General features: G+C 37.8%; 1 protein-coding gene and 2 pseudogenes across 4 annotated transcripts; 1 reads left to right on the top strand and 2 right to left on the bottom strand.

The window, feature by feature from the left end:
• Nucleotides 1–98,553: 98,553 nt before the first annotated feature.
• LOC118983324 (tubulin beta chain-like) lies at nucleotides 98,554–99,868 on the bottom strand (annotated as a pseudogene).
• A 10,551-nt stretch (nucleotides 99,869–110,419) lies between these two features.
• IL1RAP (interleukin 1 receptor accessory protein) lies at nucleotides 110,420–253,104 on the bottom strand. 4 transcript variants are annotated; one of them, XM_037039213.1, is made up of 12 exons: nucleotides 252,866–252,949; nucleotides 203,198–203,373; nucleotides 202,764–202,836; nucleotides 154,953–155,238; nucleotides 150,304–150,490; nucleotides 139,548–139,713; nucleotides 137,281–137,352; nucleotides 135,098–135,224; nucleotides 132,431–132,579; nucleotides 122,688–122,837; nucleotides 121,357–121,500; nucleotides 110,420–111,471 (listed from the first exon to the last, which is right to left on the bottom strand). In XM_037039213.1, exons 3-12 carry the CDS (start codon nucleotides 202,825–202,827, stop codon nucleotides 110,753–110,755), a joined length of 2,064 nt encoding a protein of 687 aa, XP_036895108.1. In that variant the 5' UTR covers nucleotides 202,828–202,836; nucleotides 203,198–203,373; nucleotides 252,866–252,949; the 3' UTR covers nucleotides 110,420–110,752. The 4 variants fall into 4 exon arrangements, with proteins under 4 accessions (XP_036895108.1, XP_036895194.1, XP_036895259.1 ...); XM_037039299.1 differs by lacking the exons at nucleotides 203,198–203,373; nucleotides 252,866–252,949 and adding an exon at nucleotides 238,191–238,292; XM_037039364.1 differs by lacking the exon at nucleotides 203,198–203,373 and having other exon boundaries at nucleotides 110,421–111,471; nucleotides 252,866–253,104.
• On the top strand, nucleotides 127,771–129,039 carry LOC118982443 (histone-binding protein RBBP4-like; annotated as a pseudogene).
• Nucleotides 253,105–288,358: the final 35,254 nt, after the last annotated feature.

The following is a 288,358-nucleotide window of genomic DNA, read 5'->3' as shown; positions in this document are numbered from 1 at the left end:
AGTGTTGAGGGCAGGGGACAGTTTGCAGTCAACTAGAACAGCAGAGAATATCTCATTGAAAAAACCTTATGAGCAAAGACATGAAGGAGAGTGAATGTGATAAATTCGTGTATCTTAGAGAATATTTCAGAGGAAAAATAGCTAGAGCAAAGGGCTTAAGTCAGAAGCACAACTGACATGTTTAAAGAAAACAAGAAGATGTTGAGGCTACACAGAGTAAGGAGGAAGATTGCTGAGAGATAACGTTGAAATGGTAATATGGAAGAAGTTTTAGATTTTTTTGCATGGTCATCTAGGCAATAAAAGAATGCTAGCTTTTATTTTGAGTAAAGCTGAAATAGGGGGCCATTAAAGGGAGTAGACATGTGATAAGTCCTGACATTTTACCATGATCATCCTGGCTACTATGTGGAAAATTGGCTGTATTTTAATAAAGATGCAGGGAAAACAGCTCATGGCTCTCATGGTGACCTACACAAGAGATACCGTTCAATAGAAGCAGGTTGATAGTAGTGCAAGTGAAAAGAAGTGGTCAGCTGCCAGATATGCAGTATTTTGAAGGTGAGGGCAATGGGATTTCCTTACAGAATGAATATACCCTATGAGATGAAGACAGGAATGAGTAATTTGTCCAGTATTTTTTGCCTGACCAAAAGGAGAAATGAGATTGCTATTAAATGAGATGCAGAGAGCTGAAGGTGGACTAAATTTGAGACACAAAAAACAGTAGTTCATTTGAACAGGTTAAGAGTGATATATTAATTAACTAAGTGCAGATATTGGGGACACAGTTGGATGTACAAAGTCTGACCTTGGGAAACAAATTTGATTACTATCAGTATTGAGTTGTTACTCAAATCCATGAGACTAGATGATATTCTTGAAAGAGTAAGTAAAGACAGACAACCAAAGAAGATTGAGGACAGAGCCCTGGGTCCCTTCCACTTTATTCATTCATCTGGAAAAGAGGAAGCATCAGCTAATGAGACTGAGAAAAGGTAATCTGTGAGCTAGGAATTAAAAACCAAGGTATTGTGATATGAGCACTATTAGGAATCACAGAGTTAACATTTGCTTTCGGAACCTTAACATGCTTTCTTGCCATTTTCATGAAGATATTCATTACAAGCAGAAATCTATAGTTTATGTTTACACAAGAGAAAGCATGAACTATGGAGACCAAGAACATGAATTAAAATAAAAATTTTACCTCTTACTAATTATGTGATGCTAGTCATTATTTATGTTGTTAGCCCTCTATTTTTTAAAAATATTTTATTTATTTATCTTTAGAGGGGAAGGGAAGGAGAGAGGGAGAGAAATACCAATGTAAGGTTGCCTCTGGTGTGTCCCCTACCGGGAACTGGCCTGCAACCCAGGCATGTACCCTGACTGGGAATCAAACCGTGATCCTCTGGTTCGCAGGCCCGTGCTCAATCCACTGAGCTACACCAGCCAGGGCTCAAAAGTTTTATAATTTTAAATTTGATATTTATGCTTGTTATTCATTTCAAATTAATTAATCTTTGTACAAAGTGGGTTTGAGAGGTTTTTTGCATAAAAATGTCCAATAGTTTCAGCCCTATTTGATCAAATGACTATCCTTTTTCCATTGACTTGCCTTGGCATCCTTGGTGAAAATTAACTAACTATATATGTTTTTTTATTATTGTTCTCCTATGTATCTTTTAGTTAATACCACCCTATAGTATAATAGAGATAGAAATTAATAATATAAAATACACATGTAAAATTATATATAATTACTTATATTATTTTAATCATTTAATGTTCATAAAATTTAATAATATACAAATTATGTATTTATCTAATATGCATATAATTTATTATGTTTGTGTGATAATATATAATAATTATATTTTATATGCCAAGAAGAGAATATGAATTTATCTCAAACATACATAATGTATTTACAGCTGTATTTTTAAACTAATTATTTGATCTATTTGTGTGAATATATTGTATTTATATAATATTTTTATTTAAATTATTTTCTGTTTTTTAAAGTACAATTGACGTATACCTGAAACAAATATGACATTGTGTGTCAACTATACAATGACACTTTTACCAGGCTACAAAGAAATTCTTCTGAAACCTTCAAATACTTGATAGCAAACAAAGGACACTCTGTGATCAATAACAAGAAAAAGTGAAATTGAATCAGGTGAAAAGTTGAATCAAGAAGCTAAAAAAGGACCTTAGAATAAGCCTAAAATGCATTGAAGAGAAGGCATAATTAACATGAAAGTATAAATTAATAAAATAAAATTGTATAACTCTGCCTGGTATGTCTCAGTGGACTGCACACTGGCCTGCAAACCAGAGGGTCACAGGTTCAATTCCCAGTCAGGGCACATGCCTGGGTTGTGAACCAGGTCCCCAGTGGGGCATGCATGAGAGCTACCTACCACACATTGATGTTTCTCTCCCTCTTTTTCTCCTTCCCTTCCTCTCTCTAAAAATAAAAATAATATTTCTCTCTAAAATAAGTAATATTTCTAACATTAAGTATTGCAAAGAATCAAAAGGGAGAAATTCATGCAGCTAAGTTTATGAGGCTAGTAAAACTATCATGTCAAAAAGAGAAAATGACATTATAAAAATTATAGAACATACTTGCTTATGAGCATAAATGTAAATACATTAAATACATTAAGCAAATCCAATCCAGCAGTTTGTGTGTGTTTGTGAAATATATGATCAACCAGTGGAATTGATTTATCATGAGATGAATTATACTTAAAAAAGAAATATGATTAATTGACTTATATATCTTAACACATAAAATTCTAGAAATATATTACATCAATAATTAAAGAAGTTACTCAATAAAAGTCAAAATTCATTGCTGATTAAAATAATACCAACAATGTTTTGGCAAAGCAGGAATAGAGGGAAATTCCTTAACCAGATTATGAAATAGCTACTAAAATCAGCCATAAACATTATATGTTATGGTGAAAATTTGGGGGCATTTTAATTAATTTAAGAACTAAGATTAAGTGCTCACTGTTGTCACTGGTAGCCAATATTTTACTGACATTTCAAACCCACTAAATAAGATAAGAAAAATAAAAAAGAAACTAAAAGGTAAAACATTATATAGCATGCCAATGAGAATATGTAGATAAGACATAATGGAGACAACTATACTTGAACAAAAGTAAAAATAGAGAGAGAAAAAAATAAATGTGAAAAAAGACATAGAAATTAATTTAAACATGTAATAAAATTTTCATTAAAAATTAAAAAAATAACTTTCATTAAAAATTTTCATTAAAATTTTAATTGATGTAGTCAATTAAAAACATAGAGAATATAAAATTTTCAGCCATATCCAAGCAGAAAATGTAATAGAATAATATAAAACATTTATGATAACACAAAATATTGTCTGCCACATAAGAATATGTAAAACAAAGTTTAAGGATATAAAAAGTGACCTGAATTATGAAGGAAAATGTTATATTCTCTGATGGGAAAATATTTTATTTTCCAAATTGATTTATTAATTTAATACACATCTAATTCAAATCACAGGAGACAGAGGACTAGACATAGAGGTAGAGATACAGATATACATAGAGAGAGAGGAAAGGAAGAATGAAACTGGAAGAGTGAGGTATAAGTATCTGTAGTACAATATGAAAACTATATAGAAGAAGAGAACCATTCTTGATGCAACATTTTATTGTATCTTATTAATAATCATAACACTGGTATTCAACAGGAAGAGAGAAACAATGCAATGTCACATATTAGAACTCCTCCAAACAGATCTAATTATGTAAAAAAATCTTTAGAATAGAAATGATGATATAAATTGATGAGAAATAAAAAGAAAATTCAGTATATGGTGCTAGGGCAATTCAATATCTACATAGAGAAAGATGGAATTTATTTCTTTTTCAAACCATATAAAGTAAATTCCACATGAATTAATTTCTTCAATGTGAAAAATACTTTAAAGATATTAGAGGAAAACTTTGAGTGCTCACATTTAAAAATGTGAGCACTTTGCTTTAACACAATTAGTAAAATGTATATTTGGTTTGTAAACATGACTACACTGATATTTAAAATTATTATGACCAATGATTATATGATAAGGTGAATGATAAGACAGATCATGGAAGTAGATATTACAGAATAGTAAACAAACAAAATTGGTGTTGAGAATATAATAAAAGTTTCTACCGATCTTTATCCTGACTATGCCAATGGTTCCATGGATATAAACTGACATTATCAAATTGTGCACTATGTATATATATATCTATATATATATTTATACATATATATAGATAGATAGATAGATAGATAGATAGATAGATAGATAGATAGATATACTCTCACACACACAAGTAGGTAAAACTCAATAGAAAAAGAACTCATTAAGAACATAGATGCCCTGGCTGGCATAGCTCAGTGGATTGAATGTGGGCCTGTGAAGCAAAGGGTGGCTGGTTTGATTTCCAATCAAGGCATATGCCTGGGTTGCAGGCCAGGTCCCCAGTAGGAGTTATGTGAGAGGCAACCACACACTGATGTTTCTCTCCTTTTCTTTCTCCCTCTCTTTCTTTCTCTCTAAAAATAAATAAATAAAACCTTAAAAAAATAGAACACAGGCAAAAATATATGAAAGAAAATACATTAACAAAGAATGACTTATAAGTATACAAAAAGATTTTCACTCAGTACCAATTAGGGAAATACACATCATGGTAGTATTTCCATTTCAAAATGTAAATATTAGCAAAATTAAAAAGGTGACAATACAAAATGTTGGTATGTGACATAGATATCTTGTACATTGCTACTAGGAGAGTAAAATAGCAAAATCATATCAAAGAGCAATTTTTGCAATGTTGACTAAAGTTGAAAATGTAAATATTCATAAATACCCAAAGACCCAGCAATTAGAATTTCAAGTGTTAGAAAAAAAACCCTATATATGTGCCACATGGAACACATACAAAGATTTACATTTAAATAATATTTTCACTAGCAAATACTAGAACGAATCAAAGTATACACCATTAAAACTAAATGAATGAATTATAATGTATTCCTGAATTTAGAAGTGTAATATTAGGCAATTGTTAAGCTTTGTAGACATCATGAATCAGATATTGAGTAAACAGTTTTTAGAATGAAATGCATAAAGTAAAATAGTATAATTAAAAATTTAAAATACACAAAACTATACTATACATTCTATAAAAATGCACAGTTAGGTAGTAAAAGTACAAAATTGGCTGGAAGTATTTCAATATATCAAATTTATCATGGCAGTTTTATCTGGGAGAGATGGGGAAGAGGCCAACAGTAGTGGGTGGAGAACAGAGATTTTGAGTTTATCCATAATGATCTTACTCTTAGTGAAAAATACAGGACCTGGCCCCTTTTTTATTACAAAAATTTTTATTACAAAAATCACAAGCATGCAATTCTGTAATATAACAATATCACACTCAAGCACACCGTATTTTAGGTGAAATGTTCAAATTAAACTATAAATTATTACACCCACATTATTGCCCTAGCGGCCACACTCACGCAGGCCTTACTTCTGCCAAGCCCATATATGTGTGAGTCTGTGCGCATGAAGCACTGACATTTGTAAGTTATTCTATTCATGTTTCTGTGTTTTCAAACACCTTGATACAAAAGAGTAACTGTGCATTTGTTTTATGTCAAAATAAGTTTATAACTTCAGAACTTGTCTGAAAGCACTAATATTGCAAAGCACTAAATACTGGTGAGGCTTACAGCGCTTGTTTAAACAAAGTTTTAGGCAAAATAATGTATCCATTCCCCATGAAGTATTGACAAATGAATGCACTTTCACAGCCTTTCAGTCTTTTGATTCTTTATCACATAATTGGTAATTAAGTGAAAAATACACTAATGACCAAATTACAAGTGTCTGGAAAAAATAACAAGAACATAGAGAAGAGAGCAGAAGGAGGTGGGAGTGGGAATGTGGAGATATGCATACCTTTCCAATGTTCCACACCAGGCCTGTTGATACTATAAATATGAAACAACAATAATAATAGGTACCATCTGCACGCCAGATTTGGAGTGATGAGAATGTACAGGATTAACAGCCCAAAAAGCCAGACTTCCCTCAATGATCATTCCCAATGTGTATAGCAGTTTTTTTTTTTTTTTAGCTCAGTTAACAGCTTAAATATTCACAGTCACTCAGGTAAAAACCCACCATTATCTTTCAGTTGACCCTGTCCACCCTCACTCACAAACCCTTTCAGAAAACTATCGGTCTCTAGTCTCTTCCCTTTTTAAACCACGCTGACTGTGTTTTCATAAAAAAAAAAGCAAGTTTAGTTCTATTGGTTACTTGCTTAGAAAACCTCTACTCATGCTTCATTGTCCAGAGAAAAAATCTTAATTATTTTAGCTTGATATGTAAGTCTTGTTAATGGATTGTCTCAACTCATATTTTCACTTAAAAACCTTCTCATGCATTCTGTGTGCTCCACATACAAGGCTAATTGACATTTGTCAAACAAAATACCCCACACATTTTTAAGTGTTTACACTCTTTCCTTATCATGCAATAATCTTTTCCTCATCTCCACCTGTCAAATTTCTACCTTAAGATGAGATTTTACAAATCTCATCTTAAAGTCATCTCCTTTCTGAGCACATCACCGATCCTCCAGGAGAATCTGATTTCTCTCTCTCTCTCTTTTTTAATATTTTATTTATTTATTTTTAGAAAGAGGAGAAGGGAAGGGGAAAGAGAGGAAGAGAAATATCAATGTGTGGTTGCCTCTCATGTGGCCTTTACCAGGGATCTGGCCTGCAACCCAGACATACGCCCTGAGTGGGAATCGAACTGGTGACATTTTGGTTCTCAGCCCACACTCAATCCACTGAGCTATAGCAGCCAAGGCTGATTTCTTTTTTATTTCCGTCTTAACACATCACTTGTGTTTTTCACACCATATAGTCTACTTTATTTTAATTATTATAGCTACATTTTATTAAAACTTACTATACATCAAGTATTTTAAGAACCTTTTATTTTTACATTTATATAATTACATATTATATATTAATTTGTATAATCTTAACAATGATTCTAAATTGTTTATGAGCCATTTTATAGATGCAAGAACTAAGGTATAGAAATGTCAGCTAATTTGGCCAGAGCTAGTAATTTGGACAGAGTTTTGAACCCAGGGTGACAACTCTTAACCACTTGACTACAGGTGAGCTACCTGTCCTGCAACTAGACTCTGAGTGACTTGAGAGCAAGTGATCCTCTTATCAGCAGTTCCCCAATTTCTACCTCATCTCACCCCCCAAACCACACAAATGTCTAACTCTTCATAGCACCTCACAGAGCTTCATATAGCTGGCAAGTTAGGTTATATTGTGAAATGGGGAAAAAAGTTTCAGCTAGTATTAATTAAGGATACTATTATTATTATTAAACTAATACTATATCAAAAAAGAAAAACTAAATAATTTCTCATATTTTATACCCTTTTTCCCTCCAGGAATGAACTGAAATAGGCCTTGGAGTTCGTTGGTTCTGGGCTATCCTCCCCACTAGTAGTAATTAATAGCTATTGTGTGTTTCAAATTCCCAATCTGAAGGTAGAGCTACTCTAGGACATTCTCAACATTCACAAGGCAGTATTTTGGAAGGTTTAAGTCTCTGAGACAATTAGGTCAAGTTATCTTCAAGGAAGTTCTAGGCAGGGGTGTCCAACCCTCAGCCAACAGGCCACTTGTGGCTCAGGATGGCTGTGAATGTGACCCAACACAAAATCATAAATTTACTTAAAACATTATGAGATATTTTTGTGATCAAGTGTCACAATGTAGTTAATATGTGACCCCAGACAACTCTTCTTCCAGTGTGATCTAGAGATACCAAAAGATCAGACACCCTGTTAGGGACAGTTTAGAGGAGAATATTATAGACTGAAAGTTTGTGTGCCCTTCCTCACATACGTACATTGAAGCCCTAATTTCTAATAGATGGTATTAGGTGCTGGCACCTTTGTGAGGTAATTAGGTGATGAAGGTGGAGAACTCATAAAACCTTAAAAGGATTTCTGCTTTTTCAAGAAGGGACCAGATGAATGAGGGGGATGTGGGGATGGGAAAACAGACTACTGTACTTGAACAACAATAAAAAGTACATAATAATACAAAAAGAGACAGGAGTCTGTTCCCTTTCTCTCTGTTATCTACCATGTGGCAATATGGCCATTTGAAAACCAGGAAGCAGACCTCAGCAGACACTTAATCTGTGGGTACCTTGATCTTGGACTTCCCAGACTCCAGAACTGTGAGATATAAATCTTTAAACTACCCAGGTTATGGTGATTTATTATAGCAGCCTGAGCTAAGAGAGACAATAACCCTGAAAACTGGCCAGGTGTGGTCTTCCTGGACATTGGACAAAAAATAGCCATGACACCCCATTAGAGCAGGGGTGTCAACCTCATTTTCACCGGAGGCCACATCAGCCTCGAGGCTGCCTTCAAAGGGCTGAATGTAATTTTAGGACTGTATAAATGCAACTACTCATTAACTAGGGGCAAGTAGCTCAGCACTGCCACCAGGTAAAAACAAGGTGCTGGGCCAGATAAAACAAGGTGCAGGGCTGGATTTGGCTCGCCGGCCTTGTGTTTGCCATCTGTGCACTGGAGGCTGTGCTCAAAGGACTTCGGCATTGGAGAAAAGCTGAGGATCCTTATGGTCCATGAAGACCCCAGTCATGAAGGTCATCATTTACAAGACAAAGCCTGAGAAACCAAAGGAAAATGAGACCGATGGAAATCAACAGACTCTTTATACATCTTCACATGTACTAATTTATTAGGATATAAGTGCCAAAGAGAGAGGAGTCCCATAAAAATTGTTAATCAACTTATTGCCTATCTAAATGAGTTGAGAGTATATGAAAAATTATCACTTGATTTAGAAAAACAAGTAAATGCTGTGAAACAGTTAATAGCTACTAGAGTTAATGAGTGAATTATTAGGTCGAATCAGTGTGGAGTTCATTAGTAAAATGCTTAATGGTTTATAGAGAATAGACAACATTTTTTCTTGGTTGTTTTTGATACATTCTGCAATCCTTTGGTAGAGAAATAAAAGTGACAATATGGTTACACACAGATTTTATGATATCACATACTCTTATGAAATTAGAAATTCTAACAACATTAATGAAGTATCTTTTTTTCTTTCTTAAAGGAATCACACAAAAATGAAAGCATTTACAACTTATTTTGAATAATCTCACTTGATAAAAATCTGATCTCAACAATTCTTCCTACATAAATAACACTGGAACAGTAAAGAGTTGTACATGCAGAGATCCCCATCATAGTATTATGTATAAAGTTTAAAAAATGGTAAGCAAAATTATATACTTCATTCAAACTGGAACACTATTTGGAGGAAAAGGTAGCACTAAAAATAAATAATAGGCATTAATTGATCTGTAATAGTCATATACTAGGACTATCTCTTAAAAACTAGAAATGATGGTTAGAACAACAATTAGTTAGAATTTAGTTAGATAAATTAAAGTTCATGTATTATTAAAAATAATGGTTATGGGGACTATACTTAAATATATATTGAATTCAACTCAATAAATACATATTACAAAGTGGATACATAGTAGTTAAGAAGTCAGATACTATCCCCATCTTTAGAGAGCCAAAACTGTATTGGGTCATGAAACTGTATTTATAATGTGATTTTACCATGTAAACATTGTTAGTATGTGTACTAACCATTGTTTGTTTTTTTTAAGAAAGGTAAAGAAGATTTCATGTTTGAATTTTAAGGCGGTGAGTAAAATTTTGAGGTTTCTTTCTGTTATTTATACAATATTGTTTAGGCAATACACTTAGAAGTGATAAGCGATGACTAATGATTATTCAATCCACTGACATTAAAATAATTTTTAGCTCTATTAGGTAACAGGTATCATGGTAAATGCTTTACTTATATTTTCTCCTATAATCCTTACAATGACTGCATATGTTGAACTCGAGGTTTAGAAGAATCAAGTAGTTGGTCTCATGTTAAACATGTGATAGAAGGCTCAATCCAAAGGCTCTGCTCTTAACCACTACGGCTAACTCACTGGCGAAGGCCCCGTCTTCCATGTGGACAGTTTCTATTACCGTTAATACCCTGTTGGTTTCATGCTGACATTGCGTACTTGCAATAACCACCCTGAATCAGCTGTGACCAGTGTCAGGTCTCCCAGGAGACTGCTGGCCCGGTGTCAGAGATCCCCGATGGGAAACCCAGACGAGCTGCCCTCCTAGGCCTGCCTTGGCAGCATATATGTCAATCCTGGATGGAAACCGCAAGTGAGCAAAACCAAACTGCACATCTCAAAGATGCAGGGTTGGTTCAATTCAAATTCCGTTAAGTTAAATTCTCTAAAAGTTAAAATCGAGGGATGGATAATTGTTTGGTTATAAAATGTTTTCATGCTATCTTTTACTATAAAACATAGCCCTCTTAATCATAGTGACTAGTTAGAAGAATAATGCCATTTTGGCATACCTTTTCTACAGTTAATAAGCCACTTTTTCATAGGCTTTCCCTTAGGTCTCTGTGTTTTCCTCATTTTTTATCCTTTATTTCACCTGATCCTATTTGATTCACCAGGTTCTCATAATCTAATAAGGAGGCCAAAGATTTCTTCCATCTGAATAATGGGGTAAACTCAGATGTCCAAGGAAATAAGATTATCCATTTATATTTTAACCTTAGCTGTTGAGTGTAGGTCTCCTGTTACCTGGCCCCAGTGTTCAAACTGTAATATTCCTGAGGCTGCAGCATTAATAACAGCACTAAGAAAGTGTCCTCTCTTCCACAAATGGAAAGAACATACCTCTTATGTTGAAACTGTTCTAGGCTAAATTGTTAGTCCATTGGTCATCTAGATAAGTAATTTTAGACAATTTATGTAACCTGACTTTCAATAACAGAGAGTAAGGGGACCTGAGGTAAAGATGGTTTTGTGGATAAAGGTCAGCTTATAAACAAATTTGTCTCTTAAGCCAATACCTCAGATTTTATTCTGAAGGAAAAATACTATTTCAATGGGAAGCTTTGTTTTTCTTTTATTAGCCCTGATGTTGATGACTGCTGTGTCAATGTCATGTGCGATGTCAGTGATGACTACGTGAAAGTCTTTGTTTTGCTACCATGAGCTTTCTGTGTTTGTGTGTATGGTGTGTATTCTCTTTGGTGACTGCCCACTTACTGGATACTAAATGATCGTCCTTTGGCTAAAAAAAAATTCTCTTTGGACTTTACATGTAACCAAAAGAAAAATTCACCTCTGTTAAATAGAAATGTAAATATATAATGAAAAATAAAATTAAATTTTTTCTTCATTTCATGTGGCTCCATTCCAAAGTGCAGGATGCCCCGCTCATCTTGGTGTAGCTCCACACAACCGTTGGATGTGCATGTCTGACCTCCTGTGTGAGTGCATACTGAGAACAGGAACTAAAACTTACCCAGTAGTAAGTGGGAGAGGTCATCATTCTTATTTTAAGAGAATTCACCTAAAGCCACCTTTAAGACAAATTTCTCTCTCTGTACATATACAGAAGATGTATTATTATTTTTCAAATATTTATGTGATCCTTCCTGCCCTGTACCCCATAGTGCTCCAGGAAAGTTTAGAAGCATCTTGTAATAAAGGATCTACTACACACAGTAGGGCTAAATATTAAAATACTTTGGCAGAAGGGACTGAGGCTAAGGCAAGAAGTATAGTTACAGAAAATTTAAGTTAACAATAGTTACTGTAATAGAACATTAAATTCAACTTACAAACGTTTTTAATGGGGAAGACATAGAATTACATTTCTATCAAGAGTTCTATTGAAATTATAGTATCTGACTCCTATTGCTTAGGGAAAATTAACAACTTCTCGGGATTTTAACTGTTGAAGAAAATCCCTATCCAGGTCTCTGAGGAAGAAATTCAGCTGAAGTTTCACCCAAGGGAAAGGGAGGAAAGAGACAAGGCCTCGGGCAGTGAGAGAGATACAGCCAGGCTTGCAAAGAGAGCTGGGTTCTCTGAGGGTTGAGTTACGGCAGTGTCCCGGGACTACTGGGTGACCTGCACTTGTATTCTTCTTCCGCAGAGAGAACTGCGGGGCAGTGCACCTGCAGGATGGTTATTTGGTACCGCTCCTTGCAAGTACCAGTAATTGCGCCTCTGGATTTTAGCCTTTGAATAAAAGTGGGGAAAGGATTAGCATTCAACAGTGGCATCTTACAGCAGAAGAAAGAGCTAACACAATGACTGTAATAGCAGAAGGACCATGCATTTTCCCATTATCATGAAACCAGGTAAGATTGAGGAGCAACATACAAGTAACAGGTGACATGATAGTCTCATGCCAGCTTTAAATTAATCTAGTAGAGAAAATTTAAATGCAGTGTTTCTCACACAAAGATTTTATAGAATAAGTCCATATATCCTACATGTAAAATGACTTATGCTGCCATAAGTTCTTCCTACTGAATAGCCACACCTGTCATCTACGAAAATGTTGAATCTTTGCTATATGTGGATCTATTTAAGTATTTTTGAAAGTAAGTTGCTTTGATAGATTTACAAAGCAAAAGCTTTAAGTAGAAATCTTGTTTCCAAAGATGAAGAATTTGGGGTTTTGAACATTCGGCAAAAAAGTTTGTGATGTCTTGTAGGACAAGGATTGAGAACAATATAAACAATAATTTAAATATCAGTGGCATTTTCAGGTGGGTGTATGGATATGTTTGTTACATGACAAAGTATTTGAATAATCGCCCACCTACCCAACTACTGAGACTAAATCCCAGCATACATATTGTCAATCAAACAAATTCTCGGACCACTTTTTATTACATCTGTACACAGATGTCAAGACAGTTTGGTGGTAGACATCTAAATGGAAAAGATGTTTTCTAGAAATCTGTCAGCTACTCCTTTCGTATAATTCATCATAAATATTAATTACCTCTACAGCAGCAAAAGTTGCAGTAAAAAGGATACATGATCAATTTTTGGACAAAGTGAGTATCTCCTGGATATTCTGTAATAGTAAAGAGATAGAGATGTTTAAGTGCATTATTTTGAGTGTGCCACATGCAGCATGTTAAAACATTATTTAAATATTTTTATTGCATAATTTGAAACAAACTTCATAATATTCATTTAGGACCTGTAAAAGTAAACTCTTATCCTTTTTTTGTGCTACTTCTGAGCTTTCTAGCCTCACTGGTCTCTCGTTTGTGCCCTCTGCCACGGGTTTCAGCTTTGCATGAGAGATGATGGTTCTGTTCCTCACACCTGTGTCATGGCTCTCCTGTTTGCTCCCAAGACTCCCCTGTTTATTGAACGGCTTAGGAAGCTATGAAACACATTTGAGAATTGCCCATTCTTGGATGAAACTCTGATAAATGGAAAACGGGAAGTAGTGAGTAATTCTCCTCACCATCCCCCAGACTATTCTGTGGTTCAATTTATGTAGTTTGTTGGCGGCTGGAATATCAGTAATCAATGGCATTTTGCAGCAGCCAAATCAATAGCATGTCTTACTAATTGGCTTTTTCTACTTCACTTTCTGCTTCACTTACTTTCCCCTCACCCCTGCTTCCTGGTATTGCACTTCTCAGTAACATAGTCTCAGATGAGCCCTTCAGCTCAAGCTCCGCTTTCTGTGGGACCCAAGCTAAAACAAGATTCTCTATATATTTATTTATCTGTCAATTGTTTATCCAATTATTATATATTACTAAAACACAAAGTGTATTTTAATTTATCTTTAATTTTTTTCAAAATGCTGTATATTCATGTTATTTTATCAAATAAAAGATTAATTATTTAATTAAATAAGAAACGTGTCATCTTTTTATTGTTCGTGTATTCATATATAATTATGTGCACTTCTGTAAATGAGGATTGTGTTTTAAAAATTGTACACCTTAAAAAATCAATAGAAATTAAGTAAAACCGAGATAAAAATATCACAAAATGGGAAGTGAGCAGTTAATTACATGCATTAAATATTAATGGGAGTCCCACTCCAAAATAGTGAAATAAGAAGCTTCTGAATGGACATATCACATCTATTACTATAAATGGAGCAATTCCCTCTGGAAAAAAAATCCAGAAACTGACTTCTACAAATTGGGCAAACAAGAAACTACTCAAAACAAAATGGGTTGGAAAGTCTGTGGCATACTCTGGGCACAAACCCCAACCCAACCTCAGCAATACGCAATTAAGAGGAAATTCATAACTCTCAGTTTCTCTCTGAGAGGCGAAGGGCTTAGACACAATATCAAGTGTCTAAGACACTTCCCAAATTTTAAGACTTCCACCTGAGAGGAACCTCTGAAATACTAGCCTGGAAAGCCTATGGTACTTGCATCTCCCAAACCCACAGGAATGTAGCAGACAAAGAAAGGGTTCTTAATGAGCTCAGGAAGACCCCCGGTGGCTATCTCCCCAAGGCTCAGTGCAGACTTTGAAGACAGAAACCCAGCTCCCAGTCTTTCTCTACAAGAGGTCTATTCATAGACTTTAAAAGCTATTGCCTGAGGCCCTTACCCCAGAGCTCAGTTTGTTAGATCATCTTCCCCATATGCCAATGTTGCAGGTTAGAACTAGGTCAGTGCACATACCAGAATCAACCAAGGAATACATAAGTCAGTGGAAGAACAAAACTTTCTCTCTTTTTGCCTCTCTTAAATTAATTAAAAAATATTACCTGAGGATATTGTTTGTAATTTAGCACACAGCTAGGGGATGGCTATGATTCTACCTGAACCAGGGAGCCCAATAGGCACTATCTTTATGTTACCCCTCCCACAACCATGCAGCATGGGGTTTGGCTGCTTGTCACCCTTAATACACATGACCCAAAGGTTTGTGTTGAAGGAAATAGGTTTTTATTAACACTACTGCTCTGAGCCCTTTCTTTCACGAGATCCAGAACTTCTCTTGTTCTCCAAATGATTACAAGCCAAACGCACCCTGAAGTTCCCCATGTCCTTATCTGTCCTTTTTGGAGTTTAAGCCAGTCACACAAATAGATCTCCATCCTCTCTGGAATGTGTACTCGTGGGTCTCAGAGCCACCATCCCCTTGCAGCAGCTCTCTCTTTCAGGGTCTGCGGTGTGCTGCTCTCAGTCTCCATGCAGCAGTGCGGGGCCGTGTGCTGTGCTGCACTGTATCATAGTGTTCCAGAGACCAGTGAGCCATGTGTCCCAGCATGGGACCCTGCCTCCAGGGGTGGCTTCTAACCATGTGGGGACTAAGCCCCTGGTGGGCCCAGCATCTGCCTTGTCCCATGAGCGCTCCTGTCCATGTGGGGAGCAAGGGACAGAGACCCAGAGCATTCAAGTGCACCCCTGACCAAAAGTCCCAAGACAAAATGCTATGAGCCAAGAGCCAAGAGAAGGCCAAGAGCCAAGAACCAGGAGCCTGCATCAAGCGCCAAAGCAAAAGAGCAATCTCCTCCCCACCTAATGTTTAAAGGTCCTGTTTCCCAGGATCCTATGAGCTCCAGAAGCCAATGGGTCCATCTTTCCAACCAATGAGGGCTATTGTTGGCCATATTTGTCTTTGCTCCTCCTCCTGCAAGCCAGCTAGCAACAAGTCTCCTCCCACAGGTTTTGCATAAAATGTCTTTGTGGAAGGCTTTTCTAAAAAAACATATTAAGACACATTATAATTAAATTGTCGATAGTTAAAGATAAGACAGAATCTTAAAAGCAGCAAAAGAAAAACAACATGCTATGTAAAAGGAATAGAATAAATATTATCAAAAGACAAGAAAGAGCAAACGTGGGGAGGATGTGGGGAAAAGGAAAACCTTGTGCACTGTGGTATACTACTATGGGGAACAATATGGAGTTTCCTGAAAAATTAAAAATAGAAATATATATAATCCAGAAATCACACTTCTTTGTATATATCTAATGGAAATAAAAACACAATATTGAAGCATTATTCACAAAAGCCAAGACATGGAACCTAATCGTCCATCAGTAGACAAATGGATGAAGAAGATGTGATATATATAAATATTAAACATTTACAACATGTATTTACTATGCGATGGATTAATATTTGGTGGTAAGAAAGAAGGACATCCTGCCACTTAAGCCAACATAGATAGAACTTGAGGTCACCATGCTAAGTTAAATAAGCAAGACAAAAAGAGAAAAACACTATATGGTATCACGCATATATGGAATCTAAAAAGAATAAGAATTAATTCATAGAAACATAAAGTAGAAAAGGGGTCACTAGGGGTTGGAGATAGGGAGAAATAGGGAGAAGTCGATAAAAGGGTACAGACTCTAAACTGCAAGATGAATAAACTCTGAGGATCTAATGTGAAACATGATGATTATAGCTGACAACACTGGATTGTTTAGTTGAAATAGCTAAGAAAGTAAAACTTACATGTTCTCACCAATATATAAATATGTGTAGTGGCAAATGTGTTATTTAACTAGATAGCGGGGGATACTTCCACAATGTATGTGTATATCAAACCACTATAATGCACACTCACAATTTATTACTTCAGTAAATACTTCAAGTATATACTTCAGTAAAGCTTAAATACAAAATATTAGTGGAAAAAATTTACTTTTATCTGAAACAGAAACACCTTCACAGAAAGCATTTTTATCTATGGCAGTACTGTGCAGGATAGTAAGTACTCTCCATTTCTTTTGAAAATAAACCCCCTAAACAAATAACTGCCTTAATAAAAACTGCCTTGCTCTCAGTAAGTTGGGACAATAAAGGTGGCTTTTTAAAGCTGGTTTCACTCACAAGGTAACACCAGAGACTTTTAGGTTTAGCATACAATGGCTTCCATGTAAAATTACAAAGGTTACCTCTGTAAATATTAGCTTTCCTTCTGAAAACCTCCACACCTCCCATAGTCTTCTGAGCAAAGCTCCTGCTTCTTACTTAGCTCAGTACTCATGGTGTTCTACAATCTATCCCCAGCCCACCTTCCTGTTCTTATTTTCCCTATTATTCTAGTATTATCTTATTTAGCCTATAATTACTTCTCACCTCTTATCCTATGTACCTGTTACAGATTAATAACACCTAAATAGGGAAGAAACACAAAATAATATTTACCCTTTTTTTCTGTTGAAGAATAGAAGCTTCTTCTGCCTTTTGTTACTCTGTAGGGAACCTATGGGGACTTGGAACTTGTGGTTGGCCGAACAATGTACCTTCTCCAAGACATTTACATCCTGATTCCCAAAACCTGTGGATGCCACTTCATATGGCAAAAAGGGACTTTGCATATGTTACAAAGTTAAGGAGGTAGGGTTTTGTGAGATTCTGAATTATAGAATGGGCCTGGTGAATCACAAGGAGCTTAATAGGAGGAGTGAGGGAGGAGTCAGAGCTCAAGAAAAGACCCTGGGATGATGAGAGCAGAGATTGAAGGGGCGTGCTCTAATGATGGAGGAAGGTGCCCAAGCCAAGGAGACCAGATGGCATTTAAGAGCTGAAAAATCCAAGAAAACGAGTTCTCCTCCAGTGACTCCACAGAGAAACAACCACATTAATGCTGGGACTTAGTGTTACCAAGTCAAACTGATTTTGGACTTCCAGCCTCCAGAACTCTTAGAGAATGCATTTGCTCTGTTTTAAGTTGCCAAGTTTGCAATACTTCGCCACAGCAGCCACTGGAAACTAATGTAGATTTTGGTACCTTAGTTTGTAGATCAAACCAATGTAGATTGCAGAAGTGGAGTGTGACTGCAACACATTCCTAAATATGTAGAGGTTGCTTTAAAATTTGGGTAATGAGAGAGTTGAAGAATTTGGAATAACATGGTAGAGGAAGCCAATATCACCTTAGAAAATATCTAAAACATTATAAACATACTGTTGATAAAATTATGGACTTTAAAGGTGCTTATGGTGAGGATTTAGAAGCAAATGAGGAATATGTGATTAAAAATGGGAGGAAAGGAGATCATTTTTATATAGTGGCAAACACATTACTGACTTGCATTTTACAACTATGTGAAGAGCAGAACTTGTAAGCTATAAACTTGGATATCCAGTTGAGGTCTTCAAGTAAGTGTTAAAGGCATAATCTAGTTTGTTCTTGCTGTATGTAGTGAAATGTGATAGGAAAGATGTAAATTGTAGGAAAAACTATTAGGCAAAAAGAAACCAGGAGTTAATAATTTTTGTGCATCTTCAGCCTATCCTGATTTTCAAAAGATGCTACAATTAGGAGAGTCACTGTTGGGGATGTGTGTGCAGGAGATGAAGGCAACGTGTAGTTGAACAAACTTTTTCAGTGACTCAAAAGGAATGAAATTCACAAGGTTGTTAGTCACACAGAGGTCTGTTTGGGTAGATTAGGAATGTAACTCATGAAGTACTCAGCCATACCAGGGGAAGTAAAAAATAGAGATGGTTTATATAGGAAATACCTGTAGGGAAGGCTTCTGTCTAAGAGAGTGAACACACATGAAATAAACAGGGATCAGAAGGTTTTTGAAAATGCTGTACCCAGGGACACATAGAGAGCTTGCCTGAATGGGACAGAGAATAGCTGAAAAAAGATGGTCAGATTCCCAAAATGCTACAGAGAAGAAATAGAATAATAAAAATAGTTTCAAACATACTACCCTTCAAGAAAAAGGAAGGCTGTAATCCCAGTTTCCAGTTTGGCATGTTAGAAGAATTCAAGTTATCATTCTATACTAACAATAAGTAAAAAATTAGACAAACAAAATAACCCACAACTCCTCTTAGACCTGTCAGAAACATGACATCTCAGGGCCAATAACTGTGCCAAAAATTGTGCCAAAAGCTGGAGTGACAGACAGGCGGACGCAGAGAATCCTGTGTAATGGCCAGAAATTTATGAGCAGGAACAGCTGTAAGAAACAGTAGCAGATTAGAAGAATCTAAACTCTTACTGAATTTCTGGAGGTTCTAGTTGGACAATTCTGAGAGTTAAAAACCATGGAGCGCCCAGTTATGGGAAACCTGCCACTTTTGAAAGCTTTAGCTCCAGAGCCTCTACCAGATTTCCACAGTGATGATCAGAGGAAAATCCCCTATTACGTCCAGTAGGGGGCAGAGAAAAGTAACCGTTTTGAGACAGGCCAAAGGTTTTGTTCTTAACAAAGTCTGCCCCACTAAAATAAGTAAACCAAGAAATATAATTGATATGTTAGCAAAAAAAAGAAAATGCAATCCTATAAAATGCTTAATTGAGAGAAAAAATAAATTAAGTCAAAAGATACCTCTTTGAAAAGGTGAATAAAGTCAATAAACCTGTAGCCAGGCTAAACAAGAAAAAAAATAGAACATAAGTTACTAATATCAGAAAAAAGAGGGACATCAGTACAGATTCCATGGAAATCAAATAAATAGTAAAATAATAGTATGCTTTTGAAGATTCTATTGATATATTCCTTTTTAAAGATTTTTATTTATTTATCTTTAGAGGGGAAGGGAAGAAGAGAGGGAGAGAAACATCAATGTGTGGTTGCCTCTAGTGTGTGCCCTGCTGGGAACTGGCCTGCAACCCAGGCATGTGCCCTGACTGGGAATCGAACTGCAATCCTTTGGTTCATTCACATGCTCACACTCAATCCACTGAGCTAAGCCAGCCAGGGCTCTATTGATATATTCTTTATTCAGAGATTTTTTTCCTCAGCCATGCCCAGTCTACTATTGAGCTCATCAAATACCACCTTTAGTTTTTAATATAGAGTGTTTTTGATCTTTGGCATTTCTTTTTGTTGCTTTCTTAAAATTTCTGTCTGCCCTGTATCCTTCCCTCTCTTATGGATTCAAAAAGAGTTGTTGACTTTTATTCTACTTAGATTCCTACTTGTTGTTAAGATGCAATGGCAACTTCCAAGGTTCTTACATGTACCAAAACCCAGAAATCCCATTTTTGAATCTCTCACAAAACTAAACATACTCTTACTGTACAATCTCTGTTCCTTGTTGTTCACCCAAATTAGTTGAAAAGAGATGGCCATACAAAAACCTACACACAGGCATGTATAGCAGATTTATTCATAATTGCAATAAGTTGGAAGTAGCTAAGGTGCCCTTTAGTAGGTAAATGAATAAATGAACTGTGGTACATCCAGATAATGGAGTATCATTCAGCATTAAAAAAGAGCTCTCAAACCATGAAAAGACATGGAGGAACCTTAGATACTACTAGATCAAATAAAATAATCTGAAAATGTTACATACTGTATAATTCCAACTATATGACATTCTGGAAAAGGCAAAACTATGAAGAGAGTGAAAAGACATCAATGGTTGCCAGAGATTAGGAGGAAGAGAAACAAACAGGGGGAGCACAGAGGATTTGTAAGGCTGTGCAACTGCTCTGTCTCAGCTTTAACAGTGGGCGCACGTCATTAAACATTTGCCAGAACCTGCAGAACGTACACCACCAGTACTGAGCTCTAATGGAAACTATGGACATTAGATGATAATAATGTGTCAGTGCAGGTTCATTGACTTTAATTAATGTGGTGAGGTTGTGCATGCGGATGGGGGAGGGAATATAGAAGCACTCTGTACTTTTTGCTCAATTTTGCTGTGAATCTAAAACTGTTCTAAAAAAAATGAAGTCTGTTACAAGAAAAAAATGACTAGGAGGGTGAAGCCAAGAGCTATGGAGGATTATTTACAGCTTTTAAAACCTAATAGTTTTGACTTGGTTGGCTCTCAAAATTTCTTGGAATCAGTTATTGTTCCTTCCTTTCGCTTTCTCCCTTTTGGAATGGAAAAGTCTGTAACCCTTGTCCTATGCCTGTCCCACCATTGTATTTTGGGAGAAGATAATTTGTTTTCTAGTTTCATATGTCCACAAATGGAGTAGAAATTTGTCTCAGGATAAATAGATTAGACCCAGAGTCACAACTATACCTGATGTAGATTAATGTGTTTTGCATGAAGGGATGTACATGAATTTTAGGGGGTTGCAGGACAGGCGATGATATCCTGAACAATGTCTCACTAAGGGGTCCACACCCTAATCACCAGACCTCTGAATGTTATTGCATATGACAATAGAAAATTTCCAGATGTCACATAGTTAAAAATCTTGAGATTAGGAGAATATCCTGGCTCATTATATACATGGACTTGATATAATAACTGGGATCCTTTTGAGAGGGATGCAGGGGCAATCAGAGCCACAGCGAAGGTTGTGTGATGACGGAAGCGGAGGTTAGAGTGATGCACTGTGAAAATGAGGTGACGGGGACTGTGGTGGTTCATGTTACATGTCAGCTTGGCTGGGCTATAATGCCCAGAGAACTGGCCAAACACTAGTCTAGATATTGCTGTCAAGGCATTTCTTAGATGTCACTAACAGTTATAACAGTAGACTTTGAGTACAGCAGGTCACCCACCATAATTTAGGTAGGCCCTATTTAAGTGGTTGAAATCCTTGAGAGAAGAAAAAAAGTGTGAAGTCTCCAAGTGAGAAGGAACTCTGCACGTAGACTGCCTTTAGACTCCAGCATGTAATAGAACTCCTCCCTGGGACTCCAGCCCTCTGACAATCTTGGACTCACTGTGCTCCACAATTGCATGAGCTGATTCCTTAAAATGAATCTCTCTCTCTCTCTCTCTCTCTGGAGAATTCTAATAAAGGGACATAAACTAAAAATACAGGTGACCTCTAAAAACATATTTTCCTCCAGTGACTCCAGAAAGAACTGGAATTAGCTGTGTTGACATATTGAATACAGCCCAGAGAACCCAATTTTGGACTTCTGGTCACCAGATTTGTACAGTAATACATTTGTATTGTTTTAAGCCACCAAGTTTATGGTCATTTGTTAGAGCAGCCACAAGGAACTAATATAGGACTGAATCTTCACTTAATTAATACAATATTCCTGTAATATTAGATGCTATTTTAGATAGTAATAGCATTCCTCTCGTTAAAGTGACAAGTATAGCTGACTCATGGTGCCTCATTTTATATTATTTCCGCCCTCCTGCTCACTGCAGTATTCACTGGGTCAGTGTATGTGTGCACTGTAGTCAGTGGCAGCTCACTTCAGCTATGTGGAGTAACTTCACTTCTCCTCCTGAGCTTCTCTTCCACTTCCTGTAAAATGATGGCCAAGAAATTGGCAGCCATTGAGGGAGTTAAACCCTGCGTGGCTACTTATAACTAGTGGGGAGGGAAGCCAGTGGCAATCATTTTCTTTTTCTGAAACTCAAGGACAACAAATAAATACTTCCTATCTGGTTCTTCCAAGGTATTTATAGCAAGATGAATCCCTAGTTTTCTACTGTGGCTAAGAGCATAATTATTTTTAGATTGTCTTTCTTTCTTCCCTTTTAAACCTTTCCTACACCCGCTTATATCCCTCAGGATCACTTTCAAGAACAAACTATCTGCATAGAAGCCCATATCTCATGCCCCTCTCCACCAGCAACACAGTCCTTACTGCTATCTGACTGGTGAGTGTTCTAGTTTTAGTTTTATTCACATGGTGTGATTTCCAAGGTTATTTCTGCTACAAGCCAACTTCGACTCATTTCCTCATAAAGCTACATTTTACAGCATTACGTCACTAAGAATTGTAACAATGGTAGACTGAGATTAGGTGCAGGTAGAAGGCAAAACTTTAGCTCCTGAGATAGTTTTAAGGGTTAGCATTTAAATCAATAGAGGCAACAGTAATTCTAAAAATGGTGATTGGGGTGGCTTTTATTTACAGCTTCAAAAGCTTTAAAAACTAAAGTGTCAGACTCAGGCAATTATACTTTAAAAAATAAGATGGCCTCCATGACATTTAAAAAGACTCTCCTCTCCTACAGCTCCAGGGTTAAGGTGCAGTATTTACTCATAAAGGTAGCAGTGAGTTCTATATCTTGATTAGTCTCTTACGCCAAAGACAAGGTGCTAATAGCAAAAGAATGGGACTTGAGGCCTTCAAAGGGCATTTGATTGTATAAATTTGGAGCCTCGAACCCCTAGATTCTCTTGAGAATTCAAGCCCAACACAGAATGTTTTTCCCCTTGTAACAGAAAAGATGCCTCTCATCCCTGGAATTCCTGCAATGGCAGGAGAAGCAACTGCCTTGCAAGATCACATTTATTTTACTAAAAATATCCTACCCCCTCTTTTATTACCTCCACAATAATTAATGCAGTCAGCCTGAGCAGGAAAATAAAGTTCTTATCAGGAGGGGGTAGGCAGGAGAAGGAGGGAGGAAGAAAAACAGGGAAGAAGGGAGGAAGGGAGTGAGGGAGAGAGAATGAATCATCAAGCAAATGGGATAAAATGCTAACAATAATTGAACATAGGTAAAATTTATATGAATGCTCATTTTGCTATTGCTATTTTTATTTTTGCAACTCTTGGGAAGTTTGAAATCACTTTCAAATATGAATTTTTAAGTACATATTTTCTACACTGCACTTTAAAGAAATGAGGCCTTCCCTCAAGGGACCTCTGAATGCTACATCCCCAAGGAGAGCAAGAGTTGAGCGACTATTCTTTGAGTTCAGAATTTTAAAAGGGTTTAAAATCTTTTTAAGCTTGCATTTGACATCTCCAAACACATTTCAGGAATAGGTCTTAGATGAGTAGCTTTTATATCTAGTAAAACACTTTGTTATACATGCCAGAGCACGAGGTCGTGAAATTGGTATGAGCTGGTTCAAAAGTAACCCCAGATTTTGCTTGCATTCCAAGCAAGCAACATCAAAAAGAAGCTCAAGGAGCATGTTGTTCTTTAAGCCACTGACTTCTTTGATCCTCAGAAATACCTGAATCTTAAGGAACAAAACAGTATCCACGAAATTGAATTTTCTAAAACCTTAAAAAGTAAGATGCTTTGTAAATGTCCCAAATGAATCACCCTCCTAACTTTAGCTAAAAATTATTTGAAAAATGACTTGTATTTTTTTTAGTTTATGATATATGGCAGGGAAAGCAATTTTAAAAATCTGAGATTGTTTTGTTTTTCTACTTGATGAAATATTTCACCACTTCTATAATGTAATAACCAAATTGCAAAGGATAAAATGTTTCCACTAATGTCATCATATCGGGAGCATTTAGGATGTATTAGTCATTTCTCCAATCTGAGCTTACAAACTTTAATACTTTTGTCCTTTCTCTCACGTTACAAATGCTACAGTTTAGGACTCAAAGGCTTAAAAATTCCAGGCCCTCATGCTAGGTGAGCGACAGCAGCAAATTAAGACTTCTAAGTTGTGCTATAACATGTCAAATGATTTCCTACCTGGTATATAGATGAACTACATTTGTCCTAAGGTTATATTTTCAGTGCCTAAACCTATTTTAACCCACTGACTTTACCTAGAAATAAATCGCAGCCTAGACAGGTAAAGAAACTTGTCCAAAGTGGAGCTGGAATTAGTGTCCAGCCATCCTGTCTCACTTTAACATTATAAACACTATAGCTATAAAACTGTTTTTTGTTGGCTTTGGCTTTAGCCTTATGGTGACTTCAGCCTAAACATAAGGAGGAGCTCTGGTTTCTTGAGTTAATGGTAATTCTTGGATTATTGTCTATGTATTAGTTTTATCGTGAAAGGATTGTTTCCATGTTAAATCACACTGGTTCTGCAGAGTTCAAATTAGTTTTAACTTTTTGGTTGGTTAATGCTCAGCCTTAGTGCAAATCTTTAAAATGTATTGTTTTTTTACTAATGATGGATTTTTGCTACTTCAAGAATGAAATCAACCAATTTTAAATTTATTACTACTATCAGTCTTAGTAGTTGGAACTTGAATGCTCCTATTTGTATAAATGCCTGCTTTGGGTCGACCCCAGCACAGAAAATGACATCAGAGAATGCACACGGAGCAAGGTGGCAGAATGCGTTTTCAGCATTCACCCTCAACACAAAAACGTTGATTCTGACAACTAGCCACACATGAAAGTAACTTGGTAGAAGCCCAAAAGTACAATGGAGAGGCCCAGCACCCTGTTAGAGCAAAAAATTCAAGAATATATGCATACTACTGGTGTCATTCTTCTTTCACAGTGGCTCAGTGCCAAGAGAGACTTTTTTGGCCTGCGATTTCCTCCATGGGGGCAAGTGAGAACATAGTGAGTGCCCAGCTTCTCCAGCCATGTGGGACATTGCCCACTGCTTTATTGCCCTGCCCAAAACACCTAGATCGATCAGCATAGCTGAAGAGACTAGTGTTAGCTACGACCAGAGAAAAAGTGGTGGGATTCACAACAGCCACAGTGAACTCAACAAAGAACACAGTTTCTACTAACTGCCTGACAGATTCCAAGATACCTGCCCAGAAACCTCATAGGACAAATCACCTGAAAATTCCTCCAAAGCAGCCCATGTACAATCCCAGCACTCTGAGCCCTGTACTCCTATAGTTTGTACCCCAAATATCACCTGCAGAAGGCACACACAAGGCTCGGTAGATCATGCAAGAGCACAAACAAGACAGGCAGTCCAGCTCTCCTGGACTGGGAAAAAGTGGAGAGCCTTGACCATTTCAGGGCATTACCCTAGAGAAAATTAATGGGAAACTGTCATAGTTAGCCTGGCTTGGCAGAGTTGAAAAAAAGACATACAATCTTAATACTATCCTTCCAAAAGAAAGAAGAGGAATGGAGCAATCACGTCTATAGAAAAGATCTGACTGACCTTCAGAATGTCTAGATGAGCTGACTAGTGCATGAAGAGCTTTCCCTCCTGATGGCAGTCAGTAAAGACTGGTGAAGGTGACTGCTGCTTCAAATGCAAAGACAATAGCGCAAGACTTCAAGGAATATGGAAAAAACAAACAAACAAGGAAACATGACATCACTAAATGATCACAAAAAGTTTCCAATAACCAACACCCACCCCCAAATGGAGATCTACAAATTGACTGACAAAAGGATTCAAAATAATGGTTTTTAAGTTAGTTCAGCAAGATGCAAAGACAGGTAAACAACTCAAAATAACCAGGAAAATAATACATAATCAAAAGCAGAAGTCTAACAAATAGATAGCAGTCAGAAAAATAATCAAATTCTGGAACTGAGGAATATAATAAATGAAATTTGAAAATACAACAGTGCCAACAAAAGCTGCTGTCAATAGAAAAAAGACTCAGCGAACTTGAAGAGAGGTCACTTGGAATTATCAGTCAAAAAAAATAGAAAAGATTTTAAAAATCTCTTTGGGTTTATGGAATACCATAAATGGAACCAATATACATGTGTGGGAGACCTGAAAGGAGAAGAGAGAGAAAAAGAAGCAGAAAACTTATGTGAACAAAATAGCTGAAAATTTTCTAAACATTGGGAGAGATAGGGGCATCCAGATAAATAAAGTGAAGGAGTCACCAGACAGGATCAACCCAAAGTAGAAAATTATCAAAGGTCACAGACCAAGAAAGAATTATGAAAGCCACAGATGAAAGGCAACTCAGCACATAAAGGGCAAGCTCTTAAAGCTGTCTGGTGACTTCTTAGAAGAAGCCTTGCAAGCCAGGAGAGAAAGGATGAAAAAATTCATCAAACTGGGGAGAAAAAATTCTGCAAACTAAGAAAACTATACCCAGCAAAAGGATCCTTCAAAATCTTAACAGGAACAACTCAAGTTGAAATTGAAGGGTGCTAATTAGTAGTGGAAAGCATATAAAAAAGTATAAAATTCCCTGGAACAGGCAAGTGTATAGTCAAATTAAGAATACTCCAATACTGCCCTAGCTGGTGTGGCTCAGTGGATTGAGTGCTGGCCTGCCAACTTAAAGGTTACTGGTTCAGTTCCCAGTCAGGACACACGCCTGGGTTGCAGTCCAGGCCTCTAGCTGGGGGCTCACAAGAACAACTGATTGCTGTATCTCTCACACATAGATGTTTCTCTCTTTCTCTTTTTCTCTCCCTTGCCCTCTATCTAAAAATAAATAAACATAAATAAGTAAATAAAAAGAATAGTCTAATACTATAATATTAGTACACAGAATACTTTTAACTCTAGCATACAAGCTACAAGATGAAAGTACTAAAAATAACTATAGCTATAATAATTTGTTATTGTACACACAATATTGACAGATATAAATTGTGACATCAATAATATAAAATGGGGGGAGTAAAACTCTAGAATTTTGTAGGTGATTGAAGTTGCTATTAGCTTAAATGAACAGTTATAACTGTAAGATATTTTATGTAAGCTAATGGTAACCACAAAGAAAAAATCTATAATGAATACACAAAATATAAGAGAGAGAAATCAAATCATACCATCAAATATATTATAAAATAACAAGGAGGGCTGCAAGACAGGAAGAAAACAACAAAGGTACTAAAAAACAGTCAAAACACAATAAAATGTTAATAGTAAAGTTTTACCTATCAATGATTACTTTAAATGTAAATAGATTAGATTCTCCAATTAAAAGACATAGAATAGATAAATGGGTTAAAAAAATGGTCCAGTAATATGTATACAAGAGACTCATTTGGACTTTAAGGGAACATATAGGCTGAAATTACGGAGTTGGAAAAGATATTCTATGCAAATGGTAACCAAAAGAGAATAAAGGTAGCTACACTCATTTAAAATGAAGTAGCCTTTAATTAAAAAACTGTGACAAGAGACAAATAAAGTAATTATATAATTATAAAGGAATCAATTAAACAAAAATAATATAATAATTATAAATATGTGTTTATTCAACTTTGGAGCACCTAAATATATAGGGCAAATATTAATAAATATAAAAGAAAAATAGACAGCAAAACAATAGTGGTAGGTGATTTAACTACCATAATTTCCATAAATGATATGTTATCTACATGGAAAATCAATGAGGAAATAGTATGCTTGAATAACACTATAAACCATAGGCATCTAACAGAACATTCCAGTCAATGACACATAGCACACATTCTTGTCAACTGTGCATGGATTTATCCTAGATTCATTCAGGACTGATCTTATGTTAGGCCACAAAACAAGACTTGACAAACTAAGAAGATTAAAATAATATTAAATATATTTTCTGGCTATAATGAATGAAACTAGAAATCAATATCTGGAAGAAAATTTAAAAGTTAAAAATATGTGACAATTATACAATATGCTCCTATATAATCCATGGATCAAAGAAGTCTTTGAGACAAATGAAAATGAGAACAGAACATATCAAAACTTATGGGATATAACAAAAGCAGTTCTGAGAGGAATTGCATCTACATAAGAAAAAAAAAGAGATCGCACATAAACAACCTGACTAAATACTTCAAGGAACTAGAGAGAAAAGAGCAAACTAAGCACAATGCTTAGCACAGAAGGGAGGGAAAACAGATTAGAGTAGAAACCAGCACAATAAAGATTAGAAAAAAAGTAGAAAATAACAAAACTAAGAATTGTTTTTTTGAAAACATAAACAAAATTGACACACTTTAAGGTAGCTTAACCAAAGAAGAGAGACAAGAATAAAATAAACTTATAAATGAAAGAAGAGACATCACTACAGAAATTCAAAGGATTTTAATAAATGACTATAAAAATTATATCCCAACAAACTGGATAATTTAGAAGAGATAGATTCCTAGCAATATAAAATCTACTAAAACTGTTCAGATTTTCAGAAAAAAAAAACCCAGAAAATCCAAACTGTCCAATAATGAATAAGAGGCTGAATCAGTAATCATAAACCATTCAACAAAGAAAATCCTAGGACCAGATATTTCCATTTGTGAATTCTACAAAATATTTTTAAAAGGATTAAAACTAGTTTTTCTCAAACTCTCCCAAAAATTGAAAAAGAAGACAGGTGACACTTTAGAATTGAAAACTCATGTTCTGAGAAATACCTGTAGGAAATTTTGAGGCCTAGGTTGATATATTCTTCCTAAGAGAATTTGTGTTTGCCTCTGTCTGGTGATTGGGGACACTTTCAACCTGAGCTTTTTTTAAAATAAAATTTTTAGCTTGTGTTTTGTTGGAACATACAGAATTATATATAACTCAGTTACATAACCATATGAGATTCAATTTATGTTTGTGAATTTTCCAGGAAATTTTTTCCTTCCTCAACACTCAAAGTATTAAAAAAGCCAATGTTCTTCCTACCGCTTTCTGCTCACTAACTTTTCTTCCTTACTCATTCTTTCATTAAAGCTGTGGTCATTTATAATGGTAGCCTTACGTCAGTATCCCTGTTTGAGTTTTCACCTAAGCAGGCCCAGTTCTTTATTTCACATCTCCATCATCCCATGCAGGCTTCAAACGGGCAGTGAGATATCTTTGGACAAAAGTTCCCTCTTGACTGCTCTTACCCCTGTGATGGTTCCTACCTTGATTTTGGTTTGGGCCTTTGATTATGTCTCACTGAGCTGCAAGCTTAACAAAAATTCACATTTTAAAAATCTTCATTTATTTGCTTTTCTTGGGATGATTATAAAATGTATAGTATTTAGCCACAAACAAAAGAACATGTTTTTCTAGCCTGAGATTGAGAGCTAAAAGGTTTATTGACCCAATAAAGATTTAATGATTTTTTTACATCATATTTCAAACAATTTTTGGCATTGACAATACAGAGTGAATAAAAACAAGTCCCACACTTTAGGATGTACAGTCTAAGGGGGGAGAAATAGGAAGGAGAGGAGGGGAGGGGAGGGGAAGGGAGGGGAGGAGAGGGGAGGGGAGGGGAGGGGAGAGGAGAGAAAAAGGGAGGGAGGTTGGAAGGAAGGAAGTCTGGGGGTTTCCCATTATAAATTATTTATATCAAGATCTTAGACCACCATGATTTTTACAAGGACCCTGATGGGAGAAGAAAAGAAAGTAAATTGGTGAGGGAATTGACTGTAGTAGCTTTCTTAGTATAGAAAAAAAAGTTGAGAGAAATTGTTAGTGACAGAAGCAAAAATTTTAATAACTATATTCATCTGAATAAAAACTTAAGCTCAAGGCCTTAGCCAATGTGTCTCAGTGGACTAAGTGCCTGCCTGTGAACCCAAAGGTCCCCGGTTTGATTCCCAGTCTAGGGCATATACCTGGGTTGTGGGCCAAGTCCCCAGTAGGGGGTGTGCGAGAGGCAAGCACACATTGATGTTCTCTCCCTCCCTTCCCCTCTCTAAAAATAAATAAATGGAATCTTACAAAAAAAACAAACCTTAAGCTTAAGAAGTTCCATTTCCTCATTTTACCAATGTGAAAAAGACCAAGAAGATGACGTTATTTGTTACAATTTTCTTTTTTAACTCAGCTTCCAACAATTTTTAACTCTCTGGGAAGTAAAGGCTTTTATTTATTCACCAGATAAATTGTACATTCCTACAAAATACTCACGCTTTGTAAATACTGAATTTTTTTAAATTATAAAAATATCAATAGCCTTGTTGATTGTATGCTTAGATTATAATATTTTCTGTGAGTTTTATAGAGTGTAGTACATTTCTTGAAGCTGTCTAACTTTTTGTCTATTACTTCATTATCTAAATATTTTAAATATATTATTTATTAAAATGATATAGTTAAATTATATATATCATTCCCTGTGTGTTTATTTTAATTTAGCTCTATTTTTACTAATATGTTGAATAAAAATACCATTTGATTACAGTTGTTAATTATAATTTAAGGTATAAATATATATATAATATTATACTTAAAATCGAAGTTTATTTAATTTTAAACAGCCTTGATTCAGTAGAGTAGCTCATCAAGGAAATGGTTTTATTTTTATATAAAATTTAAAGAGACTGATTTGTTTCAGGTGTACAGCTTTGTGGTCAGTCACATATTTTACATAGTGTTCTGCTTGACGCCTGAAACCAAAATAAAATTGAAAGGAGAAAAAAAGACTTAAGACCTTGGGGAGGGGGAAGATAAAAATCTCGTCTTCACTCCACTAGTGATGCAACACTTAATTATTGATCAATTAGTATTAAAAATACAAATGTGTAAATTAGATAATGTGTCATATTCCTAGCAGCTTACATTCTACTGCAGGCCACAGGTAATCACAACACAGTGTAAGTACCGTAATAATAATGTATAAAATCAAGTGAGAATAAGGTTTAGGTGACTTGGTAATGGGTGGTATGGATAAGTCCTACAATGCTTCATATTATGTGTGATAATTGCATTCAGACTCTAAAAAATTAGTAATAAGTATATATTTCTTGGGTGTTAGGAAAGTAAATCATGAAGATGAGGCAGGGAAAACATCAGCTATTTATGACTTTGAATGCCACACCAAGGAACTTTAAGTTTGTTTTTTGTAAAATGTGTGGTGAGTTTCAATGCTATATCAGGCAGAGAAAGTAACATGTGCAAAGTCAGGGAGTTACGAAAGAGTAGAATCTTGAGGACCTCACTGAGTTTTATTTGAATGGCTACTGAGGTTGTTAGGGAGTAGATACTTACGTATGTGAGTCTTGAAGAATAAACAAGTATCAGTTTCAAAAGAGTTTTGTATGACTTGCTGTGAGTGTAAAATTTGTCCTGCAGAAACTGTGCGCCTACGAATGGTTTTACAAAGTGGGATTGCTAATAATGGTCATTATTTTTTAGCTGATGCATGTGATGTACCAAGACACGCTCCCTCTGCCCATATGATTTCAGTGTGACGGTGATGGATGATTTTCTGCACTTCCTGTGCCCCCTATCAAGAATCTACCTCAAAGACACCCCATTCCCCATTTTGCTTTCTAGAAAGCCAAGAAAGCTGCTCTGTCACGTTCAGAAATGATCTCTTGCTATAGGGGAATTCATGCTGTTGAAGAAAACTGTTAACCAACAGAGCACCAGAGTGGGTGAATTCATGTTCTCAGGATTTTCATTCACTCTAGGGGCAATTCTGAGGTGCAGTCAGCAGAGCTTCTTATATAGGGTAGGAATTATGCCCTGATTCCCCACAGGGATAATTGGCTTGTATCCCTTCTCTGTCTCACTTTTCCCACTTTATCACTTTTGATTCCTGGAACTACAGATGCTTGCCTTAAGGTTTGCTTTGGGGAAAACTAAAACTGAGGAAGCTGACAATGGAAATGGCCCTAGGAATTTGATTCTTAGGATGAAATTTGAAATTAGATCACTACCTAATGCAATGGCCATGATAATGTTGGAGTTAAGGGGGTGATAATCACTTCTCACATGCTAAGAACCTGTGGTGTCTTGGCATATCAGAGAAGCATGGACATATGCAACAACTCTGGTGCTTAAAAGATCTGAGGGCAATAGCGATTTTGATTATAGGGAGTAAGCTGACTTTTGATCATTTCTCAATAAGCCTTTCAGAAAGAGAAAGACATGATCAAGTCAGCCAACAAAGAACCAAGGAAAGACTGTAAAAGCTGAAAGGCCTCCACAACAACATTCAGAGATATACTCTCATTTCTTGATGACAAAGAGAGATTGATTTTAAAAACAGGTCCAGCCCTGGCTGGCGTAGCTCAGTGGATTGAGCGTGGGCCTGCGAACCAGAGGATCGTGGTTCGATTCCCAGTCAGGGCACATGCCTGGGTTGCAGGCCAGTTCCTTGCAGGCTAACTACCAGCAGGGGACGCACAAAAGGCAACCATACATTGATGTTTCTCTCCCTCTCTCCTTCCCCTCTAAAGATAAATAAATAAAATCTTAAAAAAAACAGGTCCAAAATTTACTAGGGAGACATAACTGCAAATGACACTAAATGTGAAACTGTAACAAGTCTCCTACGCTAAAGTTAAGGTCAGGATAGAGAAGAAGTTGTACCTTGAGACTTGGGAGTAGCACATCCCAGGAAAAACTGTGGAGGTGAATGTCATCATCAAAAATATGAAGGATGCTGGGGTAGGGATCCCTCATGCAGTTCAGCTGTACAATGCCTACAGAATCAAATGGATCATGGCAGATACCAGAAATAGGGTTACCCCCACCAACTGGTGGGATCCGTTCCAGCTATAGCACCTGTGGAGACTTAGCCTTACTGGAAACAATCAAGACAGTCTCTGACACTTGGTTTGCAGCTGTTTGAGTTGGAGAATGTACTTGTCTTAGTCTACAGTAAAGAAAAAAATGTGTGTTTTTTTTCATGAGCTAGAGAGCAGTGCATATGTTGTTTGGCCCCTGAACTATGTTAGTTTTCCTAATCTCCGTTGCGATTGTTGGCAGCGACCATGATCACCTTAAAATTTTCACAAAATTATGCTAGCCTACCATATTGATTCATCATGCTGATTAGATTTGGTAAGAAGAAATTTTCAAGCACTTCTGTAATTTTTATGATTTCAAAAGTTACAAAATACTACAGCTTCAAAAAATTAATTGCATTTCTTACATCTGTACAACTCTTTAAACTTGTATAATTTTGGTGTATCTTGAGAAGTAAGTCTTTTTCCTAAATTTCTAAACATTTATTATAGACTTATTGCTGAACAAAATACAAATTCTCTATTAATTTGCAAATGTCTTCACAAATACATTAAATTAATATGTAGTCAATTATTTACCTATTTTCCATCTTGCACATCTGTTTTATCCAGTACTGTATGTGTTTTTAAGATTTTATTTATTTATTTTTTATAGAGGGGAAGGGAGGAAGAGAGGGAGAGAAATATTGATGTGAGGTAGCCTCTCACAAAACCCCTACTGGGGACCTGGCCCACAACCCAGGCATGTGCCCTGACTGGGAATCGAACCAGTGACCAGTTTACAGGCCAGCACTCAATCCACTGAGCCACACCAGCCAGGTCCAGTGCTATATAGTTTAATTTATAAAAACATATTTTAATTTATGATTATTGTTTTAATGTCCATTGATATTCTTAGGTGTATATTTCTTGATGATATTTATAGTCTCATTGTATATGTTAAAGAAAAATCATGATACATTTAATAGTGAACTTATATCAACTGTACAAATTAATTTGGGAAATAGAAAGCTTAATAATAAGCTTTATAATACAATTTTCTGCATTCCATAAATTTTATATATATTATGCATATTTTATTGGGTTAATCACTAAGCATTTTATATTAGTCTCTTTATGAATATAGTCTACCATAATTAATAATATATTTTTGTTAAGAAACCTCAATAAATAAAGCACACCAGGAAATAAAGCCTGGAGAAAATATATTGCACTTTATATATAAATTTGAGCTTTATAAACATAGATCTACACCAGTGAGGGTCCTTGACATCACACAGAGTAGCAGTGGAAAAGTGACAGTGCTTATTTAGTCTGGATAGATGACAAGTTACAAGTTCCTTCCACTGGAAAGTTTATCATGTGAACAGAATACATGTATTTGCGGTCCTGAGAAATACAATTGCACCACAAACAGAAATCTCAGGATAACAGAGTTTGAAGTGTATTATAGTAAATTCAGTTAAAGATAGTGTAAGCTGCCCTAGAAGGGCAGCTAGAAGGTATTGAGTTAGTTTCCTGCCCTTGCAGTTATGCAAAAGGACACTGACATCACTTGGAAGGGTATTTGCGAACCAGTTTAGTGATATATTTAATTTCCTCCAATTGTAAGTCATTGATATTGTGGAATTTATGGTGTAGAGAACATCACTTTGATGTTCACCTAATTCCACACACAAAATTTATGATCTTAAAAAATATGGTAGTTCATCATTCCCCTGACTGCATAGCTTCAGCTCTAGTTCAGTAGGCATTTTGTTGGCATACGTAAAATTGCACCTGTAATGTAGGACATCCTTTGAGGACACAGCCTTTATTTAAATTCCTTTAGGGTTCATTTTAAAGCTAATGGTTTCAGCTGATGTTTTGGATTTGATTCACATTGTTAAATGCTTTAATATGATTTGGAAAAACCAACTTTACATTCCTTTGCTTATGAGCAGAATAAATCCCCCAAGACAAAAACCAAGTAGGATGGCTTACCTAACTCAGCTTTTGTGCCTTTATTTGTTGAGGAAGTTGAAAGTGCCATGAGATTGATTAATCAAATAAATAGGCTGGGGCTGACACTTTGGGTATTTTGCTCGTTTCCCTTTGTTTGGTCCCTCTTCTAAGCGCTGCCAAGACTGTTGCCATGCAGACAAACAGGACCGTTTGCTGGTAAATTATCACTTTTTGGAAACAGAGCTAACACTAGTTCCTCATTTGAAAAAAAAGTTAAGTCTAAGGTAAATACTTAACAGCCCACTCCTGTTTGTGTTTCGGTTGGGTGGTTTAAATGGTTTATGAATTTTGTCTTACTCACATACAAAAACAGCTGATTCTTCTAGTCTCTACCTTAAAACTGATAACTTCTTTTGAATACAAGTAGTACAATTTTTGAATCACTTGGTACAGAATTTGAGATTTTTACAATTACCATTAACCCATACATTTCCAGGCATCTCTCTTCTCTGGGAGGCACAGTGAGTAACACAAAACACTTATCAGTATTGGCCAGTAAAAGTCAAACATTTTTCAAGGAACATGTATAAAGGACCCATGGACAAAGACAATGCAGGGGGCCAGGTTTATTGAATGTCGGGGGTAGGAATGGGTAGGTGGGCCAGAATAATGGGAGGAATATAGGGACAACTGTAACTGAACAATAATAAAAGCATTCCAACATTTATTGAGCTCCAAATTTACTTTAGCCAATGTTAGCTTCTGGGAAAGAGCATAAACCTACTTTCTTGCATATGACTGTTGACAAAGTAATAGGGAGTAAAAGAAGCATAATTCATTATCAATTCAAAATGAAACCTAAGTGGTACAAAAAAAGGATTAAATGCCATAAAGTTTCCCTCCAAGAATGAACACCTTTCATTGGGGAAGATACTGTGAGCTGAGAAGGCTGACAAGGTTGGACCAGAGCGGGGAGATGAGGCAGAGGAGTCAAGGCCCAATAGGAGATAAGTAAAGTGCTTTCTAAGGGGATCTAGTGCACTAATGAATTTTAAAAGTTATATGTTTTAGCTACTATAAGGTGAATATTGCCCTTTACAGCAATTATTTTTATAACTAAATTAGGTCATCTATAAAGGCTTGATTTTTGGGACACTGGAAGCACATATCACTACATAAATCTCCAGAGAAGCCTGACCTGATACTGCATATAATTGAGACATTCTGGCTTCCTTCAGGGAGTAAATCAGTTGATTTTCAACTATTTTATTCACCTCTAATTTGAGTGTCCTCTTTCTAAATAGTAATTTGACTCAGAATATCTCTGAAATGTCTGAGACATTTAGTAATTCCTCAAGGAGCTGTTACACCTGTGAGTCATGATGAATTCAGAAGATAGAACAAGTTAATGACTTTTGGAAAAAAATGTTATTTGATGTGGTAGGAATCGCTTCCAGGAAATCACTTAGCATAAAATCTAAAGGTCAGGAGGATGGAAAGTAGCAACATGATTGTCTAACATCATTTCCTTTAGTGACAAATGAAGGAAAATTTCTGAGTACATGTAAGAGATGCTTTTACAAACTAACACCAGAAAGTCGCGATGATATTGTTAAAGAGGATGGGGGGGTGGAAAGGGAAGATCTGGAAGTCAGTTCTGGTTTTGACACTCATTTCCTGTCTGACTCTAATTGTATTGCTTCTCCCGGGGCTTAAGCTTTCCCCTGCACCTGTCCAATGAAAGGATAGGAGAAGGTCAACTTTAAGGTCACTTCAAGTTCTAACAGTGTTATCTCACCTTATCATGCATTTGATCTTTTCAGAATTTTAATAGTGAGATTTAAAATTGAGGCCTGATTTGAATTTATAGGCTTGAAAAGTCTGGAAGCTACTCTAGTATTGAATTGTGCAAATCCAGATCACAATTAAAATTACATTAGAAATGAAGCTGAGAGTATTAGAATTAAGTCACTTGGCCACAAACCGGTGTCTAAGAATCTAGTGTTGAAAGAAATAGGCTATATTAATAAGTAATATAGTTTGAGGTTTTGAATGAAGATTGAGGCTCTGTTTGAAAGTCGTGAGCTAGTAGCTATGTTTACAAAATCACAGACCCAGAAGTGGATACTGGGAGATTAACTGAACAGACTATGAAGTTGAAGAAGAATGGAGTAAGTGATTGTTCTGATTGTAATGATAACAATTAGGTTGATAACAATGACAGCCCAGAATATTGAGTCAGCACCTAGAAATGTCAGGTTTGGGTAAAGTTTTCTAAAATATCTGGCTGAAAAAAAATGTGGCTGACATACTCATTTTATAGATGGGAAAACTGATGCCCCCACAGAGATGTGTGTGTGTGTGAGTGTGTGTGTAGTTGGCCAAAAAATTCTTGTGTTTTTTTTTCTGTAAGGTGGTCCTAGTAACACTTAGTTGTCTTCAACTTCATTCAAAATAATTTTTTTAGATTGTATCATGACAGTTGTCATACCAGTGAACATTAAAAAAAACTTATCAAAATTGGTGAATTTTTATGTAGCCATTTTAATTTTGAAGATGGAAGAAAATACATGGAATTTTTGGCATATTATGTTTTATTATGTCAAGAAAGGTAAACATGAAACTGAAATAAAAAATATATATTTGTGCACCTTATGGAGAAGGTGACTGATGGAATTAATCAAAAATGGTTTTGTAAAGTTTCATGCTGGAGATTTCTCACTGGATGGTACTCTGTGGTCAGGTAGACCAGTTGAAGTTGATAGTGAACAAAAAGAGATATTAATTGAGAACAATCAATATTATACTATGCAGGACATAGCTGACATACTCAAAATATCCAAGTCAATAAAATTATTGGCGAAAGTGAAAATGTGTCTTTTGTTTTAGAGAAAGAAAACAGATGAATTTTTTGCTTAGCCACATATATGTACAAGGTCTGGTAGAAGTAATGCCATTGAGTGTGGTTGGTAGGGTACACAACTGTCTCACACAAGATGAACAGCAATTTGAACATTTCATATAAAATATCATATATTGTGCTTGAATGTGATATTGTTATGTTACAGAATTGCATGCTTATGATTTTATAATAAAATAATTTGTAATAAAGAGGGGTGTTATTTGTACTGGACCTTGTATATGTGTATTTATTTCTGAAAGAGAAAGAAAAGTGCTTTAAAAAATATATCACATAGAATCAAGAAGAATAAGAATTAAAGTAGATATCTTTTGTAGTAAAATAAATTAAGGACACATTAGGCCATGTGGCATTGCTGTCACAAAGAATTATAATAGAGCCGTCTACAAGAGACTGCCTTCTCCAAAAATTTCTTGAGTAGTTGTCCTCCTCCACCTTTTCTTCTAATGGGGTTAACAGATGAATTTTGATTGGTCTTAGATATGTAGTAGAGCTTGTCTGAGTTTTTTACTGAATTTCAGTAACATTAAATAAATTTTAATCTCAGAAATACCAAAGATATGAAAATATTCAAAGTACACTATTAGTGACAAATCAAGGTGACAAGATGTCACCTCCTTGTATATGTATACACATATGTCTATTGGCTCACCTCTTCACACAATCACATCAGAATTACAACTAAAACATAGAACAATCATCACTTACAATGGTAAGAAATGGAGTTGAATGGAAGCCTGACAACTACGGAATTAAAGAAATCACATCCATTCAGACTTGTAGGAGGGGTACAGACACAGAAGAGGCTTGTCAGGTATCCAACCAAATACCCCTAACTCAGGGTTCCAGTGCCAGGAAAATAAGTCCCATAACTTTTGGCTGCAAAAACTAGCAGGGACTAAATCAATGGAAGAACTTCTGAAAGAAACACCAGTGACATAAAGAGAGGAACCAGAGTGTCTGGCATCAAGGCAAGCAGAGGCCACTTTCCCTTTTCTAAACCCTCTTCACACAGAGCCTAAAGCCTGCAAGTTGATGTCATATTTGAGACTCCATCAACGTAGCTAACACTGTTTGAGCTGCCTTGGAAATCCCCAGAGACTCCACCCCACTCAACTTACCGGCCCACCCAGGCTCCTTTTCCATATGAATGGCTGGTCTCTGCTCAAGCTTCACATCTTCCTAAATCCTCTCAAACAAGCAACAGCTGGATGAGCCCTACTCCCAGTACTAGCAGCAAGCAGGCCTAGATTCATAGCTTGGCTTTGCCTGGGAATCTCTAAGCCAAGCACAAGTAACAGCCACCTCAGATTGCTTTATAGCTCAGGCAGGGTAATTTAGGCCAAAATACAAGTAGGGCCTGACCTTGGTCTGCACAACTTCAGAAAACCCAGGGTCAGTCTATTCAGTGGACAGCTATAGAATGCCAGAGCACCACCACCCTGCCCCTGCACAGCTGACTGTACACAGAGAATGGAGGTTGGTGGTAAGTGGTCAAACCAATCCTTGCAGCTGACTGGTCTGGAAAAATCTTTCCAATTGTTCTTCTAACAACAACCAAGACTCAGCTATAAGAGGAGGATATACTCAGCCCCCACAAAGGGCGTACCTTTAGTCCCCAGCTTGGGTGATAGGGCAGGCTATGCCACTGAACCCTATAGGACACCTACAACACTAGGCCACACTACCAAGACATGGAGTCAAAGCAGCTCTCTCTAATACATAGAAACAAACACAGGGAAGTTGCCAAAATGAGCAGACAAAGAAACTGGCCCAAATGAAAGAACAGATCAGAACTCCAGAATGAGAGCTAAACAAAATAGAGATAAGAAATCTATCAGATGCAGAGTTCAAAACATTGTTTATAAGGATACTCAAGGAACTTAGGACCTCAACAGCATAAAAAATATTCAGTCAGAAACAAAGGATATACTAATTGAAATAAAGAGCAATTGACAGGGAAACAATAGTGGAGTGGATGAAGCCAAGAATCAAATCAATGATTTGGAACATAAGGAAACAAAAAACAACCAATCAGAACAAGAAGAAGAAGAAAGAATCCAAAAAGCCTCTAGGACAACTTCAAGAGGTCCAACATTTGCATCATAGGGGTGCCAGAAGGAGAAGAGAAAGAGTAAGAGATTGGAAATCATTTTTTAAAAATAATGAAAGAAAACTTCCCTAATTTGGTGAAGGAAACTTGCATAGACATGCAAGTCCAGGAAGCACAGAGTCCCAAACAACATGAAGGCAAAGAGGCCCACTACAAGACACATCATAATTAAAGTTCCAAACATTAAAAAGAGACTCAAAAGCAGCAAGAGAAAAGAAGTTAGTTACCTACAGGGGAGTTCCCATAAGACTGTCAGCTGATTTCTTAAAGGAAACCTTGCAGGGTGGAAGGTATTTGCAAGAAATATTTAAAGTCATGAAAAGCAGGGACATACAAGCCAAGATTGCTCTACCCAAAGCTATTATTTGGAATGAGAGGGCAGATAAAGAGCTTCCCAGACAAGAAAAAACTAAAGGAGTTCATCATCACCAAAAATTATTATATGAAATGTTAAAGATACTTATTTTAAAAAAGAAGATCAGAACTATAAACAATAAAATGGTAAAAAATACATATTTATCAACAATTGAGTCTAAAAAGCAGACTAAACAAAGAAAAAGAACAGAGACAGAGTCATGAACACAGAGAGCATTTTGATGATTGCCAGTTGGGAGGAAGATGTGGGGGAATAAGTGAAGAAGTGAGGGGACTAAGCAATACAAATAGGTAATTACAGAATAGCCATGGAGATGTAAAGTATACTATAGGAAATGGGGTAACCAAAGAACTTATACACATTAATCATGGAAATAAACAATGGTGTAGGGACTGCCTGAGGGAGTGGAGGTGCTGGGCGGGGAGAGGCAGAGGAGGAAAAATCAGGACAACTGTAATAGCATAATGAATAAAATATAAATAAAATGTATAAAAATAGCTTCAAATTATAAATTTACTCTGAAAGTGTAGTTTTCTCAAAATATAGTGTGTGTGTTGAAAAAAATAAAGACGTCACATTTCTTTCTTAGAAGAGCTACTTCTTCAGTAGGTGCCCACTGGGTTTCGGTGCTGAATTCCATGTGGTCTTCTAGTAGCTTGGTCCAGCCTCTCTCAGGAGTCTTTTAGTTTGTTCACTAAATGGACTAACAGAAATGTCATGAGGAAGCTCATCCACAGACACATAGGTCTGACAAATTTAAAAGGTCTAGAAAAACATTTAGCTGGAGGGAAAAAATCGGAGAGTATAGTCTTTGATTTTAGGATTATTTAGGAAAAATATTTGTCTTCCTGGTTTAAAATTAAATACATGTAAATTTACTGTAAACTGTGAAGTGTTAGGTAAATTCCAAGGATGTTGTTAATACATGAGCTCTTCTAAAGTTATTTGTGTTTTAGAAAGAAGTTTCTGCAGTTGAAATAACCTTGCTTTATTTTTAAAATTGGACTTTGACTTGTATCCTTGAAAACTGAATTTTATATAAGGAATGAAAAAATACTAATTTTATAGGGCTAATTCGGGAAAGACTTACAAATGTATTGTTGAGGATTGGTTTACAGGCTGATTCAGACTTTACTAGGCACATAAATGAGGAAGACCTTCCCCCCCAAATCAGTAGCATGTGGCAAGACGGAATGTTTGAATGTATTTACATTCAAAATACAATGGAAAGGGAGGTTACAGATAAGCCTGGGGATATAAGTTACTGTAAGAAGAATAAAATAAGCTCCTTTGCTGAGTGTTCAAATTGTCTTACTGGTAATTGCGTGGAGTGTTAAAATAGGTTTCTAAGCATAGGAAAAGGAAGTCTACTCTGATCCTTGGAAAGAGAGTTTTAGAGAAAATGCAGAAAATGGAGTGAGGATAAAGGGATCTGAGTTCACTACAATCTTCTTTTTCAGAAGTCCAGATGAGAAATTATTATTTTTTAGTAAATCAGTGAAAGAGTAGAGATGAACAGGATACCTTAAATACAATCAGTCAGATTCTGTTTTCTTTGGCACAAATCTCTTTGAATTTGGATATAGAGACTAGAGAGAAAGCAAATGACCTTGAATTTTCTAGTTTGGGAAACAGGAGGATTATACATCGTTACTCAAGATCAGGGAAACTTGATTAACGATTGTCAACAATCAGATTTGTACAACTACATTGCCTGTTTTCTTTACTACTTTTAATTTATTCATTCCTGTTATACACAAGGTACTAACAGACTCGTAGAGATGTAGATATTTCTGTATTGTAGGAGACTTTTAAAAATATGTTTACTGACTTTAGAGAGGAAGGAAGAGAGGGAGGAAGAGAGAGGGACATTAATTTGTTGCCTCCCATCAGCACCCTGACGCAGAATTGAACCCACAACCCAAACCTAGGTATGGGTTGTATACCCACAACCTAGGTATGTGCCCTGACCAGGAATCAAACCCCAAACCTTTTTGTCTAAGGGTCAGTGCTCCAACCAACTGAGCCACACCAGCCAGGGCTGCTCTAGCAGATTTCTAATTTACTTAGGGAGTGGATATGGATACAGTGACATAGAAAAATGCAATGAGAATTATGATATCAGTATAAAGGACTACGTAGTGCCCAGGAGAAGGCCATTGAGTCTGATGCTCATGCACTGGATCTGTGTCTCTGCTATTGAGTTGTGAGATCCTTGAGGTCAGAAGCTGGGTGTTACTCATCTTTGAATTTGTGAACTGTGTCTGACCCACAGTTGATATTCAGAAAGGTTTATTAATTAGAATTGGTAGTAAATATGTTATAAATATGTATTATTTAGAATTCATTATAAACATACAAGCTTGATTTATATAAAACTTCAGTAAAGAGTAATTATTTATTGATACATTTGATAAGGGGCTAATATCCAAAATTCATAAAGTACTTATGAAACTCAACACTAAAAAATGGAACATTCAATTAAAAATGGGGCAAAGAACTTGAACAGACACTACTCTAAAGAGGACATACAGATGACCAATAAACATCTGAAAAAATGCTCAAATCACTAATCATCAGAGAAATGTTAATTAAAACCACAATGAGATATCATCTCACACCAGCCAGAACAGCTATCATCAAAATATCAACAAAAAATGAGTGCTGAGGAGGTTGTGGAGAAAGAGGAACCCTTTTCCACAGTTGTTGGGAATGCAGATTGGTGCAGCCACTGTTGGAATCAGTATGAAGATGCTCCAAAAAATTAAAAATGGATCTGCCATTTGACCCAGGTTATCCAACTTCTGGGAATAGATCTGAAGAAACCCAAAACACTAATTCAAAAGAACATAAGCACCCCTATGTTCATTGCACCATTATTTACAATTGCCAAGATATGAAAGCAGCCAAATGTCTATTATACTAAGTGAAATAGCCAGTCAGAGAAAGGCAAATGCCATATGATTTCACTTGTATGTAGAATCTAATGAACAAACTGAACTGACAAGGAAGATGGGATCAGACTCATATCATAGATGGAAAGCAGGATGACGGCTAGTTGCGGTTGTGAGGAGACCAGGGGTAGAGGGATTGAGCAAAAAGAAAAAGGTCTCATAGACAAGGAAAATAATGTGGTAACTTCTGGGGGCAGAGTATAAGGGACTAAATGATAATGAAAAAATAGAATAAAGATTAAATAAAAAGCAAAATGAAAAAGAAAGTTGAGAAAAGAGTAATTGTTTATCTCAATTAATTTTCTTATAGTCTCCTACTAAAGAAACAAGGTGAGTGAAAACTAACTCAGTTTCAAAAGAATATGGATAAAATGTTAATGCATGAACAAAAATAATTCAGAAGTGTGTTTTTTGCATGAGTATGTCTGTGATAGGAAGAGTTGGTTTAACTGGGTACATCTCTTGGGCCTTACCTCAAACATTTTGATTCAGAATTTTGGGGGTCAGAGTCTTTCCCCATTTTTATTTTTCACAGGTTACCCTGATATATGTTATCTAATAGAAAACTAGTGTCCAATGTAATAACTTTTTAAGTTAGACATACTCACTTTCTCATTAAAACAAAACAAGAAAATAAGATTCACTATTTTATGACCTACCTGGCCAGGTATTATCTAGATGATGTCTCCTAAAGTTCTGATGGTTCTACCTCTGATTAATTCTAGACAAGCAATCACATACTTAATTTTTCATGTAAAGGCAAACTCCCCATGTTATCATGTCATCTCTAATTTTTAAGTTTTAATTAGCTCTCATGAAAGACACTCTAAAGAATTTGATGAGACGAGGACATTTTATTTCTTAAAATGGCATGCACTCAGATACTTTGCTTACTAGTCATTAGCTGAAATGTTTTCCTCTAATATCTGTAGGTTAATAGACTTACATTATTTTCTGCTCATATTTTTTGAGCTGAATCATGGTTCATAAACATATACCACAGACCCCAGTGTGTATGCCTGTTAATTTTGCTTAATCCTGTGAAAGCACCTCTGCTGGAAGCTCCTTTAATCTCAAAACTGCCGATATTTTACTTAGAAAGCTGCACAATAACCTATTCAGGACCGACACCTGGAAGAGTTTCTGTACTTCCCTCAAATCCTTAGTTTATTTTCTGCAAAGTGCCATTATTGTCATTATACTTTGAACTTGAAAATATTTAGTAATGTTAAAAATTTTAAACACATGTTTGTTTCACAATCTTAAAGTTCTGTTGGGCAGATATTATTACATCTACATTACATGTGGGGAACTAAGGATCAATAACAACACGTGACTTGCCCATGTGACTGGTATATAGACTTGAGTGCATTTGTTAAGAAGAACTTACCCAAAGCAAATAAAATTGCACAGTGGGAAAACAGGTAAACAGCACCCAACAAAACTGCCTACTTTGACTTAGTTAACTGACTGACACCATAGCCGCAAAGACCGTTTCTTGCACAGTCACAGTATATCTCCTGAGACTGTACAGCTCTTTACAACACAAAAGGCTATTTCAACCTTAGATTGTTTTCTTTATGAACTCAACGTTGGTATTCCAGTGTAAGGAACTCTTAGATAGCAAACTAATATCCTAGAATGAAAGAAAAATAGCAGAGTTGGAACAGAAGGTAGAAGTAAGAGTGCAAAATTTGTATCTTGAGGAATCACAGTATATTATTGTTACTGTTATATAGATATTATGTACTCAAGGTCACACAGAAAATTGTGAACAGTGCTTCGACTTCTATCAGATATCGAGAGTCAGTATAGTGCTCCTTCTACTGCAATACAATATAATATAATACTCTTTCCACTGTTCTGGTATATAATTGAGATGCCCTGAAATCCAAGAGTTGGATTAAAAATACGCTTGCTCAATGCAAGCTGAAATCAGGAAGTGAACCCTCCCAGGATCAACAGTATTCAAATCAGAAAATTTTTCAGCCATATGAATCTAGAAGAGCAAGTTTCTCATTTCTAGTTTCATGAAAGAATTCATCCAAAAAATACTAGTTATTCTCTATATGATTACCAGTGTAAGTACATCATATTGAAAATGCCGGTGCTCAAACACACCCCCCCCCCACAAAACTGCTAGTGATTCTCCAAATAATAAAGCTTGCTTTAGCTGGCAATCATTTCAGATACTGTATCCATCATCATATTTACATTTCTATAATTAGTTGCATGAAGTTGGGTCTCTAGTTCAATGAAATTATTATCAGTCAGTAAACGATAAGCTTGAATTCCACTGAAGTGTTTAGAAAGCATTCATTTTAAGAGAATACCTTTCTAAAGGAGCTCTAATCTCAATCCATCAACAAGTACTGAACACCCATTTTTGGCAAGGAAAAGAAACCATGGAAGGTGGAATTCACAAACCCCACCCTTAAATAGTTTGCAATAAAGGTGAAGAAGGTGGCATAATAATATAGAATCCAACATATAAAAATATATGATAATAGAGAAAAATATACGACAGTTCAGTTCAATGGTATTAACTGTCAGAGCTTAGAAAAAGAGGAGGTTGCTGCTAACCAAGGAAAAGAGTGTGAGAATACGTCATTTTCTTTAGTAAAATTGAAGTTCACTGCATGTAGTAATATTTTATTTGTAAGAATTGAATTCTAAACTTAAAAGTAGAACTTGAACTGGTCATCTGATTCTTAGTTTAATTTCATTTCCCATAACACTTGAGGTCTTATTAGTCATAAATTTAGCAAAGCTTTTAGGATCTTATTCTTGCAAAAAAATCTATTTCCCTCTTTGCTCTTTGCTCATTGCCATTTTGTGTCTACAGAAATGAATTATCTTCCCTTTAGTACACTACATCTGGTTTACAGAGACTATTTGGGGATGACAATATGTTTGAATTAAAATCTGGGCTTACTGTCACTAGTTCATGTCACACCATCATTTTCTCACCTAGAAGTACAAGGTGCTGAACAAATTAAAGTTGCTATCACTCACCAAAGGAGGCATGCTCTCTTCATTGTCCAGACATAAGTTCAACAACCATTTGCTTCCTCTTACTGAAGGGTGCAGCTTTGAGTAATAGCTTGCTCTTACTAATTACAAAGGTTTATTTAGGAAAGAAACTCAACACTTATATTGCATAGGAGATCCCCCTTGGGTCATTCTATACTCGAAGTTACTGGAGTCATGATGGAGAGATCCCTAATGATTCCAGAATCAGCCCTGGGGACGTCATTCTGGTATTTTGGGTTGGTAGGTAGCTTAAGTAGACAGTGTCGGCTTCATCATCAAAAAGTAAAAATTTTAAGGGCTAAAATCATCTCTATGTATTCTGCACACACCACGTGCAGCAAAAGCCACAGGGCTTTACACTAAGCACACCAATTGTGCTTGAGAGGCAGTTGAGTAAAACACAGCAGGAGCACAGACTTTGAAGTCAGGGCTTATCATTGACACTAACCAGCCACGAGCCTCTGCGTGGTTAATCATGGAGAGAGGCAGAAGTAGTGCAGTGCCTTGGTAACGGGGTGGCTGGGGGAACACAGTATCAGCGTTTCAGTCCCAGCGCCACCTCTTAGCTGAGACTTTGAGCAATAACTTTTCCTCTCTGTGCTCTATTACATCATCTATAAATTGGAACAAAGAATATCTATTCAGTGTTTTTTTGTGAATTAAATGAGTTAATATAATTGTGCTCTTAAAACTGGGGCCTGGGAAATAATAAGCACTGGATAAGTGTATTATTATTATTACTGCTACTACTACTACTACTACTACGAGATTATTTGACCCCTCCACCTCCCTCATCTATAAAATGGAGAGATAGATAGCACGCTCACCTCATATGATTGATATAAAGGAAATGATATAGGTAGAGCACTTAACAGTGCCAAAACATAGTGGGTCTATATTTTATCTATTATTATTATTGTTGTTGTTATTACATAAAGCATTAATTTTATTAAATATAACATTTTAAAATATAACTGGCTGTTCAATGCATTTGAGTGTCCCTTTAAATAACATGTATGGCAGTGAGCTCATGGTTATCCAAAGGTCATCAGCTTCTTTCTGTAACTAAATCTGGGTTGTGGTCACCAGAGCTTCTCTGGTAATTCTCTTTTCTGAGTAGCAAAGGGGATTGAAGTGTCATTTAGGACGTTAAGTGTTCTTTAATAGTACAACTGCCCCCCCCCTCAAAAGTTTACCTTAGTCTCAAAAGATTGTCCTCAAATATGTCACCTCTTTTTGAGAGTCATTATTTCAAATGACTCTCCTGGATAACAGATTCATGATGGAACATTTAATGAAGACATTACTTGAAGTGGAACTAAGTAAAGAAGTACCATAGCAGGAAGAAAAATGTTACAATTCGGTTCATAGGAAATGCTGTTTGGATAAAACTACATTTTCCCCTTGGCAGGGGTGGTCTTTTTTTTTATTTTATTGATTATACCATTACAGTTGTTCTATTCCCCCCCTTCAATCCCCTCCACCCGCACACTCCCTCCCCCACCATTCTCCCCCCCTTAGTTTATAACCACATGTCTCAAGTTCTTTGGATTCTATATTTCCCCCACTATTCTCGCCCTCCCCCCTATCTATTTTCTACCTACCATCTATGCTATTTTCTGTGCCTTCTCCCCCCTTCTCCCCCTCCCACCCCCCTGTTTCTAACCCTCCATGTGTTCTTCATTTCTATGGTTCCACTCCTGATCTAGCTGTCCTCTTGGTTTGCTTTTGTTTTAGGTGTGGTTGTTAATAACTGTGTGTTTGCTGTCCTTTCACTGTTCATATTTTTCATCTTCTTTTTCTTATATAAGTCCCTTTAGCATTTCATATAATAAGGGCTTGGTGATGATGAACTCCTTGAACTTGACCTTATCTGAGAAGCACTTTATCTGTCCTTCCATTCTAAATGAAAGTTTTGCTGGATAAAGCAATCTTGGCTGTAGGTCTTTGGATTTCATGACTTGGAATACTTCTTTCCAGCCCCTTCTTGCCTGTAAGGTCTCTTTTGAAAAATCCGCTGACAGTCTGATGGGTACTCCTTTGTAGGTGACTGTCCCCTTATCCCTTGATGCTTCTAGGGGTGGTCTTTTAGTCCTTGAGACAGATATTTCAACACAAGAAGTCCTGTGGTGACTGCTTCTTTTTCCCTACCGGCCTTGAGTAGTGGTTTGTATAGAAACACAGTGGGACAGGGCAGAGACGAAGCACAGTCTCTTAGGTTACTTTCCCATGTGAAGGCCAGAGGTTATTCCAGATACCGGAAACCTTGACATCCTGCCTTGGACAGAAAATACTCAAATTCAGTTAAGAGAAAGAGGTAGGCATTGCAAATTTGGCCATGTCATCTAGAGAAATGACTCCTGCGTACAACAGGTAGCAGAACAAGAAGGAAGCACTACAGTTGTTCTGAAGGGATTTTTGCCACTTCACTGAAGTGGATACACTTGAAACCAGATAGTCATCACTGCTTTCTGACAAATAAGGTCAGACAAAGAAACATGGGGTTAGGATGTTATAATGGATTTTCCTTGTTAAATGGTGAAATATGTGCTAATCCCTTCAGAGTGTCTTAAAGCAATAATAAGTAATCTCAGATTCACACTTTTTAAGTTCATGTAAATGGGTTAATGGCTTTACTGTGATTCTCTGACCAAAAGAAAAAATTGGTAAGACATTCCATAAGAGTATAGATTAGACTCTGGCTCTTTTCAGAGGACATATCTACATGCTTGTTCCATCAACATTTAACCAATAGACTCTTGAATTAGGGAATAATTATTTCCTCCAGATTAAGACACATATGCTGACATTTTCAGTGAACTATTTGAGCCTACATTAACTAGAAGCTTGTATGTATTCAAATATCAAATATGGTGTTTCCAGGTAGGAAATTTGTAGTGGTACATTGATTAGTAGTAGCTAGGTGGAAAAACTGCATAGTGTTAATAAAAGATTGATATTGGCAAAACTGTTGAACTTCATTTAACACACTTTGTTGGACCGAACAAAAACAAATGTTAATCTCTTTGATTAATTTAACTATGACTATGAATTTAGTTACTACAGCATACTTATACCAAATTCTCCTTTGACTTCATGGTATAAATCAGAAGATAACCTTCTTAAATGAAAGAATCAAATTGGGATATTCCTCCAGTGATCTTTAGAGGACTTTTCTTAGGAAGTTGGACACATTCTGACATCAAACCCTCAAGCTGAATAATCGAGTAGATTCAACCCTAGAATTTTAATACACATCCCAAGCAGAATTAAACTTTACTTTTTTCTCTCTCTGAGGTAACTCTGGGAAATTAAGGCACCTAAATGGTAATCCCAAACTGTCACTACTAATCACAGACACAGAGGTTCTCCAGGTATCCCAAGATGACACTCTACAGAGGGACCATTTGCCCCTTTGGTTGCCATCTCTTGCTTAATGTGGGTAACACTGAATGGTTCCCATAATTACTTTAACATAATTTTATTGCACAGTGACTGTAGAGATCTCAATCTTTTTCCCTCCCTCCTAACATATTCATATCTCTGATGAAAATTCAATGTAACACAGGATTATTTACCATATTTCATATCAAAGAAACTTAAATGACCAAATGATATAATAATTATATTGGCTCAGACCACCGTCTGCCAGCCGTAAAAATGTATGCAAACCTAGTCATAGCTGTATCTCATGACAGGGAGATAAATAAACCTGACATCAAAGGAGTTATTTTTGTAACTCTCTGAGTCAAAAAATCATAAATCTACAGCATGCTAATATTATTTAGTATGAATGCTGCTTGCTTTCTTAATTTCTCAATTTAGGAAATCTCAGAAATCAACAGTGCCAGAATAATGAAGACCACCCAACTGAAGGTCAAACAGTATTCACCAGAATAGGGCTGAGGAGGGGTCACCGCATGGAATTCCTTTAGGGAGGAAAACCCAGACGGTCTGTGGCTCCAGTGGTAGAAGAGATAAGAGTGTCCCAAAAGAGAAACATGAAATGGCATGTTTCAGAAGACTGGATCTTTCTAGATAAAATCGGAGGAAGCATATATGAAGCTATAGAATATAAACTAAAATCTACAAGGATTCCGTACTCATTGCTCCCCATAAAGAACATTTCGAGAGGAGAAACTACTGAATAGTCATGTCTGGATTCCCACATGGGTTATAAAGACCTAGTACATGGTTAGTATTCGGTACATATTTGGATTAAATAATGCTATTTGAGTTGATGTTCTACCCTTTAATACAACATCTGACTATAATACATGCCCAAGGGCTTCGGGTTTTCTTTTTTGTGAATGAATGATGACAACGTAAATAACTACTGCCTTCCAATTTCATGTGCACCTACTGAACACTCTGTGCCCAGTCTTATGATCATCCTTGGGTGCTAATAAGGTGAAACCAACCCCCAAAATAGAATAGAATCTCCTTGGTTGTCAAAGCCCGATGCATATTTTATTTATGATATACAGTTGCTCCAGTCTTACCCTTTTCCATCACTGAAAAAATGACAGAACTCCTACTTGGCCTCCATCCTAAGAGAGCCATGGCCACATAAGGGGAGGGGGAACAGGCAAGTAAATAATGGAGAGTATTTCTAACATTCCATCTTATACATGGGTGGGTCAGAGAAATGCAAGATGATAAATGAGGACTAAGTGTCTACAAACACTGTAGGATAAGGGAAACACCATGCTTGACTCGCTCTGGGAGGAGAGCAAACATCAGAGCTCACGCTTGGCTTCTCAAGCATGACAGAGTGTTCTTTCATGGGTATGCTGCCTTTCTGGTTGTAGGGGGAAAAAGAACAGAAGCTCCAGGTGACAACATGACCTCCTTGCTACAGTCCACTTTAGCAAAGCCCTCTTCGCTGAGGGTGGTCTTGGAAAATCCATCCTTGGTGTGTATTTTTACTTTGTCTAATATCTTATCTCAATTGTGAAAACATTTCATTGAGAAAAGAACAAAATATTTCAATGAGACATATTCATGAAAATAATATGTGTTAATTGGCCTAATATATAATAAACACCTATTGAGTACATATATATTCTTGGCATGATGCTTATAAGTGTGCATACAATTTCTCTCTTAATCCTAGTAACAACCATATAGAAACAGATGAAGAAAATGAAGTTCAGAGAGAAGTAACTTGTCCTACATTATATAACTAGTAAGTGGTGGGTATGGTTTCCATTTTAATTGGACCTTTGAAATAGCCTCTTTCAGATGAAGATCCTGCCTGTTTATTATTCTAGTCCTCTCTCCCAACACACACACACACACACACCACTCTTACTACTGTCAGAATGACCTCACTAAAGCAGAGATCTGGCTACATGTTTAAAAAAAGTATAGTGATCCACACCCCACATCCTTGTCTGTGAATAACCGTCACTGGCTTTCAACTGCTTATGAGAATGAGTGTTCTGTTTTGCATTCAAGGTGCTTTATAATCTGGCCCCATCCCGAGATGTTTTCTGTTCATGTATTTCACCCATTCCTAGTATATTTTCAGCAGTTTCTCACCTCAGCACTTAGGTCACATGATTTCCTTAATTTGAAACATTCCTTACACAGTTCTACAGGTGGAATACAAGCCATTTATCTTTTAATACACAATTCAAATTTGACTTCATTTAAGACATCAAAGGACTAAGGAAAGATTCAAATACCTTCTTAAGCCTTAAAAGATAAAGATGAAACCTTAAAGTGAACACTGTGGAAAGTTAGGGATGGTGGTCTCTGTAGATTAAAAAAAAAAGACTAAGTAACACCACAGTGAATGAAAAGTAAAAGCTAATGAACAAATGAATACTGATTTGAGGCTGTTCTCTATGTATCCATCCACGCAAGAAATGCATGTTGTCGATCAATTCATAGAGGTATCATAGTGGCGTTCAAAGGAAGGTATGTGTTCTTTGAAGTTTTATCTCTGCAGATTCGTATTGGGTATTTCTCTTTCTCCTCCTCAGTAGTTTATCTATAGTTCATTAAAGGCTAAAACATCAGAGAATATAGATCTTGTCTTTTTCTTAGCATTAATTAATTAAGGCACTCTGGCTACTCACTGAAACTGTTGCTAGATATCTTGAATTATAAAATAATACTTACATTTTATGCCTCAACAGTTGCTGTGAGAATCAAATGAATCTATTCAACATGCTTTTATAGCATTTTATATATGTGAAATACTATATCATGAAGAAAAATATATATAATAAAGATATTTTGTACATTACCTTATCTCTTACAATACAGTCAACAACAGATACAGAAGCCTTTTGAGAACTCTGAAGTGCACCACATGTTGAGGGAATTACTCTCATCACAGGTGTATAGGGAATATTACAATATACACATTAGCCTTTGAGGTCACTGCTAGAACAGCCTCAGTGTGCTTTCCAACAACGGGCCCTTTTGAGAGGTTTCTGTAAATGAGTCAGTACAGTAAGACCCATTATTTATTGGTATCATTTGGAATGGCTTTATTAAGTTCTTATAAGTCTGCTAAGTCCTAGCTTCAGTAGTGAGATTTTTTTTCCAAACACACGATTAGTAGTATATTCCTTAGACAATGTCCAGTGAATTTTGGTTTTTGTAAAGTATTAAAATCAGTAATATTGCTCTTTATAGTTTGCCAAAGAGCTCTCTGGAGTCATGTTTAAAATGTGGTGAGTTGGGACCCACTTATGATTCTCCTTGAAGACACATGGTGGTATTGAGAGATGGAAGAAATCCTTAATAGATGAGAATGAGCAAATACTGCCATCTGACTGCCCATAAGCTTTCAACCACTCAAATCAGAACTTAGGCTTTCCTCACTAGTGTCGTCATTCAGATAGAAGTGTTAGCATTGCAGGTGAAGCAACAGGCTAATCAATTGTTTTCCCTTTTCAGTCATTAATTTAATACTGGCTTGTGGTAATCCTAGAGTTTGCCCTTATGCACATTTACTAGAATTGCATATTAATTTTTTGCATGTCTTTATTTATTTACTTACTGAATTTATTGAGATGAAATTGGTTGGTAGGGTCATATAGGTTTCAAGTGTACATTCCTATGATATTTGATCTATATATTGCTTTGCGTGTGCATTGTCCAAAGTCAAATCATTTTTTGTCACCTTATATTTAGTCCCATTTAGCCTTTATGGCCCCCCCTCTGTGCCCTTCACTCTGGGAACAGTAGGGTGGAATTGCATAGTTAGAAAGTACATGTTCTTCTCATACTTTGGGGGATGTTTCATTTTCAGGTCTTTTCATGGTAAGTAATATATGTATGGCTCATACAAGGAACATTCAATTACTATGTTTTCATTTTCTGTTCTTTTTTTTCTTCCTGTGTTTAAACCACTACTTCTCCCACAGCAACTGGTATATTCTCAGGAAACATAGTTTAATTTTAATGTTGGGTTAAAATCAAAAGAAAAACTCTTGTTGTCAGAGGAGAGGAGGTTTGGATGACTGGATGAAAGAAAGTGAAGAGATTAAACAAAAAACCCCGCATATACCTATAACACGTAGACACAGACAACAAACTGGTGATAACTAGAGAGAAAGGGGGTGGGGGAGGTGGAGATGGGCAAAGAGGAGACACATGGGGACAGAAAGAGACTTTGCTTGGGACAGTGGGCACACTATGCAGTTTGCAGATGTTTTATTGAGCTGTACACTAGAAACTTGTATGGTTTTTACCCAATGTTACCCAATAAATTCAATTAAAAAAAACTCTTATGAAAGCAAATCTGAGCCTTCTCAAGAAACTTCATTTTATCAAAAAAAATTAAAATGGTGCATTTTAAGATTTGCTGTAAATTTTTGAAAAATTGTCAGGGTTTGGAAATATTTAAGAAATCATTGGATACCCAAATTTTAGAAGAGAGAACCATATACTATTAATCCATAAACATCTAGAGTAATTGTCCTAGTCCAATCTCTGCTCAGAGACAAAGTCCTTGGAAGCAATTTGACTGGACTAAAGTGACTCACCAACTGAGTGCAAAAGCCCAAGATCCCTAATACTGCATTAATTTACTTCATTTTCTCACATCCACAGGTTCTTAAAACCTCACTCCGTGAACTCACAAGAGCACATTCTCATGTAATAATATGCTTCTGACATTCGTGATTAAAGTAAGAGGCAAATACACAAAATGAAAAGTATGACATTTCAGATTTTCTAGATTCTTTTTCTGACTATGTAGGTATGATACGCAGAAAATCTAAAACATTACAAGGAGTAGAAGGACCCAATTAATATGAGGATTACACATTGCACTGGAACTACTGAGGAAGTGACCCATAACGAGTTCTGAATGATGACTATCAGGTAGCTGCAAGTGGATGGTAATGGGAAGATCACTCAAGGCAGAGAGAATAATATAAGCAAAATTCCTAAAACTGGAAATCTCTTGGCACTTTCAAGGATCTGAAACAAAGCCATTATGATTAGAGGATGAGAGGAGTGAAAGCGACAGTTGGAAAAAATGGCTAGAAATTAGCCCATGCAGCCATTTTGGACCATGTTGGGGGTTTGTATTATGCCCTTCTGTTGTTATAAAAAATTAAAATTTTCAGCAGGAAAATACATAATGCAATTTTTATAAAATGTCCTTCTAGTTTCTCATATGCATTACATGTAAAGAGTGAACAAGAATGAACAGGATGTCACCGTGTAGGAAGCTGCCGTGATAAGCTAGGAGAGCATGGAGCAGCAATGCAGTGGGAGAGCAGTGCCCAAACGTGTAGCTTAGTTTGGGTGCACAACTGACATAGTTAGAATGTGTTTCTTTAGCTAAATAAACATTGAAACTATTTAGTTAAAGTTACGTAATCAACTAATATTGTTTCTGACTTTAAAGTGTCTTTTCTATGGATCCCATATATATGAAACTGTCTGAATCTCACAAATTATCAGATAAGCTGTTTCCCAGTCTTTTATTTGTGATCTGGGCCACAAATCTTTTTTGCAGTGTGTAAGGAATCAACCTCTCTCGAGTTCGTATGCTGACACCTACTCAATAGTTACGAGAACATGAAACACTCATAAATTTCCTTAAACCTCACTCCCACAAGGATAATATTAAAACTTTCCCCCATTATCCTTCTCCCCCGCCCTCTAGTTACTTTCACTTTGCCTCAATGGCGGAAAATTGGGGAAGGGCCAATCAAGGACCACGTATAAAGGATAAAGGATACATGGACAAAGCCAAAGGGGGTAGGTTCAAGGGTGGGAGGAGGGCATGGTGGGGTGAAAATGGAGACAACTGTACTTGAACAACAATAAAAAAAATTCCACTCATCTACTTCCATCTTAGTGTGTTGTGAGGCTTAATAAGGTAACGTAGACATTGTAGTTTAAAAAAATATATAATGCATTTTGATCAAACACCCCTTCCAGTAAAAAACACTTAAAATACAACAAAAAGATGTTTTAAGCATTTACATGTACAACTACAATATTGGAAGAGTAATTTTCTTCCAATCTGATGAATTTAAGAAGAAAAGCTAACATGATGCTAAGTGTCTAAGCAAGTCACCTTGTAGGTAACAAGTCCCAGGTGAGTACACAGAGAATTCAATCTGCTCTGGAGTCTCCACTATTAAACATGAACAGACAAGTAAGTTCCGGAGATAGAGAGGAAAACCTCTCTAACATAAAAGAAAAAAAAGGAAACAGAAAAAAATGCAATTTGAAAGAAATAGAGCTTTTGTGAAGAGAAGTAACTTCAGGAGGAAAAAACACAATTTCCACTTGCAAAGCAATAAGAAAAAGAGTTTTTAGAAATTAGAAATATGAAATAGCTGAAGTGAGGAGCTCAACAAAGAAGTTAAAGATACAAATTCAGGAAATGACAATAAACAAAAGAGAACAGCTTGAAGAGGAAATGGAAGGTGGGAAAGAAAGAATTAAAAAAAATAAAGAATGAGTTCAAAAAATCCAATGTGCAAGTGAGAGAAGTTCTAGAAAGAGAGAAAAGAGGGATGCTGTTTAGAAATTAAAAATACAAGCTGATATAACATAGGAGAAAATAAATCTAAATTAAAGAAGTATAAGAACTCAGGTTACAAAAACAAATATCTTTACAAAGAGGAGAAAAATTAAACTAGACATCATTCGTAAGATTTGGATTTGTAATGCCATGGGACTTAACAGACAACGCTGGCCTCAGGAAGATAATTGAAAAATGGTTTCGAAATTTTTAGTTAAGTAATGAAAAATCTACAGTTTTAATCCAGCCTAATTGAAAACTAAATGTAAAGAGAAGCTAGCTATATGTTAGTTCACAAAAAAATGTCATGAACCATTTTCAGAAAGCTTCTGATTTTGTCTTTTATTTCAGTACAGACTGAGGAGCCCCAGCACAGGAGACAAGTAAGGGAGATCACAGGCTTACCACGCAGGGCAATCCCAGCATGAATACTGTGCAAGAGACATAAAGAGCAGACAGCTGACATTTAAGCAATGTGACCCAAGACATGGACACAGTAACGGCTGTTATCACTAAGACAACCTCTGCTCTGGTGATTGAGTGCGATTCTTATCAACATAGACCACATGCTGAGGAAATAAGTTGCCACTCTGGTTTCTAGTCACTATTGTCAAGTAGAGACATTCACCCTGTGTACTAAAATTTCCTGAGAGCCAAAAGTTGACCATTATGAGTTTAGAAGAAAAAAATCAACTATTCGATGCCCCCAACCACCTCTTGTACATAGCTCATTTTACAGACCTGCCTGATGCCAGGCAGTGCAACTTCCTATATTTCCCAAAGCTCATTGACTGCCTTTCCTACTGAATTCCCCTAAAGAAACAGTTACATATTCAAAGGAAAGCTGAAAACCAAACTATTTCTCAGACTCCACCTAAGTTATGGTTTGCTAGGACCCTTGTTCTTCTAACATCATGACTTTTCTTACAGAGTTGTTTGTGCTTCATAATCAATTTTTACACGTACAAGATTGTAGACTTATATAAAATAATTTAAAAAATAAAAATCATCAAGAAAATAGATAGTGACTGATATATAGTAAGCTCTTAATAAATCACAAGTAAAATTATTATAATTTTTGTAGTCTTTCTCTTTCCTGGTATCAGTATTTTTCTGATACACAGTTTGGGTGAAAAATCTGTCAAATAGCCTGATAATGACTTGATTATGCAGCACATGTGCACAGAATGCTCTCTTCCTGCCTCTGAGGGACGCAGCAAATGTAAACCTCCCTGAACTGTTGCCAACAGACGTTATTCAATTTTAATAACGTCCATAAATAAGTTATATGCTAATTCCAATAAAAATATCCGATGAGTGACCTAGGTCAAGATTTTGGTTCACATTCAAATAATTGTGTTCATGTCCCACACATACACATATAATCTAGACAAAAGATATGGTAGAAGCAAAAAAAAAAAGTACTCCAGCAATCCAAAAACCTTGAACCTAGTTCCGAATCTGTCACTACCTAATATATCAAGCTTCGCAGGGTCACTTTCCTCAGGGTAGCAGATTTCTTGTCTACAAAATTAGAAGTTTGGACATTGTGCTAGATTCTGTCTCTTCAGCTTGATTAAGGCTGGGGACTACATTTCACAGACTTCTTTGTGTATGGTCTTGGGCTAGAGTTCCCAAAGGAGGAACTTGTCTGAGATCGGGAATGTCAGGGTGAAGCAGAAGTGGTTACTTTTGGAAGACTGTCTCAGTCTGCCCTGGTGTTAAGCAGATGCAAAGGTGCCTGGGAGACCCCAGTGTATGTGATTTCCTTCTATTTTGCTTCTAGCTCACCTTTCCCTCTGCCAGTCCACTCCCCAGGCCCGCCTGCTGGGACTTGGCTGCAGATGCGCAGAGACAGCAGCTACACAGAGGTGTAGATTGCTGAGAGGTGAAGATTTCCACTCAGCTCCCCACCAGCTTCCCCCTGTGTGGTCCCAACTCACAGCCTGAGAGTGGTTGGTATCCTGGATAATCATGAACATTTCTGTTTGTCCACTGGACATCAGTACTTAATGTGGGTTGCCCAGTGACCTTTCCTGGAGTCTCCCAGCTCTCCGCTCTACTGTCACTTCTCTAGTTTTGCCCACATTTGAGTAAAGCCTAATTTCTTCAACAAATCTCTTACTCACATAATAACTGATGATGGGCTCTAAGGCTCTTTGCAGATCTAATATTCTAGGATTCTCCGATTCCATTTCATATGCTATTGTATGGTCTGTGTATATCTCAGTAAATAGCAGGAGCAACTTTGAGCTTATTTGCCTATTTCTAACAGATAATGGGGAAGTTAAGACATAGTGTAAGTTTTCATGTGACTTCCCAGAACACCAACAGAATATTGAATCCTCAGATTTCAAATAAATGACCAAGAAAAGGGTTTACAGTGCCTGCTTATGGATTAAGTAGACGTACAGGCTTACCTGCATAATAGTATATACTTAGAGCACAAGTGCTAAAAAAAGAAATTAAATAAGAAATTACAAACACTCCTATTCATGTTTCTTAAGTTACAAAGATAAAATGAACACTAAAGATTTGTTTAGTGTCCAAGGCCGCAGCTCAGCCCCCACTTGCAGCTCCTTCCCACTAGTCCTCAATTGTTGCAAAAGTATTTCACTTGTACCTAAAGGAGAACAATACTTCAGAAACTATTCCAAGACAATAAATCAAGAAAGCTGGTTTGTTCGCATTTTTTTCCTTTTATTTCCATTCTTAAGGTAAACCTCCCACAGAGAAAGTTATACCATGTGAAGGATTCAGCCAAATGAATGAAAATATATTTATTTCACTCATGATTACTTTGCTGTGGCACAGCTCCAATCAACAGCCTTGGAGGAAAAAAAGTGTGTGTGTGTGTGTGTGTGTGTGCGCGCGTGTGGTATGGCTCCTTAGCTTTGTAATTGCAGCTGTTCAAACATTTATTATTTCATGTTACAAAATAAGGAATTCACTGAAGCACAGAGAAGCCACATATTCTTCCATTAGCTTAGCATTTGTTCTGGGATTTAAACAAAACAAATTGAGAATGCATGTAGTTTTCACATAAACTAGTTTGGATTCACAAAATCAATTCCAAAATTGTCCTTTCTTTGCTGCCTTCTGCTAAAAGCATTACCAATTTATCTTTGCATGCCACATCAATGATAAAAGTTAACATTGGTATTATTTTACAGCTTAGAAAATGCTTTTATGTACATAAAATAAATCAGCAAGAAATAATAGGAAAAGATACTGGCTTTGACATCCAAACATCCTTATCATCTGTACAACAGAATGGATTTGGTGGAGGTGGAACATCACAGCTATTCTGAGCCTCCCTCACGTTTCTTACAAAATTTCTGTACACCTTAAATGACACCACACACCGGAACGTGATTTTTAAATTTCTGAAATGAGACAAATTAAGAGCATTAAATCAATCTGCATCTTACTGATGAGTAATAGCCATTAAAAAATTAACCCCGGATTGCCCTGGCTGGTGTAGCTCAGTGGATTGAGCACGGGCCTGCGAATCAGACAATCGAGGTTCGATTCCCAGTCAGGGCACATGCCTGGGTTGCAGGCCAGTTCCCTGCAGGCCAAATCCCAGCAGGGGACGCACGAAAGGCAACCGTACATTGATGTTTCTCTCCCTCTCTCCTTCCCTTCTCCTCTAAAGATAAATAAATAAAATCTTTAAAAAAAATTAACCCCGGATTAAACAGAGGTGTATCAGGACCAGAATCCCAAGTCTTGCCTCTGAGTATAATAGTCTTTTCACTCCTTCTCACTTCTGCTCATTTGTTGGTCTTGTTTTAAAACTTTTTTTTTTAGTGTGGACTAAATCGTTTCATGTAGAAAATTTTTAAAAAGTAACATATTTAAAAGATTAAGAGATGAAGAGCAGGGGATTAAATCCAAACTTTCTGAGTTTAAATCTGAGTGCACACTTTCATTAACTTTCTGATGGAGTAGTTTACCTTCTCTTGAAATTAAGAAACTTCTCAGTTTCATCATCCTTAAAATTAGGGTACAATTATCAACATCATTGGAATGTTTTGAAGATTATATGAATCAGCACATGTAAAGCACTGAGAATAGTGCTTTAAGAAGCAGTCAATGATGTTAGCAATTTTTATGTAAACGGTCTGTAGAGTCACTATGTTAGTGTGATCAATTACCAGACTTGCCATCAATAGTCATAGTAACATGACTGGTATCCTAGCATCCTGAGGCGAGGAGGGCATGTGTAGAAAAATGCAGACCTTATCAACACAGCCTGAACAGAACCTCTAAGGACAAGTGCCAGCTTCAGAATGAACCATACCATTCATTGCTAGAAAGTCCAGAATTATATGGGAATGAGGGAATGTATTACTTATTTATTCCCTCTTCAGTAAAACTGGAGAGTCCTTGTAAGGGCTAGAAAATACATAAGATGAACTCTTTTCTATAATTAGAGTTCTTTTGGAGCTTAATAAAAGAGTCCTTTGATACAGTATATCTAATAGTAAAGGCTATATACCAGAAACACAAATCCTAGAACATGGTGGTGGGAAGGGAATTTGGTGTCCATCTGGCCATACCAATCTACATCTCAGCCAGTAAATGACTTTCCTCTCCATCATTGCCTATAACCAATCTTCCAGCCACTACTTGATGTTCTAAAAGACAGGAAAATTCTCACCTTCCAAGGAAATTCTCCTACCGTATGGTAGTAATAAATTTTTAGAAAGTTTTCTTTTCCTTTTATGTGGTGAATTAATTTTCTTATTGTTGTTCAAGGACAGTTGTCTTCATTTCCTTCCCCCACTCCTCCCGACCCCAGCCACCGCCACTCCCCATCCTCGATCTCACCCCTTTTTGGTTTTGTCCATGTGTCCTTTGTACATGTTCCTAAAAACCATTCCCCTTTCCCCCACCATCTCCTTCCACCTCCCCTCTGGTTACTGTCAGTTTGTTCTTAATCTCAATGTCTCAGGTTATATTTTACTTGTTCATTTGTCCTTTACTTTGAACACAATTTTATTTCATGGTAACTTCTCTCAGTGGGAGTCAATTTCCTATCCAAATAGAACAATATTTATAAATAATAAGGCTAATCAAGAGTATTTTAAAATGTGTTTTTCAGTAAACATTATAAACGAAGCTATATTTGGGCATTGTAGATGGTCCTGAAAACAGACATCTGCACTTTCTTGTCATTATCTTTCACTTTCCATGCTAGACAGGACCCAGGACTGCTCTCATTTTTAAGCAAGTACCACAAGTCCAATTTACACCTTTTATAAATGACGCTACAGTTTAATTTGAGAGGACCTTTCTTTTTCTCCTGCTGAGATTCATTTGTTGATCACAAATCTGTTTCTACTTTGCCTGATTCTGACCTGTGTTTTTGTTACTAGTGAAAGAGTTCATCAAGTAGATCAACCTTGTTTTGATCTGGGAACTGGACGCAGGCCATGGAAAGCTCCTCACCCCTTCCCCGTCCTTGCAATGTGTGCACTGCTCACCATTCCCATGGCTGGAGCTGTTTCAAGGACTGACCCTTGAGAGAGTAATGAGTTGCTGGGACCATCTGAGCTATAAATGTGACTGAACCTCACTGAGGCTTCTATACAAACTGTTAAAATCCTGGTGCGTGGATATAAAAATTTATTCATCTTGCAGTTGCCTGAGGCACGCCTCATATGTAAGCCCCCTACTTATTAAAACTGCCACCTACCAGTCTAGAGTGGCCTGTCTCTTTCTTAGGTCTCTCCTTGCTCTCCATGTTGGAGAAAAAGTTACAGATTTTACCCCGGGAAAGTATGAGGTTGTGAGCCAGTAATTAGTGAGTTGGCCTGGAGATCAAAGAAATGGCCTTGGATAAAAGTTTCTGTGAGCCATCGACTTTCATGGGACCAGGTGGCCCATATGTCAGATACGTGGGGACTGCTGCGTGAGTGTGGGGATGCCCCCAGAACACCAGCTGGTCTTCTGTGTTTGTTGGAGGAACTTCACGTAGTGCACGGTGGCAAAGACGGGAAAGGAATGGCTGCTGCAGGGGACTGGCCTTTACTGTGGGCAATTCGGCTGGCCACTGATGCCCAACAGAAGCCTGAAGATACAGTGAGGAAGTTGTAAGAGTGAAAGTTAGTGAAGGACATTTGGTTGTCCAGGACTATGCTAGCTTTGGAGCTAGCAGACAAGGTGGAAGAGCAGGATACTAAATTGAAATTTTTAGCATGAAATTTTGCAAAGCTAGGAGGAGACAAACTGCCAAGTATGAAGCTTGGAGAACTGCTAACAAAGCCTGACTTTGACGCGAAGAGGTGGAATGCCTGGGAAAGTTAGGAGAGTAAGGAGGAGGATGTTATGGTGATTAATAGTGGTACAGCCAAAGCGCCACATGCTGTTGAAACCCTAAGACAAAAAAAATTTTCTTAGACCACTGATAATAGAGAAGCATACCCTAAAACTTCTGGGAGAAAAACTTATTCTTGCTCTGTTCCTTGAAGATGTAAATCCTACTCTTTCTTTAAAATGTAAATGCCCCATTTTTTGGTCCACTCATTACTGATGGGCCCTTAGGCTGTTTCCAGCACTTGGCTGTTGTAAATTGTACTGCTACAGACATTGCGGTGCATGGGTTATTTTGAGTTGGTGATTCAGGATTCTTTGGGCTACAATCCCAGCATTTACACAATGGAATACTACACAGCAGAAAGAAAGAACGCTTACCCTTCATGACAGAATGGATGGAACGACAAAACATTATGCTAAGTGAAATTGGCCAGGCAGTGAAAGACAAATACCATATGATCTCTTCTATAAGTGGGATCTAATCAACAACACAGACAAATGAGCAAAATAAAACCAGAGACTTGGAAATAAAGAACTGACAGTAACCAGAGAAGAGGGAAAGAGGAATAATGGGGGAAAGTGGAGGAAAGGACAAGCCAAGGAACACAAATAGAGGACTCATGGGCATGGACAATGGTGGGGATTGACTATTGGAGTGGGGCTGGGGTGGGGCAGGGGAGAGCAATAGGAAAAAAGGTGGGACAAATTAACTGAACAACAATCAATTTCAAAAAATTGTAAAGGATCCAAGAGAAAACTAAAACCCTACACACAGAGACTGAAGAAAAAAAAAGTAGTGAAAAGAGTTGTTTATTTTTTTAATTGTATTTATTTATCTTTAGAGAGGAAGGGAAGGAGAGAAGGAGAGAAATATCAATGTATGGTTGCCTCTCGTGAGTCCCCTGCTGGGAATTGGCCTGCAACCCAGGCATGTGCCCTGACTGGGAATTGAACCGTGATTGTGTGGTTCGCAGGCCCGAGCTCAATCCACTGAGCTACACCAGCCAGGGCATGTTTGTTTTTGTTTTTGTTTTTTTCTTTAATACAGACTTCAGAAGGAAAGGAGAAAGTTCTGGGGACTCTTTAGTTTTTATTGTGTGTGGCAGTTTTTAGATTATTAGTGCTTAAAAAGCAGTATTTTTTAATAGGAACAACTTGACCAAAAATCTATTGCAGAATATTGAGACCCATTAAAACAAAGTTAATGAGGTAAAAGGAAAAGACTGCTGTGGAAGCTCCCTTGTCCAAAATCTAGTTACAACCTGGGTAAGATTACTAGTCAAAGGCAAATACAAATCTTAAAAGTCTTCTCCACAAAAACTAGTGAAAAGCTTCAGCCACGTGAGTTGATAACCTGAACTTGACACATTTGAATTCAATAATTATTTATCAACTAGTTGGTTTTGTATTATTGTACCCGGTTCATGGCTGAAACTTTGGAATAGAAGCTATTGGATCTGCGTGTGTCTGTCTGTATGTTTATGCATATCTATGGAGGCACAGTATGTTCTGTACATGCACACGTGATATTTTTCTACCTTGAGATGGTATTTCCAGATTGATGAGTAAAGGGGCTCTACTTAATTGGCTTAAAAGACTACTTATATAAATTAGACATTCCTAAAACTCCTAGAAATATAGAAACTAACCCAAGTGCTTCTGAAGTTCACAAGATCTGGATGACTTCAGTAAACAAAAGCTAGTTTAAGCTTGTTGGCTTAAATCAATTAGATATGTCTTCAGATTTATCATCATTAAATTTCACATGGACATAGAACTATATCACTTATGTCATCTCTGTTATAAAATTTGTCAGCAAAAAATAATTTACAATGATGGCTATTTAAGGCCTTATGAAATTTTCATGAGTAATCTAAACTTAATTGTTAAGAACAAGTGAATTAAATAGATGTAAATGGATATAGAAAGTTGGGAAAAAAGAGAGGGATGATTACCTTGTATAATCAAGCTGCCTAAAATTGCACAAGTTTGTTGTAGGATTTTTAAAAATAAACTTTAATATTAATTGTGTGCTTATGTAAAATTAACACTTAATTTTGCTTTATTTTTTAGAAGAACAAGTTTTCTTGGACTATGAGCCAACTTCTGATAAGAGATGAATAAAAGGTTTTTTTTTAACCTTTAAGTAATCTGCTTAGAAATCAGAGATTTTGTGTTTTGTCAGGTCTTAGGTTATTTTAGAAAACTGAATATTTTGATATTAAAATACCTAAGTTTTGTTCGCAAATATGTAGACTTTTTAACTACTTGCCTTAAAAATATTTATTATCACTTTACTTAAACACACAATTAAATATAGTTTCATAAAGATTTGTGATACTATTTAGTTTGATATTTTTACAAACTCCCCCAAAATAACTTTTTTTTACTTTCTGTGTGATTTGCCCTCTTCTTGAGTTGAAAGTATAGCTAAATTATTTTAAAATGATTTTCTTGTTATAATTAATGAATTTTTGGCAAAATAACTGCTCTAAATATTTTGACCACCTCCTGAATATTTTCATAGATGGTGCTGTTGTCATACGTGCTCAGGAAGTAGTCAACAGCTCTCAGAGAGATGACTAGGGTAGTTGTTATACAATGTAATTACCTGTAATTTTAGTTTTCAGTTCCTCTTTAGTCAACTTTATTCTTTTTATTTGTCTATTTTAAATTCTTTTCAAGTCTTTGGTTACCTTTTACCTTTAACTTTTCCTGTTACCACACTGTGGTCAACAAATCTGATGTATGTTATTTTTCATTTCTTTGAATTTATTAAAATTTTATAGGTACTTCAAAGGGTTCCAAAGTATATGCACTCTTTCTGTTGACCTTTTTAGCTTAGAAATTCAGTCTTTCTGCTGTATTCATTCTGCTATTTTATCCATCTATTTTTTATTTCAACAATCATATTTTCATTTTTAAAGTCTGATTTTTTTCAGAACAGCTTGTTCATTTGTAAAAATGCAATATCCTCCAAAATTGTTTAAGGTCATTAACTATACCTAGCTTTCTTCTGGTTCCTCAATTAAGACCTGAAATTGGGTTATTTAATTTTTCGATGTACATATTTGAAATTCTGACTGACAAATATTGATAGTAGTTGAAGACTTTTTCACTCCACAAGAAATCTTTATTGCCATGAATGTAAAGGCATATCTGAGAAGAGGTTTACAGGGACCTTGTTTGTCTGGCATGGCCAAGTCTGCAACTAGAATCTGGAACCGCTGCTGACACTTCGTAACTGTGTGGGAGAAACCATGGAGACAAGGCCAACATAGCAATGATGTCAGAATAAAAAGAAAGACGGCTCTAGTCCTTGACGTTATTGCTGAGTAACTGAATTAAAAACCCTGGAGATGTATTATCTATGGACTTTTCATTTTATGAATTAATATTTTCAACTTTTTTATCCACTCTGAGTTAGATTTTCTGTAATTAGAGCCAACATTATCTCCATTGATATAGCACCTCCTACAATCCATTTTCCAAAAATTAACCACAGCAGTTTTTAAAATCATTACATCGTGCTACTCTTCTCCCTATGCTTTTCCAACGGCTTCTTAGCCTATTTAGAATAAAATCCCAATTCCTCCCTGCTTTAGGAAACTTTTCCTGATCTGACCTTTGCTTTCCTCTATGCCCTGCTCTTTACCATCACCTGACTTCCCTTTTTCTGGGTCTGCAAATCTTGTACGATCGTTCATGTCTTGAGGCCTTTGCACCGGATCTTCTCTTTCCTAGAAATCTTTCCCCAGATCTTTAAATAGACAGTTTCTTCTTGTTTAGCTCTCAGCTAAAATATCAGCTATTTGAAGAACTCTTCCATAACTATCCAAATTAGAGCAGCCGCTCAGTAATTTTTCTACAATATTAACTTACATTAATTTATTTCATTGCATGTCTCAATTTGACGTATTTCTCCTTTTTTAACTGTTTGATTTCTTTTTTAATGCTGTAAATTTCACAAGGACAAGGACATTTAACATCTTTTTAAAATTAATTTTTTTTACAGTGGGGGAAGGGAGGGAGAAAGAGAAGGAGAGAAATATTAACACGTGGTTGCATCTCATACACCCCCTACTGGGGACTTGGCCCACAACACAGGTGTGTGCCCTGCCTGGGAATCCAACTGGCAACTCTGTCTGGCAGACCGGCACTCAGTTCCCTGGGCCACAGCAGCCAGGGTATCATCTTGTCCACTACAGGGAATATTAATGTCACCTACAAGAGTGCCTGGCACTTAATAAGTCCTCAGTGAATAGTTGCTGAATAAGTGAGTACTTCTACTCTTTATCTCCCAGAAATTCTTCAATGCTTTAATCAGCTGGAGTCACTTTTCTCTAATGAAGTTTAGGAGGCAAGACCAGCAGTTTAATTTGGGACATAACTCCGAGGTATCCATTAGGCACTCAAGTGGACATGTCAAGTAGGCAGTTAACAATATAGGGATATAAGACTTTGAAGTACTGGAGAGATATAGCCTGGAGATGTGAATTTGGCAATTGCCAGCTTGAAGGTTGTTTTAAACATCGTGAAGCTGGAGCTCACCAAGGAAATGAGGCAGACACAGAAGGTAATAGGCTCAGTGTTCATCCCCTGGGTATGTTGCTGTTCTGACATCAGAGAGGAGAGGAGAGTAAAGGACACTGAAAAGGAATCGTCTTGGATGAGAGGGACAATCTAGGACAGCTTAATGCTGAAAGCCGAGTAAAAATTTCTCCAGAAACATAAGATTAGAACATCTCCTTGATGCCATTTGTAATTCAGGCATATGAGCTCAATACCCACTCAGCCACGTTGAGATCAATGCTTGCCACTGAGTTACCAGGAATAGAAGTTAAAATGGTAAGTTGTTTATATAGACAATCCACACTTATACACAGGAACATAAATCCAAAAATGTCCCCTGCAGACCTGAGATCTGAGCATTTCAACACATATAACAAGACAGTAGCACTGAAATGTACCAAGGCACTGGCTCTGACAGAGGCATCTGTTTAGGGCCCTCAGAGAGAGCATCACAGTGGCCCATGAGTGGAATCAGTGGATGTGCTGAATCGCTTCTTAGAGATTTGGAAATCTAATTAATACTGTGACCAAAGCCTAATTGAATAGTATGTCAGACTAGTAAATCAAGCCTCAGGTAGCTTACCAATGTGTCACACTTAAAATCAACTTAATGACGAATTTGCAGGTGTGTTTAAATGTTAAAGTAATATTTTGCTTTTCTAAATGAAATCCCCCATTTAAAAAAGACCTACCTATGCCATCTTTTAATAATAAAATCACACATCATCATTAAAATGAATTCTGAATTTCAGAAACTCATTTTATACCAAGCTGTTCGGTAACATAAACACATTGATGACCTGATGTAAGACAGGCACAACTATAAAGCTATGCAATTTTAACATCTATGTTAAGAGTAAGCAGAGGGAAAATTAAACCAACACCCACCACATTTTAATAACTCTTGTTTTTAAACTTTATTCTCAGTTCGGCAAAATTTTGCCTTGAAACACATGGTTATAACTTAGTTTGCCCTGGTGCTGTCTGACCCTACTGACAGAGCTCACCTTTCTCCAAGTCAAGGAGCAGCTATTTACCTCCCTCAATACTGACTGGCAATGCCCTCCAGTGGCCATTGTGGAAAAAGCCTGAAAAAATGTCCCAATGCTACAAGAGACTTACGAGACTATGCAGAGATAACTGCTGAGAAACTGTTTCCAGGATGTTTCAGCTGGAACCAGTTTTCGTTACTTCCTTTCTCTTTATGTGTTTCTTCTGGCATTCCATCTTTCTTGATATTCTATCTAAGCAGTCTTTCTTTCTTGACATCATTTCTAAATGTATAAATCTGTATCCTTTATCAACGCAATCGAGAAAGATATTTATATGCTTAGAAGGAATTTATGGCATAACAGGCGAGCAAGGCAGACTGTGAATTCTATTTTAAGCTTGTATGGGTCCTAGAACAAAGCAGAAGATTATTTGAAGAAATTTTTATTCCTGAAGAATAAATGCCAAAACAGTATTCACAACATTCTTTCCCTAAAATATGTTGCCTAGTGACCAAATTGCATCAACTGATGACTGATCTGGTGGGCATCTCAAAAGATGGTCTGTTTGACTACCCTTCAGGGGGAAGAATAATGATGAGCTTGTGAAGCTCTGTCTACCCAGGGGAACAGGCTCTGTGGCAAGAAAACATTGGGGTGAGTGTAGAATCAAGGGCAAGAAGGAACTATCTTAGAAAAATAAGAGAGCAATGGAAAGGTTCAATTTCATTTGTTGTCAGAAATGAATATTTTTATTTAAAAGACAGGAAAGAATAAGATAAAATTTATAACACTAGTGCACATACATGTATATTGACCAGGATTTGTAAAGGTTGTGGGTTAGCCAAATCTCCAAAAACAAAACAAAACAAAACAAAAAGAGAGAAAAACTGATTCTCTCTTTTGTTTGGACACGGACCTACAAGGCCTCTTATAAGGCTACATGAAATGGGAGCATTTTGTACAGCTGACACAGAATAATCCTGTTGTAACAAAACATCCTCTTCTACAAGGCACAAATTGCTGAGATTGGAGGCTTTAGTTTGAGGAAGCCCCAAAGGGTGGAAATTGACTCACATATACCAACCAAAAAAGGGGGGCATTATTTAAATGTTAATATTCATATCTAACCACTTAACAATAAGATAGGAATTAGGTTCTCAGGCTGGTGCTCAATCCTCTGAGCCACACCAGCCAGGGCTAAGATAGGAATTAGGAGTGGAGGAATACCCTCTTTCCTTTAATGCACTCTGAATAAATGTATATTGCATACGATCTAGCCTTTCTTTTTTTTGAAAACATATCTCTTATCATGTACCTTTCTGTCAATAGGTTGTTTCTCTTTTATTAATATTTCAGGCATACTAAGCTACTCACACTACTTTAGACCTTACACTGGCTTTTTCCCCTGCTGCCTAGAAGGACTGTCGTTTCCTACTTTCACTGAGATTGCTTATTTATTCTATATTTTACTTTAGATATCATCCATTACAGGGAGGCTTTCTCAACTGTCCAAGGAAGCTTTGCTTCCTCTTTTGTCCTCTCATAATACCTTGAGTATGGTTTAATTTTATAAAACTATTAATCTCACTCTCTTAGAATTGCCTGGACATACAACTACAAGAAGGTAGTAGCATGGTTTGAAGCGCAGTGGAAAATTCCATGGGTTCAAGGACCTGAAGCTTACATCCTGAACAAGCCTATCCTTTGCCAGCTACATGGACTCCATAACCGAACCCCATCAATTCTATTTCAGGAATGTCCCTAGAATCTGAGTTCTTTCTACCCATACTGCTACTGCACTACTTCAAGTTCTGTTCTTACAGTCTTTTGCCTATAAGCCTTTGGTTACAAATTACTTTGGTCATCCAATCCTGTTTCCTCCCAACTCTACCTAATTTTCCATACTGTAGCTAGATTTATCAATTAAAAATGAGTATTAAACTATTTTCTTTTCAAAATTTATATTGGATCACCTTTCCGTATTTTTATAGAAAAAATAATCTATATAAGGTATTTCACAATTTGATTTAGTAATAAAATAATATTAATAAATACTTTGTGGTTTTAAATGATTTCTATAGTGACAACTGCTCCTCATTCACCAAAATTGGTGGAATTCACAGCAAGTGCCCTGAACATAATTATTTTTGAAAATACTTTGGCTCTAATATAACTTGCTGTTACACCGAGCACCCATGATGTTTGACCTTTGCTAGGAGTATCCAGTTGTGAAAAAATTGAGATTCGATTCAGAGTTAATTTTTATTTAAGACATGCAAAGAAGTCCGTGGCAATGTGGAGGAAAAAAATGCTTCAGAAGGGCTAGGTGTTCTGGAACTTGTGTTTAGGGCCTCTACCAACAGGTAGAGCTAGGTAAAACTTTTTAAAAAGCTATTTTCCTATACATACAACCTATATCAGAAAGTATCCCATGTAGTTACTTTTCTGTTCTGAATTCTTCACTTCAGCTGTTTCTTAGTAATTCCAGTAGACTCATTTCAGTACAAATGGCAGACTGACATATTTGGGGACTTCCTTCAATTTTCTTACTTTCTGGCAAAATGGTCTACAACTCTGGGATGCTACAATTTGAAACTGTGTGTTTTTTGTTGTAATGAAAGAAACAAGTAAAAAAAATAGTATAAATTTTCTTTGTCAGGGAGCAAGAGCCAGCCCATCCCATTAACTGTCCCTGAAAGTTAGTAGTTGAGATTGTGTCCCCAGGGGAAAAGCTCACATAGTTTTCCTTTGTGAATACTAGCCTGGTATCCAGGGTCAAAGGAACCAAAGGGAAAGTCTCAGTTCAAGTTTTGGGAGAATTCCAGGGCTCCAAGTTTTTGATGCCTTGAATGATTTTCATGTAGGAAAGCTGCAGTGGGACATACGCAGTGTTTCAGGAGGAAGAACTGGAGAATAAGTGGAATAGGCAGGTGTTAGGTAAAGAGAATGCTGGGAAACAGGAAAACACGCTGCTACATTGGTTACTTCATAGATTGTGAGCCTGACCAACTAAAAGATACGGGGTCACTCATGCATACCAAAAACTGAAGTGATCTTAGAAATCATATAAGGCTGTGATTAACCTGGCTGGTGTAGATCAGTGGATTGAGCGCGGGCCTGCGAACTACATGATTGCAGTTCGATTCCCAGTCAGGGCACATGCCTGGGTTGCAGGCCAGTTCCCAGCGGGGGACTCACGAGAGACAACCGTACATTGATATTCCTCTCCTTCTCTCCTTCCCTTCCCCTCTAAAGATAAACAAATAAAATCTTAAAAAAACAAAATCATATAAGGCTGTGATTTCCGGGCTATGGGATTATAACTGCAGAATTTATTCAAAGAGGTGAGGGTACCAAAGAGAGGGTGAGAGAATGGGCTCTGGTACTTTCTCCAGTTCAAATCAGGGGAGTTTTATTTGTTTAACTTACTATGTTTCCATGAAAGTTTGCCCTTTAGGGGGGAAGCATTATTTATATGCATGTATAAATGGTAAAAGGACTCTATATTTTTATGAGCATTTATGTATTTGTAGTCAATATATGTAATATGTTATATGCAGTATCCAAAAGAATTAATGCTGCTCAAGTGCGGTTGGTAGGCTAATGATATGGGTGTGATAATTTGTAGTTTAAATTTGAACATTTCACCTAAAATCTCATGTGGTGTGCTTGAGTGTGATATTATTTTGGTACATAATCATATGCTTATGATTTTGTATTTAAAGTTTTTATAATAAAAAGGGGAGTTATTTGTACCAGACCCTGTATTACATACATATAATAATATATAAATAATGTTTTTAATATAATTTTTGTATAATTTCAAAGGAGAAAGGCAGCCATGGGGATATACGTCAACAGACTGGTAGAACAATTTGAAGTTTATTTTACTAGTTGGTCAAACTACCCTCTTTCAGAAAGATACTGACTTTCCCCAAAGCATATAGACAACAGCAGTGAAGTGAACTTTGATGATTCTTGAAAGAAGAGCTGGCTGAGGGAGACAGATCAGAGAAAGAAAGAGATGCTGGTCCCACTTTTTCCCCATGGAGAGCTCACTGATATCTAACTTATGTTTTAGAATTCTTTAAAGTTTAAAAAGGTTTCATATACACTATCTTATTCAAAACCCACACCTCTTTGTTGGTACGCACCCCACTTACTTACACTATTTTCCCCCAGTCTTTACTGAGGTATGAGTGACAAAATCTAAACATATTAAAGGTATACAATAGCTTGTAAATATATATACATATATATATACATTTTAAAATATTACAACAATTAAGCTTATTAACATATCCTTCACCTCACCTAGTTAGTCTTTTCTCTGTGTGTGCTGTGATGGTTACTCTCCTAGCAAATTTTAAATATGTAATGCATTATAATTAACTACAGTCACCATTTTGTATATTAGGTCTCCAGAATGTACTCATCATATAACTGGAAGTTTATACCCTTTGACCAGCATCTTTCTTTTTCCCCCACTCCTCAGCCTTTGTTAACTATCAATTTACTCTCTACTATTATCAATTAGATGGGTTTTCTAAAAGATCTTACATGCAAGTAAGATCATGCAGTATTTTTCTTTATGCTTCTGACTTACCGGTATTTCACTTAGCATAACATCTTCAGTGTTCATTCATGTTTGCAAATGACTATATGTGTGTGTGTGTGTGTGTGTGTAACAAAAAGTAACTGTTTTGCAGTCATTTTGCTACCTTTTTATGCTGTCTTCTGTAATTTGATTATTTCTGTAGTGGTATGTTTTGATTACTTTATCTTTGTATATTTAATACAAGTCTTTGCTTTGTAGTGACCCTGAGGTACAAATAAAATATCTTATAACTGTCTATTTGAAGGTGATAACTTAACTTTGATTGCATGCCAAAGCTTAAACTTTTTTGTCTGCCCATTTTATGCTTTTTGATGTAACAATTTATATTTTTACATTACACAGCATTAACAAATTATTATAGCTAGTTACTTTAATATTTTGTCCTCTATGCTTTATACCAGAGCTAAAAGATATTTACACATCACCATTACAGTATTAGACTATTCTGAATTTAATTACACGTTAACCTTTATCAGTGAGGTTTTTTATTTGATGTTTTTATGTTATTAATTAATGTCTTCTCATTTCAGTTTGAAGAATCCTTTTAGCATTTCTCTACGGCAAACCTGGCAGTGTTAAATTTCTTTGGTTTTTGTTTGAAAATATTTTTAATCTCTCTTTCATTTGTAGGGTGTAGGATTCCTGGGTGGCAATTTTTTCTTTCAGCACTTGGAATATATCATGTACTATTGGCCTGCATAGTTTCTGTGGATAAATTTGCTAACAATTGGTTGGAGGTTTTCTTATACATGCTGATTCTCTTTTATTTTGCTCCTTTAACAATTCTCCTTTTGGCTTTGGTTTTTGGCGGCTTGATTATAATGTGGCTCAGAGAAGTTTTCTTTGGGTTGAACCTGATGAGGGACTCTTGAATTTCTCATACTTGCATATACATAGTTCTCCTCACATACGGGAATTTTCGAGCCACTAGTTTTTAAATAGGTTTTCTGCCCATCTTTTTTCTCTCTTCCTTTCGTCGTCTTTTCATGATGTGTATATTCATCTACCTGATATTTTTCCACCAGTTCTATAGGCTTTCTTCACAGTATTTTGTACTTGCTCTTTTCATTTTCCAGCTAGATAATATCATATAACCTATAATCAAGTTTCTTCTGCTAGGTCTATTTTGATGTTGACATTGTCTACTGCACTCTTTAATTTATTCATTGTATTCTTCAGCTCCAGTATTTCTGTTTCGTTCTTTTTTGAATGATTTCTATCTTTTGATTGAACTTTCTATTTTGTTCATATGTTGTTTTCCTGGTTTATTTAAGTTGTTTGCCAGCGTCCTGTTGTGGCTCACTGAGCTTCTTTAAAACAATTATTTTGAAATCTTTGCCCAACAATTCGTAGGCTTTTATTTTTTTTAAGGTCAGTTGATGGAAAACCATTGTGCTCCTTTGATGGAGTCCTATTTGCTTCATTTTAATGTGCATTTTATAGCTCTGTATTGATGTCTGTGTATTTAATTGAATAGTCACCTCTTCCAGACTTTAGGAACAGTTCTGAGTGGAGAAAGACCTCATTTCTTCCTGTGGGTCAGTGTGAGGTTGCTGGTTGGGTAGCATGCAAGTGATTCCAGCCTGGGAGGGGTCAATTGTATAGTCTCCATGGAACTCCATCTGCTGAGTTCAGCCTCACCAAAGATTGCAGGGGTCCTCAGTAGTCAAGGCTATGGGTCTCTGCAGTAACTGTGAGGACATTTTGTTAGGGTTTTTGGTAGTGATGGCTGGTCAAGTCCTCCTGATACCTTTTTTTTTTCTCACAGGGGAAGTGATGGTCAGAAGGATTTCCTTTGGCAGTGGGTCAGTTTGTGGACCACTTACATTTGCAGTGCCACCAATGTCTGATGCATGGGTGCCCATGGAGTGGTCACAGAGATGGAACCTGCAGTACTGGCATAGTTGGAGAAATTATGGTTCTGAGGACTGGTGCTGTGGTGGCTCCTGAGCTCAGAGCAAGGAGTCTCTGCCACAGCATTGGTAACAGTTGAGAAGTATAGGCAGTCAGGGAATTGCCACATGAACCCAAGAGCTAGAATGCTGGATGCAGACAAAGCTACAGCCGCTCCAGGGCCTGAGATACAAGTACACATTGGTGGCTCCAGTGCCTTTGGTATTGGTGCTTATGGAACAAAGTCCAGGATAGCAAGTATGTGTGGAGCTGCCACTGCCCTGAGAGCTGGAGTGTGGGCACTACTGTTGCAGTGGTGCCTCCAGTGTCCCATATACGGGCACACATGGAACAACCATAAAACCAGGGTCTGGAGCACTGGTGTGTGCAGAGTCAATGTGGACAAGACCTAGATGGCAGATGTGCATATACTGCCTGTGGCTATGGATTCCTAGATGGTTTGGGGTTGGCGGCAGTCCAGGCCCATGGTGAGCAATTGATTCCTTCTTGTGGGATGCAGCATTGTCCCCACCTCAAGGGTTTCAGAGGCAGCGATAGTATTTGATTAGTTCAGTAGCAAAAAGCTGCCAGTCTTCTATGAAGCAGGTCACTGGGGTCTATACTGACAAATACTACTAAGTACTCTCTTATTCTTCTTTTCTTCCTAGTTGTTCCATATGTCTTAACTATGTAGATCGTCCCAGGAATCCTTTCAGTGTGGTTACTCTCTGTTTTGTGGTCCACTTTGTAGCTGCAGATTCTTAATCTGAGTCTTGAGACCTCCCAAGGGTATTTGGGGGCTGTGGGGGTGGGGGACAAAGGCTGGTATCACCAAACGCACCGTCTTGCTGATGTCACCACTACTTACTCTCCTTTTAGTTATTGTGATTATTGGACTTATTCTTTCACCCTTACTAGTTTATGTACTCCTTTTTTTTTTTTGGTTTGTGTGTTTTCTACTTACTCCTAGCAGCTACTGGCTCACAGTAGACTTCATGGACATTTGTAGAATATAAAAAAATCCAGTGCCTGATATATAGTAGGTACTCAAAAACTTTTTTATATAACTGGTTTGGATAAAATATTATAATGTACAGCAAAGCATGTCCTTATTCTTCAGTGGAAAGAGTTGTTTTTTTTTAATCTCTTCAAGCTGGTTTAGGCTAATATATCTGCTCCAAATGTTCACTCACATATGGGAATAGGGAATCTATTCCAGGAGCAAACTAAATTCATAGGCTCCGTGAGGGCAATAGCTATGCCTAGAGCACCTCACACATTTATTCACAGAAGGAAACCACCCTAGCATCGGAATGAGCTAAGCAAGCGTAAGCGTTACAAATTAGGACTCCAGCTGGGAAACCCACACAGCACACCCCAACAAAAAAACCTCACAGCTAATCTTAAGCTAAATGCACAGATGTGTGGGGGGCATTTCTTACATTGCAGGGGTGGGTTGTAAGTTTAGACTGTGATATCTCAACTCTGTGCTGTGGGGGAGTGGTTAGGGAAAGAAAAGTAAGGCGGAAGTGAGGAACATTTTAAGTTGGAATATGAGAATAGGAAGAACCAAATATCCAACACTTAGAGAATACCACACTTCCCTTGCCATAACACTAGATAGAAAGACTAAGTTTATATGCATACCACACACACAATTGCACAAACACACACTACCTATATATCACATTATGTCCCTCCCCTCTTCTGGATAGAAGAAAAAAGCTGAATTCATTTGGATTTTCAATGGAAAAGAAAGGAAAGAAACCCCCAAAGTACTTGCAACTGAAAATCAGAAAAATTTACCCAATATTATTTTTTCTTTAAAAAGAAAATATGATATATCCTGTTCTATCTGTGATTAAAAATATATACAGGAGTAGACAGAAGTGTGTTTTCAGTTGTGAGAACTCAAAATCATTTATTCTTTTATTATTTATTAATTATTATATTATTTACTTGTATTACAACTGTAAATCTACTTTTCTCCACCCCTGTATGGCTACGAGAGCCAAGGGGGTAAAGAAATCTTCCTCTCTCACCATTTCTGCCTCTGCTCCAATTGCATATTTGGTCCTTCTTGTCCCTGTACTCTGAGGCATTGCCAACTAAGAATTTCTAGTTCCCATAGAGGTAAACTATTGACCAAGGGCCAGAGTGGGTTTCCCATGAGCTTGAAACTGCACCTACCACCGACTTTCGCCAGCTTTTCATACCAGTGAATCAATAGGCAAGGTAAGAAATTGATGTGCTAAGGGTGTCATCAGCCCAGATTATGAGAAGTCATTTTATTTTTTGCTATGTAATGTAGGCAGGAAGGAGTACATTTGGAACTGTCATATTGCTTTCATATCTTGTAATAATAGTTATTGAACAACTGTAGCAGCAACTATAGCCCAGGAAAGCAACTAAGGCTTTCAACTTCGGTAGGCAAGTGACTCAGATCAGACAGCATGCTGGCTGAGGATGAATAAAGTCTAGAATTAAAGGATGGAGATGAGGAAACAGATGACAAATACGAATTACCACCTCACTAAGGCATCAGGGTCTGGAGCACCTTAAATCTTAACATCGATGTGGCAGTAAGTGGCCAACATCTAGAAAGAAACTTGGTGACAGACTGGAGAAATGTGAAGTCATCCTTTCCCCAGTAAAATGGACACACCATATTGGGGAGTGCCAGTAGATATGATCTATTACATGGGGAATCTGGGTGGCATACAGGTTGGTCTCCATTATCTCATTTAAGGCTCATTTCAGCATTTCTTTGAAGTTTTTTTGTTGTTGTTCAAGTACAGTTGTCTCCATTCCCCCCCCCCCACTCTCCTTCCACCCCACTCAACCCACCTCCCACCCTCAATTCTGCCCCCTTTGGTTTGCCCAAGGGTCCTCTATACATGTTCTTGACAGCCCTTCCAGTTCTTTACCCCGTTCCCCCCTCCCTCCTCTCCTCTTGTTACTGTCAGTTTGTTCTTTATTTAAATGTCTCTGGTTATTTTGCTTGCTCATTCATTTTGTTGATTAGGTTCCACTTGTAGGTGAGATCATGTGGTATTTGTCTTTCACCACCTGGCTTATTTCACTTAGCATGATTTTTTTCAGTTCCATTCATGCTCTTGTGAAAGGTAGGAGTTCCTTCTTTCTTTCTGCTGTGTAGTATTCCATTGTGTAAATGTACCACAGTTTTTTGATCTACCTCATTTACTGATGGACTCTTAGGTTGCTTCCAGCACTTCAATATTGTAAGTTGTACTGCTATGAACTTTGGGGTACATAGGTTCTTTCGGATTGGTGTTTCAGAGTTCTTTAGGTAATCCCAGCAGTGGAATTGCTGGGTCAAAAGAAAGTTACATTTCTAGTTTTTTAAGAAATTGAAAAAATAATTTCAGACTCTATATTTCACTCTTGATTAACTTGAAAACATGAGTGAAGATAGAGTGGTAATTGACTAAAAGGAATGGAGTGGGACAGTGCACCCCCCATATGTTCCCTAATAACCTCAGAAAGTAATTTTTTATTATGCCTAGGTACCTACCTTTCCACAGGAGCTTAAAGCAAAATTTAAAGTTATCTAAAATGTATACTTAAATAAGTTTTCAAAAACTTAGCTTGTGACTCTTCCAGTTTTCAGTAACAAGTGTAAGGAACTGGAAGTCACCACTTGTCAAGTAAAAAGATGAACATAATCAACAAAAGAAAAAAGCAAGCAAAATATAGCCAGAGATATTGACAGTAAAAACAAGCTGACAGTGACCAGAGGGGAGGTGGGATGGGATAATACAAAGAAGGATTTTTAAAAACTACTATAAAGGACACATGGACAAAATCAAGGGGTTGGGTAGAAGCAAGGGAGGGAGGCGAGTTTGGCTGGGGTGTGGGGGAGTGGTGGTGGGGGGAAATGTAGACAACTGTAATTGAACAACAATAAAGTAATTTTTTTAAAAAAGATGAGCAGAATGGAAAATTAACAACCAGTTTTCTGTTAGTTTTCCATTTATTCCATTGTTAATGTTTTATTTCTTTTGAGCTAATATCAAATACATTTTAGCATTCTATTTTATTCTTCCTTTTATTTTTTATTATATTTTAGTGGTTGCTCTGAGACATACAACATACAATATATATTTCTAACTTATCACCATGTACTTGAGGTAATGTTGTACACTTTAAATATGTTATATAAGAATTTTGAAGTTGTATAGTTCTGTTACTACCTCCAGTATTTTGTGCTATTTGTCTTATCTATTGTAACTGCATATTGTATAAATCCCAGGATAGTTTAAACTGTTATGTATATTAAAGAAATTATATGGGAAACTACCATATTTTATATTTATTCATGTATTTATCATTTATGGGCTCTCCATTCCTTTCTCTAAACCACATTTCAATTTGATGTCTATTATCTTCAGCCTGAGAAACTTTCTTCTATATTTATTGTAGTGCATGTTTACTGGAAGAACATTCTCCCATTCTTGCTTATCTAATTTTTCTTTATTTTGCTTCACTTTTGAAAGATATTTTATACATACATTTTATATACATTTTGTTAATATATTTTTGAGGTGCTATTTGATCATCTCCCAGTTTCTCTTCTTTCTGATAAGAAATCAAAAGAGAGAAGATGAAAACCACTGTATAGAACATGAGCCTCCCATATGGAGACGTTACGATTTTCCAAACATACCTTCAGGTTTAATTCTGATATTTAGCCAGAGTTGCTGCTCCTCAGAACACACGGGACAGTGCAGTGGCACTTCGGGAATGCTAAGGTGACTAGTTAGAACACTAGGAGACTCTGTCCAAGTAGGTCAGGTGTAGGAGGAAATCTCTGAGAGGATTTTAAATAAATTATCGTTGTATGCTGCCCTTATATTAGGGTAAATTTTTTCCTATCTGTAAATGAATGTTAAACCTAGATAAACTGAACAAAAATTTTCTCAGCATGTGGCATACATTATAATTAAAATACTATTTTCCTTTACACAGTATCACACCAATATTATAAACCTACATTATTTTAGTGGTATTAGCCAAAGAGAGGCAATATTCATGTTGTTCTTCTATATGTGATTGGTTGTTTTTCTCTATCTGCATTCAAAGCTGCCTCTTTATCTTTGGTTTACAGTAGTTTGACTATTACAAACCTATGTATGCTTTTTTTGTTTCTCCATCACTGAGCTTTGCTATTTTTTTAGTTCATCTTAAACTTAAGTTATATTTTTCCCCAAATTTAGAAAAATTTTAGCCATTACATATACAATATGTTACATTATTTGATAATGTCTTACAAATAACTGAGATTTTGTTTTTTCCTAAGTATTTCACTTGTAAGCATTATAAATGCCAAAAATCTACAGCTCAGCATCTCATTTTTTAACTACAGAATATCAGAAATAAGGCAAAACAATTCTGTAATAAACCCAGAGTAGGTGGGGTGGCACCTTACTTACAGAAAAAAAAAACAAAGAAAAGTAAGAAATACATTTGACTTTTCTTCTAAAATCATGTGTGCAAGAAGAAAGTAGACTAAGATATTTAAAGCACTAGCAACAAACAGAAAACTGCTTAACCTAAACTGAACCACATTAATAAATACATTAAAACAACATGGATTAAATACTCCATTTAAAAGTCTGACTGGATATAAGTGTGAGACACAGCTCATTACCTGTTAGAGATATTTAAATATAATGACACATTTAGATTAAAAGTAAAAGGATAATGAAGATATATATATACACATACATATATGTATATATACATATATATGTATATATGTGTACACACACACATACATACACACACACAAATATAATTCAAATAGTAAGCATTAAAATACTGGAATGATTGTTTCAATATCAGACAAAACTAACTTCAAGAAAAGAAGTATTTTTCACAGAGACATTTAATCATTATAAAAAGGCCAATTTATCAAGAAGATATAACAATCTTGAATAAGTAAGTATCTAATAATAGTGCTACAAAAATACATAAAGAAAAAATTGACAGAACAAAGGAAATATAAATAAGTCCATAATCATTGCCAGAGATTTAAAAAATACTCTGAGCAACTGATAAGAAACCTAGACAAAAATTAATGTTCATATAAGTTCTAAACAACATCATCAAATACATTGACTCATTTGACTTTATGAAACAATTCACCTAATAATTTCAGAATAAACATTATTTCCAAGTGCAAATAAAACACCCACCAAAAGATGGGCCGTATGACTGATTATAAAGCAATGCTCAATATAATTAAAACTGAAATATTTTAGAGTATATTATTTGACTACAAATTTTAGAAAGCAGTTACAATTTATCTAGAAAACCTCCAAGTACTGGAAAAGTTGATGACTCAATTCTAAACAATCCATACATTAAACAGTAAGTCATATGGGCAATTATAACACATTTTGAACTGATTTATAATGAAAATGCACTGAAGCGGTGACTAGGGAGCCGTTTTTAACTTTAAATGCTTATATTAGAAAATAAAAGAAGATAAAAAATATGAACAATGAAAGGACAGCAAACACGGTTATTAACAATCACACCTAAAACAAAAGCAAACTAAGAGGACAGCTAGATCAGGAGCAGAAACATAGAAATGGAGATCATATGGAGGGTTAGCAACAGGGGAGTGGGAGGAGGAGAAAGGGGGAGAAGGTACAGAAAATAAATAGCATAGACGGTAGGTAGAAAATAGACAGGGGGAGGGCAAGAATAGTATGGAAAATATAGAATCTAAAGAACTTGAGACATGTGGACATAAACTAAAGGGGAGGGAATGGTGGGGGAGGGGTGTGCAGGGTGGAGGGGAATGAAGGGGGGGGAATTGAACAACTGTAATGGCATAATCAATGAAATATATTAAAAAAGAAAATAAGAAACCTAACAAATTGATGGCCTAAGATTTTATTTTATGAAGACTGTAACTATATAAATAAACCAAAAGAAAGTAGAAAGAAGTAGTAAACAAGAGCAGTAAGTCACATTGAAAAAAATGCAAGTAATTAAGGTGGAAACGTAGTTTATTAGAATAGTATAACACAATCCTAAAAGGAATAAACGATACAAAAGAGACCACACAAATTACTAATGTCAGAAATATAGAAGTGATATTATCACCAGTCCAAAGACACTAAAAACTAATAATGGAATATTATAGATCATTTCATACAAACAAGCTTAATAACAGTCCTATCTGGCGTGGCTCAGTGGATTGAGTGCTGACCTGTGAACCAAATGGTCACTGGTTCTGTTCCCAGTTAGGTCACACGCCTGAGTTGCAGGCCAGGTCCCCAGTAGGTTGCATGGGAGGCAGCCACACATTGATGTTTTTGTCCCTCTTTTTCCCTCCCATCCTCTCTCTAAAAATAAATGCATAAAATCCTTTAAAAAAACTCAACTTCTGCCTAAAACCACACATGAGCTTTGTTCCAAAATGGATAATAAAACTCAACCTAAAAGCAAGTAAAAAATGCTTCTAGAAGAGAAACGGGGTAAATGTTTTTGACTTCAGAATAGGTGACTTTCATAGTTAAGGCACAAACATTGGTAACCATAAGAATTATAAATCAGACCTTATTTAAATTAAGTGTTCTATTTATTAAAAATTATATTTAAAGTAATAATAAATGCACATACTTGAAGGAAATACATGTGTGTATGTATCTATATTTTATGTATCTGTGTAGATATATACCCACATGCTTGAATGGCATGTGGGTATAAGATTAAAGAGATTAAAAAGCCTGACAATACCAAAATTGTCAAGAATGTGAACTAATAAGAATTCTCATACCTTGCTTGAAGGCACATTTTCTCAAAGAGGCTTATACAGAACATTCATAGAAGATTTATTCTTTAAAGCAAAAAACTGGAAATGACCCCAAAGTTTATTATATTATAATTATTTTTTAAAACTCTGGTTATTCTCCAAACAGAAGAGTAATATTCAATGATTAAAAGGGGACGAGCTACAGACATCTGCCACAGTCGGGAAGAATCTCACAGATGTGCTGAGTGAAAGAAGACAGGGACACAAAAGAGTATACTGTGTGAGCCTATACACGAACTTTTAGACAAGGGGAAGCTCACAGCTTGCAGATTAAAGGTTGCCTCTGGTAGATGGGGCAGAGAAAGACTGGGATTTGGCTGAGAAGGGGCAGAGGAAGTTTCTGGAGTGATGGCAATATTCTACATTGATTAGGGTGGTGATTATACAGATAAAATTATTGGAAAGGAAAAAGTAAAGCTGTATTCAGATCACACGGTTGCACTTAAAAATGCATACCAAGATTGTACACACACACATATATACATACATATGTGTATATGCATATATGTATATGAGGTCTGTCCAGGTCTGTCTTGTTATATCAACCACTGTTAATATAACAAGAATGGTTTGCCTGACATTGATATAACCTGGCAGTCAAGGAGAGTGGATTGGAATGCGCATGTGAACAATGATGACTTCACTGTGCTAATCAGTGGGACAGTATATGCCACTGAATGAGCATGCGTACTGTGTGGCTGTCACATTCAAAGTCACTGAGAGAGTACAGCAACAACTCTGGATCAAATTTTGCATTAAGTTTGAACATTCTTCCTTGAAAACTATTTGGATGATTCAGAAGGCCACAGCCATGGGCCACTGGTGATTGGCAGCTTTATCACAACAACGCACCTGCTCATGCATCATGTCTCATGCAGTTTTTTTATGAAACATTGAATCCCCCAGGTGACTCAGCCCCTCTACAGCCCAGATTTGGTGCCCTGTGACCTCTGGCTTTTCCAAAAGTAAAATCACCTTTGAAACAAAAGAGCTTTCAGACCATTGATGAGATTCAGGAAAATATGATGGGGCAGCTGATGGCAATTGGGAGAGCTATATCAGGCCCCAAGATGCCTACTTTGAAGGGAACTGCGGCATCATTCTCCGTGTGCCATGTTTTTTGTACCTTGTATCTTCTTCAATAAATGTATTTTTCACATTACATGGGTGGATGCTTTCTGGACAGACCTTTCATATATATGTGTGTGTATATATGTATATGTACACATATACAATGTCATCAATGGATCACAGAACATGTGAATTTGAATTTATAAAAATTATATGAAATAAGTTTATGCAAAGAGAAAAATATTGCAGAGAAGGTAGCAGCAGTGCAAATGACTGTTGACTTCTCACCAGAAAGAAGTCCTTAAAATGTGAGGGATGAACAAACCAACATTGTCCATCCTGAATTCTTTATGTACTAAAAATATCATTCAAAATAAAGACATTCTCAAATAAATAAAATTTGAGACAATGTTTCCAATTGACCTAGAGTATTAAAAACTTTTCAAAATGCTAACTGGAATTATTCAGGCTGGAAAAAAATGATACCAGATGGCAGGCACTCTGGATCAGCAGAAAGAAATGAAGAACATCAGAGCAGACAAATATCTGAGTAAATATTTAAAAACTCTTTTATAAAGTATTTTATGTCTAATTTCAAATACTATTAGCTATTTAAAATAACACTATATTATGATATATGATATGTGGATATGTGAAAATAAAATTTAAAACAATTGCAATAAAATAAGTGGAAGGGGGCAAGAATGGAATTATATTAGGATTCCATAAAATAACATCCTCTGATATTATTTGAAAGTAAACTGCAAATACTTAAAGGTATTTATTGTAACCTCTAAAGCAACAACTAAATATAACAAAATTATTTAGCTACAAAGCAAATTTGGAGGATGAAAAGGTGCATCACACTAAGAATGTGATGCACTCCCCCACCAAGAAACCAGGTAGGAAAGGAAGACTAAAGGAACACAGAATAAGGGGGATAAATGGCAGAAAAATGAACTACACGCTTCAGAAACAGGATTGTCAAATGGGATTTTAAAAAGACCCTACCATAGTCTTTTTACAAGAAACCACTTAAAAGATAGAACACAGATGGGTAGAAAATAATAGAGTGAAAATAAAAATACATTATGTAATACTAAAAATAAGAAAGCTGATGTGGCTCTGTTAATATCAGATAAAGTAGGCTTTAAATATAAAGTACCACTGAACATAAAGAGATACATATTATAATGAGAAAAAATCAGTTAGGAAGACATACTCATCTCAAATTCTCAAATGTATGCACTGATAAGAAAGACACATTGCTCTTGTTTCCTCTGGATGTTAAACGTAATTGGGGGAAACACTGGGAACTTGCGTAGCTGTCATAATAATAAGTAAGGGTTGCAGTTTTAGGTTGAAGACAAGACTTAGAATAACCAAGGTAAGAGCTGGAAATCTATGCATCTACACCATTGCGTACACAATGGGACCATTAGTCACATTTCACTCCATTCTGCTGTACCTCTACGTGTGCAGTTATAAGTTCACCAGTGCATTTCTTTATTGGTTAAGCCAATTTTGGGAACATTCCTAGAATTCATAATCAAAGAACTTGTATTCAAAACAGTGAAAAATAAGCAGAGAACTGCTAAATTAGATTAATAAAATAAACATAATCCTGCAAATGAATTAGAAAAGAGCATTATGTTACGTGACATAGCCAGGCGTGAAAGACAAATACCATATGATCTCATCTATAAGTGGAACCTAATCAACAAAACAAACACATCAGCAAAACAGAAGCAGAGAATTGGAAATAAACAATAAATGAACAGTGACCAGAGGGGAGGGGGAGGGGAATAAAAGAGGAAAGGGGGGGAAGGGGCAATCAAAGGAACACGAAGGGAGGACTCACGGGCACAAAAAATGAGGGGGGGAGAATTGTGTGTGGGAGTGGGGGGCCATGGTTGGAGTGAATAAGGGAAAAATGGTGGAACAACTGTAACTGAACAATAATAAGTTTAAAAAACATAGAGTAAACAGTGAAAAAAAGGAAAGAAAAAAAAGTAGAATCAGCTCTCATCAGCAGATACGGAGGAATCGATGGCCTCTGAGTCACTTACTGCACTAAGCTAATACTGGGGAAGCACTGAGCATTCTCTAGGACATGTAGATCCACTGGGAACATGTGGATTTTATGATCATCAGTGATGACATTTTGGAATCTTCCTATTGAAGATTTTAATTGTAACTAAACCGGCATTTTTAGCGAAATAGATACATTTGGTTAAACCTTTATTTATTCTTCAAATTACCACTCTGATATCCTGGGCTCTCTGAGTAAACCTCTCTCACCGTGATTGGGTGGAATTAATTCTCTTCCCCATATACCTGCTTCTCTTCTTCTCTTCTTGTATCTGTTACTCTGTATTATAATTATTTTTTCCTCAATTATTGACTTGACCAATCGATGCACTAGTTGAAGGTGAGGTTTATGCTTTACACATCCTCATATTAATTATATCTACTTCACTGTCTGCTTAAGTGAACATGTAAAACAAATTAACTTGAATCCAATTAGATGAAACCAAATCAAATCAAATTTATATATTTATGCCAATATTGATTTTTTTCAATTCTATCATTAGGGTTTCTTGGATCTAAATGTGTATGTGTACAGTTAAGTTTTTTTTTTTAAATGAAAAGCAATAAAGACCTCTTAAGTAAAATGAGTTTATTTTAAGGATATAGGAGTCAGTGAAGTATGAAAGTGTGTGGAGGAAATATTTATTGTTTCTTGGAAAGCCTAAACACAGAGGTGCCTTTTGACATCCAGCAGAAGCAGGAGTTCAGAACCTTCACTTCGGTAATCTGCTGTTCACGTGGATTTACTCCTTCTGATGAAAAATTAAGACATTAAAAAATTAAAGCACTAACATGATATTTAAAATACCCAGGTACTCAGCACTCAGACTTAACAACTGATAGGTAACATTGTTATATTTGTTTCAAAACTCTTCTGTTTTCCTAAAAGAAACAAAACACTCCAGGTAAAGTTGACCCCCTTGTCACCTGTTCTCAGTCCCATTTCCCTTCATCCTTCCCAGAAGTAACCACAAATACTAATTTAGAGTGTGCACTTTTCCATGTTTTCACTTACAGTCGTTCTCCCTTCTTAGGGGGACAGATTCCAAAACCCAGACACCCCCAGTGGATACCTGCAACCAGAGGTAGTGGATAACCATATGTATGCTATGTTTTTATATATATATACCTATGATAAAATGTAATCTACAAATTAGTCAAAAAAGAGATTGATAACAATAACTGGAGCAATTACTAACAATAATAAAATATAACTACTTATAACAATATACTGGACTGTAAATATTATGCAAATGTGATTTTCCTCACTAAAAATATCATTGTTATGTTGTTTTTCTTCACAATTTCAAATAGAAGTTTCATTCTTACCTTAAATCTTAGCAATCTCAACATATTTTTTTTTTAATTTAAGAAATTTTACCTCTTCACTTAAAGAAAGCACAGTGCATTCCACCTTTGGCACGTCTAGATGGCCAGCATCATTACTCTTGTGTTTCAGGAGCCATTAGTAAGTAAAACAGGTGTTACTTGAGTACAAGCACCGAGACACCTCTGCAGTCAGTCTAGTGACAAAGATGGGAACCATGTGCCGCACGGAGATGCTGGAAGGGGGTGAGTGATTCACGTAGCACAGGGCAGAGTGGGCCACACGAGCTCACCCACCTGCTGCTCGGAACATCATGCATTTAAAATTTAAGAATTGTTTCTAGAAATGTCCATTTAATGTTTTAGGCAGGTAAGGGGGCCTACTATGTGTATATATGTATCTCCATAACACACTTTCTGTGCGTATATACAAAATTTATATATATATGTGTATATATATATATATATGTTGTGTTTTAAATTTTTTGAAGAGATTACATTTTATCAATTACTAATATATTTGCACTTATTTTAATTATCTTAGTGTTATCTCTTTACTGTGCTTTTTTCTTCTCCCTCCCTTTACTGTCTCCTGTTAGACAGCTAGAATTGTTGTTTCATTTGTACTATCGATATCTCCATCTGTATCAATCTGCTACTTTAAAAGTTTTTAGTGATGTATTATATTTTAATATACTTAAAATATTAAGTTTAATGTTTTCTAAAACATTAGACTATATGTTCTATCTTCTTCTTAAGTAAGAAGTGTCTGCTATAACAATCACTTAACACTCCTCTCCAATCTTCCATGTTATTATTATTCTAATGCCATCTCATATTTCTACACACAAAATAATTGTTATTTTAAAATTTACATTTAGTATTTATATTTATTTATTAATATATTTATTTAAATATTTGCTTATATTTACTTCTTGCATATTATTCCTTCTATGTTTATATTTTCTGGGCTGAAGTGTATTTTCTATTTATAAATTTCATAAATTTCATGGAGAATACTTTCATTTAGCTTTGTTTTTTTTATAAATGTCTCTATTTCTGCCACAAATTTAAACTATGGTGTAGTCAAATATATAATTTTGCATAACATTTTATATTTTCCCTCAGCATTTAAATAACAGACTTCAAAAGTGAGCAAGCCTCATTTTTTTCCTGATAGTAATTTCACTGACAGACAAAAGTACTTATTTTTGTATTATAAACTTCTGTTCTTTTCTTTTATGCAGATTTTATTTTTTGACCACTTTGAGCACTTTAAACACATGAACACACTAATTTTAAAGTTCATTTTTTCTTTCCTCTGATTGTGTGTGTGCGTGTAAACCTATTTCCCATTTGTAAGCTTGTTGTCTGCCTTTATATCCTCATGTCTGTAAGAACATCTTCAGTGGGCAAATTCCCAGGAAGGCTGGTGCGCATTCTGTGAACTAGAAGCACCTGTATCTGGCAGTTTTATAGTTGTGTCTGCCTCAGTTGTGTTGGGTAGGCTGGTGCAAATTTTTATATCAGTTTTTCCACTTGGGGTTCCTCCAAATAGTTCAGATGGTATAAATTTGGGCTACACACCGGTATAGGACCAAGATCTCAATCTGTTATTGATGATTTGGTTCATGCCTATTGCCTTAGGAGCCATTACTCAGTGGGCAGAGATTTGGGGATCTATAATGTATGTTCACAGAACAGCATTTATTTGGCTCTAATTTATAGTAGGGGCCCAACTATGGTCTGTACTATATTTGGGGACTAAAGTCTTGACAAATTTTTCCATGCAGCACTAAAAATGAAAGCTGCGAATGCATATATCCTTCCTCTCCCAAGCAACATGGCTTCAGCTCTTGCTCATTGCTATGGGCCTGCGATTGTTTTTCACTTCCGGCACCTGGATGTTTCCCTGTCTTGCTTTATAACTTATCTGACTATTTTTAATGTATTTAAAATATTTAGTTAGTATTAGTATGTATTCAGAGTAAGATCAAGAGCTTGTGCTCTGTTAAGTCTGCCATTTAGCTCAGAAATATGCATCTTTATTCCCTCAGTCTCAACCTGTTTTGGATAGTCTGCGTATTCAATAGCCATGGCCCTCGTATGCAGTACCTTATGTTAGATCACCTCCTACTCTAGCAATAAGTTTGTGGATTTTCTGCCCTTGGGCCAGTCTACATTAAGGAAGTTACTCAAAGAAAAAACTCAATCAGCTTCTGTTGGCAAAGGCAGTTGGCTAGGACTTGAAGAGATGTTAGGCCTGATAGCCACTATTATTAACATATTTAATATACTCTGCAACATAAGTCTCAAAGTGATGAAATAAAAAATAAGTTGGATGTCACTTAAGAAATGAGTTGGTTTCACATAATAGATATGCAAATTTATTTTCAGAAGAGTGAACATACAAATGAATGAATAGCCTATGTTTTCATAGTAGGTCTTCATTCACTTCACTTGAGCAAATGGTCTGTACCTCAATTTCCTCAACTTTCAAATAGAATAAAATTGGCTCAGCCTACTTCACAGATTGTTACAACAGCTGAATCACAGGAGAGAGAATATCTGGAAATATTCTGAAACTATAAAATGTTATATAACATACAATTCATAGCTGTTGCTATTGTCCTAACATAACAGAAAGTCCTATTTCGATTCACAAAACTATTAATGCAGTGTCATTATAATATGTCCTTTGTAATGACAAACTAATAAAGCTTATTAATCATTGAGCCATTCTTGATTTTATTATTTTTATATTTTATTATTATACTGTATCAAAGGTGCCAAAAATACAACCAATAATTTAAGAGTCATGTTGATTTGAAATGTTAGGAGGCAGCCTGACCTGAAGAAAACTTAGTCTCTGGCGCCAGATTTCTCTGGTTTCAGAATAGTTCTGCCACCTCTACTTGAGAGCTGTTTAATCTTGAGCAAGTTAATTTTATTTTTGATTATCAGATTTTTAAAAATGTTTATTTATTCTTAGAGCAAAAGAAAGGGAGGGAGAAAAAAAGGGAAAGAAACATCAATGTGTGGTCGAGTGTATCCCCTACCTGGGACATGGCGCACAAACCTAGACTTGTGCCCTGACTGGGAATTGAACCTGCGACCCTCTGGTTTGCAATCCGGCCCTCAATCCACTGAGCCACTCCAGCCAGAGCCAGATTTTTGAAATGGGAGTAATTATACCAGCTTCTTGTTGTCCCTAGAATGGCTGAACGGCATGGTGTATGTAAATGAGGATAGGTAGGCCTTAGTACCTTTCACCTCCCTTTCTCTCTAGCCAGTCCCCTGCTGCTTCCTAACACAACCCTTTAGGGAAAATTCCAAGATCATAGAGATTGAAATGAACTATGTTTTTGGAAGAAAATGTCTTTAATATCTTAAAAAAAACAGAGCTGTTTATAGAGCACACAGGTATGGCTTTTTCTTAATACAGCTTTTTCCTTGTAAACCATCAGAAATGTGCTTCAAGAGATGGTTGTTCTCTGTAGTTAATTGCACTTCATTACCAGTCACTGGGTTCTGTTTCATGCAATTAATGCAATTCCCTGAATGAATTTGAAAACAAATATCTAGTCTAGGATTTTCCTGATGAAGGTGAGTGTAACAAAACAATGTAGTATAGTATGGACATGCTTTTGATTACAATTCTGTTATTCTCCAGAGGAAAATTTTGTGCTATTTTTATTTTCCTTCTTTTAACTCTAAAAGATAATGTGTTGCAAGTAGCACATGTGCCCATCAGTAGATGAATGGGTGAAAAATCTGTGTACATTTATACAATGGAATACTATTCTGCCATAAAAAAAATCTCACCTTTTGTGACAACGTGGATGGATCTGAATAGTATTATGCTAAGTAAAAAAAGCCAGTCAGAGAAAGAAATACCATATAATTTCACTTATAAGTGGAAAATAATGAATGAAATAAACAAGCAAAATAGGAAAGTACTCATAGATATAGAGAACAGGCTGGGAGTTGTCGGAGGGAAGGGGAGTGGGGGCTTGGTGAAAAAGGTGAAGGGATTAAGTGAAAATAAAGCCCTCATAGACACAGACAACCGCGTTGTGATTACAAGAAAAAAGGGGCGTGGGGAGATGCAGAAAAGGGTAAGGAGGGTTACATGCTAACTGAAAGATGCTTGACACTTGATGTGGGGTGGTGGGCACAATACAATATACAAATGGTGCATTATAGGGTTGTACACTTGAAACCTATATAATTTTATGAACCAATGTCACCCCAACAGATTCAATAGAAATTTTAAAAAGGTAATGTATTTCACGAAACTAACTGACAAGGCATGTCTTTAATTTACTTTTCAGAATTGGAAAGTAATATTTTTAAAATTTAAGTTTTCTCTTTGCTTTGTGTGAGTAACTTTTCTCTGTTCTGTTCCTGGTTGTTGCTGAGTTAATAATAACTGATTAATTGATTTATAGCTCTGAATTAAAATGTAATATTTCTGAATAAATATGTTGAAATCTCTTCCTGAGGGTAAGCAGCTTGATAAAATGTAATAAAAAATTATTAACTTTCTTTGAAATAGTTTGATTTAAAACTTTTCTTTGTTTCTCTCAAGGGCAGGCTTTGTCTTCAGACTGTGTGACTTGTATTGAATATGGAAACTATTGTACGTGAATGAATCTTCAATTGTAGACTTTGAATAGCTTTCACCAGGAAGAAAAATTTCCCCTTAAATATCTTTAGCTAATTATCTCTGCATTGATGGCCTGCCTGCTGTTATTCATCATATGGGAAGCTTAAATAAAAGGTAACAGCTGAGCAGAATAGTCCTAGACAAGATCTTTTCTCCCCACTGTCTAAGAGACCCACTGTTCCTATTATGGGTCCTAGAAGGCTCAATAATTCTCAGGAGCCTGGACTTTGATTACTAGACACAGGAACAGAACTAAGACTTCTGGCTTTGCATTATGTAAAATGATTGTGTTAGTTATGGTTATTTTGTTTATTTTAAATCTTGCTTTTAAAGTTATGCTGAACTTTATTTTTTAAGACTTTATTTATTTATTTTTAGAGAGACGGGAAGAGACGGGGAGAGAAAGAGAGAGGAACATCAATGTGTGGTTTCCTCTTACGTGTCCCCAACCTGGGACCTGGCCTGCAACGCAGGCATGTGCCCTGACTGGGAATCAAACTGGTAACCCTTTGGTTCATAGGCTGGCACTCAATCTGCTGAGCCACACCAGCCAGGGCTGGTTATTTTATTTATAAATAGCAGATGCCAACTTCAACTGTCTTCAAGACATAATAAAAAAGAAATATATTGATTGAAAAGTCCGGTGATAGAAAATGTTTTAGATACTGTTCAACCCAGGGACTCATAATAGGTCTTCAGGAGTCATTGTCTCTCCAACCCTTGGCTCCTCTTTTTTCCTCCGTGGGCTCCATTCAGGAGATCCTTTCCCAGAAAGTAAAAAGAAAAAAGAAACCCTCCTATTCTCTCATTAACCCCATCAAAACAACATTTTATTTTCTGGAAATTCCAGTAGCAGTCAGACTGATGTGGACCACAAGCCTTTTATAAACAAGTTAGTGAAGCAGAGAAAAATTTACTGATCGTGCGGGATTATATCACATTCCCTTTTCTGGATCTAATACTATACATAAAACAGGGATTGAGAGAAGAAAAGAGCTAGATTCCTTAAAAAAATCAGAATGTTATCCCTGCGAAAAACAGGAATGGCAACTTGGTGCAGAAGGAAAGGAAGAAGTAGTTTTTGCCATGCATTTGTCAAGCATGTGGTATTTGTGTTAAGCCTCAAGGAGTGAACAAATGTTTCTAAGGTGAACAGATAGCAGGAGGAGGAAGAGTAGTGGGCATTTGAAGCAAGGGTGCAGACAGGCACAGGGAAGGTTAAAGAGTAAAACAGTTCAAAAAAACACAGTAGGTTTTTGTGGCTAAATCTCTTAACAACCACCACCACGCAACATCACTTCTGGCAGGGGCAGGCACTGGAGATGCTAGGCATTCCAAGAATCAAGCATTTAAAAAATTATGCTGCACACATTTGTAGAATAGAAAAAAGCAATGTTCAAGAGTAACTGAAGATGGCTTGATCATTTCTTCAAAATGGCTTACTGTGTGTGCCTTACCATTACCTTCATAGCAGCTTTTGAGTTTTCCTCAATGAGTCCATTCTTCCCTCTCCAAACTTGCATGTACGCCATCACCAAATCATTTTTTCTCAGAGACTCTGTGGCACCTCAATTTCTACAAGATAAAATTTATTTTGGTTTGTTTTAACCTAAATTTGGGGCACTCTATTTTCTGGTCTGACCCTAATTTTAGCAACTTACTTTTTTCCTGCTCCTATGTTTGCGCTGAGCATTCCAGTTCAACTCAAGGACTTACTGTTTCTTGAATACTCTTCCACTGGTGTGACTTTGTTCAAGGCATTATTGTCTGGGAAAACCTTTATATTTATCTCACACATGGTGCCTACTATCTGTGAGACCTTAGAGAGTATAAAGAACTAAGTAACAACAATGATCACGCTGTCAAGGAACTTCTAACAGGGTACTATAAAACATGTAAACTTACGGTTATGTGCAAGGAAGGAAATAAAGAGCTTGGTTCTTACCCCTCACACTTCTATCAATATAGGCCGAGAGAGAGCCCCAGAATTGTTTGTGCTCCTGGCAAGCCCTCTGACTCTCTCTAAACCCAGGCATATAGCCTCACCACCTTTTTGTCCCAAGAGAATATTGAGACAAATCTCATAATGCTCTGTCCTTGTTTGCACAGGTTATGACCATAAAATACCTATAACTCTCTGGTCATCCCAATAAAGTTAAATTTTCCTTCTCATAGGTCTCTTTATATATGCCTCCCAAACTGGATCCAATCTCCCATCCATTTTTCTTCCAGGATCCATCAGACTAATTTCATTGTAGGTGACACTTGAACCTAAGGATCTCAGAACACCTTCATGTTCTGCATTATAACCCACACATGGTTCTGTTTCTGCCCATTTCTGACCTCATTGCCTTCCCTTCTCCAAATACTATACTACTTTCACAAGCCCTCTGGACCTCAGGCTCAGTATACAGAATTTCTGATATTCTCTATCACTTCTCTGTGGGTTAACTTCTCTTCTTACTCCAATGAAAGCTGATTTTCTCCTGAGGGTACTGCTTCTCCTCTATCCTTCTCAAGTAGTGTCTGTTTTATTCCAATAACCCTTATAAAACCAGCCTGGGAGTAAAGTAAGTATTCTCTCTCCTTTTTGTTGCTGCTTCTGGACCATTATCCTTCCCTCCTTTATAAAATCCTCCAGCTGTAAAGTTCATGTACACCACTCATATTGCCTCCGAAGTGCAATTACATCCCAACCCCTGATCTCTCCCTCTCATTTCGTGATTTTGACACCTAGCTCACTGTTATTCCCTCAAAAGTACTGCCTTACCTCTTAGTAACTAAAGTAAAAAAAAAATCACATAAAGTATATTTCCAACACTTTAATCACTCAATTTTTAAAAAAATACTTTTAAAAGATTTTATTTATTTATTTTTAGAGGGGAAAGGAAGGAGAGAGAGAAATATCAATGTATGGTTGCCTCTGGGGTGTCCCCTGCTGGGAACTGGCCGGCAACCCAGGCATGTGCCCTGACTGGGAATCAAACCGAGATCGTGTGGTTCAAGGCCCACACTCAATCCACTGAGCTACACCAGCCAGGGCTAATCACTCAATTTTTGATGCCCTCCCCTCTAGTCATCTTATCTTCAATCTGCCTCACTCCCTCACTGTCATTATCTTATTTTTAATGTTACGAGACTGAACAAGTTTAGTTTCTTGGTCTCAATTTGAAATACTCACTCTCTGTCCTCTCCTATCTTTCTAGCCCACTCCATCTAATACCCTTGTTCAACAAATTTTTTACCTTACCAAGACCTCCAATCTATTAATCTTGAAGTCATCTCTTCACTCCTGATGTGGCCTACCTTCCACAATCAACGCAATCATATCTTTGCAGGCATTCTTAATCACCATCCTAGTTAAACCCATCTGTCCACCTAATCTCCTGCATACGAGGAGCCAAAAGTGGCAGAGGAAAATATGCAACCATGCTGATTGATCTCATCACAATTTTATGACCACCATCCTCAGGCAGACTCTTATTTCTCCCCAGAAATAATACCATTTTCCCCAAAACCATTTACTTTCTTTACAGATGATCATTTCATCTCTGGCCTCGTTGTTTCAAATATCCAACACCCAATACCTTTTCCCCAATTCTCACTCTAGACTAATTATTGTCTCTATTATTTTTTCATTTAGAAAGACATAGAAGAGAACCAGAAAACATAGTCCTCAGATTCTTACTGCTTTTACTCACCTACTATCTTCACTCCTGTTGGTCTGAAGTCCGTGCTATTTAAGGAAACCCTTCCACCTGCACACTGGATTCAATGCACACAAGGTCATTCTTCCAGCAATTTTATTCTTCTGTTCTGCATCTTTAATTGTTTTCCTCTCTACCTATCTGTTAATATCCAGCTAATATGGATGATGAAAAGAACACAAGTATGCTATGTTAAAAACAATCTATATTCTGAATCTATATTCTTCCCCATTCATCAGAATGGCTCCACTTTTCTCTAGGTGCTTGGGATGAAACTATGAATTTATCCTTAGCTCTTTCCATACTTTTACATTCCTAATATGTCAGAAAATCTTGTCAACTCAACTTTTGAGAATGCATAGTGTGCAACCCTTCTTCCCACTCTTTTGCTTACATTCTGATTCACATCCCTATCGTCTCTCAGTTTACTACAGTAGCTTCTGACTTGCATTTTGTTCCCTTATAGTTTATTCTTCACAAAAGAGGCAAAGTGCCCTAGAAATATAAGTAATATCATGTCACTTCTCTGTTCAGAACTCTCCAATAGACTGTTGATCTGGATAACTTCTGTGTGCTCCCTAGATCCTCCCTGTCTTTACCCACCCTATTTTATGCCCTAATGGCTGAACTTTCTGGATTGCATCTGCCATATTCCTTGATCTCCAGATTCTGGTTGGATTTAGCAATAACAGCATCAGTCAGAGATTGGTGAGCAGGAGAACGAGGTTTAGGTGTTCCTCCTGCTTTTATATGGTCAACAAGTATTGGGTGTTTCTTCACTGAAATCCACAGCTGTTGTCTAGCAGCCAACTTCATACGGATACCCCTGGTTTGTTATAAACACTCCTTCCCCTCGCCACTTTAGGCTTAGTGTGGTAACGCTCTTGTTACTCATAGTGGGTACAATACTAATTTTAGGTTTCTTGAACACTGTGTACACACTTGTAAATAGAAAGTTTATTAAGCTATACCTAAATTTCTCAGTATATGTATGTTACCTATTTCCTTCTGGGACTATAGATGATATATTTCCCATTTCATTTGGAGGAAGCAGAAAGGTCCTCACAATAGTCTACAAGGACATACATCATTGTCACCTCACTCTAGTGCCTCTGATTTCATTTCCTTTTCATCTGCATGCTCCTTAAATTAGAGCCTTTATATTTTGCTATTAAGTCTGTTCACTCCTCCAGCATCTTGTTGGGATCTTCACTCAAAAGCCATCTTCTCCTTGGGGCTTTCTATGAACACTGTTTAAAATCATAAGTCCCCTCTCAACTCTCCTTATCCCATCGATCTTCATTAGCTAAACATGTAGAATTTATCCCTATATAACATGCTCTGTATTTTACTTATTTATTTAATGTACTTTATGTCTTCTGCCACTGGAATGTAAGCTTGAGGAAAGAAAGGAATATAGTCTGCTTGGCTTATTGATGTGTTTTGAGTTTTCATAATAGTGCTGGACACAGAGTAAATGATCAGGTAATATTACTGAATGAGTAAATGAATAAAAGAATGGGAGAAATGTTATGAGAGATTTAAGAGGCAAGAAAATATTTCCTAATATTATCAGATATCCTGCTGATATTTTTCTGATATTTTCACAAAAATGGCATTTTAACTAAATGTTGAAAGTGCACATGTGAGATAAATATAAAGGTTTTCCCAGACAATAATACCTTGAACAGAGTCACGCCAGTGGAAGAGTATTCAAGAAACAGTAAGTCCTTGAGTTGAACTGGAATGCTCAGCGCAAACATAGGAGCAGGAAAAAAGTAAGTTGCTAAAATTAGGGTCAGACCAGAAAATAGAGTGCTGCAAATTTAGGTTAAAACAAACCAAAATAAATTTTATCTTGTAGAAATTGAGATGCCACAGAGTCTCTGAGAAAAAGTGATTTGGTGATGACATACATGCAAGTTTGGAGAAGGAAGAATGGACTCATGGAGGAAAACTCAAAAGCTGCTATGAAAGGGAAGGATTCCTGCCTGAGCCACGGACGTGGGGATAGCATGGAGGGAAGGGCTGTGACACATATTGTGTTGTAAGAGTTTTACTGATCTGAAGAGGAAAAACCATATTATGCAGGGCATTTGAATGGACTGACCTCTTTTTCCCTCTTTCTTTTTTAAATATCCATTTCTTTTTAGCACTTGAGGCAAACTCATTTTTTAATATTAAAACAAATGCAAGTTCAACACAAAACTGAAAATTTAAGTGTAGGATAGGACAAAACCCACGGTAGGGGAAAAGAGTCAATAGCAAAAGAATAGCTGAGATGTTGCCAAAACACAGAGTGTGTCCTGTCACCTCTTCTCTAGGGAATGACTCCAACACTCAGGTCACAGTATGCATATTTTCATAGACATAGAAGACTGATACTCCTTTTTGCATAAGAAAAGGTGGAGATGGGTAAGCTCTAGAGATTTAGGGACCCGGCCTGGTCACTCTCTTCCCCCTTTACCTCTTTCTCCATCCAGAGCAGGAAGCATTTCAATGTGAAAGGGAGATAAAGTAGAAGAGGGAAGGATTCCACTTGGCAGACTGGGCAGACCCCTGCAAAGGAAACAGCTCAGGACAGAGCTTGGAGACAGACTGAAAATTGAGGTAATACTGGTAATAATTCCTCCAGAACTGAGAGAGGAGCAGGAAAAAATCCGTGCAAACTAGGACTTGAACAGGTGGAATCCCACTGTTCGAAACTGCTCTAGAATGAGAAACCCCAGCCGTTCCTTGTTGAGACTTAAAGTTGCCAAAGTTAGTGTGGTTCCCTTTCCCTTAGGCTATCACATGGGCTTAGGATGGCATTTTTAGCACAGTTCTACATGGAATTTGGATGAGACTCATTATCTTGGGGAATTATCTTGAAAATAGGGAAATACTAACAGGCACATGGGAGGAATGAGCAGCAGAAGGAAATACAGGGTTACCCACAATGGCAGAAATAAAGATTTCCCAGAGTAGAAACAGAGAGGAGACATTCAACAAACAGATATTTATAGAGTGTTTATTATGTGTCAGGCACTGTTCTAGCACATTCTGCAGGAAAGAAAAGAGGCGGTTGAGGAAGAAAGCAGAGGGAATTGAGAAGCCTGAATGACCAAAGTGGCCTTAGGCCTCTTCTTCAGCCTCTTTGCCAAAATCCTTCTCTTCTGCAGTGGCATCCTGCTACTCAGAGAAGGCTGTTCATCTTGATTTCAGCCTTGGTGAACCACATCTCATCCATGCCCTCACCCATGTACCAGTGCAGGAAGGCCTTCTGGTGGAACGGGGCAGTAAACTGCGTTGAGATGTACTTGAACAGCTCCCAAATGGCCATGCTGTTGCCAATGATGGTGACTGTCGTTTTCGAGCCACTGGGCGGGATATCGCACAGCTGTCTTGACATCATTGGGGATCCATTCCACAAAGTAGCTGCTATTCTTGTTTTGCACATTGAGATCTGCTCCTCCACCTCCTTCGTGGACATCTGTCCTTGGAAAACAGCAGCTACGGTGAGCTTCCCGCCATGGCAGGGATTTTAGGCAGCTGTCACATTCTTGACATCAAATACCTAAGGGGTGAGTTCAGCTACAGTGAGGGCTGAAGACTACTGGCTTCCACGGCTGGATAGAAGGGGCAAAGCCAGGCATGAAGAAGTGGAAGCATGGGAAGGGTACCATTCTGACTGCCAGCTTGCATAAGTCAGCATTGAATTGGCCAGGGAAGTGGAAGCAGGTGGTGACACTGCTCAAGGTGGTGGAGACAAGCTGGTTCCGGTCCTCATAGGTTGGTGTGGTCAGCTTGAGGGCGTGGTCAGCTTGAGGGTGTGGGAGCAGATGTTGTGAAGGGCCTCTTTATCAGTGCAGTAGGTCTTGTTAGTATTCCCTACCAACTGACAGGCAGAGAGGGTGATGTTGTAGGGCTCAATCACAGTGTCAGACACTTGAGGGGAAGGTACCACACTGAAGTTGCTCATGATTCAACAGAATACTCTTCACAAATCTTGCTGATGAACATGTGCCCATTCCAGAGGCTGTGCCTCCCCCCAGCACATGGGTCAGCTGGAAACCCTGCAGGCAGTCACAGCTCTCAGCCTCCTTGTGCAACATGTCCTGTACTGAATCAACCAGCTCATACCCCTCTCTATAGTGCCCTTTGGCCCAATTGTTGCCTGCCCCAGACTGACCAAAAACAAAATTGTTTGGTCTGAAAATCTGGCCAAAAAGACCTCAGCAAACAGAGACCATGGCCCCAGGTTCTAGATCCACCAAGGCAGCATGAAGCTTTGTTGCAATAAATACATGGTGATCTAGCTGTAGGTTGCTGTCCTTGTGGTAGGTACCAGGGGGGTGGGTGTCACGCTCATCACTGATTACTTCCAAGAACTTGGAACCGATCTGGTTGCTACACTGGCTGGCCTGGAAGTGCTCGAGTTCCCCCATGGTCCAAATTAAAATTCTTTGCTCACCTCAGAGTTAATAGGGACAAGAAAATATATAATTTTTTTCTCTGCTGTTGCTCACAGGCTGGTAGAATGGGTTATGCTCCAGAGATTGGAGCAGCAAGGCCTGACAAGGTGGCAGGAAGGTTCTGAGAGGGAGAAAGGAGAGGGCAGGGCTTGGGAGAGAAGGAGGGCTGGGCAGGCATGGGTGTTTAGGACAGGAGGCAGCAGAAGAGCCCATGCCAATCTCTGAGACCTGAAAGAACTGATCTCTTAATTACCAATTGATCCTGAATCAACACAGTACTTATTTTATTTTTCCAATGCCATCTGGATTTTCAAACAGTAAACAGACATCTTTTTTTTTTGCTTGCAATTTGTTAGCCAGAAATACTCTATGGTACACTATAGGTAGAGAATGTTTATCATCTCTGGGTCCTGTCATTCTGAGTCTATTTAATAGCAAGCTCACAGGCAGAACATCTGCCCATGAGTATGATGCTGATTCCAGCATCAGCTGCTATTGCAGATAAAGTGGAGCAGGGATGGGGGTCCTTAATGGGAGGGTGGTGGCCTGGCCAAGCATGGCACAGATGGGGCTCTTTTTACCCCTACGTAGTCATGGATCATCTGTCTCTGAGCAATGCCAAGGGCTAAATTTAGCGGCTCTGGATGTGGTGTTGGGAGCCCCAGGATTCAATACTGGCATTCATTTTATACAGTGTCGAGCAAACGGTTAAAGCGGTGCTTCGGAAATTGTTGCATCTATAATGGATGGGGGATGGAAGAAAGAAAGAAGCCAGGTTCTGTTACTTTGTTCATAGTAACAGTGGTCATGATAATTAATTTATTTAAGGAAACGTTCATGAAAATTTTGTTATATGCTAGTCATAATGTTAAGTGCTCAGATTAGAAATTCAATATATAGTTATCTCCCCATAGAAACTTACAGAATATCAGGTATAAGAGATTTCTAAAAATTTGTAATTAAAATAAAGGAAGTATGAGAAATACAAGTGCATAGGAAGGAGTATCCAACTCTGCCTGGGAAAGTTGCATAGGCTTGAGAACATTTGAGCTGACCGTGAAGCACTGAAAGAGCCCTCAGGTGGAGGGGGAGAAGAGTGGGCATTCCAAGCAGAAGTAACATTAGCAAAGGCATAGAGGGCACAAAAGTACGTGGCATGTTCAGAAAATAGAATGCTTATCGTTTATGTAGCTTAAATTCTTACAGTTTTCAAGGAGAAAAGAAGAGAAGAATTTTTGGACTTTTTGGAAGTAGGATCAACAACACTTGGCAAGCAATTGACTCGGAATGAATGGGAGAAGAGATCTCTGAGATTCATGTTTACTTCGTGCAGTTCCACTAACACCTTATGCACTTAGGAAGGATTAAATTTCCTAAGCTATAGATTACTTGGAAGGAATCATGCATTGTATCTTGGGAGACACAGGAAAGTTTTGCTTTGTTATTATCACACCAACCCCAAGAATGTAAGAAAGTCACATAGTGATTCTTAAGTTGCATTGGTGGGGAACCTATGGCACAGTTAGTGCTTTACTCAAGGTCTCACAATAAAAGAATTATAGTTTGAATCACAACTCAGATATTTTCACTCCAGAGATTCTGCTATTTATGCACTATGCGATTTCAAAACAAAGCTCCATTCACTCATTTATTTACTGGGCATGATGAAATATATGAGCATATATCACCATAGGAAGATTGCTTGGGGGTCATATGGGTAAAAGATAAGGGCAAAAGAAGAAGTTAAGAAATAAGGTTACATTTTTTTTTCAATCGAATTCACAAAATATTGACCTTGGAAATTGAGATTAAAATGGATTTAGAGAAGTTGAAGGCATCAGAGTTCAACTATGGACAGGCTTTTTGTAAACTTCTTACTGTCTGGGGCTACCAGCCTGAGACAAGAGAGAGAGAGAAAACAACAGATACTGGAGAACAGAAGTTAGCTGTTAGCTCAACAAGTGAGAAATGCATGCTACAGAAACTAGGTCTAAACAGATAAAAATGTTATTTATGATTCCTTGAGTAGAAGTATTGTACCTTTTAAATGATTTTTCTATGTCACTAGACCCTGGGTGCTGGTGTGTGTATGTGAAGAGGAGCAAGGGCTATTTAAATATTACTCAGTGAATCAAAGCATAGAATTATAACATCCTACAGAATTTCTAGTTCAACCTCATCCATTTTGGGGGCTCAAAGTCTGAGACACAGAGGAGAAATGACTTAATGATTAATATATACCCACGGCAGTCAGAGCTAAGACAAAACCTGGATAACGCCAGAGGAAGAAGTTACCTGCTCATCTTTCCACTCACATTGGCTGTTTTTGAGAATGAACATTCACTTCCAATCTCTTTAGAGGTGAACCCAGAAAAGAAGCTCTATTTTAATTCTCAAACTCCAGACCAGAAATGTGGCTATCCAGCTTCATTTACCTCACCCATCTGGTTTTCAAGAGTCTTTTTGCCTCTTCATCCAGTACAATAGAATGAAGGGATGGGGGAGCAGAGGTAGTTAAAAAGAAAGAGCCAAAGAGAAAGAGACAGAGATACCAGGACTGGAAGTGATGTAATCCTTTGCAATTCTGTAATCTTTCACCAGGAAGAAATGTCCTGTCCAGAGCAAGACAGTTGTCTCTCCTTTGAGCTGTGGGACCACTAGAGGAAGTTAGCTTACCAGGTTAGAGGTGGAGTTAAGAAGGTTAAGGACCAGTCACTTTCCTTTTCTGGACCTCAATTTATTCAACTGAAAAAACACAGTTGTCCCTATATATTGGGGGGAGATTGGTTCCAGGAATGCTGCATATGAGAAATCCACAGATGCTCAAGTCCCTTACGTAAAATGATGTAAAATTTACATGTAACCTATGCACATCTTCCCATACACTGTAAATCATTTCTAGGTTTCTCATAACATCTAATACAATGTATGCACTATGTAAATAATTGTTATACGGTATTGTTTATGGAATAATGACAAGAAAAAGTCTGTGTGTGCTCAAAACAGACATAGCTATCATAGAACTAACTACATAGTGCACATCATTAACATAACTTTTTCCCCTCCAAATATTTTCTACCATAGTTGATTGAATTTGTAGATGAAGAACCTGTGGCTATGGGAGGACCTACTGTAACTGGTGGTCTATGTTACAGTACTCGCTTTAAAACATGTTCACAGATTATTTGGTACTACTCCATTTAAGAGGTAGAGCTGATCTCCCCTTCTCTTGAGTATGGGCTTAACCCGGGGACTCATTTCTGACCAACAGCATGTTGCACAAGTAATGACTTGCCACTGTGGAGACTGGGTCATAGAGGGCACAGCCAATTCACTTTGTGCTTGCTCTCTCTCTCTCTCTCTCTCTCTCTCTCTCTTCTCACACCTTCTCTATTTCTCTCTCTTGGATCTCTTGCTCTTAGAAAAGCTGGCTAATGTGTTATGAGGATATTCAAGCGGCCCTATGGGAGGTCTATGAGACAAAGGACCAGAGTTCCTATGAATCCCCAGGCGCCTGCACTTGGAAGTGAATCCCACAGGCCCAGTCAAACCTTCAGACGACTGCAGCCCCAGCCAGCAGTCTGATAGCAACCCCATGAGTAACTGAGCAAGCACTCCAACCAAGTCTCCGATGCACAGAAAATGAAAAGTAACCAATGCTTGTTTTGAGTTGTTGTGCTGTAATTTTTATAAGAAAATATAAAACAAATGCAGTTATTTTTCTACTTCTTATTATTTCTTTTTTTTGTAATCTGCAGCCTTTAGAGTTATATGAAATTATATTATCTAGTTCCTAATTTGTAGATTATAAAAAATTACAGACTGTATGTTCTGGAAAGGACCCCTGCAGTCAGCAGGTTAAGGAATTTTTCTTGGACCTTGTCTTCTCCTTCTAGCTTTTTTAATGTAATAATAACAACAACAATAATAAAAAATAATAATAATACCACCACTCACCACCAACCATGTAATTTACAGATCTTAGAGTTTCACATTTATTATATAATTTCACCCTTACAATAATCCAATGAGGTAGATATTATATTATTCCCATTTTATAGATGAAGAAATTGAGAACTTGAGAATAAAAATGTCTGATTAAAAGTCACACAGTAAGTAAAATACTGGTAGTCCAATTCAGGTCTTCTAGTTCCAATTTAATATGTTTCACAATGTTAATTTTAATATTTAATATCAATTTTATATTTCCCACTATATTGTAATAGAAGTGATTATACAAATGTATCCCCCCAAACCTGGTGCCCACTCCACAGTTTAGATGTACAGTTTAATATTTGAGAATTTTTACATAATCTTTCTTCTATTTTACATTACTTAGGTTTGTGAATGAGGGAATGGGTTTGTTTATTCTCCCTTTTTTTCTTCTGGCTCTTCTTAGCAGTCATCTAATTGTCTTTGCTTACACCCAAGTTATTATATCTTCAATACTTTATTTTATTTTAAGTGACTGATAACATCAATGTAATAAATACTAGCATTATGGACTCTGATGGCTACCCAGCTGAGTAACTGCATTGATTATTTTATAATGTTATTATCCATATGTTGTTTTTGTCATATATTAAGCAATTTTATAAGACATGAAAATAAAGAACTCAAATCTTAGTTTTTGACCATGGGTTTTAAGTTTTGCATTTGTAAAAAAATACTGCCTAGAATATCAGATTTTGTTTTTACCTTTTCCTTCAAAATTTAAAATACGTCATCTTTGAGTCTTCAGTGAAGCATGTGCGAATGTTATAAAGTGACTTAGGCAGTTATCCTTTACAAGAGTGCACAGCCGAATCACTTGGGGAGGTTTAGTAGTATGGAGGGTGCCCCACAAATGTGCGATGTTTTAAAAGGTGATGTCCAATTCTGGTTAAGACCAACTTACGCAAGGTGTTTCAAAACCTGCTACTGAGTTATAAATTAATTGCAAGTATGTGGCACCATTTTGACAATAGAAAATTAATAAGTTGTTATGAATATCTCTGCATTTTAAATGAAAAATAAATAATATAATATTTGATCTTATTTTTTTGTTCCAATAAAGCTATGGAGTACTAAAATTCCCATCACTTAGAGTAGAATAAAAATAACTCGTGATCTGAGTTCAGTCTATTTTGGAATCTTTCTGCTTTTATCCCATGGGCCCATTAAAAGGGCCAGGCTTTCCACTTAAATATTTTTAAGTGTTTTGAGTTGTCCAAAAGAAAAACATGTACATTATTCTCTAAGGAATTTTGAGTATGTCCATTATTTCTTCACTGCATTAGAAAATAAACTTTTTTCTCTGTTCAACATTGTAACTTATGAACATGGATCATGGTTCCTTAAGCTACAATCTTCACCAGCACAAAATGAGTTTTTCTGCATGATCAAATGATACTGCACAACATTAAAGTCATATAAAAATTCAAATGTTTAATACAAACATAGAATTCAAATCACAGAGAGAGCAGATGCATAGATAGTTGTGGACTTCATAATCCCCAAACTTGCACTTGTCTCATTTTTCATGTGAGTTTCAGCATGTTCGGTTTGAGTTCCCTATTTAGCTCTCCAAATATATGGGTCAAGTGATACTTCCTAATGATCATGTTACATGCTCTGCTGTGTTCTAAATGTCTTCAATTCTTCTGAGGCCCCCTGGATATTCAAAAATGTAATGGCTCATTGGCAGATAGTTTTAGCATCACTTTCTTAGAGAACTAAATAAGCCAGTGACTGGAAATTAACCAAATACAGAAATTCTAATTTTTAAGAATGTTTTCTTTTAACCAGAAGCTGAAATTATTAGTGTACATTCTTTCAACAACTTTTCTTTGGGGAATATTTATATACAAGGTCTGCTTTTTTCTGTATACTCTTTTTTTTCTATAGCAAGCTAACTTGACCCTTTGGCAAACTGAGGTGGGTTGCTGGCAGCAAAGACCTTTTATTCCTTTATTATAGAAGTATGTGACATATCTGTTTGAATGTTTTTTGTCTTTTCAGGCAATCTTAATATCTCATTCTTAAAAAAATGGCAGTGCTGTGTATGACTACTTTCTCTATGACTAGATTAGTACTCATAGGTAGTTTCAGATAATAAATTAATTGCAAGGGAGAGTAATAAGTGCTATATTTAGGCTGGAGCATAGAATAGCAGGAAGTCACACACTTCAGATGGCAAAGCTACAAAAAAGTAGGCCCCTATGATGGACATACAACATAAATAAGAAATAAGTCTTGATATATGAAGCTACTGAAATATTGGGGTTCTTTGTTAGTACAAGAGGGCTTATCTCATCTGATCAACACATATGATGGTTACAACAATCCTGCCAGATTCCAGATGTCAGAATTTGATGTTTCATACATTAAAAATACACTCTAGTAACCACCCTTCTAGTCAACCGTATCCTGGTGCTGAGGGAACTCCGAGGGCTAAACATGCCCTACATTCTTATCTATTGCCTGTAAACACCATGTTAAAAGGATGATTCGTAGTCCTCCTTGGCTGGAGAAAATCAGAGCCTACAAGGGTAAAAGAGGAGTTAAAAATAAATAAAAATTAATGGTTCTTAAACTTTTTGTGCATTATAATCACCTGGGAGGTTTATTCCTAGTACAAATCTGCCCCACTCTAGAAAGTCTCATTTAGTTGATCTTGCATGGGGTCAATAAATATGCATTTGAATGTTAACCCCAAATGGATATGATGTGGATGCATAATGGAATACACTTTAAAAAAGCTTGAACCAGACTCTCTAATAAAGCCCTCCCCCTCTTATAACCTGAATAATAATGTAAATAATATGGGCAAAGGTTTGAAAGAATTCTCAAAGGTAGTAGTTTGACTCCTGGAGCACTTTCTCTAAATGATCAAAGGCATGGTATTAAAATGCAGACTCCTAGGCAATCCCCTGTACCTAATAAATCAGCCCCTCTGGGATAGGGGCTTCCCCAGGGATCTTCTTTGTAAGATGCCCCCTAATGATTCTTAGACACACAAAAGTTTGAAACAATTGCCAAAGGGATTGTTTGTCCTTCTGTGCCTTCTTTATGATTAGCTCAATTTACTATTCATGACTCTTCATGAACATTAGTGCAGGAACATTAGTCTCACCAACTGCTTCAACTCTTCACACTGGAAGTGGATATATTATTACTAGAGATTTTACTAGTTATAAGAGGAGATAACTGAAGCTCAGTGTAAATCACAGCTGCTGGGAGATTAAATCTGTTTTTCAAGGTACATGCCGAACATATTTTTATTTTTTCTTCAGACAAATACAAATTATTTGTTTTGGCATTAAAATTACAGCATAATCATAGAGCCCAGAAGGCATAAAATGACTCTACTTTTAAAATGTTTAGACAAATGTTTTAATATTAAAAATTGAATTATATAAAATCATACAATGGCAGGGCCAGACAACACATCAGACGACTGATAGGACATTAAATCAGCTGTGTGTGGGTTTATGTTAACTGCCATTTTTATTTTAATGCAAAACAGTTCAGATTAAATAGTCATAATTGGGTGGCTTTGTAAGAGAAACACTTCCACTTGAATCTTAGAGGAATAATTCTAGAATTGGCACTGGATCACATATAATATTTCTAGATTAGAGGCTCAAGCTTATCACTAATTGCCTGAGTGTCATTAAAAAAGTCACATAACTTGGATAATAAGTTCTTGTTCTGTACTTTTGTGCATTTTGTTAGAGTAAAAAATAGTGATGTATGTAAAATAAATTTCTTAACTAAAGATTATTATACAAAAGTAAGTTTATGCAACTATAAACAATGATTTTACTATGGGTATAGTACTGGGCACCACTTACTTAGTAATTACAATGCTCCAGGTACTGTGTTAAGCCCCTACATGCATTGTATTTTTTTAATGCCCACAAAATCCAGCGAGGTTAACTATCTTATCCTTATTTAGCTAGCAGAAGATTGAGCTCCAGCTAGCACATGATCACACAGGAGAGAAGCAGAACTCACTTTCTTCTCTACTTGCCTTCAAACTTGTGCTCTCACATAGGTGGTACTCCTATGTAAATAATATCCATTTAACTTACAATCCTACCGTTTCCATTATAAATTTACATGAGCCATGATAAATTTTTATTATTATTTGCCTCATTGGAATATATGACACTGGATATTCCATTCAATTGCAGAATGTTGGGTTAGGGACCAATAACATAACCTCTTCGCATTTCTCCCTGCAATAAAAGTATGGGGAAAGTGTTATTTTTCTGATCCCTATAGAGCTAATGCTCAAAACCATGACTTTATAGTGCTTACTATTATCTATGTTGAGAACACCAGAATTATCTCACTACTTATTCATAATAAGAAAGAGCTCATGTTTTATTTTTGTACATCTGTCAATAGTCCTTTTATTTATTTTTCTTCACTGAAATAATTCAGGAATAAAGCTGATTATGGGCAAAAGCATTCTCCTCCTTCTTAGGATATTGAGTAACTTTCATTATCAGATTTGGAGGGAAACTGCTGTTTTCCAAGTGAATATGCTTGAACACACATCAGAAATGAAATAATCGCTTCAGCAAAGAATGCAACATAAACCATGGGCTGTGTTCAGTCATCTCCTGCTGGCCTTTAGATCGGGTGGCCTGTTGCTTCTCATTAGAAGTTCCACGATGAGTCACATTTACTCTGGAGGGTTCTTATTATTTCATCTTCTTGTTTTAACAGGAAAATGACCTACTAGTTACTTGTTTCAACAGAGAAGGGATCTGCTTTTTCTCTAAGAGAAGGCTGACAGTATCCAGAGGGGAGAGGGGAGGGAATTTCAGGGGAAAAGGGGGAGGGTTTACAGGAACAAATATGAAGGACAGACACATGGACACAAACTAAGGGGGGTGGAAATGGAAGGGAGGTAGGGAGCACTGGGGGAGTGGACTGGGATGGGAGTAAAAGACAGAAAACTGTACTTGAACAACAATTAAGATAAGTAAATTTTTTTAAAAAAGAAATGCTGAGAGAAAAATGGTGGTTTCTTTCTTTACCCGGCATTCACAATAAGAGCCTGGGAGAGGCTGACTGACACTCATTGGGCCGTCACTCACTAGCAGCCTAGACTAACGTGTCGATTGCTCATGGCTGGCATGGTCTTTAGCTTTTTAGATTTTGTTACTTTTCAGGAGAAGGAGATTGTACTCCTATTTTTTTCTTACAGTAGACCCACCAGACAGGAAACCTCTACAGAGTAGATGAAAGGCACACTATTTTCACTATTTTTAGCCTTTTCTCCTCTAATGGAGTGTTAGGTCAAACCAGCCTTATTCTGAGGGTTTAGATGTCTTCAATTTAGAAAGGAAATAAGCATCTCCCATTATTCCCTTGTCTTCTGCCATCTTAATATTGCCAGGGACACTTGAATCTGCACTTGGACTGATGTTGTTTGGGTAAATGTTCTAGTTCTGAAGTGACAAACTAGTGGCCCTCAGGCTGACTATGTACGTGTTCATGTATTTTTGTTGGTTTTTAGCTTTCTTTCTCTTTTATTTTTAAGTTTAAGCCATCTCATAATTGACATATTACATACAAATCTGAACTTTTAGATTCTTCTTAAACACTGAAATATCTGCCAACACTGTGGCTAAGTCAGTGACAAAACCAAGATGGAGTTTAGTAGAGGCTGCTCCCTTTTTTAAAAAAATAAATATTCTTCAATTACCTACAGACCAAACCATCTCTCTTTTCTCTCTGACTGGGAGGTCAAATGCCATTGCCTTCGATGACTGTGCTAAAATGTTTAGAGTGAAGTATGTGACTGTCTCTCTGTACCTATGCTCATGGGCCTTACATGGAGAGCGTGTATATTATGCTTACACAGTAAATGGCTTCCTTTCTTTTTGTTACCTACTAATTCTCATAGGCACTTAAGTTGATGATCCCTTCTCAGAATCTTGAAAGGGAAGGAGGGATTCACGCACAAAATCTTACACTAAATCCCTAATGATACTGAATTTTTCTGTTGTCTGTTCTAAACATATGATGAGATTTCTGCATAAACTTCTACTTTATTTAAAACATTTTCTCACTTTTTTCTCAGATATCTCCTAATATGCATTAGAAAGAAGCTAAAGAGATACCTCAACTTTCCTAATTCCTAAACCAAAGCTTGATTTTCTGAAATGGAATATTCTTTGGATATAAATTTGACAGACACAAAAAGTAGAGGAGAGAGAGAGAAGGGTAAAAATGTGTTAGTACAAATGAAATCACATGAAAATATAACTTTATTGATGCTAACAACTTTAGGCAGTTTAGAGAACACTAGTTTACAGTGAGGCAGAGGATACCACGTATCCCTGCAGGTGTGTTTGGTTCTCCCAGGGAAACTCTGCTGTAGGGTTTCTGTTGATCTGCATCCTACAGCATCCACCAGAAAAAACTCCTTTCCGTAATGTTCCCTATGACACAGGAGATATATATAGATATATATCTATATATATCTCCTGTGTCATAGCCCAAGCACACCTGACTGACTCACAACATGATGTTGATTAACAAACTCAAAGAAAACGTTAAAATTCTTTGCTCAGTTTTAAACCACTGGGCAAGATAGAGGATCAGACTGTAGGTGACTCACACATACTAACCTTCTAGGGGCCAAGAAGAGTGTGCTCTTCTGAGGCCATTAGAGGCAATAGTTCTGGATGCAGATCCTTCGGGTCTTTTGTCTCCTAGAAATAAATAGTTTTTAAAAATCAATAAAGGGGACACAATCTGTTAGTCCACTAGATGATAAAAATGTCAGTTATTCCCATAGGTGCGTGGTACTAAGAGGGCTGGTAGAGACAGCAGCCACCACCCACCACATAGTAATTATAGGATATAAAAGTCATTGTTATTAGATAAATCCGTGAAATGGTGAAGAGCAAGGGCTGAAATCTGGGGAGCAGGGGTTTCCAATCTGGTACCATTTTGTATCCATTGAGTTTCTGACTCTTGGGGAACAGGCTTACAGAGGTGTGTCTCCCACTGGGGCTGGGTATGGATCTCTGCCCGGCTCTTGCTCCTAAGGTGACTTTCTCCTCCACAGTAGGTGACACAGCAGCGACAAGCTGCAGAAGGCTTTCCTCTGTGCTTGGACATCGTGCCTGAGGCTGGAGAGGTACCCACAGCCCTCCCTGAGCTCTGGAGTTCTGGAGGCTCTTTCAAACGACTTCTCCTCCTTTGAACATGGTCCAAACTGATGTCAGACTGAGAAGAACAGCTCTCATTCCAGCCAGAGCTGGCACTCAGACTTCTCAGGGGAAGAGCCAACCGCAGTGCCTTCCAGAATTTAGAGCCAGCGTGTTTGGATTTTTCTCCCTTCCAGCTCACAAAAGACACGGACTCCTTCAGCTGCAGGATGCCTGGGTGTGGATGCTCAAGGGGACGATATTCTACCACAATGAGCTTGGTGGCAATGGAGTTCTGGCACATGACACCCAGTTTAAATTCCAGCATGCTGATGCTCTTTTCTGTCACATAGTCTGGGCTCAGGACAACAATCATCCTTCGGCTCCTCTGAATGAAGTCAAAAACTGCTTCCACTGTATCTACAGGAAGAGGGAAAGATAGGACAATGCCTAGTGAAAACTTACATAAGTTTCAGCTCATCATTGTTTCTCATACAAAGGGAGGGCGATGAGTAAACCTTCAAGGAGAAATTAGCCACCTCTGAAATGAACAGCTAATTTCAGCTCAGTTTGTAAATTATTCCTTGGTTTGAAGTATTCTTCCCTATCACTTTTGTGTGGTAGTACCGGGTTTGCATCCTTAAATGTTTGAAATACTTTGCAACCATTGTGATCACATTGTTTTTGTTTTTGCTTCTCAGCTTTAGATTAAACAACCTCAAGACTTTTATCTTATTACCTGTATGACATGGTATCAAGTCTCTTTCCTACTTTTAATATTTTGCTGTATGTAATGTTCAGTTTATGTATGTGTTTCTTAAGAGTGGTATCTTGAACGAGACTGAACACAACACTCCAGACACAGTGTGATCAGCAAAGAGCAATCAGGAGTTACCATCTTCTAAGATTTACACAATTTAATATGTGATACCTAAAATTTTTGGATAAGACATTAGGCAGTTCATACTATCGACCTTGTTCTCAACCCAAATTCTTTGTGTGTGTGGGTATGTGTGTGTGTGAAGATGTGGTTTAACAATAAATTAAAAGGGCAAACACATTGACAATGGGTAGGAACCAGTCAATTAATTAAGACTTCCAGCAAAACATTCAATTCTAATAGTTACTGAGGTAAAACTGGACATATCCCAGTGGGAAAGTTCCTGAGCTAAATTCTGTGTTTAACTCACTGTTAGACTTAAGAGCCTAAACAATACTATTTTCTGAAGAAAGAGAATTCCAAGTGTATAGATGATAGCCCTTGACAACTCTGAATACAGGTGCCACAGACACCCCGGGAGGCTGAGTACCTATGCTTTGGGGTCAGAGGTGAAACAGTGATCTAGAGACTTTGCACACTATGAAGACAAGCTGAAGTTTGCAGTGAAATTGATCATACTAATTTGACAAGCATGAAGGAGCTATGTTCCTTACCAGATCAGTTTTTCCCAATTAGTGAATTTAGCATGATTTTGAAGGGAAATTGGAAGAATAATTTTTAAGAAGTGTTAACTGGTTTTATCAAGGCAGCAGAGTGTTTTAGGTAATTCTTGTTTCAATCTTAAAAGAGAAATCTAAATTTTCCCTAATCTTCAGAGGCTGTGTGAATGTTCACCTATGTCTTATCAACTGCTTTGTTCTGCCTAGTTCTGCTCGGACTTCCATGTAGCTGTCTTTCATAAACCTGAGAATGTGTGAGTAGGAAGCCTACTGCTTCTCCTGTTTCAGGATAGATCAGATAAACCTTTAAAACAATGTGGAGAGTTCTTGATTACAAGAACTCGTGCACTCAAATTGTGTGTTTCCACTTCAAAATGGCCTCTGGGGATAAAAACTGTTGGAAACAAAACAGTAATCTAGATCCTCTAAAAAAGAGCCTGTGGCTCTTAAAAAATATATTAGTATTTAACCTGGATTGGCATTTGAAAGAGGACGATGTTAAATAAATAGATATGTATGGTGAAATTCCAGACTTTGAAGAATGAGTGTAGGGATGCCTCTCAGAGGGGGGCCTTCACATACCACTTTGAAACAAATTATATCCTTTATGGAATATTTTAATGTCTTACATATTATCGAAACTTTATAGCTGGGATGCAATTTATTATTTTTAATACTGAAGATTATTTGGAGAGGGAGTTGTAAATTAGATCTTCCTTGTTGGGCTCAAAAAATGTGTGGCTATAGAATGTTGAGGCCATTCTCTTGTATTTTACTAAGTTGGTTTTCAACTCACATTTTCTGGTTTGAAACTCGTCAAGGCAGAATACTCCTGCCTTTAAAATTTGTAGCCTCTTTGAAACCCCCCTACAATTAAACTAGAACAGCGATTTTGCCCTTTAGCTGAGTTACTGGTGTATGAAAGAGCAACAGGCCTCTCTCCCTGTCCGTCTCTCTCTGTCTCTCTTAAAACTTGAAGTGTAGTAAAAAAATAAAGGGTGGACACCTACTTTGGAAGATTGATCTGAATTCAAATATTGGTTTCTCCATTTGTCTCTGTTTTTTCCTCTTAATATATTTAAGTCTGAATGTATCCCTCTATAAAATACATATGAGATAATATTTGGAAGGTTTTTAAACAGATTAGAGATACCTAAATGTAAATGTATAGCAAACACAATATTAAAATAAAGTATGGACTAATGTTGATTGAATCTGAATCAAATTTTGATGGCAACTTTAGAGACTCACCTTAACATGTGAATTTATGAGAGTCATAAGTTTTAAAAATTTCATCTATTCAGTTTAAAATACATGCAGATACAAAATATTACTGAAACACTTAATTTCCAAGTCCATTGTTAAAAATACTTCAGAGAAAACAGGCAGACTCGTTGAATATGTCTTGTCTGTCATACTGTGACTTTACTGGCATCGAAGACCTAGTGACGTCAGTGAATGACTAAAGACAGTATCTGGAGCATTTTAAGGAGGTCAGTAATAGCCAGGTAACCAGGAAGACCAAACTACTGATACTGAAACTGTTGCTATTAAAACTAAATAGTCACCACTATGTTCCAGAAGGTAATTTAATATGTCCAGAGTTGGAAGATACTTCAGAATTATCACCACTTATCCGATGTGAAAACCCCACGTACAAAATCTTAATAAAATTCATCTAATTTCTGCCTGTACAACACTAGTAATTGGGGCCTATTACCTTCAAAGACAGTGAAACACATTACTGTTCAACTCCGCTTTAAAGTTATTTCCTAACTGAGTAGAAATCTGTTTCCATATGACCCTCATTCATTGATCCTAAGTGTACTCTTTGGAGACAGCCTTGCAAGTAAAAAAAAAAATCAGTAGGAAAATTTTTACTAATGTAACCAATTCAGTTATAGAAACTCAATAAATATTTTTAAAATAAGTGAATAAAGTTATGGAAGAAGCCTTCCCTGTTACTATAAACTTACTATTAAAATACAAAAAATGTGCTTCCAAATATTTATCTCATTTATTTTTAATTTGTGATAGGGCCTTGGCTAGTGTAGGTCAGTGGATTGAGGGTGGGCCTGCAAACCAAACAACCATGATTTGATTCCCAGTCAGGGCACATGCCTGGGTTGCAGGCCAGTTCCCAGCGGGGGATGCATAAGAGTCAACCATACATTGATATTTCTTTCCCTCTCTCCTTCCCTTCCCTTCTAATGATAAACAAATAAAATCTTTTTAAAAACTTTTCAATTTGTGATAGGAATGCATTTTTTATTCACATGTAAATTATCGTTTCTTAACTAAAATCAGGTTATTAATTAATTGGTCTCATTCCAAAGCAACTGCCTTGAGCTTGCATTAAGGCCTATATAAGGTAAGAGATTCCTGTAAGCTACCCAAGTTCCAGGCTGAACAAAAAGGAACAGACTTCGTCTTTTCTTCAAAAGAATTTCTCTCTCTGTCCTTCCCTTCCCCTGTCTGCCTCTTTCTGTCTCTCTGGCTATCCAGATTACACACACACACATACCTGGTATACTAGAACAACTCATTTTACTTAAGTCTTTTACTCACATGTAAAGCCAATATTCTTGAGATGAAGTTCCCATCTTTCTCATATTTTTCTCAGAAAGAAAAACTTAACTAGTGTAACATAACATTTCATATGTACCTTTCTTTTTATTCTCACTTCTTATGTCCAAACATGAAAATAAAGACATAAAACACATGCACAAAATAAAATTCAAAGCTGAAAATAAATGGTTTATTTTAAAAATAAATTTACAAATCAAATGGAAAATACAAATGTTTATGAAGAAAATAAAAGAGATAACCTTAAACTATTAAAACCTATGGAAAGAAAATGGATGATGAACAGGGGAGCGGTGCTTTTGTTCTCCAATACAAAGGGATGATTTTTATTTGAATCCAGGGGAATCATCTAAGTTACATACAGAAGAAAATCAAATAAATTTTATTTACACAATAATTGTGTAATTAGATACCCTGTATATCATAGTTCTCTGTTCACTTGGTTGAAGGTCTTTATATCACATATACCAAACATTAAGGTTTTTTAACTTTAGAGATTTTTTTAACATGAGAGAGCAATTCCTTTCTGCTCTCTAAAATATGTTTTTCCATCTCCCTCAAATACTCAGTATTAGGAATCTTCTAGGACATAAAACAAACAAAATAGCTCGAAAGTTTTCTCTTAAAATGAGACATATCATGTTCATTTGAGATGCTTTAGATTTTAGCATTTGGAAAAGTTCAGTACCAGAAACAAGAATATAAATAGGAAAAAAAAAGATGTCAAGAGGTTTCTAGGGACACTCAACAGCATTTGGGATAAATATGGAATCCAAAAGTGCAAAAAGAATGGACCCTTGGTGATGGGACTGCCCCGCCCCGCCAATTTATCTAAAGCTGATGAAGAATTTAATATACAAAGATAATCTGGAGTCAGGTTTCCTCTGTTCTTGTGAGTGAAGGATAGTTAGAAATGGTGTTGTGGTTTGTTATAAGAAAAAGCATTAATGAGGCTAAAAATGTTAGATCCAAGAATGACTCCTAGAATAGTTTTATAGTCAAGAATTCATGGCTATATTCAATTTAAAATGATCAATGATCCTCTATAAGGAAATGATGTATTACATACTTTAATACTGCTGAAGGACTTTTAATGTAAGAGATAGTTTTAGAATTGCTTAACAATATACTACAGGATAAGTGTTTCCTTAAGTTGTAGGTTATGGTGTTTCATAGGATACTCAGGCTGATTTATAACTCAACAGTCCAGATAGAGATTTCTCCAGAACTGGGAGCCCTGAGATTCACATAGTTTAGTTTTTAAGTGTATGTGTCCAGAACATAGTAAGTGATCAACCAACATCAAATGATGGCTACTGCTTAGCAGTAACCATAGAAACTCTGTGCACAACAGACCCCAGACCAACTGTAGCAGGAGTAAGTTGTTTATACGAATTTAGGGAAGGCATGAACTAACAACAGCTACCTCTCTGTGATCAGCGAATTCACAAATATTAACGTATAGAAAGCACTACAGTAAAAACATAATGCAAAGACTGGACAAGAGTTCCAGTGGTTTGTAATACTGTGCTAGTGACTAGTTAAAGTCATATGCATATATACATATATTTGTGTATATGTAGATATATACATACGAATATAATTAAATGTGCATACATGCGTACCCATACATATATAATTCATGTATATCTATATGTAATATAGATAAACATATATGTAATTTTACACACATATATGACAGATATTTATCACTCTGTAAACTGTGGACTTAATTTTTACTTTTCTAAGTCTTAAAAACAGTTAAATTTTACTAAAAACAAACTAAAACAAGTTACATTGACGATTTTTCAGCTGACCTGTGTGGATTGAGTGTATTAACTATAGTAGTGAACAAAATAGGTAAAATACTAGAGGTCCAGTTAATTCTCTTAGAATATTAATGCTAAAAGCCACTCTTCAGGTCACTGAGTCTGACTTCAATAGTTTACAATGGGGAAACAGAAACAAATGAGGAGAAATCACCTTCCTAATTATGTAATGCTGAGATTAAAAGACAAATGGCCAAACACCCTGTTCTTCCCTTTTTTCAGAAGTCAGAAAATGCCCCGAAAGCATTATTTTGCTCCACTAACACCATTAGAGAAGTTTCCTACCAGTAGGAGCCAGGTGTAGCGGCACCTGTAAACCCTGACTGACTGACACAAGCAAGTTACAGTGGAGAAGGAAGATGGAATAATAAGTATGGGTCAAGCTAGAGATACTCAGAAGTTTACTATAATAAAAACATTATATTTTTCAAGTTGACAAAGAAGACATCAATTACCTGAGATACAAGGCACAGGGGTATAGGAGAAAATGCAGGTAAGTCCTATAGTCAATTACAGGAACAGTTTCAGTAATACTGCTCTGTATTGTCTACGTGGATGTCAGTCCAGCTGTGATGGTGTGTGGGATAGCAGAGTGAGCAAAGAGCTCATTATTCTCAGGTAAAGTAAATTTAGACCCAGTTTATCTTTCTAATGGATGAGTAATAATAAAAGAAAAAGAAAACTATATTTGGAAACTCATGACCCTGTTCACAGATGTTTATAGACGACTTATCTTTAAGGGATCTTTCAGTCCAGGGCCAAAGGCTGCCCCATAAAGTTAAAATAAAAGGGGGGCAGAAGAGAGAGAGAGAAGGAGGGAGAGAGAGAGAGGGAGAGAGAGAGAGGGAGGGAGAGAATAGAGACAAGTAATAAGAGGGATAGAAGATGCAGAAGAAAAAATGTGTATGAACCAAGTCTTTGCCTGCAAAGAACATAGTGCCATCAGAGATTGGTGACAGACTGGTGGCACAATCATGCTGGAACTTAGTATTGCCTGAGGAAACAGAACAGTTAGTCACGCAGTCACCCTGAATTCATCCCTATGGGAAGGCTTCCACAGAATTGTTTCCTGTCCGTGAAATAATAAATTGGACATAAAGAAGGAGGGACTCTTTCTTCCGAAGTACCCTTGGATATGTTACACCTTTCATTGTCCCTTTCATACGTTTTTCAGGGATGAATAGGAGAGACCCTGCTCGCCACTTCTAGACCACCTGGAACTTTTCTTCACAGGCATGGCCACCTGCAGCTGCTTCCAGAACCTGCCCTGCGGATACTTGGATTTCTCCCCTTTCCATTTAATGACCGTGAGCACCGCCTTAGCCCTCTTCAGCTCTTTCACCTTCGTCTCCTTCACAGCTTTGTACTGCACTAAAATGACGTTGATGTTTCCCCGAGAGGCCATGTTTTCTAGGCCAGCCTTGAGCTCCAGGAGGGCTTGGGTTCCCTGGTGCACGTAGTTGGGGCTTAGGACAACCAGGAGACGTCTGCTTTTCTGAATGAAGCTCAAGGTCTCATCTGTGACAACTGGGAAAAAAAACACCAGGGGGATTAGTGTTGGCCAAGAACTCCCCCAAAGCATGGGGTTTGAGGAGCAAGTGTTGGGAACTTAGCATATCAGCCTGAGAGTTGAGGTGAACGTTTTGACCAAGAACACTTTCAACAACTTAATCCTTAGATCCTTTCGCTCAGTTCACGAAATGCCACTCTCCTCAGGAAGAATAGTCACTCCGTGCATGTATTCTAATACCAAAATAATTCCACACAGGCCTGAAGCAAGAATATGCTTCCATAACATTAGTCTTCAAAAGCATTATTTGGTATATTAAGGAATAAAAGGGCTGTATTGAAATAAATTTCTTCAAAACTGTGTGGCATGTTGTGTCCCATCTAAAGCCCTTTCTCCTCAGAGATGTCCATGTATCAACTCTCTATGGCTGGTGAGCATTCATTGGTATGTATATTGTAGGGTCAAAATCACAGAAATGTATTTTTCACAAACACAGAACAGCAAGAGCAAGACCTCATTTTTTTGCAAGTCCCTCTCTGTTGCCCTACACTTCCTGACTACAATGCCATCGAAATGGGAACTTAAAAACCATCTAGCCAACTAAATGGCATTTTGGCTTACATCACATTCTCAGCTTTCTAATTCTGATCTCTACTCAGTAAGCTAAATTAATCCCTGGATCTTTCTCCTTAAACTCTGATCATTGTGATGAAGCCATGTGTTTCAGCAGCTGCTGGCTGATCTGTCTGCCTTCACCACCAGGCAAATGCTTTCTTCAGGTCAGAAGAGAAGAAATAATAAAGAAAATGAAAATGCACCTTAATTTTATTCCGTTGTCAAGGGTTTTGGTTAGTTTCTGTCAGAAAACTCTTGGGACTAATCCATCTCCAGGTGGCTTATCAGAGACTGTTAAATCCTTTATCTGGGGTTCTGATGGAAGCCAAATCCAGGAACTACACTAGTGTTGTGGAAAGCTAGTTCATGACTTACCATACTTTCCTAAACCCTCATTTTGTTATTTAATCTTCACAGATACAGAGGCAGTGGGGGGAAACGTGCAATTAAAATAGCATGTGCAGCCTGGAGCAGAATCCAGAAATAAGTAATCGTCTATTCCAAGCAGATTGCTGGAAGCTGACCGTGTGTAAACATGGAAAGAGACCCAGAGGCAAAGAGGACCCAGGAAGAACAGCAGGGAGAACTTGGAAGGTCACAAGGATCAAACATCAAAGCAGGAGGCAAGAGTAATTATGCAGAACTTGAATTCTTTAAAGAACTATCAACCCCTATTGGAGGGTCTTACATCATTGTTATGTTATAAATCTGTATATAATGCTCACACAATAGAGAAATATTTGTTGAGTAGTTGCATACATGAACAAATGCACGAATAAATTATTTATGATTTTAAGTCTTAAAATGAGTGCAATGTATCCTTAACTCTAGAATCAAGCCATCGTTTCCTGGCAAAATCATACTGAAGGAGATACCCACTGCAGAGCACAAGCAAGTTGGACTTTTGGGTGATGGCTGGGGAGATAAGTGATCCAGCTAATTCAACTCGAGGACAAACAAGTAAGTCTATGTTAGATTAGAATTAAATTTAGGCTATTTGCAGTTATCTATATAATAGTTAAAAAACATATGAAGTGATTAGTGATTAATGTAAACAATATTTTAGAGAAGAAAAATTAGTTTGTTGTGCCAAAGGTTGGCAACATCACATGCATTTTAGAAGTCTGAAGATTAACAGTGGGTTTAGGGAGGCTTTTATGTATTCATAAAACAGATTCAGATGGGCCATTACTTTGAATGTGAGAGTATGGACCTGAAAATTAGGCATGTACTTTTTATTTTTATTTATTTATTTATTTATTTATTTAATTTTATTCTTATTCAAGTACAGTTTTCTGTTTTATATTCCCTGCCCTGACCCACCCCCAGTGCTCCCACCTCCCTCCCATTTCTGCCCGCCACCTTAATTATTGTCCATGTGTCCTTTATACTTATTCATGTGAGTCCTTCCCCCTTTCTCCTGTGATTCTGTCCCCTCTGCTCTCTGGACCCTGTCATCCTGTTCCGTATTTGAGTGTCATTGGTCATATTTTTCTTGCTTGTTTGTTTTGTTGTTTAGATTCCTGTTAAAGGTGAGATCATATGGTATTTGTCTTTCACTGTCTGGCTTATTTCGCTCAACATAATGCTCTCCAGTTCCATCCATGATGTTGCAATGTACTTTCATGTTAAGACATTCAGCAATTCTATCTTCTTTCTTTCTAACCTACTATTCAATAGAATGCATTGGATTTTGTAAAATTTTAAACTATATCTCGAATGTGTAAGCTGATGGAAAGAAAAAACTAACCCAAGAGAAAGGAAAAATTGAGTGGTGTTAATTTGCTAGTAAACAAAAGTGAGGAAAAGGAAATTAGCAAATGCCAAAGGGAAATATTCTAATTATTATTAGTGAGTAATGTAAAGAGAAATTCCAGGCACTCTCTTCTGCAATTCATTTTTAGTAAAATTGAGTAAATCTTAGTCTTTGTAAAATGTTTTATTTAAATTCAGTCTATGTAGAAGAAATTCTTGGCAAATTAATGTAGATGAGATAAGCCTCTGAAAAATCTAAATGTGAGTAACAGGAATGTTTAAAGCTATGGCATGTTAAAGAGCTCTATTCCACTGTGCATCCAAATTTCTCTGAAATTAAATTTTTAAAGCTTACAAGGGAAATATTTATACTATAAACTGGATTTGAATAGTTTACATCTTACAATATAGTTTTATTCCTAGAGAGTCTCTATTGTATCACATCCTTGGTCACTGAATGTCCAAAGATGCCAACACAGAGCTGAACCATGATTTTCATCCATGATCCAAAGCTAGTGACCCCTTTTATCTTTCAAGGTAGCATCACCTGTACTCATCTGAAATACCTACTTCCCCCAGGCAGGCTGTCTCGGTCAAAAATACACAGCTTGTATCCAAATTCATTCTCCAAAACTCCACGGAGGGTCAGTAATACAAATTCTTCTTCTTCAGCATTCCTTGCATAGGATACATAAATATCATATTCCTTCCCATCTAGAAAAAAGGAACACAGATTCAATAAAACTTAGGTAAGTTTCTCAATAGTATTGCATATTTTTCTTAAGTCAAACTTTTAGAAATTAGATATTCTCATTTTTTACATGTATAAAGTATCTGACAGATTTCAATGTGATTTCCCACTTGTGACAGGTCTTCAGGCAAAATGACTGTTCCAAGGTATAATTGCAATTTTTATCAGATGTGTCTTCTACTCCCACCTCACTGAGTTCAGTTTCTATGGTGAAGAATAAGTGAGGTTTGGTTCATTAAACTATGGATTAACAGAATCAGGCAGCAAATAGTCAGTAATAGGTGCTGGTAATTAATACCATGCAGAATATTTCTACTGTCTTATTATGCTACTCACTAATATATTACAGTTATACATTTAAAAAAGTTTTAGGAATGTTCTAACTTATACCTGAAAATAATTATAATTAAAATATATTTATAGTCAATAAACCAACCTTTCCCAAACTTGCCTAATTATTAAAATCACTTCTCATTAAAAACATGGGTTCTTTGTATCTCTTCCAGAAACCTACTGAATGGGAATCTTTATGTGACAGGTCTAAGAATCTACACCTATAAGTGTTTTATCCTTGTCGCCAGGAAATTATATACTGGAACCAAGCTTCTTAAACTTTAATGAGCACATGAACAACTTAGGAACATTGTTTAAATACAGGTTCTAATTCACAATAAGGGTTTAGCTTAAGATTCTGCTGTTCATGAATTCCTATGCGATTCTAATGCTTTTGGTACCTGGGTCACTCTGAGACAAAGAGTGACTACTTAGCGCTTAAAGTGCAGCTAGTCTGAACTGACATATGCTATAAGTACAATACATAATGAATTTTGGAGCATTTTAATACCAAAAATAAGATGAAAATATCTTTGTTAATATTAATTACATGCTAAAATGTTAATATTTTAGCATTTTAAGTTAAATAGATATATTATAAAAAATTACACTTCCTTTTTGGACAGCGCCAATCTAGATGAAGTCCCATATTGAAAAAAATAATATGTGTTAGGAACATTTTCAATAGTAAGAGCTAAAACAAAAGATAGTCCAATTAAATCTTCCAGTAAATCTAGACTTTGTTGAGACAAAATGTCAAAATGTCATCTTTTCTAAAGATGACAATAGAGATTTACATCAAACTTCCATTACTCACCTAAAATGGTTTCGTCTGTTCCAAAATGTGCTCGGTAAAACAGGACCATCTCCAGCCAATAAACATGGTAAACGACAATGAGAACCACCACCAGCAGGACTGTGACCCCAAAGCCACACGCCAGCTCCACTGTGTATCTTGGAGCTACCACTGGAGTAAACCACAAAGAAACAATTGATTCCACCTGGTGACCAGAATGGCCCATCATCCTGCAAATAACTGGATGAAGCAAGCAGCTGAGCCATGACCTCTGTTATACATGTGAACAAGCAGAGATGATATGGTGGGAGTTAGGCACTTTGCTTTAGTACTTCATGTGTAGTATTTACCTTTTGGTTTCCAGTGACTGACACAGAAGGCATTTTTAACTATTAAATTATTTCAATAGAGTTTGATGATATACAAATTAAAACAGAATCTTAGCATTGGGAAGGACTTAGAAAGTTATGTAATTCAATTTACAATCTTATTCCTGGCTTTCCTCAAAAGTATTTTTAAAAATATTCCATCCTCTGTCCTCTTAGCATAGAATCCTTACTACTACCTAAATGAGCCCATGATTTTGGTAGAGTTTTAATTGTTGAAGCAGTTAAATGGAGGAAAATCTTTTTTATTTATTTTTATATTTGTGTTGTTGTTCAATTACAGTTGTCCTTATTCCCCCCCCCCATTACTCTTCCCTGCGCTACCCATCCTCCACCTTTCACTTTCATACCTCCCCACCATGGTATTGAGTTTTATAAGTTCTTTATAAATTTTGGACATTAACCCCTTCTCTATGTATTGGTGAATATATCCTCCCATTCTGTGGATTGTCTTTTTATTTCATCGATGTTTTCCTTTGCTGTGGAAAGCCTTTTCAGTTTGATTAGTCCCCCACATTTAATTTTTCTTATTTCTTTTGCCTGGAAAGATATATGCAATGAAAAATTTCTACAAGCAATGCCTAAGATTTTGTTACCTATGTTTTCTTCTATGATATTTAAGGTTTTATATCTAACATTTAAATCTTTAATCCATTCTGAATCTATTCGTGTGTGTATTGTAAGGATATGGTCTAGTTTCATTTTTCTGCATATATCTGTCTAATTTTCCCAACACCATTTATTGAGTAATCTATCTTAAGCCCATTGTATGTGTTTGTTTCCTCTGTAGAATGTTAATTGACTATAGAGGTGTGGATTTATTTCTGGACTCTATTTTGTCCCAATTGATCTGTGTGTCTGTTTTTATGCCAGTACCATGCTGTTTTGGTTACTATGGCCGTATTGCACAGTTTCCTATTAGATGGTGTGATTCTTCCAAACTTGTTTTTCTTTCTCAGGATTTGTGTTGCTATGTGGGGCCTTTTGTGGTTCTATATAAATTTTTGAAATATTTTTTATAGTTCTGTGAAATACATCTTTGGAATCTTGTTAATAATTGTGTTGAATCTGTAGATTGCTTTGGGTAGTAATTACTTTGGACATTTTAATGATGCTAATTCTTCCTATCCATGAACATGGTATGTGCTTCAACTTTTTTTCTTCAGTTTCTTAAAATTTTATGAGGAAAGGTCTTTTACATCCTTGGGTAGGTTTATTACTAGGTATTCCATTAATCTCAATTTTTTTCTTGTCCAATGCCACATGGAAGAAATTTAATTTTCTTTCTTTTATACTTGGAAATAGGCCTCAAAATTTTTATTTCCTTTGGGCAGAAACAGAGGGCATCATCAAATGCTCAGTGTGTGTGGCTCTGAAAATATCTCTTAGGTCTCTGTTCTAGGATACACTTTCCAAAGACTGACTTGGAATATCCAGGTACTTGCGAATTTTATTACATTGTAGTTTGTATATATGCTTGCTTTTCCACTTTCAGTCCCCACTAATTTCATATTTACACTCTTCTAGATAGAATCTGTCTTTTTTATGCATCCTAACCCTAGAACACCTAAAATCTGAATGACTATTTCTAGATACAGCTCTGTGTAATTTTGGATATATTGTTTAATTTATTAAGTTTTAGAGAAAGAGAGAAAGAGAAACATCATTTTGTTGTTCCACCTATTTATGCATTCACTGGTTGGTTTTTGTATATGCCCTGACTGGGGATTGAACCCACAACCTTGTGTATCAGAATGATGTTGCAACCAATTGATCTACCTTACCCAGCTAGGGATACTTCTTGGATATTTTTTTAAAATCTAATACTATATTAGGTACCAGCAACTTCACTTGGCTGCTTTATTAACTTGTGATAATGAAGCCTAGAAGTTTGAAAAAGGAACCGAATATCTGCTAGATCAGAAGCATGAGTGGCTTAAATTATGTATTAGATTTGACAATTACTTTTGGACACCTACTATTTGCTAGAAGCTACTGGGTTACAATTGCAGATTAAAAAAAGGGTCTTTGCCCTTTTAGGGCTTGTGTTCTAATGTAAAAAACAAATAAATATATAGGACAGTTCATTTTAGACAAGGATCAGTGTTATGAAATAAATAAGTCACATCTATCACAGGGTAATGTGGTTAAAGTGACTAAGTGGTGGGGTTGGGCAGGAGAGGTATATTAAGTAGGCGATGAGATCAGGCATCTTTGAGCACCTGGACATTGTCAGTGGTCTTTGCTGAGACAAAGCACAGTAGAATTTTGTTCGAAGCTAAAATTATTGAGGCCCCTGGCTCCCAATCCAGAGATCTTTGCCCAACATTATCATGATGTTTAATTAGTGGTCATATACTAGCAGAAAATGCCCTTTTAAAATATGTATCTCTCCAAAGGGGAAAATGGTAAGCGGCCCAGAGCTCAGCCTGAAGGTCTCTAATTAAAGGGCAAATCATAGCTCTGGGTTCATTTTCCTAAACTCAGGATACTACTCCTGCTGCAGATGCAGCCTGGGATTCAGCAGTGCAGAATTATGATCAAGTACTTTTGTACTCGCTCCATGAATAACAGCGCTTTAAAATAAGAAAACTCCATTATAAATTGCCAGACACTGTATCTGCAGTTGTTGAGAATTTACTATGTTCAATTTGGGCAGCTGGCATGAAAATCACTGTGTCCTTGGTATTTCTGAGTACATGTTATGTTAACAGCACACGGGGGCAGTTCCCACTGTCATCTTCATTATTCGCTCAGTTTTTAGGCTCCCTCTGGATAGACATGTCATAATAAGGAGGGAAAAAAAGAAGTCAGTGGATGCAATGACCTGAAATGGATTTTTTTAAATATCAATAGATATTTTGCATAATGATCAAGGGATCAATTATCATCATAAATTTCCCTCTGCCATGTTCATTTTCCTACTGCCTATTTTATTTATAGCCAGGCTTTTAAATTTTGTTTTGTATCTTACAATTACATGTGTCATATTACAGACTATTTTTTGTGGGGTCGTCTTGAGAAGTTCCTAATGCTACTTAACTAACTGAACTCTTAAGATATATAATCTACAAGCCTAAATTGCTAAGTGACTTAAATTACATGAAGAAAGGGTTCTAAAAAAGCTTTTGTATTAAGTTTACTGGCTCGCAGGGATAGAGGTGACCCTTAGCCCACATTTTCTGCCTGCCCCAGCTAGAATGTCCGATATTTTGGCATAAAGATTTTACTCTAATGATCAGACTGGACTCCTAAACTGCTTCTCTCTTTGACTTCACTGATAATCTGGTTTGGGATGTAGCCAAATATAACCATTTACTCTGCCGTTACTTCCTGAATCCCTTTTGCATTTCTACAGTAATAACCAGCTCCAAAGCCCAACTTTTTAGCTAACCATCCTTAGTGAAAAGAGTCCAATACCTTAGCTCTAGCCTTTTTTCAGGTTTCTAGTGATGAGTCTTCTTGGAAATCTCGGTTATTCTTATCATCTTCATTACTACAGTTGGAGCCTTGTTGTCCCATTGAGTCTCCCAACCAAAATGCCAGCTGCCTGGACTCCAAGTTCCCATTCCATATTCTTTGATAAATTGCTTAGATTTCTCAAAAAGTTTTAGAACTGTGGTAATGACTATTTTCCTGAATTATAAAGAAAATGCTTTATTTAAATGGTAGTAACCTAAAAAACCTATGGCCTGATTGATCAGCAGACCTGATGTGTGTTCTATTACAGTGTGTAAAACTTGCCCATCTTGGACCTCAGCTTCTTGCCTTAGAGAAGTGATTGATACTGGACTAGCCTTTTCTCCATTTCATCTAACGTAACTGGTAGTGCAGGAGTGTGATCTGCAAGAGAAGGGGTACAAAAACAGTTCGGCCCTCAATCGCCCTGGCTGATTGCCTGAAGGCACTTTGGGGACAGTGGCACAAACACGGGGAAACCAAAAGTACATTAGTCACACTGAACTAAGAAGACAGAAAGTTGAGTTCAGGACTATTGAGCATAGAGCTCTAAGAGCCGAAGAAAAGAAAAGTGTCCAAACAGAGCTTTAGAAATCCTCAAGTGTTTGGAAGACTACAAAGCTTTGCATACTAAGGATGACACCTTCACAAGGCCAGACACAGAATAGATGAAAGAAAAATGACCAGAGAAGAAACAACTACTAGACATCTTGGAACTGAACAATTCTAGGAGTACCTGCAGGGATGGGAGACATTGGAGCGAGGACCACTGAGAGTGAAGAAACATAGCCCCTCTATCATTAAGCAGAAACCTGAGTTGGGCTAATGTCTCAGAATTAGGTCCAATTCTGCCTCAGAGAGAAGGCTATTTGGGGCCTACTATAGCAATGATAAGCAAGATGCTTAAAACAAACAAACAAACAAACAAGCAAACAAAAATACAACCCCCCACAGCAAGATGTTGTGTAAGCGAATTAACTAACTGCTTATCAGAACAAAACGTAACACTCACAAAAGTCAGACACTCAATAATATAGTATCTGTAATGTCCAATAGACTGAAAAAAATAGGAAGAAAAAGCAAAAAATAAAAAAACCAACGATTCACAATGAGAAAAATAGCTAACAAAAACAGAGTTGATGATGATGATGGAATTAGAAGAAATCTTTAAACTGAGCACTGTGTGACAACGGAGGTCTTGCACACACGGTAAGTGCTTGCAGCCCCCCTGCCCTCCTGCAGTGCTGTACCCAGGATCCCACTGGCTTGCCTGGCCACCATGGCCAACAAGGAAGCAGCCTTTGATGATGCAATAGAAGAATGTGTGATCAACAAAATGTACAAAACTAGAAAAAAAAACCTCTTTTCTTTGCAGTTGGGTAATGACCTATACTCTGGAGTAGCCCAGCCTAACTGCACAGTGGTTTCCAGATGTAACCAGACCAGAAGAGAAAGATTTCATCACTCACCAACTTGTTCTGGGGACACACGCATCAGATAGATAAAACCACCTTGTGGTAGCCAGTGTGCAGCTCCCTAACAGTGATGCTCAGTTTGATGCCTCACAATACAACAGAGAAAGGAGGACTGGAGAATTTGGAGGTTTTGGCTCTGTTAGTGGAACAAATTGAAACAGAAATCAAGATCAACCAGGAAGGAGAAGTAAAGGGGAACACTGTATGCCTGGAACCCTTGCATCATTGCAACGAAGACTCCGTCCAGTGATGTTCTTGGTTTTGACTATACAAAACATCCTTCTAAACCAGATCCTTCTGGAGAGTGCTACCCAAACATGGGTCTCTGTGGACACCAGAGGAAGGCTATGGGCTTCCTTGAAAACCAAGTCTCAGTGGGCACTTAGTGCTTCAGATGACCACGCCACCTGCCTACAGGACCTCAGTGCTGTTCCAAAGGAAGGAAAAATTGTGGCTGCTAAGACCGCATTCACAGGGCATACAGCAGTAATAGAAAATGTGCCCCTGGCACGGGCTCCATGAGTTTCTGTTTGGGACAATTGCTGATGATCAGAAACTTATGATCTGGGACACTCATGCAAACGATACTTCCAAACCAAGCCACTCAGTCAGTGTTCACACTGCTGAAGTGAACTGCCTTTCTTTGCCACAGGATCACTTGATAAGACTGTTGCCTTGTGGGATCTGAGAAATATGAAACTCAAGTTGCATTCTTTTGAATCACATAAGGATGAGATATTCCAGGTTCAGTGGTTGCCTCACAATGAGACTATTTTGGCTTTCAATGGCACTGATCTCAGTCTGAAGGTATGAGATTTAAGTAAAACTGGAGAGGAATAATCCCTGGAGGATGCAGAAGAGAGGACACTGAAATTGTTTCTTCATGGTGGCCACACTGCCAAGATACCTGATGTCACCTGGAGTACCAATGACCCTCGGGTACTCTGCTCTGTGTCAGAAGACAATGCCATTCAAGTGAGGCAGGTAGTAGAGAACATTAATAATGATGAAGACCCTGAAGGAAGCATGGATCCAGAAGGACAGGGGTCTTAGATCCATCTGCACCTCTTGTGATTTTAGACTCCTCTTTTCCCCCCTCCCAACCCTGACATTGATTTAACACTGGTTTTGACATGCAGACTTTGTTCAGTTATCTCTCTATAGCAGGTACCATCAACAATGCCATTACCCTAAACCCAGGGTGTTTTCTAAATATTAACTGGGGGGCTTGTGAACAAAGACACTGACTTACATCTAAATTTTCTTCAGGAATTTTTTAGTAACAGAGATCCAAAGTATCCAATGAAAAGGGAATATTATGGGTAGTTATTTTTTGTCTTATGCTATATCCCCAGGTTATTTAGACTCATTTAAGTAAAGGGTAGAAGTATGGAATAGAGCCAAATGAAGTGGTGTCTGAGCCATGAAGTACACGTCCTGCAAGATGTTGCTTTTACTCAGAAATTAGGGGAGATTCAAGTCATATCAATTCCTACTCTAAAATCTTCACACCTGACTTTCTAGGATGCACATTTTCCTAGGTAGACTCAGTTTCTTAAGTCAAAAAAACTATGTGTTTCTCTTTCCCCATGTATTTTTGCTTGTTAACGTATTTCTTGAGCTGTTTTCATATTATTTCTTTCCTTTCTGTAATTTTTTTAAACTTGGGGCTACCAAGTATGCTTTTAGTTGACAGGTAGACTGTCAGTTGAGAAGAGTGGATTGTTAAGAGTTGCTTTTTCCCCCCAATAATTGGTCCTTGAACACCAGTTTGACGTTGTCTGTTTTGGGCAGGCCTGTTATTCTCCATGATTAGCAGTGTCAATGTTTATAATGAAATAAATTGCTTTTTTACATAAAAAATGAGTGTTATAAATATACTTGTTGATTTTTCAAAAGAGACCAAGAATACTATAAAAGCAAATATAAAATATCAATATAAATATTTTAATAAAGAAATAGAAATTCAAAAGCTGGAAAATCAAATTTTCAAATAAAAATGCTGCAGATCAGATATCAAAAAAGAAATAAACAGTAAACACTACAAACTACCCTAAATTAAACACGGGGTGGGGGGGGGGATGAAATAAAAATAACGAGAACCTCAGTGAGCTGTGGTACAACACCAAGCACTCGATCCTAAATTTAACTGGAGTACTAGAAGGAAACGAAAAAATAAATAAATAAAAGGATGAGCAGAACATACTTGAAAAAATAATGCCTAATTGTTTTCTAGATTCAATTAAAAAATAAACTCACTAAACCAAGAAGTTTAAAGAACCCTAAATAAGACACATTAAAAAAGAAACCTCGAAAGATATCATATTGAAATTCTGAAAATCAACAAAGAATAGGAAACCTGTTCACGCTCCTGATGCCATCCATACTAACCCATCCAGAGCAAGCCCTTCTGTGAGAGGGGAGCTACCCAGTTCACTCTGGTGAACAGGTTTCTGCATCACTCCTGATTCAACATTACTTTAATTGGTTGCACTGAGCTTTTCCACCTGACAATCAGTTATTAATTTATGCCGGCCTCCATGATTGTTATCCAAAACCCATGCCTCTGAAGACGAGTCCCACAAAATGATCCATACGTAGAGAATTTGGAGTCCAATGTACTTGAAAAAATCCTGCCTACTGTATTTCAACCCCCTGCAGATATTCATACCTAATATTAATATGCTAAAGATACTAAGGGTCCCTGAACTCAAGTAATGTGATTGATTTTGTTTAACCTAGACTTCAGAGGTGCTTACTTGACTATGCAGGCCTTTGTCAAGAAGCATCTACGAAAATCTTGTGGAAATAATAAGAAGGGTTAAGATTTATTATGCACTGAATATATATGTATATATGCCAGTAACCGTACTGAGTACTTTAAAACAATCTTATGAATAAGTGGTATTATTTTCCTACATTAAATATTTTTTTTTTGATTTTAGAGAGAAAGGAAGGGAAAGAGAGAGAGAAGAACATTGATTGGTGCCTCCTATGTGTCTGACCAGGGACTGAACCTACAACTGAGGTATATGACCTGACCAGGGATCAAACTCCCAACCTCTTGGTGTTTGGGATGATACTCCAATCATCTGAGCCATACCAGCCGGGGCTATTTTGCCTGCTTTAAATATGAAGAAATTGAAGCTCAGAGAGGTGGAAGTGTCTCTTCCAAAAGTTGGGATGCATAAAAACAGAATTCGAACATAGACCACCTGAATCTAGAGTCTTAGCAGTGTTAGGAGGAAAAAACTTTGAGAAATGACACCTTAATAACATGTAGTTGAGTATTTTCTCTTTACATTGACTTCTGAAGGAACAGAGGCAATTAACTATCCAGAACTAATCTAGTAAGACTTCCTAAGAGGCATATACACTTTCAGCCTTTGCTCTTTATTTCCTATATTGTAATAAAAATGTTAAGGTGAAGCCTGCTTTTTCAACAGCTTTTAAAACAACTTAAATTCCATTGAAAAATGTAACAATTATGAATTAGTATTTTAAAACAAAGACTTTTGATATAAATAGTGTAGGTACTATCTGTCATCCAGGTCCAAAATAATTCTGAATAACTTGGCTGCATGTATAATAAATTATCATTATCTTTTTCTAGATTACTGAAAAACATTCTCAAAGGGATTAATTTTCTGGTATTCTAAGAGAACCAAAAATAATTTTAGAAGTGGTCTGTTTCAGGAACAATAGCTCACACAAGAAGCCTCAAAATTTTCATTTATTATAGAAAAATATAGTACTATCAACATAGAAACCATTTTATATCATAGTTTAAATAATTTTTGTTTTAGCAATTGTGCATAATGGTATATTATAAACTTGCTTGAATATTGATACATAGTGTTTGAAGTGATCATTTTTAAAATTATATTTTTGAGAGTAAATATTTTACATCTAGCTTAACTTGCATACAATTAGATGGTTGCTATTTATAATATTTTATTATTACAGATAATGCTAAGAATATAGATAGCTGCATAATCCTCTTTCTGTTATTTATTGAGAAAAAATTCCAAAAATATTAAGTCACATAGTATGATCATTTTTATGACATGAACTCTGCTAGCCATGATTTCTAAAAGGGTCTTTACAATTCACTAACAATATGTGACTGTTTTATTATATCTTTGGTAGCTTTAAATATTTTCTGAATTATTTATTTTTATGGCTATATAAATATAAAATTGTGCCTCATTATCATCATGGATTTTTTAGTCACATTTAGGCACTAATTACTATAACTATTTTTAGTATATTTGCATAGATGGAAACTTTCCCTCAAGATTTTTCATTCAACTTCCATTCATTACTATGTGGTAAATGTTGTGCTAAGTGCTGGAGCCCACATTATGAATTCCCATTTTTCTTCATTATCACAATCTTACATTGGCATTTCCAGATTCATCTGCCTGGCGCATGCATCCATTACCTTTCTGTTTCACCCTGGCTGGCTGGTAAACCTCCCCTTTTGCATTTTTCGCATGACAGACATAGTTGCGTTTGAGATCTTCAGCAGTAACTTTCTTAATGCTCAGAATCCGAGTTCTTGTTTCATCTTCTATTTTGGTCCAACTTGAACTAGAAATAGGGGAAAGAAAATCAGAATATTAGTGAGACTCATGGGCCATGGACTGTGTGTGACTCAGTCAAGCAACCAGAAAGCTGGTAGGTGAGGGCAGATAGAATGGTGATAATCTGTGTGGCTTTGTAATCCCATGGTTACAAAAGGCGAACGACTCTAGACTCTAATACTATCCTTCACCATCTATACTCTGTGCAAACCCAACACCTGGATTGAATCCCGCTGTTGACATCATACTATAGATAGAGATCTCACTAACTCTCCTCAAAGCAAAATGTCTCCTTCCTCAAACTTCTGAGCCAGGATGCTATACCGCTTTAGAGAGAAGATTCTGAGGCCAGATCCATTGAGGTTTTCACCCAGGCTCTGCCACTTCCTGGCTGTATGCTTTCAGCACAGTAACTAATCTTTCCATGTTTTGAGATCCTTGTCTGGAAAAGAGGAAGGTGGCAATCCCTAAACAATGCGATACACATATTAATTTACTCAAGAATTCTGAGGGTTGAGTATGTTGATGTGTAGGTATTAGAACAATACTTAGTAAATGTTCATATTCTTCAGATAACCTACTAATATCACTCAGCAACAGTTTATACATTTCAGGGGTTCCCAGAGCTTGGAATTTGAACACAAGTAGACTCTTTCAGTCAAAATAATAAAATCTCATGTAAAATCCTAACATATAAGAAGAAGAACCTTCTCAAACTAAGTAAAGTTGGTGAAAATAAATGTACCTTAATCTCAGCAAGTCAGAGATCAATTGCTTTGGGTCTAAGATCAAGATTTCACTTTAAATCACTTTATTCAAAAAGAAAAAATATCGGTTACAGCTGACTGATATCCAGGTTCTGCTAAAACTTACTGTCCATCATGAGAACTTGGTTAAGGACTGTACTGGGCTTAGCCTAACTTTAAATGTACTGCTCAGGTGTGACTCGTGAGTTGTGTTTCACCAGCAGCAAGGAGGAATGCCATGACTCTCATTATTATTCACCCATCATCAGCATAACGATAAGAAGCACAATCCTCAGAATTCCTAAAATCATCAGGAATTCTCCCTCTGTGCCTCCAGCCATGTCTTTCACCAATTCATTCTACAAAAACTGTTCCAGTGTCGTCAGGCTCCTCTGTACCTCTAAATATGTCTGCTTCTCTCACCTCCAGGCCTTTGCACATGAGGTTCCTTTTACCAGGAACATTCTCTTGATGTTCTTACCTAGTTAATTTCTACTCACTTTTTCAAATCTTTATTTAGGTACTCTGATACCTGAGAAGCTGACTAGAATCCCCAACTCCATTTCCCCATAACATGTAATACTTCCCAGCCTCTGCATGCATCAGATTAGAGTATTGAAATTTCTGCTCTATCATTGGCTACTCCTATGAAATATACTCAACAAGTATCTGGCATAGTAACTGATGCAAAGAAAACAGTTTATAACATCTTCACAAAGCCTGAATTTACTATTAGGAAAGAAATATCTTTTGAATTCTGGAAGTGTTAGCAGCCGAAGATCTACTTACACATTAGTGACAAGGTTTAGGGTCTTAGAACTACTTTGTCATGTAGTTGGCCAGCTGCTAATCTTTGTTCATCATTGCAGTGAACCAATTGCTCTCTGGTAGTTGTATGCTTCATTTACTGAAGACTCTTTTGTCTTCAAGACCCATATTTTCCGCCTTGCCAACCTACTCCCTTTAAAAATCATGTGTATTTTGAAATAAATTGACCCATCTTGTTATTTTAAGAGTGAGGTATAGCCCTGAGCACTGTGTTTCAGCTGTGTGTCTTTGCTTTGTCCACAAAGCAAAAGGTTGCCGATTAGATTCCTGGTTGTGGATCAGGTCCCTGTTTGGGGGTTTGAGAGACACAACCAATCAATGTTTCTCTCTCACATAGATGTTTCTATCTCTCTCTTTCTCCTTCTATTCTCCTCTCTCTAGAAATAAATAAATAAAATATTAAAAATTAAGACTGAGGCATATATTACCACTCCATCCACTGTAAAAATAAAATTTAGAAAACATAAATGTATTTAGTCCATATGAAAAAATCATTATCAATTATAAATATGACATATATGAATTAAGAAAGGCAAGGAGGAAGACAGAAATACATGCTGACTACAAGGTAAGAAAGTAACACAATTATCTGAGGCACAGATATTTATAGGCCCAGACCCCAGAAGTGAGAAAGAGAAGAACAGGGCCACACCGACAGGTCTTTATCCCTGCGTAACCACACGCTGTGGCCTTCTCATTCATGTAGGACATGCATTCCATCTACTTACAAGTAGATACGGTAAATGTGTGATAATCAGATGGCATTCAGACTGCAAGTCCAGTAATCAGTCATCCTTCGTTGGGATGCAGCCAATAACACCTTGAAAATCTTGCTGACTTTCATTAATGATAGGCAAACACCAGAATTTTTATTTTCATCAATTAGTACACACCAGAGTGCATCAGATTGAGGGACAGGGTTAGTGGCCCCCTTGCCTGCATCAATGATACCTTTCATTAACAGTTAGTTCAATAGTGGTGTCCTCCAGCTTTTTTCCATCAATGGTCCACCAGACCTCATTGTGAGAGTCCTTCAGGAAGGTGAAAAGGACTTGACAGGGAATGAGTAACTCCTCTCCTAAAAACAAACCAAAAAAAAAAAGCCACTAACCCATTAGTTTGTAAACTTAGCATGGCTATATTTGTTCTACTCTGTGACTAATCATAAGCTCTAAATGTTAAATGCACCTAAAATCTTACTTCTCACTAATTTTCTAGTGGGCTATCATAGGGTAATGTACCATACTTTACTGCAAAGCAAACAAACCAAGAGGAGAAAAGCAGAACCTTTATATGAAATAACTTTTTTAAATAACCATCTTTCAATATAATCTCTGTATGTTTTAAAATGACAGTTTTTGTTCAAAAAGGCTCTGACAATGCCATTTTTAGACCTAAACCTCCATGGACTAGTGTTCTTTGTTATTTCCCTCAGAAAGAAAAAGGATGACTGAGAAACAGTTCCCCAGATTTTTGGTCCTTAGCCCGGACAGAATGAGCAAGTGCCACTGCCGAGAGGACTAGCCGCACAGGCTCATCCGGAGGAGCTCTGGTTACCAGGGTGCATTCAGTAAGTTGAAAGACAATTTACAAAGGGAAGTCTACCTTATCCTTCAAGATGGAATATGAGGTTGGGGGATTTCTTGGCAGAAAATAGTAGTAGTAATAATAACAAAAACAACAGCACACTCACTGAGAATTTTGTATAATTCACCGTGCTAAATATGTATACTTATTATTGTTGTACTTTAATTTTAACAAAATACTAAGAGCTATTTTTAAAATTCATTTTTTACAGAAGCGTACACTGAAGCTTAGAGATGTGAAATGCCAGTCCTAGATGAAATTGTGAGTAAGATGAGAATTTGGCCTAGAATGACCTTCTCCTATTCAGGGTTGCCCAGGACGGTTATGTTTTAGGCTTGCTTTCCTAGTTAGTTATTAATATCGACTGCGTTCAATCTCAAACAGCGTACAGGTTGGGATGATAAATTACACTGTCATTCTACTTTGAACTCAGGTTGCCTCCCTCAGTGCTGACACTCTGTCCTCTCCTCCCATGCATGGCTCCCACCCCTTCCCCTCCAGTTTGCTGTATGAAGATGTAGGAAGATGAAGTGAACATGGATTCGGGCATGCTTTTGCAACTGCAAGGTGACAGGCAGAGGAAGCATATCTAGATGATTAAGTTTAACCTGACAACTGGAATAACATTTATATTACTATACAAATCCACCATTAATCCAAGAAACTTTGGTCCATTTGGGGTTGACAGAGCCTTTAAGTGTGTTCTTTGTGTTTTTACAAGGCAGATCACTATTTGAAACCTTATCTTAATTTGTATGTGGGGGGTGTTGTTCTCTACCTACATTGATCACTGCCTCTATTACCTTTATTTCATTTTATACAAATATTCTTTTATAGCTCTCATGGGTTTGCTGTAATTTTTTTGGTAAAAGATACAATTCAGAAAATGTTAAAATTGTCTATGGTTTTCAGACCATAGGGGGATACTGGAGTGGGGGATATATAGGGGTTAACTGTAGGGGGGTACAAGTTAGAAAAATAATAAAGTGTACCTTATTTGGTCAGTAGCAGGTGATTTTTCTCTCTAATGAAAAAATTATGAAAACTACAAAGAGACCCAGACAGCCATAGCAGACATTTTATAGTGTTCGGGAGCGGGGTGTATTAGGTGTATCAGTTGTTACCTATTATACTCACAGTCCTGACTCTAGGCTCCAACCCCGCCCCTTTGTAGTGGAACAAGCCTTGTGCTCATGTCACTGCCTTGGCCAACCAAAGCTCTGTGCCAGCTACAGTGTGCATCAAAGGGAACCAATCACTAATCAGGAGAGGACACCCACTAGCAGAGGAAGAAGGAAGCAGTAGCTTCTGAGACAGAAGCAGAGAATCCCCAAGCTCCCCATGGGATCTATGAGGTGGCTAATACCCAGAGCTGCCTTCCTTGCTGACAACATCCGTTTCAGTGAGCATGTGTGTGTGTGCGTGTGTGTGCGTATGTGTGTGCATGTTAACAATAGTCCTCTATTCTTTTGTGGGAACTTGTATGGCATTTTATTCCTTATAATTAAGAGACTCTAACTGAAATTCAGAGGCACAGCTATAATTACCTGGTTCTCTCTCATAGACCACACGATCATTGGGTGAATAGATCTGGGGGGGCAATGCATATATTGGTGAGCCTGTGAGAGCAGAAAGAACAAAGGGAGATGATGTTAAGTCATGCAGTTTCATCCCTTTTAACTCATTTCAAAAATCTTCTCTTCTGTGAAGCCTTGCTCAATTTCCTGGCATAGTTTGTCAATTCTTCTTGAGAAGGCTCACAGTCTAATATATAGTCAACCATAATATTTCAGTCATATAAAACAAGCAAAGAAACAAACATAACATATTGATAACCCTCCATATTTCAGAATGGAGTATTTAGTGTTTTTGCTTTTCAAAGCTTCCATGAGCTAGACTTCTCATACTGTATCATAATTAATTGCTCTCATGTCTTGCTCAATTGTTTATTTTCTATATATTTCTCCTCAGCATACCCAGAGTGTCTATAGTATAAGAAGTAGTTAAATAGATATTAAATGAATGACTAAGTGGAAAATTTGAAATCACACTTGTAAGTCCAGCACAGAAGTACACCTGATGTCTAGTTATCAGTTGAAGGTTCATTCATGGAACTGATGCTCTTTATAACATTCCATACTTCAAAACGGAATGGAAAATATCCTGAAAGAGCTTCATGTCATATTATTTAAGAGTACAGCCTTCAGCCTTGGTTGGTGTGGCTTAGTGGATTGAGTACTATCTTGCAAACCAAAGGGCTGCTGGTTCAGTTCCCAGTCAGGGCACATGCCTGGGTTGCACATGCCTGGGTTGCAGCCAGGTCCCCAGTGGGGGGTGCACAAAAGGCAACCATACATTGATGTTTCTCTCCCTCTTTCCTCCCTCCCATCTCCTCTGTCTAAAAAGAAATAAAATCTTTAAAAATATATTTTTAAAAAGAGTACAGCTTTTAAATATTCAATGGCCAGAGTGTTCTAATCCCAACTTGGCCATATATTAACCATATGAATCTTATTTTTTGACTAAATCTTTAAAAAGCTAATTTTCCTCAACTGTAAAATGAAAGTAATTAAACTCCTCTTACAGGTTCATTATGAGGATTAAAGTAAGTAATGCATATTGAAGCATCCACTGCATTTAAATGTATATACTCAGAACCACTGCCAAGATGGATGTAAGGTTAGGTTATTCATTTGACTTTTGAAGTCCATTCATATTAGGTTCTAAATTTAGTCTGAATTTTCTTCTGAATTAGTCCCCAGCTCAGCACTATTCAAAAAGTAAGCAGAGAAAGAGGAAAAGTGATTACAAAAGTGTTTGATTTGAATGTATTTACACTATATTAAAGCCCTTTTTAAAGAAATACATTTGCTGAATCTGGTGCCAGGCTGGTGGAAAAGCCTCGAACAAAAAGTCCTAAACCTGTGATTTGGAATGACTTCTACTAATGCACTGACTGTCTCTGACTAAACAGGTTACCTTCTCTTTTGGGGACTCGATGTTTCCATCTATTAAAAGATAGGGTTTCAACTTTTTTTCACAAAAAATGTGCAAATATCTTATATCAATGATTTACAAGATATTTTAGAAGATGATAATAAATTGCCTTTATTTAAGAAAAGATGGGGTTTGACAAAATCTCACTCTGATATGCTCTCATTTTAATACAGTGGGCACAGTGGGTTTTAGGGTTCTCCTCCACACACCACAATGCTGGCACTCTGTCCTTCCCATTCTCCCAGCTTCTCTTCCCCTCATCTTTCAGTGCAAACCAGTGGCTGAACATAGCCACAAATACCTTCAGCATTAACTAAAACAGTAGTGCATAAAAATACATAGCTTGCTTAATTTGATTAAAACACTTTTGGACAATAATATTAACTACTATTCATTGAGTCTCTACTGCTTGCCTGGAGCTACATTAGCATAATATGTATATTATTTCTAATATTCTAAGCTACCGTGAACATTAGATAGTCCAAGTAGCATAGTCCAGACAAGGAGACTGAGACTTTGATCAAAATCATATTGCTCATAAACGGCAGTAGAGTAATTTGAACACAGATCTGTCTTAACTCCTTTCACTGCGCACACTGCCTTTACTTCACTTACTCACATATTTATTCACTAGACCAATAGTTACCAGATGCCCACTCTGCACGTGGAAATGCTGGAGGCTCTGGGGACAGTGCAATAAACAAAAAACTTAAGCTTTTTTCTTAAATATTTTACACACTTGTGGGTAATAAACTATTAACAGACAAAACACGAGTGTTTTGTTTTGTCATGTGCACTTAATACGAATCACGCTTACCTACCACCTTCACAGTCAGAGTCCTGGTGAGGTGGAACTCACGCCCATTTTCCAGATATTTAACGACGCAGGTGTAATTTCCATTATTTGAAACCAAGGCTATGAAAAAACTCAAGTTCATGTTGTCAGGTACCACATTATTAAAGTTTTGTATTTTCTGACAGCCCTAGAAGGAATACAAGAAAAGACGTTTCCTGTTTAGATACATGCATAGAAACCTGACAGGCACATGCACACATTTAATTTCACACAGAATATTGAAAAGTCTATGCTGATTGTACCTTTCACAAAACTAGTTTTCCCGGGTATTGGACAATGTTTCTCTAAAGAGTGACTGCAATAAGTTTTGTTATCTTTTCTGCAAAAAAATTAAAGTTCTGAACTGTGATATAAATTCAAAAGCACAAGCTTCCTGATTCAGGACCCGGTATTCGAATCCTGGGGGTCCCATGTTAACAGTGAGCAAGGCTGAGCAGTGAGAACAACTAAGGCAACGTAAACAACTGCTCGCTCTGCTATTTCAGAAAAATATTTTTCCCTTTTCTACATTTCTTCTCTGTTTATATCAACTCAGGAATCCAGTCACTCTGCACGATCCAGTTTAGATGTATGGTCTGGTCATTGTTGATCCCTCTGGAATCACTACATTAGCCATTTCCAAACTTTTCGGTGTGTTTCTTCTACTTACTCTGCATGTTACAATTGGACATCACAGAATCCAGAATCCAAATATAAAATATATGTTTATGAGTATTACCAAGAGTTGAATTTATTTCTGCTCCAACTCATATTTTAATATTTTAAAATTCTGTGATTAAAATAGCTCATTTGGTATAACTAGAATTCTGTTTGAATCTCTTAGCCCTACTAGCTGGATATATTGTTATTTTTGTTTGTTTGTTTTAGAGAAAGAAAATGATGCACTCATCAGTGACCAAACATACACTGAACATTTACTGTTAGAAAAATTTCATGTCTGTTTTTCTTTAAAATACCAAAAAATTCATCTATGATGAAGAGAATTAGGTATCTCTGATTTCCTTTAGATCTTTAAAATTCTGCAAGTCTATCACTGCCGTGCACTTTCAATTTCCTGTGTTTAAATATTTAACTTTAATTCTTGTATACTTAAGGTTTTCTTACTTCAATTCCTGGAGAATGTGTTTTGAAATAGGACAGTTACACTAAGTGGCACATTTTGTAATTCTGTGTAACAGGAAATACATCGTTTAAGAATTGTACCAAATATCTCATTCATGGAGATGATTGTCACAAGGAAGCTAATGCTCAGTTATTTTCTGAATTTAATTTACTCTGTTTTGATCAAAGTGTTTCTAGCACTTGTCACATCAGCCAAAGATTTCAGTCTTTCAGGTTATCGCAAAGTGTAAAACCACAAAGGCCTGTACTTATAATGGTTTTATGTGAGGTTTGGTTTAAATTGGGTTTAGAGTGTGTATAGAGGTCTGAGTTTTGTAACACCTTCCATTTAAACAATTTGAAGATATGTTCTTCTCTCATTTGTTAGCTTAGTTGTTATTAAATCCCAGTTAAGTAGACAGATCAGACTAAATACGCTCTAGTTTAAAGTGGAAAGAAAAAGAGCTGGACAGATAAAGAGATATTCCAAATGATACAGTACAGACCTAAAACTCAGTTTTCCAGAGAGCTGAGTAAAGGTCTGTAACCAGCTTCTGGACTAAGAACAAACACATCTGCTCAGTAGTTTAGTTGAGGCTGGAAATAATTATACCTACACACATGTACTTACACACACCCCATTATCTCAATTGCTCATTATTCCAAACTTAGCAGTTGGGAATGCTCTTGTGCCCATTTTACAGATGAAGATGCAAAGGCCCAGAAAGCTTAAGTAATTGTCCATGTCAAAGAGCTTGGCAGTGCGAGAGCTGGAATTTGAAACTGGATCTAGCTGTTTTAAGACCTTTGCCCTTTTTTTTCTAGTACAGCTTGCTGTTCTACTTTATTTTTAATTTGTTTTTTATTAAATTTTCCATTACTATTTATCCCCCTAAATCTCCCCACTGCAGTCACCACACTGCTATCCACGTCCATGAGTCCTTTTTCTTATTTGCTCATTCCTCTACCCCATAACTGCGCCCCACCCCTCCAGAGCCATCAGCCTGCTGCTGAGTCTGTTTCTATTTGGATTGTTAGTTCAGCGTCTTCATTAGATTCAACAAATGAATGAAATCCTATGGTATTTGTTTTTCTCAGTACTGGCTTATTTCACTTAGCATATGTTTGCCAGGTCCATCCATGCTGTCACAAAGGGTAAAATTTTCTTCTTTGCAGCATTATTTACAATTACCAAGATACGGAAACAGCCCAAGTGTCCATCAGTATTTGAGTAGATAAAAAAACTATGGGACATTTACGCATTGGAATGCTACTCGGCTGTAAAAGAGGCCTTGCCTGTAGTCCAGACACTGTCTCCTCACCCTACACCGAGGTGTTGCACACATGCCACACCGGGGCCAGCGCCATTGCTAATAGTGTCATGTGGTTCTATCACCTACCTGTGGCTGGTTTCTGCAACTCGTGGGAAAGTGGAAAGGCAATCTTTCAGGATGAGAAGTTAGGTGGTGGTAGTAGTGAACTTGTGAAAAGCACTTCCTAAGAATATACTAAAAGGAGCTTGTGTTTTTGACTTGCCAATTATCATTAATATAAAGTTTAAAACATATTATTTTAGGATTCGTAATAGGTGCTACAAATATAAAATTGCACTTCTGACTCAAACTCAAAATAGTTGTATTCATTTATTCACCCTTGAGTATTAGACACTAAGTCATGTTCCAGGAACTCTTTGAGGTCCCAAGAACACAGCACAGAATAAAACAATGTGTCAGCCCTCATGCACTTTTCATTAACAGAGAAATGAAATTAGAGACATCTAAATAGTAAAGAAAACGGTACGGAAATAGGTACTTGCTGACTTCTTAACTTCCTTTTTCTCTTCATCTTATTCCAAACCCATGAGGGAGAATTTGAAATGTGGTCTGGATATGCTCAAGGCTATTCACAGGGAATATGAGTCAGAGGTGTAAATCCGCTTTCTCTTGGGATTTTCTCTTCTTTGCGTAAGGTTGGATAAAAATGTAGGTCAGAGACAGATTTCTCACAGAGCGGCTTTGTTTAGAAAACTATTTCAAATAGAGGAATATGTCACAAAAGCATTGGCAAAGTTTGGGTTTTAATTTGCTGTTAAGAAAACACTGACCATTTCAGATTGTGAAACTAAGTAGTTTTAATCAAAAGAAATAAAAACATCCATTTCAAAGCTCTTAGACCTATCTGTCACACAGAGAGAGGAAATAAAGGCAATATTTTACATTCTCAGCACGCACGTGTGTGGTGGAGTGACTTTAGAGCAGCCTTCATCCACTAACTGCAGTGATGAGCTCTCTGTTTCTCTGTTTCTCTGTTTCTCTATCTCTAGACCCCTCAGCACATACACCTGAGACACAAAGAACATTTTAAACACAATAAACTGTATCTAAAAATAAAGCCTGAATTTTTTCTTATGATTTCAAAATCAATTATTTGGCATCCAGGAAAAAATATATAGAAACAAAAGCTTTAGAAACCCAAAGAATAAAAACATGCATTTCCAAATACAAGGAATAGGTTCACAGCAAGTGGATTTCCACTACAAAGCAAACAGTTTTCTGACTAGAAGACAAATCATCCATTTAGCTGATCTATCAGTTCCTCATTCTGAATTCAAAAGAAAGACGTTAAATAAGAGCGTAACTTTTCGATTGCATTTTGGTAGTCATGGCAACCCACCATGCCACACAGGTAAAGAGCAGCAGACAAAATGACTTTGAGATCCTTGAGAGGAAACACGTCACATGGTGAGTTGGGGGATGCTGGTGGTAGGGATGCCTTGACTGACTGAGGGCAAGGATTGCCCCAGTGTTTGCACTGCACATACCATTCAAGAACCACGTGAGGGCACACACACAGACAATGGGAAGGACACATTCCTAACCAAAGGTACGTGCAGCCTCATGGAGAATCGCAACCAGTACTAGGAAAGGCACATCAGGGTCTGGGAGTGGGGTAGATCAAAGAGAAAACATTTAGAGAAACTCCATGCTGAAGAACGACTTGAGCTGGGTCTTAAAGAATAAATAGAATATTAACGGCTATTAAGCAGGAGGGGAGACACAGCAGAGCAGCACTCCAGGCACGGGCGAAAGCTGTGAGTAACATCTCTGAACTCTCTCCACATTCTGCTCTGTGTTTCTGAAGTAGGACTTCACTCACCTCATGTTGTGTTTTTATGCAAATGTTTGTTCAATTACAGTTCACACTCAGGATTATCTGTATTAGTCCCAGGTGTACAGCAGAGTGGTTTGACAACGATATTCTTTACACAGTGTTCCTCCCAGTATTCCCAGTGCCCACCTGGCAGCATACATAGTTACCACAATATTAATGACTGTATTTCCTATGCTCTACTTTACCTAACTAGCTTTGCTAAAATAATGTCTTTTCATGTTTATCTATTCCTCAGCACTAGGACAATCAACTTTTTACAGACTGATGTTCAGAATGATATCCATTCTCCTACATAGCAGTTTAGACCATTTCAGCTTCTGGTATAAATGTAATATGCGAAATACCCAATAAAATGAATTCTCTGATCATCAGTCAGAAGGGGAAATTTTCCTCTGCTTTTTGTAAGTACTTTGGGACCTGGGGAGGGGAGAATAAAACGCCCAAACTCAACAATGAGGAAGAAATAATCTAGTCATATGAAAGTGAGGAGGCTTGCCATAATTTAAAGCTCAGATCTCTGAATAAATATAATAATAATAGTACAGCCAACAACAAGATTTCACTCACCTGTGTCTTTACTGCTGGTTATTCCCACAGTCCAGGAGTGCCAAACTCATTTTCACTGAGGCCACCTCAGCCCCATGGTTCCCTTCAAAGGGCCAAGTGTTATTCAACTTCTTAACAGTTAAGGAATAGTGACATTTATACAGTCCTAAAATTATTTCAGCCCTTTGAAGGCAACCACGAGGCTGACATGGCCCCCAGTGAAAATGAGTTTGGCACCCCTGCCATAGTCCCTAATGTGAACAAACAAGCAACCTCCAATTTATACATGTGTCCTTTTCTAGAAACTCTTTCATGGGGTGGCTATGTGGAATTCAGTAAGTCACTTACAGCCCATGGTTTGCCCTCCAGGCTAGTTATAAAACCTGGTTCACTCGACAAACATTTACTGAACATCGATTTAACCCACAGGATTGTCGAATTAAATACTAGAAATCCTGGGCCCTGAATGGGGAAAAGCCTGCCATGCACATGAGAGGAGCAACGTGGAGGAGACATGCCAAGGAGAAAAGTTCAATCCTGCCCCGTTTCCCTGGCAGCTCTGGAACAGATCATTTTGATTTTCTGTTCCCTCCAGTCTGTTTTTCTGAGCCCCCTCTCATTTCCAGGGCCCTCTATCGACAAGTTTTAGGATGTTCCATAGTCCAGCCAACAACCCAACCTGTGTTTAAGACTACCCCACCCTTCAAAGTATACTCAGCTCCAGAAGTAAGGACAGGACCACCCTCTCTGGTTCATTTCTGGAGATTATAGGCTTGAAACCAAACAAAACTGGCCTGAAATCCTAGATTCCCCTATTCTCAGCTGGATTTCTTTTGACTAAATGATATACCATAATGCAAAAGTATGGGCTCTTAATACAGATGGCATAGGGTTAAACCTGGGCTCCTAGCTTGGTAACCTTGGGCATAGCTCTCAATTGCTCTATCCTTCCGTTTTCTTAACTATAAAATGGAGAACACAAGATAACTTACCTCATGCTGAGAAAGTTAAGTCAAAGAATTAAAGCAGCTGGAAGAATCCCTGTGCGCTCCTGAGCTAAATAAATGTTAACTCTATTGTTTACCTCTCTGAGCCTCTGCTTCATAATCTGTAAAAGGATGGCATCTGCCTCGGAAGATGGCGATGAGTATTACATGTAACACATAAAGTACCTCGCACAATGTCTGTCTTTTACAAGTAAAATTCAAGAATTGCTAGTTTTCTTTTCCTCCTTTCAATGCATCAGTATTCATCTTGCAGCTAAGAGGAAGCAAATTGCTGAAAATAATTAATGTATCTTTTAACTCTTACACACGTTTTGTGTTACAAAAAGAGACTATTTCCACCATGCCAAGACAGGGAAATCAGCTGATAACAGCTGAAAGAGAACTACGCTAGGAGGGCCAAGACATCTAAGTGGACGCAGGGAGTTACTGTAGAAGGCAGAAGGCAGAAAGCAACGTCAGCATTGCGACGCAGTGCTGGGAAAACGCAGCTGCCAAGAACCTGATTCTGTACCCAAGATGGCAGCACTATTAGAACTAATGGTTTCAGGCAGTTACACAAAGAGAGAGAAATAAAAGCACTATGCCACACAACAAGAGTGACCTTTTATGTAGAATAGGAAGGTTGGCTGGTTATCCATTTCTGTTTTGTCACTTGCACATTGTTGGGTATCCACCATGGCAATGGTCTGACCACTATGACTTTTTTTCTTGGTCTTCTTTCCAGGCTTTCGGATTTCATTCACCCCGTGAACATCCCCTCCAGATTTTAGTGTTAGTCCTGAAGGAACAGATGGCAAACACAAGGCCTGTGGGCCAAATCCGGCCCTCCACCTTGTTTTATCTGGCCCAGCATCTTGTTTTTCTACCCAGCGGCAGCACTGAGCTCCTTGCCCCTAGTTAAGGAGTAGTTAGTTACATTTAGACAATCCTAAAGTTACATTTGGCCCCTTGAAGGCAAGCATGAGGCTGAAGTGGGCCCTGGTGAAAATGAGTTTGACACCCTTGCCTAAAGGGTTCCAACTACCATGTATTATATTAATAGATCAGCGATTTTCAACCAGTGTGCCACAAGAGACTCACTGGTGTGTCACAAGAGTTTTAAAACATGCAATACCTCACTATTTAGTCAGGGACACTGACGTCTTTCCCTTTAGGCTGTCAAATAAAAAAAAATGACAACAGTAAACTCAAAAACAGGCATTCAGTGTAAATGAATCAAAATTATACCTATTTTTTCCAGATAGGCAGAAATATATTTTTTGGTGTGCTGTGGAATTTTAATAATTAGTTTGTATGTGCCATGGGATGAAAAAGTTTGAAAACTGCTGATACAAATGCATCCAATTCTTTGACTCTAACTTTGATTTTTCTCCTGTGCTCCAGATTCTTACTCATATAGCCACTATTTACTGGTCACTGCCACCTAGATGTCTCAAAGACACCTCTAACTCAATATGACATTATCTACATCCTTCACCTGCTCCCCCAACCTGCTCCTCCTCTGCTACTTCAGACTTTCACACATTCATCCAACCAGAAACAACAGAAACCCGGGAATCAGTGGAAAGGCAGAGATGGGTACGGCATAACTTTGCCCTCGAGGGATAGTCAGTTTCATAGAGTAGATGCATGTAGATTTCTTCCTGTTCTTAACACCAACAATAAATTCTCTTTGCACTCTTGTGGAACTTAGGATTCTTATTAGATTATTTTGAAGCACATCACAGATATTGCATAATTTAATTTGTAAATACTTCTGTATCTCTACATGACAAAATCCCTCCTGCAAGCACAGCTATCACACTGTTAACATGATTTAAAATAGTAATAATAGTTCATTGATGTCATTAATATTCTTTTCAAATTTCCCTGATTTTCTCATAACTTGTTTTATAGTTTGTTTGAACAAAACATGATCTAAGGTTTTCACTTTGCAATTGATCTTAAATATCTCTCTCTCACTGTCATTTTCTCACTTTGTCCCCTTCTTTTTTCATGTTTTCTTATAAAATGCAATACATAAAAAACACTCAACACATAAAGTATATATGTGCTAATAAGTTATTATAAAGCAAACACCTTTGTTACCACAGCTCAGGCCCAGGAACAGAACATTGCCAGTCACCTTCCACAAGCCCTGTGTCGGTCCCGGGTCTTTCTCTACTGGCCAGAGGAGCCACTATCTATACTTTACAGCAAAATCACTCCTTGTTTTCATTTGTAATTTTATCACCTCTCTGTGTGTCCTTAGACACTTACAGTCACATCCATTTTTAAATTTGTCTTTTATGTCTCTTTTAGTCAATACATCCCCACATCATGCCTTTGTTTTTATTATAATTTATCTGTTGAGTAATCAAAGGCATTTGGCATATACAGTTTTCCACAGTCTGGATTTTGCTGACTGCAAGCTCATGGTGCAGATCAATACATTCCTTTGTTCTCTGTACTTCCCACAAAATGGCAGCGGTATCCAAAAGTTTAATACACTTGGCACAATTATAATTGCTATTATTCTTTCATCAGAAGTTGTATGCCTGGTTGTTAGTCTTCTTGTGATGGTAGCTGTCATTGATGCTTGATGCTCAGATTTATTGGGTCATTGGGGGTTACAAAGTGATTCTATACTTTTATAAAAACATGCCTCTCTGCAGCTTTTTATAACATTTCTTATAAGAAAGACAGAACAAATACTCAATTTCCCCCCTTTACACACCAGTTTTCAAGATAAAAAATCCATTTCCTATTATCACCCAAATGTAACCAACTAAATATTCTGAAATAACATTATGAACTTCTATGGACTTAAACTTAATTCATGGGATTTGAGCTATTTTAATTTATACCTTTACTGAAATTCAAATTGTTCTATTTTGGCCAATGGAAAACTCTTAAAATTCACTCCTAACTCACTTCATCAATGACTTAAACAGACACAGGTGCTAAAATTTTCAACTATCATTATGGAATTGCCTATTTTGTCTTTTACTTCTGGCAACTTTTGCTTTATGCATTTTGAAACACTGCTATTAGGCACATATAGTTTAATTATTTTTATAGCCTCCTGATGAATCGATCCTTTTATTATTCTGAAAAGTCCTCTTTTATCTCTATATGCATTGTCTTAAAGTCTACCTTATATACTTGTGATATATACATTCCACCCTCCTCATTTTTATCCACCATTTAATTTTGACTTATATTTGTTCTCCTTTCCACTTCCTGTTAATCTTAAGGCATTTTCTATTGTGCTCATTTGCTGTTATGTTCCCCTCAGTTTAGCTTCATTCCTAAAATGACTTCTAAGTTCTTACTGAGTTTTATAATTTCCGAATTACAAATTCAAAATTTATAAATTATAAATGTTCATAATACCAATTTATTTATGTTAATCTTTCTCATCTTGTATTATTTCTTAATGTTGTTAGTTCCTTTTTGAAATGTGGTTTATATGATGTCCTTCTGGCATGCTTTTTTTCCTGTAGAATATTATTCTGCTTCTTATTCTCCTTTTTCTTTATAATTCCAAATGGGAGGTTCACCTTGATTATTTTTTGTTTTCTGAGTTTTACAATTTGTAACATTTTCTTACTTAACAGAGATTCCTCTTCAAAAGCATAGTCTTGAGGTTTCCTGACTGTGCTCTGCTCTCTTGGTCTTCTCTTGCCTTCCTTTACACAGGGTGGTGTGAAAGTGGGGTTACAGGTGCTCGTTTGGAAAAGAATGCAATCATTAATAAACTATAAGAATTAACAATTTCACACACTCGCAACTGTAAACCTACTTTTGCCCCACCCTGTATTAGCCTGATCTTGTTTACTCTTTTTTTAATCCTCACCCAAGAATATGTTTATTGATTTCAGAAAGAGAGGGAGGGAGAGTGAATGAGTGAGTGAGAGACATTGATTGGTTGACTCCCATAAGCATCCTGACCAGGGATCAACCCACAACCCTCTAGTGCCCGGATGACACTCCAACCAGTCCAGCCACTTCACTAGGGCCTGATCTTGTTCACTTTCGATTCCATTCCCAGTCAATTCTCCACATTGTGGGAGGCTGTTCTTCAGAGTTCCAATGCATTGGAAAAATTCCAAACCCTCTAGAATTTCTCACTATAAGCATCTTGGACTCACCCTTCCCAGTTTCAGCTGCTGGTTTTAAATTGACTCACCATACTTTCTAGTGAGTACACACTGGCTTTGGGGGATTTGTTCTTCAGTCTGCCATATCACCTTATTTCCATCTACTCCTTTTCCCTAGTGACATCGATTTTGTATGGGTCATGTTTGTGGTTTGTCTCACTTGTTTTCTTGAAAGTGATTCTTGTGGATAACTTGACACTGAGTATTGTCTTAAATGTTGTCCAGGAGTTTTTGGCTTGGGCTGATACGGATATTTGAAGATAAAAAACTGCTGCTGTCACCTGTTCCACCTTCCAACACTACCATTTCTGATTAAACATTTCCCAAATCCCTCAGATGTGAAAGAGACCACAGGTGGACTGTGCCCACAAATAAGGGCCAATATGAAGACACACACAAGCAATAAAGTGCAGTACTGACTAGTCAAGGAATTGATATTCACCAGATGAATTAGCAGTTTCCAACTTTACTGAGCAGAGAATGAAAGTGAGCAACATTTCTGAGATTGTATTTTATGGGAAGTTAACAGAAATGAGGTACTTTTAGTAGTCAGTGAATGCAATTTAAGAAATAATGGGTTAAAGCAGTGTGCTCTCTAGCATACTCTTTAAAATGTTACAAGGTGAGGAAGCAGTGAAAAATTTATATAAAGTCACTAAATAAGACATTAAAGATCTGATAAGAAAAATCTGTTTCTACACCAACTCAACGCCATTTTAGAGAGGGTAAAATGCCCTCCAGTTTGCTTACCATGTACCAAGTGACGGTTGGTTTGACACTGGGAGGGAAAAATCCATCTATATTTGGACAAGTGATCTTCTGAACACTATATTCTATATACAGTTTGTGCACAGGGACCTTCATGGGAGAATTGAAGCAGCTGTCTTTTTGGACAACTTCCAGAGGAAATGCAACTTTGCTGCAATATGTAGTGTTCCTGAAAAAAGAAATATGCAATGAATGAGAAGTCTCATTTGCATTTGTTTTAATGCAGTAAATACATTTCTAAAAAAGCCAAGTGAAGTAATGCCATGTATTGAGACTTTATATGTACAAGTTCATGTGAGAATTAAATACATTATGGGGGCATTTCCTAAATCAGTTGACATCACAGAATAAACACAGACATAATTAACTACTATTGATATACTAAAATATTTGTATTTTTAAATATGCTCCTAAAATGTATATATGTTTGTCTGTATGTATATATACATACATATGTATGCATGCATATATGTATATAAATATTTAATTTCATGCTTAAAATATTCTCAATAATATTCAGTGCTGGTAAGAGAAAGGTGAGAATACCATATTAACTCATGGCTGATAATGATATAAATAATTTTTAGAAAATAAATATATTTCTAAAACCATTAAAATTTCTTAGCTTTTGCCCTAGTAATCTTATTTCTGGAAAATTTTTCACTTGATAGAATATGGCAAATTTGTAACAGGTGGAGCACATGATCAAAAGTCTCCATCCAGTGCTTGATCAACAAGAAAAATATGGAAATCGATTTTAAAAATCTATAAAATACAAAGATGGATATGAAAATAGTGGTACAACCATTCCAAGCTGTTGTAGATGAAGGAAAGACTAACAAATACATAAAACATGTTAGGATGGCTGGAGACAGTGTTTTTAATGTTTGCACAGGTTGGTTTGTCTGCGTGGAGGGCTCATCTTATCCCATCACCCCACCTTTCAAAAGGAGGTCTTACATGTGATCCTCTACGTACCCCATATTAGGTCTCCAATTCTCTGAGTACTTTGGACATTTCCTTGTTCTGATTTGCTGTTCTGTTCCTCTTAATTTATTATATTTCAAACAAGGGCATAACCATGTTTGTTTACTTATATTTCTTGCAACTAGCATAGTGCCTAAACTTTCAGTAGGTGCTGAATAAATATTTGTTTAAGTGAATGGGACTGATGTAAAAACTTGTGTGCACATACAGGAAAACAATCAAGAAAACAAATAATAAAAATAAGTGATTTTGGGAAAACAATCAAGAAAACAAATCAAGAAAACAAATAATAAAAACAATCAAGAAAACAATCAAGAAAACAAATAATAAAAATAAGTGATTTTGGGGGTAATGGGTAAGTGGGTCCACCCTGTTAATATTTCTACTTAAAGTATCAAATACATATTAAATTATCAATGACTCATGGATTAAGACCAAATACAATGGAAAGAGTAGGGGTATGCATTCTCCTCACCAAGATGGGAAAAGAGGGTGTTTAAAGATGACTCATGACAATGGTAATAAGGTGGAAAGGGAAAGTAGCAGGCATGATTTCTACGAACAAATAATAAGTGTCTATCAGATAAAAGCATTCTATAGAAGGTATTACAGAAGGTAAATTACAGATACATTTTCTGATTTTTTCATAAAAGACAATTAACAGTGATTGGGTTAACTTTTCCAGCTCCAAAAGTCAAATCTGGATGTTATCTCAGTAGGGGTATTAAAACAAGAATACAAGCAGTAAAATCCTAGAAACTGAATCTTAACCTGATGGCCTTAAAAATGTCAGGCTTATGATTTCAGTGCTTTGCTTTGCCATTCTCAGTTTAGGAATCAACTCAGGACAATGAGAAGCTTCTGGTGTCCCCACAAGACAAGTCTAATTTTAGATTTTTCTTTAGACACATAGAAAATAGGCAGACAGGTAAACCGAAGAAACAATTTGAAAATTAACAGAATAACATTAAAGATGTACTTAGGCCTTAACATCCATGCATCCCTGCTCTTGTAATGTCACAGATTAGAAAAGTCTTGGGAAAGCTCTAGATAAGTAGTTGGTTGTTGAGGAATGGGAAATAGAGATACTGAAGCACTAGAATGCATAGTAGAGACCAAGGTCATCCAGAAAGCTACCAGTGGCCCCTTCCCAGATACTTGCTAATGTCCACGTACAAATGTTAATGGGTTAACAATTGTTAAAGATGGAAAGGAGCTCAGAGAGCATTTAGGTTGACTTTTGCACGCAGAATAGAGATAGTAGTGTTCTCAGACATGGATGGATGTGGCTATGATCACCAGCTACGCAATGGCAGAGGTGGGATCATAGCCTAGGTTTTATTTTATTTTATTTTTATTTTTTTAATTTATTTAATTATTTTTCAAGTACAGTTTTCTGTCTATTACTCCCATCCCACCCCACCCCCTGTACTCCCCCCTCCCACCCATTTCCACCCTTCTTAGTTGTTGCCCATGTATCCTTTATGTTCCTCTAAATCCCTCCCCTATTTCCCCTGAAATTCCCTCCCCTCTCCCCTCTGGTCACCGTCAGCCTGTTCTCTATTTCAGTGTCTTTGGTTATATTTTGCTTGTTTGTTTGTTTTGTTGTTTAGCTTCCTGTTAAAGGTGAGATCATATGGTATTTGTCCTCCAACCCCTGGCTTATTTCACTCAGCATAATGCTAGGTGCCCATCAGTAAATGAATGGATTAAAAAACTATGGTACATATACACAATGGAATTCTATGCAGCAGAAAGAAAGAAAGAGCTCCTACCTTTTGCAACAGCATGGATGGAACGTAGCCTAGGTTTTAGATTTTCTGTCTTCTCATCCACTGCTCTTTACACTATAATCTTTTTAACCTCTCTTACAAAGAAGTATTAAGATACAAATAATGTACATATGACTATTTCAGGCTCCTTGGAGCCCACAGGCCAGTGTAGAGTCTACCTAAACAAAATTAAATAGTCATGTGAGAGCCTCAGAAGGCAGTCAGAGTTAAGGGACTCCCAAGGCCATAGTGATCGACATGTGTTTCTGTGACAGAGAAGAAGTCCTTCTCCCCTTAATCAGTACACAGTTTAAATGTATCAAAGCATAGTCCTAAATTCTTCATCAGAGAACAGTTAATACCCATGAATAATATGGGGCATTCAGAAGGTCTAGGATTAGCTATTGTTAGGTTATGTTACTGTAATTTGTTGTCTTGTGTTATTTGGCCTTATCCATTACAGGCCTAGTCCAAACTATGTCCTCTTGAGATTCACATGTTAAAGACCAAACTCTCAGTACCTCAGAATATGACTATATTTGGAGATAAGTCATGTAAAAAGACAACTAAGCCATGCAAAAAGACAACATATGGTTAGAACCTATCCAATATCAAGGATCAAAACTCAGAGGGCAGACCATGGAGAGAATATAGCCTTCTACAAATCAAGGGGAGATGATTGAAACCAACCCTGTCAACACCTTGATCTTGGAATTCAAGCCTCCAGAACTGTGAGAAAACAAATCTTTGTTGTTTAAACCACCCAGGCTGTAGTTATGTTATATAATTTGTTACAGCAGCCCTGGAAAACCAATGTATTTATTAAATAGTAGGAAACAATGTAAAAAATCCATAATGCAGATGAGAGTTTAAAAAATAAAGTCTGGAAGCAAAAAAGGAACCTTGGAGACAAAAGTAGCTAAAGAACTAAGCTTTAAAATAATAATTTGTCAGAGAGGCCTCAGTTTATTTTTTTCAGAGCAAAAGCAACATAAATTGGTAGTACAGAAAAAAATAGGTATATTATGGAGTAAAATGCAAAGTTGACATGAACTTTCAAGAAAAAAGTGGATTTGAAAAAAAATTTGTGCAATGATGGGGTGCTTTGGACTATATCCTTAAATTCCCAGGGATATGGTGACCATTTGCTTGTTAGGGGTATTTTGGTAGAAAAGTTTGGAAAGCATTTTTTTTTTAATTACACATGATACCTCTCAAATATTCTGTACTCAAATAAAAGGCATCTCAGGATTTTATTCCATTTAAGGCACTTTGAAAGAAGATGATAACAGATACTGATGGGTTCTATTCCCTCCCTCATTTATTGTCTAGCAGGGGAGTCCTACCTGTGGCCAGAGGGCCTCATGTGACCCAAGATGGCTATGAATGTGACCCAATACAAAATCATAAATTTACTTAAAACATCATGAGATATTTTTGTGATTATGTGTCACAATGTATTTAATGTGTGGCCCCAATACAACTCCTCTTCTTCTAGTGTGGCCCAGAGACACCAAAAGTTGGACACCCCTGTGACTCTAGAGGAATAGATGCCTCTGGTGGGGACAAAGTGTAGGCAGTTTCCAACGTCAGGGAAAGTGGACAAATAAACAAGGCTGTACCCTTAGACAACCTGGATGTATATCAGAGTATGGACAGGAACCACCTGTGAAGAACGTTCTCAGGAGCGCAACCATTTTCTCCTCACACTTCTTTCAGCCATGCTTAGCTAAGTCATTGAGGTAGAGTGTTCATAACTTTTTCTAGGTGCTTCCTTCCCCTCCCCAGCTTCATTATATATGCCACGCATCTCTAGCTCAAGACCCAGGGACTAAATGGAAAGGAGAATCTCCCCACCAAAACTCAGCCTACCTTAACATGCAGGTATAGTTCCCCGTGTCATTAAGGAGGGTGGGCCTGAACCAGAGTATGTCTTTCTCCTTACTAATTCGGTTCTCAGGGAGGCGGAAGTTAATTGGTTCCTCAAGATCCCGGTCCTGCCTGGTCCAATACCAGATCAGAGTAAGGCCAGCTGAATGGGCTGTGCTGTAGTTATATTTCAAGTAGTGTTCAAAGAGTGGGCACTTGATGCGAGCGGGCTCATTTTCATACACTTGGATCTGCCTCATTGTGTCTAGTCCCCAGTCATCGCAGCGTTCTGGAACAATCAAAAAAGAAAGAAAAGGCAGATGAGTGACCTTACATTAAACAGCACTGGGGATCACCCACTCTTTCCCAGGAAACTCCTTCTCTGGGCACCTTCAATCAACTCTTTTTAATGACTGCATACAATAGTCTCCTGTGGTGTGAGGAAATGACTTTCCCCTCATTCCTTTATCATTTTATGACTATGTCTTAGATAATAATTTCATTTAATAGCTCAATCCCATTGAACCCTACAAGGCACAGGGAGAATCTCACCAGAAACAGAAGTCAACATAGGGCCATGCACGTCAGCTGTTAAATCACACTCCTTCCTCATTTCAAAATTTAGACATGCCATGGTATACCAGAAGGATCATTTATTCATTAATTGAGTGTTTAGTACAGATGTAGCATGTGCCCCTTAGACATAGTTAGGCTCTGGTAGTGCAACAGTGAGCAAGAACAGATATAGTTCCTGACCTCATCAAACTTATAGTCTAGAGAGCAAGATGAACAAAACCAGAATTTCTGTTTTATGACTGTGATAAGTCCTAAGATAACTGAAAATTTGTGCTAGTGTTGTTCAACCATCAAGTAAATAAAATGTTACACAAATGGTAAAAAATGAACACACAAAAAGCCAGAAGTCATGTGCTCTTTGAGCCCTCTGGGGACAGAGGCGATTCTCCTCAGGGCTCCTGACTGCGTGGGGCTAGATCTGTGCTTACCGATAGCAGTAGAATGGGAGCCACATAATGTGATTTCAGATATCCAGGTTGGCCACATCAAATCGTTTTAAAAAGCAGATGCAGTTAGTTTATATTATTTTGCTAAACTTGATATACCCAAACCCCCCTAAATGCATTAACAAGCTGTTTTACATTTACATTCTGTTTTTTTTTTTGTACTAAATCTTCAAAATACAATGTGTTTTATACCCATGGCACATCTCAATTTGAGCTAGTCACGTGTGTCTGTGGATACCACATTAGGCAGCAGGGTTCAGACCTCAAGAAATCAGAGGTTTCATTGATACCCATTGGGGAACAAAAATGCTATAGTTTCAATGACTCAGAGTCAAATAAATTTGTAATAACTTTTATAATTTATTTTTATTTTTTAAAGATTATTTATTAATTTATTTTTGGAAAGAGGGGGAGAGAAGGAGAATGAGAGTGAGAAAAACATCAATGTGTCCTTGCCTATCACATGCCCCCTTACTGGGGACCTGGCCTTTAACACAGTCATGTGCCCTGACTGGGAATTGAACCAGAGACCCTTTGGTTCCTAGGCTGGTGCAAAATCCACTGGGCCACACCAGTCAGGGGTATAATTTACTTTATAATAAAAAGGAATCATTGTGCACACAGAAAAACAGTGATAAGAAATGTGTGTGTGTGTGTGTGTGTTTTTTTTTTAGTTTTAAGAATGATATATGGATAGAGGGCTCTAGATGTCACCCTGTGGAGTCCAGAACAGAGAGGCCAGGGCTGATGGAGACAAACAGGCCCTAGGCAATCACCTTAAAATGGTTTTCTTTCTTCCTTGCAACGCTCACCTACATACACACACATGCATATATATGTGTGTGTTTTTATTTAATTATGGGATATTCCCTACATTTCAGCTGGTATTAAAACTTTTCATCCTAAGGGGAACAGTTTGATAAAATATACATAATGTCATATTTAAGTAATGACATTTTAAAATAAAATAGTTCTACCACTTTTAAATTATAGGCTATGAAACTGTGATTTACCATATATCAATATCTACCTAACATATGTAAACAAGATTTCTTTTAACCATTGGTAATTCTATACAATTGTTCCTTTTTCTCCTTGAACTTGTCTTGATTCCACTATTTTCACACAAATTTTATTTTAATAAAATATATTTTTGTGTGATGATTTTTAACTTTTTCATCATTTTCCTTTTTTGTCCAGTACATAATACTCTGTGTTGAAAAGTTGAATTTTGTTCTAATCATAATATATATAATTTAAATAATATATTTTCAACTTCATAAGTAATTAAGTATAAAATATAAACTTACATTAGAAATTGTCTCTTTATAATAATCTGGGTGAGCTATTTCTGAATGAGAGTGGTTAGGCATTAGTTGAAAATGTTTTACATATATGTAAGCATTGAGGAAATTTGTCCATAACCAAGGACAAAGAGTGCTGACTTCTAGCAGTTACTCAGTTCTTTAAACTCATTTGGTGATTTATGCCCCATTTATATTTTACCAATCAGAAATTATTTTTAATTACCTATCACTCGAAATCTCTGGAAGATGGAAATTAAAAAATTTAAATTCATACTCCTCCTTAATCCAGACTCCTTAATTCCACATCCTTTGCAATTTGATCCTATGTCTTCTAATCAAGAAGGAGAGTCTATTTTCCCACACCTTGGAACTGGGCTGCTTTTGTGACTTAACACTGACAAACAACACAGCAAAAGCGATTTTGTGTCAATTCCAAGCCTAGGTCCTACAAGCATTTTTTTTCTCTTGGAACCCTGCTACTACCATAAAAATAAGCCCAGTGTTATAGAATATTTGTATCCCCCCAAATTCATATTCTGAAACCATAATGCAATAGTTTTTGTACATGGGGACTTTGGGAAGTAATTAGGTTATGAAGGTGGATTCCCCATGATGAAATTTTTCTTATAGGAAGAGAAAGAGTTAGCTTGTTCTCTCTCTCTCCCCCACAGCCCCACTCTCCCCTCTCCCTCCCCTTTTACTGCCTTCCCCTACCTTCTCCCTGTCACCTGAGGACAAAGTGAGAAGAGAGTCCTTTGCACATTGGGAAATAGGCCTTTACAGACAATCTGTTGGTGCCTTGTTTTTATATTTCTCAGCCTCCCAAACTGTAATAAATGTTTGTTCTTTAAACCATCAATCTATGGTATTCTTTTGCAGCAGCCAGAGTTGACTCAGATACGCAGGAAAGCTTAGTAGTAAATAAGAGACACCTGCAGTAGAGCTGAGGCACCCCAGCTGGCAGCTGGCCAGCCTCCACCAGCATGCCGTGTGGCCTTTCACCATTGTCCAGAGATGAAGAGCAATCTCAGCCTGGTTTACCCAAGCCAAACTTCTGCTACCAGAACTGACCAGGTAACCCACAGGCTCATGAGAAAAATACTCATGCAACCAATACAATGAAGTTTGTCACTAAAGTTTATGGTTGGTTATTAGGCAAGATTTGGGGGACAGCAGATAACAGATAAAACAACTACATTAGTGGCTACCTGAAGTTTGATAAAAGCCAAGGATCTGAAGCTTTATGACTTGTAAAAGGATTTGTAAGTAAGTAATAAATCCCTAAGTAAATATTAGATCTGGGAAATTTAACAAACTGACTTTTCTAAGACTTAAATTGCTACTGTTTATAATTGCTATGCTTTCATTTAGGAACACCTTTAGAAATCCAATATACAGCGAGAATTGTGGGATCAAAATGTTGTTCATGTCAATACAAATTTGACAATACAGTATTTTTATAAAATATCTACCTTATCACATTCTTTAAATTATTTTCAGTAAAGCTTAAAATTGCAGAATTAGCTCATTCAATTTACAGAAAATGACAACCATAGTTTTTCAAATAACAATGTCAGACTGAATACATACATCCAATACACTCCTTTGTGAAACTCCATGAGAAGTAAAGTAATTTTTCAAGATATAACTCCAAGTAACAGCAAAAATGGGAGAAAAGATAATGCGACATCAAAATGAACATGTGGTAACCAGCTTAGCTCATTGAAAATGAAAAAGCCCAAATCAGCAGAGTAAAGCTGGAGGACAAACCCAATCTGCAATGCAGAATACAGAAAAGACCCAGGAGGAACTATAAGCAGCAAGATGAAAAATCATTAGTGCTGTTCACCAATAATTCTGGGTTCTCTTCCTAGGAATGTTACAAGATTATAGTTATATTCCCCTCTAAAATGAGGATAAGCTATTTTAAGGGCCAGAGGATATTTCATCATGTTCCCTTCCTTTCTGCCTTGGAATATACGAAGTACAGACACTGACACTCCCTTAGCTGAGATCCCCTGATTGGGATCATATATAGCAGAGTTTTATTATGCTAAGTCATAAAAAATAAGAATTCACTTTGTATCAATATGAATAATCTTTTAAAAAAGATTTATTAGAGAGGAAAGGAGGGAGAAAGAGAGGGTGGGAAAGATCAATGTGTGATTGCTTCTCAAGCAACCCCTACCAGGGACCTGGCCTGCAACCCAGGCATGAGACCTGACTGGGAATTGAACTGGTTACCCTTTGTTTCACAGGCCAGCACTGGATCCACTGAGCCACACCAGCCAGGGTTGAATAATCTTTTAGTTTGAGACAAATGCAATCAGTTACCTCAAAAATGAGGACATGGAAGAGGGTGGTGAAATAAGTTCTTTATAAATTTTGGATAAATCAGATAAAACCTATGTTGAACATGACACCCGTTGTTCTAATCCACTCTCTTAGCACTCAATAACGTTTCTCATTCAGATCACTTGAAATATCAGTGAGACCTTTACCCACCGAGCAAAAGAATGAGTGAATCTTCTATGGGATATTTGACTACCTTCAGAAGAAAAATCTAACACTCTTAGTACTAGTGATTCACTAACCAATAAAATTGTACAGCCATACTATCCAACGGAAAAGCTCAACGTTAACAAGCCTCACGCGCACATTTAGAATTTTATTTTTTCTTTTAAATTTTACTTATTTATTATTGTAGTTTTCCATTGCCATTTATATCCCTTACACATGTCTTCTCCCAGCAATCACCATACAGTTGTCCATGTCCGTGAGTCCTTTTTCATTTTTGCTCAATCCTGCCACCTCCAAAACTCCCCTGCCCTTAGCTGTCACCCTGCCCTCTTTGAGTCTGTTTTCTTCATCAGTTCAGTTTGCTTATTAGATTCCACATATGAGTGAAATTATAAGGTATTTGTTTTTTTCTGACTGGCTTATTTCACTCAGGGTAATATTTTTGCATTGAATATTATTTTACATTAGTTTTCCAGTGTACAGCCTGGTGGACAATCACTTACTTTACAGAGCAGTCCTGCTGACATTTCAAGTACCTACCCCACACCATATATAGCTATTACAATACTATTGACTGTTTTCCCTAGGCTGTGTTGTACATCCTTATGACTATTTTGTAACTGTTAATGTGTAGTTCTTAATTCCTTTACCTTTTTCAGCCACTTCCCCAACCCCCTCACATTTAGGAATCATCAGTTTGTTTTCTGTATCTATGAGTGTTTCTATTTTTTTATTCATTTTGTTCTTTTGATTGTGTATCAGTGAAATTATATGGTATTTGCCTTTCTCTGAATGATTTACTTCACTTAGTTTAATACCCTCTAGGTTAACTCCATCCTGTCACAAATGGTAAGGTTTCATACTTTATTATGGACAAGTAATATTCCATTGTGTGTATGTACCACTACTTTTTATCCATTTGTCTATTGGTGGGCTCTTGGGTTGCTTCCATATCTTGGATATTGTAAGAAAAAAAAGCTGCCATGAACAATGAGGTGCATATATTCTTTCAAATTCGTGTTTTGAGTTTCTTCAGATGTATACCCAGAAGTAGATTTGTTGGGTTGTAAGGCAGTTCTATTTTTAACATTGGGGGAAACCCAACACTGTTTTCCATACTGGCTGCAGTTATTTACAAGATCCCACCAGCACTGCATGAGGTTTCCTTTTTCTCCTCATCCTCATCACACTTATTTTTTGTTGCTTTATTATGACAATCATTCTGACAGGTATGAGTTGATCTCTCCTGGTATTAATTTGCATTTCTCTGATGATTAGAGATGTTGAGTATCTTTTCATTCATCTAGTGGCTATCTGCATGTCCTCTTTGGAGAAGTTTCTATTCAGGTCACTTGTTTCTTTTTGGAATTGAGTTGCATGAGTTTTTTATAAATTTTGGATATTAACCCCTCACCAGACATATCATTAGCAAATATCTTTCCCCATTCAGTAAGATTTCTGTTTGTTTTGTTGAGTTTTCTTTGCTGTGCAAACACTTTTTAGTTTGATGTAGTTCTATTTGTTCATTTTTTTCTTTTGTTTCCATTTTCCAAGAAGATAAACAAAATTTGCAAAGAAAAATGTCAGTTTATTGCCTATGTTTTCTTCTACAGGTTTTATGATTTTGAAGTCTTACATTTAAGTTTTAATTGATTTTGAGTTTATTCTTATATATGGTATAAGAATATGGTCTAGTTTAAATGTTTTGCATGCATCTAATTTTCCCAATAGCATTTATTGAATAAACTGTTTTTAATCCATTGTATGTTCTTGCCTCCTTTGTTGAATATTAATTGACCATAAAGGTGTGGCTTTATTTGGGGCTCTCTATTCCATTCCGTTGGACCATAGACCTATTTTGATGTCAGTATCATGCTGTTTTGGATATTATGGCCTTGCAGTATACTTTGAAATCAAGTAGCATGATTCCTCCAGCTTTGTTCTTCTTTCTCAATATTGCTCTGGCTGTTCCAGGTTCAATATAAATTTTTGGATTATTAATTCTACTCTATGAAAAATGACATTGGTGTTTTAGTAGGAATTTCATTGAATCTACAGACTGCTTTGTGTAGTATGGACATTTTAATGATGTTAATTCTTCCTATCCATGAACACAGTATATGCTTCCACTTATTTGTATGTTCTTCAATTTCTTTCTTCAGTGTCTTATAATTTTCCAAGTTCAGGTCTAATACATTCTTAAATTTATTCCTAGGCATTTTTAATGCAATTATAAATGAAATTATTTTCTTTTTGTGGTCATTTATTACTAGTGTGTAAAAATGCAACCAATTTCTGAATATTTATTTGGTATCCTGCTAAATTTCTCAATTTATTCATCATTTCTAGTATTTTTTTGGTGAAATCTTCAGGGTTCTTTATATACAGTATCATGTCATCTGCAAATAATGACAGTTTTACTTCTTCCTTTTCAATTTGGATGCCTTGTATTTCTTTTCTTGTCTGATTGCTGTGGCTAGGGCTTTGACCTACTATGTTGAATAAGAGTGGCGAAAGTGAACATCCCTGTTTTGTTCCTGATTTTAAAGGAAACACTTTTAGTTTTCCCCTATTGTGTACAATGTTACTTAGCTCTGGGTTTGTCATTTATGGCCTTTATTATGTGGAGGTATGTTCCTTTTATTTCCATTTTGTCGGGAGTTTTTATCATAAATGGGTGATGGATTTTGTCAAATGCTTTTTTTGCATTTATTGATATGATCATGTGATTTTTCTCTTTACTTTGTATACACAGTGTATTATGTAAATTGCTTTATAATTATTGAACAAACGTTGCACCCCAGGAATAAATCCAATTTGAAAATGGTGTAGGATCTTTTTGATATGTTGCTAAAGTAGTTTTGCTAATATTTTGTTAAGGGTTTTGTATCTATTTTCATTGGGAATATTGACCTATAATTTTCTTCCTTTGTAGTGCCTTTATCTAGTTTTATAATCAGGATAATGCAGGACTCATAAAAACTTGAGAGTGTTTCCTCTTCAAATTTTTGGAATAGCTTGAGAATGATAGGTGTTAGTTCTTTTTTGAACGTTTGGTAAAATTCATCTGTGATACCATCTGGTCTAGGACTTTTGTTTATTGGGAGTTTTTTTTAATTATTGCTTCAATTTCATTGATTGTAATAAGTCTGTTCAGATTTTCTATTTCTTCTTGATTTAGTCTTGGAAGCTCACATTTAGAATTTTCAGTTGGCTTCTTAACCACTTCGTAAAAACAAGTAGAGAGCCCCAGAACACATCTGAGAAAAAATTTTGACCATAAAAGGGAATATCTAAATGAACAATATAAAAGAAAATGTGAGAAAATCAAGACTATTCAAAGAAAAAAATATTTAAAAAGCCACCATCATTAACATCCTCCCAGAAATAGGGGAACTGCTACATTAATGAAGCAAGAACAAAATGATATAAGAAAGTCAAAGAGGAAAAAAAGCTCATTAAAATAAAAAATTGGAGTATATTAAAACTTAATAAATGAGTTGCTTGAAAGTTAAAGTTGAGAATTTAATAAAGAGAAATAGAAAAAAGATAAGAAAATTATAAAACAAGTCCAGGAGTGTCCATATATCAATAAGAGGGGCCCTATAACAAAGACATTTTTTAAAAAGAAGAAAACTCTCAATTTGCTAATTCAAAGGAATCCTAGAACTGAAATACATAACCTTCTTAATTAAGAGGACCTGTCAACTCCCATAGCATAGTGAATGAAAACAGACACCTCAAGAATATTTTTAAAAACTGGATGAAGAAAAAATTATACAAATCACCAGGAAGTACGAAGGAAGGGGGAAAATGGTTACATACAATAAACCATAAGTCAGAATGGTTTTCGACCTTTCAAAAATTAATACTAGAAGCTAGAAGATAATGAAACAATTCACCTAAAAGAACATTATTTTCAGTCATATCTAAACCCAACAAAACAGCAAGTGTGAAGGTAACATTTTCAAATACGTAAAGACTAAGTAATTTTATATTCCATGTGCTTTTTATCAGAGAGCTTCTGGGGAGTACATACCACCAAAATGAGAGAAAAAGTCAAGAAAAAAGAAAACACAAGATCATTGAATAGGGATCCAGTTGGAGAGGGGAAGGGTTCCAGGATGTTAGGGAAGGAGATCTCTGCATAATAGCTATGCAGCAGGGCTTGTTGATGGATCAGTGTAAATGGGAGGAAATAGAGAGGCTCAAAAAAGAAAAAACAATAATAATTGCAATTGATTATCTGATTAGGCTAGCATTGTGTAAAATTATGCTGAAAGACAATTGGAAATTATGAAAACTGTTAGCAAAAGATACAAATTAAAGTTAGAACATGGAAGCAAAGCAATTATGAATGACTATTAATTCAACTAAACACTGTAATAGAGAAGAGGGTAGAGAAAAGTATTATATAGAGAGGGTATGATATAGAGAAGAATGAGTAGAGAAAGTAGAGGGTATAGTAGTTTAACAGAGAGAATCCTCATTTGCTATAATTTAAATAAAGTGAAAAATAAGGTCTAAATGAAAAATTAAAAAATTAGACAAATTGGTTAATAAAATATAGACTGAAATATTAGGATAAATGTATAAAATAATAAAAACAAACAATTGCCTCTGGTGAAGATAACTAGTAGTAATAAGAAAAATTGAGGCCGAAAGAATACAATTATCTTAGTGTTTTAAGATTTTGGCCTTAAGAACTCCTCTGTGTATGATTTGCTTAAAATAACTAAAATATTAATAATGAAAAAATACAGAAAAGATGAAAAAAGGGAGAAAGAAGGGAAAGAAATATCTAGTATGCCATAAATGGGTAAAACCATTCTCAGTATCAAACCATCCTAATCATGCATATTTTCTGTTAGAAAAATATTAATTTCATTTTTAATTCCAAAAATTATATTAATACACATTGGCACAACAGTCATTCACTTTTGAATTATCACATCTAGTTTAAGAGAGAAAGAGAGAGAGAGAGACAATTGGACAGTTGATGGAGCCTGGAACTTCACCATATTGTTTGTTTTCTGGATGTAATGATATGCTACTGGCTTCTATATTTCATAAAAAATATTCTTTATTCAGTTCCTAAAGGCATCTCTCTCAAGAGCTCTAAAGTAGTTGTTTAAATTTGAATGATGGTTGAGGCAAGACTAGTAAATGAAAATCCTCCTCCCCAAAGTCCTACACTACAATACATCTCAATTCAGATCCCCCCAACATGGGCCAGTAGACCACGTTCTAAGGTGGAGACTCTCTCTCAACAGCAACACTGGTGAGGTGGGGAGAAAGAGGAAGGCTTTCTGGAGGTTAGCAGTATCTCGATTGAAAAAGGCTTTTTGACACTAGCATTACAAATTGTCACTTTGTTTAGATTTGGAGGTCTCTATAGCACTGGGCAATGATTAATACTATCACAGATGATTAGTGACACATTTTTTTTATAAAGTAGGAAAATGATGACTGTAAAACAGAAGACGGAAAAAGAGAACTATGACACCTCAACCACAAAGCATGTGCCCAGACTAAGTTAGGAAGACATATGAAATGGAATTTTGGTGATCACTAAGGCAGGCTGTGGCAGCTAGTAGCTAAATGTTCATTAATTCTGTTTTCTCTTCCTTGGCCTGTATGAAAACTATATATCCTTAGCAACTGGGTTGGGTCCATATGATCTAGTTCTGGCCAATCAATGTGGCCAGAAACACTGTACAACCTCTAACTCTTAAGCATAATCTTTGGTGTTTTTTTCTTTCCCTACATGGAGACCTTTCCCTACATGGAGACCAGATATTTAAAAAAAGGGTAGCATCAAAAAGTAAAAGGAGCCTGGATCCTGACATTGCTAGGACAGAGATGCTCGAGAATGCCACCATACTTCCGAATGGTTGTAACTGAGTGAAAGATAAACCTCTATAGTATTAAGCCACTGTGATTCGGGGAATATTTGTTATAGCAACTAGCATTGCCTATCTTGACTAATAAAGAAATGCTGAATTTTCCTTTCGTAAACTAACTTAATAAATCAAAAGCAGACAGTTTTAAAACTGGCATTTGTTAAAGAATTTTGCATATTTAAATTTAAATACAGATCAACAACCAGGATTTTTAGCTGATAGCATAGGCTTAATATCTTTTCAACCAAATTAAATGTAATATGCTTTTAAAAAAAGAAATCATTATACCTGCTACATATCTCCCTTTCAGAATGTTTCATGGACAAATGAATATATCTATAAAGTGAATCAGACTCCTTTACTAGAGGGACTGAAAGCACGTGTATTAGCATTCATAAACATTAGCAAAAATAGTATTATTGCTGAGCTTTTTCTTCTGAGTATTTGCCCTTTTAAAATTAGTTCTGTGAGTTTTTACGTCTCTCTAGCCAGCCACCTGAGGGTATTTTTGTCAGGGCTTTTAAAATTATTCAATGAACAAATAAATATAAAATCTATGACATCAGGCTGGAGTGTCATGTAGTACCAAGTTAATTATATGATTCTCTGCAGACACCATCAGAAGAAAGGACTGGGAAAAGGCTGTTATGTAAATAGAATGGCTCTAATAACAGCATAGGGGTAATGAATTATTGGCAGTGAATTACCTTTTGGTTTAAAATGTCCCTTCTTATCCTGTTTACTCCGCAGTGGAAGCCTCTCTAAATTAGCCCCTCAACATGGGTAAGCACAGAGTCATCATTTCTCTCAGCCAAAGGATTTCTTAAGGCTGAGGCACAGGGAGCTAATGGAAATGTGCAAAGACTTGCGAAGGCAAGTCACTGGAAAATCCAACCCACGCTCTTGACAGCAATTAGCATTTATATAACAGGGTATACATTTTAACTAATTAAGCTCACAACACCCTCTCGGGCTTTCGTGCCCATTCCCACATTACATGCCAGGAAGCAGAAACAGAGAGATTAATTGACTTACTTTTGCCTGAGCGGTGGCACAAATAAAAGCTGCCTGAGCGTAATCTAGGATGCTCGGCTGCCATCTATGCTCACACATTCAAATCAAGATATTTCCCACAGAAAAGCTATTCCTATATTTGTATTTATTAAATATTTAGTGAGCATCTGCTGTGAGCAAGGCACTGCTCCGAGGGCTGAAGCAGAGGGATGTATAGGTGCAAAAACACAGGAAGCTTGCGTATAGAAAAAAAAAGGAAAAGGTTTTAAATACTGGAAGATCTACTGTGGAATTAATTTCTATATGTAATTATTTTCTCTGTGCCACATACTGGTCATGTTATCTTGGATAACATACTTCCCCTCTCACACTCAGTTTCTACATGTATAACATGCCTATGTTATAGTGTCGTTACAAATTAAAGGGCCTGGCATATGAAAGGAGCTCAGTTCAAATTAGCAGTATCTGCCTGATAAATCAAAATGGGTACCTGACCATCAAGAAGTTAATAATCTTAGAGAGAAAAGACCTAGACACAGTGTTAACTAACTGAAAGTATTTGGTAGAATGATCCAACAGTTAAAACAGGATTCCAGGTAGGCCAATAGTTATTATATTCTATGTTACTCATATTTCTATTATAATATATCATGATATGATATAATATGATATTTAGGGTGGAGACTGTGGTCCTTGATGAGCTTGAAATCAAAACCTGTCCCTTCTAACATCGCACACTGCAACCCCACGTGAATGAGGGCACTTTAAAAACTGTCCCATTAGCACATTCCAGTTGTCCTGGCTAAGCCTGAGAGCAGAGACTAAGTCTACTGGAAGGGCTGGTTTTACTTCCATTCCGTTAGTTTTGTTTTTCTAGTGGTTCACTTGGCTCCTCAGGAAATGTTAGCCTGGGGCTGTGACCCAGAGAGAATCCAAGGTGTGAGCAAACTGTTTAAACTGGCTAGCAATTTTGAATGAGTGGCATGAAGACAAAGAGTAAATCAACAAGTTAAGTGTGGGCAAGTTTCTGAGGAAAAATAGAGAAGTGCTAGACACTCAAATAGTAGCAAGAGCCCTAGTAGAGGAGCACAGAACACTAGGGTTGGAGATGAAAGACATGATTCAAAGAGGCTTTGACATGCCCTGGCTTTATTAATTCATTTAAAAACTATGTACTGAACATCCTATCGCATGTCATGTACTAAAGTAGGTGCTCAGGACGCATTTGTGAGCAAAACACAGGTCTCATGGAGCTCACCTTTTAACGCAAGGAAACTGACAATAAACAGTCAAGGTGCTAAATAAATAAGCGTAGAGCATGTTGGTGGGTGGTAAGTCAATGCGACAAAGTCGAAGATAGAACCTGTTAAGCAGGTTTGGGAAAGAGGGATGAAGGAGAAGGGAGAGTCTGGGGTACACAGTACAGTTTTAACAAAGGTGGTCAGGGAAAGTCCCCCAGCTATTATAAACCTCAGTTTCCACATTCAAAATATGAAGCTTGGAACAGTGCAGAGCAGGAATGAAAACTGAATGAACCTAGTATATAAAGTACCACAGAAATGGTGACGTTCTGTGCACATATTAGTTATAAGTAAACTGTGAAGTGCCGTTTTCTATGGAACCTTTGGAAAATTATTTGCTCTCCCCAGGACTATGGCAGAGACTGCCAGACATGTCCCATTCACCACATCCCCTAAATTTCCGTTTTCTAGAGTATGGGAATTTTCAGTTGTGTACAGTCATTCAGAATAAACATTACATTTCGCAGCTTCCCTCTCACCTGTACGTGGTCAGCTAAGATCTGGTCAATCCACGCGTTTGAAATCATCACGTGGGAAATCCAGAAACCGTCCTTGAGAGACACTGGCGCATTCCTGTGCGTTCTACCCTAACTCCTGCGTCTCATTTCTTCCACCTTGCTACGACACACACAGCTACGGGAGTAGGGGTCACATCTTGGATTGTAAGTAGGACGGCCACACCCTAAAGATGGTGGAACGTGAAAGTGAATAAAGTATGGAGAGGCCTTACCAGCCCTGAACTCTTTACCTCTAGGTTTTACATACGAAATAACTTTATTTTATTTTATATCCTTGCTACTCAGAAAGTAGTCCATGACCCATTATTATCAGCACCACCCCCTGGGAGCTGTTCAGAAGTATAGAATTTCAGGCGCGACCCAAACCTCCTGAATCGGACTCTACCGATGAACAAAATCATTGGGTCATTCCCATGCACATTCCCACATTTCTGAGGTTTTATCTACCCCATGAGTCTCTATATTTCTGATTAATATTTACATTTAAAAATATATTCCTTTTCGTTCCTCAGTAGAAAAAAATATTTAAAAGATCTGGATATTTTTCTAGCAGTGTTCTACTAATAAATCACCAGTTTTCAAAAACATTTACAAACCATATTTCTCAGAGTAGGATTTAAGTGGAAAAGTATTATCAAAACTTGACATTTTTTATTCAGAGGAGAGTTACTCAGACAAGGGTTTAGAAAATACGGCTGAAACTGGATAGCTGTGAAGGAAGCCATGAAAAGGAGAGTTAGGGGCGGGGGAGGAAAGCAGGAGGGGCTGTGAGGGTCCTCAGTCCCTCTCATGTTGCCGGTGCTGTTCAACAATGCCCAGTTAATAACTCAACAGAAGGCTTTCCTGGACCAGATGATTAGACATACCTTATTCCCACACACAAAAAAAGGAGTTTTCTTGATTGAGCAATTTAAAGAAAATAAGAAACAGTCCCGAGTGTTTGATAAGATTTGCCAGATAAGGAAAGAATGCCAAACTCAGAAAACAGGTTGGGGGAGGGGAGACGCCACAAGCTACAGCTTCAGTTTCGCAGGGGCTGTTCGAGTTTGTTGCTAAAACAAGCTTTATTCCCAGTAGTATACTACTCTTCCTTTCAATACTGCGCATATATCTTTGCATAGTCCTAAAGACTACCATTTTATATCAATTAGAAGTGAAATGCCTGGCTAGTTAAAAAAATAAAACTAATGTGGAGAAGTTATTACCAGGGGTATGTGAAAACAAAATAAAAAAAGAAGAGGTGAAAAGGAAAATGAATCCTAATATAAAAACAACCCCACCTACAGAGTTTAAATTTAAAATGTACACCATAGTGGGTGATACTTAAAATTGTAAAATCAAATTATCTGGAGGATGACTTAGAGTTGGGGTCTTTCAGAGTGTAAGTGTTGTTACCGAAACAGGACTTTCTAGGAAGTTCCCCTTGTGGCAGAGGACTTGAGAAAAACACTGTGTTCTCTAGAGAATGTTATGGTCCTCAGGTTGAGGGGCTGCTGGAGGGCTGCAGGCTCTGTCTTGGTCCCCATGCCATCATGGCACACCTGGTTGTTGGTTGATCCAACAAACGTCCCTGTACTCATCATGTTTTCATGTTCGAGAAGATTCCAATTGACACCCTTCCCACTGCTCTGCATAATGAGAAAAAACACAAAATAATATCATCTAGTAGCCATCTAGCAAATGCTCTGCTTCTCTCCCGACAGTGGCAGCAGGGTTAACAGGCTACAGAACAAATTTCGGGTATGCTGCCTCTATGCTCCTACCACAGTTCCATTATTCTCTTTGTAAAAGAGAAAACCATTGTAATGAGCTTCCTCGTACAGCTGCAGGGAATGTTTTTCTTTGCAGGGCTGTTGTGATAATAAATAAACTAACTGGCTTATGTCAAGGGTGGCACAGTACACTGGGGAAACTCTAAGCAGCCATTAGCTGCTTTTTATGTTTTTTTTCTTTTCCTCAAACAATGTTTTCTAATTTATGATTAAGATGTAGAGATCCAATTACTATTCCCAAAAAATAACCAAGCAGCTTTTGCTCTCTTTATTTTCATTATTACATAATATTTATGCAGGGTACTATGAGTGCTAGGGGCTATAAACATCACGTAGGCCAAAAACCTGGTCTTTGTCTTTGAATTTTCATTCAAGAAACAGATTGCCAGCATTGGTGGTAAAGGTGTTTTCCACATTGTCTTACAATCCCAGAACCTACTGCATTTTGCCACGTATAATGTGTACTTCTTGGCCAAATTTTGAAAGGAAAAATAAGAATTTTCATTATACATGGGTAGTACTAATTCTGTATCTATATAAGTGTTTTTAATTCTTTTATTTACATTTTTGTATTAAAAGTATAACTCTAGAAAGCAATAATGTATCCATATAAAAAGTAATACCTCTTATAATGCAAATAACAAGTATCTAAATAAAAATAAAGAAAAAATTGAACTTAAAAATTAAAATGAAAGATTTTTTTCCTGAAAGTTTGGGCAAAAAATATGGGTTTGCATTATACACAGCAAAATACAGTATTTATCTTAGATCTGGTAGTAACCTCCCGTTCCAATGGGATAATTCCATTCCACAGATGATGGGAAGGAAGCTAAGAAAGGATAAAAGGAAGGTCTGAGAAATGGGCCAACCAAACAGGGGTGGAAAAAAGTAGGTTAAATTACCAGTCATCATTACCTAAAAGATAAATCATAAGTAAAGAAGCAAAATAACAACAATAATATGAAGAAAGAGAAAATAAATATTACAAGAATAAACCCTGTTTCACTTACTGCAAATGTAAACTTTTGCTCAATGCCTGTGAATGACAGAAATGGGGAGAGACCAAACCAAGTGTCTTATGGCCTAAAATCCATTTCCCTAAGGAACACACAGTAGGCAGTTCCTGGAGTCTGAAAACTCAAGTTCAAATCTTTGTTCTGACACTTTTTAGCAATGTGAGTATGTGCAAGTAAATGAAATATTCCTGTGTCTCAGAATAGACTGGTTTGAAGATTGAATGATACAAGGCTTTTAATGTGTTTAGCAGAAAGCCGTTCAGTAGTCTTCACTACTGTTAATGTTACATTCCTTTCTTTCTTAATTCCAAACTAAGTATGGCTATTTCAAACTGAATATGGCCTAACAAATACTGATAACATTTAACCTATGGGGACTCACCTCTAACACAAAGTGTTTGAGTGTGTTAGGCTACAAGCAAGTTTTAAAAACATTGAGAACAACCATCTCATTTTACAAATAAGGCAATTAAGTCCATAGAGCTAACTTAATAAACGACACAGAACTCAGAAGTGGCAAGCATAGAATCACTTCTTTTCAATCTGGGAGTCATGTTCTTCTTATCACATCATCTCAGTACAACGTATATTCCAAACATATATGTACACAACCATGCCCAGCTGGTACTGGCAATGTGAATAGTGCAATAGTATACTCCTTTTCAAAATAGAGGTTGACTAAGCAAATGATACACACACACAAACAAACCCGGGATGATTGGACAAATAACACTAATAGTGGGTCATAGAAGGTAACTTTGCATGCATTCATTGTAATTAAGTCATGCAATTACTCTTTCCTCCCTTTGAATTTACAGGTAAAGAAGCTGATTTTACAGGTAAAGAAGCTATTAACTGTATTAACTATGGGTCTTGTCCTTGAAGGTGAAAGCAAGGTTGGTGGTGATGCTGTCCATAGGTGTGGCATTTGGAAAGAAGGATCCCTTACCTCAATGTCTTCATATATAATAGCACATAAAGCAAAATAATGAAAATACCTATCCCTTAGAACTGCTGAAAGTGGTAAAAAAGACCATACACAAAAAATTCAACATGCTCGGGACCATAATATGTGGCAATAAATTTTAGCTACAATTATTATGTTGATTTTTACAGATGAAGAAATGAAGACTTAGAAAGATAGCAAAAAATGAGTTATTTTATACATTTTTGAGGATTTTTTTCCCATTTTACCAGAGCGGAGGACAGAAGATCCAAGATTAAGATGTGAACCCTAAAATGTAGAAAGCAAGCTAAGCATGAACTGACTTAATCAGCAAAGAGAGCTCGAGCAATCACTTTCCATTCAATAGGATGAATGTAAAGCCTTCCAGGTACTCAATGGCTCTCTGTACCCTCCATCCCCACATCTCACTTCCCAACTGGAGGGTCAGGTAGACAAGTTTAGTGAAAGTACAATCCATCAGAGGCCTTCAATACGCAGTTAGGAGCTGTGTGATTCACCGTGTCAAAATTTGCAGCCTTCTTCCATGCACAGCTACAAGTCAATGGAAAGAGCACTTCGTGAGCCTTGTCAGGAAGCTCCCCAGCAATTCTCAGGAAATTGCCTGGAGTGAAAGGCTGTTTGAGGTCTTCACCACCTGCCAGGGGAAGAGATGCAGGCTACAACCCTGCCGCTGAATTTAAGAGAGGCATCACCTGTGAAATGCCAGAACAGTCTCATTCAATTTTAATAATGTGTCAAGCATGTAGATTTTTCTTGAAGGCTAGTAGTGACAAGCAGAAAACAAAAGATTCTGAGAGAAAATTGGGTTGAAGCAAGCACCAAAAAGCTGGGAGCATGAGAAATGGGCTCGGGGGAATGTCTGACAGTGAATGTTGATAGGGGGCCTTGCAAATCACCCAGTTCCAAGACACATTATACAGATAACGCTCTGGGACCAGAAGCTGGGGATGCCTGGGTGAAAGACTGGGTAAGGAGCAGAAGCAGGATGAAACTTTCCAGATTCTTAATTTTTTGCTCCACATCACACATAACTTCTGCCTACAATATCAATTACGAAAGAGTTTACACTGCATTTATATTAGGCTTTGGTTTTCTTTCCTTCTAGTTTGTCAGAGGTTGAATTCTTATACCTATATTTATATTCAGCTTCTTGACTCACTATAGTCTTAAGGTTGAGAACATCTGCCTCATACATTTATTCCTAAGAGAAAGCAGAAATTACGAGCCAATTTTTTTGAACTCCAGAGCTCTGAAACATAGGAAGCAAAACAGGAGAAGGAACTTTCCATATGTGAAGCAGAAGCACACACTAAAGACATCAAGGTAGAATCTCAGATAATACCTATTTTATTGTCAGTCCTCTTTCACATGGAACACACATTCCCTCTCCATGCACACTCACCTGGGGCTATATACCAATGTTCTACCCCTGGGGAAAAAAAGCAATGACCATAAAGCTGAAAAAAGAAAATAAGAGAAATAAGCACTAGGCCAGGAATAGGGTCTGCAGCTGTACAGTTTTTCGTGGTAAAACTAACTGTCCAGGTATTATAGCTCTGATGGGGCTGGAGGAGTGTGTGCCCAGCACACTCATCTTGGGCTACTCTTAGCCTTCCAATGCTATGGCCCCCTTCCTTGTGGGGAAATTGATAATGAAGGTGGCTGATTAGAAACACAGCTTTTTATACACTTTCACACGGGAAAATGTTCCGAAGTCATCACTTAGGAATCATTGCCTTCCTCCTTTTTTTTAAATTTAAAAACATTTAGTTATTTTTAAAAAATTTATTTATTTTTCAAGTACAGTTTTATTTATTTTATTTTTTTTTATTTAATTCTTATTCAAGTACACTTTTCTGTCTTATATTCCCAGCCCTGTACCCCCCTCCCCCCATTGCCTTCCTCCCTTGACCACACATTATCAAAGAATACAAATCCATCACTGTTAACAGAAGACACAATAGGTAGGAGTCTTAGGGAGTCTCAGAGTGACTTGGGAAGCTTGCAGTGCTATAAGGCAACAGAGCTTTTTTCGATTCCAGAACCAGCCCTCTCTCCCTCCTCTCAGGCTCTCTGGCATCACACTTGGTCCTTTGACTTCTGTTTTGAAGACTTTATTATTCCTTCCCTCAAATACTCCACTCACTTCGATTCTTTATGTTAGCAAACATCTCGAAACAGGTTCCCTTCTTCCTTCTGTCTTATAGAAAACTAGCTACTGAGGCTTTCTTTGAATGTAGGAATTCATGTTCAGAAAAATATCCTTAAACTTCCTTGCCACTGAATATAGTTTCTGAAGTACACCTTGCAGTTTTCATATGGAGAACAACAACATAGGAGCAGAAGGCTAAATTTCTTGTCCTAACTCCGCCAGTGTGAGCACCAGTATTATCATTATTATAATTACCACCGCCACTACTTAATGTTGCATGCTTTCCATATGTCAGGTATTAACTGTTTTACATTTATTATCTTTTTTAATTCTCAGAACAACTCTTTCAGATGGTTTTATTGTTTTCCCTACTTGAGAAAAGAGGAGCATGAGCTGTAGATAAGTTAAAGAAAATCTGCACAGTTACACAGTGTTAAATTAATTGAACAATGAAGAAGGCCATTAGACTGAGGTAGGCCTAATAAATAAGCATCCTACCTAAGTACAGCAAAACTTAAGCCTGTAATGACTCATGGTCAAGAAATAGAAACCTAAGGAAATCAATCATAAGTAGCCAACTAGACTTTCTCAACTAATACAACCACTTAAGTTACAGTCAATCAAATAATTTCCTTGTTTTGCCTCCCCACTTCATAAAAGTATTGCCCTTAGCTACTGTCCTTGGAGTGCTCCTCACCACTTCCAGTTTGGTGCTCCCCAGTTCAAATCAATTATACTCTCAAAGTTTTTTAATATGCTTCAGTTTATGTTTTAACAACAGCAAGTATGTGAGAGAAAAGGATTCTAACACAGATCTCCCCCATTCCAAAGTCTAAACTTTAAAACTAACTGTAGCTCAGTAAATTCCTTTTCTTAGATTCAGTTTTCTCATATATAAGAAGATAAAATCTGATGATCTCTAATCCCTTCCATCCCTAAAATGTGATGGGTTTATAATCAATGCTAACTTCATTGGCATTTTCTAGCCTGAATTGTCAAAATGTAAAATAAGGAAAAAAGAGTGGAGCTGGTTTGGATGGGCACTAGTTAATAGAAACTGAAACAAACTGAATTTCTGTAATGAGGAGCATAAAACCCTTGATTAGCAGTTCCCAGAACCAGAAGGAACATGTTGCAGGCAAGAGGCAGTGGGGCAGGTCACATTTGTCTGAATTAGAGTGTGTCACTATTTCGTCCCGTTTCCAATGGAGATTCCGGAGCTTTCTTCATGCTCAAATTTCCTTCACAACACCCACTTTTACAAAGCAGAGGAATCAGAAATGTCAGGTTGTCCTCGAAGGCAGCTTCCCCTGGTATTAGCTGCCTCTGTCTTATTAAGTATAGTCAGGCATGACTCAGCTCCTCCATCAACTGTCTGGGAAGGAGAACATTTCATACTAGTAGAAAATCACCAGAACTATGGAAGGCATTTAAGGTAGACAATTGGAGCTGGGTTGCTTACTCAAGATCAAATCACCCTTTCCTATCCTAGACAGAGACCTTAATCCCTGCCAATATGGAAACAAGGCTGCATATGTTTAGAACACAGCAGATCACCCTGTCACCTCCAGTTACAGCTATCAGCTGCTCAGACACCTCTTCTGTCCGGGTCACGAGCAAGGTGAACTGTGGGTTATGTCATGTCCTTCAATCAACAAAGCTTAAATGTGAACTACTATATGCAACAGTTTATAACAGGCTCCAATGAGCGGGGACAAAGATACAAAGAAGACACGGTCTTTGCTTTCAAAGATCTCACTATTTAGAGAGCGTGGACAGACAGGCAAACAATTGCAATGCAAAGCAAAATGAAGTAAATGCTAGGAAGAAAATGCATGTCATAAGAATGCAGAAGGAATTCTCAATTTTGCAAGGGATGTGTGAATGTATGTTGACAGGGGGTGGGGGAGTTCAATGAAGGCCTCACAAAAGAGATGACATCTGTTTTAAGTCTGAAAAATGTATAGAGTCCTGACAGATACAAGGGAAGGAGTCCAGGCTGAAAGAATATCATTGGTAAAGGCAGAGAGGGTGAGGGAGCTGTGACCAGTCCATCAGTCAGCTAGGGCTGAATTACAGAGAGTGGGGTGATTTAGTCGAGTGTGAGAATGGGAGACTAAGACTGTACAGCATAAGAAATTCATACTTTTATATTGGTACAACTGAGAGTCACTGATGGTATTTGAATAATGAAATGATGCATAGCAATGGTACCAATGACAGAAATAAAGACTGGATTGGGAAAAATGATTGTGCCCCGAGTCTGTCTGATGGGTCACACATACCTGCAGCTGTACACTGTTAAGAAGGACATTTCTTTATCCATGTATCATGTCTGCTTTTATTTATACAAATTGTAAATGAAGACAAAGACAACTACAGCAACCCAAGAGAAGGAGGAAGGGGAAGAGGGAGTGAAGTAATGGCTTCTGAAGTGGTTCTTTTGCTCTTCAGTTGTTGGAGTGTAAGACTGTGGTTTATCAAGATAAGAAAGACATTGTCCAGGGCCTGTTCTTTCTCCATCCCCAGTCCCCATCTTCGTAACTGATAATACACTGGGCTATACAGGGGCAGACACTTCACTATAGTTTCTGGAACCCAATTATCTAGAACTATTCATTCCCTCCTGTGAAGACTTTTCTGAAAGTATTTTGATAACCAGTAGCCACAATGAGAGACAATGCCCTATAGACAATGCCCTATAGTATAACACTCTCCCTATACATTACTTATGGCATTCCGAACATCATTCCTCGAAGTACTGATGTTTCAAGACCTAGACTCCCTCTCCAACTACCAAAAGGGTCCCTGTTAACAAGACAGTCGTCCTTTTCATCTTCATGGGTGCACTGTGACTGAAACAGTCAAAAGGCTCTGTAAACTTTTGAGTGGGGAGGAGAAGAGTTAGTCTGACGATGGGCTTGGGAACAGGATTTAAAAAAAAACTACAATAATTAAAGATTAGCAAAGGCAGACCATAGATTAAAGAAACAATTTAAAAGCCATATATGTGATAAAGGACATATGCACAGAATACAAAGAACTGCAAAATTCAATGAAAAAATAATTGAAAAAGGAACAAAAGATTTCAAGAGACATTTTATAAAAGAAGATATACATACCCAGTGTTGGCAAGGATATGCAGCAGCTGGAACTCATTTGTTGCTAAAGAGCAGGCATAAAGAAGGATAACCACTCTGGACAACAGTTTGATATTCCCTATCAAATTCAACTCACGCAGTATGACCCAGCAATGTTAGTTCTAGGTATTTACACAAGAGAAATGGGAACCCATGTTAAGACAAAAGACTATATATAAATGTTTATAGCAGCCTTAATTATAAATGCCAAAACCTTGAAGCAACCAAAATGAACTTCAGTGAATGAATAAACAAACTGTGCTTTGTCTATACAGTGGAAAACTCCTTGGCAATGAGGAATGAACTTGCAATACAGCTGACAATATGGATGTATTTCAAATGCATTATGCTAAGTGAAAGCAGTTCCACATGATTCCATTTATGTGACATTCTGGAAAAGAAAGAATTACAGGACCAGAAAACAGATTAGTAATTGCTAGGGGCTTGGGATGGGAAAAGGTTCACTGAACAGTAGCCACATGAGAGAAATCTGAGTGTGGTGGCAGTGGGGTTGGATAATGTAACTTATCCTCTTAGTGGTTGTTACATGGCTTTGCAGCTGCCAAAATTCACAGACTTGCTATATTAAAAACTGAAATTTACTATATGCAAATAAGAGTAAATAAAGAATAAATTTTAAAAGGTCAAGGGCTGAATACATTACAAATAAATCCATGTATTCCAGCCTCTTAAATAGGGATTTGCTGTGATCGTAACCACTGGCAGGGAGCAAGGATTCAGTCGTGGACCCACTCTGCACCACCTGTTCCCACCACTGCCATGGGGCCGGAGCACACCAATCCTCCAAGACACCTTGAACCCTAGCCCTCTGGGTATAGCTAGTTGCTCTCAGTTTAGAACAATTTTCCTCACTTCTGAACCACGATAGCCGTTTCTCTGGAGCTCCCTTGTGACACTCGTTGCTTTCCTTGCCCAAGTCTTTGAGATTACGGCTGATTACCCACCAGATTCTGAGTTCAGCAAGAGGACTTATATCCTAGTTACCCAGCACAGAGGCCAGTGAGTACAGTTTGGTGGGCATTTGTTTCTATGGGGTGGAATGAGGAAGCTCACTGTAAAAACAGATCAATAACTACGTAGAGATAAAGTCTTTGCTTCCTCAGGACTCCCTGATATACCACCATGCACTCATGAGCTAAACCCACAGTATGAATATCTTTTCTATTTCTTGTGTCATTTCTTATCTATCCTTCATTTTCTAAAGCAAAGAAATAATTCTATCTATGGGTTATGCTGAATCAGGGGGACCTGAAACATTTAGACAGAAAGCGCTGGAGACTCTAAGTAGCATAAAGATTAAAATAGGACCTATTTTGTTCATCATGGCACCCTAAAGCCAGGCTCATTAAAATATATCAATAAATCACTACTCAATGAATAAATATAATTTCTTTTGCAACTATATTGAGAAAAATAATACAAATTTCAACTAATTTAGAGTCATCGAAGCCAAAGTAAGTGGCAGAGAATCATGAGACCACAGACTGGTTTCCAAAAAACTGGTTTTGAAGAATATGTCATACTTACCTTTGAATTCTCAGAAAGTTGATAAGTAAATAAACATCTGGAGCAAATGAAAACCCTCCTAGGCAAGGGTTTCAATTCAGTTGGAAATGTGGATTCTTGAGGGTTAACAGCCATCTTCAGAAACAAAAATCTCAATCCTAATCTCATAATGATACAAGGTGCAGCCGGTGGGGGGGGGGCGGAAAAGATTTGGAATGGTGTCCAGAACTCAAAGTGTACAGGAATATTGGAGGAAATATTAAGATGTTCTCACCACCCCTCCAGGTGTCAGTTGGGGGAAGGGACAAATGGAGCAGGGCCATTGAGAGCTGTTTTGCATAGCAACAGTTTTGCAGCTAACCTCTGGAATGGTCATTTGACATATCTATAACCTTTAACTGGTTTCATAGATATGTTGAATAGCTGTAGCCAAGTTTTGGGCGAGGGAGAAGTGAGTGGCAGCTACCCAGGATGAAATTGGGGGCCGCTTCTCTGAGAGAGTGCCTGCTTGAGAGTCATGTGGCTTTAGCAGAGTGCAGACCGCCTCTTGGCCAGGTGAGGTGGAGAGCCACTGTTTTGGAAAGATGTAGACCCCTGTAGCCTTAGGAGGGAGAGCCACGCGATTTCAACAGTTAAGATCCCCTCTTGGCCAGGTGAAAGGGAAGACCACTCAGCTTTGCCAGAATGGAGATCCCTGTGGCCAGGTGAAGAAGAAAGACGCACTTTTGGTGGAGTACGGCTTTGGTAGAAGAAGCCCATGTGGCTTTGGGGTGCTCCCTTTGGCCGAGTGGCCTGGAAACCAGGAGAGACTTTGACTGGAACTTGGTACAAAGAACTCTTGCCAGTGAAAGGTGCCACATGACTTTGGATTAATTGGAGATCTTGCCTGGGCAGGCGACACAGCTCATGTGCCAGTGACCTGAAAAACGGACGTGTGCTCTTTTCCTGATTTACGGTACCCGGAGTTGGGACAGTGGGAGAAGGGAGTGCTGTGTGTTTGTGTGTGTGTGTGTGTATGTGTAGGTGTATACCCTTAAAGACTTTAATATTTTAAGGAACACATTAGGCCTGAATAGCATTAAATAGACATTTTGTTTCCTTTTCACAAATCTCTGGCATTGAGAGATGTCTTTCCAATTGGCGGCGGACAGAAGAGCCTAATAGATATTAGTATACTGTCGTTGGGAGAGGCCCCTGTTTTCTGAAGCAGTTTTTGGCATCCCTCGGTGGGCCAAGTATTGCCCCCCAACCCCGGACCCTTGTTCGGTAACAATACAGAGAACCCGTTGCTGATTGCCAATAGGCCAAGGATGCTGTATCAGCTTTCAGGCTCATTCGACAGGGGATCTACTTCCTCACTTGTTTTTGCTGTTTACAAAAAAACTTTGAAATTTATTATCTCATTAGATTTCCATAACAACTCTGTGATGTATGTCAGGTCACTGTTATCACTTTTTATTTTATAGGTAAGGACAGAGAGTCACATGAAGGTAAGATCTAATTTGTGTCCAGGTTTATTTTCTTTGCCCCTACATTATATGCATATCATGAAGTACTGAGGGCATTTTCTGACCCAGGACCTCCTCTGAGTTCCCATATTGCTGAGATTTAAATTTGTTACACTGACAAAAAGGAAATGTTCAAATGTCCCTCTCCTGAATCAGAGAATAATGAATCAAATGTCCCTCTCCTGAAGGGTTGAGTTCTGGGCAGACCTCTGGTTTCACCACGATTTCTTCTTTTGTTGATGAAGTGTTTTTGCCTCAGGGAACCATTCTGGGAAGTGGCTGTGGTATATTACTCTCCCTAAGACTCATCTGCTTTCAATACTTCGAAAACACATTTACCGTGGTACAGTCACTTTGGAAGATAGTTTGGAAGGCGTTTTTTAAATGTTAAGCACAGAGTTACTATATGACCCCCAAGTCCCACTTAGAGGTATATATGTAAGAGAAATAAAAACATGTTCACACAAAAATTTGTACACAAATGTTCACAGCATCATTATTCGTGATAGACAAAAAGTAAAAACAATCCAAATGTCCATCAATAATGAATGGATAAATAACGGAATATTACTCATCAATAAAAAGTAATAAAGTACAGATACATGCTACATCATGAGTGGACCTTAACAACATGAAGTAAAAGCATCTGGTGAGCCAGTTGTAAAATAGCAAACTGTAATATGATTTCCCTTCTATGAAATATCCAGAATGCCTAGGACTGAGGGAGTGAGGGAGAGAGGATGTGCATTAGCAGCTAATGAATACAGAATTTCATTTTCAGGTGATGAATATGTTCTTAACTTAGTTTGTAGTAATGGCTGTAACACTAAAATGACTGGTTTCTATTGTTTTCAGCACATGGAGTCTTTAGCCAAATATAAAATAAATGACGCCCTGCCCTGGCTGGTGCAGCTCGTTGGTTTGAGTGCTGGCCTGTGAACTGAAAGGTCACCAGTTCGATTCCCAGTCAAGGCACATGCCTGGGTTGAGGTTTGGGCCCCAATCCCTAGTTGTGGTGTGTTCAAGAGGTAACAGGTATAGGTTTCTGCTGCACATGAATGTTTCTCTTCCTCCCTTCCCCTCTCTCTAAAAATAAATAAATTAAATCTTTAAAAAACAACGATGTCCTTAGTAGTGAAAGGGTTGGGACCCCTAGGTCTGCCAGGAAAAAGAACAATGGGTTTGGGACTAAGAAACAAAGGCTTTATTCCTTGTTCTTCTGTTTACTATCTCCATGATAATGGCTAAGTCACCCAACCTCACCAAATCTCCATTTCCTAAGCTGTGGAGTGGAAACAATAATACACTTTATTGTTATTCTGATGACCAAATAATGCAAGCATTTTTAACTACAAAATACTATATGATGTCATTTACCACTGTGATGGTAACAGAGCATTCCTGGAGAAGGCAGGGCACAGGGCAGAATTGATTAAAAGTGGCTTGCCCTCCGTGGGAAAAGAGGGGCCGCTAAAGGAGGGACATTGCCAGGGCAGCCAGGCAGCCTGTGACTCGACAAAAGGGAGCTTGTACAGAACACGTGTGACTGGAGATTCTGCTCCCTTATGGAACGTGGCAGCTACAAGACAGGCAAAGGCCAACATGGCCAACACCAGCCCTCATTGTTTGGAGAGCTGGACATTACCACTGGCTTCCAGAGTGATTCTGGGAGAGGACTTGTAAACATAAGGCAGGCAGGCAGAAGCTGTCTCTTTTGGTCTCCTGGTGTCTTGGCTTCTTGACCACTTGACCCTTTGGCTTCTTGAGATCCTGCTTCTACCCCACATGGGCAGGAGTGGAAGATGCTGAGACCACTTGGGGCTTAGGCCTTGCATTGTTGGAAGTGAACCCCCAGAGGCAGGGTCTCACACTGGGGTGTGTGCCTCACTGGGATGCTACCACCCAGTGCAGGCCGACACATGGGTCCTGGGCTGCTTTCACTCTTTTGGCCTGGGAACAGGACATAGAGACTGAGAGCAGCACACGGAGGCATGAGCGACAAAGTTCTGGAAGCAGATGGAGCTTCTCCTGTATGACCATCTGGAGTGAGCTGGCAGCACACCCCACACCCAGAGAGAGAGAGAGAAAGAGAGAAAGAAAAAGAGCTGCTGTGAGGCAATGGTGACTCTGGCACCAGAGAGAGAGAGCGAGAGCCTGGAGCTAAAGAGATGGAGACCCTTTTAAGTAACAACCTTGGGCTACAGATAAGCAATAACAGGGAACTTCAGGGCACGGAGTTGGACTTCAATCTTCACGGGGCTGGCTGGTTTTCTATTTGTGGAAGAGGTTGACTCAGTTGGCTCCAAGCAAGGATGCCCCCAGCCCCTTCAAATTGGGAATTCTGTTAATAAAACTTATTTCCTTCCTCACAGATCTTCATGCAACGGGTACACATGGTGACAAGAGGCCAACTCCCATGCCGCCCAGCTACATAATGATTAGGTGATACAAAGATAATATGAATTGCATTTAGTACATACACTAACCCAAATATATATACATTATTTATACATACATGCACACACATACAAGCATATTGCATAAAGAAAAGAAGGAATGCCAAGAGATGAAATAGTATTGATTTCTATAAAAACAAAAATAAAATAGATGGCAGCATAGGTAAATACAGCTTGTTTCTTCACACAATCATATCAAAATTACAACTAAATTATAAAACAACTATCAGTCAGAACAGAGAAATTAAGTTACATGGAAGTCTGAAAACTATGGAATTAAAGACACCAAATCCACACAGACTGGCAGGAGGGATGGAGACACAGAATGGGCTGGTTCCATATACATATGTGGTGGATAAATATTCAGGAAGGACGTGTCAGGAGCGAGGAACCTCAGTCCCACACCAGGTCCCTCAGCCTAGGGTACCAGTGCCAGGAAGATAAGTTCCCATAACTTCTGCCTGCAAAAACCAGCAGGAATTGAGTCGGTAGAAGAAATTTCTAGAGTCCCAAGCAGCTCCTCTTAAAGAACACATGCACAGACTTACTCAGACTCACTCTCTATGAGCCCCAATACTGTGGTGGCAGCTAGAAAGGCACCAGAGGCATTAAGTGTCTGGCATCGAGGGGAGAGCTGAGGGACAGATTTCTCCCAGACAGAAAGGCAGGCAGAGCCATCAGGCAGGTGCCATCTATGGGACTCCATCAACCCCGCTAACACTGTTTGCCCTGCTCTGGAGATCCCCTGAGGCTCTGCCTCATCCAACTATCATCTGTTAACAATAGTTTTTCCATATAAATACCTATCATCTGTTAACAATAGTTTTTCCATATAAATACCTGATATTTAAATTCCATATAAATATCTTGGTTCAAGCTTCACAACTTCCTAAATCCTTTCAAATAAGCAAAAACTGGCCCTAGGGAGCCTCCCCCCCCCCCCCACCATACACATATCTCTTGCTAAGTAGCTTCAGGCATGACACTAGCAGCAACCAGCCTAAATTCAAGCTTGGCTTCCCTGGGAATCTCCAAGCCCAGCACAAGTAGCAGCCCTCTCAGATTACTTTATAGCTCAGGTGGGTGCTGACCTTAGCCTGCACCACCCTGGAAACCTCAGGGCCTGTGCATGCAGTGGACACATACAGACCACATCAGAGCACCACCACCCTGCCCCAACACAGCTGATTCTTCACAGAGGCAGGAGGTTGGTGGTCAGTGGTCATAACCAGTCCTTGCAGCTGAATGGCCTGGATAAATCCCTCCCATTGAACTGCCAACAGCAACCAAGAGTCAACTACAAGAGGAATGTATACTCAGCAAATATGAAGGGCCAACCTTGACTACACAGCTTGGGTGATGGAGGAGTCTGTGCCACTGGACCCTACAGAACACCTACAATTGGCCACACTACCAAGAGGTCATAGCAGCTCTCTCTAACACACAGAAGCAAACACAGGGAGCCTGGCAAATTGAAGAGCCGGATAAATGTGACCTAAATGAGAGAACAGATCAAAACCCCCGAGAAAGAACAAAACAAAAGGGAGATAAGCAATCTATTAGATGTGGGGTTCAAAACACTGGTTGTAAGGATGCTCAAGGAACTCAGAGAAGACCTCAACAGCATAAAAAAGATCTAGTCAGAAACATAGGATACACTAATTGAAACAAAAAACAATTGACAGGGAAACAACAGTAGACTGGATAAAGCTGAGAATCAAATCAATGATCTGCAACATGAAGAAGCAGAAAACCATTAGAACAAGAAGAAAAAAGAATCCAAAAGTAATGAGGATAGTGTTAGCAACCTCTGGGACAACTTCAAGCATTCCAGCATTCACATTATAGGGGTGCCAGAAGGAGAGAGAAAGGGCAAGTAATTGAAAATCTATGTGAAAAAATAATGAAAGAAAACTTCCCTAATTTGGTGAAGGGAATAGACATGCAAGTCCAGGAAGCACAGAGTTTCAAACATGATGAATGCAAAGAGGCCCACTTCAAAACACATCATAATTAAAATGCAGAAGGTTAAAGATAAAGAGAGAATCTGAAAAGCAGCAAGAGATAAGAAGTTAGTTATCTACAGAGGAGTTTCCATGAGACTGTCAGCTGATTTCTCAAAAGAAACTTTGCAGGCTAGAAGGGACTGGGAAGAAATATTCAAAGTCATGAAAAGCAGGGACCTATAGCCAACATTGCTCTACTTAACAAAGATATCATTTAGAATCAAAGGGAAGATAAAAAAGCTTCCCAGAAAAAAAAAAGTAAAAGAGTGATCATCACCAAACCATTATTATATGAAATGTTAAAGAGATTTATTTAGGAAAATAAGATCAAAACATGGGGTGGGGGGGCGGGCAGGGTTGGGAATATAAAACAGAAACCTGTACGTGAACAAGAATTAAATAAAAATTATATTAAAAAAACTATGAATAATAAAATAGCAATAAATATGTACCTGTGAACAACTGAATCTAAAAAAACCAAAAACTAATAAACAAGAAAAAACAGAGACAGAATCATGGATACAGCAAGTATTTTGATGGGTGCCAGATGGCCAGATGGGAGGAGGCGTAAGGGAATGGGTGAAGAGGTGAGGGGATTAAGAAGTACAAATGAGTAGTTACAGAATAGCCTCCGTGGGGATGTAAAGTGCGGTAGAGGAAATGGAGTAGCCTAAGAATTTATACCCATGAGCCATAGACATGAACAATGGTGTGGGGACTGCCTGAGGGCGTGGGGGTGCTAGGTTGAGGTGGGTAAAAGGGGAAAAACTGGGACCACTGTAACAGCATAGTCAAATAAAATATAATAGTCATAATAGAAAAGAAAATACATTAATCAAATTCCTGCCAGTAAAAATAAAATAAAATAAAACAAACTGGTAAACTATAATGAACAGACATTTTTAAATTGAACCAATAAACTAAGTAAAAATAGGGGACGTAGGTAATTTTGGGCTGAGTATCCAGGATTGGCAAACTTTGTAGCAGACAAATGGGTGCTTACTGATTTCAACCTCCAGAAATATGAGTGGTTAATGTCTATTTCCTCAACATTGCATATGTAACAAATACACAAATATCAGCACTAGTTATAGAATATGAAATTTAACAACAGTTTCTTTTTTTTTACTAATCTCCCAATTTAGTAGTCTATCAAAGTTGTGCATAAAATTAAAATTATCTCTGTGTTTGGGGAGTTATTAATATCTCAATTTATACAGAGAAACAGAAAGCCAATGTTTTTAAGCAACAGTATATTTCACAATTGCCCCTTACTGATACCTGGCCCCAAACTCCAACAGATCAGGACCTCGTTATTTCTTATTCCAAAAATTAAGTTGTTTTCTATTTCTAATTATAAATATAATCAGATTGTAATATATTCAGATGACATATAAAACTCTTTTAAAATGGGGGAAATAAACTCAAACATAATTGAACTTTCTAAAGATAATCAGTGTTAAATCTGGGTATATTGTATCAAAGATTTTCTATATAAATGCACATATTCTTATGTACATAGGGCTGTATGATAAGCCAGCCAGGGGCTGGGATTAGAGGGCTGATTTACTAGCATCTTCTTACCAGTTTCCATTGGGTAAATACTCTCACCATGGCCAATTCCAAACTGCCATGGTGAGAGGATTGATTCAAAAGCTGGCTCACAAAATCTTTACAATTTGAACCGGTTCTCATAAGCCAGAAGACCCAGCTTCAGCAAATAGCTGCCACTGACCAAGCTTTCAGACTAATCTTGCTGCGTGCTACCTATGTTTAAACAGAAATATCTATCATACAATCACTTCCATATCAACAAATATAAATTTATGTTATACTTTTGATGGCTCAGTAGTATTCGGTTTCATTGATATAACACCTTATTTGGGCACATTCTATAAATTATTTATATTGTTTTCAATGTTCCCTATTTTAACAGGTATAAGAAAAATATAGTTGTGAATACATCTTGATGCACTTCTCTGATTGTTTCTTTAGGATACGTATGTGGAAGGTTTATTACAAGACCAAAAGGTGGCCCTTTGGAGTCTTTAAAACAAATAACCAAGGTGCCCTCCACAAAAGCCTATTCCAGGCACACTCTACCTTACAGGTTATGAGAACACCACACCTGGTCATTAGATCACTGAGTCTTTCCCAATGTCCTGTATATTTGTTCTCTTTAACCACTGCTAATCCAGTTGGTACAAATGACACCCCATTGTTGGTTTAATTTGGATGTATCTTCTTACCCATGAACTGAGCTCCTTTTTAAAATAAACAATTTGTTTTTATCTCTTTTGAACTGCCCATTTATCCAGAGTATACTTCATATTAAAAGTATTTCTTTTGTGGGCAAGATTTCCTTGTGTTCTGAGGATAATAACCCTTCTGTATATACTTATTTTCCTAATGTTCCATTTACCTTTCAACGTATAATATTTTGATGCTATGCTAATTTTTTCAATCTTTATGTAGTCAAATATATCAAACCTCACTTAATGTTTTAAATTTTTTATTGAATTTATTGGGTGGCATTAGTAAATAAAATTATATAGGTTTTAATTGTACAATTCTACCATGCATCATCTGTATATTGAACTGTGTGTTCACCATCCCAAGTGAAGTCTATTTCCATCACCATTTATCCCCACTTTACTCATTTCTACCTCCTCCCCACCTCTTTCTCCCTTTTGTAATCAGCATACTGTTATCTGTGTCTATGAGATTTTTTCTGCTTAATCCCTTCATCTTTTTCACCCAGCCTCCAAACAACCTTCACTTTGACTGCTACCATTCTGTTTTTTATAGCTATCCATCTATTTTTATTTTTTTGTTCATTAGATTTCACATATATGTGAAATCACATGGTATTTTTCTTTCTTTGACTGGCTTATTTCACTTAGCATAATACTCTCCAGACCCATCCATGTTGTCACAAAAGGTAAGATTTCCTTCTTTTTTACATCTGAGTAGTATGCCACTGTGTAACTGTGCTGCTGCCTTTTTATCTACTCATCTACTGATGGACACTTGGACTACTTCCAAATCATGGCTATTGTAAATGATGCTGCAATGAACAGAGGATGTATAAATTCTTTCAAAACAAAAAATCATAATTAAAATGGCAAAGGATAAAGACAAAGAGAATATCTGAAAAGCAGCAAAAGAAAGACAATTAGTTAACTACAAGGGATCTTCCATAAGACTGTCAGCTGATTTCTCAACAGAAACATTTCAGGTCAAAAGGGGTTGGCAAGAAATATTCAAAGTGATGAAAAGCGAGTACCTACAACCAAGCCCTTTTAAAAGGCTAGCCCTCAGCAAGGCTCTCATTTAAAATTGAAGAAAAAATAAAGAGCTTCCCAGACAAGGAAAAGCTGAAAGAGTGTGTTTCCATGAAACCAACATTACAAGAAAAGTTAAAGGGCTTACAAGAATAAGAAGAAAGAGGAGGAGGAAGAGGAGCAGGAGAAGAAAGACAGAGGAACATAATTATGAAGAATAAAATGGTAATAAACGAATATCTATTAATAGCCATTTAAATGTAAATGGTTTAAGTTCTCCAATTAAAAGACATAGGGTAGATGAATGGATAAGAAAACAAGAGACCCACCTGAGAGCCAAAGATATGCACAGACTAAAAGTAGAAACAATGTGAAAAGATATGTCATGCAAATGGAAAAGTAAAAAAGCTGAGATAACAATACTTACATCTGACAAAATAAGCTTAAAAACAAAGAAGGATACTACATAATAATACAAGAGGGTATAAGATGTAAATATTCATGCACACAACAGAGGAGAACCTCAATAAATAAAGCAAATCTTGTTGAAGGTAAAGGGAGAGATCAACAGTAATGCAGTCATTGCAGGAAATTTTAACACTCCACTAACATCAATGGGTAAATCTTCCAGACAGAAGATCATCAAAGAAACAATTGCCTTAAATGATACACTAGACTAGACAGATTTAATTGATATCTTCAGAGTATTTCACCCCAAAGCAGAAAATATATATTCTTTTCAAGTGCACATAGAACTTTTTCTAGAATAGACCACATGTTAGGAGATGAAACTAATTTAAATAAATTTAAGAAGATTAAAATCATATCAAGAATCTTTTTCTGATCATAATGGATATGAAACCAGGAATCATCATAGGGAAAAAATGAAAAACATACAAAGACATGGAGGCTAAATAACATGTTACTAAACAATGAATGGGCTAATAATGAGATCAACAGAAATATCAAGACACCTTGAAACAAGTGAAAATGAAAACACAACAACCGCACACCTATGGAATCAACAAAAGTGGTCTAAGAGGGAAATTTATAGCATTAAAGGCCTTCCTAAAGAAACTGACAGAAACACAAACAATCTGCTTTTATACTTAGGGGAACTAGAAAAATAACAACAAAAAATGCTCAAGTAAGTGCAAGATAGGAAGTAATGAAGATCAGAGCAGAAATAAACAAAATAGAGTCTAAAAACCAATATAAAAATAACGAAATCAAGAGCTGGTTTTTGAAAAGATAAATAGGATTGACAAGTCTTTAACCAGACTCATCAAGAATATGAGCAGACCCAGGTAATAAAAACAGAAATTAAGTAAGGGAAATAGCAACTGCACCCACAAAAATATAAAAGACTGTAAGAAAATATTATAAACAACGATATGTCAACAAATTGGACAATCTGGACTAAGTGGATTAATTTCTAGAAACATATAATCTTCCATAACGGAATTTAAAAAAGCCAAAGAATCTGAATAGAGAGATTAAAACTAGTAAAATTGAAGCAGTAATCAAAAAACTTCCAAGAAAGTACTGGATTAGATGGCTTCACAGGTGAATTTTACCAAACATTCAAAGAACTAACATCCCTCCCCGCCAAACTATTAAAAAAAATCAAGAGGAGGGAAGATTCCCAAGCTCATTTTATGAGGCCATAATTATCCCAAACCATATAAAAACACTACAAAGAATGAAAATAATAGGCTCATATCTCTGGCTAGAATTCTCAAGAAAATATTAATAAACCAGGCCCAGCAATACATTAAAAAGATCATATACCATAATCAAGTGGAATTTATTCTGTAGATGCAAGGTCAGTACAATATCCATAAATCAATAAACATAATACAACTCATAAAAATAAAAGGGATAAAAATCATATGATCATAGCAATAAATAAAGAAAAGACATTTGATAAAATCCAGCACATATTTATGGTAAAAACTTTCAGCCAAGTGGAAATAGAGGGTTTACATCAATATAATATAAGTCATATATAACAAACCCACAGCCAACATCATACTCAATGGCAAAACCTAAAAGCATTCCTCTTAAGATCAGGAACCAGGCAGAGATGCCTACTTTCACCACTTTTATTCAGTATAATATTGGAAGTCCTAACCCCAGCAATAAGACAAGAAGAAGAAATAAAAGGCATCCACATTAAAAAGAAAGAAGTAAAACTGTCACTATTTGTAGGTGATATGTCACTATGTGACATAGAATGTCACTAAAGATTCCACCAAGAAACTACTAGAACTAATAACTCAGTAAAGTAGCAGGATCCCAAAAATCTTTCCAAAAATTGATTACATTTTTATATACCAATAATGAACTATCAGAAAGGGAAACTAAGAAAACAATCTCATTTATAATTGTATCCAAATAAATATTTAGGCATAAATTTAACCAAGGAGATATAAGACTTGAACCTAGAAAACTTTAAGATACTGAAGAAAGAAATTGGAAAAGATACAAATAAGTGGAAGCACAAATGGGAAGAGTTAACATTATTGAAATGTTCATACTACCCAATCTACAGATTCAAAGCAATTTCTACCAAGATAGTAATGGCATATTTCACAGCACTAGAACAAATATTTCAAAAATTTATATGGAACTACAAAAGAACCTGCATAGCCACGGTAATCTTGAGAAAGGAAAATAAAGTTGGAAGAATCATGCTACGTGACGTCAAACTATTCCACAAGACCCTAGTGATCAAAACAGCATGCCGCGAGCATAAAACCAGACGTATATGGCCCTGACCAGCGTGCCTCAGTTGCTTGGATGCCATCCTGTGGAGTGAAAGGGTGCGTGTTCAATTCCTGGGCTGGGGCACGAATGAGAAGCAACCGATTGATGTTTCTCATCATTATATCGATGTGTCTCTCCCTCTCTTTCTCCCTCCTTCCCCTCACTCTAAAAATAACATAACATAAAATCTTTCAAAATATAAACATGTAGAGCAATGGAACAGAAAAGGAGTCAAGAACATATAGTGGGGTAAAGACAGTTTATTCAATAAATGTTGGGAAAATTGGACAGAGACATGCAAAGAAAAAGGAACTGAACCTTTTTATACCATGCACAAGAATAAAGTCAAAATGGGTCACAGACTTAAATATAAGACTCAAAAGCATAAAAATCCTACAAAAAATCAGCAGTAAAATATCACGCATTTCTCGTCACTAGTTTTTTCTGATGTATTTCCTTGGGCAGGAAAAGCAAAAGAAAAAGTAAACAAATGGGACTACATTAAACTAAAAGAAATTTGTGCAGCCAAGAAAACCATCAACAAAATGAAATGACAACCCAATGAATGAGGGGACATAGTCACCAATGACATTTCTGGTATGGGGTTAATATCCAAAATTTATTTTCAATAAAACAAAAACCAAAAATCTTTGTACAACTCAACACCAGAAAAACAAAACAATCCGATTAAGAAATGGGCAAAGGACCTGAGAAGACACCTCTCCAAAGAGGACAAACGGATGGCCAATAAACTAATCATCAAAGAAATACAAATTAATTAAGTCACTAATCATCAAAGAAATGCACATTAAAACCACAACGAGATATCACCTTACACCTGTCAGAATGACTATCATCAATAAACCAATAAGTAACAAGTATTGCTGAGGACGTGGAGAAAGGAGAACCCTACAGCACTGTTGATGGGAATGCAGGGTGGTGCAGCCACTGCGGAAGGCAGTATGGAGATTCTTCAAGAAAGTAAAAATGGAACTGCCCTATGACCCAGTGATTCCACTCCTGGGAATATCTCAAGGAACCTGAAACACTAACTCAAACTCCCTTTAGTAATGCCTACCCTTTGATGATATATCTGGAAAAGCCTTCCCAACCCACCATTATAATAATGTTTATCTAGGTATTTTTTTCTAATACTTCTAGGGCTTAATTTATTTTTTAAATTTAAAAATTTAATTCAACCAAGAATTGGGGGCAAGGTATAAGATAAAACATAATTCTATTTTTAAAGAAATTATCCATAAAGAAATTATCCAAATGTCCTAGCACTTAAAAGCATCGTTTCCCAGTAACTCTGGATACTACCTTGGGCAGCCGCCAGATACAGAGCTGGCTTCCTTCCTTTTCTGAATTCCAGTTGTACTTCAGTTTTGTTCTCTAAGGATTTCTTACCAACACAGCAATTCATTTTAAATGACACTTATTATTTAAATTCATCATTCCTAGCTGTTTTACAGCAAAAGGGTCATTTAAGAGACTGCCCACTACACTGAGAGAAAGTGAAATCTTCAATCTACTTCCCACTTGGAAGCTAGCAGAAATATTTAATAAAGAGATAATGCCAGGGTCCTGGCTCAATCTTTCCAATGACTTTTTGTTACAGTGAAGGTAAATGTAATACCGTTAACAGGCACGGTTAACCAAAGCTACAAGATGGACCCTGCCAACCTCTTCCTTCTCATCTCATATCTCCTTCCCCCCATTTCTCGAAAGTCCAACAACATTGGCAGAATGGTCATTATAGTTCAGGGCCTTCACACATACTATCCCACTGCCTTCTACCCACTTTGAGTATTCCTCGTGGCTCTTTCTCATCCTTTAATGGGATGTATTGTCCAATTTCCATCAACATAATGCCTATAGATACTCCTCACAAAACTCTTAAAAATGTGTTTATATCCTTTTTTTATTCTTTTATCAAACTTTCATAAAACTGCAAGTTCCATATAGGAAAAGATCATTTCTATCTGGTTTACCAATAAATACAGGCGATCACAGTGTATAGCATAACCCTACACTGAATGACTGCAAAGTGACTTACTTCTTTTCACATTCCCTGTGGTGCAAAGCTTTGCACATTACAGGTGCCCCGACAACATTTGCTGAGCTGGATTTCAGATCTCATCATAAAGGACCAGCTTCCGTAAGTGTGGAGGTCATATAGCTCTTTGACATGTTTCTCCTTAATCATAAAGGTGCATCCTCAAATTAAAGAGAAATAGTTATAATCCTTTTATGATGAAAGTTCTGCATGCTTCCCCATGGATAATAGCCTATGAAAACACTGATTTTCCTGGGATGGAAGAGGACTTGCGCATGAATCTTGAACAAATTTTCGGGTTTTCAATTCTGAAGAGTCTGCAGTGAGGGAAGTGGCATACCTATATTTAGAGTGGTAATAATGCCACCAGCCCAATCTCACATGCAGCTGCTGAATCTAGGTGACAGCTATTCTAGCTGTTTTGTTGCCACACACATACACAGAAGTGACAGTTTCTAGGAAAGATAAAACATTCCAGCTTCATCCAGAATAAAATGAAACCTCAAGTGAAACCACTGTCAAATTACAAACTGCACACCGAATCACTGCCCAAGTATAGTAGAGAAAAAACCCGTTATTTTTAGACTGAAAAGAATTTTTTAGAGCTATACACTGTTGGATACAAAAACAATCTGAGTCACATGTAAACATCATTTACGAGGTCTCTTAATGCCTAGGAGGAGAGACAGGACTGTTATAGCCGGTAAGAATGAACGACAGGAAGTTACAGTTAGTATATCTGAGTTAGCCACATGGGAAGCCAAATGACTAATGCCAAAGACCAATGCCAAAATAACCTTGCAGCATACTGAAGTTAACAGCTTTCCACTCTACTCAAACACACTGCATCTGTACCGAACCATCTTTCCTTTATCCATCTGTCGCCTTACTTAGAACTGATTTCCTTCAGGAAATTTTGTATGACCTTGAAAAAATGTATATAACCTGAATAAATGCAAATGAAGTATCTCGTATATGTTCCAAGAAGCTCGGAGCGAATTAACTTGAAGTAGTATTTGCACCATGAAAAATCACATTTCATATTTGCTTTTTAAAATTGATTGAATGTTTCTTTTCAAATGTGTGTGTTCCATGTCATCAATTATTGACAGGCAGCTCAGTCTGACATATTTAGAAAGGCAAGAGTTTTCATTAAAAAGAACTCACTGGCAACGTGTTTTAGTGGAGATAGCCTGCATTTTACAGTCAAGTAGGTATATATACAAGTTTTACCACTTAATAGTTATACTAAGGTATTAAGTTAATTTAACTTTTTAGTTCACTTTTCTGAATCTGGAGTTCCTTGCTGGTAAAGATAAATTAAAATGCCAATCTCTAACTTATGGGACTGTTCAGAAATTTTTGTAAATATATAATATACACACACACACATGTATATACATACATATGCACATATATAGTTATTTTCCTCATATTCCTTCTCTTCTATTACATACAAATACACACACACTCTATTATAAGATTGTTACCAATTTAGAGATAATCAGAGTAAAAGAGATTTAAAGCCATGCTTAGCTTAGCATGATCTTCCTTTAGTAATTAAAAAAAATCAATACTGCATAATGCTTCATGGCCATTATTGCAGTCATCAATTATCACTGCATTGTAGATGAGAAGAAGGACCTTTTTAATAACAGCATATGGAGAGCAATAGAAGTGAGATCACTAAAAGCTGTCTTTAACAAAGACAGAAGGAACAGAAACTTTGTCTTTGCGTTCTTCCTGAAATCCTGCATCGTGTCTCACTAAGAACATGGCATGCAGTGGGAAGGACTCTCCAACACTTCCAGTTACTGATTGCTCTATTCACATTTTCATGATTTCAATTATTCTACAGACAAAGATACATCCTCCTTCTAGGTCTCAATACAAGCCGGGGTTCAACTGAGCCTCAAGCAATACTTTGCTACTGGGAAAGCCATTTTAAAACTCAGCATAATTGCAAACAGCTGATTGTTTCTGCCCTAGATCTTACGAATGTAAGGTGCAAAAAGCGGTCCAGAGTCCTGCGTTCCTGCCTGCCATCTCCTCTTTCTTCATTATCATCAAGACCATGCACACAGCTCTATGCCTCCACCAGCACTGCCTTTTACTTCAGAATGCAAGCATGCAGGTTGACAAAGCAGTATCTGTGGAGACGCTGATGGCTCTCACGGCTGGAGATGCACTAGATGTAAGGAAACCTCTTTAATATTTAAGGCTTCTATTTGCTCTCATCATTTTAATAGATAGTAAGGAGGGAAAGAATCAGAATATGAGAAAATACGAGAAAAATTGAACTGTCCAAAAAGGATACCATCCAATGCAAAGCTCAGGAAAATGGGGGCGTATTTAAGTGCAGTACTAAAAACAAAACAAAACAAAATAAAACAATAACAACAAAAACGTTTACTTTATGATCTGAAACAGTATATATCTGGTTTGCATCAAATTCCACAAGTCCCTCTGTGAAAAGTCTGTCTGTGTATCTAATTTTCTTCACATCTCTTTCTCAAGTTCTATCTCTATGTCTTTCTCCCCTTCTTCTCTCCCTTTCCTGTTCTTTTCTCTCCCCTTTTTTTGCTCCCCTTCCTGTTCCTTTACCTTGGCTGGACAGTAAAAAAGGATGAAGAGGTATTTAGAATTAAGCTGTGGATGTAAAAAAGTCTTGCATCAGAGAAATACAGTTTTCTCTAGGGGACTAGATAGATCAAAAGGTCTAAAGCAAATTAGAAAATATGAGAATAAAATTAATGCTTTCCTTGTAAAAAGCATAAATTAGTTCATTAAGCAACTTTTGGGGTAGTTCAAACTCCCAAGGGATCTAAAGAACAAAGTTAAATCAGGTGCATCAATTTAACCTATTTGGCGCACTGTGTTTAAAGAGCAAACACGCCTCTAGTGAACAATGAAAGGTTTCTCCCCAGTGTACAAAAGGGCAAAGAAAGCTATAGTAAATAATGGTTAATAATGGTTGTGATTCACCTAGGAATAATGATTTGTGTATCTGTTTTTGCTGTAACAGTAATAGAGAACTATATTTCAACTATAGTTGTACTGCAAGTTCAAGTAGTTAGGAATCAAATAGAACCCATGATATTATAGTAATCAAAAGCTATCTTTGTGTAGAAAAACCACTAGTGACTGATGAATTGGTGGACATGCTCTCTTTCTGTCATTTTCCCTTTTGAATGTCTTCTTTTATGGTGCAGATCACACCAGTTCCAGTGAGGAAACAATAGTTGGCAAATACTCTTCATTTGGTCCTTCTCATTGGTATGACAAGGACGAAATTTAAAGGAAACATAATGTTGTGTCATATAAGTTAACAGAAGAATGTATATCAGTATCTTTGTGTACACGAAAAAATGCACAGTCTTGGCTACCTCAAGAGGCACTTCAAAAAATAAGAAAAGTGTCACAGGAAGAAAAGCAATAATAAAAATACTCTGACTGACTGTCCAGGGGCCTTAAACTATGTTGCAGGCCCTACAAATACTGTCAAAAAGTGATAGTTCTCCCCCAGCAATGTGCTGCTATACAAGAGTTTTAATTCAGATGGCAGGAGGAGAAATGAAAACAAGAGAACTCAGCCAAGGCGAGGTTATTGAGGGTGTGACAATTTTATCTCTTTTCTCTCATTTCCCCAGCCATCTTGTGTTTTCATTGTTTCTACAGATTCTGAAACAGGAAAAGACAAGAGAAGGCAATTCTGTGTATTAGCTTTTACATGTTTGGATGGCAAGTTCTCGAAGTTGTTTACTGAGGTTCCCAGGTTATTTGTAAAATGTATCCATTTTCTCCTTATCCCCCCAAAATAAATGAGTAGTGGCACTCGGTGGATTTTAAAATAAAAGAATCATTGCATGGTTACGTTGAGGGTAGACATACATTCTATTTTCTAATGAAGTTATCGACTAAGTAAAAAAGAATTAAGAACAGTGAAATAAAATGGGTGATAACTGGCTGGGTGTGAGTCACTGATATCAGGATAGTATCTGGTCTATGGGACTGATCTCTGGAAGGAAGAAACTCGCGTTCTGGGGCAGGGGTGGGGCATGGCATGCAGAGACAAAGGTGACTTAAAGGGCAGGACAAATTCCTATATATCAGACATTTTCACCTGTAAGCGCACACAATGATTCATTCCCTACAAACATACTGGTTTCTCTTAACTGACACAGCCAGGGAAAGGGAGCACCAGGTCATTTTTCTAAACATTGAATTATTACTGTGAATACAAAAAGTTGCTCTGGAGAGTTTGTATTTGCCAAGTCAGCATCAGGCCAATAAACTGTGGTGTACAGATCTCTTTTCACTCACGCTGTAAAATGTCGAGCCTTGGGAAAAGTAAAAGTCACTTGAAAATAAACATCATTGTGTTTCGAAATACAAATGCAGTTCAAAAAAAGGAAAAAAAATGAGTAAAGATAACTGCTGCCAAGCGGCAACATTTAACAAACAAAAGGCTGAAACGTTATCATCCAGATGAGCTGTGGGTCTAAGAATAAAATGAAACGGTATTCTTCAAACATTCTCCAAACGTTCGGGCTGAATCGCTTAGAGGGTGTTCAGGATGAGCAGCCAAGAGCAGGAGAGACATGACTGAATGTCACAAGTACATCCAAGTACAGAGTTTTTCAAAAAACACATTCAAGTAATAAGAGGCCACTGGGACTGGCAACAAACTGAATCCTATTAAGAGCTGAAAGAATCATTACATCCCATTAAAGATACTGTATGTCCTTACCAAAGACAACATTAAAAATAAAAAAGAACTAACCAACTATATCTGTTCCCAACCCACCTTTCTAACTTGTCTTCTAAACTGCCTTCCCACCAGCCCTGCAGGTGCGCTGCACTAGTGTCCCCGAACAAGACGTGTATTTTCTCCCAGAAGACTACAATTGTTCTTTGATTGAGAAGACTGCCCCACGCCCCCCTGCAGAACTAGTGACTTTCTCTGCTCTCTCTTTGAGGGTGTTCTCTTTGGTGTTTATTTTCTCTCTCTCTCTCAGACTTTACTGTAAGATACTTATAATAAGAACCTGTCCTTATTTAGCCCAGCATTTATAATATAAAATGGCCAAACACATGACCTTGAGAACGAGGTGGAATTTGTAAGATAAACACTTGTCATTAGAAATCACTTAAATAGGAAGGGCACACACTGTGTATGTCCATGAGGTATAATAATATCCATAATGCCGTTTAATAAAAAAGCAAGAAGGTAGAATCGGCTGGGGCTTAGCTGTTGTTCATTGGCCGGTTTGATTTAGATGAGGGTGCTGTGACACAGAGTGATTAAATGACTTCTTTACTGTCACTAAAAAACTCACAAAGTAACACAGTCTGAAATTAAACAGTCTTTTTAAAAGTGTTTTTAAGATGATTTTGGAAAGAGAGGAAAAGGGAAGAGAGAGAATGAGAGAAAGACATTGACTTGTTGTTCCTCTTATTTATGCATTCACTGGTTCATTCTTGTATGTGTCCTGACCGGAGATCGAACACGCAGCCTTGTTGTATAGGGACAATGCTCTAACAACTGAACACCCGGCCAGCCAGGATCTGAAACCAAGGTCTCTTTATTCATGGTGATACATAGTGTTTTCAGTTATTTACTTATTTTGCATAGTGTAATTAACCTTCAGTAAGCAAAAAATTATTTCCACGCTTGTAAATTTCTTACAAAGAATAGAAAAAAAAATCCAGAAATTTTACCTCCATTAGCAGAACAAAGTCCTAAAGGAAGATGGTGTAAAACAGAAAGAACTCTGCTTTTGGAGTCGAGGCTGTCTCCAAAGCCCAGCTCTATCAGGCATGCTCCCCGGAGCACTGCTGACTGAGGTCACCGGCTGCTCTTCACTTCCTAAGCTATCAAGCCGGTGTAAGACTGTGAGACTCTCTAGCTCCCCACCGCCACAGTGTTTTCTGGGAAGTTCATAACAACGTGTGTGAAATCTAGTCCTGCTCCCGGCACACAGTCAACTGTTTGTTCACTTTCAGATAAAAAGCCGTATTAAAGGTGGCTGTGGCAATGTGTGTGTGCATTGGGAGAAGAAAACACGTCACTACGATTTTTAGGTGGTCTGTGTAGCAGATAATTTTGATATGGCAATGTTTTTTTAAATTTGCCACATTATATGATGTACCATTCTCACTATCTTTCCAACTTTGAACCACAAGTTCCAAATATTTATTTCTACTTTAAAGGCAGCTTTAACAGTTTGATTGTTCTAACATGCTGCCAAATGAAACACCAAAAGGAAATATGGGACAAGTAGAGTTTGTTTTGGAATTCCTGCAAGAGGAACTTCTTAGAGTCTAGTATTGGAAATGATTAATATGATAATAAGCGAATAGGGGAATAGTGTCTTGAGTATATATTACAGTGATTTTCCTCCTAAACATATCAGGAGGGGTGGGGTTAGATACCGCTTATCTAAAAGCACAGAAGGCTATTACTGAGTGATTCTTTAACAGTAAGCAAAACCCATGACCACTCATATCTTAAATCTCCCTCCTGAATTGTTTATGTGATAGTAGAGTCCAAGGGGAGTATATTTAGTGAAAAATACCGTACATCCTGGGAACTGAGTAACAAGTCTAAGTCAAAGTTGTGCTAAGTATTAGCAGTGGGACTTTAGGTAATTCACTTAACCACTTGAATATTTTTTTATCCAACAAAAAAATGGAGGGTTACATACAACAGCCTGGCTGCTCTACGGTCTGGAGGTAAGAATCAGATGACACAGAACGTGTAAAATGCAAAGTGCTTTTCAGCACAAAGAGCTTTATTACCACTGTACCTACCACATTGTAATTATATTATCACTCTTATAATTATCTAAGCTTTAGTTCCTTGAAAGAAAGTAATGCTTGCTTTTATCACCACCTGACATGAAAATGATGCTCCCACATTCCTGAGCAAATAAGGAAATCACAGTATTGCTGCCAGAAAGATTATGTTCCGAAGTCAGAATTGTGTGGCTTGAAGTCCAATTCACCGCACTTGAAACACACTACACGGAACTAAAATTCTTATATTGTTATGGTTCTTTTTTATAAATCTGGGGCTTCCCTTTAGAGGAGGAGCCGCATGAAAGACCCCAGAACAACAACACAACACTCTTACCTATAGCATACACAGTTACGGCACTCTAGGGTTTGCAGGCTGTTTCTGCTTTGTTCCTCCCATCAAGGTTGTTGCTTTGAGATGGGTACCAACAAGTCTGCTGGTGCATATGTCATCGGGAAAGGCGGTACCTTGATGCACCAGAGGCTGGCTGATCCCCCAGCATGTAGAATTATCCTTTCCCCCCACTGGTAACCCAGAGCCAGTCTCCCCTTTTATTTTTGTCAACAACACTTCCTTTTTGTCGCCCTCTCTCTATCTAGGAAGTACATCACTGACACAGACACAATACACCTTTTCATAAGGAAGCAAGTTAATATGTGCCAGATGGGCTGAGGGGGCATTCCAGCATGTTTCCTGCTCCCATGGTGACTCAATGGAGCTGGTATGAGAACTCATCTTATTCAAGAAGTCAGCTTCCCCAGCAGAATTATGAGTCACAGTTTCCGAGTAGAAAGCTCACTTTCCAAAAGAATTTGGGGTGGGGGTGGGAACTCCTTGAAAGAACTACAATAAAGGTCATTCAGATAAGAAGCACTGCCAGGACCCCTGGGAAAGCACCAGCACCCGCCAACTTCTGGGACTGTGCTGTTCTCCTGGTAAGAGTGACAGTCACCCCTTCCTTCTCCTTCAAGGTGAGGTGGCACATAAAACCACAAGGATGAACTGCTGGTATGAATCCAAACAATAAGTTCCATTACAAAATTGGCCAATTTTGCAAAAAAAAAAAAAAGAAAGATGTGAAGGGAAAATATAAATACAGCTATACATATTCATATATACATATGTGTGTATATAAATACATATATATAGAGAGAGAGGGAGAAGGGAGGAGGAGAAAGGAGGGAGGGAGAGAGGAAAGAAAACAGAGGTTGGGGGAAGAAGGAAAGGAAGGGAGGAGGAGATGAGAATGAGAGAATAGAACGAGTTAAGACAATGTCAAAAATAATGAGTGTCCTGAAGAAAACTAAAGCAAGATAGAAGAACAGACACTGATTGGCAGGGCTATTTTAGTTAAGGTGTTAAGGAAGGCCTCTGTAAGGAGATGATGTCCAGGCACAGAATTAAATAAAATAAGAACAAACCCTAATCAGGGATTAGGGTTATTCAGCATTTATAAATATCAGGACATCAAGGCACTGACAGGTCAAACAGGACACGCAAACAGGCAGGACAGATGCTGGTCCAAACAGTCGGTAGAGCTGTACAGTGGTGTATCTCACCTGAATATCAGCCCTGCTTATAAACGCTTTTCTCTGTGAAGACTCTAGGGGCCCACAAGATTGGAAGTTTTCTCAGCTTTGAGCTGTACTCTTTCCTACTTACACCCCTCCTTTAGTACATTTTTTTCTTTCCAGTGAAATGTTTTAGTGGCAAAGCAAAACTGAAAGACACCAAGAAAAGATCACCAGGACAGTAGGAGGACTTAAACCCATGCCATGTGAAGAACAGTTGAAGGCATATATTAGCATGGCCATGCTTATATAATCACTGCTTTGGCATTTGTGAAGGCCTCTCACATAGAAGAGGAAATAAAGCAATAATATTCAAAGTATGACCATAGTCTTCAGGAAAATTATACATGAAAAGCTTTTTTAAAATTAAGATACTTAGTTTCCCTGCACTAAAATTAGAAAACCATTGGATTATATATTTTCAATTTAAATCAAAAAGTTGAACCAAATAAATGTGTGGAAATGATATAGAGACAAATTTCAGTTATACGTACTAAAATCTTTCTAGAAATTTGATGAGTTCAAAGACATGATGGGTTGCAATTAAATAATCACTAGTTAGAGGTATCAGGACATGGTTATGAATAGTAATTCTAGAGATGAGAGGAGACCTGAAGAGATAAGTGTTCAAGTCCCTGGGAACTCTGATTCATCTAATCCAGGTCTGTACTGATCACATTTGGTTATTGAGACTCAATAAAGTCTTTGTCTGGCTTCGCTTTTGAAGCAACTCCCAAAGAAAGAAAGAGTCTAATGACTGGTCTTTCTTTCCCTATACAGAAGCAGCGTGACAGAAGCTTGTCATCATTTCTTTGTTTTCACGAGGTCTCAGGGGACTGTTACCACCAAGGTTGGAAAACAGAGTTGTGCTACCATCACTGTCATTTCTTTTCCCATAGGACCTGAGTTAAGAAAAAGAAGCAGGATTCAAGCTGGCTTGAATGTGAAGATTATGCAAAAGTTTTATATTCTTTACACACCAGACTATACCCTAAGTACTCAGTGAACTGCAAACACTGGAGATGTCAGTGGTTCCTCCCATCAACAAAAGTGTATGATTCTGCCTAATTTATGATTCGGTTCTTCCACAGAAAACAATGAAAATAACAATATAATGTTCTCCTACTCAGTTTCAGAAAGGCTTAAAATACTACCCTATGCACGACTTCCAATTCAATGGATTGTCAAAAGCCATTCACTTACCGGAGGCATCACTCTGCAGGATCCCATAGAAGCAAAGACTCATTACACACCACAGAAGTCCCATCTTGTCCACCTAAATACAAAAGTAAGGCAGAATACTTATTACTCTTAGTGTTTAAATAATATTTAGTGCATAAGGATGCTGACCGTGAACCAGGAAGTATTCTAACAGTTTTATGATATTAACACATTTCATTGTCAGAACCAACCAATGAGGTAGGCTTTTTAAAAATCCCTATATTATAGATAAGGAAACTGGGATGTGTTTAAATAACATAACGAAGATTCTTTGGGTAGAAAGAAGTAATGATCCAATTCCAGCAGCCTGGCTCTAGAACAATTTCTTAATCACTGAACTATAACCTCCTTCTTAAAAACACTCTTGATTTTTTTCATCAGAGTCACATTCTGGAAGGTAAGTTTGATCTTCTTACCCTTCTTTGCGTTTCCTTGGAAATGTTTTATAATCCAGGCACTTTTCTTTCTTCGTGACGAATAGAAAATCTAGAAATCGTGCATTCAGATGTGGTCAGCAGTCCACTACAGTGAATTTATAGTAAAGGGAAATATGTAAACCTCATGCCTCGTGGTGGCCAATCTTCTCTTTTCACTGGAAAAGACAAATGATGAGGCTTGAATCCAATTTCTGTGATTTTTAGCTTTTCTATCAATAACCAATTGAAACAGTCAACTAGAAAGAACCATGCCCTTACATTCAGTTGGGTGGTCTTTAACACATAAGACCTGGAGATTTAACAATCTGTGAAATATTTATTTCCCTACTACCCTATACATTTCTGAATCTTGATAAAAACCTCTCTAGAATTATAAATACAGAAACCTGTACATTATTGAGAAATTTCATACCTAAGTTCTCCACTTTCTGTATTGAACACAGCAGCTATATATAAGGGTGCCTACACTGGTGTTGGAAACTTCTCCAGATCCCATTTCTAGTAAGTGACAGAGATGATCTTTATACCCACATCTGGCCCATAATGACAAGTCTGTTATTATCGCAAACAATAGCCCATGCCACAGGTTCCACAACCACAGGGACCCACCAGTCTTAAAAGGTCAAAGATCATATAACAACATTTAAAATGGTACAGTTTTAAGAGTGTTACACTGAAACAAAAGGTATGAAGCGGTGCTGTCTAAGCAATCCAAAATGTGGGGTCACTTTAAAGGCAATGCACATTTCCAACTGTCACCTCTCTTGACCACATAGCACTAAAAATTTCTGGTTCATTTTATGCTTCCACAAATAACAAGTGGGTTGATTACACTTTAAACAATTGTTTTATCTCAAAGATTAAATATTTCTTTTCTATCACCATCCTTCCCTTTCCATTCTTAAATCCTTACCTTAGAGAACTCTTATCTCTACCAGTCATTCACTTATTGAATAAAACATGTATTGAAAAGTATCTGTTAATATTTTATTAATTAGATGTAGGGTCTCCTGCATGTATCCCAGTAGAAGAGGTAAAGCACATGCACACCACTTCAATGACGTCAACTATGAACAACATACATGCATAGGCACTGTAAGATATATAAAGATTTACCAAACAGAAGTTTCAGCACTAGGCAGAGTTTAGCCTAGACTTAAAAAGTATACAAAAATAACTGTAACAGAGAATACACAGCAATAAAATAGTCACAGAGGGACAGATAAGTGTTATTGAAGATTGCCGAAAGACAGAGATGACTCCAGCTAAGGCAATCAAAGAAGACCAGATGCAAGAGGTAGCTTTGGAACTAGCAAGAACTGGTTTGGAAATGGAGAATAATGCTTAAAGATAGAGAACGCATGGGCCGTAAATAGGAAAGAGTCTATAAATAATTCAGGCTTAAGCACAGAGTGTTAGGAAAAGAACCGTAGAAGATTTTGTTGGGAAGCAGGAAGATATAACAAGGCTTTGAATAGCAGGTTAAAACTTGAAATGTAATTTGAACAGCAAAAAGGGGAATCACTGAAGGTTTCTGATTAGAGGAGTGACATTATCATCAAGTTCTGCCTCATAGAGATCATTCTTCCAGGCACACGTTGGATGGATTGCCACTGAATTCTGTCTGGAAATCATTTTGACTCCTGAGTCTGTCATCATGGTAATTGTTATCCCCCTAGCTTTGTGTCATCCATAAACTTGCTCAGCATGCCACCTATGTCCTCGCCCAAGTCATTAATAAAATTAATTAATAATTCTGCATTAATCCTTGTCAGTGGAGAGCAACTAGATATTTAATTTCAGATTCAGGGCACAGTACTTTCAGCCCTAATACTATTCCTAAAGCAACACTTAGAAGACATTCTAATTAGTGTGATTGAGGACCTTAATTGATATTCTCATGAGTAACTGGATTATGCCAGAGGCAGCAAAGAGTCAGGTCACCAAGGTAAAGCTAATCTAAAGATACCTTGTGCCCAAAGACGAATCCAGGGTCAGTCCCGCCTGTGATGAATTAGAATAAAGCAGACTAAGAAGAAATTGTGATTGCGTAGGCTGGTTTTGACAGACTAAAGATATCAAGGTTAGTAGGAGGCAGTTGACGACTGGTCTGAGACCTCTCCAAGAAGGCAGGTTCATTTAATATCATCTTGCTTTCTGCCTCAGAATTTGATTATTGTGACTAGTAACACACTTTGGTTCTAGTTTCCGGGGGAGAGAGGGGGCACTGGGTATTTGAAGAGATGAAGAAACTGTCAGAAAGCAATGGAACCTGCCTAATGACACAAGGTTCCTCATGGTGTGAATTGCAACCTGGCTTTAGATTACTGTGATGGGGTTTAACAGACTCTGCCCTTGCTCCAGATGCTCAAATTTTTATGTAATAAATATTGAGTCAACCTTCCCTGCATTATCCATTTTATTTACTATATGATCATTTTCATACTTCCTTTCTGAGGTATTGGCATTTCTTTTATATTTAATGTCATTTTTCCTGGTATATTAATTTGGATGCCTATATCACCTAATGAGAAATTTCACATATGCACTTAGGTCTATGTAATAAACAGCCATGTTAATAATGATTGTTAAAATATGCTCTGTATATGAATCATACTATTTTCTACATTCTCCGGGCTCAATAATAGGACCTCCTTATCCCTCAGTTAGCCTTGACCATTGGATTCTTGCACCAAGCCAGCAGGCGACAGACTAAAACAACTAGATTTGCTTTCCTGGGACAGTCATTTCTGTAATAATTTGCCCGGCCTTCCTTCTGCACAGTGGCATTTCAATAGGCCACAGCCCTGGACTTCTCCCTCGTTTTCCTGATTCCACATAGCTCCATGCTCGAATCAAAGCTACTCTCTGAAGCCCATCAGCCTGCTTGGGGCTTGCCTGGCATTTGTCAGCACTCTTTTCCAGGAACCTGCCTCTTGTCCCCTGTAAGGTCTTCTCTAAAGTAGATTAGCTTCCATAGCCATGAAGCTGCTATTGCCTGCTTCATTCCTGGTCAACTGATGCCCTTGGCTATGACCTGCCTTCTGAATACTTGGCCTCTGACACCAAAGCACTTACCCTGGATGGTGATCCCCATGTGAGGCCGGCCCTGAAGCCACCGCACTTATTGAGTCCTGATCCCATCCGACCCTTTCTTCCCCTTTGTCTAACTTACTAGTGAAGTGTGAGCAGCTCTTGCACACATATACCAAAGAAGTCTTTTAAGGACATAGGTCAAATTATTAATTATCTCATTTCACAGAAGAGGAGACAGCATTTATTTAAAACTCAGAGTTTTTTCATCATCAATCTTTGATCTAGTTTCTAGGCTTTTGACCCATAAAAGGATCTTTGTGGAGAATATTTCAGAATACAGTATTTATCAATAAAAAAGTTTTAGCGAAGTGGCATGAAAGTCTCTAATTCTGAGTAAAACAAAGTAAGCAAACTCTACCTGTCTTTCTCAATGAAAGCAGCTTTAAGTCTGGGCAGAATGTGTGCAATAACTATTTGAGGACTCTAAAAATTAATCATGGCACATTATTTTCAAGTACATGTGAGCCATGCCATGCACCATAAATCATACCTTAACAAATATAAAGAATGAAAAGTCTATCCTTTAATTACAGAATTAACTTAGAAATCAATAAAATAAAAATAACAGGGTAATTTACAAATACTTAGAAATCAAGGAATATACTTCTAAATAACCCATGGGTCAACAAGAAGGTCTCAGGGAAATCAGAAAATATTTTGAACTCAATAAAAATGAAAAAAATTAAACAACATATCAAAATATGTGGGATGTGGTTGAAGGAGCGCATGCAGGATAATCAGTAGCATTACAGGCCTATGTTAGAAAAAAAGAAAGATTTCTGTCTTAAGGGCTTGGAAAGGAGAAAAATAAATCAACCAAACAAAATAAAAATAAAAAATAATGAAGAATGGAGATCAAACATTTTAAGACAGAAAAAATATTGAATCCAAAAGTTGGTACTTCAGAAAAAACAACAAAACTGCTAAATCTCTAGCTAGGGAACCAAGAAGATAAAAAAGCACATATCACTAATACATGAAAAAATATAAGAGGAATGAAAGAGGACACATCACTACTGGTTCCACAGCCATTAAATTGGCAATAAGGCAATGCTCAAAACCTTAGGCACATGAATCCCACAGTTTAGATGAAATGAACCAACATCTTAAAAACCACAAACTACCAAAGCTCAACTGGAATAAAATAGATAACTTCATTGTTCCTATTATTATTTAGATAACTGAAAATTAAATTTGCAGTTAGAAACTTTTCAACAAATACATGCCCAAGCTCCAGATGGTTTAACTGGTGGATTCAACCAAACATTTAAAAAATAAATAACATCAATTCCACAGAGTCTCTTGCAGAAAATAGAAGATGACAAAAGAGTTGCCAGTTCACTTTATGAGACATTACTCTGGTCCTCACAGCTGCCATAGACAGCACAAGAAAACAAATCTGCAGATACCCCACAACCAAGCAGTTTATTCTAAGTTTGGTCTCAGCAATGGAAAAGTCTAAGGAAGAAAAACCACGTAATCGTATCAACTGAGGCAAGAAGAGCATTTTACAAAATGCCACATCCATTCCTAATAAACACTCTCAGCAAACTAAAAATAGAAGGGAACTTCCTGAAACTGATAAAGGGCATCTGCAAAAAACCTACAGCTAATATTACATCACACATTGAAAGACTGGATTCTTCTCCAGTGAGATCAGGAGCAAGGCAAATACGTTCATTCTTGGTACTAGTCAACAGCATTCTCAAGTCTTAGTGCCATAAGGTCATTCACAGATGACATAATTTTCAACATATACACATACATAAATCTTAAGGAATCTATGAAGAATAAAGCTAAGTAAAGTCACAGGATACGTAGCAATATACAAAAATTAAACATACTACTATATACTAGCAATTAAAAATGGGGAACTAATTTTTATAAGATTGGTTACAATAACTAAAACAAAAATGAAATGCCTAGCTAAAAGTCTAAACAAGCCTGTACAAGATCTGTATGCTGACATTTAGAAAATGTTAATAAATCAAGGAAGACCTAAACAAATGGAAATATGTGGTTGGCAGAATGGCTTCATGCCTTAGATCCCTGAAATCTGTTATCTTACTGAGCAAAAGAGACTTTATAGATACAATTAAAGTTATAAACCTTAAAATTGGAAGATTATGCTGGGTTATTCAAGTGAGCCCAATCTGTTACAGGAGCCCTTAAACGAAGATGAACTGTCTCTGGTTAAAGTCAGAGGGATGTAGCAGAAGATAAATCAAAGAAAAGCAAGAAAATAACTCAGAGGGCCTTTGACATTTAAAGAAAAATACAGCAACATGTCAAGGAATGCAGGTGGCCTTAGAGGACTTCTGACTCACAGAAACTGTGACACAATAAGAGTGTGTTGTTTTAAGATACTAGGTTCTGGCAATTTATTATGGTAATAACAAGCAATAACACAATAGACATACCATATTCATGAACTGAAAGGCTGGAGCCTGGAAAAGATGTCAATGTTTCTCCAAATTAATTGACAGATTTTAGTAAAAATCCAATCAGAAATCCTAGCAAGATTTGTTTATAGATGTAGACAAGCTGATTATAAAATTTATTTGGAAAGAGAAATGCCTTAAATATTGAAGACAATTTTGAAAAAGAAGGATAAAGTTGGAGGCATCACACTACAAACAACTCAATTTGAAAATGTCAAAAATCTTAGATACACTTTACAAATCAGATACAGTAGTCCCCTCCTTATCTGTGATTTCCCATCCCATGGTTTCCATTCCTGAGAGTCAACTGGGGTCCAAAAATATGAAATGGAAAATTCCAGAAGTAAACAATTCAAAATTTTGAATTGCACACCATTCTGAGGAGTTTAAGAAAACCTCTCATGGTCCAGCTCTGTCCTGCCTGTGCTCTGAATCCTCCCTTTGCCCAGAGGACTCTGCCTATCGGTTGCTCAGCAGCCCTCTCATTGATCAAATCCACCAAGGGGTGTCACAGAGCTTGTTCTCAAGTAGTGCGTATTTGATTTAATAATAGCCCCCTCACATAAGATAGTGGTGCTGTAAACTAGTGAAGCCGTAAAGTGCTTCCTTTAAGTGAAAATGTATGTAGCTATAGGGAAAATTTTTTAAAAATGAAACAAAACATTACAGGTAGCATTTGGTACCCTCCATGATTTCAGGCACCCATCCACTGAAAGTCTTGAAACATACTCCCCTCAGATATGGGGAGACTTACCATTTCAGAAGGCAAATTACACAAGAAAAGATGTTCAACATCATTAACCATAAAGAAAATACAAACTAAAACCGCAAGATTAGATAATCACAGCACACCTATCAGAATATCAAAAGAAAGAAACGACAATGATACAAAGTGCTGAAGAGAACACAGAGAAACTGGAACTCCCGTACTGCTGGGACTGCAGGAGGGCACAGCCCCTTTGGAGAACAGTTTTGCAGTCTCTTATAAGTTAAACATATTTTTAAAGTTAAACATAGAGTGTAGCATTTCCTTCCTAGGTGCTTATCCAAGAGGAGTAGAAACATTCACACAAAAATCTATATGCAAATGCTTATAGCAGTTCTATTATTAATTGCCGAAATCTGGAAAGAAGTCAAACATCTTTCAACAGGCAAATGGATAAACTCTAGTACACCCAAAAAATAGATTGCTTTTCAGTAATACAAAGGAATGAGCTATCGTTAACAATAGCTTGGATGGATCTCAAAAGCATTATGCTGAGTGAAAAAAAGGCCTGTCTTAATAGGTTATCATCTGTCTAATTCCATTTAAATGACATTCCCTTCCTTCCCCTCACAAAAACAAAACATATAGTGACAGTGGACAGGTCAGGAACTAGAGTGTGTGACTCTAGGAGAGTGTGACTGTAAAGAAACAGCACAAGGGAGTTATTTGGGGGATAGACCAGTTCCATATCCTGACTGGGGCAGTGATTAAATGTGTCTATACATCACTTTATTCATAGAGCTGTACTTCAAAAAAGTCCATTTTATTGCATGTTAATGAAAAATATAGTTTTTAATGTGACATGACTTTTCTTTTGTAAAAGCTCCACAAATGATTTGTGAACTCTTTTAGACAGTTTATATAAATGAAAGCTGTTTAACCTAAATATGGTTTCTATTTTCAACATTTACTTTAAAAATAACACCATCCTATCATTAAGTAGTGAATGTTCCAGAAAAGTCTAGGCACATAGAGAGATCAATGAACTGTCCAACTTTCAGCATATCAAGCCAATGTTGCTAACCTTGATACAACCCAGGGTCAAAGTTCACACCAGAAAACACTGGCGATTGCCTCATCCTGTCTTTCAAAACAGCTTCAAATTCTTTGAAACTCTGAGAGGACATATATAACAATATACCACCTGCCATCTTTCGAAGCTTGGAATAGGATGTGAGCAGATTGGTTTCTTCTTATTCTTTAATATTCTGAAAGCAACGCGCTTTCCGGGGTGAAGCAAGAAATATCAAGTCTTATCCTTTACAAAGAGAACTAGAACTGGGTTTGCACTGAGATGAAAATGAAAGAGAACTGAACTTGAAGTTCTAAGTTTAACTGTTTGATCTTGGACAGCCTCAGAGAAGAGGAGAAGAATATCCACAGCAACTACTTAGACAAAGTTATAACCTGGTTGCTGCCTTGATGACTTATTCAAGTAGGGAACGAGGTGGTATAACAACCCACCACTGGCACAGAACAGGTTGTAGCACCTTCTAAACTAAAATCAGGTCACCTCCAGGTTAGGAAAGTCACCATTTTTCCCAGCATAGAAAAGCCTCTTAGCCATCCGAGGTTTCCGCCCCTTAAATTTCATGTAACAACATCAGCACTAATAACCTCTCTAACTCAAAGGGATGGTCAGAAGATCGCAGTCCTGTCTGTGAGGCTCTCAATCGAAAGATACCACACACGCACTGCTAGAGAGGCCACAGGGCATACCACTGGGGTCAAGTTTTCATACACTTCTCCATAAAAGCTCTACACTCTAGCTTCTGTATCTACCCAACCAAATTTTGTTCAAATCAAAAGCATTTATTGAGTCCTTCTTTTATATACCTTAACGGAAACTGCAGTCTATAGAAATATGAACACAACAGTTCATATAACATGGATCTCACGGTTTGGGAGCAAAATTAGAGTTATGAACGCAAAAGAAAAAGAAAAAAGTAGAGGGAAAATGAGTAAATGATCAAGTACAATGCAATCACACTGAAGTGCTTGATGAAAACTGTCCTGTCCCGTAGAGAGCGCTCTGTCAGAGGACTGAGGGGCCACGCTGACATGGAAAAGTAAAACGTCGCCTATCTCTTTCTTGGAGGTTCATAGTACACATCAGCTTTTGAAAAGCTCTGGTAATCTACCCAGTAGATATTGCGGTTGACTTGTTTTAACACTGCATTAACCATGTTATGTGACCATGAACTTCTCTTTCATGCATTAAACCTCTTAGGGTTTCACTGGAAAACTGATAGTGTGAAAGCTCTAATTAGAGAACGGATAACCCAGACTCTAATTCCCAGATCAATTTTCAATCCATCGAAAGCAGGTGCTTTTCAAAAACCATTCAGCTCCATTTGAGACTGAAGTGGCTACCAGGGAGAGGAAATAAAGGCTGACTTTTCCCACCGCTCCACTTCCCCTCTGCAGCCTCCCCCAGTTCTTTTATCTTACCACTGGCTAGAAGTAAAGGCTGCCTTCTCTAAAAACTCTGGGCAGGTACCTAAATTTCCCTTAGAGTCCTGAGAAATTTCTGTGCTGATTTGTTTTATCTAGTTTTTTTTCACTTTTCACATCCATTTTTGGACTAGGACTCCAAATTTGTGTCCACAGTACATAGCCCAATGCTTTTGTACAATAAACACATATAATTATAGGCAACTGATGGATAATAGAACAAAAATCCCTCTAGGACACACACAGTCCACCTCTCTTTAGTTTGCTGTTGCTCACTCTTGAACTGTGTGCCTTGGATAATTCACCTAACCCCCATATACCCTAATATCCTTATCAATAAAACAGAATAACAAATATTTACTTTGTGAGATGCTTTAAGAATCAAAGTAGATACTATTTTTTAAAAAGCTTCATAAATGGTGATGAATGATGCAAGTATGAGGTGGTACTGCTTTATTTTACACAGATATTCACATGCACGGTATATTCTTTAGCAAGGCTAAATAAAGGTCATCCACAGAATGCAGCCTCCCCCAGGAGCAGGTTTAAACAGAAGTGACTTCTCATCAGGATTCTCTGCCTAAAAAGGGGACCTGTTTTCAGAAATTGGACTGGAATGGATCTAAGTCATGCTTGGTCTCATAACACAGACAGTTGTCCTTTTACAAGAGCACAGTCCCGTGTCATCTCCCCACTTGTGTCAGAAAAAAAGGACTGCTTTGCTAGGGATCATCTATCAGAAGAGAGCTTTGCCTGCCCTCCTGTTTGGGGACCTGAAAGCTTCAGCAGCTCCAGCTACTCAAACAGACCCCGCAGTACCCAGGGGCTCCTCCTTCTCCATTATACAGGAAAATAGGGGAGGGTGTGGGGAGGTCGGGGGACAGGGGCCTGATGAGTCTAGGTCCTAGAACTGACTTTGGCATTAACTGGCTATGTGATTTTGCCTGTGCTCTGTATTATCCTGGTGCCTCTGTTTCCACAACTACTTTCATTGAGAAGTAATAAAGTAAAAAACTTAGAACTCTCACAGAGGTCTCAATGTGCCAGACGGACACTGCACCAAATGTGAGAAAGAACAGGGGCCTTAGGGGAGCCTCTTCCTTCGGGCATTCTGTCTGCTGGAGAACATGGCCCATAAGGCAGCCTCCCCATCCCCACCCCCACCCCCAACCCTGATCTTGTCTCTGAAACACAAAGAAAATATTCCAAGTTTTCCCAGGGACATGTATGCCAAAACTAGAGAGCTTTCACGAAAGTATCATCTCTCTGTATCCAAAGTGTTAAAAAAAAATCCCCTATGAACCAACACTGAGGAGGTCTGTGTGAGTCTGTGTCCCTGTTGAGAAAATTCTATGGCCTCTTTCACTGATTTTTGGGCACCAGGATCATCCTGACAGATGGCAATGGGCAGCCACCAGTCCCATAGTCTGGGATGTAACCTCAGTCCATGAAATCATTCTGGGTAGAGGGATGGGGTGGGAACTCTGGCTACAGTTCTTTACATATGCATTTGACATTCGGTGACTTTACTGTAAATAGGGTAAGAGCATGCAATCACTCTTGCAACAGAATGAAAATGAGCTGGAATTTTATAGTGCCATTATGTACTGATCCATAAAGTACTAAAAACTCAAGTGATCCTAATTTCAACAAGTATGCCTTATCTTCACCATACAGCTACCTAGAAATAAACAGTACCCTCACAAAGAGGTGCACCAATACTGTATAACAGGAGATTTTAAAATGCTTTGACAAGAAAATTAGGCAAGAGGATGAAATGTGCACTAAAAATTTATGTATATTGATAGAGTATAAGTGGGACATTCGTGGCTGCACTAATATAAACTTCTCAGGAGTGTTTCCCCTGCCCCCTCCTCAATGCAAAATTAATGAACAATAACTGAGTACCTACTATGTGGCCCTTCTGTGCTAAATGCCAAAGGAAGAAACAGATTTTAACCTGCCCCAGAAATCTGGGAGCTCACAACCTGTACAGATCTCTAGTATGCACGTTGCTAATTATAATCTTGTGGTTAAAAGCCTGTCCTTTTAGTTCAATGTTCCAATTCCTGGTTTTGTCACTTAGTACCTGTGAAATATTGGGCAGATTATTTCGTCTGCCTGTGCCTTAGTTCCTCAACTGTAAAATGGGGAGAATAAAGCTACCTACTTCATATGTTTGTTGATGCAATTATATGAGTTAACATATACAAAATGCCTAAAAGAATACTTGCTATTATTATTTATTTACCTATACAAAGCACTTTAGCTGTATTTGCTCGTGGCGATTAGTAAGTACACAAATTAATCCAAGCACCATGCTCTAATGAAAGAATCACTAGAATTTTAATATAAAGGAAAGGATTAGGGGTGCTGAGGACGGGGCCTGGAACTCCTCAAACAATATGGCATTGCAGCCAAACTCTGAAGACAGGTGAACATTTCGAAATGTATCCATCTATAAGTAAGAAAGCCATTTTGGGCAAAATTAAGATAAAACAAGCCTTACTTTCCCCAATGAGCATAGAACAGAAAGGAAAATGTGTTGAAAATACTAATTAGATGATGAATTCTAATATTATCTTGCAGTTATCAAGTCCCTAAAACCATGAACTAGGAACAGCAATTAGAAATAGGAATTGTATTCTGCATATTGTTTCAAGGACATAGTCTCCTTGAAGCTGCTTATGACATGAGTGGACGGTGACCATGTTCTGCCCTTGGTGGCAGTACCCATGATTAGAGGAGTCAACAGGACATTAGCCAAGCAATTCGACCATAAAAGGCACGTTTCATTATGCTGACATTGTCAGTTGAAGAATGGAAGTCTTTCTCATTAACACAAAAAATATATTTAAAACACTTTGCCATTCACAATTTTTTCCACCCACATATATTCATTTAAACCTCAGAAGACTGCCAAGAGTTTGGTATTTAATATCAATCTCATTTTACGGAAAGAGTAGTGATTTCCCCAAAGTGGCATGGATAATAAACGGTGAAACCAGTGTTCAAATGTAGACATCCTGACACCGAATCTTACGAACTTTCTGCTAGATGGTCCCTCTCTGCTCTTGCTGTCATTACTTGGAAACTTTGTGTTAGAGACATAAGGCTCAAAAGTAGTATTTTCAGAAAACACTGTTTACAGACAAACTAGTGATTTCCCCAAAGTTCCACAGATATAAATAAATCGTGAAACCAGTGTTCAAAGGCAGACACTCTGACACCAAATCTCATGCTCTTTCTGCTACGTGCATCCTCTCTGCTCTTGTCATCATCGCTTTAAACACTTGTGTTAGAGACATAGGGCCCAGAAGCAATGTTTTGTCCTGGAGTCTGAACGTCTGTCTCCTGCTTAGTGAACAATCTCAGCATCTGTCATGTCCTAAACAAAATCCCATATTGCTCTACACCATTGATCTGCAGCTGTCGCCAATAGCAGGACCTGAGTGCCCGCCGTGGCCCTCGGCATTTTAAATAAGAAGTCAATAAAAGATGCTGGTAAGTGGTTCTGTAATTGTCTTGGGGCAGATAAGACCTTGGTGGAATAATAATCATATCAAAATGCTGGCTACATGAATGATCCTGCAATGAATTACAACAGGGCCCTTCAACTCTGAAGCCTCGGGTGGCGCATCTGCATAATTAATCTTACTCTGCAATAACCCTGCAGGGTCTGCAAGATCGGCATTCTGCAGCTGATATTATTGTCTTACTGGTTCAGGCCCCTTTGGTGTTTCTTTGGAGTCAGGAAAATAAGATAGAGCAGCTCTGTTGATGCAGACAGAGTATAAAGGATTGCCAAGTTACAAAAAACATCCTCATATAAACCTTGTTTGGATTAATGTAGACCCTCTGAAGGCCACTTATTGATCCATATTATCCAGCTTGGGCTTCCACAAGATGATTTAAAAAAAATTAAATTTTGGTATTATGTCCTCATATTAGAGAAACATTGGGTTATTAATATCAGGTGAAAATGAGGTTAAAAGTTATCTTTTTCTACAAGATTTCTCAGGGTCTTTAGAATGCTAATGCATACTGTGAAACTAAATTACTTAGGAATCATTTACAGCACTCCTCTAACTTAATTGACTTTATGAATCTCTGTTTAAAATATCTCCAAGCACTAAAATTCTTGGCAGAGTTTAGAAATGCTAACTGAAAGTTCTTTCAGAAAAAAGGGGGCAGGGGGATTGGGTGTTTCATCTGCAAAAGATACAGGCAACAAACCAAGCTGTGAGAAATTGCTGTAAATTCTCTCACAGGGCATACTAGAAAAAAACTCCTAGTAAAGTAAGGGTCATGATTTCTTAATTGGGGAAAAGTGGGAAGTTCAAATCAATTTTCTAATTTTCTAAGCCATCCCTGTAGCAAGCTGACGTAGAAATAATAGCATAGTGGCTAGCTAAAATGAGACAGGACATGCTGCTCAATTTAAGCATGGAATGTTATGCCCGCCAGTATAGCTAATTGGAGTTGATTATGACTTCACTTCTAGCATTTTGGATGTGTGAAGACCATTGCCAAATCAGAACATCAGACACCAAAGAGAAAGAGGAGGACAACAGGGGTGTGTGTGTGTGTGTGGGGGGGGCTCTTATTTCTTCGATTATAAAAGGAGTCAGTACAGATAAGGAGACATGCCTTTGACCCCTTCCTCTCAATCCCCAAACTCTGAACTCTCTGAGACTTATATGCTAGGAAAATTAGCATATAAGATATGGATATATCTCATGGATATAGATTCATTAGGTTGACCTAAAAACCAGTAGTAGATTTTTGCCTGTAAGTATCCTTTCTATCCACTGATGCTTGAAAAACAGAGCAAAATCATATTCTCCAAAGCCAAAAGAAAAGGAAACATGTTTACCATGTCACAAACAAGAAGCTTTAGGAAAGCCTTAGGAAGCCTATAAAAGCTTGGGGGAAGTTTCCGGGACGACGGGGACACCTGTAAAGGCTGACTAATGGCAAGGATCAAATCGATTTTCTCACATAACTCATTTTAATTCTGTTTCCCTGATGTCCTTTACTTGACATTCTGGATCTGGTGGCAAAACTCTCTATCCAACCCTTGTTACTCTGCTCCTCCTATAGCCCAGACTCCGGCCACAGGTGCAGGTGCAGATGGTGCTACAAATCACCCCCACGCCCCCCTTCCCTTTTCATCGGCCCTCTGCCTGGAGTGTCCTGCATGCCCATCCTCACATGGACAAACACAACGCCCATCCTTCCAGGTCTATTTCCAAACCTGCTTCCTTTATGATAGCTCCCTTTGTCCCTTGGCCAGATGTAATGTATCCTTTGTCCCTACAACTTCCCCCTATGGTCCCAGTAATGTAATTTTTTACCCTGTCCTACAATTAAGTGTGTTCATCTTCTCTCTTGAGATCCTTGAGAACAGGGTCTATGTCTGATGCATGTTTGTTTCTCAGGGTCAAGCATGAACGCTGGAACATCACGAGTGCTCGGTACTGTGCGTTGAATGACTGCTCTCTGTGGAATGGAGTCAGCAGATCACCTGTCCCATGGCAGGCTGTTCCTACAGGCTTTTCCACAGTCTAGGAAAATACCATAACTCTTTCCATTGGTTCTACACCTCTGGTCTCTCAACGCTCATCAGTTTTTCATGATCATCTTCAGGGAGGGTTTTTTTCACTAAAATCTGTTGGAAAGTTTACAAGAATACCCTGAGATCGTCATCTGATTTGTCCATGTAAGACTTAGTTATGTCTTTAATACATACATTTGATTTACCCTGTGCTTGATGATGACAGTGAACAACAGAAGCCCCCCAGTGAGCTCCTGCCAGACTATCTGCATGGGGGGCTCCTGGGACTAGCCCAGGAATATTGTTTAATTTGAATTCAAAGTATCTGATTCAACATTGTTGCTGCTGATTATTTGTTGGCCAGTATGAAATTTCCTGTGCATGATGCTTCTGGAGAAAAAGAAAAGTCCCTTCTTCCTACTGTCTATTTTCCAGTGGGTAACTGTATATCTAACTGCCAATTACACCCCCCTCAGAAGTTCTGAGAAAGTACCTGTGGTTAGAAAATAAGAGCCAATGAGAGGACATAACAAACATGCCTTTGATCCCTTCTTATCAATCCCCAAACTCTGAACTCTATTTTTTTAAAACATAGCCTATTTAAATTTTTTTATTTATTTATCTTTAGAAGGGAAGGGATGGAGAGAGGGAGAGAAATATCAGTGTATGGTTGCTTCTCGTGTATCCCCTGCTGGGAACAGGCCTGCAACCCAGGCACGTGCCCTGAGGAATTGAGGAATCCAACCACGATCTTTTGGTTTGCATGCCTGTGCTCAGTCCACTGAGCTACACCGGGTCAGGGCTGAACTCTATTTTTTAAGCTGAAGCATGAGAGAGGGATATCATCAGGAACCAGAGGGAAGCAGAGAGTACAGATATCATCAGCCGAAGTCAGGTGTATGTGTGGGGAGGAGAGAACCCTAGGAAACTTAACTCTGAAACAACAGCTGTTCAGTCAACAAATATTTTTCAAATCCCTCCTACATGTTTGGTGCCTTATTAAACTGAAGTAATTCATGATTTGACAGTATACATAGTGCTTCTTTTCATGTCTTATTTTATTTGATATTCACAACAATTATTCAGAGAGGAATATAATCCTGCTGTTTTACAAGATTAAGAAATTAGGTAAAAAACATGAAGTATCTCACTCAAGCTATCACAGCAATCACATAGCAGAGCTTGGTTTTAAATAAGTTTCCCTGAGCTTCCTACCAAGATGAAGGTATAGGTAGACATGCTTTGCCTTCTCACACAACCATAAGAAGGATAACAACCATTCTAAAAACAAAAACCAACTGGGACTGCCAGAAAATCAAACTGTGTGAAAGTCTGACAACCAAGGACTTAAAGAAGAAGCATTCATCCAGACAGGTAGAAGGGGCAGAGATGGGGAGCCGGGGTGGAGCGGGTGCAGAGTGAGGCAGTGGTGGCTGGTCCCACATTCACGTGTGGTAGGTAAAAACAGAGAGGGACGACTGGGGAGTGAGTGATCCCAGCCTTAGGCCAGACCATGCAGCCCAGGGTTCTAGCACTGGGAATAAAGCCTGATAACCTCTGGCTGTAAAAACTAGTGGGTGTTGGGGTGGTAGAAGAAAATGCAGTCTCTCAGGAGAGTCCATTTAAAGGGCCCCACAGGGTCGTAGAATGTACACAAACTCAGTCATTTAGGGATCCAGCAATAGGGCAACAGCTAGAAGGGTGTCAGTTGCTTATGGGAAGTGGGGAAAGTGACTGAAAATGGGGCAGGACCTGAGCAAGTACAAACAAATGTTCCCTCTCTGACCCCTCCCTGACATAATAGCACCACAAAGCAGAAAAATGGGTCACTGTACCCTGGCAAACACCTAAGGCCTTCGCCTCTTATGACATAACAGGTGGTCCCACATGGGGAGTCAAAGCAACTCTATCTAATACACAGAAACACAGGGAGGCTGCCAAATTGAGGAGACAAAGAAATATAGCCCAAATGAAAGAACAGATCAAAACTCCAGAGAAAGAACTAAGTGAAACAGAAACAGACAACCTATCAAATGCAGATTTCAAAACACTGGTGATCAGGATGCTCAGAGAAATGATTGAATACAGCCACAAAATAAAGGAAGAAGTGAAGGCTATACAAAGTGAAATGAAGAAAAATATACAGGTAACCAACAGTGAAGGGAAGGAAGCAGGGATTCAGATCATCAACTTAGAACAAAAGGAAGAAATCAACATCCACCTAGAACAGAAATAAGAATTAAAAAACAAGGAGAGACTTATGAACCTCTGGGACAACTTTAAAGGTATCAACATCCAAATCATATGAATGCCAGAAGGAGAAGAGGAAGAGCAAGAAATTGAAAACTTATTTGAAAAAATAATGAAAGAAATCTTCCCCAATTTGGCAAAGGAAACAAACACACAAGCCCAGGAAGCTTGGAGAGCCACAAACAAGTTGGATCCAAAAAGGGCCACACTGAGACACATCATACTTAAAATGCCTAAAGTTAAAGGTAAATAGAGAATCTTAAAAGCATCAAGAGAAAAGAAGAGAGTTAATTACAAAGGAGTTCCCATAAGACTTTCAGCTGATCTCCCAAAAGAAACCTTGCAGACAAGAAGAGCCTGGCAAGAAGTATTTGAAGTGATGAAAAGCAAGGACCTACATCCAAGATTGCTCTATCCACCAAAACTATCATTTAGTATGGAAGGGCAGATCAAGTGCTTTTAGACAAGGTAAGATAAAGGAGTTCATCATCACCAAGCCATTATCACATAAAATGTTATAGGGACTTATCTAAGAAAAAGGAGTTCGAAATTACGAACAGTAAAATGACAACAAACTCACAACTATCAACAAATGAACCTAAAAATAGAAAACAAACTAAGTGAATAACTAGAATCAGAACAGAATCGCAGAAATGGAGATTGCACAGGGGGTTATCAGCAGAGAGGGGGGAATGGAGAAAATGAGGGGAGGTATGGGGAATAAGAAGAATAACTGGTAAGTACCAAATAGATAGGGGGAGGTTCAGAATAGTACAGGACATGTAGAAGTCAAAGAACTTATATGTATGACCCATGGACATGAACTAAGGGGGGAGTTCGTAATAGCATAATCAATAAAATATACATAGTTTTCAAAAATAAAAGGAACCCTAACAGAAAAAAATCCAAATCAATAAAGTTATTGGTAAAAATGAAGAGAGAAAGGAAGAAAAGAGAAGAAAGAGTAAGTTCGTCCTCTGATTGAAGCAGATCAGCAGCCCTGATTCTTTTACCTCACTCCCCCCACTGCCCATGGCAGGGCGTAGGGGAAACACGGGAAACTTCCTGTGTTACCCCAAATATATGAAGGATCAATGAAGACAGATGACGATTCACCAAAGCAAAGTGAGTAGAAAATGTCAATCTACATAACTATAATCCCTGAATTATTAGCAACAATATTTTACTCCAAAATCAGTTTTTATTACTTTGAAAGAAACTGAGTAGCACAAATTAGACACTTGAGAAAATTGCACAGACACATTATTTGAAATTAGTGATCATCACTTGAGTAAGTGATGTCACCATGTTCAAAGATTTTTAAGTGGTTTTTCCTCTTCAGTTTTCCAAGAAAACACTTTTGCTTCAAATCTTTGGCTAAGAGAACTCTACTTACCTTTCTAGGCAGTTTTCCTGTTATTAAAATATTGGAGTGACATTGATTAATAAGATTATATACGTTTCAAGCATACTCTTCTATGACACGTGATCATATCGCACTGTGTGCCCACCCCCCAAAGTCAAATCGTCTTCCATCTCCATGTATTTGGCCCCCTTTACCTTTTACCATCCCCCACCTCCCTTTCCTCTCATAACCAACATACTGTCATCTGTGACTGTGAGTTTGTGTTTGTTTTTTTGTTTGTTTGTTGCTTCCAGTTTTATATACCACATATGAGTGAAATCATACGGTTAACTTTTTCTGTCTGACTTATTTTACTTAGCGTCATATTCTCAAGGCCCACACACGTTGTGGCAAACCACCATGCAGCCCTTTCTCTTGTCCAGGCAGTTGTTAACAGGTAGATTAAAGGGCTAATGATGGCAGTTGCCAGGGCTGGAGGGGGGTGGGAGTTACTGTCTAACAAGTACAGTTTCTATCATAGCTTGTGAAGGTAAGGAAATTCTGCAAATGAATGGCCATGGCAGCTGAACAGCAATATGAATGTACTTAAATGCCATAGAATTGTACCCTTAAAAATAGTGAAAATGGTATGTTTCATGTATATTTTATCACACTAAAAATTTTAGAAATGCTAATGAATTTTCAAACAAGGTTCCAACATGAAAGCACATAATTTTTTACACAAAGCCAAAGACAAACCTCAGCTGAATCTCAGTTTGATCATAAACTTAGAAAAAAACTAAGACTTTAGTTATTGACTGCATTAAACACACTAAAATACATTCTAGCCTCTGGAAGAACAAATACAAATTTTTAAAAAAGGAGGCTTAATTTTCCTTGTTGAAAATAAAGGAAGCAATTTCCCTCTGCTCCTTTTTGTCAGAGCACTTATTTTAGAAAAATAGTCATTATTAGGTGTTTTCTCATTTCTTCATATAAACCCCTTTAAGGACTAGAGAGATCTCTTGTCAGCTTTGTGCCAGATAAAGGTCCCTCTCAAAGACCTGGACCATCTTTTTGAAATGTAAGCATGAAAACAGGGATGAAGCCTTCCAATTTCTGTAGGAAGACAGGGCGCCTAAATTCAGTGGTGTACCTCGCTTCAAATTGCAAAATTGCTACCTGTCAGATCCAGCAATCCCATTTCTGGGTGTTCACCTAAAATAAATTGAAATCAGTATCTCAAAGACATATCTTCACTCCATATTCTTTGCAGCACTATTCACACTCCAAAAAATGTATATCCATACAGTGTTATACTATAGAGCCTTAGACGTAAAATTCTGCAATATGCAACATTAATACAATTTGAAGACATTTTACTTAAGTGGAATAACCCAGTCACAGAATTACAAATACTGCATGATTCCACTTATATGAGTTATATAAAATAGGCGAATTCATAGAATTAAAGAGTGGAATGGTGATTGCCTCCACCTGCTGGGGCATGGAAGCTTAGAATCAGTGGGCATAAAGTTTCAGTTAAGAAAGACAACTAAGCTCCACAGTTCTGCCCTGCAACATTGTACCTATAGTCAAAAATAATGTGTTGTGGGCATAAAAATTTGTGAAGAGTGTGGTTCTTATTTTAAATATTCTTACCATAATAAAATAAAGTTAAAAATAAAAATATGAGGTTTTCCTTTGGATAAAGCCAATTAAATAACACAGATAGTCATCCTTATTACCAAGAAAGGTCAGGATGAACTATGTATGACAAATGATGTTACTTGTCCTCTTATTTGAAGACAAGTTATTGATCATCTTGAAAGCATGATGCAATGGGCTGCATGGCTTTATAAAAGGGTGACATTACTTTCTGTTTTTGCAATCTCTCAGTGGATTGCCTGTGAGGTGTACCACATGCTGGTTTAATGTTTATTCGGTAATAAAAGTGTTTCCTTTCTCTCTCATCTTTGTGAAGAGAATTTCTGCGTTGAGAGATTTTGTTTTCAATTATATTTTCCCAATACCTCCTAAGCCAATAACAACTATAAATTTTACTACAATGAGTTTTAGGGGAAAAGAAGAACTAAAACACAGGCACAAGAGAGTGAAGACTAATTCTCATTATCACAAACGAGCAGCCAAGCCAGAATAAAGGGGCAAAGAAACTTTTGGAAGAAAAATAAATTTTCAATTAATGAGTTAGTATTGAGATTTATGAACATAAATAAATGGTTAATTGTACACCCAGGATGAGAAACAATTTCCCTACAGACAAGCTCATGAGAAAGGTTTATAAAATGACTTCCAATCAGAGAGTTCTGTGCTTTTTGAGGCTTTGGCTTCAAAGTGAACATCATACAAACATTAGTTCATCAAAGATAAAAAATGGAAAAACAAAAGTGGAGAAAGGTAAAAAGAGCCGTTGGGAAGAAGAAAGGAAGGGAGTGAGAGAGACAGTGGTAGAGAGAGAAAAAGTGAGATAGAATGAGATTAGGATCGTAAAGAACAATACCCAGAATTCACAAACACTAGCCCCCCGACGCTCTAAGAAACTCCCCATCATCTCTGTGTATTCTAACACCTCCTGGATTTCTCTAAACAAAACTCTATGACAATTTTGTGACATTTGATAGTATTTATCCCCTTCTACCTAGTAGTGTGTTTGTCTCATCTCTTCTATTTCACTGTGAGCACCTTAAAGTTTTGAAGGGCAAACAAGTTGCATTTTGGTTTTTTATAATTCATTTTGGCATCCATTGACATGCCACATGGAGAACTCAGAACTGGAAAATGTCTACTAAATAAATAATACATAGAAATAGACAAGTATTCAAAAATTTAATAATCTAAACAAAATGGATGAACATAGAATTATGTATTAATTTATTTTTAATAAGAAGAAAAAATCACAAGCGTCTGCTAAGCTTGTTCTTTTTTTATTCATGTGGTAGTTGCTTATATTTTTATTTTTAAATATATTTTATTGATTATGCTATTAAAGTTGTCCAAATTTTTCCACCTTTGCCCCATCCACCCAGTACCCCCATTCCCTTAGCAATCCCTCCCACTTTTGCATGGCCATGGGCCATGCATATAGGATCTTTGGCTACTCAATTTTCTATACTGTTCTTAAGATTCCCCTGACTATTTTGTACCTACTAATTTGTGCTTCTTATTCCCTATACCTTTTTCTCTATTCTTCCCCTTCCCAAATGATAAACCTCCAAATGATCTCTATATCTATGATTATATTTTGGTTCTGCTTGTTTGTTTTTTAGATTCAAATGTTGGGAGTTGTAAACTTGTTGCCATTTTAATATTCTTCTTTTTCTTCTTAAATAAGTCATTTAAATATATCATATAATAGTGTCTTGGTGATGATGAATTATTTAGCTTTACCTTGTCTCGGAAGCACTTTATCTGTTCTTCCATTCTAAATGATAGCTTTTCTGGATAGAATAATTCTAGGTTATAGGTCTTCCCTTTTTTCATCACTTTGAATACTTCTTGCCAATCCCTTCTTGCCTACAAAGTTTCTTTTGAGAAATCAGCTAACAGCCCTAAGGGAACTCCTTTGTAGGTACTTATCTGTTTTTCTCTTGTTGCTTTTAAGATTCTCTCTTTATCTTTAATCTTTGGCATTTTAATTATGATGTGTCTTTGTGTGGTCTTCTTTGGGTTAGTCTTATTTGGGACTCTCTGTGTTCCCTGTACTTGTATGTCTATTTCCTTCACCAAATTAGGTAAGTTTCCTTTCATTATTTTTTCAAATAAGTTTTTAGTTTCTTGCTCTTTCTCTCCCCCATCCAGAATCCACAAGTTTCTAATGTTAGATGTTTGAAATTGCCCCAGAGGTTCATTAGCCTCTCCTCATTCTTTAAATTATTTTTTCTTCATGCTGCTCTGATTAAATTTTTTCTACTTGTGTTCCAAATCATTGATTTGGTTCTTAGTTTCATCTACTCCACTGTTGATTCCCCGCAAATTTTTCTTTATTTCACTTAGTGTAACTTTCATTTCTGCCTGGGTCTTTCTTATATTGTTGATGTTCCATGAACATCCTAACAACCATTGTTTTGAACTCTGCATCTGTTAGATTGCTTATCTTCATGTCATTTAGTTCTTTTTCTGGAGTGTTGATATATTCTTTAATTTGGGCTGTATTTCTTTGTCACCTCAATTTAGCAGCCTCCCTGCATTTGCTTCTGTTTATTAGGTAGAGCTGCTTTGACTACCTCTCTTAGTAGCATAGCCTATTGTAGAAAAGAGCACCACTAAGTTGGATGGGGTGGAGTCCTAGGTAACTGCCAGTACAGTACATCTGTGTCCCCACTCTGTGGCTCTGTGTGGGGAAAAGCTTAGGGAGGGGACGATGCTTCTGCTGGGCCTCTGGAGTTTTGTCTGAGAGGAAGCTGTCTCTCGGCACTCACCCTGATGCCAGACCCTTCAATTTCCTCCCATATGCCATTGGTGCCCTTCCAGCTTTTTTCAGGGTACTGAAGCCCAGATCAGAGGGCATGAGTCTGAGTAAGTCTTAAGTCTGTTACAGACCCTTAAGAGGAGACTCTTATGAATTCTGCAGTTTCTTCCACCATCCCAACCTCCACTGGTTTTTACAGCCAGTGGGAACTTACCTCCCTTGCACTGGAACCCTGGGCTGGGTGGTCTGGTGTGGCACTGGGATCCCTCACCCCCCCCCAAGAGGGATCCCAAGGTATCCCTCCCATCTTATATCCATCACACACGAGTGTGGGGCTGCCCATTCTGTCCCTCTGCATCCCCACGCTCTCGGCACCGCTCCACTCTGTTTCACATCTCTACGGCTCTCTGAATCTCTCCTCAGCTCTGCCCCTCCTATCTCTCTGGATGAATGTGACTTCTTTAACTTCTTGGTTGTCATATTTTTTATTATTCTGGTTGACACTTGTTTTGTAGTCTAGTTGTAATTTTTACTGTGTTTATATGAGGAGCTGGGCCATGTTTACCTACACCTCCATCCTGACCTGAGGCCTAAGCTTGCTCTTCTATAGGTTAAATTATCATCTGTTCCATTACTTGAGTTATTTCATTTTATTTATAATTATGTTATTGATACTTATATTCACTTTATTTTACTTATTTTATTATATGTATTTTAATTTAGTTCTTTATTTTATATTTAATTTATATATTTATATTTACTATAATTTTACTAATTACACTGAGCATTTTTGTGAAAGATCATGCACATCACCAGAATTATAAAAATAGAGGGTGGAATAAATAAGAAAACTACAAAACAAAGATGTAGAGATTGGCAAAGAAGACAGAAGTGACAGATAACAAATGCAATAATTCCAAGGAAAGTGGGAAAAATGAAGATGTTCGGGAAAAGTAGCTGAAGAAAATTTATAAGGAGAGATTGAAAAAGCCCTTTTGAAATTATAAAGCTTCTCCCTGTTCAGGTTTTTTTAAAAGCAAATATAATCAACTAAACAATATTATTTTCCTGAAATCAGATGTACCAAAATTAAATTCTGACCTTGTGATTAGGCTTTCATTTTTTTTCTTTTTAAAGATTTTATTCACTTATTTTTAGAGAGACTGGAGAGGAGGGAGAAAGAAAGGGAGAGAAACGTCAATGTGTGGTTGCCTCCTGCATACCCCTGACTGGGGACCTGGCCTGCAACCCAGGCATGTGCCCCAGGCTGGGAATTGAACCAGTGACCCTCTGGTTTGCAGGCCAGTGCTCAATCCACCGAGGCACACCAACCAGGGAATAGGCTTTCAGTTCTTGAAACAAGTAAACAATGATGCCCTTTGTATAACTACAACCTTATTCATGAAATCTCAGTACAATGTTTCTCTGTGCCTTAAATACTATGAGGTCTGTCCAGAAGGTATCCAGCCATGTACTTTGAAAAATAGAAACATTTATTGAAGAAGATACAAGATACAAGAAACATTGTAAACAGGACAATGATGCCTTAGTCCCCTTCAAAGTAGATACCTTGGGACCTCATACAATTCTTCTAATTGCCATCAGCTGCCTCATTATATTTTCCTGAATCTCACTGATGGTCAAAAATCTCTTCCCTTTTAAAGGTGATTTTAGTTTTGGGAAAAGCCAAAAGTTGCAGTGCACCAAATCTGGGCTGTGGGAGGGCTGAGTCACCTGGGTGATTTGATGTTTCACCAAAACTCTCTGCAGGAGTCGTGATGCATGAGTGGGCACACTGTCATGATGGAGCTGCCAATCACCAGTTGCCCATAGCAGCAGCCTTCTGAATCATCCAAACAGTTTCTGCAGAGTAATGTTCAAGTTTAACACAAAATTTAATGCAAATTTGTTGCTCTACTTGCTCGTTTTGAATGCATCTGCCACGCAGTACCCATGCTCACTCAATGGCATCAACTGTCCGCACTGAGTAGGACAGTGAAGTCATCATGTCTCATGCATACACATTCCTATCTTCTCTCCTTGGCTACCAGGTTACATCTATGTCATAAAAACCATTCTCATTATATTAACAATGGGGGTGCTTTTTCTAGGCAGACCTCATATGCTTTTTTGCAATGAAAGAAAGCTCAGATGCCCCATTTTATTGTGGCACTTGCCAAAGTGAGAGGAGAAAACAGATTTGATAAAGTGAGGAGTCTTTTTGTACAGAATCTGTAAAATCCAACCACAGCAATGACAGAAATGAGACAATATGAATGCTTTCTTGATGACAGGAATCATGAACATACTGCGCATTCATATATTTCCCTCACATACCCTTACTCATTGAAAGCACAGGCTTTCACTCAAAAACACACACTGAATGGCCCCTGCTGTGTGCAAATCTACCCACCATGACCCACAGATGAAAGGTGAAGACAATCCCTGATCATAAGACATGCTCCATCAGAATCCACTAATACAATAGCAGTCAAGTAAGAGGTGAACTTGGGTATCTGTTCTAAGACAGTGCTTCTCAAATAGTAATGCAAATAAGGATGATTTTGAGATTTTGGAGAAATGCAGGTTTTGATTCAGTAAGGCCAGGACAGGACTCAAGAGTCTGCATTTCCAGTCAAACCCCAGAGGGTGACTTCGCTATTGCTTTGCACATCATGGATTAAGGAGCAACATTCTATGTGGCAAAGCGAAAACAATGTATTATGGGAATGCTAAGAAAGAAGTGATTTCTCCAGCTGGTAGATCTAGAGAGGAAGTCACATTTACATGAGTAGAAATTTGTGTGTGTGTGTGTGTGTGTGCACATGCACAGGTGGGGGCGGCCAGAGCGAGCATAGATGAGAGTGGAAGAGTGAAGAAGAAAGAAGGGAAGGAAAGAGGAGTTGAAATTATAAGAAGAAAAAACAAGTTGAATAAAGTTCTGAAAGCAGAAGAGTACATGAGTTATTTGGTGGAAACTAAGACATCTTTTAAGACTAGAGTGTGATATAGNAATCCACTAATACAATAGCAGTCAAGTAAGAGGTGAACTTGGGTATCTTTTCTAAGACAGTGCTTCTCAAATAGTAATGCAAATAAGGATGATTTTGAGATTTTGGAGAAATGCAGGTTTTGATTCAGTAAGGCCAGGACAGGCCTCAAGAGTCTGCATTTCCAGTCAAACCCCAGAGGGTGACTTCACTATTGCTTTGCACATCATGGATTAAGGAGCAACATTCTATGTGGCAAAGTGAAAACAACGTATTATGGGAATGCTAAGAAAGAAGTGATTTCTCCAGCAGGTAGATCTAGAGAGGAAGTCACATTTACATGAGTAGAAATTTGTGTGTGTGTGTGTGTGTGTGTGTGCACGTGCACAGGTGGGGGCGGCCAGAGCGAGCATAGATGAGAGTGGAAGAGTGAAGAAGAAAGAAGGGAAGGAAAGAGGAGTTGAAATTATAAGAAGAAAAAACAAGTTGAATAAAGTTCTGAAAGCAGAAGAGTACATGAGTTATTTGGTGGAAACTAAGACATCTTTTAAGACTAGAGTGTGATATAGAGGGAAGCAGAAAAATAATTACGGAACATGGCCCAGAATGATAAGCCAGGGGATAAATAGTAGGGATATTACAAGGATTTGGTCTTTTTTAGGGGGAAAAGAACACTGGATCACCAAAATGGGAGGCAAGTCCAGCTTTTCAGTTATGTAGAATAAAAGATCCAAGTATTTAGTCATGACCTAAAGCTATTCATATTCCACATTTTGATATTTATAATAAGTACTCCAAATCATTGTTCTTCAATATAGTTGCCTTTCTACAAATCATTGTGTATCCTCAATTGAATAAACTTTCTCCAAATGAGATTGTAAACTGAAACAACCTATGGTTTGTCTCAAGTTCCTCGCAATATCTGACAACCAGAACCCTAAAATCAAGCAGTAGCTCAAAGAAATCACAAATCATTGTGCTTTGTGATCATTGAGACTCATGTATTCTCAAAACCTGGTCATTTCCAGAAATATGTTGTAATGTAATATTCTGGGAAGAAGACCATCAGAGTGTGTAAGGTTTGCAAAGCTGTCGAGGGGAACGTAGACAAGCATGGTCCAGAGTGAATGCACGGTGGCAGGGAACAGGGACTCACAGGATGCCTAGGAAATTTAAGTTCATTGTCAACTCTGTCAACATTACTAAAATCAAACATGAAAAAGAGATATCTATGATATCTAAGGTACAGGTATCTAACAAATCCTCTATTAGTATTTATTTCTGTGTCTGCAAATCGGCAACATCTATAAATATGGTTCTATGGCTCTTAGCAACAGGCTGTGTCTCATTTAGCAAGAGGCTACAGGTTCTTTCTTCAAATAAGTCTGAAAATGTGGGAAAACATAAAAATCACCCATAGATTCATAAATGAATAAAGATGTGATAAAGCAAGTATTATACAATGCTAATAGAATCTAGGCAGCACTGATATGGGTACTCTCTAAAACATATTTTCAACATTGCCATATGTTTTAAAATTTTGATAATAAAAAATGAGGGGGAAGTACCTAGAATCTTATTATCCCCTTTTAAAGAAATTATACTAGCCCTGGCTGTGTAGCTCAGTGGATTGAGTGCAGGCCTGCAAACCAAAGGGTTCTCAGTTTGATTACCAGTCAGGGCACATGCTTGACTTGTGGGCCAGGTCCCCAACAGGGGTGCATGAGAAGCAACCACAACCACACATTGATGTTTCTCTCTCTCTCTCTCTCTCTCTCCCTTCCTCTCTCTCTAAAAGTTAATAAATAAAAAGCTTTAAAAAGAAGAAATTATATTAGGAGGGGAAAACATTATATCCCCTTCTCTCTTTGAAGTACCTATCGATCCCACTCCTAACATACATCTAACTACCAGATTCAGAGTTTTTCCATCTTTTCACACATAAGCTTTTCTTTATTGTTTTTTTTTTACAAAAACTGAATCATATGTGAGTCTACAAGTTGCTTATTTTATGTAACAATATACTATTCATACTCTCTTAAATCAGTTTCATATTTGGACTTCATTCTTTTAAATGGCTAAATACAATTCTGTTGTCCAGTCACAACAATATGTGTTCAACCATTTTCCCACTGATGACATTTTTAGTTTTTTTTTTTAAATTTGCTCTTTCCATACTTAAGGTTTGTGATTTTCCTTTAGCATTAATAAAAATTCATAGAGTCCTAGCATCGACTCAGAAGACCACAGCAATAACCTAACATGATTCTAATGTCTACGAAGATTAATAGCTAACAGAGGAGGAAGGCGCAACACATAGACTAAAAGGCAGCGAGTTATCCCTCAGCAGTTGGGAATTCAATTATTAGCCAGTGTCAACTAGCAAACCTACACCCACTAGCCAACAACTATGCAAACCAGTGGTCTAATTGCAACCAGAATGAGTTCTGCCTGAATCTAAAAAATAAAATAAAATAAAATAATGAATCAATGTCACTTATTGTACAAAGCCTCAGATTTTTATTCAAGCCAAAGCAGAAAGAGTAGCTAATTCAGATGGAAGGAAAAAGGCTTTTGTGAGTAGATGTGTTCATGTGGCAGTAAAAAAGTTGAGCTATTAGAAAAAAACAAAAGCAAACAACCCTAGTAATCTCAGCGTCTGAGGCCATTTAGTGTTAGGATCTTACACATTTCCGTAAGTCCTGGGGAAATTATTATGGACAGTGAAAAAAAAAGATGTTCAAAATCATGGCCGTGAATTACTAATTAAAAGTATAATTTCTCAGTATACTCTTTATGAAACAGCTGTGTGCTATGGAATACACTTCAGAAGTATACGCTACTAAAACAGTTACAGCAAGATTAGCCACGGTTGGTGTGGCTCAGTGGACTGAGTGCTGGCCTATGAAACAAAGGGTCTCCAGTTTGATTTCCAGTCTAAGGCATATGCCTGGGTTGTGGGCAAGGTCCCCAGTAGGGGGTGCACAAGAGGCAACATACACTGATGTTTCTCTCCCTCTTCTTCCCCCTTCCTTCTCCTCTCTAAACACTAAATAAATAAAATATTAAATTGAAAAAGAGAAATGTGTGTTCTTTTTTTGTTTTTAAGATTTAGTTAGTTAGTTAGTTAGTTATTTTTAGAGAAAGGGGAAGGAGGGAAAAGGACAGAAAGAGAAACATCAATGTACAGTTGCTTCTTGTATGCCCCCTACTGGAGACCTGGCCTACAACCCAGACATGTGCCCTGACTGGGAATCAAATCAGAGACCCTGTGGTTCACGGGGCAGCACTCAGTCCATTGAGCCACACCAGCCAAGGCTGAAAAGTGTGTTCTTAAAGAAACACACACACACACACACACANCCCCCTTCCTTCTCCGCTCTAAACACTAAATAAATAAAATATTAAATTGAAAAAGAGAAATGTGTGTTCTTTTTTTGTTTTTAAGATTTAGTTAGTTAGTTAGTTATTTTTAGAGAAAGGGGAAGGAGGGAAAAAGACAGAAAGAGAAACATCAATGTACAGTTGCTTCTTGTATGCCCCCTACTGGAGACCTGGCCTACAACCCAGACATGTGCCCTGACTGGGAATCAAATCAGAGACCCTGTGGTTCACGGGGCAGCACACAGTCCATTGAGCCACACCAGCCAAGGCTGAAAAGTGTGTTCTTAAAGAAACACACACACACACACACACACACACACACACACAATTACAACAAGATCTTTGATCATAAAGACCCCAGGAAGGCCATGAGCCAACCATCTTACTTAACAGACCAAAAAAAAAAAAAAAAGCACAAAGACAACTTGATTGATCCAAGGTTAGTTGGTTGTTTGAAATAATCATATCTATAATCTAGGATAAGTAAATCTTATGCTATGATGTCAGTGGCTACCCCATGATTACAAAATTAGTAATTAGGACCTGAAACCTTAATTTAGGCCATAATACTCTATGACCTAAAATGCATCTATCGCTGAGTATTTTCAGAGAGCTACGGTTTTACCTTAAGAAACTGTGATCAGAAATGTGAAGGTGAGTGGCCCGGGCAGGGACCCAAGAGTGAGTTACAAGGAAGAGTTTCACTTGGAAAAGGTAGACCTTCTAAAACCTGCAAGAAAGAAAGACATTGTTGGCCAGGAGCAAAGGTCCACAAAAGGGAACCCATGCCCCCAAAAATTATCATGGGGGAAGTAAACTATCTATGTAGAAAACAAATCTTCTTGCTGGCATATATTTCTGGTCACCAAATTCTATTATTTAGAATCAGTCGACTTTCAAACTCTGTCCTGATTCTTTTTTTTAATTTAATTATTGTTCAAGTACAGTTTTCTGTGTTTTACTCCCATCCCAGACCACTGCCCCCAGTACTCCCCACCTCCCTCCCATTTCCACCTCCCTTAGTTGTTGTCCATGTGTCCTTTATACTTGTTCATGTGAGTCCTTCCCCCTTTCCCCTGAAATTCTCTCCCCTCTCCCCTCTGGTCACTGTCAGCCTGTTCTGGATTTGAGTGTCTTTGGTCATATTTTGCTTGTTTGTTTGTTTTGTTGTTTAGGTTCCTGTTTTACTAAGAACTCATCACTCCTAAATAAACTGAATCGGCAATACATACCAGAGTGACTTGCACACGGAGCCAGGAAAGTGGAATTCAAGAGTCCGTGTAACTCTAAACAAGGACCTAGGGGGTCATTATGGAGAAAATGAGGGAATTGAACCCGATGGTCTCTAAGTGTCCTCATGGCTATGATTCAGGGTTCTCATTAGGTCTTATCAAGCAGAAAGGAGACATATGGGGAAATCCAAACACTACCTTGTAGTGTGCAAAATAAAGTCTCACACACTTGTTGTGAAGGCTTATTGCAACGAGGCTTTTCTGAGTCCTGTTTAAAATAGACTTATTTTCCTAAGCTCTATCCTCCACTGGAATGCCTTTTAATTCTCTCCACCTTTATCTATCTTCTTATCAAGATAACCTCTAGAAAATCAAAAAGGGCCTTGGAAATCAAATAATGTCATTTGGGACATAATTTGGGAAACAGAAGCCCTGGCAAGAGAAGTGACTTTTCTGAGGTCAGTAGCTCACTTGTGAAAACGTAAGATGGCTTTTGATTCCCAGGGCAAGCCTTTCTCTCGAGCTGCCTCCCGTACCTGAAAAACTGCTAGAAAATAGAACCATCCCCTAAAAATAACACACCATTTATATCCCGGGGAAAGAGTCCTGTCTAAACAGACATGGTCCTGTGTCAACCACAGACAGCTCCTTGGGCCCAGGAACAATGAGCACACTGCGAGAGAAGCAACAGCCGTCACTGTCTTCCCACGGCCTTGTGAAGATTTATGGTGTATGGGGAAAATCTTAGCCAAACTACCTCCAGGCTGTGTTACACCGGATCCCTAAACATGTTCTTGCAGCTGTGAGGTTTTTATCATGTTTATTTCCTGAAGACAGTGGGGATGACCTGTCATCAGATAGCTGTGAGTTACTGAAGTTTCCTTGTAAAAGATGACTTCTCAGTTTGACATATCCAAACATGACAGATCCGAGCAAAGCATACTTAGCTATACGATGCTATTGAAATACATTTATATTGCAGAGAGCTGGAGATTGGGAAAGTCTCTGTAAGACCTGAGGGGGAAAAATCACTGTATTGAATTGAAAAGTGTTGTCCATTCTCAGCTGCGGCACCGGCCAGCAAGCCCTGGCTGCCCGTTTGGGTAACGCTCTTTTCATTCTTTCAAATCAAAGCTCTTAACAATCACTGAACATTTCCTATCATTGTAATACTCCTTCCTCCAAGAACTAAGGAATCGTCTCNTTATATTGCAGAGAGCTGGAGATTGGGAAAGTCTCTGTAAGACCTGAGGGGGAAAAATCACTGTATTGAATTGAAAAGTGTTGTCCATTCTCAGCTGCAGCACCGGCCAGCAAGCTCTGGCTGCCCGTTTGGGTAACGCTCTTTTCATTCTTTCAAATCAAAGCTCTTAACAATCACTGAACATTTCCTATCATTGTAATACTCCTTCCTCCAAGAACTAAGGAATCGTCTCAATTCTGACATTAAATCAAGGGATTATCATTTTCGGACAGCACAGCTTTCAGATTAGTACTAAGCCAATTTAAAAAAAGAAAATAGGAAAAAAGAAGCTTTGCATTCTTTACGCCCTGCCTTACAAGCAGCTCTCCTTTGAAATGGCAAGAAGGAACTGCTCTCAGCGGCATTTTCTCTTATGCTGCCAACTGCAGAGGGAACATTTTTCAAGGGAGGCTTGTCTGGTTGGGCTGGAACTTGTAGGTGTCTCTTCATTCCTCCAAGGGCTCTATCTAACCTGGGTAAGACTGCACTCATTAGTAATGTAAAAAAATCCAGAGCTAGCAGCTAGTGGACAGTTTCTCTACGTGGATGTGCACCTCCCACGCGCTCTGGTCACAGCCACAACTGGGCTGGTAAGAGGGCTGAACGGATCGGTGCCAGGCCCAGCACAAGTCTTCCATTCTGACCCGGAGTGCTGCCAGCGGGAAGGAGCCACGTCCTTCCTCACCCGAAGGTTCCTTCCTAAATCGAGTAGTTGTTCGGACGGGGGAAGCACAGGGGGAGGAGGGAGGCTACATCACAAGTTGGTGTAAATTACAACAAGGAGAAACCTTTGTTCCCAATATGAACTTTCTAAGTGAATTCAAGACAGAGTCTCAAGACCGGAAAGGCCCTCGGATGTCATTTTGATTCAAGCGTCTTTTTCCAATGTTCGGATCTCCCTGTAACATCTTTGCCAAGTGGATGTCCAGGCCTTCTTTAAATACCTCTAGTGACGGTGGACTCATTATCAATTTAGTTCTCCTACGGCCCACACTGTAATAAGTCTCCCATTATGTTGAACTGGACTCTGATCTCCTGGAATCTCTACCCACTTGTCCTGGTTGGGGTTTCTGGCACCATGTCAGAGAAGTGCCTGTCTCTCCTGCAGATGCCTTTGGGCCTCTCACTCAGTGGTTCTGGAATCTGACAGAGCGTCTCCACAGACCTCACTTTCAGAAATGGGAGACGACGGCTTTTGGAAAGCCCTTGTTCCCTGACTCTTCCATCCAAACTTCAAAATCAGAGAAACATACTGAGGGAATTAAAATGCTGTCAAAACAGGAGGAAGGAACTGAAAAAGGAGAAAAGGAAGTAATAGGAGGCCAGAGTTGCAATGCCTAGTGAGCTAGCTCACTCAGGCTGGGTTTCTAGGGAACTATCAAACAGATCAGTGCAATAAGTAAATATCTCTCCCAAGATGCTCACGTATGTGTCAGCAGAGTGGATGGGGCCATGGGATGAAAGGCAAACCGTGGTGCCGAGAAGCCAAGTGCAAGGTTTCAGGTGGCTTCTGAGTCACACAGTCCAGGACTTAAATCCTCCATAGCTGTGCAGGCATTGTAACTGTTCCGGGATTCAGTTTCCTTATTGGCAGGCAGGTTAGGAAAGTACCTCCTAGAAACAGGTATGAAGGTTATAGGAAATAATTTCACAAACGACCTGACACATAGTAAGCACTCGAATTGTTTAGCTATTTTTTCCTTACTAGATGTCAAGCCATCTCCTCAGCTTTTCCCTATATACAAACACAAAGAAGCAGGAGACATGAGGCCAGGTCTCACGTGGGAGAACCAGCACGAGAGGCAGCACACTACGTACAGTACAAAGTTCTCGCACTGGGACTCAGAGGCCAGTTACAGACAGGTTTGGCTGGCTCCAAACAAGGCACATCCCTCTCCGGCTTCTGTGCAAAGCCAGGTTTAGCCTTTTGACCCTAACGATCCAGCAATCTCAGAGAACGACTACAAGCACTCCGTTAAACGGCAACTGGAAAAGCCTGATTTCTATAGGCCTCCTCCTGGGCCTCGTCTCTACATCAATAACTGCAACAGTCCCAGACGTCCCAAAGCACAGAGCCTGAGGGTGTCACCCCGATTGGATATGCCTAGGGATCCCTCTAGGACAGAACACTACAGAGGTGTGCTGAATGAAGTTTACAGCATTGGTATTCACCTGCCGTTGGCTGCTGAACTCTCAGGTGATATAGCACCGGGTGTAAGTATGTGTTTTAAATAAGTCAAGACAAGTGAATGAGTTCTGCTGTGTTTTGACAGGTAGGAAGCCAGAGATGTGTTTTTTAAACATTTAGGGGTATGTGCTGATAGAGAAAACTTATGGAATGACCAAATTCAGAGATGTGTGGCTCCCCTGGGGATATTAAGGCACCTGCTTTGATAGACTATTGTAAAGGCTTTCCTCTTTACCCTGTCTTTGGTGTATACCAAATATCCTGTATTTTGGTACAAGGCAGTAAAATATCCTGCAAGGGAGTGAAAAATTTGACAACTAACACCTAGGTTATGAAAACAGCTCTCTGGGTGGAAAGAAACCATAAAGGTAATGAAGTCCAAAAAATCTATGCACAGATTTAGAACAGGACACAGTATAACCAGTTATGTGTTCCAAGAAGGTGATCAGGAAATGGTGCGTAGAGCGAAATTGAGGGACAAGCAATAGAACGGTGTCTATCGAATATATGAAACTGCAGTGAATGCTCTTGAATCACTAAAGGCTAAGTGGTGCCTTGATTGTCACAACCTCTGAGCTTCAGTGTTCTCACTTACACGAACTCAGACCAAACTCACCTTGCAGAGTCATTGTCAAAGCAAATGAAAGATAAGTAGTATGCAAATTGTTGGACAAACATAAGGGGATGCTACTATTTCTATCCAGGAAAGCCAAAAGCCATTATTTTACTAAATGAAATAAGTAATACTTATTTTTAAAGACTCTTCCTCTCAAAGTGACACTGACATGGTTGCATAAGCCAATTTCATTACAGTTAATGTTCCAATTACATATACTTTTTCTCCTGCTCTTCATGTAGTAGAGGCAGAATCATCAGGGAATTTTAAAGAACAGTTATCCAGATACAGCATAATGATATTATAGGTCACAACACTAGCCCTGAGTGAAATCACCTGGGCTTGCAATGCACACTAAGACTCTTGGTTCCCTGGATAATCCTGAACAAGTCTTATGATGAATCTGAGTCACCTTCCCCACTGAGAACAGAAGAGAGCTCTGGAAACACATATTTTCTTGCCTGGATTATTATAACAGAACCATCATTAATTGCCCCACCAGTCCCCTTTCTGAATTCCAATGCTTTGACTTCCAGTGCTGGAGCTAAAACACAGATCTGGTCATGCCTCTCTTGCTTCAGAATATTCAGTGTTTCTCCTTGCTTTGTAGGATTAAGTGCAAATTTCTCAGCGATACAGCCTCAGCTCACCTTTTAAAAGTCTGATTTTCGATGACCCTATTGATCATATACCACCTCCCAGTCCAGATGGACTCTCCCCAAGCAAAGCAATAGGTTTCCCTCCTGCAGTTTCTGTGTTCACACTGTTCCCTATGTTTGAGGTACCAGAAATGGTTTTTAACTATGTCAACTTAAACTGGAATTATGGTTTCCAGAATGCCCGTTTGTGCATGGTTCCTGGTTAGGACCGCCTGCAGGGAAATCTGCCTGACAGATGGATGGGATAAGTGAAGGGACAGCCATTGCCTTAGGGAAGTCCTTCTAGCGGCTCACTCAGGTTAGCGCTGATCTGGAGGCTCACCTCCTAGACGGGGGCAGTAGTCACATCCGCACTTTTTCAGTTCCCCTTAACTTCCCCAAGTCTGAGGCCAGGCAGGTGGGAAGCTCCACGGCTCCTTCTGCTAGGTACGTGCATTGGGAGGTTAGATACAGTGAGAGCAGGAAAGGGTTTCAGTTTGTCCCAGAGGGTTCCAGATTACTGTCTTCCACTTTACACCCAGTTTTTCTTCCTGTCTGCCTACCACATGCAGTGGCAAAGGCCTTCCACAGATTTCTTTACCTGCTGCTTCTCAGGGTCCTTAGACTTGGATCTGATTTCCCAGCTTTCCTTGATAGGGCTTTAATTGTCCCAAAAGCTTCCCTCACAACTGTAGATCTAATCCCTATGATAAATCCCATATTCCATGTCATTAATCCAATTATTCCTGCTCCTCTGCTCTGACTCGAACTCATACACCACTGCTCCCCACTAATCTCTCTCTCTAAAGCCTGTCATCATGTCAAGACTCACTTCAAATCCCATTTCCGCATAAACCCCTTCCTGACTGACAGTTGTCTCTTCCTTTCAGACGCTGGATTGTTTTATCATGTATCTTCTGCTGGCCATATACTCTTATACTATTCCCAATATTATATAAGTTGCACTACAAACTCCTGTGCATATCTTACCTTTTATAATGATTTATAAATTCTGATTCTTCAGGGGCTGTGTTTGTGTGATTGTATTTTAATCTCCCTATCTCACCAGCGTCTTGCTTACCGGGGATTTTCAGAAATGCTTATTGTTCAAAAGAGTAAATGAACTCTCCACGCCACTTCTCCCTCTTTGATAACACAGGTAACTGAGACCCAGGGCAACTGTGTATGTATGTGTGAGGTAGCCTCACTTACAGACTATTTCTAGAGTCATTTTACCTTTTCATTCCCTTCCCTTAAAGAAGAGCCTGTCTAGTCCAAATCAACACTGTTTATTTTTATCATACACATAGTTCTAACAACCCTCATTTGCCAGCTCCCTAGTCAGTAGTAAAGGAGAAACAGCTAATTGAATGGGGGATGGAGAGAACCCTGCAAGAACAAGACATGCAGAAAGCAAGAAGAAATAGCAGACAGGAAAAGAGAGAGAGGAAATTTATGTGAATCAGATCACACAAATTTAAAAGCACACTGGGCTGGGCTCGTTTAGTATAAGGGTAAGTGACCTCACCTCGATAAGCTCTAAAGGAGTTACAATCCACTCCAGTAACCTGTCCTGAATCATCAAGATTAAGTAATGCCACGCATTTTAGAATAATTTCTTCCTTAAATTATTTTATAACAAAAATTTTAAAAGAATTTTACATATTGAAATTTTAGCATTTACAAAGTCTCACAGCAGCTCCCTTTCTCAGGAAAAAAAGAGAAATTCTTGAAAATTTTGTCATGCTTTCATTGAACAAACATATTTAATGTCAGCTGTATAACTCAGGCACCGTTCTCGTGTGTGTGTCTGCGTGTGTGTGTTGTGTAGACTTTTCCTCAAAGGAAATCATCAAACTTTGGCGACATGGAAGGATAAAAATAAAACCTTTTAAATATGCCATAAAGAAAAGGGGGGAGGCATTGGAAACCAGCACAGTATCAGTTTCTTACAAAGAAGCAAACACACACAGCCAATAAATTGGACTCAGTTCCTTGTTACTAGCTTCTTCTAAGTAAAAATAAACTGTTGACCAGCATGAAGTGTCTTGCCTTCTCTACACAACCTTTATCTTAGTTCTCTGCCAAATGTCTCCTCACTGCAGGGAAGTTCTCAGCAGAGTCCAAAGGTGGTGCGACCATGCACAGCTTGCTTTGAAAGGAAAATGTGGGAAAACTTCACTAAGAAACATTCAATTTTATCACCATAGCCCCTTAATACACATGTGGTACTCTTTAATTTTTAGCTTACAACTAGATGTTACAATTCACATAGAGTTGTAAACTGGATTCACTATAAGGACTGGTTGAGATCATGGAAATAAAGCCCTCAACACAGCCCCTGGCACACATGAAGCACTGGATCATTACCGGTATTTGTGATTAGCGAGAGGTCCTAAACTTCCCGTCAGCACTGTGAATTAACCGCATTAAGTGTTATCCAGAGAAAAATTTGAGTCTTTTACTCTTTTTCCCTTGTCACCCAGAATGCTCTATGGCTATCCCTGGAATGCAAAATAGCTCTCCAGCAAACCAAGTTCACAGTGAAGAAGGATGGAGAGTGCGGGAAGCGTGGCCTGCAGGTGCGTTAGATGCTTGGGAGAGAGAGACAGGGCCTCCCTCCAGCCGCTTTGCTCACAGGTGGTCAGTTCTACAGGGTCGGCCCTTCAACCTACAGGAAAGTCCTGTTGAGGGCAAGGTGCCGGAATGGATCTTGGAACAACATTAACATATCTGATTATATGATTAGATCTTTTACAGAACAAGCACAACTGAAAAACTGCCTGAGCATGTAAGTGTAAGCATAATTGAGGAAGTTATTTTATTTCAAAAAACAATAAAAAGTTAGCTCAATGGATTGAGCACTGATTATGTCATGGCACTGTGTTAAGCATACATACTTAATTCTAACAGCAGTTCCATCCTTATGCCAATGACACAGATAAGAAAATAGGTTTAGAGGTGTTAAATAATTTTCCCATACCCCAGAGGTAATAAGTGGCATTACCCTATACAGGTTGCCTCAGTGTAAGATTCACATTTTTACCACTATCTGCTCATAAAATGATATAATTTGAAAGAATAGGCCATACATTCATTCAGTGATTCAGTACACTTATGGGACCATTCCTCTAAACGAGGCACCGTAAAATGGAACAAATGAACATGAGTAAAATATTTGGGGTCAGTTCTTACCATCAAAAGGCATTATGGTATACTGGTTTAAATTGCCAAAGTTCAAGAGCCCTAGCTGGTAGCTTATGTGGTTATAGCATTGTCCCCATATGCCAAAGTTTTGGATTTGATCCCTGGTGAGGGCACATATAAGAAGCAATCTACGGCTCTGGCTGGTGTAGCTTAGTGGACTGAGTGCGAGCCTGCGAACCACAGGATCGTGGTTCAATTCCCAGTCAGGGCACATGCCTGGGTTGCAGGCCAGTTCCCAGCAGGGGACACATGAGAGGCAACCATACATTGATATTTCTCTCCCTTTCTCCTTCCCTTTCCCTCTAAAGATAAATAAATAAAATCTTTTTTAAAAAGTTAATTTGTAAAAAAAATAAAAAGAAACAACCAAAGAACACATAAATAAGTGGAACAACAAGACAATATTCTCCTTCTCTCTCTCTCTCTCTCCCCCCACTTCCTCTATCTCTCTAAAATCAGTAATTTTTTAATCACCAAATTTCAAATATTGACTCTACCACTGACTAACACCATGGCCGTGGGCCTCAGTTTTCTCTCCTAAAAAATGTTGATTATAACAGTACCTGCCTCATAAAATTATTCTGGGGTTCTAACAACCTAATATTTGTAAAATACTTGAAAGATGCCTGGTTCATGTTACCAAACTATCGTTAGCTCATACTGAGTGTGTGTGACTGCACATGCAACATCAGTAAAGACTCCATGATGGAGCTTACTTTATGATGAGTTAGGCTCCAATTAGACTTGTGGAGCCAGAGAGAAGAAATGTAACTTAATGTAAAAATAAATCTGCCTTTCACATGCTCACTCTTTACTACAGCAGATTTCAAAACCGGTACCTAAAATCTTACAAGGAAACAGCTCTAGGTCCAATGTTTGGGGGGCATAAAACACCTACACAGGGGCTATAAAATTTCCGGCTGAAATGAAATGAACAACAGTGAGTATATACATTTCCATCCATTACTTAGTGCCTTTGGAAATAAGAATGATTTCATTTCAGAAAAGGCAAAATAACCTGGTTTTATCCATTTTACTATTTTGTGAGACATTCTGATGAGAAAGGAAGACTATGAATGAAACAATGAAACTGAATTTTCTTCCTTGACTATTCTTAGGAACCTGTATGAGACTAGAGTAGTTTATCACCTCATCTTATACATAAATTCCTCTATTTGTCTTCACTCCTTGTTCAAGGCTCCAGATATATCAAACCTAGTCACACCCTGTTTTCATCTCTTCAGTGAATTCCTGCTGCTTTTTGCCTAAATTCCAAAGACCTTACCATGGCCTGCAAGGCCAATCTGCTCTAGCAACTGGCTTACCTTAGGACCTCATTCCCAGCCCTTCTCCCTCCCACCCGGCTCCGGCCACTTCAGCCGTGGCCTCAGACCCATCCTGGTTCCTTCTCAGGCGTCTTCCTTAGTTGACATGTCACCTCCACACAGGTGCTACCCCTGACACCCCTGTTCAAAATTGTGCCTCCTGCACGTCCTTCCGACACTGTAGTTCTTGTTGTTCCCGTCTCAGCCCCTTGTTTCCTACCCGGAAATCAGTTGTTAATTCTTCTGCTTGCTTGTCTGTTATTTTTTTCTTTTAATAATTTTTTTTAAATTTCTTTTTTAATTACAGTTGATATGCAATATTACATTAGTTTCAGGTGTACAGTATAGTGATAACATATTTATAGACCTTGCAAAGTAATCACCCCAATAAATCTAGAACCCATCTAATACCATACATAATTATTAATTAACTATACTCCCTATGCTATGCTTTACATATTTTTCTTTTGTTCTTTCTTCCAAACTATCCTTATAGCAATGCTAACAGCAAGAAATCACTTCAATAATTTCCCAAGGCAATTTTGAACAATTTCTAAATATAAATACACACACATATAATTTTTTTAAGATTTTATTTATTTATCTTTAGAGAGGAAAGGAAGGAGAGAAGGAGAGAAACATCAATGTATGGTTGCCTCTCGTGAGTCCCCTGCTGAGGACCGGCCTGCAACCCAGGCATGTGCCCTGATTGGGAATCGAACCTTGATGGAGTAGTTCGCAGGCCCGAGCTCAATCCACTGAGCTACACCAGCCAGGGCTAATTTTTAATTTCAATATTCTAAATATATATTCATAATTCTAAATAGATATGCATATATATATATATGCATGAGGGTAGGACCCCCCCCAAAAAAGGAATTATATTCTGGAGGGCAGGTGAACAGTAGGTGAGTATTCTAGGAACCCATCTGTGCCAATAGAGCAGCTGGCGGTGTTGGGAGAGGCTGTGTTAGGCTCGAGTAAATTTTTTTGAAGACTCTTTCAACCCATTTGCCCATTTCATGATGAGTAATTTACAAGTGTGCCTGCCCATGCTGTGCTGAGTATTCAGCAGTTTTTGACCAAAAATAGCATGACCCTATGCCTTACCCCACCCCCACCACTTACCCAATCTCACCAAGCAACTTTTTTGTTAACTTGGATGAAAGAAAGTATTTTGTCAATGTGGAAGAGGTGGCAACAAAAAGTGGCAGAAGCACTCAAAGGCATCAAAATTGATGAGTTCAAAAGCTGTTTTGAGCAGCAGAAAAAAGTCTCAATAGGTGTATTGTATCAACTGGAGAGTACTTTGAAGATGACTGAAATTTAAACATTAAAAATAAATAAACATCTTTGCAAATAGATTCTGGGGGATTTTGGCTCCTCCCTTATATGTATGTATTTTTAAGTATATATCTGTGTTTATATATGTAATATATAACATTTTATATCAAATAGATGCATGTGTATGTGTATGTTTGTGTGTAAATTATAATTTGTTTTCTCATCCAGTTCCATCTTTTTTGTTCTATTCCTTGTGAACATATAATACTAGCATGTATAAATTTATTTACTCATCATTTACTCAGGATTTTGGCAATTGCTATTTACTAGGCTCTACATTCTAGGTACCTGGCATACAATAGTGAGTAAAACAAAGGTCCCTATGGATTTTACATTCTATCAGAGTGAATTAACAAATAAACAATCAACAAGCTAAACAAAGTAATTCATTAGTATATGGATGCTAATAAGGTGACAACCGCTATTTGAAAACAAAAAGTAGAGCAGAGGAAGTGAGGTCAAGAACGGCAGGGGTGGAGATGGGAAGGGCGTGGGGCAGTTTTACACAGAGCAATCACAATACCTGCACTGAAGACACTGAGCAAAGGCATCCAGAAGATGAAGGTGTCAGCCATGTAGTTATCAGGGACACTGAGACACAGAGGAAATAATGCATCATAGGAAACCTTGGAAGGCATGTTAAAGACTGGCTTATGCATGGAGTGAAATAACATGTGGCAACTTGTGCCAGTCACTTGTCTGGGCACTTCACATGTATTCACTTACTTAGTTCTCACAACAACCCAGTGACTAATGCATCCTGTTCATCTCATTTTATACGGAGAAATTAAACAACTGGCCCAGGATTATACAGACAAAGCCAGAATCTGCACCTATATAAAAACATTCTAGACGCCCTACAATATACTACCTCTCAGTTTATAAAATTCTAATCCAGGGTTTACTACGGTGTAGAGACACACTGGATACCTGCTTCTTTAACAAACTATCCAGATGATTTAGATGCAGATGGTCCATACCCCTGGTTTACTTCCTGCCTCCACAAGAAAGCTTCCCTGATATTTTAAGATAAATATCACTCTGATTCCCTACCCCTTGTCATCCACATAATTTGCCAAACTGGGAAAGATTTCTTTAGACAGGTTCAGACCCTGACTGGATATATTCCCCCTCTCCACCTGAGCTGCATCGAATACACAAGTCTTTGGGGTAAACAGACTGCTGAACAAAGAGCAATGAAGGAATGTTTACTGTGTGCCTTTTAGGTGCCAGTTATTAAGTGCTGGGACTTAATATAGTTTACCTAACCTTAACCTTTGTAAGAGATGGATCTTCAATAGATGTAGATATATAGATAGCTATAACTATAGATATAGATGCCTATCTATCTAGGACCCAGCTTAAGTCATAGGTGGCAAACACAAGGCCCACGGGCCAAATCCGCCCCCCCGCACTTTGTTTTGTCTGCCTGGCACCTTGTTTCTACCCAGCAGCAGTGCCCAGCTCTCACTTAACTGTTAAGAAGTAGTTACATGTATCCAGTCCTAAAATTATATTTGGCCCTTTGAAGGCAACCATAAGGCTGATGTGGCCCCCGGTGAAAATGAGTGTGACACCCTTGGCTTAAAGCATGCTTATTACCTTTTCACAGAGGAGGAAACTGAGTGTGGACAGGCTGAGCAAGCCATATCTAGGATTCAACCTCAACTCTGACTTCAAAGCCAGCCACCTTGTCTCCATCTACTCTATCCTCCCTAGCCCCCATCATTATCTTTCTCCGAAATTGAAAAACTGAAATCTGATTTTCCAGAAAACTGTTATGTAATGTGTATTACCACTGTCAAGTGTCCATCACTTCTGTAAGTTAAAGAATTCCTATATTCATTTCAACAAGAGCCAAGCTTTTTCTACAGGCACTAAATTAGCTCAAAAGAAGAAAACAGAAAATATGCACTCATAATGCTAAAACCAAAGTGAAAGCCAAACATATTATCTATTTCTTTAGAGAAAAGCGTGGTGATTAATGGTGATACAGAACTTTCTTTATGTAAAAAGCCTCTCTTTTCACTTCCCAAACAATGAATGTCAATGTGCCTTACCCAGCCATCTATTTTCTCTCCCACCCTTCAAATCTGGAGCCTGAGGGGCCACAGGTCATGGAAATGTGGCAGAATCAAATCCTTAGGGATACAAAAGGTGTCTTTACAGAGCTGACTCCTAGTGTAGTGCTCAGGTGTGACTGTCGCTGAGGCCAAGGAGGCTGTCGGCCCTCTGGGTCTCTGGGTCTTACCACACTCCACATGCCACAACATACAGATGTCTCTATAGAGAGAAAAGTGTGGTTCTCCTCTTAGCTTTTCAGGCTTTTCCTAAGTCATTACTCCACACAGGCATAGACTTGTAGAACACTGTACCTTAGAGAGCACCTCAATTCTTCATTTTAGAGGTGGGAAAAAAGACTTTTGGAGAAGGAGAGCAACTGACCCACTACCAGGGCAGATGGACTGAACGGCTGAAGAGGGGAAAAAACCCATAAGCTTGAAGTTAGGAAGCTACTATCCAAGTCCCAGCTCCACTATTTACTGGCTCTGTGGCCATAGCAAATTTTTAGCCTCTCAAACCAGGATAAAAAATGTTAGCAACATTTGTCTTGATTACCTAAGAGTTGTTACACACACACACGTATACACACAAAATATGTATACAGGGTCTGGCAGAAGTAACGCCTGCTTGAGTGTGGGTAGCAGAGTAATAACATGAGTATAATAATTCATAGTTTTAATGTGAACATTTCACCTAAAATGTTGTATGTTGTGCTTGAGTGTGATATTGTTATGTTACAGAATTACATGCTTATGATTTTGTAATAAAAAGAGGAATTATTTGTGCCAGACCCTGTATATATTCATATGTGAGTGCATGTGTGTATATAATAACAAACATTTTAGGGCCTTAACTTTTAAATAAACAAAACCAAAAACTATAATTATTTGAATCTAGGTCTTATACTTTCTTTTCTCTTTTATATTTTATTTATTTATTTTTAGAAAGAGGGGAAGGGAAGGAAAAAGAGAAGGAAACAATGTGTGGTTGCCTCTCGCATGCCCCCTACTGGGCAGGGCCAGAAACCCAGGCATGTGTTCTGATTGGGAATCAGACCAGTGACCCTTTGGTTCGCAGCCTGCACTCACTCAACTCACTGACCTACACCAGCCAGGCCTAGGTCTTGTACTTTCTAATTCGGTATCGATCTGGGCATGCAGCTGAATATCACTGCAATTGCTAGTCATAAAAAAGGTTAATATCCTGGTACACTAGGCTCTTAACAAATGTTATGGCATATGACTGACACCTACCAAAAGCATAATAAAATGGTTCTATTATCCCTTTTTCACAGATGGTGAGAATAAAGCAGAGTTGGCCAAGTAACTTGTCCAAAGTCAAACCAGGGAGGTTTGGTCTTGTACCAAATCCTGTGATGTCACACAGTCATAATTGTAAGTCACCATAACATCTGACCATAACTGGCTCAAGTAACTGTGCTATCTATGAAAAGAACATTTTCAGGTATCAAAATTTATAAAATGACTGGCCCTCCTTGCTGTTGCCTTTCGCATTGATTGAGAAAGAAGGAAGCCAGTGTAATCATAAGAACTTATGATTAGACAGATAGAAAGCACAGGCATCTCCTGAATATACACTAGATATAAATGGTCTCCTGTCCTCAAGTCCAACTATATCAAATAAGAGCTGGATTGATGTGAATTTCTCACTGCTTTTAGAAATCCTGAGGTCACACCTCATTGCAGTTTTCCACTTCCCCAGAAACTTCCTACTTTCTTCCAGGTAATTCACTTATGACACTTGACACTGGCCTTTCTGTCGATATATGCAAGCATGCATTTCAGTGTCATCTTCACTGTGTTTGCAAAACTCTCTTTATAATTAGAAAAGAAATGTCTTTTTTCCACCACTGAGCAGTGATGTCCAACCCTGTTAGTCTGTGACTCCTTATAATTTTTCTAATTTTGTGACCACAAAATTAAAGGACATTGAAGTTACACTATTAGTGCATAGAGACAGGCCTTGAGATAATTAACGACATGAGAAAACTGGAGAGCCAAGACTGGGCCTACATGGCATAGTAGAAATCCATCATTCATTCCACCCAGTACCTGTTATGTGTAGGTACGGGGCAGGATAAATCATGTCCTCCATGGCTGAGGTGAGCATCAGAGAGTTAGAGAAGAATGCGAGAAGCATATTACCGGCCCTTGGTGAAAAAAAATTACAATAGAGATAGAAAATGTTGTAAGGTTCCATGGACTGGGGAGAACCAAGAAAGAATTTCAGCAGCATGTTTGGGGATGAAACTGCGGCAAAGGAGAGAGCAGCTGAGGGGTGTGACATAAGAATGCAGGAATGGACATTTCTGACTCTCGTTGGGCAGTCCTCACATTGTGTGGTGTTTTGTTTAGTAAATGTGGTATAATAGACCCAAGGCTTTGTGCTCAGGAGCACCCTGGTTCTGATTCTTACCAACTGGGTAACCTTGGGCAGGTCTATACATCTGTCTGAGCTTCAGTTCTTTCATGTGTAAAAGGCAGACTATATATATATATAGTCATCTTTACGCTTAAACGAAATGACAGAAGGGCATGCACCGATGAATGTTGATTTCCCTTGCCCTCCTCTTTTGACAGGAAAATAGATCTCTTGGGGTAAAACAATAAGGGCATTTTCATTTTATTCTTCTTTCCCCTTTTAGCCTTGATTTTTACAAAAAGATATGGTAATCGAATTTCAGACTTGAGAGAAATCTTTTAAAAATAATGTTTTTCAAAAATCATAGCAGAAGACCCTTAGAGATGATCTAATCCAGCTCCCTCACATTTTCGGCAGGATTGGGGTGGGGGTGGGAGGAGGGCATCAGTCCTCACCCAGGTCCTCAGTTCAAGCGCAGACACTGTATAAGTTTAGGCCTTTCTGAGCTCTAAAATGAAGTAGTACTTGTACAGAGGATTATTGCAAAGAATGAATGAGATGATATATATATATATATATATATATATATATATATATATATATATATATAAACACTCAGTATAAAGCATGACAGAGTTCAGTAAAGAGTAGCTATTGAACTTTGATTTTCACAATTTAACTGACAAATAACTTAAGGGAATTGATGGCAGAAGAAAGAATTTATGTTTATTAAATGCTTCCCATGAATAAGGTGTTGACATGGGCACTGAAGCTTCTAAGCAGGCATCAGTGCTCCTGTTTCCTAGCTAGGAAACTGAGGTTCATCCCAATTCTATAATAACTTGCCTCAGGTACCTGTCAGACTCTAAAAGTCCACATTGTCACAGCTGCCAGAGCGAGTCAGAATAAAGTCAGGTAGAAGATGGTCCTCTAATGACCCCATCCGTGTAAACCATGCATTGTCATTTTCAAAAAAGAAAAAAAAAGAGCTTAGCAACAGTAGCTAAAATATCAGACACCAAATGTTCTGTAACCTTCCTGTTCTTCAGGGTTTTTATTTCTCCCACAGAACAACTTCCAAAATGGGCAAAGAGCACAGTAGGTGGCTCTCTTTAATATTTCACGGGCAAGGCGACAGTGACTCACCAGATCCTACATCTGTGTCACCAGCAAAAACCTCAGAAAGTTAAATAGCAAATGAAGCTATGTGTTATCTTGGATATAACTTTTTAAGAAATTTCTGCCTCCTCTGACTTCCTTCAACCACATTCTGCTTTTATAACTGTGCCCAGTAAGTTGATGCTAACTGTCTACCTTTAAGGAAAAGCAAATTTGCTCCCAAATGCCAAAAAGGAATAAAACATTTCTCATGGAATCGCATTTGCAAGCTTGTCTGCTTGCTGCAAAGTAGAGAAACGCGATGGCCTGTAAGGACTCTCAAGGGATTTATTGCCCCATTGCCGGGACAGGAAACAGATCTGTTCATTTTCCCACATAAGCCCACAGCCATCCATTTCCACAGGGAGGACCGAAACTCCAGACCAATGATCAGCCCCACCAGCAAGTGGTGGTCTTACCCGCAAATGCTGCCTCTGCACATAGCTCTCTATATCTCAACCTTCACCCACAAATCGGCGAAAGAAGTGACAAAGCTAGGAATGCTTCCGTCACTCATGACGTTTGTTCCTCAATCTTCTTACCACTCTGTGAAGTAGCACAAGGATGGAATAGGGGGGTGAAACAACTCAAAACAGGAAGGAGAACGTGACATAATTCTGAACTTTATGTCTTCACAGGACCCTACCTCCAGGAATTAAAGGTGTATTGCATCAAACGTAGGGAAGTAGGAAAGTTGCCTTAGAGATAATGGCTTTGAAACTTCCTCTCCTGAGAGTTGGCCCTGCTAAACTCAACAGATCATGTCTAAGGGTTGTTCCCTGAGCCAGAAAATGTCCTCTTTGGGACAGAAAGGATACCCTGCAACCACCAGCCAAATAAGGTCAACCTAACAATTGAAGTAAAGGATCTCACTGGAGAGGTGAGAGGGTGTGACAAGAAAAGCCTTTCACTAGAAATCAACATGTTTGAACTGTATTTCCAGGGCTGAAGCTTCATAATCACATGACCCTTGGTAACCTCTCATTTGTTTGAATTTCATTTCAGTTTCCTACTCAACAAATTGAGATCAGCTAAGAGGGGACATCATTTAATGAGCACCTACTCACAACATGTACTTTACACTATTCCACTTCCTTTAATCCTCTCACAAGTCTCTGGGGGCCAACTTTTTCCCTCCATTTTAGATCTGAATAAAGCAGATACCCAATGGTAAAATAAACTGCTCTGTGTTTTCTAGCTACAGAGGAACTACAACTAAAACTTGATATGACTCCAAAACGTGGGCTCCTTCCACTATTAACATGCCTTCTGTGTCCTTCCAATTCTCAGGGCTACTGCAAGTAACAAGGAAGGTAATATAGAGGGAACACACTTTGAAAATGTTAGCTGTATGTACAATTTTGGTAACATATAATCTGGATAAGGAAGAAAGGTAACTGGGTGTCTTTGCTTTAAAGAACCTGAACCAAAAGGAGTTAGTGTTTGATCTCCCTTCTGTCCCCTTGCTGTGACCTTACTTTGAACATTTTCCTTTTCCCCACAAGCCCCTGGTCTCTCAGGCGCACGTTCAGATGTATCCTGGCCAGCTCATCACAATGCAGGCACACGGAACAGGCTGACAGAAGCAGCGATCCCATTCTCTGCAAATGCTAGGTGCGGGAGGTACCTATCAGAGGGGACCACCAAGCCCTTGCCTTCCCTCAACATGTATCACACCCCATCCCATGCACTCATCAATGCCACCTGCAAATGCAAGGGGCTGTGAAGCAGACACACAACTCTATAAATTCTGGATGCTTGATTCTGGTGCTTATGGCATAGTCAAGGGAGTGAAGAAAATCATCGTATGAAGTCAAATCAGAATAAACTCAATTGTCATGAGCACGTAGGGATATAAGAGTGACACTATTTCATTTGTAATAATAAAAGAAGGCAAGTGTAGGAATATTTGGGTATATTTAAATAAGGTAAATTTGTGCCCCGAAGGGAGTAAATTTAGCAGCATCACTGAATAATCTGAAATAAATGCATGAGAATTTTGTTGTTGTTTTCCTATGCTAACAAAAATATAAAGTTGCTTGTCCAACTTCAGACAAAAGGAATAAGAGGCTTACAACAGGCTGTAACATGAATGGAACTTGCAACTTCTCTTGTCTTCTTACCTCTCATCAAATTCAAGACCCTCTTTGCTAACAAAGAATGCCTCAGGTAGCAGCTTCACCAACCTGGGGCTTGGCCTAACAACTAGTACAGATTGGCATCACTGAGAAACATTAATTTTATATTCCAAGTCAAGCATTCGTGATTCAAGTCACATGTAGAGAGCACTCAAAAAAACACTCACTACAAAAGAGCTGTTCAAACTCCAAAGAAGAAAGCAGCATAACATTCCAAATATTATTTTTAAGTCATTCGAAGGTAGTATGAAATTGCTTTGCTGAAAACCCGTCGTGTCCTGGGTCATTATATAACAATATTTATAACAGTTGCCACCAGTCTCAACCTGACTTCCAGGTGCCAGGCCAGGCACTGAGCTATAAACATGTTATTTGAATTATCCCGTTTAATCCTCCTAACTACCCAAAGGACCCATTGTGACCACTATAATCTTCGTCTTGCGCCTGGGGGAAAAAAAAGAAAAAACAAAAAACGCACACACAAAACCTGAGTATCAGGAAGATTGGATCACTTGCCCAAGTTAACACAGCTAATGCACGCAGAGCTACAGTCAAAGCCAGGTAACCCCCCTCCTCCGGGGCAACTAACCAGAGGATCTGCGGAGCAGAGCAGCAAAACGCGCGGAGAGGCGCTGTGGTTCACAATTCCACAACCAAGGCTGGGCTGGCTCTTAAACGGCAGAAGTTTGCCTTTATGTTTCTAACATTTTTTCTCTTTAACTCAGCTTCCTCGCTCCCTCTCAGTACTCAAAAGTGAGAGGGGCTATGGCCCCATAAAGCCAGCTGTTCTTAAACGAGGGGCATCCTATTCCCCACAGGACCACTAGCTCCGCTTCTTCCCAGCACTGGAGAGAGAAATGAGGACCACAGGGAGTCAGAGACGCCCGGGCGTCCCTCACCTCTCCACCCACTCCACCACGAGTCTGACAGACACCCTCGTAAGGAGCATCGTTCTGAGAAAGCAGGTCAGGGGAGGAGGGAGTGAAGGCTGTCACAGCTCCAGGCTAGGGGCGATGTTAGACAGACAGGGACACACTGCCCTCCTCTATCCTCACTGCTTACAGCAGCGCTCTGGGGAAATCAAGGTGTGGGTATACCAGGAAAGACACCTTAAAGGGCTGAAAGTAGGGTGCAGCAACCCGCAGCCGTCCCACAACTGCGTGACTTAAATCCCTGCAAAGCGAAGACGGGGCTCTGGACAGTCAGTTTTGAGTCCTGGCCACAGCAATAACTAGCTTTGTGATCTACCCGAGGCACTGCCTTACTCTGTGCCTCAGTTTGCTTTCGGTGGTGGGGGGTGAGGGGTGGGGTTGAAGTAGTCGTTTTGTAAGAATCCTTCTACTCTGAGATTTTGTGGCTAGGTGATTCCTCCAAGACCTCATCGACAGCGCGAGACTCACCTTTCTTGGGAGACAGAGTGGGCGCAGCGAAAGCGGCGAGGATGGATGCCGACTCGCCCAGCGCTGCTTCTTTCCCTGCGTCTGGTCAAAGCAGAGCCCTAGGGACCCTGATCCGGACAGTCGTCGCCCAATGAGCCTCTTACTTTCCGCTGCACTTTCTTTTTTCCCCCTTTGGGGCTCCTCCCCCGTCGTGGCGCGATTGGCCGCAGCAGAGCGGCTCTGGCTCCACCCGCCGCCTGAGTTCGCCAGCCACCCGCGCTCTGGGCTTCCCGGAGCTGCGGCCGCGGGGCGTCACCGTGGGCGGCCCCGCCAGTGGCAAGGAGGAGCCGCGTGGGGCGGGTCTGCGGGCGGAAGCGAGGCTGTGCTCGGCCGTGTTCCATTTGGCACCCTGCCACCTCCTGAGCTGGCTCAAGCGGGCAAGGGAAAGAGAGGGTTGGTCCTGCAGCTTGGTCCTCTGCCAGGGGCTCTGGGAAGATATGCCCCCGACTCTACACGTACACGCATACATGGGCTCACCGAACGATTGTGGTCTCACAGCGCAAGATAGATGCCACCCGGCCTTTTCTTCTAGGCTCTGTGCACTTAGTTATGCTGCACCAAGGCTGCACATCAATTTAGGCGACAGAATTTGTGTGCCCACCATGTGCCAAGCACAGAGCGCTACAGCAAGTAACGGACTGATCTCGGTGGTCCGCAGCTTTAGCTCTGCTGCGATGACAGTGTAGGAACAAACTGGTCGAGGCAGCAGGACTGAATCTGCTGTTGTACATCCCCAGTGCCTAGCCCAGTGCCTGGCACGAAGCGGGCACTGGGTTCATATGTGGAGTGATGAATGAACAAAATAATCATTGTGGAAGGAATTGATCTCGAAAGAATCATTTCCTTTTCATTCGTTCGCATTTCTCCAGGTTTCTACGAGAGCCCTCCAGCGCCTTCTCCCATTCTAAAAGGTAGTCTGTACAACCATCCTGAGAAGCATTATAAAGGCTTTTATTAAATCAACCCCATTATTCAAAAACCTTTCTTGTTTCCTGTTGGTAGTCCATCACAGTCACTTCATGACTGGCAAGGCCTTTCACGCCTGTGGCCATTTCTGAAATCCCTAACAAAGGCAATCAACCAAGCTCACTTACCTCTTTGCATGTGCCTTCCCCACCACCATCTCCTTGATCTTTCTTCTGCTCTTAGCATTACCTAATTGAACATTATTAGTTTATTTATTTAAAAAAATGAAACCCAGAGAAAGCTATGAAGAAGAAGAAAAAGAAGAATGAGGAGGAGGAGGAGGAGAAGAAGAAGAAGGAGGAGAAGCAGGAGGAGGAGAAGGGGAAGGGGAAGGAGAAGGAGAAGGAGGAGAAGAAGAAGAAGAAGACTAAAGAAGAAAAATGTCTGGGGAACTAGCAGGTGGCGGACTCTGTGCACCTTCTAAGGATGGGCAGGTGTGGGAAAGTCAGATGCGAGCCCTGGCCTCAAGAAGCTTACTCCCCAGAGCAAGTAACGCTGTAACCAAGGCAGTAGAAATGTCCGTTTTATATCATGTATTGATATCACTTGTGAAAATTAATTTGAAGGAATTACGATTTGTCTCCAGATACCTGACACAGAATACATGTTCACAACGTTACTGAATCCAAATATACATGAGGGGTACACCAAAAAACAGAATTTATTTATTAAAAATCGTGTGTTTGTTCTTACATGTTTAAACTTCAGTCACCTTCAAAGTACCCTCCATTTAATACAATATACCTGTAGAGACATTTTTCCACTGCTCAAAACAGCTTTTGAACTCATCGATTTTGATGACTCTTAGTACTTCTGTCCTTTTTTGTTTCACTTCTTCCACATTGGCGAAACCTTTTTGTTTGAAAATTTTTTTCATCGGGGAAACACACCAAAAAGTCTCTTGGGGCCAGATCTGGTGAATAGGAAGGGTGGGGCACAGGGGTCATGCCTTTTGGGTCAAAAACTGCTAAACACTCAGCACAGTGTGGGCAAGTGTGCTTGTAAATCATCCGGCATGAAATGGGCAAATGCCTTTAAAAGGCCTTCAACAAAGAAATTCACTGAAGCTGAGTGTGGCTTCTGACAACAACGCGAGCTGGTACAGGGACACAGATGGGTTCCTAGAGCACCCACCTAGTGGGGGAAGCCTATACTGCAAGGGGCCCACCCTCCAGAGGATAATTATATTTGGGGGGGGAGGTGAGGGGGGGTCATATATCCCAAAGGATTTTAAAAGTTACCTGTGTAAAGCAAAAATAAAACTTTTTTGATTTATAATTCATTCATTAAATGTATTCAGGGCATCAATTTTTTTGTTATATAAAACACTTATCAAGGACTGTATATGTGTGTGTTTACAATGTAGTGGTCACTTTGCATATATTCATTCATTTGATTCTCTCAATAATTTATACAGTACTGTTATTAGCTTCAATTTATAGACAAGATAGAGAAGTTGTATCTTGTCCACGGCCACAAGTCTGTCACTAGAGAATGCAAAATGAGAACCGAGGATCTAGGTCACCTCGGCCTGCACCACGTCACTGTCCCATCTCATGTGCTTCCTAGACGTCACTCTTTGTCAGACACACGCTGGTGATTCTGAACAGAACAAGGTACAGTCCTGGACTCTGAGGGGCTAGTCATAGCTTGGTGAGGATGACAGGCATAGAGACCAATAATCATAGTGGTGTATTATTATTTGAAGACAACATAAATCTTTGGGGCTAAAAATGATTAAATAGCCAGTGCTATCTATATATTCACATAATAAAGTATTTGCTGTCAAAATTAATATGTTGTTAAAATATGTCTACAAAGGAAAAGGCTTATGATACCATTAATAAAACTGTATAAAATTATGGAAACATAGGGACAGTGATTGGAATGAATGTGTAAAATGCTAATGTGTTAGGATTGAGGTAGTACAGACATTTTTTCTTTATAAATTTGTTTAATATCAAAATGTTATTATAACAAATAAGACAAATGTTTTAAAATCCACCTAACAGTGTTGGATGCATAGAAACTGTTCAATAAAATATTTTGAAATATTCAGAAATGCATTATTACTCTCTTCTTTTTACTACTATCCTCCATGTCTCTTTTCAGGTTATCTTTAATCAGTTTGTCATAGCTATAAGGGAGCCTCAGAGTTTTGCTAGTTCTTTGAACCTAATCCATCCGGCTTTTTCCCTGACACTCCACCCATAATCAAGGCATCTAATGACTTCCACTTTGCCAAGTTTTAATGGTGAATTCTCAGTCTTCATCTTGACCTATTAGCAGCATTAGACACAGTTGATCAATTTCTTCTTCAAACTCCCTTCTTTGACTCCCTGTTTGCCAACTATTTAATCTCTGGCTCCCATTTTGTTGAATCCTTTTCATGATCTGTGAGGGTTAGAATATCCTAGAGCTCAATCCTTGGCATGTTTATATTCCAAGGGAATTTCATCAAGACACAGAGCTTTCTGAAACATCCGAATGATAATGACCACAAATGTAAAGCTACAGTCCAAACCCCCGGATTATTGACTCCTTCATATCTCTTTTTAGAGGTTTCATATGCATTTCAAAGTTTACATTTTCAAAACAAACTCTTTATTTCTGCCCCTCACCAATTCACCTCTTCCCTCGGTTTTCCAAGCTTTTTAAGAAACACCATCTTTTCTCCAGTTGTTCGGGCCAAAAAGTGGTATTCATGATCAAGTACTCTCTTTCTCATATGCAGCCCATGAGCAAATCTTCTGTGTCCTGCACATTCAAAACAAATCCCAAATAAGACCACTACTTCTCTCCTCTACTACACCCACCATAGTTCAGTCACTGTTCTTTCTCCCTTCAATGGCCTCCCTGCTTATATTCTTGCTCCAGGGTCTTTCCTCACATTTCAGAATAATTCTAATAAATGGAAAATCATAATCAATAGAGACTAGTGGTTAAAGGCAAGGGACTTGTAACCAGACTGTCTAGGTTCAAGTTCAAATACTATAATATAGTAATGCGATCTATTCAAATTATTTAACTACTTTGTGTCAGTTTCAGCATCTGTAAAAGAACAAATAAAATTAAATGAATATAGGTAAAACACTTGGGATAGAGACTGTCACCTTCTCAATGAGGTCCGATCTGACAGCCATATAAAATACTGCTAGTTAGATTTTCTATCTTGTTTATGCTATACTTTAATTAATTTATTTATTTAATATCTCTTTCACTAGAATGTAAGCTACCTAAAGGTAATATAATGTTTCCATAGCAAATAGATAGTACTCTGCACATAGTACTCATTCAATATTTTTTGAATTATGAATTCAGTCCAAAACTCTCATGGTTAAATAGTACCCCAAAATACTAAGTGCCTTCTTCTAAATGCTAATTCTTGCCCTCTTCCTTTGATTTACATTTTTTCAAGGCCAAAATAACTATAAAAGAAGTCAAATAATAAGTAGCTTTTCTTGGCTGGGAGCAGGGTAAAGAGAGTACAGTACAGAGGCATTTCACTTTAGGTTTTTGAAAGGAAGGTAAAGAGCAAGACTGAGCCAAGGAAAAAAAAGTGAAAAAAGGAAAAAAACTACTAATTAAGTGATCTTCCATATCCTTTTAAGTTCCCATCTTTTACATTTCTCAGCCAATCTTTCTTCCATGTTCGTCCACTCTAGAGTCTCTCTACATGACTATGGACTTCTACCCCTGGGTGCCCCATATTCCCGAGTCATTTTCCCCCTTCCTCTTTATTGCTTCTGTCCTTGATAAAAGCCCCTCTCCCCTCATTTTGTCTGGTTAGGTGTAGGAAAACAAGCAAACTGAACAAAGTCATATTAAAGTGGGAATTCTTAAGAGCTCAGCATGTCTTGTCAGAGGTACATGCTCATGTGCCCAAGCACATACATCAAATTATTGAAATTTAAACAATTTAAAAAGAAATTTTAGTTATGTAGTAGGAGGCTTTCTTCATTCATATTCTTTGCAGGCTGTGCTACATGCGGCTTTGGAAGAAGAGAGGCCAATAGGGAACTCCTGGATCCCCTCCAGAACTCTGTTTGCATGGGGTTAGAGGTGAGCCCCGCGAATGAGGCTTTCTCCCACCTAGAAGGGTCAAAGATAAACACAGTTGGGCATTAGCTGAAGCTGTGAAAACAGATTTTATTCAGTAACTACCGACAGTAGGTGAAAGAGCTGAGCTCTATTCCATTTTGCACAGTAGATATTTGGGCATTTTAAAGGGAGAGGAAGGGAGGGGGAATGGTAGGGGTTCAGTAGAGTCATGAAAATTAAAAAAAAATGCAAAGGGATGGCCAATGTAAATATGATTAGGCCAGCTCTGTCTGCTGGTTGGCTGTTACTGAAGTCAGGAGTCTGTCCGCCCACAGAATCTGGGAGACAGAGGCCCTCCCTTTCCCGATGATTACATCTCAAAAGAGTGACTCTCTTCCTCGAGAAATACACTTCTGAGTTTTAAGACCTGCATAGTCACAATTGTAAGCACTTTTTAGTAAATGCTCTAAGAAAGGGGGTCAGAGGCCTGCCATCAAATGTTGGCTAGAGCAAATAGCAAATTTTCCTGGCAGCCTTGAGCTTTCTGAGGGAAGCATTTTAGTGGAGGTTTGGGGTCATCACAAGCAGTCTTATTCTACTAGAAGCTATGCTAAAGTTTTGTCAAGTCTCTTAGAGCAAGGCTTTGGGTGAAGTTGTTATGTGCTAAGAGTTCTGTGGTTCTCAGAGGTCAGTAAATTCTCCCACAGGACACCTGTAGTGAGAGTACCAGCACCCCATTCTCACAGGTACTGCTCCTTTAAATCTGGCCACTCTTGCCTTGGACTGCTGGTCTTTATGGGAATGCTCTCCCAGCACTGCCACAGGAGCAAGCCTATCTGGGTGAGTGATAGGGCAGCGGGCAAAGGCGTGTTTTCCAAAAGACAACTTGAGTTTTCTTGGCCTATGGCCTAAAGCTTCTGGAGACTATTAGAGAAGACCTAATTTTCTTTCCTTGCCTTTCTCCTTCCAAATAGAAGCTCTGAAGCAAAGGTCAGGATTTTAATAAAGTCTTGGAGGATGGTTATTATGCAATGTTGACACTTCACTACGGCAGGAAATGTAGAGACAAGAACTTGGCATGCAAAAAGGGGAAGCCTACCTTTTATGGTTCTAACTTGGCCTTTCCAGTGGTTAATAACACATTTATCAGCTTCCAGCATCCAAGTCTAATCTAAGTGGAAGGCATGCCCTTCATATAGATACCATCACCTGTATTATCCCAAACCACTGCCATAAATCAGTGCAGACTCAGTCTAAATTGGTCACCATCTGGTGAATAACAAGTCAGTGCCAGTTAAAAATTATGCAAATATTTGCTTGTTCATACAGCAATACTTGAGGGCTGTGCCACTCAGCTTTCTTTTTCTAGGAGACAAAAGGAAGGCCAAAGGATCGCCTGGCAGGCAGGCACTTGTTATATTATCCACCTCCAGGAAAGGAGTTCCAAATAGTCTCTGGGGGTTCGGAGACTTTGCATGAGATTCTTCCTCTGCCATCAACATTGAAAAATTGTTTTATCTTTTATTCATTAATTTATTTAAAGGGGTGTTGGACATTTGTTTTATATGGGCACCATGAGATATGCCAAGATAGGGTAGGCATGGCTTTTTCCTTATTGAAGAAAAGAGTGTCTACTTAAATTCTAAAATTAAAAAAACTGAAATATCTTTTTTTCAATGAACAACTCTTGTGTATCCTATCCTGTAAACACGAGTTCTTTCTAAACCTTACATTAGCCTTAAAAAGTAGACATAGTTTTTCCTACTTAAAAGTAGGGAAAACAGAGTCCTAAAGGCTTACTTGGCTAAGGAACACCACATAGCTAGTTAATGTTGAACCCAACAGCAAAACCCATGTTGTACAGATTTTAAAGGCCATACTTTCTCATGCTAAATAAACTGAGGTTCATAAAAAGTCCAAATAAAGTACTCTTGGAGTACCGTGGAAGGAAAATTGCTTCTGTTTAGAGGGTATCAAAGAAAGAAACAGAAACAGTGTCACCAACAGGGCCTGGAAGGGGAGGCAGAATGAAGATAAATGGTGACAGAGGGAAGGAATGAGACATGGCAGGACTGGGGAAGAGCATTCATTCATTTACCCTTCCAACTATTGCACAACATAGAAATACAATAACTGCAACCTGATGTGGTAGGTGCGTTTGGAAAGAGCCTGGTACTTGTCAGCCAAGAGGAAGGTGCTTGCACTGATGGGTGGGGAGAGGGAGCAGGGGGAAGGGAGCAGACTGGAGGCAGTGGGAGAAAAGGCGAGAAACTCTAATCAGACATTTGGAAGAAAAAGGGGGAAACTATTAGGAGTATATCCTAAGAACCCTGAAACACCAATCCAAAAGAACCTATGCACCCCGATGTTCATAGCAGCACAATTTACGATAGCCAAGAGTTGGAAGCAACCTAGTTGCCCATCAGCAAATGACTGGATCAAAAAGCTATGGTACATTTACACAATGGAATTCTATGCTGCAGAAAGGAAGAAGGAACTCCTACCCTTTGCAACAGCATGGATGGAACTGGAAAGCATTATGCTGAGCGAAATAAGCCAGGCGGTGAAAGACAAATGACATATGATATCACCGTTAACAGGAATCTAAACAATGAAACAAACAAGCAAGCAAAAAAAGCTATGACCAGTGACACTCAAATACAGAACAGGGTGACAGGATCCAGAGGGGAGAGGGGAGAAGAGGATGGACTCACATGAACAAGTATAAAGGACACATGGACAATAACTAAGGGTGGGGGGCGGAAATGGGAGGGAGGTGGGGAGCACTGGGGGGGCAGGGCTGGAAATACAAGACAGAAAACTGTACTTGAACAAGAATTAAATTAAAATAAAAATTAAAAAAAGAAAAAGGGGGGAAATACTATTGACATTACACATCAGAGAGCAAAAGCTGTAACTTATGAGCCTTTATATCCCAGTACGTTGCTTGAAATAAAAAATGTTTGAACAAATGAGTGAGTTACTGATACCTGCTGAGGGCCAGGTGCTCTCTAAGCCTGGTGCTTTTTACAAATATTAGTTTATGCTATCACCACAGCATCTCCAAGAGGTAAGTATTTATTTTTCCTGTTTAAGAGATATGAAAAATTCTGAGGCTCAGGAAGATAATTTGGCTTGCTTAACATCACAGAGCTCAGAAGGTATAAAGCTGGGCTTTCAAGTTTGACTCCAGAATTTTTTTTCCTACTCTCTGTCCTGCTCTAAATTCCAGGCTAGGGCAGTGATGTTTTGTTAGTATTTTTGTTATGATTTCAAATACAATCACTTTAGGGAAGTATAATATGAATACCCAAAACTGCACTAATCATATGTATATGGCATGAAGAATTTTAACAAAGTAAACACAATTGTATAACTAGCATCTAGAAAATCACATCACTGCCAGCGACAGTTTGATTCAACATGGTAGTCAGTATCTTCACTTCTGTCAAGGCACAGCATCCATGCACACTCTGTTCATGGGGCCTCTTGAACAATGTCATTCCTGGAGTAAGTTAGCCAGTAAATGATAACTTCTTTTTGGGGACCTCATGCATCCCCTCAGGTCAGAGGTTACTTCTACTGAGCATACCTTGGACCTGGGGCAAATCTGGCTGCCTCTGAATCTCGGCAGCAAAAAGAAAAGCAGCAGTGAGACTTCTGCATCTAATTTAAAAATGATCTATACTTATCATGCTGGTTTGTTGTATATATACAATTGTAACTTGTAAAAGTTAAATAATCAGAGAGTTAGTCTGAATGTAGAAAAACCCTGACAGAGGAAAGGAAGACTGGAGCTATCAGAGAGCAGAAGCAGAACGGTGCACTTAACTGATTGTTGGTGGCCTGGAGTCCATTCTAAATTTGGCTACTCATTCTTTGTGCAATCTGGACACAGTCACCTCTGTATTCGTTACTGGACTAAAGGGGTCTGCCTGCATGTTTCAAAGCCCAATATAAGACACAAGCAGAAACTTTCCACAAAGAAAGTATTAGTTGAAGAAGTAGCCCACACCCAGAGTCACAGGTGAGCTAATGCTCAGAGACCTGGCTTCCCAGAGACTTTCAGGACATGGATTATATAGGGGACTAAGGGAGCTAGTGTCATGGTCGGGGGTATGGTCTCTACTGATTGGCCCAGTGCTAGGGAAGCAGGTAGTTGGTCATTGCATCTGGTTCTGATGTCAACCATGGCATCCCTTCATTTGGTTTGGCCAGTTTTCTGGGTCTGGATGTCATCTTTAGTTTGACTGAAACTCTGTCTCTGTGGTGTCCACAGACCCAAAGTACTATTCCTAAAACTATTTGTTGCTGGCCAAAACCTCATTGTCCTAAGGGCTTAATCACTAAGGAAGTGAATGTGCAAGGGCAAAGCAGGGAGGTAATTCAGGGTGCTGGGTGAGACCAGTATGAATCAAAAGGTAAGAAAGGAGAAAGGGACATATTTTTTAAAATGGTCATGAACTTGCCATAATGAACAGTGGCCATAACCTTTACTAAGCATCCAAATCACCTTTGGTCTTTTTATTTTATTTTATTGTTTTTCATACAGTTTATTGTGTATTTAATAGTTAGAGATGCCCAGTCCTAGTGCTAATTGTGAGTTGTAATATTTATGTAAAATTAATCACCTTACTGATGAAGTGATTCTAAAAACTGAAATTGGGTATAGAGAATAAATAGACTTGCTAATTCTTCAGTTATCTTCCAGGGCTACATGTTTAAGATCATGTATTTATTTAAGCATATGTTTGTAAAAATTAAAAAAATGATCACCTAACCTGACTACAAAAGAAACTGCATTAAAAATATGTCTCTAAAATGTATTTATTTGAGAGAATAGCCTCACAATTTCTATTGCAAAAGGTAATTAAACTTAAAATACATCTGGTCAAATTTGCATATTTTTAGAAGTTGAATATCACATAATGTCCACAGAAAGGAAGAACAATTAAGAGACTATTTGACTGTGTTTGTGTATGATAATTAATCTCAAATGAACTATAGTATCATTTGCTTGTTTAAGATCTGCTTTGTTATTTAGAAAGTTATTACATAACAATAGAGAATAAAACAATTGAAAGATTTAAACAATTAGTAAATATAAAATCCAGAATTGTAGTCCGTAGGAAATGCATGGTAACATTAAAAGAATAACTTTCTAGTATAAAAGCTATGACAAACATGCATAGTCACATTCATGCTATGGAATACAAGATGACTTCCAGCTGGGCCGTTAGGGAAGGCTTTATGGAGATGGTTTTTGAGATCAGTCCTGAAAGATAGATAAGATTTGTCAAGAAGAGAGAATGGTAGGAGGCATTTAGGCAGTAGAAACAGCAGTGATTGAAGCATAACAGCATGAACTTGCATAGCAAGAAGACAAAAAATGAACTATAATAACTATCTCTGGTATAAATAAGATGGAAAGGCTAGCTAGAGACTGGTCTTGATAGGCCTAGGTATGGAAAGGCATCATTTTCTGAAACCATGGGAAGCCTTTGAAAGTTGGTGAGTAAGGGAATGAGTTGATTAAGGTCACACGGATAATAAGAGAGCGTTCTTGAGAAGTTGGACTGAAAATGAGATTGTCTGATTTGAAGTCCAAAGATTTTTTTCTGCTGTTCCCGACTATTGATATGGGGTCCATAGGTCCATGGGAGAATACTCATGCCTGATACACAACCTTAAAGACTAGCAGACTTTTCTGTAATCGTCTATACGGTTGGAAGTAAGATTCTTTAGAAATAGAAGGCAGGAATGACAATTACAAAGACTTCCACCCTGGTGCCTTCAGGCCTTCTCCAGGGTAGAGGGCACCAGGTACTTATCAATGCAGAGCAGCAGCACGTGGTGGACTGGCATTAGGAAGCACACAAGAGTCTTGCATTGGAAACTGCAGAGGGAACTGAGCATTGACTGAATGCAATTACCCAACTTGGAATTTGGCCAAGGTCTCAAGATTTAATATCACCATTTATCCTGGGTCCTTGTAAAAGACCCCTTGTGGTCAAAGACCTTAATTTTATTGTTCCATAAAATCCATGGGGCAGCATTTCTTAACCTCCCCCCCAATCAGGACATTTTATTTTCTTGGCCATGGTGCTTCAGTATGGCTTTCACTGTGGCTGCTGACACCAAGGTACTTTCATTGCCCCTGAAGGCCATTTTATTTATTGGTGTTATGTTTCTGAAGACGCATTTTCTTTCACCAATATGTTCAACTGGCCACATTAATAGCACAGGCTGACATTTTGGTGACCACTCAGGAGAACAGTAGATTGTGTAAATTCCACAGCTCTGCATGTCAATTGTGAAGTATCTTGAAAAAGTTTGTTCAGGTTGACCTTGCTTTGAAAAAATAATAAAAAAAAATGATAATAGGGCATATAGCAGAAAGTCAAATCTAGTATCACATTTCAAAAGTCAGAATAATTTAGTTAACTGTTATGCATGCACATAACTTTTTTACAATCAAAACTAAAACAAACCTAAAATATGTATAGAGATAACACTGTGGAATATTAAAAAGTCATGAGACAAATATCCAAATTCTAATAGTTAAATAGGAAAATGCAGATCAAACTATTAATAAATGAGGAAGCATAGGCCAAAGTCATGTTGAATAGTATTCAACTCCACTAGTAATCAAAGAAATGCAAGGATAGACAATAAAGAACATTTTTACATTTATTATTTTTAAAAAACTTAAAGCTAATTTTGCTAATGAATTTTTGAGATTACTGGTACACAGCTACATTTCCAAGAGGCTAAAGTTAATAGACACAACTCTTTGAAGGAGCAATTTGGAAATTAAAATCAAGATCTAAAAAATGTTATATTCATCAAGCCAAAGATTTTAATACTGGAAATTTATCTAAAGAATGAACACACAATACAATCTATAGATGATGTATTATATAGAGAATTGTATACTTGAAGTCTATGTAATTTTTAACCAATGTCACCCCAATAAATACAATAAAAAAGAAATAATTCAAACAAAGAGGAAATTGTATTCACATAAATATTCACTGCAAAGTACAATATTAACCCGAAGTTAATATTCAGAATACATAAAGCATTCTTACTCAACAACAAAAAAACAAATTACCTAATTATAAAAATGAAGTAAGAGACCTCATCTCCTTTGTAATAATCAAATATTCTGTGAAGATAAATGAAATAATATAAAACAATCCTATGTAAAATAATTAAAATTTAAACGAAGAGTTAAATGTGAAGTAGGCTACTGAAGAGAGGAGGGGGAGGGGAAGAAAGAGAGATGAGAGAGAGAGCAGACTCTAAGTTTCTCAGAAATGCTGCCCCTGTGAACGAATGAAAGTGGAATCACAGAAAACATGGGGGGAAGGTTCGCTCCCATCATGCCCTACCATAATGGCCAGTCTTTCCTATTATTTTCCCAATACCCAGTTCATGTTGGATTTCCAAATTTCTGACTGATTGGTGGTGAATTCTTAAATAAGTTACCTGATTTCTCTATGCCTCTGTCTATGTGTATGTGAAATGAAGATTTTAAAAACTTCTATGTCAAAAGATAAGTTACTGTGAGGGTTAAATGGGAGAATGCATTTATTTTTTATCTTATTTTTATTTAGACATTCACATTTTATTTTAAATTTTATTTCTGTCTGGTAGTTTGAGTTTAAGGGAAAAATTATCCAAAGAATATTCAAATGTATAAATAAAATCTTTCCACATAATATTTCCTTTCCTTTTTAAAAAAGAAATATTACACATGCATTTTTATTATGGTACAGTATACATAACATAGTATTTACCATTTTGGCCATTTTCAAGTGCACTGTTAGGGACACTCACATTGTTGTGCAGTCATCCTCACTGCCGATCCCCAGAATTTTAAAACATTTCAAACCAAAACCGGTAACCACTAAACACTAGCTCCCAGTCCCTGGTTACCTCTAATTTACTTTCTGTCTATGTGAATCTGAAAAACATTTTTCCAGCTTTATTTAGATGTAATTGGCATACAATATTATCTAAGTTTAAGGTGTATAATGTGCTGATTTATTCACTTATATATTGCAAAGTAATTACCACCATAACATTAGCTAACACCTTCATCATATCACATAACCATTTCTTTCTTATGCCACATAGTATTTTCTTTCTTTTTTTCCAGTTTTTTTATTTAATTATTTTTCAAGTACAGTTTTCTATCTATTACTCCCATTCCATCCCACCCCGGTTCTCCCCCCCTTCCTCCCATTTCCACCCTTCTCAGTTGTTATCCATGTATACTTTATATATGTTCCTCTAAATCCCTCCCCTATTTCCCCTGAAATTCCCTCCCCTCTCCCCTCTGGTGACTGTCAGCCTGTTCTCTATTTCAGTGTCTTTGGTTATATTTTGCTCGCTTGTTTGTTTTGTTGTTTAGCTTCCTGTTAAAGGTGAGATCATGTGATATGGAGGACATACAGAGGATCCAGAGACATATGAAGAGATGCTCAATATCCCTTGCTATCAGAGAGATGCAAATTAAAACCACAATGAGATACCACTTTACACTGGTGAGAATGGCTATCATAAACAAAGCAATAAACAACAAATGTTGGAGAGGGTGTGGGGAAAAGGGGACTCTGGTCCACTGTTGGTGGGATTGCAGACTGGTACAACCATTATGGAAAACAGTATGGAATTTTTCTCAAAAAACTAAAATTGGACCTGCCTTTTGACCCAGCAATTCCACTGCTAGGATTGTATCCTAAGAACCCTAAAACACCAATCCCAAAGAACACATGCACCCCAATGTTCATAGCAGCACCATTTACAATAGCCACGAGTTGGAGAATGCTCTTAAATTGTCTGGCACATTATGTGTGAACAGAAAATGAAGTTTCTGCCCTCACCCCTGACTTCAAATACATTCTAAGTTGATTTCTGTCCTCAAAGAACTTAAAGGGAACTATAGCTGATGCTAATTCTTACTCTCTCAAATGTCTAACACAATTTCTCACATGTGATAGGTACTTGATATACATTTATTGACTAACATGGGCATTTAATAAACACCTTTTGCTTGACCAACACTGCAGCAGGAGATACATGGTTTTAAAATGCTTTTCTGATTTATTCTGAGAAAACCAATATACAGAGTGGCTGAGAAATCAGCTCCTGTGTTACTATTTAAGAAAAAAAGGAAATGTCCTTCTTTGGAATCATTGTAATAATTACAATCCTTTATATTTATGCACGTTAATAAACCTTACAAGGTATTATCAGCTGTAACTTGACTGAAACAATTATGTAAGAAAGCTGAGAATAAGGAATTATTCCCACATGCGGTTCAAACTGGGTGATATGATTTGCAAATATAGGACACTAAATGTCAGACAAGGGACCAGAACCTAGGTCTGCTGCACCATGTTGTCCTTGAATTGCTGCTGTCATGCAGGTTTGTTCTGCCACAAGCCCTCACACAGCCTTGCAGTCCTGGCTTTATCATTGACCTTGATCCATGAAACACAGAGCTTGTCAGTTTCTTCATCACTAAGCTTTAGTGTCTGAGTCTCTGTATTGCACTGAGGTTGTATGACATCATTGACTTACCTTCAGGAGACACAAAAAGACAATTTTATTAAAATTACTATAATCATTGATGTGTGAGAGATAGATGGATTGGTTGCTTCTCATACAACCCCAGATGGGGACTTGGCCAGCAACCCGGCATGTGCCCAGACTGGGAATCGAACCAGCAACCTTTTCCCACTGCTGGGATTATACCCTAAGAATCCAGAATCACCAATTCAAAAGAACCTGTGCACCCCACAGTGTTCATAGTAGCGTTATTTACAATAGACAAGTGCTGGAAACAGCCTAAGTGTCCATCAGTAAGTGAGTGGATAAAAAAACTGTGGTACATTTACACAATGTAATACTACATGGCAGAAAGAAAGAAGGAAATCCTACATTTTGTGGCATCATGGAGAGAACTGGAGGCTATTATGCTCAGTGAAATAAGCCAGGCAGTGAAAGATGAATACCATATGATCTCACCTGTAAGTGGAACCTAATCAACAAAACAAACAAATGAGCAAAATAGAACTAGAGACTTGGAAATAAAGAACAAGCTGACAGTGACCAGAGGTGAGGCGAGGTGGGTAATTGGGGGAAGGGGGAAAAGAGGGGGAAGGGACAAGTCAAAGAACATGAATAGAGTCTTCATGGGCATGGACAATGAGGGGACTGACTGTGGCGGGGGTGGGGATGGAGCAGGGGAGAGTAATGGGGAAAAGGTGAGACAAGCATAACTGAACAACAGTAAAAAGTAAAAGAGCATTATGAATAAATGTCATAACCTGGAAAAAACAAAGCAAAATAAATAAAATTAATCATTATGATTATTTTATATGGACTACTCCAGTAATGTTTTCACACCCAATTTATATTAAATAATCATCATTTCCTGGAGTTATTTACCTTTGAAGACCCACCCCTCAGAGCTGAGATTTTGAAAAGAATCTCAGTGTCAAATGAGTGGGTGAAATTTGTCTGGTGTGCTAATGACTTGAACAAAGCTGTCATCTCAAGAGGGAGACTGCCAACATATATCCCAGGCATTGTTGACATTAGCTGTCTGTATGAGAACAAATGCCATGAGATTTCGTTTCATCGAGTTATCCCTGCTTGTCACCTAATAGGTCTTGATGCATTAAGCAACATTAAGTTATGTGTCTGGCTTTCTCATTCCACTGAAATGTCTTACACTAAGGTATAGGAAGTAAAAATTATCCCTTAGAATTAATCGAGAACACAATGAAAGGATACAGAAATCACATATATAATCCATGCAATCGCATACCATAATCTACGTGTCCTTAATATTAGCCCTGTGTCCCTCCTCATGCCTGCAGCTAGTCAATCAGTTTATCACGCACCTAGTATTTACAAAGTACAGTACAAGGAGTTACGGAGGAGGATGTTCTGAATCAGATCTATCTTCTGCCCTCCCCACTTTTTGGAATCTCAGAGGAGGTAAGAGCGCACAAATAGATAACACAGAAGGAATATGGGATGGGAGATAGAGACAGTTACAGAGTGCAAAGGAGTTCAGAGAAGTTTTAAAAAAATAACCCCAATTGGTTCCATCTGGCAAAATGTCTCCTCCATGTATAGTCGTTGGTTTTAAACAATTCTGTTAGAACCTAACATCCCCCACTCTCATTTTGTATCCTATGTTGGTTCTTCCTGAATTAATCACCATAAAAAAAATAAAGATCTGTTTTTGACTCTCCTATTCTTACTGTTGGCTTTAGAAAGGAAAAGGTCAGTTCTGCTCATTGAATGGTTTTAAATATTATCTGTATTTTCTGCTGATGGAACTGTCGGCATCCACACATAGTTAAAATTTCAAAAGAAATAGAGGAGGGGGATTTGTCCGGTCATCTGGACTCGGGCCCATGACTTCTGACTTAGTACCGCCTCTCGCAGAGGACGCGGAGGAGAGACAGCATCTGACAGCAAAATGTGCCTCCCGTTACGAAGAGCTTTAAAGGTTAGACCGCACGTGACCCCTCTTACGTGTGAATTTTGCATGACTAAGAACAAATGTTCTGAGGAGATTAGCTGGATAAAATGACTATTATAAACTCATTGTTTATGTATGTCAGGACAAATGGATCTGCTTAAAAGTATTTTTCTCTGAATTTCTTTCAAGTGTGACAGAGAAAATTAATTTGAGACTAGAGAATAGGAAAGGATGGTTATAAATTTGAAATTTGACAAATAAGGCTTGCTTCTACAATGTGCCAAGTCTGAATTAAATATGAACTTATTAGAAAATCTCTAGTCTTTATAAAATAGTCTCTTCTCTTAATATTGTTTTTGGCCAGCCAGATTTTTTTTTGTTTTTCCTGTTTGGTTTTTAATTTTTTTTTACTTTGTTTTCCATATCTTGAACCATGATCATCATCATGGGAAAAATACATTAAAAGTTGGTGTAATTTTTCTCTGAATCATGTACAAGCCAGCATATAAATACTTTAAACTCCACTTTAAACTTTAAGCCCTGGGGTGGGGGATATAAGGAACCTACTAAAATTAAGCAATAGCTTTTATAGACACCTATTTACATATATATGATATGTATATAGGGCAGGTATAAATTTATGGTGCTGATTTTAATATGCACATATACAAAAGTGCACATACATCCCACACACACCAGACAGTACTCTTACTATATATATAGGCATGTGTACACACAAATGCACATGTATAACACTTTATATAGCATTTTGTCCATCTGTTTAGGAAGTTTCCGTATAGTTCTTTCAATTAAAGTTAAATGTGAGCATGCACTTCCCACATAGAATCCAGTGAATCTATCTCTTTATTTCTGCCTTGCACATGGTATACAGTGCCAAAAACACAGTAGGCACTTCATAAGTATTGTTTTAATGAAATTGGATTGAATGGTGAACACTACAAAAATGAATTAAATCAATACACCACTGATAGGGTGCGAAACATAAGCTCAACAATACTTGGTTCAAATCTGTAGTCAGAGTAGTTCAATTACTGACGTTTGGAAGGATTGAGGTGTAGTCAAAAGGACTCACCCACATGTGAAAGGCACAGGCACTGGGTGTGAATTTCAGCTCTACCAGGAAGCATTTGCGGGACTGGGGGCGATTTCACGTCTTTGAGAACGCCTACCTCGTTGAGCGTGAAACATCAAACTAAGTAACACACACAGGCAACTTGTACATGCTTCGTCCTTCATAAATGTGGCTTTCTTTTTCCTTTTCTGGTTGACCAAACTTGTGTTCTTTAATATGTGAAAATAATAGCTTTGTCTTCTGTGGATTTTAAGTGTGGAACCCCTTCCCTACTTAATGCTTAAAAATTAGTTGTTATACTATTCATTATTTTACCCCGCAAACATGTATTTTCCAGTGGAATAGGCAACAATGCAGTACCCGCTTTTACGCCAGCATGCTAATATTGGTAGAGATCTTCTCCGAGAGTGACGATGAGGTTGGCATGGCGGTTAGGAGACTGAGATCTAGCTTTCAGGCCCATGTGACCATGGAAAACCCATTTCCATTCTCTGGGCCACAATTCCTGTATCTTTAAAATAAGGGAGGATAGCATATCTAAGAGTTATCTTAAAAGTTTTATAAATCTTCAATCTACAAGGAAAAATCTTGTTTACTGGAATTTATGGATAACAACAGAGATGGGAGGGAGAAAAACAGTCAATTAGCCAAGCTAGAGAATAGATTCATTTTTCCCTCTGTCCCATAAGTACTTAAAATTAGAGTGTACCCTTTATCAGATTCTTGCCCCGTATCTAAAAAGTTTAGATCTTTGACTATTTCTGCTTTGTCATTTGAATTATTTATTGCCTCAGATATATTGCATGCATATAAAATAGTCAATCCTGGTGCCACAGTGTCTCTTTGGGAAATCCGTCCACTTGACCCACTGGCTGAGAAATGCCTGCATTAGGCCCCCTGGGTGCTGCGGGCACTGCCCAAAACAAGGCATGGCCCCACCTCTCAAGCCGCTCACAGCCTCGTGAGGGACAGAAAGAGGGACAAGACCACCAGGGAAGAATGAAATAAGTGTTCTAATCAGGGCATGAGGAAGTGGGGTGTATTGAGAGAAGAATGGTTAATTTGGACTGAAGGAAGCAATGCTTGGTACTTTAAAATAAATGAATTGTGAATTTCTGTACACCTTCCTCAGGAAGGCCATTTTCTTAAAAAATCATCACATTTGAGAGTGAGGCAAATTTAAATCCTGCGACACTGTCCGTAGAAGGTTTTATGCCAAATGCTGGACCCCACTTGCCTTGATGAAAGAAGAATCAGATAAGGGGGGGGGACTCTGAATCAAACCACCTTGTATCTTATTCTTGCTTCCAAGTCACTCATCCATTTATTCATTCATTTAACAAATATTTATGGAGCAACTTCTTTATTCCAGTTACTATTCTGGGTACTAGGGATATAAAAATTATTCATCTGATAAAGATTCACCTCTATTCTTTGGGAAAAACCCCAATTTTTAGGACTGGGATAGGAAATAGACAAAATGAGCCTCAAGCATTTTATAATATCAGAAAGTAAGAAAGTGCTAAAAACAATGATCAGAATATGCAGCCCTGGCTGGTGTAGCTCAGTGGATTGAGCATAGGCCTGCGAACCACACGATCATGGTTCGATTCCCAGTCAGGGCACATGCTTGGGTTGCAGGCCGGTTCCCAGCAGGGAACGCACAAGAGGCAACCATACATTGATGTTTTTCTCCTCTCCTTCCCTTCCTCTCTAAATGACAAATAAATAAAATTTAAAAAAAAGAATATGCAAATGGGTACAGGAGCAACAGAAAGCGCTCCCAATGGCTAAAGCTGAAGCAATTCAAAAAATAAAGTAAATAAATAAGGTAGTGTTGGATAATAACCAAAAATATACCATGAAATATTCTTGAGTTTATACTTATAAAATGATGAAATAAATTAATGTCTGAGAAGAGAAAAGTATCCCTTGTAGAAGGTTTTAAAAATAATTTATATGGATAGTCTGCCCTTAGAAAGTCGAAGCATAACTCCTCTTTTCTTAAACCTGGGTTGTGTGTAATGACTTTCTTTCAAAAATAACAGTATGAAGGTGGGGAAAGTAGCAATATAGTGTAGAAACATGTGAAGTACTATATATCAGCCATGTGATCAAGGTCATTATCTCAGTCTAATTCATATAGGTAATGTACACTTGAGATGATATGATGTGATCTTCTCCAATAGGATATTACCTCAGTCTAATTGTGAGAATAACATCAGAAAATTCCCAGTAGGAGGGCGTTCTACAACACATCAGATCAGTACCCTTCAAAACTCTCAAGGTCATCAAAAACAAGGTAAGTCTGAGAAGATGTCCTAGCCAGACAGAGCCTAAGGAGACAGGACAACATAATGGAATACAGCATCCTGGATGGGATCCTGGATTAGAAAAAGAACATTACTGAAAATCGAAGGAAGTCTAAGTGAACTATGGACTTGAGTTAATAATGGTAATGTTTCAACATCAGTTCATTAATTGTGACTAATGTAGCATACTAAAGTAAGATTATAACAAGAGAAACTGGGTACAAGGTGCATGGGAACCCTCTGTACTACCTCCTCATTTTTCTGAAAACATAAAGCTGTTTTAAAATTAAAGCCTATTTAAAAATGTTGCCACTTAATGGAGCTTAACAATTTATGTAAAATAAGTTGTAGTACATACAGCATGTCAGATAAGTTAATTCTACAGGAAGAATAAAGCAGAAAAAGAGTAAAGAGTGCTGGGGAAGAGCATAATTCTCTCTAGACCAATCAAAGAAGGTCTCCCTGAGAAGGTGACTTTTGAAGGATGACTCAAAAAGTGGGGCAGTGGATCACGTTTAAACTTAAAGAGGAACTAGCAAGTGCAAAGGTTCTGGGGTGAGAATAAGCTTGTCACGTTTAAGAAATAGCAAGACTGGTGTGGCTACAATATAGTAGAGAGTGAAGTCTGAGTGATAGTTGGCCAGACCACATGGGGTCTTTTATCCATCGTGAGGAATTTGTCTCATACTCAATGTGCAACGGGAAGCTGCTGGTGGATTTTGAGTGGAGGATTAGCATGATCTGATCTATTGTTCAATGGGGTCTCTCTGAGTGGTGTGCACATCATAGATTGCAGGAGGGAAGGCAGACACAGGCAAGACTATTGCAATAACCTAGGCGAGAGATGATGGTGGCTTGGACTAGGTATTGAGAGGTAGGATTGATGAGAGGTGGTCGATTCTGGATTTATTCTGAGTATAGAGCCAGTGGATTGCTGGTGTTCAAAGAAAAGGTGTGAGGGTAGAGTCTCCAGGGAATAAGAAGGAAGGAGTGCCCATTAAATAAATCTGGGAAGTTTGTAAAAGGAGCAGGATTGTGATAAAAGACCAGAAGTTCATCACCGAGTTTCTTTTTTTCTACTTGCTACATACATTTCACATTTGTGTTTCTGCTATTTGCACTACCATCCCCTTTACCAAATATCATTTCTTTTCCTGGACCTTTGTGATAGTGTCCTTAGTGGACTCCTGCTTAATTCTGGCCCTCCTACTGCCAGTTCTTCTCTTGAAAACGAAGATGATTTTTTAAAATGTATGTGCATCAAACAATTTACTGCATAAAGCCTTCCCAAGAATCCCACTCACTCACTGTAGCTAAAATCCAAATCCCTGTATGTAATTTCGACCTCATCTCCTTAGTCACTAGACTCCAGTCCTCATGGTCTTCTCTCAACTACTCAGGGCAAGCTCTCTCCTTCCCTGCCCCACTCTCTACCCCTTTCCCGCCCTCCCAGCCTGACTTTGCCTCTCCCAGGGCATTTGCACAAGCTGTTCTTTCTGTTGGAATACAGTCCACATGATTGGCATCTCCTTGGTCTTTGCACCTGGGCCTCAGGCAGCCCTCCTCTTTGTTCTCTAGTTAAAACAGACTCACCCTCTCTTTGTTATGCTGTCTCTGCAACACATTTATTTCATTTTCTATCACAACCTGTCTCTTTTCACCTGAGCTCTGGGAAATCAGGGACCAAATTCACTTTGCTCAATAATTTGTTCCAAATACCTACTACAGAGCCATAATCCATATTAGCAGCTCAATAAATACTTTATGAATTAATATATTTATGATTATTTTTAATCTATTCCTTGGCCTCAGTTTTACATCTTTATCCTGGATGCCAAACTGTGGAGTCCTTAGGGTTTATAGAGAAACACCAATAAGTGTTTAAATTGCAAACGCTGCTTAGTAGTTAGCCTCAGTGATAGAATCTCTTTGAGTGGGCCTCTCTTCTGCTCAAGTGGAGTAAAAATAGGCACTGCTTAGCAACCAGCGTTTTGTACCGAGCCCTCTCCTCTGAGAAAGACAGAGCAATGCCAGGGCGAAAACAGTGAGGGAATTGAAAAACTGGAAGTATATTAAATTAGGGAGATAAACACCTTTGAAAAAAGGCTCCCATCAATTGCTCCAGGAAGAACCTGAACATGACATGCTAATGATGAGAGGACCCCTTTTCACAGGAAACCTTTGCATCTCCTAAATTGGAGAATACACTCAGATAAGATCACAGAAGGTTCTGCACATAAAGCAAAGTAAACTCATTACACACAAGTCTTCCCTACGCCTCCTGTTTAACTGGATCCATTGCTCTTATTATCACACTCATCAACCATGAAATAAATTTAAAACCAAAATTAAAACCTGGATTTTGTTTGATAATTTGGAATTCAGTTTTGGTTTTGATTTTAAATTGTAACCTACCAGCTGGTATATCCCCAGAGGCAACTATTAGCATCCAATTTATTAAAAATTCAAAAATGTAAAATAAATAAAATGCATTTGCATTTTCAGTACCGGTCCCTTTCAACTATATATCTTATTTAGTTCTTTCAATAATCTTTTGAGAAGGGCTATATGCATATTTTAAGGGCAAAAAAATCTAAAGCTCAGTAAAACAAAATATATAGCCCCAAATCTCACAAATATAACGAAGAAATCTTAGCAATGTTAGTATTTTAATTCTGATTGCCTGATTCTTAAGTATAAAGAACTTTCCCCATATCTCAGCTGAGTCACAATAAAATTGTAAAAGAAAATTAGCAATTTATTGTTTTTCTGCTCTAAATGCATCCTTCAATGCATGACTCGTGAAAGGAAATTTCTATAATCATTTCTCCTTAAAAGTGAGCACCAAGTTTTCTCAGTAGAGGGCGCCAGAGAGACTTTACAAAAGGATTGTATTTCCTCTGCAGAGGCAGTCGGCAATGTGGGTGTGAGAACATCTGGTGGAGCCTCCCGGAGGCGTGGGCCCAGAATGCAGTCTCTAGGATCTTGCAGCCTTCCTGTAGTCATCTGTCCAGACACTGCGTGAGCCCTAACGGACCCGAGCCCAGAAGGTCACATCATACCAAGTAGGGATTTCATCTGCAAGCATCACAGCACCCCCAGAACTACCCCCACCCCACCCCGCCCCAGCCTGCCTTATTAGGAAGCCTTTCTGCCCTGTGGGTGCTGGGACTCCCACTGCTTTAGTGCACCACAGGTTGCTGATCCCCTGCTATTCACTTGCAATCAAAGGATTACATATTGTGTGCCCTGCAACTCCAATTATTTCAGCCATCTCTCTACCCTGTCGCTGAACCTTATCTCTTTAATGAGTTGCGAACCCCTTCCAGGTTGTGCTATCTTGGGCATTCCATCAGCCTCAAGGCCTATCCTTATAGACTATCATTAGATATCCTTATATCTTAGTTACTCTTTTATCACGGTTAATAATTATTTATATTCATCTTCTCCTGTTTAGTCTAAGTGGTTTCTATCTCTTGACTAGACCCAGGTTACTACACCAATGGAATTAAATTGATGATACATTTCATCAGAGTAAGGGAGAGGGTAAAGTCTCAATCACTAAAAAAATAATATGTTAGAGAATATCGTATTTTAGAAAAGATGACTTTCAGTAATCTGATCTTGGGTCATCCTAATTGATTTAATGGAGCAAGGAGGGAAGACTTAAAGATAGGTCTGCAGCCACCCCTAAGGGAGGGCTGAGAAACAGTTTGGGTCATTGAAAAATACATATTCAATTTTGGTTCCAAATATCTGCCTTTTCTCCCCTATTTTTAATGCTGTGAAATTGATTTGAAATTAAAAGAGAAAGGGAGGAAATTTCAATACAACTGGGAATGAAACTGACTTCTCATGATCCTTAGGAAGTTTTGTTTGGACAGTTCGGCCCTGTAAGAGCTTGTAGAGTATCTGTCTCAGCTTCGGGGAAAGACTCTGGTGAAGAGGCACAGGAACCCAACTTGTGTCTAACTTGCTTCGACGTTTCTGCTACTGAATAAAGACAAAAGGGGAAGGTTCATTAAACTTTCAGAAAACAGATGCTGGGAGGAATAAGGAATGCATGGTTATAAAACAAAGAACCACAAAAATCCATGTAAAGTTGCAGCTAAACATTATAATTAGCTTTTAACAAAGCTACACGAAAGCCAAGTTTTCAATGGGTTTATATATTAAGACAAGTTCCTAAAATTTTACAATTCTCCCCAAAGGAGTCATAGTTTACTATTTTCTTAACAAGAAATTATGTGCAGTGCCTGCCTACTGATTTAACTTGGTGAAAAGAGAAACTTTTATAAATTTTCAGAAAGATTCATAAATATAAATAATTCATGCTCTCAATCTTATTTTTTCTTAACAGTGCATAAGGATCAGACGTGGGATGCTGTGCCTACACAACACTACAAATCTGGCCAATTCAGGTTGAAAAGCAAAGCAAGTCAAATGAATGAGAAATAAATCAGGGAGATGTCAGCTACAAAACAACGCCTTGAATGATTCCGTTTTTTTGTCGTGATGCCCACGTGAGTTTCTCATATAGTATACATAACCGCAGACAATCTGAGGTGGGTTTACAAAAGCTATAAGCAGACGTAATCAGCCCATCACTGAAATGGGCTATCACATATACATGCCTTGCATAAAGCTACCTTACAGAACTTATAATGAACAATAATAATATAATAATAAACATATCTAATAATTATTGTAAGCGTCCTAGTTTCCAGGTATTATAGTAGGTGCCCTAATGGTCAGAGAAATTCAGCAACTTGCTTAAATCTGTACAGCTAGAAAATTAGAGATGCTGGGTTGGAGCCTGCTGTGTTTGACCCCTCAGCCACTTTTTCTTTGCACTGCCAGGAAGGATCCTGGGGATCACTTAGCCCACACACTGTTTAATGGGAGAAAAAGGCTGGGGAGAAGAAATGGCCTGTGTAATACAGGCTCACAGAATTAGAACTCAAACCTGAGTCTCCTGACTCTGTGTCTGTCAGGTTTTTCATCACACAAAGCTCATAAGGAGTATTAGAGTCTCCTCCTTGGTGCTGCAAAGTGTTTTCTGAGCCTACGTGTGCAGAAGGTGGGGCATAGGAAGATGAGGGCAGGAAGAGAGACACTAGTTGGATCAACTTAACTCAGTGTAAGGAGTTTGAAATTTTCAGATATGTATAGTCAGTTACATACGTATTTTTTCTTCTGCTTGTTATGGGGTAGTTACTGTGTCAGATGCTATAGAAGAACACTAATGAATCAAGTATATATTTTCCCTTCAAAAGAATTATAGTATAGTAGAAGAAAAGTATAAGACTATTAACTGATTTAATACAAATCAGTCCTGTTTAAGTCTAAAATAATTTATTAAGAAGATTATCGATCTGGGTAATTAATTGGATGTTCACTATATAGTAAGTTTTATGGTACAGTGTTTAAGAGCTCAGGTCTTTGGATTACACTGCCCCTGAGTTTAAATCACAGATATTTAACTTGTCAGAGGGAGGTGAGAAGAAAGGAGGGAGGTAGGGAGGGATGAAAAGAGGAAGGAAGGGAAGGAAGGAAGGAAGGAAGGAAGGAAGGAAGGAAGGAAGGAGGGAAGGAAGGGAGGGAGGAAGGNTAATTAATTGGTATGTTCACTATATAGTAAGTTTTATGGTATAGTGTTTAAGAGCTCAGGTCTTTGGATTACACTGCCCCTGAGTTTAAATCACAGATATTTAACTTGTCAGAGGGAGGTGAGAAGAAAGGAGGGAGGTAGGGAGGGATGAAAAGAGGAAGGAAGGGAAGGAAGGAAGGAAGGAAGGAAGGAAGGAAGGAAGGAAGGAAGGAAGGGAGGAAGGAGGGAAAATGGGGGTGGTTGTAGAGGAGACACCACTGGTTCTCCTGAGTGAAATATTCCTTGTCATCTCCAGGAAAGTCACGGAAGGTTTCTGAGCTAAGCTTGGAGGATTTCATGAAGCTTCAAAATGTGGAATAAGATGCTCTATTTAACTTCAAATTCTGTCTTATACTCAGAGTTGTAAGGAATCTATAAAAATGAAAAGCCAATTTAATTTTTTAAGTCTTATCTACCGACCATTTAAGAGAGTAGATAAAAATTTCCATTTTAAAGTCTAAAACAAAAATCACCAAATTGCAGACCTATAGACTAAATTTGGCCACTTATATCTTTTGGCTGTTCCATGAAAGTTTTTTAGACATATAGAATTATTTGCTAGCCTTTAAAAATCAAGAAATTTTGCATTTAAAAAATAGCCTTTTCTGTATTTTTATGCCTGGTAGAAACAGTCATGAGTAACTAAGGCCCAGAAACTAATTTCCAGATTTTCAATTTTATGTAAACCTCCCATATTTTTTTACATGATCCTGAAATAAATTTTCCTGCCAATCCTCCTAGGCAGAGGTAAATAGATGTATTTGATTTAGGATAATAAAAAAATGTGAGTTTGGGGGCATATGAAAAAAATGATCTTTTCACAAATAGAAGTAAAATAGAGCATCCTAAGTTGAAAGGCAAAGCAACAACTGAACATGTGTTCAGGGAAGATAAACAGGGGAAAGAATAATTACTGTATTTTGCCCTGTAAAATGCGCACCCATGGTTTTGTGCTCATTATCCATGGGATCATTATACCCATTATTATACCCATGGTATGTAATCACTAGACCCATTTATAATGTGCATCCTTATTTTCCCTAAAAATTTTGGGCAAAAAAGTGTGCATTATACATGGCATGTGGGGTGGGGTAAGTTCATGGTGAGAGTAGGACGAAACGGGGAATGGGGAGTGGTGGGTATGTTATGATCTCATCGTATAAGTTCTTGAATCTAAAACTAAGGAGTTTCTATTGGGCTTTTCCCCCAATTCTTGTTGTTGTTAAGAAAAAAATTCAAAAACTTATTGAGCTTATATAATAATCTAAACAAAAATGAATGCCATATGTTCTCAATTGTAAGTGGAACCTAATCAACAAAACAAATAAGTGAGCAAAACAGAGCCAGTAACTTGGAAGTAAAGAACAAACCGACAGTGACCAGAGGGAAAGAGGAGGGGAGTCATGGGAAAAGTCGCGGAGGGGCAAGCCAAGGAACACGAATAGAGAACTCATGGGCACAGATAACAGGGCGATTGCTTATGGGAGTCGGGGGGATGGGTTGGGGTGAGCAAGGGGGAAAAGGTGGGACAACTGTAATTGAATAAAAATAAATTTAAAAGAAAATAAATAATATAATTCAAATAAAAATAAAAGAAAACCATGCAATAATAGGCCCATTCAATAAGAATTGCTCCCCCCCACATTTTCCCCTTAATGTCTCCTCCATTATTTATCATAGTCACTACCGATATTCTAAAATATATCTGTAATAAGGCTGTGAAAAGTAATTTGCTCCCATAATCATCTCTTGGTTAAATAGTGTCTTGGTGCTTATTTCCGTCAAGTGTTTTCATATACGTTATGATTCAAATCCCATAACAACCCAGATATAGCTGACTTTTTATTTGCTACTAGGTGGAGGAGCTAAGTCCCACGTTTACTACTGTCAGGTCCATGTTCTTTACAGCCCCCCGTCTCCACTGCGGTTCATTCGGTCTTAGCACTCTGGGACTTGTGGGCACGAAAAGGTTTATACTCCACAGTCTAGGGCTAATGAGGACAGGCTGACGTAGAACCAGGTATGGTAGCCAAGATGAAGCAGGTATTGAACAGGGTAGTGTGTGAACAGCCTGCTAGTGTTAGCCTTGTATTTTAGGAAGTAGAGATGAAACGTGAGTAAGAGATGTTCAGAGTAACAGCAGGCAAACAAGAGAGGCGATTCTGTGGTAGGTGCCAGGTTACTGAGCAGAGCTATAATCTATGTAGGCAGAGCCTACAGAGTAAAGAAAGGTCTGTATCCACAGCCTTCGGGACATGTTAGGAAGATAGGGATTCAGGAGTTGCACTGAAGTTTCCAGGAAAAAGCAAGAGTGAGATTGTTATAAATGACTATACTATACTTTAAATGTTCCAGTACATTTAAATCACTCGGGGATTTTTTTAACGCTGATTCTAATTGGAAAATTTGAATGTAGGACCTGAGATTCTGCATCTCTAACAAGAGTTCAGGTATTGGAGATTCTGACAGTCCTCCGCGGACCAGCAAAGCTCTAGAGCAAATAGGAAAAGTCAGGAAAGATTAGCTGCCAGTTATCCCAGAGCTGCCTTAGTTGAGGATCTGTCCTCACCTAAATTAGTCAGTAGGGATCACTCAACCACTGCTATGCAGAATGGGAAGCTGACAGACCCCAACAGAAAGTTCGATGATAGTTGCGATGGAGAAGACTCCTGGTTCGGTAAGCATAAACTCTCCCAAGATCTGTAAGCCAGGCAGGACATTTCTAAAGTAATAATTTGATATTTGAATACTTTTAAAATGTGCTTTCAAGTCCTTGCAGAAAAATAGGAGTCAGTCATTTTAGGCCTTGCCCTAGGTCAGTGGAAATGCTAAGTACTAGATTTTTATCGTTTTGAAACTGGCAGTAAATTTGGGAGCATGGCTCAGCTTATGTAGTTCAACCAAGAGAGCTGAAAATAGGACTCACTGGCAGAGAATGTCATCTGCTGTGTTTGAGTTTGAAACAAAAGCCAGATGGGCCCCAAAGATGGAAGAAGAGGTGGGGCAGATGGAAAAGGCCCACCATGGGTTATATAAAATGCAGGATGTGAAACTTGCTTATAAGTTACCCTTTGAACCAAAAAGATGTTAGGAAAGTATTCACCTTAAAGTGATGAGAGCAGCTGTCTAATGTTAAAGATAAAGCTGGACACTAGTGAAAGTGGTAAGGACCGATTTTAATAAGCAATATACTATTGCAGTAGGGAAAAAGAGACCAGTATGGACTGAATTCAACTTTTATTTGTACAGAGGTGACTGAATACTTAAAATGAGAAAGAAGGAATAAGAAAGGGAGTGAGCAAGGGTTCAGTAGAGCCAAGGAAGTGAAAAACTACAAAAAGTGTGAGGCGGTGGGTTGGTCCCTGTGAAATTCATCTGAGTTTGTTGGCTGACTCTCAGTCAAAGTTAGGTTCCTGGTTCCCCCAAAAGGCTGGGAGACAGGCACCCTATCTTCAGCGGTTGTCTAGGACAAACAGTACATTATTCTGAGAGGTTTGGATTTTCTCAGGCAGCTTCTTTTGATGGGTGAGGGTTATCTTAGGGAAGCAGCCTTAAGCTCTTGGAAACTATGTTAGAGTTTGTTCATGTCTTTTTAGACTAAAGGTAAAACCTAGGCAAGAAGAGGATGCAGCAGAGAAAAATCTTTGTCACTATATTAGTGAGTGTCCTGGGAGGTTTCTACATGGTTCCAAGTTTGAAAAATTCTGGAGGCTAAAAAATATTCCCAAAGATCCAGCACTTTGACATAATGCAATTACAGCACAAAGGATATCATTTTAAAAAATTATCAGCTATATTAATAATAGCAAAGGAAACCCACAAAAGATTGGTGTGAGGAAGACTTAAACTGTTCATCTAGACAGCCCCATCCATACCATCCCTGCTTCTGGTCCATTTCACACATGTGAACAAAGTCGTTCAAGAAAAGAGAAGTGTCTTCCCCAAGATCAAATTTAGTTTGGGAAAGAATTAGATATATGTTACAGGAAAGCAGAAAAGGAGTTGCTAAAGCAATGTGGGGAACTGAATTTCACAAACATTGGGATTCTCTCCTAAGTGGAGTTGACAATGCCTTCTAGCTCTCCCCACACCCACATCTAGGCCTCCTCCTCTACAGCACCGATAGCCTCAGGTGCAGTGGGAGGGAGGAAGTTCCAATGCCATCTGTGCTGCCAGGGTGCCCTGGTATTTCCACCTCCACCCCCTACATCTCATCTCCACCCCTATATTTTTTTTCTGCAGAAAAATCCACACTAGCAGCTAAGAACTGTTTCATCTCATCATTCCCTCCCTCCACGACACACACACAAAAATAATCATTTTGCCGTGGAGTCAGTTTGTCAAACCTTTTGTTATTTGCCTTTCAGCGTCACAAATAAGTCTGGTCTTGCCAACATTAACAACACTGCAGTATTATTTATATAGCAGCAATTGCTTCCTGCATCTGTGATTATAACCTAGGGGAAAGACCCAGTGCACCGGCTGGTCTTTCAAAGTGTTTCCTTTTTGCTTAAGTCATTAATGTTTCAATATTCAGTGCAGGTTTTCTGCCAAGGCTTTTATCCGCAAAACTAATGTTACATTAAATGATAAATGATGCTATAAAGTGAGGAACCCCAGCTGAGGGATTAATGTCAGATGCCCTTTGAAAAGGATTTAGATTGTGTGTGTTGAATGTATTTGTTATGAAATTCCTTGAGCATTTTAGTAATGCACCAGCTTTAAACCCTTGCATTCTGATGTTGTCTGTTTAAACAATGTCAGATCCACTCTCCCTTCATAAACACCAAAGACAAATCTCCTCATTAAATGAAGCTCCTTTGGTCCTACCCAGAGAGAAGCCCATGGTTCGCAAATGATTAAGCAGCTTCTCTGAACTCATTAGCATTCATTGGGTCCACTGTTTTCCTCCTCCTGATCTCTTTCTTTCTCTTTCCCTCTGCCAGAGCCAACCAACTTTTCCACACCAAATGGGTGAAGCCCTGCTCTGCCATCTTACCATACACAGATGGTTTGGTAGAGGATAAAGTCTTCATCACTAGGAACTCTGAAATTTAGTCTTCTCTGTAAAAAGAGGGCATGTTGTTATCATTCAGTTATTCCAGGTCTCTCAGGAGTTAGTTAATAAAAAGCTCAAATATTTCCTCACTTTTATCATAGGGAGAGTTTGGGTTTTTAATTTTACTTTTTGCACTTGTGAGAAGCTCTTAAACTGAAACTCAACCAGTCCCCCAAATACCAGCTCTTAAAGTCATTGCATCATAAGACATATGTGCTAATATTTGCTATGGAGATACTTAAGTTTCCATTATCCAGAATACTGATGCTAAATTATTCCTTTATGTCACTTTTAGTGAATAGATCTTTTTTTCCATCTTTCATTAATCTTATGTCACCTTCCTATCTTCTTTTACTAACACTAAAAAGCATTTATGATAATAGATGACATAGTTATAAAAGGCGTCATAGCAACCAGAAGAAGCTGTAATTATTCTACAGTGTTATCCCTTCAGCCTTGCTGGAGTTACGTTCCTTAAAAATTTATTTTTAAGTGTACTTACTTTTGATACCCTTCAAGAACACACCTGAGCCCAGTTACTTGATTTCCTATTTGCAATACAGATAATGTAGACTGATGGGCGAAAAAGTGGGACACTCAGGAAATTATAGTGCTAATTCAAGCCAAAAAGACTTTGGGGGATTTCTCTGTCATTTATTTTATTATGAAAGTTCTAATTGAAGAACTATGTCTTTTCAAACTTGTCAAATCATCTTTCTTCTCTGAGTTCCCATTCTTCCCTTTTGGATTAAAATTGATTTAGAACCTGATAGATGTTGTGTCTTTGAGTACAGAAACAAAAGAAAACTCTTTGGGTTCTTAAAAATCAAACCTCAAAAGTAAATCATAGTGATTCAAAGATCACTTTCTGTCAACTGCTAATCAGTAAAATCAGTTTCTTCTATTAAAGATCCGGACTTGAGAACTTATTCATAGATAAGAATGCAGCACTGATGAGTCTGAAGTTGAATCTATATAGATGACCATTTTTAATTCCCCATCACTCATTAATTGTCAATATCATGTTTTTGTTTATTACTATCTAAAATCAAAAAGCTCTCTGCTCTAAGCGAAGCTCTATACACAAGTACATGTGTCTAGTTTACCCTTTCCTATTTTTTTAAAGAGTTCATTTATTTGTTTCTGGAGAGAGGTGAAGGGAGGGAAAAAGAGAGGGAGAGAAACATCAATGTGTGATTGTCTCTTGCACACCCCCTACTGGGAACCTGGCCTGCAAGCCAGCGTGTGCCCTGACTGGGGATTGAACTGGTGACCCTTTGGTTCTGCAGGCCAGCACTCAATCTATTGAGCCACACCAGCTGGGGCTTTTCCTATTTTTAAAAAAATATTTATTACAACTATCTTCATTTCCTCTCTTTTTCCATTTCCTACTTTAGGAGACTTTTAAGAGCCCCTTAATTATATAAATGATTTCTCAGCATTAAGATGTAGAACTTCATACTATAAAATCTTTTTATATTCTGGTGAAACTTACTGTCCTTCAGGAGTTTTCTTCACTAAGTGCTGAGCTAGTTTTGAATAGATCACTCAATCCAGGGGTCAGATATACTAATCATCACACCCACCTATTGGGGTATGCTCAGTTCCCCTGAAATAGATAAGACATGGATAGAAAACAATAGAGAGGTAAAGGGAACACACATGAAAAACTTAGATTGTTCTTAACATCATAAGAAAATCCTATTAAAAATTACTTATTCTATCAATAGCCACCTTTTCTCTCACCATCACTTATCTAATCTAGAATATTTAATAACTTACTTCCTGGTATAACCTCTCCTTTACATATGCCCCATACAATAAAATGAAATATTACTATGATAAATCCCCAGTTTAAAATAATCTATATCAAATTCATTTCAACTTGTGGTCCATGAACATTCTGATTCTGAATTCCTAGGGAAACCAATGAAAAACGTGGATTTCTAGACTCTCTAGTCTAGTGAGTCAGGACCTCCATAATCTTTAAACAAGACCCCTTAATAATTCTTAAACCATTAGCTATTAATATATACATTGCAGTCTAAAATACAGAGTTTTTTCCCAAAAGGTTCTCTAAAATGTGGACTAACTTTTCATTAGTGTTCTTGGTCTCTGGATTAGTCAGGTTCTATTGACATGAGAACCAGACACTTCCTCCAGGTTGCTCAGGATGATTTATAGAAAGGATGTAAAGACTGAGCTAACTCTGGGCGCAAACCACACTGAACAGGGGACCCCACCCCACCCTGGTTTCTCTGCATGGAGCTTCTTTCTCCTCTAGATTTCGATTTGTTATGACCCAGATTCCATCTTACAGTTTTTTTTCTCTACATATCTTATCTCCAAGCTTTATTTTCTAAGGAAACTGTGTGTTTTCAAGTTCAAACAATCAAGAGATGTTGTGTAGTTGTCCTCATTTATCTTTCTGGCCAAACCAACATATGCTTTTGTTGTTGTTGTGGTTGTGGTTGTTGCTATGTGTTTGCTGAGCCTGTGGAGTAGCTAACCTCTGATCCAATGAGCATTTAGAGACAAGTTCACCTGGTAGTGTTGATGGCTACTAAGCAAATGTCCTGAGTGACGGCAGGATACATGGGTGGCCTGTAGCAAGAATCTGTACGGGCAAGCATTGCAATCAGTGAGCCAATTATAACGTCTAACTACTCACAGCCAGTACACAGTGTTTGTCTTTCCCAAACACACTAGCTTTTCCACCTCTCTCCCTTAGTGTGTATATTCCTTTCAATCTGAAATTACCTACTTTCTCAATCTACACTCACTAAGGTCTTATTATTCCTTCAAAGTGTTCTCTCAATTTAATTTCATGAAGGTTTCCCAAACTCTCCAAAAAGAATTAAACTTTCCATGACCTATTCTCTTAGCCTTTTTTGCCTTTGCCTATAATTAATCTCATTTGGATAACTGAACCACTGGAAGTCAGGAATCTTGTTGAATTCATTTGTGGTTTCTCTACAGAGTTAAGTAGAGAAATCATCAAGCATCCAAACAATGTTTTGGATTGTATTTAACAACAAGGTTAATGTGAAACTATAAAGCTTAAATCGTTTCTTTGGGCTTTGGTTATGACTTAGGTTGGTACTATATTCACTGTTATTATATCAATTACATGACGTTAAAATATTTAACTATTGTTATGTGAAAAGAAAGATTAATAAAACAATACCTATCATACATTTTGTTTGAAAACATGTGGAGGTTCCAAAAGATATTGTGTCTGCAAGTTTATCTGAAAAATAAGCTAACATTATAAACAGGGCTTATTATTACTTTAGCTACTCTGGGTCTCACTCTCCCCATTTATAAAATAAAGGGGTGGGTCTGGATGGTCTGGATGATCTGGATGGTCCCTCTAATACCTCCCAGCTCTGACAACCTGTAATACTGGGGGCTAATGTATCACTCACATTTCCTTCCATTCCTAAACTCCTTTTATTTCCCCATCCATTAAAACATTTTTTTGCACAGCTTCTTTTCCTAAGCTCCTAAGACATAGTTTAAGCCTCCAAATTCATGACCTGGGCATCATCAGTCTCTACTTGTTCTCTGCCTTCCTTGGGTTTATAATGGAACTTTCACGCTGACCCTACTACCTTCTATTTCAAGCTACATGAAAAGAAGTGCTCCATACCTCAGATCTGTTTTAGTTTAATTGCCTTCAATCTAAATTAATGAAGATGTTTAGGATATTTTGAGTAAGTACACAATCTGCCTGTCAGGACGCAAAATGCACAAAGAATTCCAAGAAGTTTGCTGGAGGGCATACCCTGGGGATTCTTTCCTTCCTGCTCCTCCTCCAGGAGCCCCCACGGGTGAGTCAGGGCTGTGCTGGCAGAACCCTTGAAAGATACTGGAAAATAAAATTCTTGAGAAGGGCAGAGTCTTCTTCTCTGTTGAAAATACCAGGTTGGAAAAACAGAGGCTGGATGACTGAATTTATAGCAGTAATTATCTCAGAAATGATAATTAACTATTTTCTTTGTGTTTTCAGATTTAAATGCCTCCTACTTTGCTGTGACTGTAAAGTATGACACTGTTTGGATCTTCTGTTTGGATTCCAGAGAATGACTGAAAATTTGTTTTCTTTTCTTTACCAGGATGTTTTCCACTCATTCCCCACCTGGTTTCATAGTCTTTGACAGGAATTACTTTAGTGTAACTAGGTTTTTTGTTTGTTTGTTTAATTTAAATGATGAGTGAATGTGTCCATTTTTAGGCTTTAGTGTTATTTTTAAGCAAACTGTGACAGTTAAGATATCAAGCTTTTGGATTTGAGTTTAGTCTGGCCTCTGCCTCATGGTGGTATATGAATGGAGGGGTGGTGAGATGGTCTCTCCCAGGCACAGGCAATAAAAGAGTGCATTGTTGGTAGAATTTATAAACAATGATAAAACCAATTACAATAATAAAGCTGATGAAAAGTCAATCTGGTCTTTATTATCAGATCCTTTTTATTAAAGAGATTTTATTTATTTATTTTTAGAGAGAGAGAAAGAGAAGGATAGAAACATCAATGTGTGGTTGTGTCTCGAGCACCCCCTACTGGGGACCTGGCCCACAACCCAGGCATGTGCCCTGACTGGGAACTGAACCAGTGACCCTTTGGTTCACAGGCCACCACTAAATCCACTGAGCCATACCAGCCAGGGCTGATTTTTATTATCTGATCTTTTAATTTTATTACTGATACTTTTAAGAAATGTCAGTAATAAAATACTCTTCTTTAAAAAAAACAACTTTGGAGGGGGTTCAAATTCTAAAACAATGGTTCTCAAAGTATACATTGACCCAAGACAGCTGAGG

Source organism: Sturnira hondurensis, unplaced genomic scaffold (assembly GCF_014824575.4).
Source record: "Sturnira hondurensis isolate 20B ecotype Veracruz unplaced genomic scaffold, ASM1482457v3 Scaffold0000396, whole genome shotgun sequence".
Lineage (NCBI taxonomy): Eukaryota > Metazoa > Chordata > Mammalia > Chiroptera > Phyllostomidae > Sturnira > Sturnira hondurensis.
The sequence above is the reverse complement of the archived record's forward strand: the minus strand, read 5'-3'. Positions and strand labels throughout refer to the sequence as shown.

What these genes read in the sequence shown, in the direction of transcription:
- IL1RAP (XM_037039364.1), bottom strand. Translation starts at nt 202,827, where the DNA reads ATGGGACTTCTGTGGTGTGTAATGAGTCTTTGCTTCTATGGGATCCTG. An exon ending in AACAGACGAAACCATTTTAG is followed by an intron (nt 121,501 to 122,687) that starts GTGAGTAATGGA and finishes CCTTTTTTCTAG; the next exon opens with ATGGGAAGGAATATGATATT. An exon ending in AGACAGCCTGCCTGGGGGAA is followed by an intron (nt 111,472 to 121,356) that starts GTAGGTATTTCA and finishes CTCTTCCTGTAG; the next exon opens with ATACAGTGGAAGCAGTTTTT.